The sequence below is a fragment of the Panthera onca genome, chromosome D3 (genome assembly GCF_046562875.1).
Source record: "Panthera onca isolate mPanOnc1 chromosome D3, mPanOnc1 haplotype 2, whole genome shotgun sequence".
In the NCBI taxonomy this organism is placed as follows: Eukaryota; Metazoa; Chordata; class Mammalia; order Carnivora; family Felidae; genus Panthera; species Panthera onca.
This window is the reverse complement of record NC_138350.1, coordinates 69,442,533-69,730,890: the sequence shown is the minus strand read 5'-3', so window position 1 is coordinate 69,730,890 and position 288,358 is coordinate 69,442,533. Positions and strand designations below refer to the sequence as shown.

Sequence of the window (288,358 nt, the reverse complement as noted above, 5' to 3'; positions counted from 1 at the left end):
CAGGGCTCAAACTCACAAACCGTGAGATCATGACCCAAGCGGAAACCAAGAGTCAGACTTAACTGACTAAGCCACCAGGCATCCCAAAAGACTTTATTTTTTAAATCATTTTTAGGTTACCACAAAACTGAGCAGAAAGTACACCCTGATTCTACACACACATAGCTTCTCCCTCTACTACCCTGCATCAAAGTGGTACATTTGTTACAACCAATGAACCTGCACTGACATATCATTATCTCCCAAAGCCATTAGCTCACATGAGAGTTCACTCCTGGTACTGTATATTTTATGGGTCTTGATAAATGTATATATAATGTATATATGTATATATGTAATGACATATATCCACTATTATAGTTACAAACAGAATAGTTTCACTACCCTAAAAACCCGCCTCTGTGCTCCTTCTATTTATTTCTTCCTTTTCCTTAATGCCTGGTACAACTGACCATTTCACTGTCTCCTTACAAACTGGAGGTTTTCAACCCAGCCATTTATACTAGTTAAAATGGGTTAACTGCTTTAACAAACGTACACAAAAATATATAATACTTCAAACTCAACAAAAATATTTTTCCTCTCACGTAAGTCTAAAACACATATCTCTGATAGGAGGGCACCTCTCCTCCATGTGGTGATTCAGACTCCTCTCATCTTGTGGCTCTGACATCTTTAACATGTGGCTCCGTGGGCATCACACTCATCTACATCACAGATGGGAAAGGAATGCGGAAGATAATGTGTGAGGGATTTCTAAGGGCATGGAATGGAAATGGTGTAAAACTCCTCCCAACTGCAGTAGAGCCCAGGAAATGTAGGCTAGCTATGTGCTCAGGAAGAAGAGAAAATGGTCTTAGTGAGCATCTCACCAGTCTGTGTCACAGGTCTAAGGAACCTAAAGGGGTCCATGGATAGACTTTAGGGGTTTGTTTAAGCATTCAGAAGACATATACAAAATGTTGCCTTCAATTGCATTTTGCAAGGGAAAATTGCATTTTCCTAGGCAGAGGGACCAACTAGCCCTTTCTCAATTAGGCAAGTGTGCTGGGAGAAGTCAAATTTAAACTGAGGCTTAACAATAGGTAGAGAGGTAGGAGGGTAAGATAGAAGGTAAGGGGAATCTAGGCAGAAAAACATCACAAGCAGAGGCACAAAGATGGGAGATTATGTGTTTGAAAAATGGCCAAAAGCTCAGACTAGCTGAAGTATAGAGTTTATTTGGAAGAATATCCATTTAGTTATGCAAATTCATATGGCTCATCTATGTGCCAGGACCTAGAGTAGACACTGGCTCGGTAAGGGTGAAAACAGAGCAAGAGGGACAATTGAACAATGAGATATGAATAGCTGCTACGGATATGTAGGATGCCATGAGAGCCTGCTACAAGGACACTAATCTTACCCCTAGAAGATTAGAGGAAGTGATATATAGGTTGAACCCTGAAGGACAAGCACGTGTTAGCTAAGAGTGGGCAGAGGGGAGCCATATTTCAGGCCTGAAGGCATAATAAAGTATGTATCATATACATAGAAATGGCTGCTAGAAGTCCTCTTTGGCAGAGGGGAAGAATGAAAGAGGAAGAATGGCATGAAATCAGGCTAAAGAGGTAGGCAGGACCCAGATATAAAAGACTCTATAAGTTATGTTAACAAATTAAGATGTTATTCTAAGGACAGCAAAGATCTTAAGCAGGGCAGTGGAAGAAGTAAACCTGAATTAAAATCATTTCAGCTGCAGCATGGCAAATGAATTGGAGGGCAGCAAAGACTGGATAGAAGAATATTGTTTGGGGACTATTGTGATAGTTAATGACGTAAATGATGGTGGCCTCGACTATGGGAATGGTGGTAAAAATCCAGAAAGATAGATGGATTTGAGGTAAAACCCACAGGACTTGATCTTTACAGGGCATGCAGGTTAAGGGGAGGTCAAGAATGTCTACCAGGCTTTTGGTCAGAGGAACTGAGTAGATAGTGGTGATTTTGAGTATGAAGCTAAAAAGTGGCTTTTCACTGAGATTTCAGTTTAGGAAGTGGAGCTTAAATTGGGGTCGAACTTGAATTGCCAAGTGGATACCTCGATAGAACTCAATGAAGCGGTCAGGAATCTGGAAATTGTCAACAAGGTAACAGAAATCTTGGGAATGGATAAGATTTTAGGTGGACAGTATGGAGTAAGCAGAACGCAGCCTGAGACAGATCCTGGATGACTACCCAAGGGAGTGATAGGGACACGGAGCCTGCAGAAGACAACGAGGCAGGACTATGAAAGCAGGAAGGGAGGCAGAAGGCAGACCGAGAGACAAAGTGCTTTTAAGGAGCAGTCCGTGGTGTCAAATCCTGCCGTGGAAAGGTTAAGCTGAGGAAGGATAAACAGTGCTCATTGAATTCAGGGACAGGGTGAGGATAATTTCAAGGAAACCGCAAGAGCCCATGGGTGCACAGCATTGTGTGGTGGAGAACAGACAGGGGCGTCTCGGTGGCTCAGTCAGTTAAGCATGACTTCAGCTCACGTCATGATCTCATCGTTGGTGAGTTCGAGCCCCATGTCGGGCTGTGCGCTGACAGTTTGGAGCCTGGAGCCTACTTCAGATTCTGTGTCTCCCTCTCTCCCTTCCCCTCCCCTGCTCATGCTCTGTCTCTCTCTCTCAAAAATAAACATTTTTTTTTTTTTAATTAAAAAAAAACCCAGACAACTGTTGGAGCAGTGGATTTGGAGAAAAAAGAGTGGTGACAGGAAGGGGGATGCCATCAAGGAACACTTCTTGTTTGTTAATGTAGGAAAGATTTAAATGTGTTTAGGTAACAATTTTGAGCACTTGGAAGAATGACTGACCAGAGGGTGGAAGGCCTGGAATTTCAGGCGGGAGACTTGGCTCCTAGGCAATTAGGAGCCATTTCAAGCACGAGGACATGGTCATTGTCATGCTCTAAAAGACTTATTTTGGGGCTGGGTACTGCCACTCCCACGGGACATCCTATCCTAAAGAGACTTATCCTGCCATAAAATGAAGCAGATGTTTAGTTTTGGGTCCTAGATGAGGGTCTCAGTGGCATCTTTCAGTGTGCTTGTGTGGGCACTTTTGTGGCAGTCTTTAAGGAATTGCTGCAAAATTGCTGTCTAATAATCTGGCCAGGGCCAACATCTTTGTTAAGCTTTGTTTAGTGCACAGTTGTTCCAACCTTAAAATCATTATAATTAGATACGTTTAAAAGGCTAGTTCAGCAGTCAGCCTGTGAGTTGATAAAATGTAGCCAATTCTGTCCTTCACCTTCTGTCCTGAGATCCTTAAAGCAACTCTTCTGCCCCAGTGTATCAACCTACCTCTCATAAAGGCAGCAGAGGAATGAAAGAGAAACCCTACTCAGGGACGAATTAGTGTGTTGTGTGGCTGGGATAGAAAGGATTGGGTTGTTAAGTGAATTTAAATGAAAGAATCCCAAGCATATATTTAGAGCAGAAGCAAATCTTAAATTTGCTTCCTAAACAAAATTTAACATAAGACAAATTTAGACCCAAATGGGAAGGTCCGTGAGCTTCAATATCGCCTACCTTGTTCATAAATCACGATATTGATCAAGTATAAATTAATGCATGAATGCATACATTTGTGTATGGGAACTTAATGAAACCTCATTTATTACGTGAGAATGAAGCAGAAAGCAATTTTTATATTATGAACACCTAAGTTAAACCATTTAGCATTTTAAAAAATCTTAGCCGAGTGGACCTTCCCTGTATGAATCTATTCTTCACATCTCTCCCTCTCAGAAGAAAACTGTTTGGCAGAGGATCGCTCCCGCTTTTGCTTTGGGTCCTTGGGAAGAGAACTTAGGACCCAGGCATGAGCATTACATGACACCTCATGGAAAGAGGTGGTGAAAGGAACTTCCGAGAATTTCATTTGTACTTCTACATATTTTCTGCCAATGACCAACGTATCCTGGGAGTGGCCACTGCATATTTCGATTTTCACCCTTGATGAGATTTGCTTTGCTAGATGATCTACCCTTCAAATGATTATTGTTTAAACTGAAATATCAGACAGCAAATATACAGTATTTGTATATTCTATTAAGTAAATGTTGAGTTATACGAGCTATTCACTGGTATATCATTAAGATGTTGTGAAATAATATGTCCTTGGGGCATATCTCACAAAGGGTGTAGGTGTAATAAATCAGTGAAAATTGTACCTAATTGGGAAGGTAGGGGAGAAAAAGATCACTTTTCAGTACAGTTAATAGCAAATTCCTTCTGTAAACCCAAAACCACACCCTAGATTAGTGTTCTCAACCCTGGCTGAGCTTCAGAAGAACCTGTGTGGCTTTTTAAAAACATGTCCATTCCAGATCTAGTAAATCCAAATACCCAGAGTTTGTCTCTCCCCGCTCTGCATTTATCTTTTTTTAAAGCCCTTCTTGACTTTGATGTACATCCAGGGGTGAAATCACTGCTCCAGAGCTTAGATCTACAAATAAGTTGTTAGAGAAGCAACATACAGGATATGAAGTCCAGGGAAACCTTGGAGTAACAGGGAAGTTTTAGTCTTAGCTAAAATTCTCTAGGCATTTGATTGGAGGGGTGGGGTAAATTAGAGTAAGGATTGTGCAGGTAACCGTAAGGGATCAAACAAGAGAAAGAGAAGACATAGTTTATAGCTTTCTCTTGTACTGGCTTTGGAACATTCTAGACAACTTAGAAGAGTAGGTGCTCAATTAAAATTCATTCATAAGATCTGAGTTTGAAGCAAGATTTCATAAATAAATCCAATGTAGAAAGGGTCCCAAGTTATAATTCAAAAATCAAGAGGTCCAGAGGTCCTTGTACTTAGTACTTAAAATATGACTAATGTGAAGCGAACTGAACTGAGATATGCTAAGTGTATGCAAGAGTAAAATACACACCATTTTCAATGACTGAAACAACTATAAAACAATTCACTAATAATTTTATATCGATTGTATGTTGAAATGACATTTTAAACATTGAATCAAGTCTACTATTTCTTCTCATTTTTTCCAATGGGGCCACTAGAAACCTTAAAATTACACTATGTTGCTCACATTATATCTCTTAGGGCAACGTGGGTTAAGATTGACCTGGGGAGACCCAACTGGTACCTGGGGTAGGGATGAGGGTTATGGCATGGCCTAAGATGCTGGAAAGTAATAGGCTTGGTTTTTAACAAGCCATTTAAGAATAAACCTCTTAGAAAAGATAGCACGGTCCGGAATCACCCAGGCCATACTGTGGGAAGACGCTCTCGTCTAGGAGGAGGAAACAATGACTTAATTTCCTTGAAAAGCCCCAAAGATCGAAAGTTCGGCCCATCAAGGCTCCCGCAGTAACCCAGCGGCCTCCTGGCACTGGAAGCCTGGCCAGCCAGGCGTGGGAGGGCCCTGCCCGGAGGGAGGAGCGCTCCCGGGTCGCTCAGGGAAGGCCCAGAAGCCACGCGGCTCAGCAAACCACCCCCACGGCTGGATAGGAGGACACTTCACTGGCCCCTCCTCCGATGACTCTCCCTAGGCCCTTACCCTGAAACAAGGTAATCTCGTTCTCAACCCGGGGAAACAAGCCCACCGTGCCCACGACTACCCCACTCCAAGGCCGCTCACACAGTGCCCTAAAAGACCCGACCCTTGTGGGCAGGTGGGACGAGGAGAAAGGAAGAAACCTAGCTGTGCGCTGCAGCTGCACGCGCCTGCGCGAAAACCCCTGCTCGGCCCCAGTTTCAGCCTGTTACAGCGCCTTCGTCCCTCCTACTTTTCCCCGCCCCTCCTGGGTACGTCACAATGAGTGACGTGTAAAGCGAACAATCACAGTCCCTCTCCTCGTGAGCCAGTAGGGACAGGGGAGGGAGGGGAGGGGGGAGGGGAGAGGACGGAAGGAAAAGGCTTCGGGGACTGGCTTGTCCCGGTCACCCAATCAGAGAGCTCTGGGGAGGAGTGGGGCGGGGCCCGAGAAGAGGGTGGGGGAGTGGGGCTAGGGAAAGGCATTAGAAGGCTGCGGGGAGCAGAGGGCGGGCTCCCAGAGATTAAAAGCAGCCAATCAGAGCTCGCCGGCTTCTTTCGGAGAGCGGCGTGGGGCGTCGCCGCCGCCGCGCGCGCCGGGGGCTGGTTAAGGCCATGAAACAAAAGAAACCCTGAGAGGGGAGCCGCTGCCACCTCCTGCAGCCCGCCCCGCTGCCGTCCCCACCCACCCACCTAGTTACCTACCTCTGCCTCCTTCCTCTGCCCCTCCACCCCGCCCTCTCCAGTCTCCGGGCGGCCCTGGCGCTCCTCGGCCCGGGTCGCCAGCCCCGCCGCCTCCCCAGAGGAAAGGTGTTTGCGCGCTGAGCAGGGCCCGAGCCCTGTCCGCCATGGGGCTCGCCGCCCGCCGCGCCTGACCCGGCCGCTGCCGCCGCCGCCGCCATTGACAGCGCGCCGCCGCGATGCCGAGCGGCAGCTCCGCGGCCCTGGCCCTGGCGGCGGCCCCGGCCCCCCTGCCGCAGCCGCCGCCGCCGCCGCCGCTGCCGCCGCCCGCGGGCGGCCCGGAGCTGGAGGGGGACGGGCTCCTGCTGAGGGAGCGCCTGGCCGCGCTAGGCCTCGAAGACCCCAGCCCGGCGGAGCCCGGCACCCCGGCGCTTCGGGCCGCGGCGGCGGCGGCGCAGGGCCAGGCCCGGCGGGCGGCGGGGCTGTCTCCGGAGGAGCGGGCTCCGCCCGGCCGGCCCGGGGCCCCGGAGGCGGCCGAGCTGGAGCTGGAGGAGGACGAGGAGGAGGAGGAGGGGGAGGAAGCGGAGCTGGACGGAGACTTGCTGGAGGAGGAGGAGCTGGAGGAGGCAGAGGAGGAGGACCGACAGTCGCTGCTGCTGCTGTCGCCGCCCGCGACCGCCACCTCCCAGACCCAGCCGATCCCGGGCGGGTCCCTGGGGTCGGTGCTGCTGCCCGCCGCCGGCTTCGATGCCCGGGAGGCGGCCGCGGCGGCCGCGGCGGCGGGGGTGCTCTACGGAGGGGACGATGCCCAGGGCATGATGGCGGCGATGCTGTCCCACGCCTACGGCCCCGGCGGCTGCGGGGCGGCGGCGGCGGCCGCCCTAAACGGGGAGCAGGCGGCCCTGCTCCGGAGGAAGAGCGTCAACACCACCGAGTGCGTCCCGGTGCCCAGCTCCGAGCATGTCGCCGAGATTGTCGGTCGCCAGGGTGAGTGCGGCGGGGAGGAGGGGAGTCCAGCTGGGCATGGCCCCGGGCGTGGGTGGGGGAGCCGAAAGAGGCGAGCTCCCGGCTGCAACATTGAACCCGGCGAGTCCCCCAAATCCATCGCGAAGGGGTCTGCGAGGAACCGTGGGTAGATAAGATGAGAAGGTGGGTCACCTTGCGAAAACCTACGGTATTCCGCTCGTTTTGCATGGTGAAAGGTGTTAAGTTTCTCCAGGCACCAAATCCGGTGGTGTTCACTTAACTCGGGCTGTATTCGTGGAACACCAGGCTGGCGTGGCACCAGAAACCTCAGTGAGGTGGTAAAAGGTCGGGTCGGTGGTGGATTCGGTGTTGTGCACGGAAAGCTGCGAGATTGCAAGTTTGCGCAGCCGACGGTACCCAGCTCACCTTAGGGAGCAGCTTGTTCAGACGAAGAAATTGACAGGAATGGAGGCTTTGTACGAGAGCTCAGTCGAGAGGGAAGGGGATGTTCAAGTGGTGGGTAATGCCATCACCCCCCTCCACCCCTCCGCTATTCAGAAACTTAGCTTTTGAAGAGCAGCCTAACTCTGTTGATCTTTTTGTATTCCCTTTGATACATTTTAACTCTCGAAATGCCACATTGGCTGTCTTTTAGAACTACTCTAGTGGACACGATGAAGAGAAAATGGACAGTAAGGTAATTGAGTTAAGGAACTCTATGCGATTATACAGTTTTCAGTAAATTCTCTTCACTTGCCAGCACACCAGCACTGCAGACAGACTCCTCCCACATTGTTCAGACAAAGGACCTATGTCTCAGATTCCAGGAGTAGATTTGTGAAGGTGGGGGAAGGGGATGCCCAGAGTACCTCTGTAACCGACATTTTTAGGGAAGGTCCTCTGCTCTTTAGTATAGCTTCCCCCCAGCCCCTCCCCCCAATACTAAAGGAGTAAATACTACCCCAGCTGCCTTATTTCAATACAGCTTAGCCTGGTTGATGCATGTCTCTTTACTGTTAGGTTGAGAGCATTGTTGGGGTCAAATAAAGAGAAATAATGGCGCTGCTGCTTAAATGATCTCATCTTTCCCAAGTGGTCTAAAGTACACATAAATAAGAGGTCTGTGGAAATGGTGGTTTCAAATGTCAGAGTTGGCTCATTTCTTACCTCTCGGATTTTAATAAGAAAAACCCGTCTGAAATCTGGATAAAGGAGATAGCTTATTTCAGACTGCCTGATGACTAGTACTTAAAGGCACTGTTCGAAGCTGGTACCATTCAGTTGAGAATTTATTCCTGTAGTTTGGTAAATAAGATTCAGATGCCTTGTTTTTGTTTTGTTTTGTCTTGTTTGGATGGGCTTGGGGGGCTTTTTTGTTCTTTGTTTTGCCATACTTAAGATACTAATCTAGGAGAGCGCTGTTTCACCTTACATAGAATAAAACTGTAACATCTTAATTTATAAATCCAAAATGAGTTGGCCATTCAATTAACTACATCAAGGAATTGCTATGTTTCAAGCTTCTGTTTTGCCAGGTGAGGGTTTATGGCAGTTGGGAATGTGAGGTTGATTCAGACAAACTTGCTGTCCTTAAACTTAGGAGTCTAATAAACAGTGGAATGGCACTAAACTAACATGTCGTTTAATGGCACTCACTGTAGTGAGTGTGTGACAAACAGACAGGGCTTGTGAGAACATCAGCCCTGTAGGGACTTGGAGAATGGATAGGACTTAAATGGAGATGAAGAAGGAGAAGGACTGAGGAACAATGTGAGGAAAGGTGTGGAGGAATGATCTCTAAGTATGATTAGAAAGTTTTGGGGGTTTTGGTTTTGTTTTTGTTTTTGATACTTGGGGTCTTAAAAGGAGTGTGGCGAAAAGAGGCTGGGAAGGTGTCTATTCAGGCCAAAGTACGAAAAACTAAATGCTATACTAGGATTGCACTGCCTGAGCACAAGTTGCTTCAGTGTGCTTACAGTTTAGGATAACAAAAGAAAAGAACATTTACATTATTTGCCAGTTTGACTAAGGACAAGATAATGATATCTTTTGTATATTTAGTTAAATACAAACTTTTGTCCTTTTCTATATTTAAAGCACGAAAAAATGATCCCTAATTACACAGGCTGTTGTCTTTATACAAATCCATTATTTAAAAGTAAACTGAATTCATTCTGAGTTTTTATTTTGTACCATCTCCTGAATTACAGCAAATGAGATAAAATCTTTAGTTTTTCTGGGCTGTGCTCATTGGTTAATAAGGAAATGTGGTTCTATTTATGTCTTAGGACGTGGAGACAAATTGCTGACTATTCTCTTGCACTTAATATTTCCCAGAGCTGACAGTCCTGTTAAAAGGATGCCATCATCCGCTATCTTAAGAGCAGAAAGTCTTGTCCCCCTTTTCCTGTTCTGAACCATGCACCTAGTGGATCATTGACCCCTTCCCCATCTCCACCCGGCAGCCAGCACCATAACAAAACCTGTAAAGTGTGTTCCCACTCCCACCAGGAACAAGGCAACTTCTAATGTTTGCATCCTTCTATAGGGTGGTAATTTCTGTTTTCTCCAAGCGAATAAATGGGGCAAATCACTTAATTTACTTGTCTGCTTTGGATGAACTGAACTTTCATTCTTAAGGATTATCCATTCCTGCCATTTTATTCATTACCTAAAGTTGTAATTTTCTGTTTGTCATCTCTTAATTGGTTTTGGAAATAAATATGACACAGATGGAGACATTTCTGACTTCAGCTCTGAAGCAAAGGGTAGGACAAATGGAATTCTGAGTCATATAGACTAGAACTCATATAGTGGCCTCTGGTTCCAGTATCTTTAAAAAAAAAAAAAAAAACCCACTGCTTTTGATAGTGATGAAAGTTGTCAGTGTTGACCTCATATTTGCACTCCCATATTTGCAAATGTTAAATTGGCCCCATTTTTTTAAGATTTGCATCTCATATTGAAACCAACAATACTGTAAAATAAAGCCATGAGCTAAATAAAGGGGCTTTTTGATAAGCACTGAAGTTTTAGAATATGAGCTAGAGATTAAACCTGACAATAGACTTGGGGCCTGGGTGGCTCAGTCAGTTAAGTGTCTGACTCTTGATTTAGGCTCAGGTCATGATCTCACACAGTTTGTGGGATCAAGCGCCACATCAGGCTCCATGCTGACAGTGCAGAACCTGCTTGGCCTTCTCTCTCTCCCTTTCTTTCTGCCCCTCCCCCCCCATTCGTGTGTGTGTGTGTGTGTGTGTGTGTGTGTGTGTGTGTGTGTCTCAAAAATAAATGAAGTAAACTTAAAAAAAAACAAAACCTGACAACAGACTTAAAACTTAAACTTTTGTTGAACATAGTACCCACAAGACACATTCGCAGTGGTTAATATGAGGTTTAATGTACAGCCATTGATGTCCAGTTAGGTTAAAAAGTGAGTTAAAATAAACTCTGTACCCATTCTTAACTACATTATAAGTAAATACTGAATGTCATATATTCAGTTGTCTTAGAAATTTGTAACATAGGGGGTGTATGTTACTGTTTAAGCTTAACATGGGTCTTCATCTATTTTCAATAGTGACTTTATATGTATGTTGTTCTCTTGCCTCATAGCCTGGAAGAGTTGTCTCCAGCTTTTTTTGATTGTACATCCTGTCAAAAAAATTAATCTTGTACTTCCAAAGTTTGTATATTTATGTATGAATGATATGTATCTGATATATACTATAAAAACATGTAAAAAATTTAAAGAATGAGGTAACAGTGGAAATTGGAGTTCTATTTTTTTGTGTGTCTACACTCTAGTGGGCTCTGTACCTTTGGCTGTCACTGAGCTCGACCCCTTCCGACATTGTTTTCTTCTCTGTTGAGCTACTCTGTCTCCACTGATTTCCCAGTGGTTATTTGTGTGGTCACTTTTAAAATAATGAATATGTTACATTGTTTCAATATCTCATAAACACATCCTTGTGACAATTTTCCCCATTTTATTAGGGTAGAACCACTCTTAAGTTTTAACATAATTGAAATAAGGTATATGCTTATTTGTGTATGTTTGTTCAAAAGAAAAAGAGAAACTTAGGTCATGCCATACATAAATTCCCTATTCAAGAAGAAATACACATTTCTTGAGGAGAAACTGTTTCAGAACAACGCTAAAGTACATGATCTTTTTCTTTTATGGAGTAGGGGGGATTATTGGCCTTCTCTTTGCCAGGTACCATAATCCTTCTAGGCTATTATCCCCATTTTATGGGTGTAGAAACTGAAGCTCCCAGAGATAACTTGCTCCAAGAAAAAAAAGTGGAACTTGGATTTAGACCAGTTTGTTTGACATCAAAGATTAAGTTGCTGCCTCTGTATTCAAGCATCCTGCTCAGGAAGGTTAATGATATTTGAGTTAATTTCCTCCCTAATCTTTGGGGTACTGTATTTCTAGTATAGATAACTTCAAATATCCTCACTCTCCAAATAAATTTACTTAATAAAATTTTGATGTCTCTGCTACCCAGAAGGCACAGTTCTCATTCTAATATTCTCCTTCTCATATGCCTAACTAAAAATTCACTGTCATTTATAGTTCAGAAAGTTAATTTGTGTTATATACCTGCTAGCTTTACAAAGCTTATATTGTAACTTCTAGGCTTTAAAATTTAAATTTAGTTGATAATAGTTTGTTAGCTCTGGGACCATTGGGAAAGGTTCGATTATTGTTTTGCAAATGGGTGGGGAATCTACTGCCTTTTCTTCCTGGCTCATTCAGCTAATGAACTATTTGGATTCACTAGGAGGAAATGGAAAATAAGGTGGTAATACAAGGGTGTATTTTCTACCCCCTGGTTACCAACAATCTAAAAATGATCCAGGGAGTCAAGTATACAGGAACTGTTAACTCTGTTAGAGATTCCTGTTTAGGAAAATTTTCAACAAAGTTTATGGGTTAGAATTCTCTGTAGCTCTTCTTATATCTTAAGTTTTCAAGGAAAGATAGTATTTAGTTATAAGATAGTGCTTAATATTTTGTGCATTTGGTTTTGAATGAATTTGATATTTGTACAGATTGAAAGATTTGATACTTTTGCCTTAAACCAAATACAAAAATGTTCAGAATATATGTTTTAATATAAAAAACTACCCAAATTCCTTCAACAGTCTCTGCTCAGCTATGGTATATTGGAAAGAGTCTACAATCAGAAATTAAAATTTCTAAATTTGATTACTCTGTGCCAGTAACTCACTTTGTGATCTTGGACAAGTCACTTAAACTCCCTAGGCTTCAGATATCTCTTCAGCTGGATGTAACCTTATCGATAATACCTCTAGAAACTGAATGATACAAATAAATTGAAACACATGAAACTTTAAGCGATAAGTACATGTTGTTTTTGTTGAGTTAAATCTGAAATTAAGTCGAACCACTTTTTAATCTCATTTACCTTTCTTGGCTTTAGCAGTTTCACACATTATATTCTTCTAACGTGTAACAACTAGAACCATCTGATGTCTGAATGCCTTCTGGCTACACGGCACTTCTGTCTGGATAGATTTGAATTATGTTGTGATGACAGCGAACCCCAGCATCTCAGTATTAAAACAATAAAGGGTAATTTCTTATTCGCAGGGGCTCTGCTCATTTCAGTTATTCAGGGACACGGGCCAGTGCAGTGGCCACCATCGCAAGTGTTAGCTGGTCTTCCCATGTGCCAGCGGAATAAGAGACAGTAGCATAGGACATGCTGGTCTTTAAATATTAGACCCGGAAGTAATAATTACATCTCCTGTTTTGTTAATCAGAGTAAGTCATGGGGCCACACCTAACTTCAAGTAGGTAAGAGAAGGTCCATTACAACCATGTGCCCACAGAAGAGAGCCAGAATATTCCTGAACAGCTATAGTGACTACCACAGTATTATTTTATGATCAAAGGGATTGTTACAGAATTTTTTAATGTAATTTAGGCCATGTAGAATTTTTGAAGTTGAACTCCAAGTGAAAAAATAAGTAACAATGTTCATAAGAGACTAAATAGGTAAGTGTATTTGCAGTTTAAAACCTCCTTTAGGAAACTCCAGGTAGATTATGGAAAATCTATTTTAAAACCCCATTGATCTTCAGGTAATTCCAAAGTGATAGTTTTATTATTATTATTATTATTATTATTATTAAACTACATCTTAATACCTCCCAGATGGCTTTTAGACCATAATTTCTGAGTTTACTTTTAACTTTTTTCCCCATGCCACCATTAGGTACCATATGGACATTTTTAAAGATTAAATGTGATATTTAAGCTTTTAAAATAATTTTCTAGTATTAGTATTACCAAGTCCAACTATACTACATTGAATATATGCACAGCCTAGTGCCATTTGGATAGTTCGAGTCTTTATTCTATGATTGAGCACTGCATAACATTAGAACCTCTTCCGTGCCAGTGTTTGGGATTTAAGAACAATTCATGTGGGCACGGTTTGTTGCCTTTGTCCAGTAAGCAAAAATTACAATTCATTATATGCAGAGAATCCTGATTTGACTACAAATAAAGTACCATGGAATAATAAGATTGGCCTTGAAATTATAAAGACAGTCCTTTAATGAAAACTGCAGGTGTAGTTAAAGATTAGCGTGAAGTAGTTGATCTTCTGGACACCATTGGAGGAGTGTAGGGAGGGAATAGTTCCAAACAACTAAAAGATTTCCCAGAAGGGTTGCTATTATTAACAGTATTTACATTTCAGGCTGGCCTTTTTATTACTGTCCCTTTTTCCTTACCACTCATCTTCCCTTTGACATACGTTCTCCCTTGCCATCAGTACCATTTTAATGTACTGTAGGAAAGGACATTGGAACTTGGGAGTTTAGAAAAAAACTTGTTAAAGACTTGGTTTCACCATTTGTTGCCTTTGTGCCTTTGTTGCCTTGTGACTTTGGACAAATCACTTAACCTTACTGAGCATTTCTTGTGGGAAAAAAACCTGTTCCAATGACTTGTCCTTCCTGGCCCCTTCCATCCCCCACTTGTTGTTGGGATCAAGTTTGGGAAGATGTCATTAGTAGAGATTCATAGCACAATTGAAAGTACAGACATAATAAATTATATATGAGGCAGGGTAAAGTTTATAAATCTGCTAGATTTGTACTCTGAGCACATACTAGGTTGAAACTGAAAATTGTCACTTTAGTAAGTTTTTCCCAGGGTATACCACTAACTAAATGGTCCACAGTATATTTTTTTTTAAAGTTTACAAATGAATCTGATTATTATATGGTACCCAAATAGAAGTAATTCTAAGGTTTCTATTAACATCCTCTAAAGCGCATGAGCCTAATTTTAAAATCCCCAGTTAGGAGAATTGTTCTAGCTCTCTTCTCTAATTTACACCCTTATCTAGGTGTTTCAGCTTTGGTGAAAGGCTAAATATGAGCCTTTTTTTTTTTTTTTTTAAGTATTTCAGTTTTCTTGTCTAAGTGAAAAAAGAAGGGGAATTTTAGATTTTAACTCCTTCTTAAGAATCTACTAGAAAAATAAGTTAGGTTCAGAGAATGGTGTATTTTAGGAGTTATTAGTTCATAATTTTGGGCAATTCTAGGCTTCGGTTTTCTTCATGTATAAAATGAGGTTGAATTAGATTATTTCTTAGTGCTCTCACATTCTGATTTTTGCCCAAAAAGAGTCCCTGCAATCATGCAAAAGTATACCAGATTTCAGATTCCCAGTTAGATTGACTTCAACATATCCCCTCCAAGTTCAGTAAAGTTGATAATATTTCAGCATGCTTTATATAATCAAAATGTTAAGTTTTATCTTCAGGAGATAAATCCTTTAAGTGTTTTCAACTTCCTATAGAAAATTGATTCAAAGTCAAACAGCTTTTTTTTTTTTTTAATTATAAACCTTCAAGTGTGTGAGACAGTGTATCGTCTCATTTGATCCATTCTTATTCCCACCATACAGATAAGGAAACAGATCTATGGGGATATAAGTAACTTACCCAGGGTCTCAATCTCATGGAATTGGAGACTTAAACACTGCTATCTCAGTAAGTGGTAGAACAAGCAGACAAAAAGATCAGCAAAGATACAGAAGGTTTGAATACTATCTGCAATATAAGAAAAGAGACTGATATCTGTACATGAACATGTGTAGACATCAGATCATTCTGGTGCTTGAAACTGATACAAGTCAGTGAGGGCAGCACTGAATCTTGGTCATCTTTGCATCCTTGATAAAGTACCCAAAGCAAGGTAGATGCTTGTGATGTTTATTGTATTTAACTGGATTGTTGGATTAGACTTGCCACTTTACTATTCCTGTTTTAATTTCCATATTGTGGTAATTGGGGTTTTCTTCCCTCTTGCTTTTATTCCCAACCCTTTATGTAAGGAGCCAGTCAACCTGAACTTAATTTGGAGCTTTGTTTTATGGCCAGTAGCAACCTTCTTGATTTAAGGCATTAAAAGTCAAAAATAACAAAACTAAAATCACAATAATGAAGCTGTTTGAAGTGCTGACAGAATGATATCTACAGTGAGACTGTATTCACAAAACATTTGAGGATTTTGACTAGAAGAGCTACAAGGACACTTGAACTCTAGAAAGGAAAGCATTTATGATACTGTGCATTTATGAATAGTTTGCATTGCTGATCCAAACAATGTAACTGTTGGGTTAAGTTAGTATGCATAAGAAACACTCTCTTATTGGGATTTAGCTGATATCCATCAGTCTTTGAAAACATAATACCGAAATTGAGTTCCTGTAAAGTTAAAGGAGCTTTTGAATAGGTGTCTGGACTATCCCTCAAGGAGTAGGATCCCCTCTTAATTCTAATATATCATGACACATGAAATAATATGTTCCTCCAGTGCTTTTAGAAAAAAACAGTATGGAGTCATAAGAGGCATGTGGGGTTGTTAAGACAACGTGGGTTTGAGATCTGACTTTCCCGCTGGGAGATCTTGAGCAGTTCAGGTTCTTTCCTGCCCTTCTTAAAGCACTGTTATGATGATTAAATGGGAATAAATCTAGATAAGTTTGGAAAACTGAAAAGTGTGCTACAGATTTTTACTTTATCATTATTATTTCAGGAAATACTTGAAGAGTGGTTGGGCATGGTTGGGTAGTCTTGTAAGTTACCCTTTACTGGGGAGCCAGGGTGGGGTCAGTAGGTTAGGCGTCTGACTTCAGCTCAGGTCATGATCTCACAGTTCATTTCATGGGTTCGAGCCCCGCATCAGGCTCAATGCTCTCAGCAGAGCCCACTTCAGATCTTCTGTCCTCTTCTCTCTCTGCCCCTCCCTCCCTCACATATGTGTGTGCTCTTTCTCTGTCAAAAATAAATACTTAAAAAAAAAGTTACCCTTTACAGAGCCACCTACTTGAAAAACGGGCATTGTAATAAGCATTTTTAATACATGATTTCATTTAATCCTTGTAAGAACCAAGTGAGAAAAGTATCTTTAATCGTAGTTCCTCACCCATGAAGGAAAGATAAAGGTTTACTGACCTGCTAAAGTTCACAAAGCTGGTTAGTGATCATCCGAAGTCAATGTTCCCAACCATTATTACTCAACCTACTTTTCCTTGAGGAAAGGAAGAAAAGATATATGTGTATGAAATAAGGTAGTATCTGATTGTCCCAAGTTCTTTTAAGACTTTAAAAAAGAAACAGTGACTTTTTCCTAGGAGAAGAGGGACTTGGTCAAAAATGTAAGCATCAGAAAGGACCTAGAGGTTGAATGACCTGACATTGAAACCAGGAGGAGAAACGGGGTGGGGGGGGAGAAACTGGTGATATACTTAAGACCCAGGCCTTCAGATGATCAGTTTTTTGCTTCTTACATTGTTTCCTTTAAACTATGCCTTGGAAGATTTATATGTGGTAGCAGTAATAATGAGTCTGCACCTTTGTACTATTTTGAGTTCATAGAGCCAGGCTTCACATGTACAGCCTCATCTTCCAAACGGCCATGGTTGTTACTCAGAAGCTATAAGGTGTGGAGCAGAAGTACTGTGGGTTTTCCACGTTATTTAGGGAAGTATCTGAGCAGAGACAGAAGAGGAACAGGAGGAACAGGGCATGTTTAGGAGATGATAAAGTCTAGAAGAAGCTGGGTTATGGCTACTCGATGGGAGAGAAGTGGGGGAGGGGGGCAGCGGGTGGTTTTAATGTCAGGCCAAGGAGTTCTAATTTTCTCAAAGGTAAAAGAGCTACTCACAGAGTTTCATTCCCCCTCCTTATCTGTGTGTCTGTGTGTCTATCTGTCTATCTCTTTATAAATGTTTATTTGTTCTGAGAGAGAGTGAGAGCCCGCAAGCAAGGGAGGGGCAGAGAGAGAGAGAATGAGAATCCCAAGCAGGCTCAGCACTGTCAATGCAGAGCCACGCAGGTGCCCTACAACCACCACGACTTATTTAAAGTGTGTGTGTGTGTGTGTGTGTGTGTGTGTGTGTGTGTGTACTACACCGATATCCTAGTAGGATTCTTTTCCCTTAAAACAACACTCTTGGGGGGAAGTTTTGAATAAAGGTACATGCCAAGGATGACCCAAAGTGGATATATACACATAATGCAATTTTGGTGTTTAGCTTTCTCAAGTCACCTTAAGTTAAGGTATATGTAGCTAATTTATGAAGTGAATGGAAAATACAGTGAACTTCTAGAAAACAAAATACTCTGTGAAAAATCAGCAACAGCTCACATAACATTTGGGGCTTGTTTCTTAAAAAGGAGAAGAAGAAGAAGGAAAGAAAAAAAAATGGGCATGTGGTGGCTCAGTAGGTTAAGTGTCCAACTCTGTTGATTTCGGCTCAGGTCGTGATCTCACAGTTCCTGAGATCAAGCCCCTCATGGAGCCCTCTTGGGATTCTCTCTCTGTCCCTCCCCCACGCGCACGTTTACGCGCTCTCTCTCTCTCTCTCTCTCCCTCCCTCCCTCCTACTCCCTCTCTCTCATAATAACGAAACATTAAAAAAGAAAAAAAGATTCTTTGCCCCTACAAGATGGAATTTAAACCCCTTGCTGTCATTGAAGATGTGTCCACCTTTCACTGTGTGTGGTAACTTTGGCAGCATTAGAAATCTAAGGCAGATAGTAAACAAAATTAAAGAACAGAAAAAGGTTTCTGGATGGAGCCTTCCATTTTCCTTCCAGCTCCTAGAGTCCACCTACAGTGTCCTGCCAGAAGGTCTCCATAGGCAGTTCACAGTGGGGACTGTGGGCTTGTTCGCAGGCTATCCAGAGCACATCACATCTCTCCACGACCTTCAGTTAAACTTTTCTTTGATAACCCCCACCCCGCCCCCAGTAAAAGAACATTTGGCATTGCAGCCCTTCTTACGCATGTTTTACTGAAATATTTGGAACATGTTGAGTTTTGGTGCTGTTTTTAACTTTAATTGTTGTTTTTAATGTTGATCACAGCCTATTAAATTGATACTGCAACCCCAGGTTTGAGAAACCCCGAACATCCATCGTTTCAGTTCTTTTTCTTCCTTTTAACTCCTCTCCCAGCAATGAGAGAGAGACGGGTCCCTCTTAACTGCTATGCCTCTGGCAGGAGAGGTTCTCTTTACTCTGCAGAAGCAAGGCCGGACCGGACCTCTGCTCACCAGGGAGCAAGAAGGCCATGAATCTGGCCACAGCTCCAGGGTTTTAAAGCAAACCCAGCCCCAGCCAAGTGATAGAGATAGAAAGAGGAAATGAGTTCTTATACTAGGGCTAGATTGGAGACTTTTTCATGTGGGGGATTTACTTCCAAATCAAAACAGAATTACCACTATAGAACTTTGTATCCTAGTTCTTAACATTCTACACATTCTGCATCTACACATTCTGGTACAAAGCTTGACATCTGTTCTTTTTGTCAGTAGCTGTAAGAAGACCATGGTTAGACCTCACCTCTTAGAATGAAAAAGCCTTGTTCAGATTTCAGGTTATGAAATCATTTACCCTGCAGTTCATACAATTTAAAATAACGTCAGTACTAGCCAAAAGTCTAATGAATACATATATGCTAAGTCTAGTAAAATGTGTCATTTCTTTATATTTTAAAAAAACTTTTCTGGTTTAATCATACTTCTTGGAAAAAAATAATGGATTTGTACGGTTCAAAATTATTAAAATAATAAAGAGTGTGGAGGAAAATTAAGGCTCCCTTCTACCCTGTCCCCCTAAGTGAACCAGTTTTATGACTGCATTGTATTCCATTATATAGCTGTACTGGCCTCATGCTAATATAATTAAGTAATATAATACAAAGGTCATTTTATACCTGTGCAAGTATTTCTGCAGGATCAGTTCTATGAGTGGGACTGTAGGGGCAGAAGGATCCATGCAGTTGTAATTTTGACAAATAATGCAAACTGCCCTTGGGCAGTTCATACTCCCAGCAACTAAATAGAAAGGTCCTTTTTTTCCCTGTTCTTAGTAGCACTGTTTTTGATACTTGTTTTGATATTTGATATTCTTATAGGTGGAAAAAGACCCTTCAGTTCACATGGAAATGGGAATTTTCATGTTTCGTAGCCATTTGTAGATTTCCTTTTCTGTGAACAGTTTCTTTTATTTTTTTAAATTAGGTTTTGGTGTTCTGATACGTAGGGCAAGTATATGTATGTATGTAAGAGAGAGAAATTAGCCATTTGTGGTATAAGTTGTAAATAATTATTTCTTTAAATTATTTTTGGTGACTTTTGCCATGCAGCAGATTTTTTAAGTGTAATCTAATTTATCTGTACTTTTATGGCCTCTGAGTTTTATGCCACTCTGAGATTATAAATTCTTCAATGATTTTTTAAATATCTTAGACTTTGCAAATAGAAACTTAGTCTAAAATACTCTAAAAACCTTTGACCTCCTTCACCTATAAAATAATAAAACAAGTTTGTTTTTTCTTTAGTTTGTGTTGCCTATTTAGAAGTCTCCTTAGTCACATTGTCCCCAACTTTGGTATATATATATATATATATATATATATATATATACATATATACATGTATATACATATATACATATTCATTCCTAGAAATCATGTGTTGGTTGTTTGAACCTCAGTGTGTATGTTCCTATAGAAACAACATTATGATTGATGAGGTTTCCTGTAGTCCTAATCCAAATTGAGGCTATTGTGTTAAAACTGTCTTAGAAAATTTAGGAGAGAGAAGAAATACATTCTTTTATTTTTGTTGGCAGTGGCTTAGAGGGGCTGGGCTTTGCTACCTTCCCATTACCTCCTCTGACCTGGAAGACCTAAATAAGTACACAGTCCTTTGGGGCAGGATAGGCCTATCTGACTCCCCTATCTCAGAAGTGGTCCCCACTCAAAATATTTGTCTTCAGTCCTCCAGAGCCAGTTATTAAACACCTCTTTGTTAGTACCGGCCTTAGGCCAGATAGCATTCTGGGTACCTTTAGGCATATTTTCTTCCTACTAGGTATTAAAAAGTATTGTATCGTGTGACTGATGGTTGCTTCTAGTCTCAAAAGTATTTATTTGGAGAAGTTTACTTAATTCAATTTTCTAGTGGTCAGTATTAGTAAGGATTAAGAGGAACTAACCTCAAACTCTTTGGTTATTTCTCTCTTTGTCCTTAATAGAAATTCCCAGTGTTTTTCTGCAGGATGAACAGGACCCTCTTTGTTAGAAATGTGGTTCCAGCAGACTGCCTTCTTGTTAAATTGTAGCCCAGAGTATCTGAATAATAACAATAACTCCCCTGGATGTATAATGTGAACAGTTAGTTATTTGTTCACATCACAGCCTTTTAGAATTTCTTAGATAGCTCTCCATCAGTCACATATTGGCCAATGGAAAGTGCTCTCGGTTCACAGCCCTAAGCAACATCTTTTGTGCTGAAAGAGGAGTCTTCTGAAGATTCAGTCTATATAAAAAAATAGATATGGAAGTTTTATTGCTCGTGTCTTCTAATTTACTCTCTATTGTGGAGCAAAAGCAATAGCATTGCCTTATAGTCAAAAGGAACACTATCAACTCAATCTTCTTGTAGTTCTTTATAAATGTAAATTTACAGCAGCACTATTCATTCATCCATTCATTTGAGAGAGAGAGCGCACGTACAAGCAAGGGAGAGGGGCAGAGGGAGAGAGAGAATCCCAAGCAGGCTCCGTGCCCAGCACAGAGCCCAATGCGGGACTTCATCCCACAACCGTGAGATCATGACCTGAGCCAAAATCAAGAGTTCAACGCTTAACCGACCAAGCCACCTAGGCACCCCTACAGCACCAGTCTTTGTAGTTAAAACTGTCGAGTTTTACAGTAGCATAAATTCAACTCCTTGAAGTAATTTCTTGATTGCCCCCAAGCCACCTCCTCCCCTTGGCCCTTCTTACCTTATCCAGTTACTGCACTAAATGCTTTCCTTGCAGTTTTGCTTTTAGCCCCTCCCTGCCAAACAAATCTTCTCAAATGAATATCTTTGAATTAGAGTAATCTTGACTCTAAAAGTGTTTTTATGATAAGCACCTAGGATCCAGCAGTGAGAAAACAAGCCATTTCTTTGTAAGTTTTACAGTTTGTTGAAAGGGGCAATAGGTGTGGGTTAAGTTCCAAAAATCCAATGGTAGGTTGAAGAAAGTTGTGTTGCATATGTTACAATTGAAGTTAGCATAATCAGTTCCCTTCAACAAAGTTGCATTAGCAATGTGGGGCTAGAAGATGAAAGTCTTGAAAAGCTCAGAAAAAAAAAAAAACCCTTACATTCAAAGCAATATGTATAAGAAAGGCCCAGTGTTTATAAAGGAAACCAATCTTTGTTTCAACATGTGCTGTATGGGCGCCCTAAAGGTATATACTTCTAGTCAACCATCCAGTGGTTTGGGAATGCTTATGCTTAGGAAGGGTACACAAAGCAGTCCTGAGGGATAGGAACCTTTGTAGAGGATGAGGCATCTAAACTAAAATATGAAGGCCAGCAGGAACTAAAAAGCAAGCAGAGGTGGGAGTAAAGAGGCAAGGACAAAGGAACATTCTAGTCACAGAAGCAAGGGAGCATGGGTAAGGAGTTTAATACAGTAAGAGCACACTGCAAAGTTACAGAAGTGAGGAAGGAGAAAAAGCAAGTGGTAAAGAGATAGATCTAGAGAGAGGTAATCGGGCCCCAGGTAAAGAGGGGCCTTGTGTGCCCAATTGCTTGGACTTTATCCTTGTGGTAAAAGGGAGCCATTAAAGCACTTTATGCAAAGAAGTGATCATGTGATCTGTGCTTTATTTAGAAACCATTATTTGATTAAAATGAATATAGCCAATGGGTTGGAGTGAGGTGGGACTGGAGGCAGGGAGACTTGGGGGAGGAGGAGCTTTTACAGTTAGCAGGTTAGAAATGATGTATGTAAAGACTCAGTTTGTATGTGTTATGAATTCATTGGGGGCAAAAAAGGGAGGAAAGATTTAAGAAAAAGACCACCCCCAAAGTGTGACATTGGTCTTTAAGAGCACCTGGCCTCAGGGTACCTGGGTTTCTCAGCCAGTGACTCTTGATTTTGTCTCAGGTCATGATCCCAAGGGTCAAGCCCCGCCCACGTCAGGGTCTGTGTTGAGCATGGAGCCTGCTTGGGATTCTTTTTCCCTCTTTCTCTCTCCCTCTCTCCCCTATTTGCTCTCTCTCTCTCTCTAAAACAAACAAACAAACAAACAAAAAAAAAAAAACAACCTGTCCTCTTCATTTTGAGGAACCTAGATAACATAATATATTCATGAGAACAGATGTATTCTAGCAAGCTTCATGGTAAGATCTTTGAAAACTATAACCCCATGGCTCAGTTGTCTATTTAACACTTTAAGTTACACTTTGAAGCCCTCTAATCTCATGTAGTTGGTTCTGGTAATAGGTGATTGCTCTAAAAAGTCAATTAAAGAATTAATGGATTGTTATGTATGTGCATCTCCAATATTTTATTTTAACTTAAATGCATTTAGGATTTGGGGCCAAAACCTTTCATTTGAGAGTGGGTCTGCCAATCTGAGTAGTCTTTTAATAAAATCCATCCAGTGCCCATATTCCATACAATTTCCAATATGTTTCTTTTGAATTTAGCAAGAACTTTACAGTGAGGGCAGCATCATTCTGTGTTAGTTTTTTACCCCAGGCCTTTACAGTCGTCTCACTCATGCATAATTCACCCTTCTCTTTAAGGTACATATATTTATTGAGACTTTCAAAAATAATCATCTTAATTTTCATACAAGTACAGTGTCTTTTTGCATTCATGTTTCACTGGTTTGTGTCATAGTTAATTGAGTTAGTGCTTGCGTACAGCTAGAAGAAACAGTTATGGGGATACCTTACTTAGTAAGCCTCACATTCAACTGATGGCAGCAGATGTGAGATAGCCTTTGGGCCATGAGCATTTTGCTCATCAGGTGAGTTTACAGAGGAAAGAGTAATGTTAAAAGATGACAATTAAGTGGAAAGCTGTTAAAGAACTTCTGCTTTATAGTATAGTTGTATGAAATTTGAGGTTCTCGACTGACAAAAAGACCATAGATTTTAAGTTAGACTGGGTTTAACCGTTTTCCTGAGCTTCATTTTCCTTATCAATCAAAGTGTAATAATCAAGTTCTTAGGGTTCTTGTATAGATTGAATGAGACAGTAGATGGTCAGTGTCTTACATATGCATTAGTGGTTTTTTCTTTGCCACCAACATCCTGCAAGCGAGCTAATTATTACCGTTCTGAAAGTCAGACCTGCTTGTGGTCTCGCTTGCCTGTACAGAGGATTTCGTGCATCATTTGCAGTGACTGATAACAAGAGAAAGGAAACAATTAGCATGACTTCTAAGATCTCCTGGTAGAGGCACCGCCTCTTCCTAAGTGAAAGATCAGGACACAAGTATACCGGAGGACCAGGGAGCATTTGTGGAGTTAGGAAAGCTTTCTCATCTAGTGATAAGTTTTTATGATGAAGAAAAACTAAAATTAAAACAACAACAGCAACAACAACAACAAAAACGCAGCTGTCCAGAAGCAGACATTTGGCTTGCACGGAGCTTTCTGTGATTTGTCTTTATCAGTATTATTGACATAAATGTTGATTCTTACGAAATATGTTCTTTCTAACAGGTTGTAAAATTAAAGCACTGAGAGCCAAGACCAACACATATATCAAGACACCTGTTCGTGGTGAGGAGCCCATTTTTGTTGTCACTGGACGGAAAGAAGATGTTGCCATGGCCAAAAGAGAGATTCTCTCAGCTGCAGAGCACTTCTCCATGATTCGTGCATCTCGAAACAAAAATGGCCCTGCCCTGGGAGGATTGTCGTGTAGTCCAAATCTGCCCGGTCAAACCACCGTTCAAGTGAGGGTCCCCTATCGTGTCGTGGGATTGGTAGTTGGACCGAAAGGAGCAACTATTAAAAGAATTCAGCAGCAGACCCACACATACATAGTAACTCCAAGCAGAGATAAGGAGCCTGTCTTTGAAGTGACAGGGATGCCCGAAAATGTCGACCGAGCGCGAGAAGAAATAGAAATGCATATTGCCATGCGTACAGGAAACTATATTGAGCTCAACGAAGAGAATGATTTCCATTACAACGGTACCGATGTAAGCTTTGAAGGTGGCACTCTTGGCTCCGCGTGGCTCTCCTCCAATCCGGTTCCTCCTAGCCGCGCAAGAATGATCTCCAATTACCGAAACGATAGTTCCAGTTCTCTGGGAAGCGGCTCCACAGATTCCTACTTTGGAAGCAATAGGCTGGCTGACTTTAGTCCAACGAGCCCATTTAGCACAGGGAACTTTTGGTTTGGAGATACACTACCATCTGTAGGCTCAGAAGATCTTGCGGTTGATTCTCCTGCCTTTGACTCTTTACCAACATCTGCTCAAACTATCTGGACCCCCTTTGAACCAGTTAACCCACTCTCTGGCTTTGGGAGTGATCCTTCTGGTAACATGAAGACTCAGCGTAGAGGAAGTCAGCCATCTACTCCTCGTCTGTCTCCTACGTTTCCCGAGAGCATTGAACACCCACTTGCTCGGAGGGTTAGGAGCGACCCACCTAGTACAGGCAACCATGTCGGCCTTCCAATATACATCCCTGCTTTTTCTAATGGTACCAATAGTTACTCTTCTTCCAATGGTGGTTCCACCTCTAGCTCACCTCCAGAATCGAGACGAAAGCACGATTGTGTGATTTGCTTTGAGAATGAAGTTATTGCTGCCCTAGTTCCATGTGGCCACAACCTCTTCTGCATGGAATGTGCCAACAAGATCTGTGAAAAGAGAACGCCATCATGTCCAGTTTGCCAGACAGCTGTTACTCAGGCAATCCAAATTCACTCTTAACTATATATATATACATAAATACTATATCTCTATACGGACTCGTAAAGGCATGGGTATAATGGTACCCCCAGTAAACTTCCTAATGAATTCTTATGACTGTTATCAGGCTTTATTGGGATTAGGCTAAAGTTGTTAGTAAACTTATAAAAGGCTGCTATGGTAACACTAAACCTAAGTGGTCTCTTGTCTATTAGTTTGGTTTGAATTATTAATACTATCCTGTAGACCCAGAGACATAGCTTGTATAAGAATTGCTAAAACTGAAGTTCAGCTTGGCTGAGTGAAGATAATCATAGGTTGTGTGGCCTATGAGAAAAGTATGCGCGTCTAGATTTCAAAACAGTGGGTCCCAAAGCCTAACCACATTAAGAGTTTATGGAGGGTACTTGGCATTACAGATGATTCAGACACTTCCAGTGCTGCCTTCTTTACACTGCCAGTTTTGACAAAACAGGTTCGTTTTTTATTTTACAACAACTTATGCCTAATTCTGCAGGATTGCAAGTAACTTTTTAATGCATTGTGATTACTTATTGGTAATAATAGGGCTGATGGCAGTTTACTCGATCACTGGTTATAATTTGGGACAAAAACTGCTACATTGACCTTCATCTCGCCCAGAATGCTCACGGCTGGTATGATCATTGGATCAGGAATGCAATTGTGTCGATTGTGAATTCCTACCCATTGCCTCCCTCGGTGAATGTGGAAATGACCACCTGGGTTTTCCCATTTCGGGAAGGGCTTTGGGATGCACCTATATTGGCTAATAATTGAGGATGCGAACATTCCATTCATTAGTCTGATCAAGCTGTTGATTAATTTTTAGACTATAGATCAAAATGTGAAACGTTTTATGTTCAATCCATATTTGTCTTGCACATTATAAATATATTTTTATTTGTTAGTAATTTAGGGGAGGGGAGGGAGAGAGGGATAATAATGCCCTTAGCATAATTTACAAAAGCAGCTGTGATGACCTTCAATCAGTTTACTTCATTTCAAAACTATTTCCAATCACGAGGAAAGATTTCTTCAAGATACACTTTTACATTTCACCTGTGGATGTCTGTAACCTCATCCTCAGTATGTTCCCAAATCTGTGCTGGCATTGAAAGGACAAAAACAATATACTGGTGGGTTTTTCTACTAATTATTTTTTGAAGCATTATTTTCCCAACACAAAAGAGCTTTTTTTCTCAATATAACAAAAATTGAAAATCCTATGTGTATTGAATAGTAAATAGACAAATTTTATTTTTTATTTCCACTTGAAGAGTTACATTTCGTATAAAAGTTTACAAATAACGGTTTTTATTTTGATTTTTTCGGTATAAAAATTGCCTTGATGGCATATTACGATGTAATGCTAACTGCTTGTAGGATAGTTAAATGTCAGTATTGAAACCTCATCTTTAGCTGCCGTCTTGTAGATACGAACGAATGTTCGCCAAGCATGTGTTTTGTATTTTGTTGCGTCGTACACTGCAACTAATAAGCCAAGGAATCGACATATGTTAGGTGCGTGTACGGTTTCTAAAAACCACAAACTAAGAATGATAAATTATCAATATAGTTTAGTATTTGCTAATTTTACTACACTCTTTTGTTATGTATATGTAGGGAAGTCATAGGGATTATAAATTCAATTTGAGTAAAGTTTAAAACCATATATTTTATGATAAAGGGCCTTTAACTTAAGATGGCCAAAGCACTGATATTATATATTTGCTGTAAAGAGAATTATAAGAGTTTTATTTTTCTGATATTAAAAGTTACTTAATAAAGACTTGTTTCCATTAACTTGAATGTATTCTCCCTGGTGTTTTTCATGCCATCGTTAGTTTAGACTGGAAGACAGCCACTTACCAAAACTGAACCTGTCTTTTACAGAATTGCCCCTCTCGCACGCCAGCTACCTGCGTTCCTTCTTGCGGTGGTTTTTGTTAGTGTGTTCTTAGTGTTAAATGTGTCACTTAGGCTCCTACCCAAATTTAGCTTTTCCCTTAAATGAGTGTTACATTATAGTAAAATTAGAGATTTAGCTAGCGTTAGATTCGTTGCTTGTCCACAAGTACATTAGACACATAAAACAGTAAATGACTTTTTATACACTGATGTTAACTGAAATCCTGAATCCATTTAGACTCTATTCAGTTTCTATCCTTTGTTACGGGTTTTTATCTTTTTATCACTAAATCTAGAAAAACAATTTCTTTCTAATACGAGGGTAACAAGTTTTCAACTTTCAGTTGCTTAGTACCTTCTGAAAGGTTTGTGGTTGATAAAAATATTACTCCACTAATGAAACAATTTGATACTGATTAAATTGTTGCCATTTGTTACAAAACAAAAATAAAGACCTTTCTAAGATGTTTTAAAGAAACCAAAATTCCGTTCATTCTTAGATTGCACAGCCACAGTAAGTCCTTCCATACCAGGTGTTGGACAAATTCTGAGGCTGTGCTAGGAGACTGGAAAACATAGATTTGACGATGGGTAAGATCACTGCCCTGGAATTACTTTGCTAATTTTAAGATTAATCTCTACAAGGGTGAAATTTTGGGGTGTGTTACAGTGCCAGGTTCTGTCCCCCGATTCGCAGTTTTCCTTTTCTGCCATTTCAGTGACCCACGGTCAGCTGCTGTTGGTCTGGAGACAGACACCCGACTTCATCTCGTCACGTAGGCATTTTATCATCTCTCATCACGAAAGAAGGGGGATGTTCTGAGAGAAAGAGACCACATTTACATAACTTGTATTGCAACATATTGTTATAATTGTTTTTATTCTTGTTAATCTGTGTCTAATTTATAAGTTAACTTGATCGTAGGCATGCACGTATAGGGAAAAACAGTAAATTTAGGGCTCAGTATTAACCATGGTCAGCTCTAATGTAGGCTGACCAGTGAATATGAATTTCTTTTACTTAATATAAGGTCAAGATCTTTCAGAGGACCTTGAAATTAAGCTACTTTGGAGGCTTTCCTTGCCAGAGGAAACCAAAACTATCTGAAACCAACGTTAGCAAAACGGATAAGCACTTACCCAAGTTCTAAGTCTGGATCCGCCTTTCCTTGGATGCTTGCATTGATTTTCTTGATTTTAGAAGTATTGGAGAAGAGAGGCTCTAGGAAGCCTGTGGACCCGTGTTACCAGGGAATTGCTACACCACTGGATAATCCACAACATGAACAATTAAGAATTAGGCAAACCTACTGAGTACTTGATATTACGTTTCCCCCCTAGCTGAAATTGAAGTGTTCCTGTGAAAACTTTTGTAAACTGAACATAGAAGCAGTTAAAAAGCAAAAATCCTCTTCAGATTTCTTTTGGTTGATGAAAACAGGTACTAATGTAGGTCTTTCATAAAAGCAAAGCAGTGCAAAGCAAACTTTCAGATAGCGGAGGTCACCTGTATTCCATTTTCACAGCCTTGGAGGGTAGATGCTGAACTGAAAACAGCTAGCAGTAATTCTTTCAATACAGGATTTTATCAAAAGTCCCTTGCAAAGCAGGTTTTTAGCAAGAATGAAGAAGGCTGGAATAATTAGGTTTTGAAAGCACGTACAGGTACTTACAACACTTGCAATTATTCTTATCAGTGCATCTGTTAGCATAAAAACCAGACGATGGTTCTCAATATGCTACCAACTCCCCCCTACTCCCAGCCCCACTTAAGTTTCTACTTTGCTCATTCCAAAACTTTTTGTAAATAAGGATTAGGATTATTTATAATATACCGCAAACATGTCTTTCATGTCTGTATACTTCAGTCTCCTGAAGCACATAATTCAGTGGTTGCAGTAATACTCTGTTTTATGGCTATTCCACACCTTAACTGTTTTCTGTTAGTGATTAAGTAACTATGGGCAGTGGAGCACTGATGAATTAGGAAGGGGTGTTGAGTAACCTAATGAGATTCCATTTAATAAAGATTCAGAATAGCTGTTTTCTTTAAACTGCCATACCTTCCTTTTTTGGGTATCTTCAAGCTGACCATGTGAAATAACTGAAAGTTGTGAATGTTAGATTTCCCTACCATATGGGACTTTCTATGCTGCCCCCGTATTAATGTTCGTCTGCTTTTACATCTTAAATATCTTTTTTATATATATTTTTTTGATACAGCACCAGTGGGGGAGGGGCAGAGAGAGGGAAACACAATCTGAAGTAGGCTCCAGGCTCTGAGCAGGGCTCAAACTCATGAACTGTGAGATCATGACCTCAGCCAAAGTTGGATGATCAACAGACTGAGCCATGTAGGCACCCCTGCTTTTCCATTTTAAAGGTAGCATTGGTACACCAATGCAAGAGAACTTCCTTTGGGAGGATAAATGGTTAGATAACTTTCTTTTCAACATTTATTCATTTTTGAGAGACAGACTATGGGTCAGGGAGGGGCAGAGAGAGAGAGAGAGAGAGAGAGGGAGACAGAATCCCAAGCAAGGATTCTAAACTGTCAGCACAGACCCCGACGTGGGACTCGAGCTCACGAATCGTGAGCTATGACCTGAGCCCAAGTGGGATGCTTAACCAACTGAGCCACCCAGGTGCCCCTAGATACTTTAAATGGTAAACAGAGTTCATTGATCCGAGATGGGGATTGATAACCCAAGAGGAAAAGAGCTGAAGAGAAACCACACATTTCTAGGTCGTCAGGGTGTTTTTTTAACGTCTAATGGAAAATGGAGGTGTAACACTATGCCTAAATGAGTTGCTGCTGCCTTTGTGTTTGTGTTTAAAAATTATAAACCTCCAGGGTACCTGGGTGGCTCAAGTTGGTTAAGCATCCTTTGATTTCGGCTCAGGTCATGATCTCAGGGTTCAGTTTGTGAGATGGAGCCCTGTGTCAGGCTCTGCTCTGACAGCACGGAGCCTGCTTAGGATTCTCTCTCTCTCTCTCTCTCTCTCTCTCTCTCTGTTCCTCCCCTGCTTGTGCCCTCTAGCTTGGCCTCTCAAAATAAACATTTAAGAAAATTTAAAAATTAGAAATCTTCAATCTTTGTGAGAGTGTGCATAAATAACTTATTAAACGTGACAGTCTTAAGGAGGAGCTATGACACTCAGCTGAACACAACAACAAAACTGAAAAGAACTGGCTTAGTAATATGAAGCTTGCTAGTTTGAAACGGGAAATGAGGGCCAAGATTATGTAAATTTTTGTTCAGTGCCTCCCAGCAACATTTCAGTGTTTACCCAAAGCCTCCAGCAGTGTTCTGCATAATTTATGGCATACATTAATATTGAGCATCAAGATGGGAAAAGGTGGTCTCACCATCTTAAAGGCTGTATAAAACTTCAAAATACAGAGATGACCTATGCCCCCCCAGAGACAGATGGAGAGGCTGTTAAGTTAGAATGTTCTTGGAAAAGTCAACAGTAGTTAGCCTCTACTAACTACAAAAATTAGAGGGCTTTTTAAATGTGATCCTGGAACTGTAAGAAGGCAATTTTTTTAAACTGGGAAATGAATCATAGGTATTTCTCTATTTTAAAGCATCAAGGCTCATATCTTCCGTGACATTTCCCAAGATCAAAAGCAAACAGTGGAACTTTTGACATTCTCTGTTCCTGCAATTTCAAGGGAATTACCAAGACATAACAAGTGACCTGAATGGGGTAGTGATTTCACGTCTACCTGAGTCATAGATGTGCTGAAATACGGAAACTAGGCCTTGTACTTGAAAGATGAACTTACAACTTACAGAGTTAAGATTTCAAAAAGGATTGACAGCCTGTGGATTTCGCTAATGCTGAACGTTTGTAAATAACCTTTATTTAAAGTCTTCAAGGTTCACTGTTGGGTGACAATTAGAAGAATATGATGGTAGAGTTAGTAAGAAAAGCCATGCCTATTTATTGTTAGGAAATGGTTAATATCACTTAGGAAAAAACGTTTTTCTGAAAGTAAGACTTCAAAGCCACAGAGAACACAGGAGAGATGGGCTAATTTCTTCCATGTTGGTGGAGTCTACAAGAACTTGGTGGAAATAATTTTAAGAACTGTGTATGTGTGAAAATAATTGTGTGGGTGTCTGAAAGCAGCTCTTAAAGCTTCTTTCTTAAAAGTCTGTACCAACTCAGCTGAGGACTTTTTTTTCTGTATCAGACTATTGGGGAAAACCAAGAAAAGATGATGAATGGGCTCTCGGGTGTGTTTGGATCCAGTAGCAGCTTTCCTGTTATTCTGTACGTTACTGAATTTGTACTTCTTGGAAAGGACATTCTTCTTTGCACATGTGTTAAGTCACCCAATAGTATTGCGTAGGATATTTCTTTTTAATTCTGGAAGTTCCAGTATCTAGAGGCTAGACATAGGTTTGTTTTTTTCGGTACATGGTGAAGTTTCCCAGAGTTGACATTCTGAGAGCCACCGTCTCATTCAAAGCTGAGAAAACAAGCTCCGAAAGTGTCTAATTTTCCTAGCCTATCCCAGTGGCTTTTCTTGATCCACATGAAAATCGAAGAAATCTTATTCTCATGCCTAGAAGCTTATGCTGAGGACTCTTGAGCCAGGATCATATTTTATGTTTTCTCTTCCCAAGCAGGTGATTCCTAGTATGTTCTGGAAAATCTAGCCTCCGGTTAAAGATTGTATTTGTGGTAAAGAATTACAGAAATGGCCCTTTTGCTTTTACTTTCTTTGCTAATAGGTCAGCCTGCTTGCTATTCTGTTTCATCACCCTCTTCAGTGGCCCTTCAGCTCCTGCCCCTACCTCTTGTAACTTGGCTAGCATTAGCATTCTTCCGCTGTCTCTTCCATCACTACCATTTGGATATCCTTAGGCGAATCTTTCCAGGTAAAAGGTGGAATCAGACAGACTGTCTCTCTGAGGCCTTGAAATCCAAGTAGAGCACTGAGAGGAACTGAGCATGCCACCTTATAGGGACTACATCTCATTTTTGTCATTTCCTGTGCTTTGCTGGTCATTTCATCTTGGAAGCCGCTCCTGGGCTAGGCCCACAAAGCTGATTTTTCAGTGTTGGTCTCAGTTTCAATTCAAGTTCCCTTTCCTGGCTTCAGTAGAGGGCATCTAACCCCGCATTTTGCAGATTGTATACTTTGAGCCTCATTGTCTTTATCAGTGAAATGGGAGTAATTACCAGTGAGGATTGCCTGAAACTCAAGAAACAGAGACCTAGAGGTGCCGTGAGGGGACTAATTTGCTCTCCTAAATAGCATCCCTCTTGTTCTGGTTCTTTTTAAATCTCTGCACAGCCCTGAGAAAATATGAAGTGTTGCTAAAGAGCAGTGTAAACCAACAGTAAAAAGCCTTTGGGTTTTAGAAAACCACTGTGACCCGGTTGGTACAGTGAACTCAGGTACATAATCTCACGGAATCTTTCCCGCAGCCCTCAGGGTGCAGGGACTATTATCTCCATTTTGCAGGGAAAAAAGCTGAAGCTTAAAAGTTTAACTAGCTTAAGGCAAAAATAAAAATCCCCAAATGTGAAAACATTTTCAGAAAGATTATACAACTGAGGTGTGAGCATTTTTCATTGAACTCTGGTTCGGGAGTCCGTGGGCACTCCCATCAAAGGTCTCCACAGCCCACAATAGGGCCACACTGTATTCTCAAACTATCAGGACAGAGAAGGACTTGGACTGGGCTAAGGCACCAATTCTTGTTTCAAAATTGATTTGTGGACTCCTACTGAGCACCGAAGCGCCCTGCCAGCAAGTGAAATGTCAAAATTGGCCTAAACCGTGTTCAAGTCGGGATTTTTACTTAGGTTTTTAATTTCATCTTGGAGGCCCTAGGATGAGCAGATTTTGGCCCAGCCAGATACCTTTGTTGACTTTCTGAGGAATTGGTCTTTCCGGAATCTTGGAAGCTTCCCTCTGCTTAGTGCTTTATAGTCTCTTGGTGGGTAGCTTGCCTTCTCCTGGGAAGAAAATAAAAAATGAGGGATGGGGATGTTCCTGGCTGGTTCAGTTGGTGCAGTGTGCAACTCTTGATCTCAGGGTTGTGAGTTTGAGCCTCACATTGGGTGGAAAGATTACTCACAAATAAAGTCTTTTTTAAAAAATTTAAAAATCAGGGGTGGATCTCATCTATTACTACTATGTGAGGCCTTTTTTTTCTTTTCTGGACACCATTTCAACCTCCAGCCACTTTCCCATTCTGATCTTCTAATTTTTTTTTTTTTAATGTTTGTTTATTTTTGAGACCGAGACAAAGCGTGAGCAGGGGAGGGTCAGAGAGAGAGGGAGACACAGAATGCGAAGCAGGCTCCAGGCTCGGAGCTGTCAGCACAGAGCCCGACGCGGGGCTCGAACTCACAAACCGGTGAGATCATGACCTGAGCCAAAGTCGGACACTTAACTGACTGAACCACTCAGGCACCCCTGATCTTCTAATTTCTGTTGCCTTTTCACATCTTAACCAAAGATGTGATCTCTGATCTCTGAGTATCAACTCAGAATCCAGGTTTTCTAACTTAACCTTGTGTGTTATAACTGCTAATGCTATCCTCAGTGAGATGAGGCTTCCTCTTCCAGGGATATCTGCAGGAGTTTTCATTTACTACCAGACCCCAGACTCAGTCTATTTGCTTCCCTCTGTCCCCTCATCAGAATGGGCTAACCCCCGCTTCTCCCTTTTTACAACCTCCGCACTACTGACATTTAAGGCCAAATAATGGGGGACTGGTGCTGTCCTGTGCATTGTAGATGTTTGGTAACATCCCGGTTCCCCACCTACTAGATGGCACTTGTACAAACACATGCACACATGCGCACGCGCACACACACACACACACACCCAGTTGCAACAATCCAAAATGCCTTTGGACACTGCTGATTGTTACCTGGGGGGGCAAAATTGCCCCTTTGAGAACCATTGCTTTAGATAAACATTTGAATTTATTGAGGTAAACATTTGGCCAAGCCCTCATTCAGCCAGTCAACATGAGTAAATCCTAGGTACTAGACATTCTATTGGCAAGGGACAGAAAACTTTTTAAATTGTTAAAATAGCCACCATTTATGAGTACTTGAGTTAAGCGTTCTATTAAGTACTTATATAGCCGCATTTAATCCTTAAACTCTGAGAAGGAAGTACCCCTTCTTTTACAGGTGACAAGACCATCTCAGATGCATGAGCCTGCCTGAGGCCACACAGTGAGGGGCAGAACTGGCATTCACGAAGGCTGGTGGGATTCTGAGGCCCTCCTTCACCCGTGCTCTTTACTACTTCCTTGCCCTTGAGCAGTTTATATTCCAGTTGGGATGGCACAGGTGGTGTTCCTAAGAGGCACTCCCCCTGCTGCTTCATAAAGCCTTCTCTTGCACTTTCCAGGGACTGAGGGCTCTCTCCGCTTCACCCACCACCTCGGACAGGCTGTCCGCAAGCCTGGTGGCTGTATCAAGTCACCCCAAAAGCTGTTTGGTCAAAGACACTATGCTGTTTGTGAAGCAAACAATGAAGGGCTAAGCTGCCTAAAAGTCCATAAACTGGTGCCAAGGTCTTATTCAAAAAGTTAAGACATTTGCACCTTTCTGAGAAGTCTAATTTTTCTGTTTTATCCATTTAACCCCGGTTCCATGAAGGAAGCAGAGGTCTTCAGAAACCTTCTAGGCCGTGGGAGGGGTTGGGCGATGCTATCTTACTCTTGCAGGGCTTTGTGAGACATCCTTAGATAGCTCGCTCTTCATTATCAAAAGATGGAAAAAGCCACCTACCACCTTGGTTCCTTTTGCCGAATCTATATACAGTGTCCTAGGCCACGCTGTGCAGCGTGACAAGATTTGGGGCTAACCTCGGTGGACGTCCTCATCCTCTAGGGCTTGATATGAACACTGGTTTGATCCAGCAAAGCTCCCCGATGGATTTGTCATGATGTCAGCCGGATCTTAGAGAAATCACGAGCTCATCTACAAAGGGACCAGAACCCAGTGCTGAGGGAGCGTGCCCCAGACCTTTCCAGCCCCTACCCTGAGTTTCAAGAGCAAGCACACCCTTGAGCCCGCACTCCTTAATTTCATCTGAACATTAGAGTCACCTGGGAGCCTTTCTGGAAGCTCTGAGGCCAGACCTCACCCTGGAGGTCCTGACTCCGTCTGCGTGGGGTGGCCACGCAGGCCTTGTGTGCTGAGGAGGTGGAGGGGTTGCACTCTCCCAAAGCCAGACTTGTGGATTACTGCTTTAAGCTGCAAGCCCGACACTTCTTGGAAGACTTGTGTTTAATCTTGATCAGTGAGCAATTTGCATTTTCCAAAACAACATCCCTATTTGATATCAAAACACCTCAACTCCCCACATGCACTTCTAACGGTAAAATCGATGCGCCTAGGTGCTTATCACATACCGCATATCCCTGGCGTTAGTGCTGTCTTTCGTGGCAGGTGGAACTGAGATCTTTAAGAACCTTTTGTGCTCTCGCTGTCTACGAAACCACGTCACGAGAAGAAATCCTCCGGCTTCGCAACAGATGATTTTCCTCCGGCTTCTGGGAACCCCTTCCTCACTGGAATCCGTGCCTGGATTTCCCCGAGGTCAGGTCCTTCAGGGGCTTCAGAGGCTGCAGTTGCTTCTAAACCCAAAAGAGGAACGAAAGGCTCTGTACTTGAGTAACATTCTATTTTGATCAGGAAAGATGGTACAAATGGGGGAGGACCCTGACAGCACACGGCAGGGGACACAGAAGCCCAAGCCAGGGAGAGAATTTTCTTCGTCTCAGGTCTCCAGACTCAGGGCCTTCAGGTCTCTCACTTAAATGCCTCACTTCCTTTTTTTGACTTCATTCCAGAAAGAGTTCCTTATATGATTATATTTGACGCCTCTGCCAATCCTATGACGTAGGGCAGTTCCCCCCACTTTGCAGATGGGGGTGGGGGGAGATGAGGCTCCGAGAGATTTGTCAGAACTGAAAGCCAGGAGACTCTGAGCCAGAACGAAGACTGGGGAGGCTGAGCCCACGCTGCCCATTTGGTTGGAAGTCTCCCTCAGGGCCAGCCTGGAACCTACCTTTACTCAAAACGTTTCCGCATTTAAAGCTCTGAATTCATACCTTATATTAACTATGGTCAAACAGAGTCCCCCCGGGTATAAAGTACTTCGTTCATAAAAATACCCATCTATTCCATAGGGTTCATAATAATCAGGGTCTCCTGGACATTGGTGTATCTTAATTCCACATTACCGAGCACCTACCACACTCAGGCACTGAACCAGCGTTTACACCCAGTATCCTATTATCTGCAAGGCCAGCCTGACCCCCAGTAGCTGGTACAATGCAGTGTGGTGCCTCTTGGAGGATGGACTGGATCCCACATTGCTGCCTCCCCTCCTCCCATGACACCCTGGGGGCCTGTAGAGGACTCCAGTCCCGGCCAGCGCATCAGTACTGAACTAAGGAACAACACTATTCACAATGGGAGGCCGGCGGGCACTGCAGTCGTCAGCTTCCAGAATGAACCCAGGTGGTGGGCTGGCCGCGTGGAGGAGTCAGCATGCAAGGCACCCCACCAAGCCGTCCCAAACCCTCTGTGAGTCTAGAGTGGGACCTGTGTTTCATTTCACAAAGGGGGAGGAGGCTGGAGAGAGGGGAAAAAAATGTATTGATTCTGACACTGACCAGAGAGGAAGATCAGAGAAAAAGGGGACCTTCACAGCAGTCTGGGTACTTGACTAGAGGGTCCAAGAATGATAGTATGGCTCCATAAAGTTTCTGGCCTTGGGTGGAGTAAAGACACCGGCGTAAGGACAGGATGATGACCGGTCCTGCCGGCAGCCCTTTCTGCCAGGGCCATCTGGACCTGGCCAGGCAAGAGGGATGGGGCTCTGGGGGCGGCAGCTGAAAACTTTGGGGCCAGGATGAATCCTCAGGAAGTGCTTCCTCCCCCTCCTCTTCCCCACTCCTTCCCAGGCCTCTCCTTGCTACCAGCCACCCTCCATCCTTCCCTCCCACTAACATTTGTCAGCTGGGCCCAGCATTTGGCCTGGGGTAACAGACACAGAGAAAGGACTCTGTCCTTGGCTAGCTGGGTCCTCTCCTCCCACTCAGATCTCCCCTGGGGTTTAGGAAACAGAACTTCAGTGCATTCTTCTAATGCTGATTGAATTCCTTCCTTCTGGGCAGCTTTGTGTGCCCTTGGCACAAATGGGAAAAAAGAGCAGGAAGGGTTTAAAATAGCTCACAACTGGCCAATTTGCACTGCCAGCATGGACTAGCTATTCTAAACAAGAAAATCCAGGTGATGCAATTTGTTGCAACTGTCTTAGGCATGGGCGCCAGTGTGGGTTTGCATTTTTAAGAGCACACGTGTCTGTCAGTGGAATGGAAATAAACACATCAAGTGCAGATTGTGTTGCACGCCCTGGGACCATTGCAGGGTGTGGCTGCACTTCGGCCTGCAACTGCAACGTGTTTGGATGTCCAGATAAAATGTGGCTGTCATCCACTCCTGGCCTCAGGCCCCCTCAGGTGACTTGTGACTTGTGGCCATCAGGTGCTATTGGAATCAGCTATTTCTAGGAACCGGAAACTGAGACTGCCATAAAAGGAAGCCACTTCCTGGAGTTTTTCTTAAAGGCCTGTGAGACAGAATCTAGATATGGCTGCCTCAGCCAGTCTCTCTTTTTTTTTTTTTTTTAATGTTTGTTTATTTTTGAGAGAGATCAAGAGAGAGAGAGAGAGAGAGAGGGACAGAGTACAAATGGGGGAGGGGCAGAGAGAGAGGGAGACACAGAATCCAAAGTAGGCTCCAGGCTCTGAGCTGTCAGCACAGAGCCCAACGCGGGGTTTGAACTCACAGATTGCGAGATCATGACCTGAGCCAAAGTCTGACGCTTAACCAACTGAGCCAGCCACCCAGACGCGTCTCCTGACTGCAAATACACTTTTTACTGTAGACCCATATCACTCGTGGAGAGTACCTCCCAAGACTTTTGACAGGGACAATGTCATGAATACAGAGCATTTATTGACGAAGGAAGCTTTTAATCACTTTATTAGTTTCTACATCTGCTACAACAAGAAGAGAACAGTGAGCCATCCTGGGACGAGGATGCTTGGCCATCTGATGAGGGAGCGGGGAAGGGGTGGGGGCAAGCTGAGGGCAAAGTGTAGGCTAACAGCATCCCCCCTCCCCTGTCCCAGGTGGAGTCTGTGTGATACTCCTCAGGCTCTCCTGGCTGCCCAAGAACAAAGGAAAGAAAACAAATGGTTAACTGACAGAGATCACAGTCCTGCAGGACATGAGTCTCCATCAGTTTACAAATTACAAGAAAAAGGGAGTCTTATCAATCGCCTAATCTCCAGAAACCTATAGACTCCGTTTTCTGGAGCCCCTAGTATCACCATCCCCCCCGTAGGGGAACGGTGGGGAACAAAGACAAGAAGGAAATGGTGGGTAAAATTAAATTTCCTTAAAACCTGCGGCCCATTGACAAATACTTGAGGCAAATACAGAGTAGAACATTCCCCCAGACACCCCCTACTATCCTAATGTTAATGCCTTACTGGAGGAAAAACAACCTTAGCTTCACAGTAGCAAAGGCTCAGTATGTTAGGCGTCCTCTTTGGGGTATCTGGAGGCCTCCCTTTTGACCCTACCTCCCCACCTCCATAGCCGTTCTTCACAACCCCAGCACAGCGCTTCCTGCCCACAGGTCCTGTCCCTGGGCTTTAATAAAATCACCTTTTTGCACCAAAGACATCTTCAAGAATTCTTGGTCGTTGGCTCCGGACCCCCCACCACCCCAAAACTTCATCACAAATCCACTAGATTCACTCCGTAGCAAGTGAGTTCTGTACATCAGCAAAATGACAAGGATACAGTCAGGGGCCTTCTGGGTGGCTTGGGAAGGACTGAATCTCAATTGCACAAATGCCCGGGACCTATAATAGTCTTGTTGTCAAATCAAGGATCTGGACTTGGGATGGATGAAAACAAATCACTAGACTTGCGGTCACCTTTGTTCCCCTTGAAAGGAAGACATGCGCCTTATCAGGATGCTCTCGAATTGGCTGATCTTTGGAACTGAGTGATGCTTTAAGATCTCAAAGCATTTCACAGCTATTATCTTCCTGTTGGAGGCCAAGAGGGCAGATTTTGAATGGATGACAAAAGCGCCGGGACATGAAGAGCCTTTTTGCTCAGATCACATAATTATTAGTTGAAGCTGGAATTAGAAACTCCAGTCTTCTCGATTATATCCTGCTGCCTCTTTGTTACCTGGATCCAATTTTTCCCACACTTTCTCCAGGAAAAGTCAACCAGAAGGGGCCACCTGCCGCAGATAGGTGCCTAAATTCCACCATTATGAGCTTCATCTCTTTTGCTGAAGACATGAGAGTCCATTTAAGTTCTAAGTCAGGTGGGGCGCCTGGGTGGCTCAGTCGGTTGAGCATCCAACTTCAGCTCAGGTCATGACCTCAAAGTTCGTGAGTTTAAGCCCCACGTCGGGCTCTGTGCTGACAGCTCGGAGCCTGGAGCCTGCTTCGGATTCTGTGTCTCCCTCTCTCTCTGACCCTCCCCCCACTTGTGCTCTGTCTCTGTCTCAAAAATAAATGTAAAAAAAAAAATTTTTTTTAAGTTCTAAGTCAGGGATTGGCACACTTTTCCTGTGAAGGGCCAGATAATAAGTACCTTAGGTTTCGCAGGCCATGTGTTCTCTGTCGCAGCTCCTCAACCCTACCAGTGCAGCGTGCAAGTAGCCATCGACTACGTAACAAATTAACAAACCACGATTTATGGACACTGACGTTTGAATTTTATGATTGTCACATGTCACAAAAAATTATTTTTTTGAAACAAGTTTTATACCACTTAAAGGCATGCAAACGCTTCTTAGCTCACAGGCCATGCAAAAACAGGCAGAGGGGAGACCTTTGCTCTAAGGTGCCCTCCATCAGTGGCTGTACTTCTCAGGTGAAGGCTCAGATGAAAGCATGGGCCGGGGAAGCAGCCCAGCACCCCAGGCATGGAGGCTGGGATGAAGACGGGCCATTGCTGTCGCCATGCAGTCCCCGGGGCCACCTGTGCAGCCACCGCCTCTGGGGGCAGTCCCTGGAACCCCTGGGGCCTCACCAGAGCCGTGGCTTTAACGCTGGCTGAGGTGAGCCAGCTGGGCACAGCTGCACCGATATTCAGCTCCTTTCTCCTCGGTCCATCCATCTGTGGGGATCCTTGCCTCGCCATAATGTGGCTGGAAGGTCAGACTGCTCCCTGTTGCTGTGACCTTTGAAGGGTTTTGTTATTGATTCGTTGTTTTTAAAGTAGAAAAACCCGTTTGAGGAGGAAGCTGCCGGTGTAGACTGGCGCTTCGATGCCACGTGGTAGGTACTGGGTACAAGAGGCTGTTGTCCTTAAAGCACTTCCTCTGATCTCATTTGATTCTCCTGAGTGGAGGGAATAAGGAGATGTGATTATCACCATTTTACAGGTGGAAAAACTGAGACTCGGAGCACCAAAATGACTCTCCCAAGGCAGAGCAGGGGAGCGAGGTTTAACATCCAGGCCTGAGTGCAAAGCTCCAGACTCAGTGCTTTTCAGCACACTGGGATGCCTCTAGGGGGCAAGGTGTGCAGAGAAGGGCTCCTGCAGGGATGGTAGGCTGTCACCAACTCAGAGCTAGGGGGAAGCTGAGACTGCAGAACCCCTCCAGCTTCTGGGCTCCCCTTTGTCTCACTGTGAGCCCTTAAGCCCAGCAGCCCCTCTGTGGTTCTTCTGCCGTTTTGCCTGGAGACAGCAATGGGCTTCCATCCACTGGTACCTCCCGCTGCCTGCCCCCCCTTACCAGCCTCCCCCACAGGTATAGTCGCCAGGGAGCCCCAAGGCCCTTCTGCAGGAGTAGCCGTCCCAGAGAGGCGTTTATTGCTGTTTGTTCTTACACACTTATTAGTTTATTGTCTAACTTGCACTTAGAAAGCTAAGATTTCTGTGTGCGTGGATGAGTGAATGAGTTAATGTCTCTCACCTTCAGGTGCTCTGGAAGCTGGGATAAGATCCTCCAAGTTTAGGGGTGCCTGCGTGGCTCAGTTGGTTAAGCATCCGACCCTTGATTTCGGCTCAGGTCGTGATCTCACGGGTTCGTGAGTTCGAGCCCCACATTGGGCTCTATGCTGACAGTGTGGAGCCTGCTTGGGATTCTGTCCCTCTTCCACTCTCTCTGCCCCTCCCCTGCTCTCTCTCTTTCTCTCTCTCTCAAAAATAAGTAAAAATAAACTTAAAAAAAAAAAAGATCCTCCAAGTTTAGCTTTCAGTGCAGTAACCTACAAAGGTTTTTCAAATTTAGTCAAATTGAATCAGCACATAATAAGGTTGCAAGGGAGCATCCAAAGGGCCTGGCACTTTGTACACATTCGCCTCATCCCCTGACCATACGCAGTAGGCGCCCTCCTCCCCCATGGCTCTGTGCAAGGGAGCGGTGGAGAGGATTTGGACCCCAGGTCTCGAGGGACCCCACACAGTTCCCACGGGACCCCGCATAGTTCTCACTGGCTCCTTACGGGCACTCGGTTGTGGGTAAAGGAGGCTCCATAATTAACTCTAAAGACAAAGCTTGGGCCCCGTGAGGAATGCCAAGGAAGGAAGGAGCCCAGGGACCCCCACGCTTAGCCCGCCCAGGTAAGCACCAGGCACTGGCCCCACTGGGGGCTGGGCCTCTCCCTGCATGCTGCACGTCTGGGGCTGAAATTCTAATATTCTTCACTGGCAGCCAGCAAAGGCAGGTGCAGAAAACTGATCTGAGAGTAGGCCTTCCCTCAGAAGCACACGGCCCGTGAGTGAATGTGATGGGGGCCCAGTGTAAGGGACACTGACTCTTTACTGCCCAGCCCGAACTTGAAATCCTGCCATCCCCTGCCGTCCCAGCCACGTCCCTTGGTGTGTTACTGCTTCTGGTTTTCAAGAGACCCCTATAAAAATGCTTTTAAAAAAAAAGAAACCGGATGTGAATACTTATGGGAGGGAGCCCAGGGCAGGGGGAGGTGGAGGAAACCACCACACGGTGCTGGGCCGGGACCTCTGCACCATCTCCGCCCAACTTGCGGATGAGTGTGGGGGACGGGCAGTCTCCCCAGTGCGGCCCACAGCTTCCTCCTCCTTCCCCCCCAGCCCTGCCCCCACCCCATCCCCCAGAGGCGATTCAGTTCCTCCACCAATACCACCCTTTCCAGAAGGCAGCAAGAGAATGAAAAATAAGATTTTTTTTTTTTTTTTTTTGTCCCTCTGCACATACTTTACCTTATTGAAGATTTGAAGTCAAAAGCTAGCAAAGGGCCCTGCAGGGAAGCCATCGGATCGCTGTGACCACACAGCCTGAGGGTCCCAAGCTCCACATCCTCAGGTGAGGCCAGTAGATGGGCTCTAAGCCCCTAACCCCCCACCCCTGCCCCAGGCAGCCAAAAGCAATCCCTAGCGCTGTTTCTAGCTCCTCCCTTTCTAGGTGAGGTTGCAAAGCCAGGCCTCAGGCTAAGGAATCTGTCCCTGAGGGTGACTTCCAGGCCCAGTGGCCTGCTGGGGCTGGATGTCGCTGGTCTTCACTGTGAGGAAGGTTGAGCAGCAGAGGGGGGCCTCGCTCACCTTCAGCTTGCTTGTCCTCGGGCTGGGCTTGTTCCTTTGGACCCAACAGGCTCCGGATGAGTCAATGTTACCTGGGGACCTGTTAGGCACTCAGATGCACCTGTCCCACCCCAGGGGGACTGAATCCCAAACTCTGGAGGTGGGCCCAGCCACCAGTGTTTTAACAAGCCTCCTGGGAATTCTGAAGCACTGAAAGTTTGAAAAACTATAGCACCCGCCCTCCTGTGTTTGTCGTGCCCGCCCACCCTCACCTGGGGGACAAAATGCTCTTCCCGCCTCCACACAAGTTCTGATGATGTATCTTATTTTATGAATTATATCTACGTACATATTCCTATTTTATATACAATGTAAAATCTCCAAAAAAAAAAAATGTATAAAGATGAAATCAACAGCCACTTGTTATTTTGCGAGAGTTTGTTTACTTCAAAATAGATAAGGAATCTCTCCGTTCCCATCAGCGGGCACAGGACAGTTGCCCAGAACGGCAACTTCTACCCCCTCAGGACTCCCCTTCCTCAGGACACTTCAGGGGCTGAGTCCATCAGGAGTCCATCAGCATTTGGCGTTAATAACGCTGCACAGCTTTCTCTTTCACTGAAGGAAAACATTAATCTAAATATATAGACTAGTATTTTCTCTCCTCCATGCCATGGATCGTCTTGCACCCCGTCCGGAATGTACGTGCCCCACTTTGCAGACCCTGCCCCGGACTGAACACGGCACTCCTCCCCTTCCCCTAAAAGTTCCCAGGGAGGCACCTGAAGGGACGTCATCAGTCAAGAGGACTTGCCAGGAGCCGTGTGGTCCATTGAAGAAAGGCTCAGCCGGGTGGGCCTCAGAGGGCCACCTGTCCCTCTTCCCTCCATGACCAACTCTCTCTGACTCGGTTCCAGCCAAGAGGTCCGCACCCGGGAGAGTGGGGGCTTGGCCAAGCCTCCAGACACGCCGCTGGACAGCACCAAGCCGTCCCGGGACCCTGGAACCTGCCTCAGGGCCACCACAGGACCACAGGCCGGCCTGTGGCGGGGGACTTTCCTTGAGGGCAGGGAGGGGCTGCTGCCTCCCCGATTCTCAGAGGCATTTCTGAAATCTCATTTCCTTTCACCATTCCCAGGCAGGTGTTTCTGTTTTTAAATACGTCTCCAGTTGCTATTCTGGTCGTGTGAGGTGCTAGTTTTTCCCAAGGACCGAACTGCTATTTTCTTCCTCTGGTGGAGGCACAGTCCCCAGCCAGTCCCCAGCCAGTGTGGCAGAGGCCCCTCCCTGGGGACGTGCCACAGACAGCTGGGGGGTCTGGGAGCGCTCTCTTGGGCGGTTATATGGCATTGCACACATAACACGCACCGGCCCCGCCCAGGAAAAGCAAAATAAAAACAAGCCAGGCCCATGCACCTTGGGGGGCCCGGCCCCACAAGGCCTTAGAGTAGCGGGGGACAAACCTGGCTCAGAGGGAAGCAGGTAGAGAGCGTCTCACCTGAACCTCAAATCCAGCGATTTTTATTTATTTATTTTTAAATTTTTTTAAATGATTATTTTTGAGAGAGACAGAATGGGGGTGGGTTAGGGGCAGAGAGAGAGGGAGACAGAATCGGAAGCAGGCTCCAGGCTCTGAGCTGTCAGCACAGAGCCTGACGCGGGGCTTGAACTCATGAGCCGTGAGATCATGACCTGAGCCGAAGTCGGACACTCAACCGACTGAGCCACCCAGGCGCCCCAAATCCAGCAATTTTTAAATTGGGGTCTGCAAACACCCTGAGAATTGCCAGACGCATTCCAGAGGTCCTGGATCGCTCTACAAGAATTCTAATTTTCGTTTGAACAAAAAAGTCTTAAAAACTAATGTAAACATGTTCCATATCATATGAAAGATCATCTCATACGTGAGTGTTTCTAGAGATTTCAGAGGCACATCGTAGTTTTTCAATGAATGGCAAGGAGGGCCTCATTCGTGAACAACACCACAGTGTTCTGTGCACGTGGGATGTTTGCAATTCTTCCACACAAGGTGGTGTCACCAAGCACGACATTCAGTGGTTGGTGCAGAAAAAGAACACGGCAGCTCATATTCAAGAAAGCTCCCTTGAGATTCAGTGATGCAGGGGCTTTCTGCATTCCATTTGTACTCTGGTTTTGGCTTTAGAGGTGTGCGAGGGCTACTAAGTATACGGAATTTAAATAACGTTGTGTTCGTAGTTATTTACGTTAATAGGAGTAAAATAATTTGTCCTCCCTGGGGATCATTAGACTTTTGGTTTCCTTTTTAAATTTTTTTTATTTTTTAAAAATATTTATTTTGGGGAGAGGGCAAGCGGGGGAGGGACAAAGAGAGGGGGGACAGAGAAACAAGCGGGCTCCGCGCTGACAATCTGACAGCAGTGAGCCCAATGTGGGGCTCAAACTCATGAGCTGCAAGATCTGACCTGAGCTGAAGTCAGACGCTCAAACCACTGAGCTACCCAGGCACCTGTTGGTTTCCTTTTCTTAAAAGAGGTTTATACATGACTCAGATTTTACGATTATCACATTAGTGTTTGAACTAGATTTCCAGAATTATCTAGAGTGAAGGTTTATGCGGGAGTTGTGTTTTAGGGTTTAGGACTAGCATAGAGAGGGAACGCATGGGAGGTATCCCATCCCTTGTATGTTTACCAGGCACTGAGTTTAAGCAGCTGAAATCTTAGTTTCTAGTGCTCTGTGGTCAATAAGTGAAAAGTAAATTTCCTGCGTGTGCCCTTGCCTAGAGGTGAGCGCGCGCCCACACGCATACACACCCACTCGAGGTCTGCCCCCGGGAGCCGTGGCAGGGTGAGAGGCCTCATCTCCCTCTCCCCCCTCCTCTCAGGGACGCTGGAGCTTCTCGTGCTCTCCGGCCTCCCTCACCAGGTCGTGGGTCCTCTAAGTTAGGCCTGGGTTGTCCCGACCATCAGGGCAAGAACCCCAGCTCTGACTGGGTCATTCTCAGCCTCCCTGAGAGCCCCGGGTTCACAGGAGCAGACCGTAGGCGGTGCAGGAGGTTTAGAAGTGGTGGGTTCATGGCACGTCATGAACAGCCCATGAGGTGGCAAGGTGTCCCCGCTACCTGAGATGTGGGGACCCCACCAAGGAGTAAATCCAATCCACAGTCTTTCTGGTGCTTCCAACAGAGGCGAGAACGCAGGTGCCAGCACTCCTCGGGATGAAACCCCAGAGATCTGGGCTCTCTGCCTTCGGAAAGAAACCTGCTAGACCCCTCCGCCCCTGTCATTTGGAAGGGGGGTTGGTTAAGGAGGATGGGGTAGGGCTGGCAGACAGAGCCAGATACAAACAGAGCACACGGAGGAGCACTTGAAAGTGATTTTTCAAAAAGCCAGATACCGCAGGCCCAGGTGGGGTGGGGGGAGTTTCCAGGAAGGACAGGGGTTCTTACCATCACCTCTGTCACCCTGTCACCTGAGAGTATCTGACCCTACCCCAGGTGTATTTGTTTGCCCAGGCCACCGATAAAGCACCACAGGGGGTTGGGGGTGGGGGGAGGCTTACACGACAGGAATTTATTTCCTCGCAGTCCTAGAAGCTGGAAGTCTGAGACCAAGGTGCTGGCAGGTTTGATTCTCCTGAGGCCTCTCTCCTCAGCTTGCAGATGGCAGCCTTCTCTCTGTGTCCTCACATGGCCTCTTCTCCAGGCCTGCTCATCTCTGTGTCTCTCCCTCCTCATGGAAGGCCACCAGTCCTACTGCATTAAGAACCACACACTTACAACCTCATTTAACCCTAATTACTTTTTTAAAAGCCCTGTCCCCACCGACAGTTGCATTCTGAGGAACTGGGGATTAGGACTTCAACACGTGACTTTGGGGGAGATTGAGTTCAGTCCACAGCATGGTGCAAGGTGTGCAAATCCCAGCCCCACATCGTGCCCTTGCCAGCGAGGGTCCTGCAGAGCCCCCCACAGCCCATCGTCATGCCGGCTTCGTTCAGATTCGTCAGTCGACTGCACCCCAGCCCCAGGAACGCCTTGTCTCAGCTCTCCTTGGCCCCTGGCAAGGATGCACTGACTCTGACCTTCGGCTCAGACTCTGGTTTTTGAACTACAGGCTGTTGAAGCAGCACTGAGCACTTGTTATAGCCATCTTTGTGAAAGTGCAACAAAGACACTATTTTCATGTTGACCTGTAGAGGCTGGGTAGGCCCCGGCGGCCCTGGGCCCTGGGAACGGATCCCAAATCTGCTCAGGTCAACGCAGGCCACCTCAGGTGCCCTCGAGGATTCTGTTTACTCAGACAGCTAGCCGGTACGTCCGGTTCCCAGGGCGGGCTATCACACACACCACCCTCACGACAGCACGTGCTGGGCCTGAGTCGCCCTTCCCAGACACCACGGACACTAAAGAGCCATAGGCTAATCTATTGGCAGCGACACCTGCCTCCAGACCTGCTCAGCGGTCTTCATCAACTGGATCGTAGTTAATAGTTCTCAGTTTCCACTGCCAGTAATGACAGAATAGGTAAATCAGACCAGCGGTTTCGCTGGGGCCAACTAGAAAGGCTGGATTAAATACGCAAATTTTCAAAGGCATACGAGGGCTATCATGAGACTGAAAAACTACCGGACCGAGATCTCACGGAGAGCGGAAACTCGGGTAGGCGAGGCAGGTGCGCAGAGCCGGGGCACGTTTGCTGATACGCAGAGGAGAGCAGGTGGCAGACTGAGCCTTGCTTCTCAAGCTTCACAGGCAGCTGGGCAGGTACGCTTGACCACAGTAGTATGTGTATCAGAAACGAATGAATGGTGTTAAGGTTTCTCTAAGGGACTCATGAGTAATCATTCCTTTTAGAAACGTGAGAACTCAAAAAACTATCGTAATCTCCAAATTGGCCACGAGAAACTACACTTTGTAAAAAGCATGACTACCAAACTAAGAGAGGAAATAATGAAATAATTTAAAAAGGATCAGGAGCGCCTGGGTGGCTCAGTCAGCTGAGCGTCCATCTCTCAACTTCAGCTCAGGTCATGATCCCAGGGTGGTGAAATTGCACCCCGCGTTGGGCTCTGAGCTGAGTGTGGAGCCTGCTTGGGATTCTCTCTGTGTCTCCCCGTGCCCCTCCCCGACTCATGTGCATGTGTCTGTGCACACACTCTCTCTCTCAAAAATAAAAACAATTGGGGTGGGGGTGGGGAAATTGGGTGATGGACATCGAGGAGAGCACCTGTTGGGATGAGCACTGGGTGTGCTATGTAAGTGATGAATCACGGGAAGCTACTCCTGAAGCCAAGACTGTGCTGTTTGTTAACTAACTTGAGCATAAATAAAGTTAAATAATAAAAAAATTAAAAATATGTAAATAAAATAAAAAGAACAAAGAAGGCAAGAAAGAAAAGAGAAGAAAACTTAGACTGGGACAAAGAAAAAATAAAGAATAACATTTGAGCCCAAGTGAATTAGTAATTAAATTAAAATGTAAATAGACTAAATGCTCCAATTAAAAGATAGTCTGACTTGATAAAAATAAAACCCAATTATAAGTTGATTATAAGAAGCACACCTAGAATAAAAAGATAGAGAAAGGTTAAAAGTACGGAAAAATATATAGCAATTAAAAACCTAACGAAAGTCAGAGTAGACATTACTATTGGGGAAAAAATAATTTTGGGGGTGTCAGGCTGGCTGGGTCGGTGGAGTGTGCAACTCTTGATCTTGGGGTCATGAGTTCCAGCCCCATGTTGCATGGACAGACTGCTTAAAATTAAACTCTTTAAAAAGAACAAAAAAAGACTTAAAGTCAAGAAGCAGTACTAGCGGTAAAGAGATATTTTGTAGCAATAAAAAATTTGATTCATCAGAAAGATCTAGCAAATCGAAATCCATATGTGCATAATAAAAAAGCCTCAACCATGTAAGCAGCAAAACGTTGATGACTAAAACAAAAAATAGACAAATCTGTAAGTATCGTTAGGAGATGGTAACACATTTCTCCCAGAACCTTTGGGGAAACAAAAAGTCTGAAAGGAACTAAATAGACACACCACATTAATTCACTCCAAATGACCAATACCAAGCCATATTCTAGTAAAATATTGGACTTTAAAAATAAAAAGGAGAGACATCTTTTGGACACCTAGGCAAAAAGACCAAGTAACTCGTAAGGAAACGAAAATTCAGTTGTTGGAAACCATTTTGACAGCAAAATTTTATGCCAGAAGAAAATGGGTTAGATATTTAAGATACTCAAGGAAAGAAAATGAAAGCCAAGCACTTTTTTATCCAGCCAAGTTGGTTCTTAAATATAAATAGTACAGTAACAACATGTAAAAATGCAGGACATGTGGGTTCTATAGCCCTTGCTTAGGAAACTACTAGAGAATGAAGTTCAGACAACCAAATGACAGCTGTGTATAGGGGTGTGTGTGTGTGTGTGTGTGTGTGTGTGTGTGTGTAAAACAAAGACTGCATGGGGCACCTGCGTGGCTCAGTCGTCTGACATTGGCTTGGGTCATGATCTCACGGTTTGTGATTTCAAGCCCCACATCGGGCTAGCTGCTATCAACACAGAGCCCACTTTGGATTCTCAGTCCCCGTCTCTCTCTGCCCCTCCCCCCCTCAAAAATAAAAAAATGTTAAAAAAAAATTAAAACGAAGACTGTATGAAGGGTATAAAAGACAGATTATCATATGTATTAATGGGCCTAAAAGAAAATGAGGAAGGGGTAGATTGGAGTATACACACACAAAGCAATCTTTTTTTAAAGGTGAGTATTTTATTTTATTTATTTTTTTAAGTTTATTTATTTTGAGAGAGAGAGAGTGCATGGGAGCATGCAAGCGGGGGGAGGGGCAGAGAGAGAGAATCCGAATCCCAAGCAGGCTCCACGCTGTCAGCACAGAGCCAGATTCGGGATTTGATCTCACAAACCGTGAGATCATGACTTGGGGCAAAATCAAGAGTTGGAAGCTTAACCAACTGAGCCACCCAGCTGCCCCACGCACAAAGTAATGTTTTCAGCTATTTTCAGTAACCAGATTTTGATAGTAGTGCATTCTTTCCCACTGAAAGGAACCAGTGCCTCAAGGAGAAATGTTTGGGACAAGAATTGTACAAAATGAGCCCAGGATGTCTTGTCATAAGGGATGGAAAAGAAGCTATCAAAGACACAAGAGCCAACTGCACAATCACTCTAGAAAACAGTGTGGAGCTTCCTCAGAAAGTTAAAAACAGAATTACCCAACGACACAGCAATTGCACTACTAGGTATTTATCCAGAGGATATAAAAATACTGATTCGAGGGGGTACATGTACCCCGATGTTTATAGCAGCATTATTAATGAAAGCCAAATTATGGAAAGAGAACAAATGTCCACTGACTGATGAATGGATAAAGGTACAGTGTACTACTGTAAATATATTTTTTCTTCCTTATGATTTGCTTAATAATAATTTAATTTTTTTCTCTAGCTTACTTTATTGTAAGAATATAATAATTTTGTTTATGTCCTCGGTAAGGCTTCCAGCCAACAGTAGGCTCTTTGTAGTCAACTTTCAGGGGAGTCAAAAGTCATATGTGGATTTTTGACTGCACAGGGTGTTAGCACCCCTAACCCCTGCATTGTTCAAGGGGCAACTGTAATATTTTTTTCTTTTTTCATCCCCACATAAGCAAGCAAATGAACATTCCCCAGATTTGGGGAGCTCTCAATGGGCAAGTCCATATTAGGCACCTCTGAGAAGCATTTCTACAAACACATATCCTACCACAGGGCCCACACTACCTGTTGGAGTTGGGGGGTAACAGGGTCGGAAGGAGGCCTTTGGAGATTTAAGGAAAAGGTCTTACACAGGAATAATAGGCACCTTTTTTTTTTTTTTTTTTTTTGCCTCCTTGCACTGTTATTGTTTGTTTATTTGTTTTATAATATACTGAGTTGGTTCAAAGGGCTTAGAGTGCAGAGTTGGGGAGATATATATTTATGAATAACAAATCTAAGAGTTCCTGGCAAGTGAGTATGCTCACAGGCACATGCATCTTAAAGACACCACAGGCAGCAGGAGTTAAGGAGGGACACCTGTTTCTCAGCGCTGGAGCAGAAAGACTTTGGGCTTACAACAGGAAATTTGGGTTTCCAGCTTGGCTCTGTGTGACCTTGGAGAAGTCCATTCCACCTTTCTTCATCCTCATGGAGGAGTCAGCAAAAGAAGCCTCAAAGCTTTGCACCGAAGCTCTTTGTCAACAGGAATGCCTTATAAGCCCCTTGGCTAGGACTGTTTCTGTGCAGGCTAGTGACCTGCAGGGGAGGGACAGAAGCCAAGGAGACATAGCCAGAGGGATGGGGCTGGCAAAAGAACCCATAGAAGAGGTTTGAGAAATCAAATAAGGGCAGGCAGGGTCGTCTGCCTCTCGGAAGGGGGCTCCTAACTGCCCTGGGCTCCCGTTGGCCAAATGGGGCCAAGATGATCCTGTGTCAGGTAAGTCACAACCCCTCTGCCACCCCACCTGCCCCCCTCCCTTGGGCTTTCCTCAGCCTTTACTCAGGAGGCTCAATGAATTCTGTACCCCTGTCATGGATCTAAGTACTGCAATGAAAAGTCAAGTTTAATTCATCCTAAACCATCATCCAGCCTGGCAGGATCCACATTTATTGAAATCTGGACCCAGAAGCCTGCTCAAACTTACGCTTGCTGATGAGTTCAGCGATCACGCTGCCCTAGTTGTCCAAGGTGAGTGACTATAAAGTATCTTTACTCATCAGCACCAAGCCCTGGGAGGAGGGAGAAGAGGGGTATGTGGATGACCAGAAAGTACGGAGGACCTGGGCTGGAGAGAAATCCTTAGGACACGCAAGGTGGTTGTACTAAAATCCCATCAGCTTGGCATCCGTCTTCCTTTTCCATTTTTTGTTTTAATTGGAAAACCTGATTTTGAATTTGTGCTTTGAGTCCTGGATGAGCTGCCAAGCAATAGATCTGGCCACTGTAGGCTTTTGCTTCCTAATCTCTATAATGGGTCTAAAGTACGGCTGCCATGTTATGGGGAGAGAGAAACAAATCACGTAAGGAAAGCACTATGTGAACTCTGAGCATTGTTAATTCATCACTTCAGATGGCTTCTGCAGGACCACTGAACAATTGAGCAAGCACACTGCTCAATATCTTCACAGAGGTCGTCCTTCCATGCTCCGAGGGTCTCTGTACTTCGGGAACATCCGTCTAGGTGTCTGTCACCTGATGGGCGCAGCCAGCTGGGTGGAGGGCAGGTTAGCCCAGAAAACGACTCTCCTGCACTTCAAAAGGAACATGTGACCTCATCACAAATTCTTCTTCATCAATTATTCTCCTTGGGGTCACCCAAGAACCCCTGCTTGGCAAGGGAGCCTTGTCACCATGACATACTGGACCATCACACAGCTGCATGGCTCGGGAAATGCGGTCCTTTTCCAGGACCTCAGAGGGGAACCCCACCCCAGAGCCTTCCTTGAGTCAGGTCCTTTTCGATTTGTGTGCACAATGAGCCTGGTTTCCTGCCGCTCCCTGGGAGGCGGGATCACGCAGTGGGTGCTGGGCTGAATCTGGTCACCATCGCTCGCTGTGTGTCCTTAGGTCACTTAGCAGCAACTGCTGCAAGCCTCCCCTCCGCTTTCTCATCTCCGTATGCGGCAGGGAAGCCATAATCCCCTCCTCTCAGCGTTGCGGGGAGGGTTGAATAATTCACACAAGTACTGAACGATGCCTCGCACCCTGGAAGTCTTCAAAATGGATTCGCTAATTACTCAGGGGGAAAAGTTAAAACCATAATGAAAGTCTTGTTTCTCAGAGAGGCAGAGAAACCCATGGAGGCCTCAGCTGTGACCTTCAGATATGGACTCAACATGAATGACGGCTTTTCTGGCCTGAGGACCTTCCAGGCCTGAGAAAGGGCAGCCGGACGGGCCCAGCGGCCCGGGTCCCAAGCTTGAGGGCTAAGTTCATGCACAGGAGCCAGGAAAGGCTGGTCACCAATGCGGATAGTGACTACAACCATCCACCTGCCTGCCCCGGGAGCCACCGGGGGCTGTGGCTTGGAACAGTGGGCCTCAAGGAGACCAGCAAGGACCCCCTCGCACCCTCTGCTCACTTTACGCACATTTAGACATTATACAATGCGTCCCGCAGCACTTCACGCGGAAGTGTGGGGACCTCCCAACCCCCAGCCACGGCCGCCCTGCCCCAGGCATGATTCAGTGTTTGGGCTTATTTATGAGAGACCATGAGTTCATTTCAAAATGTCAAATGATCCTCGGTGACTAATGGCCCCTGCTGTGCTCAATATCTTCCCAGAGGTCGTCCTTCCATGCTCCGAGGGCCTCTGCACTTTGGGAACATCCATCTAGGTGTCTGTCACAAGAAGCCACTGTGTCATCAAATCACCAAGAAAAGCCATGCTGGGGAAGTCAGCAACAAGGCGCACCCCAAGGAATGAGGCAGGGGAAAGCTGGCAGATGGGAGCGTATACACCCACCGGCAAAAACAGTGCATCGGACTAGAGGGTCTCCTTGCTTTACCATTTTTGCCCATAATTTACCCACTGAACCCTGTTCTGTGGGGTAGCTCTGATTCTGCGCAGGAGTGAGTCTCTGGCAGGTTCTGTGCCTCTCCCGTTCACTCCCCATTGAAACGGTTTTTTAAAACGTTCATTGTGGAAATTTTCACACACAACCACCGTCTGTACAAGTGCTGCAATGAACCCCACGTAGCCAGTCACTCGGCTTCAACAGTTATGAACGGTCTTTCTTGTTTCATCCGTCCCCATTCTCCCCCCAGCACACACACACTTCGTGTGTGCTGGGATATTTCAAGACAAATCCTCCAATTGCTTCTAGAAACAAAAATAGCCCCAGTTCAGTCATCTAGGACTTCCAAACTTCATCTCCAGTTCAAGCTTCCCCCCTCACCCCACCCCTCCCGCCACCCGCCTCTCCTCCTCCACCCCCCACCCCACCACCCACCTTGGCTGCTGCAGGCTGGGAGCCTGGGCTGGTATCTGCCTCTGGCTCCTTCAGGGGGAGGTAAGCACACAGGGGATGTTCCCCCCGTCGGCTCTCAAAGGTGGTGGGCAGCTGTGACCCCAGAGTGGCTTCCTCAGGTCTCCCATGCAGGTCTCGCCTACTCAGAAGCACCCCCAGGGCGGGCGGCCAAGGGGTGGAAGCAGACGCATCAGATCGCCTGGGTCAGAGAGCAGTGCGTGTCAGGCAAGCCGAACACGGTGCGGCCCCCCCTCTGCTCGGAAGACGTGTTTTCAGTGGAAAGAAAATTTGGGTGCAGGGAAAGGAAGATAATGCACTGCTCTTGTGCACCAGGTGAAAGGCAGAATGTTCACTGCCCCTTGGGGGACCTGGCCTCTCACTTGGGAATGTGGGAATGGTTGTCACTTCCGGCCTTGGAGCTGTGCTGCCCAACCTGATGGCCACCAGCCACATGTGCTGAAGTGCAAACTATGCACTGGGTTTTCAATAATAAAAAATACCTGAGTAATAGTTTTACGATTGAATTCACGTGGGGGCGCCTGGGTGGCTCAGTTGATTGAGCGTCTGACTCTTGACTTCAGCGCAGGGTAGTGGGATCAAGTCCCACATGGGGCTCCGCACGGAGTGTGGGGCCCGCTTAGGATTTTCTCTCTCCCTCTCAGGTCGTGATCTTGTAGTTTGTGGGGTCAAGCCCCGCTGACGCGATGGAGCCTGTTTGGGATTCTCTCTCTCTCTCCTCTCTCTGCTTCTCCCCCCGCCCCGTCCCCCTGCTCATGCTCTCTGTCACAAAATAAATAAGTAAACATTTCAAAATAAATAAATAAAATAAAATACGGGCAGCTGGGTGGCTCAGTTAAGTGTCTGACTTCTGCTCAGATCATGATCTCATGGTTCGTGAGTTAGAGCCCCACACTGGGCTCTGTGCTGACAGAGGGGAGCCTGCTTGGAACTTTCTCTCTCTGTCTCGGTCCTTTCCCCACTCGCTCTCTCTCTCTTTCTCAAAAATAAACATTAAACAAATTAATATTAAAAATTAAAAATTAAATTGATTACAGTTAAACTGATAATATTTTATTTTAATGTTTATTTATTTTGAGAAAGAGAGAACCAGCAGGAGAGGGGCAGAGAGAGAGAGGGACAGAAGATCCAAAGCAGTCCCTGCAGTGACAGCACAGAGCCCGATGTAGGGCTCAAACTCACAAACCATGAGATCATGACCTGAGCTAAAGTCGGATGCCCCCTGATAATATTTTTATATTGCATTAGATCCAATGTATTGTTAAAATTAATTTCATCTGTTTTTTATTTCTTCCTAAAAATTTTTTTTAATGTTTGTTTATTTTTGAGAGAGAGACAGAGTACTAATGAGGGAGGGGTAGAGAGAGAGGGAGACACAGAACCCAAAGCAGGCTCCAGGCTCTGAGCTGTCAGCACAGAGCCCGACACGGGGCTCGAACTCACATACCTCGAAAACATGACCTGAGCCAAAGTCGGACGCTCAACTGACTGAGCCACCCAGGCTCCCCTATTTCTTTTTATTTCTTAATGCGGCTACTAGAAAAATTTTTTGTAAATTTTTTTAAGTTTATTTATTTATTTTGAGAGAATGAGTGAGCAGGGGAGGGGCAGAAAGAGAGGGAGAGAGAGGAAATCCCAAGCAGGCTCCATGCTGTCAGCAGGAAGCCTGATGCAGGGCTCAAACCCACAAACTGTGAGATCATGACCTGAGCCCAAGTCGGACACTCAACAGACTGAGCCACCCAGGTGCCCCTCCTAATGTGATATTAAAATGCAATAATTTCACTCACAGTTTTAGCAGGGTCTCTAAGGCTACACTGTCCAACAGAAATGTGATGTGAGCCTCAGATGTAACATTTTTCAATTTTACGTTTAAAATTTTCAGAGGCGCCTGGATGACTCAGTTGGTTAAGCCTCAGACTCTTGGTTTTGGCTCAGGTCATGATGTCACAGTTTATGGGTTCGAGCCCCATATCTGGCTCCGTGCTGTTGGCTCAGAGCCTGCTTAGGATTCTCTCTCTCTCCCTCTGCCCCTCCCCACTCTCTCATTCACTCAAAATAAATAATCTTTAAAAATATATATAATATCACATTACGAAAATTCCACCCCACCACACAAAACATTGGTCCTGGAGCCAAGGAAATTTTTTTTTTTTTTAATTTTTTTTTTTAACGTTTATTTATTTTTGGGACAGAGAGAGACAGAGCATGAACGGGGGAGGGGCAGAGAGAGAGGGAGACACAGAATCGGAAGCAGGCTCCAGGCTCTGAGCCATCAGCCCAGAGCCTGATGCGGGGCTCGAACTCACAGACCACGAGATCGTGACCTGAGCTGAAGTCGGATGCTTAACCGACTGAGCCACCCAGGCGCCCCCAAGGAAATTTTGACGTGGATGAGCGTGTCGTTGGACCCCTTCGGTTTTACCGACGATGAAACTAAGGCCCAGTGAGAAGTGACCGGTCTGGCCGGGGTCACCCGGTGTCGCTGCAGAGCATGCAAGTGATTTCAAACTGCTCCTGTGAGAAAGGACAGGTGCCAAACTCCCCGAATATCCCTCGTGCATTTCTGCCTCAAAACGAAGTATTCCAATGTCTCACAGCTGAATGCCAGCCTGGGGTGAGGGGGGTGAGGGAGGTGAGGGGGGTGAGGGGGGTGAGGGGGGCAGGTCCGCGGGCCCTGTCCCCTGGCGGAAATGGCTGGCTGTGCGCCCTCAGACAGCACGCGGCCCTGAAGAGGTCTGGGTCTGAGGTCAGCAAACTGGCAGACTGAGGCTGAAATCTGGCCCTTAGACCTGTTTTGATTGGCTCGCGGCGTCTTAACAGTTTTTTGAATCATTTGCCAACGTTTCAACATGAGGAAATGTCAATGAAAAAAAATGGGTTCCAATTCTCCTGGAAACTTAGCTCTGGGGACCGGAGCCTTGTTTCCTGCCTGGCGCTCAGCAGCTGCTGCCCGTTGGATGTGGCTTCGTGCCCCCAGCCCTGCAGCCCTCTCTCTGCCTGTCCCCCCACGGGGTCCTGCAGTGGCTCACAGCTGTAATCAGCTACATGTCCAGCTTTTCTCAGAGCAGAGGTAAGAGGAGAGTGAAATGGTTTCCATCCCTCTTTTGATCAAAAGGCAAAGAAATCAGAGCTACGCCAAGAAGACTGGGTGTCTCTGAGAAAAAACCCTTTTCTCCTCAGCTGCTCCCCCCACACACCTCCCTCCTCACCAGGGGCACTTGGGTTTGCCGTCTGATCTATTTGTTTCTGCTGCACCCCATGACAAAAGGGAAGGTGGCCATTCTAGCCATTTCCCATGAGGAGACTGAGGCCCTGAGAGGTGACCATCCTCCAGATACAAAGAGTTGGCTCTGGAGTGGGGGCCCCGAGGCCCAGGGTGTCTGAGGTCTGGGGCTTTCCAGCACTAATGCTACAGGGCCAGGTCACCATTTGTTGGCCATTTGTTGGTTCTTCTGCCCCAAGGACAGATCATGTACCACAGGTGGGAGCAAAATTCGATACTCAGCCTCCCCCCGGCTTTCCTCAAGAGCCACATCCGGGCAGAGGAAGGAGAAAGACACAAATTAAGCCGGACTGAGGGCAGTCACCCCTGGTGAGATGTTCGGCTTGGCATTTCTGCCACCTTCTCCACTATCAGGCCATCCTCTGTTCCTGAGGACATCCCACCCTCAGGGCCCCGGAGTGCAGTCCTGTCTCCAGGAGGTGGGGCCGGCCACACCCAGACGCCTGCCACTTTCAGAACAGGCAAAGCAGGGTCCCAGACGAGGCTCGCCCTTGTGGGGTCAGCAGCCTGACTGGAACGGGGCGGCCCCCGGAGCCTGGGCTCCTCTCGGCTCCCCACAGTTGTTGTGACAAGGGCACGGCAGGTTCGTGCCCCCAGCGGCTGGCAAAGCCCATTCACATCGAGCCCTCAAAACTGATGAAACAACATGGAGACACATGTCTGCCCCATTGCCTGGACCGGAGAGTGATGCTTGCCGGGTAAAAGGGCGAAGGATGTGAGCCCTTCATCTCGCTAGGAGACGAGTGGGGACAAAGCTCTGCAGTGGAGGGAGGTGGCCTGCACTTCGACCAACCAGGTGAGCTGTACATGCAGAATCCTCATTTCCTTGCTGGGTTCACAGTCACAACATTCACACTTCCATTTGCTCATTTGTTTTTCCCCTCGGTTTGTTTACGGAAAAAGTACCATGCACGAATACGGAAAGATCGCTGGGTGAAAACCAGGAGCAGAAACAATGCATTTAGAATGCTACTTTTATGGTGGAATGAGGCTGGAAAGAATCTTATTCAGGCTTGCTTGGATTTCCATCAAGAGAATATGAGGGGCGCCTGGGTGGCTCAGTCGTGAGCATCTCACTTATGGCTTAGGTCACGATCTCACGTTTTGTGAGTCTGAGCCCCACATCAGGCTTCACGCTGATAGTGCTGAGCCTGCTTGGGAGTCTCTCTCTCTGCCCCTCCCTGACTCCCAGTCTCTCTCTCAAAAATAAATGTTAAAACAATTAAAGGAAATATGGAAGAACACACAAGAAGCTAACAAAAGTGGTTGCTGGGGGACAAGGGAGAAGAATACATCTCAGAGTATACATTTAAAAAATAAAGTAAAATTTAAACTAAATAAAAAGACCAGGGGTGCCTGGGTGGCTCAGTCTGTTAAGCATCCGACTTCAGCTCGGGTCATGATCTCATAGTTCGTGGGTTCGAGCCCCATGTCAGGCTCTGAGCAGACAGCTCGGAAGCTGGAGCCTGCTTCGGATTCTGTGTCTCCCTCTCTCTCTGCCCCTCCCTGGCTTGTGCACACTCTCTCTCTCTGTCTCTCTCAAAAATAAATAAATAAGCAGGTTTTTAAAAATACCACAGATAGGGGCGCCTGGGTGACTCAGTCGGTTGAGCATCTGACTTCGGCTCAGATCATGATCTCGCAGTCTGTGAGTTCGAGCCCCGCGTTGGGCTCTGTGCTGGCAGCTCAGAACCTGGAGCCTTCTTCGGATTCTGTGTCTCCCTCTCCCTCTCTGCCCCTCTCCCGCTGGTGCTCTGTCTCTCTCTCTGTCAAATATAAATAAACATTAAAATTTTTTTTTAAATAAAAATACCACAGATAATTCATAAATAGTTTAAAAAACAGAGGAGGAAAATCCACTATTTACCCAACTGCTGTAAAAGCATAGTCATTTGTGCTTATTCTCTTTCTGTTTTCATCCATCTGCTTTTATATGTTATATGTGCGTACGATCACAGGGCACATAAAATTGTCTCCTAATGAGTTCACTGAACATCATAAGCTCTTCCCAGGCTGCCAGGTGGGATTCATTTTGGTTACACACACATAAAATTCCGTCAGTTTTCTTCTTTCTAAAGACCCTCGGTCTTTCTTTCTTTATCTCCACAGCTAACCCGGTTGATTAGCTAACGCTCATCACTCAGCAGATTCATGGCCGCAACCGAGTTTGACAGAAGAACAAAACAGAGACTGTGTCCTCCCGGGACACAAGCAGAAAAATAGAGCCGGAACCCACGCCTTTCCCCAAGACAACTGCGACTGTTCGTCCGCCTCACAGAGCCGGAGTTCCCACCAAGGGTTTTTAACACCCCTTAGAGCTAAGAGTTTAACATCTGTTTACTTTCTAGTTAGAAATTGTTATGGACTCCCGGGAAGTGGAAACAAAGACAGAGAGGTCCCAAGTACCCTCCACTCGTTTCCCCCCAGTGGTTACATCTTACATAAGTATAGTGGCCGAGGAATCGACGCGGATACAATGTGTGGGTAGAGCTGTACCCATGTGTACACATTCCCAGAGCCACCACCCGGGGCCAAGATGTAGAACTAGTCCAGCTCCAGAGAGGTTTACCCTCCTACTGCCTCTTCCACTCGCCCATCCCTAATCCCTGGCAACCAGGAACCTCTTTCGCCGTCTCCCTACTTTTGTCATTTCAAGAACGTTGTACAAGTGAAATCATACAATATGTGACAGTTTGAGATTGGCTTTTGGGGGGCTACTCCAAATAAACAGTTATGAATATCCGTGCACAGGTTTTTGTGTGGACGCGAGCTTCCATTTCTCTGGGGTAAATGCGCCATTGCCAGGTCATGTGTCTGCTGAGTTTTTTAAGAGACTGCCAAGCCATTTTCAGAGTGTCCCTACCATTTTCCATCCGGTCAACAATGTAGGGGAGATCCGGTTTCCCCGGCACCCTCTACCGCGTTTAGTGTTAAGCCTATGACATCAGGGGGCCAATCAGAGCATCTCCCAGACGTGAGCTGGCAGTGTTGAGAGGCGCGTCCTTACTGGTGGGAGGTGTTTTACGTTTTGTTTTGTTTTGTTTTTGTGCTGTATTTCTGATGTTTTGTTGTCTGGGGACTTGCTGACAAGATTGCCCCTCGTAGAGCTGGCTAATGATTCTCCCGCCTTCCGTATGCGGACGGACCAATCTAGAGCCCACACCCCACCCCCCCCCCCCAACCGCCTCCTACCCGGGGCTGTTACTCTCTCCCTGCCCTTATCACCACAGGGCCCAGGACCAGACACCTCCTCCCCAGAGCTCTCTGAAATTGTTCCAAATCAGCAATCCCAAACCTGCTTAGCCTGCTCATCCATAGTACAGGCTCTTGCCCTCCCTTGTCTCCTGCCCGCTCTGCCTCCTGACCTGCGGGCCCTGCAGGACGTGGTGAGCCCCCTCTTGGGGACCCTGAGTAACAAACTATCTTTCCAATGGCAATCGTCTCCTGATCGGTTGGCCTCATCACATCTGAATAATAATAAAACCCACATTTTAAACAGGAGGACAATGTAAACTTGTAGCTGCTGGTGGCCGCCCCTCATTCCTTCCTGGGAATGAGACCCACCGGAAGAAACACAAATGGGAAGCACAAACACCGTGTCCTGACAGAATCCTTTCCGGCCCCAGATGCACCTGTACCTGAAAAGCACCCCAGACTTGCCACTCGCATGGGCCGTCACCTTTTTGTTGCTGTTGGGTTAAACTCTTCTGAGTTGGACTGTCCGCTCCTGGCCCCTGGACGGAGGCACAGACCGGCCATGGTGCCCCCTCCCAGGCACTGCCCCCTCTGAGACACAGATGCCCGGGAGAGCTGCACAAACAGTCCCGACCTGGCTGCAAGCAGGCAGAGAAAGGTGTTGGCAGGTGTTGGGCCCAGGGTCCAGGTGGGAGTGAGGAGAGCAGCTCTCCCGGCTGCTGTGCTCTCACCTGTAGAAGAAACGATTAGGCTGGACATCCGCTTGGACCTTCCCCGCTCGTGTCCACAAATTCGCTAAGTGTTCACTTCAGAGGAAAGATAATACATTTGACCCTTTAGCAACACGGGCTAGAACTGGGCAGTTCCCCTTACAGGTTTGGGTTTTTTATAAAGTACAGTGCTGTAAATGTACTTTTCTTTTATGATTTTCTTTTTTAATGTTTATTTGTTTTTTGAGAGAGAGAGCACAAGCAGGGGAGGGGCATAGAAAGAGGTAGACACAGAATCCAAAGCAGGCTCCAGGCTCTGAGCTGTCAGCACAGAGCTGACACGGGCCTCAAACTCATGAGCCACAAGATCATGACCTGAGCCAAAGTCGGACCCTTACCCCACTGAGCCACTCAGACACCCCTTCTCTTATGATTTGCTTAATACCTTTTTCTTTTCTCTAGTTTCCTTTGTTGTAAGAATACAGTATATAACACATACAACATACAAAATACATGTTAATTTTTTATTTTATGTTTTCACTTATGGCTTCCAGTCAACAGCAGCCTATTAGTAGTGAAGTTTTGAGTGAATCAAGGTCATAGTTGGATTTTCATCTGTTCAGGGTTGGGAAGGGAGGTCAGTGCCCCTAACCCCCTCCCTGCCAGCCTCCCACATTATTCAAGGATCACCTGTGGGAGCTGGCTCTTACAGAGAGCCCTCTCAGCAAGCCAGGCACTGTGCTGAGTTATTCATATACACGAATTCACTTAATCCTTATACAGCCCGCCGCATGAGGGTCGTGATTATTCCCATTCTGCAGATGAGGAACTGAGGCTCAGAAGAAACTGAAGCTTTCTTCAGTTTCTTCAGAAGAACCGAGGCTCGTGAGTGGAAGAGCTAGGATCAGACCTGAGCAGCCAGGCTTGCGAGTTCTTGCTGGTGACCACCTCTGAGCCCTGGGCCTCCTTCTCCCGGGCTTCCTCCAAAGGAAACCCTCCTGCGTCTGACCAAAAGCTGCATTCTGTTTCTTCAGTCTCTTCTCTCCGAGACTTAATCATCTGCGGCATATCTTCCACTTGCAATGGGGTTACATCCTGATAAACCTGAAAATCTTGTAAATTGAAAAGGCATTTACTACACCTCACATGCAGAACACGATAGTTTGGCCAACCCTCGGGTCAATGAGCTCGGAACACGTGTCCGAGCCTGCAGTCGGGTAAAATGGTCTCACACAGAACCTGTTTTATAAGAAAGCGTTGGTTATCTCAGGTAATAAAAGCGAAGAAAAGAATGGGGTGTGGGTACAGACGGTTGTCAGTGTGTCCGTGGTTGACCCTCCGTGACCCCTGGCTGACTGGGAGCTGCAGCCACTGTGGGCCCAGCATCGTGGGGGAGGGTCGGGCTGCCAGGGAGCCTGAGAGGAGCCCCCAACCATTAGAGCAGCTGCACCAGACAGGAAACTTGTGCCTTGGAGCTGACAAGCAAAGTGAGGGGCTGTAACAATAGCCTGGAAAGCTCCTGCACCCTAGCTGATGGGGGTACATGATTCTCAGGAGCAGCGTGCCCCACAGCGACTTGCCGACCCAGAAGGGCAGTGTGAGGGCTCCGTGAGCGCCCACAGCCATGCCTGGGGCAGCAGAGGCAGGAGTGTGAGTTCTCACTGTAAGGGCAGCTCTTAAAGAGGGCAGACACCCTCAATCTGCCCTCTGCAGGCCCAGGGGGAGGGTCCTGCTCCCCACCCCCAGCGCCAGGCTCTGGAAAGTGTCTGATGAGCTCCTTCCTCAGAGGCCCTCCCTGGAGTGGAACTAGGCCTCCTAGCCTGGAAGGAAGTGACTGGGGACCAGCCCTTGCCTCAATAGGGAGAAGTTTCTAAATTCTGAAAAGGGCAGATGTGAGACCCAGCCTTGTGCTATGTCCTCTTCCCTCTGGTGATGGACTTTCTCACACTGTTGGCAGTTCTGGGACTGCTGTGGTTTCAGATCCCCCTTTACCAGCCCCTTCAAGTCTGCCTTTGCCCAACACCACCTCCACCACATGGTGCACACACCACAAACGCCCGCCTGTCGCGGGCCACCAGTCGGGACAGTCACTCCACGAGTGTCCCTTCCAGCTTCGTGTCTAGTGGTCAAGCTGCCCCTTGCCCACGCCGCCAGGAGGCTTTCCGTCAACAGGGTGAGAAACCCCTTCCAGGGCTGACCTCCGAGGAACTTTGCCAAGGCGGCGGCACTGCGCGCCCTTACCACCAGGGGGCGCTTTAAGTGAAAAATTCCCGGGCAGCTCCTTAGAGCCCGCAGGCTCTACAGCAATTTTTCTAATGCTCACTTCCCACCGCAGAGTATACAACCCGCACCCCCCCCCCAAAAAAAAAAAAAAAACATTTTCCCGGTCTCACCCTTACACTTTGCCACTTATTCACCATGAAGTTGCCTTCTATTTCAGTAGAATAATTTATGGCTCACATGGTGGGGGGAGGGGTGGCGGGATCTTTCCTCTGGAGCCACAGGTCAGTTAACTCTCTTCACATGGAGTGTTTAGGGCACTTTCCTTCAAAACTGTTGGCTTTTCAGGAAACTGAGTCACAGAGAGACTTAAGATCTCTGTGCCTCACTACCCACCCCCCCCCCCCCCATCTGCACGAAAGTGATCAGATTCCTTTATAAAGTCTTCATGAGGATTAAGACAGTGATTGTAGGTAATGTGCTTACAACAGTGCCTGGCTTACAGTAAGTGCTTACTAAATGTAAGTCTTCCTGGTCCTCGTCGTCGTTATTTTCATGCCACCTGGGCCTGGCTGTAGAATTTCCTCTTTGGCTTCAGCTCCCCATGTTCAGGGGGGCTCCCGCAGCCTTTCAGCCACAGGGGCTCTTTGGAGAGCCGATGCTGGGTGGGGGGTAACAACTTTCCTTCTGATGTTCTGAAACCCAAGCCACTAGCATGGGGCGGGGAAGCTTCTGACCCAACGCTCCTGAGGAGCGCCCCCTGGGCCCCAGGAAGGGAAGGGGCCCAGGACACCCGCAGGCCTCCAAGTTGGACGGTCCCAGGGAGGGGGGGTCTCTGTCCTGAGCAGAGCTTACACCACCACCTTCCAGATCCTTGGCAAGTAAGGGCCTGGCTTAGTTCATCTGCAGGACCCAGGGTCTTGTAGACTAAATACGACCGCTGTCACACAGGTAATCTCCCAAGGAGCCCTTTGCAGCATCAAAGTCAACATCCTTAACATGCAAAAATTCGGGTATCAAGAGCATCAGAGTCGGTCTGGTTCCCAGGCCTCAGGGGTCAGCAGGTGGGCTTGGCCCGCTTCACTCTGCACAGGCCTCTGGCATCCGACTCAAGGCTGGGACTCGGCGCGTGTCCTCTTTGCAGGACCAAGTCTAACTTGGGAAGTGCCGGGGAAGGAGGAGAGGGAGGAGCCTCAAAGGACCGCCGCTCCGGCTGGCTTCGCGGGGCAATGGCGACACCTAGTGGTCGTCTCAGGAAGCGGAAAGCCCAGAGAGGCGCCTCCAGGCCTCTCTACTTATTCCCGGGTGGGCCCTTCCCTCCTTCCATCCACTCCCGCCACCGCCTGCCCTGGGACTGCGTTCCTCTGTCCCCTGCCAGCTCGCCCCAGGCCGCTGGTCCCCGTTCCTCCGCCCCTCCTGGAGACAAGCCGGCTCCGTGCCAGGGACCCACGGGCCACGCCTCTGACGCCGGTCTCCCCCGCCATCCCCCCAGGATACCTGTCCCCTGACTACCTGTTGGTCTCCCAGTAAACACCCATCTACCCAACCCCTTCGCCTGGCTCCTATCTACAGATCTGTGGGAATTCAAAGCCGGTGCTGAAAAAGACCTTCCCTCCTCCCCCCCCCCCCCCACCCCCCTCCAGGAGACCCAGGGGTCCTCTGCTTCATGCTGTCTGTCACCTGGCAAAGGTTTTGCCCTGTACCTGAAATCCGGCAGCCGGAGCCCCAAAGCTTGGAGCAACAGTCCCCCTGGGGCCAGATTAGGGGCTCCCAGGACACGTCCCAGATGGCAGGGGCTGCACCGGTGAGGGGAGGAGGTCACCAGTGCCAGTGCAGGAAGGAGGACCTCAAAGCAGCCCTCTTCCAGTGGGTACAGTGACACACTGGGCATCAAAAGGGTAAAGGGGCATCCCCCAAACATACTGGTTTTCCCTTCCTGTGCACCAGGCACATTTTTAAGTACAGTTACACTCGTTCTCATTTTCGCCCCATGTCAAACCTCAGACGTTAAGTCTGCCTGTCAGTGTTGTACAGGTAAAGAAACTGAAACTTAAAGAAGTTACAGAAGTTGCTGAAGGTGTAAGATCTGACAGTCACCAAGACCCTCCGCTAGGACAGACAGGCTCCAGCTCCTGGCAGCTACTGATTTATGTAAACTGTGCAAAGATTACCACAGAGGCGCTTCACCCTGGGTACATTTTGCACATTACTCCCCCTCCTGCCTGAGCACCCCTTTTTGCTGGTCCTCGGTGAGCCAAACAATGGCACCTCCAGGACCCCAGGAAGCGATCAGCAAAGTCCTGCCGCTCTAACTTGTCCTGGGTGGTTTCGCAGCCTCGCTGCCATCCCGTCCCATATGCCCCTCAGCCTTTGTCTTTCCCGATCGAGGCTCCCATTCTCGGTGGGTTCCCTTAGGGACACCGTGGCCCGTGCTGCCAGCCTCTCACCCCGTACAGAGCCTGGCTCAGCAGGCACACGTGACACGTTTGAAGAATGGACAGATGAACGTTGTATTAATTTCCTACAGCTGCCATACAAAGCACCATGAACCAGGTGGCTCAAAGCAGCGGAAGCTTACTCTTTCACGGTTCTGTCACAGAAGTCCAAACTCCGGGTGCTCCCTCTGGAACCTGTAGGGGAGAACCCTTCCTTGCCTCTGGCGATGCTCTGCGTTCTTGGGCTTGTAGATGCGTGTCTTGGGTCTCTGCCTCCGTCCTCACGTGGCCCTCTCCTCGTGTGTCAGCCTGTCTCTCCTCTTCCATGTATAAGGACACTGGTCCAATTGGATCAGGGCCCCACCCAATGACCTCGTCTTAACCAGATCACATCTGCAAGGACCCTATTTCCAAAGAGGGTCACAATCACAGGTCCCAGGAGTTAGGACTTCAGCATATCTTTTGGGGAGGGACACAACTCAGCCCATAACCAGTGCTTGTGGTCTGACTCAGTTAAAACCGAAGTTCCCAGGGCTTGGTTTGTCACAGCCAGCAAAGGGCTGGCAGCGTTTATGAGGTGATGCCGCCTTCCAAAGAGGTACTTGGTTCAGCCGTGACTCCTGTTCATTAGTTCATCAGTGATGCTTTGGGGGTCTCGGGAATGCTTGCGTTTACTTCAGGCCTAAGTTCCCGTGTTTCTCGTTCGCTCTCTTCATGTTAGGTGTTGACATGGAATATTACCTTGGAATATAGCCTCTCCCTCCCAGGCAGTGGCAAAAAAACATTCTAATGTCAAAACAAGTCAAGCTGATCTGGCATCCTCACAGAAGTCGAACTCCTCTGCCTTTTCGTAGGCCGGACCGGCCTCTGCGTTCCTCCCGGCTCCTCGCCCTCGGGGCTCCCTGCACACTGCTCCTGGCCCTTCCAGGAAATGCCCACAGGCTTCGACATCCATGCCTTGCTGTGCCATTCTTGGAGTCACCCTTCCTGTGTCCCGCTGAGATTCTCCCCAGTGTTCAAGGCCAAGTTCAAAGTCCATCTCCCTCAGGAAGTTTTCCCTGATCCTCCAGCTTCCTTCACAGAAGGCTGGTGACCCTGGTGGCCCTTCAGTTAAGGCCCTGCCTGCCTGCTGCCTTGGCCTGAAGCAAATTTGTGTCTTTGCCCTGTTTTCTCCACTCCTGCTCAGCAGGAGACAAGTAATGGAGAGAAGTCTAGAGGCCATTTCCTATGAGAAATAGATGAGGTTGCTGGAGACGTTTCCTTGGGAAAGAGAAGACATCGAGAAAGTCATGTGGCCCAGCACCCTTTAACTGCTAAGACTATCAGACTATGAGCTCCTTGTGGAAACTCTACCTGGGCTTCTTTGGAGGTACTTTACACACACACACACACACACACAAAATGCCTGTGCCCAGCACAGAATAGTGATCAAGTATAACTTCCTATCCGATGTAAGACGTCTCTTTTGCACCCCTTTCAGGTGACGTGAAAAGCAGAATTGTAAGGTGGACCCCAACATTTCCTGCACTCCAGGTGTACCTTCTCTGAATAATCCCTGAGACTGTGAAGACGCTGGTTTTGATTAGGTTATGTTCTATGTCACAGAAACCAGCTAAAATGTGCTAGACTCCCTCCTGAACCACGGAAAATCTGAGTTAACAAACGGGTGTTATTTTAATCTGCTCTGTATGTGATAATTTGTTACACAGCAATGGAAAACTAATACCAGTCGTCAATTCTCTGGGCACCTGCCACGACAGGGTGTTCCCTCAAATCCGCTGTAGGTAGCTCTAATGGCAGGACACGCCTGCTCCTACACCCAGAGAAAGAAAAGCAATGAGGGGAGATGTACCCTGGAGGCATTAAAGAATATTTTAAAGCCAGAAGAACGTTCCTGGTATTGACGCAAGGATACAGATAAATTAATCAGATCAATGGAATGTAATAATGGGCCCAGAACTGAACACACACACGTGTGGACGTTTTGTGCATGATACAAGAGGCACACCAAGAAATAAATCAGTGACTAAATGGCTTATTTAATAAATGGTGTTGAATCAGGTAGGTATCCCTTTGGAAAAAATGAAAGATCTCGAAACCTCACATCATATATAAATTACAACTGAATTAAATGACTAAGATAAGTAGATAACCAACAGCCTGTGAAGCACTACAGTATCACAAAACAGTAGAAAAATATTTATGTAAACTTTGAATTGGGAAGGCTTTCCTAAGCAAGCTATAGAGAAGCTGTAATGGAAATTTCTGAGAGATTTGACTCCATCAACTCAAAGTTTCAAGTAAACATTGGGAACAATAACAAAAGTGAAAGCAGCGAGGGTCAGGCTGGGAGAAAGCGTTTAAAGATATACAAGAGGCAAAGGATAAATATCCAGATACAGAGTAGATAAAAGCTGCTACTGATAAATTTTAAAATGACAACTAGATTAGGCACACACAACTCACCAAAAAGTAAGTGGACCATAAATATACAAAAGCTTTTTATCTTATTAGTAATCAGGGAAATGCAAAGTAAATCACAACATCACTCTTCTGTTTTTCTTTTATATTTTATTTATTTTGAGAGAGAGAGACAAGCAGGGAAGGGGCAGAGAGAGGGGGAGAGAGAGAATCCCAAGCAGGCTCTGCGCTGCCAGCTCAGAGCCTGATGTGGGGCTCAAACTCACAAACTGTGAGATCACGACCTGAGCCGAAACCATGAGTTGGACGCTTAACCGACTGAGCCACCCAGGTGCCCCAAGAGATCACTCTTAATCCAGTGTTATTGGCACAATTTCTAAGTTGATAAAGTCCATTGTGGGCAAGGATGAGGAATACAGACACTCAAATATTTGTTAAGACTTGCAAATGATAAGGCCTTCTGGGGGACAATTCAGAATTTTAAGTGGGCAGGCACTTCAATCCAAGAATTTTACTTCTTTAAAAAAAATTTTTATTTAGTGTTTATTTTTGAGAGAGAGAGACAGAGCATGCGCGGGGAGGGGCAGAGAGAGAGGGAGACACAGAATCTGAAGCAGGCTCCAGGCTCTGAGCTGTCAGCACACAGCCTGATACGGGGCTCAAACTCATGAACCAGGACCTGACCTGACCTGAGCTGAAGCTGGACGCTTAACCGACTGGGCCACTCAGGCACCCCAACAACAATTTTACTTCTAAATATCTATCCTAGAGAAATATCCATGGTGAAAGATAATTAGGGTAGCAGTTTCATACTATTTAGAAACAAGACAGGTATCTATACTAGAACAGGGTTTATTTACTTTTTTAAATATAATTTATTGTCAAATTGCCTTCCATACAACACCCAGTGCTCGTCCCAACAAGTGCCCTCCTCATGACCATCACCCACTTTCCCCTCTCCCCATCCCCCCCCCCATCAACCCTCAGTTTGTTCTCTGTATTTAAGAGTCTCTTATGGTTTTCCTCCCTCCCTCTCTGTTTGTAACTTTTCTCCCCCTTCTCTTCCCTCATCGTCTTCTGTTAAGTTTCTCAGGATCCACCTACGAATGAAAACATATGGTATCTGTCTTTCTCTGACTGACTTATTTCACTTATCATAATAACCTCCAGTTCCATCCACGTTGCTGCAAATGGCGGGATTTTATTCTTCTCCATTGCCAAGTAGTATTCTATTGTATATATACACCGCATCTTCCATTATCCATTTATCAGTTGATGGACATTTAGGCTCTTTCCATAATTTGGCTATTGTTGAAAGTGCTGCTATAAACATTGGGGTACAAGTGCCCCTGTGCATCAGCACTCCTGTATCCCTTGGGTCAATTCCTAGCAGTGCCGTTGCTGGGTCATAGGGTAGATCTATTTTTAATTTTTTGAGGAACCTCCACACTGTTTTCCAGAGCGGCTGCACCAGTTTGCATTCCCACCAACAGTGCAAGAGGGTTCCCGTTTCTCCACATCCTCGCCAGCATCTATAGTCTCCTGATTTGTTCATTTTAGCCACTCTGACCGGTGTGAGGTGGTATCTCAGTGTGGCTTTGATTTGTATTTCCCTGATGATGAGCGACGTTGGGCATCATTTCATGTGTCTGTTGGCCATCTGGATGTCTTCTTTGGGAAAGTGTCTGTTCATGTGTTCTGCCCATTACTTCAGTGGATTGTTTTTCGGGTTAGAACAGGGTTTAGACAGACTGCAGTATATGGAATATACTGTAAAATACCGCAGTGTTTACATGTAAAATCTTCAGCGGGTCTATATGAATGAACATGAGAAGATCTCTTGCACATGTCATTAGGTGAGAAAAGGAAGTTGCAGAAAAATACGGACACGTCATATTTTATCAGTTGATTCTGAGACACACATCTTAACACATTTCAACACATTCACCTTACAATGAATGGCTTGTTTTAAGTGCTATTGGCCCAGTACCAGCTGAGATGTAGCTATGTTGCCCGAGCATACATAAACCCTGAAAATTTCAGGTAACAAAACCATTTAAGGGGGCACCCATGTGGCTCTTAAGCATCCGACTCTTGATTTGGGCTCAGGTCATGATCTCACGGTTTGTGAGATCAGGCCCCGTGTCGGGCTCTGTGCTGATGGCATGGAGCCTACTTGGGATTCTCTCTCTGTCCCTCCCCTGCTCACTTGCACATGTGCTCTGTCTCTCTTCAAATAAAAAAAATAAACACTTATGGACTATTTGATGGAAGAACATGACCCCTACCACCTAACAACTTTCTGTTAACTCCTGGGTAGACCAAGAAAGTGCTAGTATCAACAACTGGGGAAGGGATTAGCAGCCTGGAAGAAACTCCCTGAGACAGTAGCAAAGTAGTCTTTTAAGAAATGCTGCATCACAAGGTTCTTGATGATGCACAGGAGGATACAGTGTATAAACCGGTCATGGGCAGTTTGGGGTCAGAAGAGATTCAGAAATCAGATTCTGAACATTCAGAAATTTAGCAAACACCTGAACCAACTTATTTATGTTTCCGTTTAATGTATGGACATGAGATATAATACAAAAAAAAAAAAAATTTCTTATGTGTAAATAAGTCTAAACTTCCAATAAATATAAAATAAAAATTTTAAGTGAAGGGGCTCCTGGGTGGCTCAGTTGATTGAGCGTCTGACTCTTGATTTCAGCTCAGGTCACGATATCACGGTTCATGAGTTCAAGCCCCTCATGGGGCTCTATGCTCACAGCACAGAGTCTACTTGGGATTCTCTCAATCTCTCTTTCTCTCTCTCCCTCTCTCTCTGCCTCTCCCTTGCCCACTCTCTCTCTCTCAAAAATAAACATTTAAAAAAATAAGTGAAAAGCAAGCACTGTGTCAGTTTACCTACAGTATATTCTCTTCTTGGTAGTATGTGTGTATATTATTATTGATGACATCTTATAGCTAACAAAATGTTGTATTATAATTTCATTGGTGTGGGCAGAAAATAAACTGTGTGTATAAATATACATTGAAAAAACATTGGTAATATCGAAGGATATAAAACATCTGTGGAGAGTTAGTTAGCTTTAGGGAGAGAAATGAAGTAGGAGGTAAGCAGCAAAGAAGTTTCTAGGGGCGCCTGGGTGGCTCAGTGGGTTAAGCATCTGATTTGGGCTCAGGTCATGATCTCACGGTTTGTGAGTTTGAGCCCCGCATTGGGCTCTGTGCTGACAGCTTAAAGTCTGGAGCCTGCTTCAGATTCTGTGTCTCCCTCTCTCTCTCTCTGCCCCTCTCATGCTCTGTCTCTCTCTCTCTCTCTCTCTCTCTCTCAAAAATAAATAAAACATTTTTTTAAAAAAGTTTCTAATACTGTACTCTATGTGCATTAGGATCTTCTACGAGAATGCATTAGCCCTGCAAGATTTAAAATATATTCTGACCTATTCAGAGATTCTAAATATATTATTAAATATTGACATACCATATATTACATCACATGTGTTAAATTATAAAGCCATAGGAATTTAAATAGTATGTTAATAACAAAGGAATAGGCAAACCCATGAAACTGAATAGCAAAGCCAGAAATAGTTCCAAGCAGGTGGGAATGTAGAAGTGTGACACCCCCCCCCCACCCGCCCCGTTTATTAGCTGAGGTGTCAAGTACACGCAACAGGAAGACTTCAGAGAGTGACAAATAAGCCATGAGCAAGAACTCCAGTCCCCTCCTCCTCTTGGCCTCTGGCCTCCTGGTAAGCCCCCAGGGATCCTGGGTTACTTGCATCAGCATGGAGTGTGGCTTCTCTGGTTGGACCCTGTGGTCTGGAAGAGGCAGCCCTGCTTGGGTGAAAAGCTGGTTTTGGAGGGGATGTTCTGAGCTTAGCAATGAAGACTGCGTTTCCTGCTCCAGTCACTAACACAGGCGTTGCAATGGAAGCCTTGTCCAGCCCTAGGCACTTTGGTTATTTGTTTTTGGAGAGGTGATTCCTGCTCAGTAGACCTAATTCCCCGTGTTACTTCTCTTAGTGACACATTCTTTCAGTTGACACGCAAATTCAGCTTTACCCACAAAACAATGTAATAAAATCTTTAAAGTGCTAAAAGAAAAAACTGTTGGCGTAGAATTCTTTATCCAGTGGAATTTTCAAAAATGAAGCCAAAACTTTCTCAAACAAAACCTGAGGAAACATACTGCCAGCAGAGCTGTGCTGTAAGAAATAAGGAAATTCTTGAGGCATAAAGAAGATATGCTAAATGGAAACTCAAATCTACACAAAAGGATGCAAGTCACCAGAAATCATTAAGTATAGATTAAAATACTTGCTCTTTTTTTTTTTTTAATGTTTATTTATTTTTGAGAGAGACAGAGAGCGAGCAGGGGAGGGGCAGAGAGAGAGGGAGACACAGAATCCGGAGCAGGCTCCAGGCTCCACCCTGTCAGCACAGAGCCCGACGTGAGGCTCGAACTCACGAACCATGAGATCATGACCTGAGCCGAAGCTGGACGCTTTACCTATTGAGCCACCCAGGCACCCCTGCTTTTTAATTTCTTAAAAGATCATTGACTATTTCATTATAAATATTGTAGAAATGACTTAAATTTTTTTTATTTTACTGTGATAACACTAAACACTGAGATCTACCCTCTGAACAAATGTTTTAAGTGGACAATATAGTATTAAGCATCAGATGAGGGACAGTTAAAAGAGGATGTAGAATGCGGGGAGGGAGACTGAACAGTGGGTTCTAAGAACTGTATGCTTCCCATGGGAACTTTGCAGGGTTCGCCACTCAAGACCCCTCTTGCCTTAGCTCAGGAGAAATGGGAGGCAGCAGCTGCTTGGGTGCACACTCTGTTAGGGGCCCAAACCCCAATCCTGGAGCTGGACCCACTCAGTAATGACTTTTTCAAGTTAAACTTTTTATTTTGAAACAATATATAGATCACACGCAGCTGTACGAATTATACAGAGAAACCCCCCATAGAAACTACTGGGGAGGCTATAGAAACTATAGGACAGTAACACAAGGTACAGTCAAGGTACACATTTCCATCACCACAAGGATCCCTCTCTTACATTCACATCCAGTGACCTCACAGCCCATCCCCTCTTCAGTCCCTGGCAAACACTGTATGTTTTATATATTGCTGAATTCATTTTGCTAATATTTCGTTAAGGATCTCTTTGCATGCATATTCATGAGGGATATTTTTTGCATTGTCTTTGGCTCTGTAGCAGGAGAATACTAGCTTCATAAAGTGAATTAAGAAGTGTTCACTTCTGGAAAAGACTGGATAGTTGGTATTAAATTTCTTTGGTAGAATTTCCAGTGAAACCACCTGGGACTAGAGATTTCATTTTGGGGATTTTTTTTTTAATTTTTAATTTTATTTATTTTTTTAGTGATCTCTATACCCAACACGTGCTCGGGATCACAGCCCCAAGATCAAGAGTCGTTTGCTGTTTTGACTGAGCCAGCCAAGTGCCCCTCTTTTGGGGAATTTGTAATTATGAATTTAATTTCCTTCATAGCTATAGAGCCATTCAAATCATTTATTTCATATTGGGTGAGTTGTGATAGTTTGCTTTTCAACAAATTGTGAAAATTAGATATCGAAATCATGGAAGTTGACAAATTTGTGTTTTCCCTTATTATCCTTTTGATGTTTCCAGAGTCTAGAAGTGGTATTCCCCATACTGGTAACTTGTATCTTCTCTTTTGTCAATCTTGCTAGAGGTATGTTGATTTTACTAATCTTTTCTAAGAACCAGCTCTTTGTTTCATTAATATTCTCTATTGTTTTTCTGTTTCAACTATATTGATTTCTGCTATTTCCTTCCTTCTGCTTACTTGCTTGTTTTGGGTTTTTCTAGGTGTTTGAAGTTGAAGCCTGGGGTGCTGATTTGAGATTTTTCCTCTTATATGTTTGCATTTAGTGCCATAAATTTCCCTTTCATTATTGCATTAGCTGTATCTCACAAATATCAATATATTTTCACTTTCCATTCAGCTTAGTTTTTGTTTGTTTTTTTAATTTCCCTTGAAATTACTTATTTAACCCATAGATTGTTTAGAAGTGTGTTGTTTCTTTTTTCTATGTGTTTGGAGATTTTCCTTTTATTATTTATTCCCAGTTTGATTGCACTGTGGTCAGAATACTCTGTTATGATTTCAATTTTTAAAACTTTGTTGAGTTTTGAGTCTATCCAAGATATAGTCTATCTTGGTATATGTTGTGTTTTCACTTGAAAAGCATGTGCATTTTAGGGGTGCCTGGGTGGCTCAGTCAGTTAAGCATCTGACTCTTGATTTTGGCTCAGATCATGATCTCACAGTCGTGAGATTGAACCCTGTGTTGGGCTCTGTGCTGACAGCATGGAGCCTGCTTGGGATTCTCTCTCTCTCTCTCTCTCTCTCTCTCTCTCTCTGCCCTTCCTTCCCCCTCAAATAGACATTACGTTTTTTTTTTTTTTAAAGAAAAGCATATGCAGTTTGGTAGTGTTGTTGGATGGCTTCTACATCTTTGATGACTTTAGTTGTTCTATCAGTTGTTTAAAAAGATGTTGAAGTTCCCAACTACAGTTGCAGATTTATTTCTCCATTCAGTCCTATCACTTTTTGCTTCACACATTTTGCAGCTTCCTGGTTTGGTATACACACAGTCAGGATTACTGTATCTTCTTGATGGGTTGGCCTTTTTATCATTATATAATGTCCCTTTGTTTTTTTGTTTTTTGCTTTGGAATCTTTTATCTGATATTAAAATAGCCACTCCTGCTTTTCTTTAATTTTTACTTAATATAGATGTTCCATACTTTTTCTTTCAGCTTGTCTACATCATTATATTTGAAACGTTTCCTGTAGGCTGTATATAGTCGGATCATGTTTCTTAACCTGCCAATAACTTGCCAATGACTTTTAATTGGTATATTTAGACCATTTACATTTAATTATTGACACATTAAAGCTTAAGTCTGCCATTTTATTTTCTCATTCTATTTTTTGCTTCTGTTTTTTATACCTGCCTCATTTTAAGTTACTTGAACTTTTTTTTAGAATTCCATTTTATCTGTAGTACTTGTCTCTCTTTATAAAGCTTTTTCGGTAGTTTCAAATATTTCCTCTATACATATTTAGAATTACGTTAGGCAGTGATATGATTTTTGCTTTGATTTCAGCAATGTCTGATTTCAGCGATCAAAAATAAATTTAGAAAAATTAAGATGAAAAGGAAAGTCTACTGTATTTGTCCATATTTATGCTTACCATGTTTTTTCCTTCTTCCTGAGATTTTTTTTTTTTTAATCATTTCCTTTCTGTTTAGAGAACTTCCTTTAGCCACTCTTTTAAGGTACATCTGCCGGAGACAAGTTCTCTGACCTTCTGAACCCATTCTGTCCATCCATCTGGAGGGCTCCAACATCCAGCTCGTCCAACATGAGCTCCAAGTGGTGGCTCAACAGACCAACATCAAAATACAGAAGTGGGTGCCACCCCCAAAGTATGGCCAGAGCTAAAAGAAAAAAAATTCTTTTAGAACAGAAAGGGGTGAGGGGAAAGGGCACTGCAATTTATCACAGCGTAAGAAGGGTCTGAGGGGATTTGGGGTTTGTGAGAGTTTTGATGAGGCAGGATAAACATAAAGAGTCAAGGGTCAAGAGCAGAGAGCAGAGATGAATACATACAACTGCCCTTCATACTGCAGTGCTTTACAAAGAAAGGTTTGTATTTCCCCCAAAGAATGCCAAACGAGTACCCCCTTCAAGTTCTAGTCTAAAATAAAATCCTGTAAACTTTAGATCAGGTGAGAACAAGTCTCTCAGCCTAATAAACGTCCCTGGAATTCACGTCAGCAGGATCAGGAAGAAGATATTGATTTGCTCATGAAATTTATAATCGATTGCCATAGAGCCACCTTATCTGACCCCCTCCCCGCTACCTTGACCCCCATTTCACAGAAGAGGCAGCTGGGGGGGAAGGGAGAAACAGCTTTCCTTAATCCTTAGATGGGCGATGACAGGGTCTCTAGTTTTCAGTGTCCCCCTCTCCCTTAAGCGTCTTGGTTCTCATAATCCTCTAACATCCACCTCTTCTACTGCCATCTCTCCACCCTCGCCTTTTAGAAATGAGAAGAGAATGGGGACTGTTCTTCCGTGGGCATATCTGAAATGCTGTATTTTCCATTTCAACGGTCACAAAGCAGCGAAGGCAAACTGTTGTCCTCAAGTTTGAGAATTCTCTAAGTGATCAGGAACTCTTTTCAGATTCAAGACATCCACAAGCTTAAGAAAAAGAATGAGCACATAATGATTTAATTGGCTTTCTCTTTTAATCAAAAACATACTTTGTTACAGAGTTCTCAGGAAAGGTTCAACTATTTCTTAGCCACAGACTTCAACCAGGCAAAAGTATACAGAAAGCCACAAAGGAACTACCGGAGCTTTAGCTGACCAGTTTTCCCAAAAGCAGAAGCTAAGTGTGGCTCTTCTCTGGGTTTTGGCATAGCTGCATTCCTCTGATTTTAGGGGAGGAGACAGAGTTGGGAAATACCATGACCAAATAAGTCCCCACCCCACAGTCACTTCCTCCAATGGTTCAGCAGCCCACCAGGTTTTTATCATCTACAAGCATTCACACTTTTCCCTTAAATCACATGTCCAAGGCATTGGCCAGAACCCAATATGTGGAGGAAGTCTGTCAACTCCATGTTTAGCCTTTCAACCAATCCAAGCCCATGAGTCCTTCTATCAATGACAAGCAGCCATAGCAACAGCAGTTGGTTTCATCCCTTCCTCTCCAGCTATCACAGAGCTGGCCTCTACCAGGACTCCCCAACCCCCCACCCTTAACCCACCCCCAAGGAAGGTCCTCAAGGTCCTTGAAAAAGACAAGTTCATTAATGATACTCATCTAAGAATAGGCCAGAAAAGTACTCTGAAAGGAATGCTCCACCCAAAAGTATTCTAATCAAAATGGACCCAACAAGAGCCAAGAATAAAGTGAATGATCATCCACTGGTATGGTTTTCTTCTATCATATGAACCATTTTAATTGATGTGGTTCAGAGGAATTCCCCTGTTTTCAACTTATAAAAGAGATAAGAAACCAAAGACCAGAAGTAATGACCTCTAATATCATTAGGCATTTACATAAGTTTTCAATTTCATTTTAGTTGAAAAAAAATCACCAGCACACAGCATTAAGAGGATGCTGTCACACACACACCAGCCCAAAAGGTAGAATGCCATGACTCAAAAAAAAAAAGCCTTAAGAAACCTTTAATCTAGATGATGGGAAAAGAGAATGAAGGCTTTTCCCCTCCTCTCAGTTTGTTTTTTTTTTTTTTTTCTTTTTCTAAGTATTTATTGCAAGGTGGTGCTAGGCCTTTGGTTAAATTTAAGTCTCAAGGACATACTATGTAACTTCTTGTCCATTGGAGAATAGTAATAAAATATCAAGCCTAATCTCATTTGAATAACATGGAAATAAGTAAAAAGCCCCTTCAAACAGCAGAGCAAAACTAAGGAAGAAATCAAAAACTGCTGCGAGGTAGGCAAGGTCACTTAAATTTCGGAGCTAGAACACATCTAGTCCAACTCCCTCATTTTACAGATGAGGCAACTGAGGCCCAGAGAAGGGAAATGACCTGCTCAAGGTCATACATCAAATCAGTGGCAGAGTGCAAACCAGAGTGTACCTGGTGCCAGCCCAGAGCCACCAGTTTTAGGCTGAATAAGAACATGGGCTCTGAGACTTATTGTGAAAGCATCTTAAATACACTGAAAACTATCCACATCAATAGACAGAAATGATTGTCTTCACCTCAGTCCTTCCTATGAAAGACAGAGGGAGAGAGGGAGAGAGGGAGAGAGGGAGGGAGGGAGGGAGGGAGAGGGGGCAGGGAGGAAAATGCTTCATTCATTCATTCAAGTCTGATGTTAAAATCCCTGAAAACATTAGCAATTACTTTAGCTACTCCTTGGGGCAGGATATCAGACCCTCAATTCTCATAAAGGCACCTATAGGTCAAAAATATCTGTAGAGAAGGAAAGCCCCAAGATAGGACCCAAAAGGGGACACCAAAACAAAACAAAAACAACCCTCTCATTTCCTAAGGTTTGTTTTTTGTTGTTCATTTAGGATTTTTTTTTTTTTTTTTTTTTTTTGCTGGTATCCTCTAGGCAAGGCATGCCTCTGACTACTGATGATAGTTTAGTAACCCCTGTAACCCCAGTTTTTGTACGAGCAGCACTGAGATGGAAGCAACAAAATCTTTCAAAATCTTTCAAAGGCGGAAAATATGAATCTGACCCACTTCTCCCTATTTCAACTACCTGAACTCAGCAAAGAATCAGGAAACATTCTAAGCAGTCAAACAGATGTCAGACACCAAAGCACTGAAGGCCTTTTCAATACTTTACAGGAAAGTTTCTTGGGACCTGTCCCAATTTGTCCTTGTGTTTTAAAGGTAGTTCTAAGTCTGGTTATCTGGGTTTCTTGCCCAAGCAGTTGGAAAAACGAATCAGAAAGCGAAGAAGAAACTACAAGGGGAGCTACACACGAAGTGACCTCTCAGAAAGGGAGGATACTGAAAGGTACTGTGTAAAAAAGAAAAAAAGGTAAACATTCAAAACCATAGCAGTCTGCAAAACCTTAGCAGCCCCTGACATCCAAAGACAGGTTGGCACACACAAAAAAACACTGTATCTAGTATGTTCTCTGATATACACATTAATAACTCCATCCCCAAAATGGCTAAAATAAAAAGGCTTACTGCTTAAATAAGGCAAGTCTGGGTAATGCAGAAAATTCCATTCCACAGTGACAGCAGATAAACAAGATCAACAGCTGGAAGCACTGGCACAAGTGCTTAGGGACAAGGCCAAGCCGAGGATGCTTCTGTGAATGCGGCCACTAACCATATACATCCTTCCTGATCCATCCTGGGAGAAGTTACCTAGTTGTCAGAAAAAAATGGAAAGGCTTGCACAAAAGATTCTCAGAGCCTCTTTTCTGTAATCTTTGCAAAGCAGAATTTAGGCAACTATTCACAGAGAGCTACCTGTGACAAGATGAGGTCTGCCTTTAGAAAGAAAAAAAAAGCATTTCCTTCCCTCTAACCCCCTCTCACAGAGTTACTATAAAGATCAAGCGAAATAGTGTAGTAAGGAGTTTTGAAAACTGGAAGAAAAAAACAGCATTTCTTCATGCTATTATCTGCTAGTCTTAGCCAAGCCCCCTCTACAAAAAAATTAAGTGATTTTGCAGATAATTGCTTTCATTTACCTTAGTAACCTAAAATTCATCATCTTCCCAATCTGCTAGCGTTGAATAAAATGCCAGTAAAATGACTTAATGATGAGGAGAACTATAGAAACTATCACCAAAAAGGATTCTGCCCTAGTCAGAATAAAACTGCTTCTTCCAAAAGGCTCTAAAAAAGATCTGAACTAATCTAATTTTGCATAATAGCTAGTGAGTAACTATTAACCAGTTACCACCAAACCACAAGTAGAAATATTTCACCTTATATTCCTTAACCTCCATATATGCATGAGGAGCACCATGGGACAATGTAAAATTTCCCTTTTCCAGATGGGCATAGTCAAAAAGATACCTGCAATAAACTTGTAAAAGTAAGATGTTTACCATCTGGAAGACAGGATATTTTATTTTACCTTCAAAATTTCTATTACAAATACCCCCCTTTATACCACACCCTTCCCCCACAAAAATGGATTTTTAACTTTGAAATACAACACAGCTAACATGTATTCAGTTTCCTTGGATAATTCGAGGATGGTAATCCTTAAACTAGACCACCCAACCTGTGAACCTACAATGACTACAGGAAGGATGGGACAAGAGACCTATTTGGTGGGTAGGTCGATACAAATGAGCAGTGTTTCTAGAAAAACAAGGTTCTATGGCAGTGATTTATTATCATTATCTTTGTATACCAGGGGTAGCACACTATAAAAAATGAGATAGGGCATATCCCTCAAAAGAATCTACTCCCTGGAAAATAAAGGCAACACCATTTTAGGATTCCCTTTGATAACGCACTGAAAGGCACTGGACCAAAGTGGAATGGCCTCATACTGGATTAGAAGGGTACTTGGTTCAACTCTCAATTCAGCTTGCACTGAAGCTCAACATTTTGAGATATGAAATAGCTGGAGAAAATCTACCCGGAACCATATCCTCAAAATAATCAGAGTCTGAGAACTGCAGAAACTATTCTACCCTAAAGTAGCCATAAAATTTTAAACCTAGTGATTCTTGAGTCTTACTCATCAAAGATGACTATCTCTAAGAAATGGAAATACTGTTTAACAACTAAGCTCTCAAAAATAACTGATCATGAACATACTAGATGTTTTCTCAGAAGCATAGACTGAATCTAGGTACAAACATAAAGCAATTAACAACTAGAAGTAATGCTACATACTGGTAGTTAACATTATGGCTCTTAGTAGAAAGAAACCAAGACAGGTGGCTTGGCCTCAAAGAAAGACTTTTTTAGCAAATATTTCCACACACTTTCCCCAGACGATTAAACAGGAAAACCTTCCTTAAAGGAGAAAAGGAGGCAACGGATTATATCACAGCATGCTAATCAAATGATCCTAATCAAATAATCTGGATTTAAAAAATCGCTCATCACTCCTATTCTTCATTCACAGTAAAATGGACCTAAAGTCAGCAATTTCTAGAGAATGAAGATCTTTTTTTAAAAAATCTGCCAATAAAACTTAAATCACCAAACTTTTACAGATTAAAATTTGGTCTTTAACAAAAGTATCCGTGAGTACTCAAGAGTTCAAATGAGCTTGGCAGAGAAAATATTTTAAAACAAAACAAAACAAAAAATGTAGCTTGGATCCAGATCTATGTTTAAATCACAATAAGCAAACTCAGTGGTTCTCCTAGGATGATCTTACGAAGACGACCTTCTGAGCAAGGAAGTAGAAGACTTACTCGTTCAAGTCATTTAAGGATGACTATTCTAAGTGTTTCTCAAATCTCATACTTGTAACACACCTTCAAGAATCTTATTACACCTAAGAAGGCCCTCCAAGCAAAACATAAAAGCATCTGAAAGATAATCCTTGGTTTTATTTCACACTATTTTATCCTGTAGACAACCTATTTACCTTGTAGACAATCAGGCCTATTTTGCTACAGTAAAATAAAAGCTAAAACAAAATAAAACAAAACAAAACAAAAAAACCCCAACCAACTCTACACTCGATACATAATGTCCGTGGGGAAGTCCTGGCAGAGTGTGAAGGAAACCAAAGCTGTCCAATAGCACTGGCTGTTGCCTGTCATTTAGTAGAAGGTATCTTGCTTCTGAGGTTCAACTCAAAAGTGCAAAAGAAAACAAAACTTAAAAATCAAACCTAGAATTCAACTTTGTATGTTGAGATTCGGTTTTATTTAGGCTACTAGCTAAGTAAAAAGCATACATATTGTGTCTGTGGTACAGTCAATACATTTGCAACTTTTCTACTTAAATTCTCTATACAAAGTCACTGCCAATTAATATGATCATTGATGGCAAAGGGCTTAGAATAACCAAAAGGTATAAAAAAGTTTGCAGTCTTGCCCCAAGATACAAAAACTGAATTTTAAACAATGTCAAAACATACATGATTTAAACAGTATACGAAAAAAAAAAGTCACACATCAAATCAAGTACAAAAATATCCAAACTAGCTATTATGAACTGTAATGTTTCCATTATTCTGCACAGTATTTAACATAGAATTTAGCAGTTTCCAAAATACTCACTTAGTTTAAGCATTGCCACTTTTGCAGAATGGTGAGATATTAGGTGAAGTGACACTGCCTTTAGTGTTTTTAAAAATACAAAACCTTTCCTTATGAATTAATGAAGGAAAGAAATTCCTCTTCTAGGCTCCGCAGTGACCACCTTGTGCCTAGAAATATAAAAGAATATATCTACTGTATAACAGGGCAAAAGAATATTTCTTGACAAATAGTTACCCTGAACAGGGATAACAAGTGTAAATTTTAAATGGTGTATTTTTGTGGGTGATTTTAAGGAATTCCCAGTATACACACAGATTAGTGTTTTGCCTTGGCAAAAATAAAACTGAAGTTGCAAGACCATCTGAATTGAAATCGTCTTCACTCGTTTTAACTTGCAAAAAAATATTTTGGATAAAAGGTTATATAATACATTATTATCTTATTTTTTAAACACAGAGTGAAGTTGCTCTTGGTAAAATTAACTCACCCACATGGCACAATATTTTGGAGTAAAGTATGTTCAATAATAACAACTTGCACACAAAATAACATAGGTGAATTAACTTTGAGAACTTCTCTCCTGTAAAATCAGCAATATTGAATTTATTCTGTAGAATAACACATGTATCAATGTTCTGCATATAAAAGGCTCTAAGACATTTTAAAGGGCTAAATTTTCCAGCACTGGAATGATTCCTTCATACATAACTGGTAAAGATTTAGTAAGAATGTGTTTTTCCCGATCTTCAAGCTCTGAGCCATGCCTGAAAAGTTCTAAGTAGGAAAAAAAATTGTTTTAATCCAGTTTCTGTCTGCTAGGAGCAAGGCAGCAAACACACTTTTCAACCCTTTATGAAAAAAGCAGAACAAAAGTGAAATATATCTTCAGATTATAAACAGGATTGTATTTTATAGTCCACCATCCTGACAATGTTAAGGGCCCCAACAGTGAAAGACCTCAGTCTAAAGGCTGTGGGTCAGCAATCGGCATGGTATGAAGCACTTCATCTAAGAGCTGGAGGGCCCGGTGTAAGTGAATCTCGATCCAGCAAGGCGTTTCTTTGATGCTCTGTCTTGGGTAATCCGGTCCCCAGCCCTTCACAAAACTCATCCTGAGTATGCACAAACGGCGAAGGTCATCGACACCAATGCCGGCAGCGGCTGACAAACCTAACAGAAAAGATTTGGAAGACGTCAGAGGGACAGGCTGATCTCTTCCATCCTCCCTACACCTTATCAATAAAGTGACCAGCTTTCTTTACTTCATTCTCCCCAGCATATAACTTCTCTGTCAAAGTGCCAAGAAGTTAAGTGTAGATCTACGCTTTATCAACAGGGACTGAAAACTTTTGGTTAAGACAATTCACATTCCACAGGAGTCTTCTAGCTACCAGCAATTATAAAGTAAATTACCACAATCCACCAACACCCCACCTATTTTTCTCTTTAGAAGGAGAGGTGAAGGTGAAAAAATAACTTGTTTTTAAGAGGTAGCACATGTCCACAGGTTGGTTCTAAGAACCTTACTGTCTGTCTAAACAGCCTGGTTCAATGAAAGACATGACTAATAACGAGACAGTTAATAGTCCTGGTTCCACTAAGACTTCTTGGATGACCCAGATGATGTCTGTCTCTCAATTTCACAGTGTAACAGAGGTACCGTGCAATTACTCAATGGGGGCAGTAGATAAGAATGAGAAATTTAATAATAATTCTGGCCTCTTTAGTAAAAGCATGTTTATAACATCAACACTAGCAAATTAATGGTTTAGGTGCTCAAATTTTTTAAAAAGTCAAATTCTCTAAGGGAATATGCCTCATCTACCTCTACACTGTAAACTCCTGAACATAAGTCACAAAGGAGATTCTGCATCTAATTTTCCAGTCAGAACATACAGTCATATAGTCAGTCTCCATTCATCAATATCACAGTGAAACTAGTGGGAGGAGTCTGCATGTGCTGTACAGAAACCTGCAGGGCCGCTGCAGTTTCTTAGCCAGTGTGATTTGCTTACCACACTGAAGAGGTTAAGAACAGGGGTTGAATGAATCACTAGTTATGCCTTCAGACGTGGAAGATGGGTGCCACGTGTTTCCATCATAAAAGTCTATAGTCAGGAGTTTAACTCTGCAGTAAAAAATTCCCCATCAGTGTGAAACCTGGCACACAGTTCAATTTTACCCTAAAATTAAAAAAAAGTCTACAAGTTATCAAAATACCACCCTTACGTAAGTTTTCTCTCCATGCTTAGCGTACTTAAAAAAAAATTTGGAGAGGTACCTAATTCTGAACTTGAAATATGCTCTCCTTCTAGAATAAAGCCAAGCACATTGGTGATTACAACCCACCCTTGCTGGTGAGGCAGGAATTAAAAGCATCAACAAAAAAACAGGAGATTGATCAATATAATCTAACAATAACCCCCTTTCTCCTTTATCCCATACTCCCTTTTTGATACAAAAAGAATGAAGACAGTGTCCTAGACAAAGGACAACTATTACAGAAAAACAGTTTTTTACTAATTCAAAAATGTTATCATCCCAGTAAAAGAACACTTTAGTTTCCATTATTGCCTGAAGTAACTAATCAGCTGAGTGAATCAAGATAAAGTGCCAACTACTACACTTGACAACAAAGTATCAAAAGCATACTTACTGATAGCTGGAGCTATTCCACCTACTGATCCAGGGCCAGGGATGTTTCCTGCCACGGCGGCGGCCTGCGCAGCGGCTGCAGCTTGAGCAGTGGCCGCCTGCTGCTGCATCTGCCGATGACACTGACGCAAATCAAAGACCTTTAAACAAAAAGTGCAAGTTCAATGCTATGAGTCCATCAGAAGAGATTCTACCACACATCAAAAGCCAATGCAAAATCTATTTAAAGCTCATAGCTTCATTTAGCACTCAGAATAATTAATTTAAAAACCTAAGTTTTTATGTCGATTACAGCTGGTGGTTAGAGAAGGGGACTGGAACTCAGCCTAAAGGTACACTTCACTATCAGCAGGGCTTGGGCTGCCACCGGCCTCTCCAGCCTTTATCTAGCTCAGCAAGGGTCAGTCACATTGTCCTTGTGAACAACCACCACTTGCATAAAATAAACCACCCTTTCGTAACCAAACTGCTGAGAGTTCTCTTTAGGCTGAACTGATTGATGGCCTTGGTCACAGGGCCAACTTCTTTACCATTCTAGCTACTTGGAGGTGTGTAATAAATGGCACTGTCGCAATTTAAGAAAGAATCTATATTTTTTAGAGATGTATGCTTTAGTACACAGGAGCAAATTCACATAACATTCAGGACTTGTTTCAAAATACTTAAGAAATAAAGGAAAAAACGACAGCTCAAGCAAATGTAAAATGTTAACAACGACTGAATCTCAGTGATGGGTACACAGGATTTCATTAAACTACTTTTTCTCTGCTTTTCTGTATGTTTGATAATGCTCATCATTTAAAAAAAAGTTCAGCTTTGAATTCTGTCACTAATTAATTACATGGGCTAAATTAAATTTCTTAACCTCTCTAGAGTCTCAACTTACTTATCTATAAAATGGGAATGCTAAGTGTACATGCTTTTTCATAGAGTTTGTAAACTTGGCATAATATACATTAAGCTGTCAATAAATGTTACCTAATATTTTGGTTCTGGCCTCCCCTGCACCATTTACCTTTCAGGATGAGTTAAGGAGTTCCTAAGTAATCTCCGGGTGGTTTATCAGCCACACCAAGGGTTGGTTATGGGGATTGCCACTTTTACCCTTATCCTTATGAAAGTACTGACATGCTCTTTAAGTAAGCAACAGATTATGAATGATAAGCCATATCATCTTTCTAGTAAAAAACCAACTTCCTAAAATAATGTATTTGCTTTTAAAAAAAGCACTGAACAATCAGCAAACAGAGTGGTCATCTACAGAAGCTGTGGGAAAGGAAGACAAGGACAGAGTAGAAACAGGCTGTTCAATGCAAACTTTAATTTCAGAACCATGTGATTATATTCCTTATTCAGAGTAAATTAAATTTTTAATAAGTCCTCTTAGTATGCACAAAACCCAAATATGAGCAAGCATAATTATCCTTGGCAAGAAAAGAAAAGATCAAATAATGCATAACATATGACTTTCTCAGATAAACAACAGGTTTAGAGCCCAAACCACCAATTTTCAGATGCCTAAAAAAGAAATTATGATTGTCTTTAATCATGGTATCTGGTACTAAAAAATAAGAACACACACGAACAATAAACACAACAATCCTCTCAAAATAGCAAATCACATTTCTATTTACTTACTTCTCTATTCAATGCCTATCTTCTGGCATCAATAAAGGACAAAACTTAAACTATCTCATTTTCTGAAGAGGTATGAATTTGTCAAATATATAGGTATGTAATATCCGGCCAAACTATAAGTTCCAAAAGACTTCAGGACAGAAAGCATGGCAGAGTTAGGTCTGAAAATGAGAAATTCCACTATGCCCAGAACAGAAACCACTGTTTTTTCAAGATTTCTGAAGAGTCCATTAGATTCTGAACTTTTCCACTGGGCTATGACCTCTCAGAAGACATTATGCAGCACAGCACAAAGCAGGAACTCAAATATTTGAAAAGCCAAATAGCTCTACAACCACTTTTTTTTTTAAGAAAGAAATTAATAAAACTTTTTATTTTAGAGCCGTTTTAGGTTCATGCTAAAATGAGCAGAAAGTAAAGAGAGTTGCCTGTCCCTACTCAAGTACTACTCAAGTACAACCTCCTCCAGCCCAGTGGTACATTTGTTACAGTCAATAAACCTACCAAAGTCATAGTTTACTTAAGGTTTCACTCTTGATTTTGTACATTTTAATGGGACTGGACAAATGTATGATGACATGTATCCAACACCTGAGTACCATACAGAGTAGTGTGAATGCCCTACAAATCCTCTGTGCTCTATTTATCCTTCCCTCCTTGCTCATCCCTGGAAACCACTGATCTTCTTACTGTCTCCATATTTCTGACCTTCCCAGAATGTCATGTAGTTAGAATCACAGAGTATGTAGCCTTTTCATATTGACTTCTTTCACTAAGTAATATGCATATAAGATTCCTATATGTCTTCTCATGGCTTGATAGCTCATGTTTTCTTAGGGCTGAACGATATTCCATTGTGTGAATGTACCACAGTTTATCCATTCACCTACTGAAGAATATCTTGGCTGCTTCCAAGTTTGGGCAATTATTAAATTAGTAAATTAGTAAATTATTAAAGCTGCTATAAACATCCCAGTGCATGTTTCCGTGTGGGCATACGTTTTTAATTTACTTGGGTAAACACCAAGGACTCTGATTGTTGGATGATATGGTAAGAGTATGTTTAACTATGTAAGAAACTACCAACTGTCTTCCAAAGTGGCTGTACCATTATGCATTCCCACCAGCAATAAATGCGAGTTCCTGTTGCTCCACATCCTTGTTAGCATTTGGGGTTGTCAGCATTTTAGATTTTGGCCATTCCACTAGGTATATAATGGTATCTCATTGTTTTAATTTGCAATTCCCTAATAAAATATAGGGAACATATATATATGATATACATACATGTATATACATATATACATATATATATATGATATACATATGCTATCTGTATATCTTCTTCAGTGAGGCATTTATTCATGTCTTTTACATATTAAAAACATTTTTAATGTTTATTTATTTTTGAAGGGAGGGGGCAGAGCACGAGTGTGGGGGGAGGGCAGAGAGAGAGGGAGACACAGAATCCAAAGCAGGCTCCAGGCTCCAAGCTGTCAGCACAGAGCCCGATGTGGGGTTCAAACCCACGAACCACAAGATCATGACCTGAGCTGAAGTCGGATGCTCAGCCAACTGAGCCACCCAGGCACCCCTACACATTTTTTAAAATATTTATTTTGAGGAGGGGGGGGAGGGAGGGAGAGAGGGAGAGGGAGAGGGAGAGGGAGAGAGAGAGGGAGAGGGAGGGAGAGAGAGAGGGAGAGGGAGAGAGAGAGAGAGCGAGAGCGAGAGAGAGAGCACCCACTCAAGTGGGGGAGGGGCAGAGAGAGAGGGAGAGAGAAAATCCCAAGCAGGCTCTGCGGCAATGCGGGGCTAAAACTCACCAACCATGAGATCACGACCTGAGCCAGTATCAAGAGTCGGATGCTTCACTGACTGAGCCTACCCAGGCACCCCCTGCACATTCAAAAAATCAGGTTGTTTTCTTATTGCTGAGTTTTAAAAGTTTTCTACATTTTAGATAACAATCCTTTATCAGATGTGTCTTTTGTAAATATTTTCTCCCAGTCTGTGACTTATCTTCTCATTTGCTTGACAAACTTTCACAGTTTTTAATTTTAATGAAGTGCAACCTATCAATTGTTTTTCATGGGGCACTTCTGGTGTCATACCTAAAGTCACCACCACACCCAAGGTCATCTACATTTTCTCTAATGTTCTCTTCTAGGAGTTTCATAGTTTTGTGTTTTACACTTCGCTCTTTACAACCAAAAAAAAAATTTTTTAAAACATCATTAACCAAGTATGGTACCTGTATAGTCTTACTGTCCAGGAGCAGGGAATATACCTTATAAATTCCTAGGGTTCAAATATGCTCTCAATGTACCCTCACCCCCATCATGAATCATTAAAAATAGCCAAAAGATCTTCACACACAGTTCCTTACAATGTTGTAAACAATCACAATTATGAATGTCTTAGCCTAAATCTATGCTAACACCAGCTACACATCATTATAGGTAACCACAAAAAAATGAAATTTTATAATATTATCACTTTTATCTGCAGATGTAGAAATTATTTATTCAGCACTTCAGCAAATCCTTCCAGAGTAGATTTATGTAATTAAAGCATTCAAACCAGAACACTTCTAATTACTGGCTATACTGCCAGTAACTGAAACCTAACTAAAACCTGGGTTGCCTCTCTACTACTGTATCTGATCCATTAAACCGTAACAGATTTTATCTGTTCTACTGGATGCTAAAATTAAGGCTACCATTGAAATGTGACCATCTTCCTTTCAGAATCGGAGTTATTAATAAAGACAATTCAGAGGAATCAAAGTTTAAATATCCTTTTGGGCTCAGATCCAGGAGATATTTCTGATCACCACTGCTGACCTAATCAACTCCCTTCCTTCCATTTATTTAAGCACGCTTCCTGTGGTTACTCTCATATAAATTTATTACAAACCTATTACTTAAAGCTCAATGTCAACATCTTCAGAATACTTTCAACCAGGAGTCAAATTTTGACATTTTTCTATTATAAGGCTTAATTACAACACTCTCAGTTAGAATCAACACCAAGAAATAGCAACCCAGAAAGAGAAAGGGAATTGTGTTGTATATTGGGCATGTGAACATAAGACTTCATTAAAAATTTGCTAAGTTACCTGATCTGGAGGTAAGAATCACAATACATCGTAATTGGGAAATCAACGTAAGTGGGGATCATAATAATCTTCAACCTAGCCTACCTATGGTTTAGAAGCCTCCCCTAGCATTTATGTGTTCAAAACCAAATCTGACTCAACATCATCAGGGAAATGCAAATCAATAACCATCACAATGAGATAACACTCTACACCCATTAGGATGGCTAAAATACAAAAGATAGATAATAAGTGTTGATGAGACTGTGGAGAAATTGAAAGCTTCCCACACTGCTGATCAGAATGTAAAACAGTTTAAGTCACTCTGGAAAACAGTTTGGGAGTCCCTCAAAATGTTACGCAGAGTTACCTAATGATCCCGCAATACCTCTCTTAGGTATATACCCAAGAGAAATGAGGACATACATCACATAAGACCTTGTACACTAATGTTTGTAGTAGTATTATTCATAATATAGCCAAAAAATGGAAACTCCTATATCCATCAACTGAAGAATGGATAAATAAGATGTGGTATATGGAATATTATTCTGCCATAAAATGAATGAACTACACATGTCTGCTATGTGGATGAAGCTTGAAACATTATATCTAATGAAAGCAGTCACAGAAAAGGTGCTTGGGTGGCTCAGTGGATTAAATGTCCAACTCTTGATTTCAGCTCAGGTCATAATCTCACAATTCGTGACACTGAGATGTGCGTCAGGCTCTGTGCTGACAGTGCAGAGCCTACTTGGGATTCTCTCTCTCCCCCTCTCTCTGCCTCTCCCCTGCTCATGCATGCATGCTTTCTCTCTCTCAAAATAAACGTTTTAAAAAAAGACAGAAAGAAGTCACAGAAGACCACACTATTCGAATTCATTTATACAAAATGTTCTGAATAGGCAAATCTATAGAGAAAGTAAATTAATGGTTGTTTAGGGCTGAGAGAAATGGGGGATTGAGAAATGATAACTAAAGGGTGCAGGGCTTCTTTGTAGACTGATGAAAATGCTCAAAAATTGATTGTGATGATGGCTGCATAACTATGTGGATATATTTTTAAAAATCACTGAACTGTACAATTTAAATGGACGAATTACATGGTATGTGAATTATATCTCAATATCTTAATAAAGCTATTTATTAAGATATTATCTTAATATCTTAAAATAGCTATTTAATAAAGCTATTAAAAAACCTGACTGCCCAGATAGTGGGATTAAGCCTGGCATCAGCCTTCCGGTGCTGGGTGTGGAGTCTGCTTAAGATTCTCTCTCCCTCTTCCGTTGCCCTTACCCCCCTCGTTCTTCCCGCACATGTGCTCTCTCTCAAAAACAAAACAAAACGGAACAAAACAAAACAAGACATCTTACTTTTGAGAGCAAAACAACAAGGCCACTTAGAACTCAAACATTTGCTTCATTTAAACCTTGTAAAATGACATTTCATTACATCAGATTTTCATGAATGAAAGAGGACTATAATGTCATGAAAGATGAAGGGGGAAAAAATCAACATCTTAGGAGAAAAGAAACTTCACAATTTAGCTCTAGCTTCTTGATTTATAAAATGAAAGAATGGCTCTCCAAACTCATGTTTTCCTCATTTTAATTAAAAAGAGAAAAATGTGTTTGTGTGTGTGTATGCATGTTTGGGGGGATAGGGAGAGGTGTATTCCCAATGTGTGGGTCCTCCTTCCAGAGGTTCATGTTATTTGCATATAACTGACCCCAGTAATATCATCTCTGGTGAGAATCAATAAATCTAAACAGCATTATACAGATCCTCTAGTTATCATTGCCTAAAAAATTAGTAAATTAAGAACATGCCAATAGTTAGACTTAGGGTATATTTGTATGTCCTTCTTTCTAGCTAATAAGATTCTTTTGAAGAACAATAATATGCTTGGTAAACAGAAATCATTCTTTTAAAATCTTAAACAGTTAATATGATAAAAACAGGATATTGTTTTTTACTCCACTAAAATGTCCCACAAGACTGTTATTTATTGTTCACAGCAAAAGCCTTAGATTACTTTGAATATCTATCCATTGACAGTGGTTTATCAAGTGATGATATATCTCATACCTTAGGAGCTTTTCAAGAGCCATTTGTACTAAAACAGAGATGTTACACTTATTTGACAATCCTAAAAAAAATTACTTTAATTGTAGGAGTCTACATTTTTTTAAGCTCAAATGTTTTAAAATGACCCTATATCAAATAAACTCATAACTCTTGTCTGACACATAGTATATAATTAACACATAGTTCCCTGTCCATTTGCTGCAAATTATTCAAGTAACCCAGAGATTTCCAAGTCAAGATGGATGAGTAAGTATACATGAACACTTTTTTCTCTCTGCTATAAGCACATACAAAGGGTAGAACAATTATTAAAGATATATATCCCTTAAGCCAATCATAAAATTCACATAGAAATACAAAGAGTGGTCAATAGTCAATCCTGAGAAAGGACAAAGTTGAAAAACTCATACTTCCCAACTTCAAAACTTACCACAAAGCTAGAGTAATCAAGTCAGAGTAGTACTGTCATAAGGATTATATACGTATGTGTGTGTATGTGTGTGTGTGTGTGTGTGTACATATACGTATATACATATATATGTATGTGTGTATATGTATATATGTGTGTATATATACACATATATACATATATGTATGTATATATATGTACATATGTATAATTGTGTGTGTGTGTATATATATATGTATGTATATATGTATATAAACACAGATATAGCACAGAAATAAGCCTTTACGTTCAAGGTCAACTGAATTTCACCAAAGGTGTCAAGATAATTCATAAGAGAAAACACAGTCTTTTCAACAAATGGTTGCCAGAACTGGATATTCCAATTCAAAAGAATAAAGCTGGATCCCTTCCTTATACCATAAACACAAATTAACTCAAAATGGAGCACAGACCTAAAATAAAGAGCCAAAACTATAAAATACTTAGAAGAAAACATAGAAGTAAATCTTCATGACTTTGGATTAGGTAATAGTTTCTTAGATAAGACGCTGAAGGCAAAAGCTACCAAAGAATAGATAAGTTGAACTACATCAAAATTAAAACCTTTCATGCTGCAAGTCATATCACCAAGAAAGTGAAATGAAGAACAAGCCAAAGAATTGAAGAAAATATACACAAATCATGTATCTTATAAGGGACTGATACCCAAAATATATAAAGAACTCTTATAACCCAGTAACAAAATGACAAAGAACCCAATTTAAAAATGGGCCAAAGATCTGAATAGATATTTCTCCAGAGAAGATATACAAATGGCCAATAAACACATGAAAAGATGTTCAATATTATTATCAATTAGGGCAAATCAAAACCACAATGAGATACTACTTCACATCCACTAAGATGGCTAAAAGAGATAACAAGTGTTGATGAGAATACAGAGAAATTAAAACTCTCATATATACATTGCTGATGGAAATGTAAGATGGCATGGCAACTTGGGAAATAGTCTGTCAATCCATCCAAAAACGCTGAACATAGTTACCTTATAATCCAGCAATTCTACTCCTAGGTATATATCCAAGAAACTGAAAACATACATCTACCTAAAAACCTGTACGTGAATGTTCAGAGCAACATTATTCGCAATAGCCAAAAAATGGAAATAATCCATGTGTCCATCAACTGATGATGGATAAACAAAATCTACAGTGGAGAGCAGGGACTAAAGACAGGAGGTACTTGGGTACAAAGATCAAAAAAAGAAGGTGTAGAGGTTAGTAATTTAACTTCTTAGAATAATAAGGAAAGATACAATAGCCAGGCTCTCTGAGGTCTACAACTGGGCACTTGCCCATAAACCAAGTGCTGGTAAAATACTCTGACAGCTAATTCAGAAATGCACCTAGGAATAAAATTCTTGCCCGTGGCAGAGATAAGCAACAGAAACCTATGCAATAGGAATTAGGCCCTGAGCATACCTGGGGATTGGAACTCAATTTCCTCATGGGACAAAATTCCTCTACCTCCTAAATATAAGAATTGGTTCTGAGATGTGGATCCCAGGGTGCCAGACTAAGGCAAAACTGCCCTATAGGGAGAAGCAATAACAGGGAGGAAAAAAAATAAAAAGAATTAATTCTCTCAAGACAAATTTGCCAACCAATATAAAATAGACTGCAAAGCATACGAGGAAATCCAACACCACTTAAAAATAACAATAAAGCACAAATAACTAAAATTCCTTGTGAAGAAACTGGAAAATGCAAGTGAAGGTAATTCCACCTCCCAGAGACAATTCCTGGTAAGACATTGTACACACCATTGACTTGTGGGTATATATATAAACGAATACAAATATCCTATGTAATGTTTAACAGATCATATTCTATGTATTGTTTAACAACTGACATTTCCACATCATAAATATCCTATCAATAAATGTATTTCAATATTTTATTGTTCTATTCTATTCCATTGTTCTAACAGATCAAAACTATAAATGGTTCTCTACTGTCATGACTTAACATTACTGTTAAATTATTGGAAATTACTGTTAATTTCAGAAGGTGTGATAAATAGCATTGTGATTATGTCTTTTAGAAATATTTATCAATTAGCAATTCGTACGAGAGTATTTTATGAGTGAACTGAAAGAATATTTGGAAATGGCTTTAAATTACTAGAGAAAAAAAAGTAAAGTGGTAAGCACAATAAAGGTTGATAGAATGCTGATAATTGTTGAAGCTGGATGAGGGGTACATGAAGGTTTCTTATTTTCACTCTACTTGATAATATTTAGAAATTTCATTATAAAAAAAAGTTTCATTATATAGATCCCTATATCCTTTAACTGAAAATGAGATATTGGGTTTGTTGTTGTGAGGCAAACAAGCAATTCCATTTCTGTATACACTATTTGACTATATTATTTGTATGTTCAGGAATTTCCTGGAAATAAGTGATGAGTTATACAGTTAATTCCACTAATTTACAATAGCCAACAATGAAGATGCTTAGGATGACTGTACAAAATCTGAAATTAAAAATATATTTAGCCTTTCTAATTCCAACTTTCTTTCAAAAAGAGTGTTTTATGTTATAAACCAAAATTGAAATGGGTTGAATAGGTAATAAATGATAAACACTTCAGGCTTAATATGTAAAACAATATAATATATATCATAATAAACAATAGATAAATGTTCATTTAATGCACAAAATTACATTTAATAACCTGGTATTGAAGAATTTTTCATTTCTCAGGTTCTTAATTTGAAAAGCTATTTATTTTAGAATTCCCCTCCATACAATCCTGAAGATTGGCTAAGATAAAATTCTAGGTCTGAGTTTTACATACTTTATAAATCAAAGGAATACAAATTTGGAGATTTCGCTCAATATTTTCAAGAGCTTGTGTATTACTGTAAAACAAATTTATTAATAAACAAATTTATTAATAAATAATAGGGCATGAATGCAACCATAAAACTCAATAGGCAATAACATCAATAAATGCCCCAGGAAATATGTTTTATACGCAAATATCACTTCTGATTGTTTAATACGTAAAAGACATTTTTCTACTGCCCCCACCTCCATCTCAATTCTTTTAACAATAGAGCTTTCTAAGTCTAAAATATTTGAGTAAGACTGTAACTAACCTTTATATATGCACTTGGGTAGATCTTATGAACAGCATCTCCAGGTGCACGGCCCGCTTCTCTGTCTAAGTAGTAACTCTGCACAAAGACTGCATGGTCGCTAAGGCACCTGACCCAAACATCACCTTCACCTTTACATTCCAGCTGCACACCTTTGCCTATGTGCAACCTTAGGAAGAAAAAGGGAATCACATTTTGTTTGGATAAGTATTTAAAAATAAGTTTTGGTTCAGATTATATTGCACACCCAATATTAAAAAAAAATTTTAAATAAAAGACATTATATTACACCATAACTGAAAGCCATTATTAACATTCTTGTGTATTTCCTTTTTTAAAATATCTTATTCATATAAAATAACGATGAGCATATACATAATGTTTACTACCTGCCGAATACTTAACATAAATCCTCACTTAACCTTTACAATTCAGTAAGGTAGATACCATTAAACCCATTTTATAAATGTTGAAACTAAAGTTTATAAAAGCATATAGTTACACTGTCCAAGTCAACAGCTTCTAGCTACATGTGACTATTTAAATTAAACTAATTATAAAATTCAGTTAATCATATGAACCATATTCTAACTGCTCAATAGCTATGTTTTAATGTAGGCAGTGGCTACTGCAGTGAACAGCACAGATATAAACTATCTTCTTCATTACAGATAATTCTATTAGCATCAGCTTAGAGAGTAATTCACCAAAGTCACATAGCTAGTGATAGAACCATGAGTACATACTTATGCACATATATACTTCCTTAAAGAGTTGAGATCATAAAGTGCCTAAAACTATTATATTTTCCTATAATATTTCATCTTAAGCATTTACATTTGATACATAAACCTTTAATTAACATTTTAATGACTACATAAAAAATGAAAGTTCATCAAAATTTACTTAAGCATTACCCTTTATCATTTTTCCAACATTATAAATAATATTTACAAAAACATCCTCATTTTACATTACTTCCTCTCAACAGATTTGTAGAAATAATATATGATCAGAGGAAATAAAAATTAGTTTTCAAAGTGGATACCAAAAGGTCTAGTTTATTATTCAAAACATAGAAACGTCATTAACTTAAACAAGAATTTTTATTATATCTTAAATAACAAACATCCACAATTATACTGCAGTGCTTACAAATTTTCTGACTTTTTAAGATGATCTTTACTTTTTTGTCTATATTCAAAATCTTGTAAGTCTACATTGAAAAACAGAACTTAGAATACATGACAATGGGGGCGCCTGGGTCGCTCAGTCGGTTAAGCGTTCGACTTCGGCTCAGGTCGTGATCTCACGGCTCCTGAGTTTGAGCCCCACAGAGCCCTGTCTCCCTCTCTCTCTGCCCCCCCCCCCGCTCTCTCTCTCTCAAAAAGTAAATAAACATTAAAAAATTTTGAAGAATAAATGACAATGTACTATATTCAATTTTTAAAATAACTATACAGTCAACAATACCTTGCTCTTTCAATGGCTTCTGTCCTGTGGACATTCGAGAGTTGACCCAAGCAAAAGCGATCTCCTCCAGAAGGGTCCACATATCCATCAACAGTAACAATAGGGCAGCTTGAAGGAACCTTAAATGTCTCTCCAACTTGAACATCCATTTCAAAGTAAGCGATGGAACACCAATACTCAGGAGCTACAGAGGATAAACAAGAGAACACCTACCCATGTAAGATACAAAGCATTCACTTTCACTTAAGACAAAGCTTTTCCTAAAAGAAAGGGTGAAGGGAAGAGACAGGCATTTGAAAAGCACCCAAAAGAATTTGATGAAAATGACAATGTATTAAAAAGTAGGCACTTCCAAGGCACCTGGGGGGGCTCTGACGGTTAAACACCTGACTTCAGCTCAGGACATGATCTCACAGTTTGTGTGTCAGGTTCTGCACTGACAGCTCAGAGCCTGAGCCTACTTGGGATTCTGTATCCCCCTCTGTCTCTCTGCCCCTCCCCTGCTTGTGCTTGCTCTCTCAAAAATAAACAAACATTAAAAAAAAAAAAGTAGACACTTCCATGTCTTCCATTTTTCAGCTCAGTGCCTAGCATTCTTGAAACTGTAGTCATTTTTAAAATCTGGACATTGGTTCTTACCTCAAAGGACACAGCCAACTAGGAATTTAAAGAATGGAAGTAATTAGAATCTAAAATAAATTATTTTATCATAGTGTTTCATTTGGCTGCATATATTTTCTACGTAGTCTAACTTGTATTTTTTTAAAACACACTGACTCTAAGACATATTCCAGGGAAGTGTTCTTAAGTAACATCAATTTATGGCATATTTGTATAGATCCCTAATTGAGAGGGCATAAGCAAGTCAGCCATCCCAGACTAGAGTCAAGGTTAATCACATTCCACTACACAGTTGCTCTGGATAGGAATTCTCAACTGTCTCTTGATTGAAAGGTCGTTTTTGGTGAAGTCAATTGATGTTAACTACTACAATTTTAACTCTGAAGATGTATTCAGTGTATTCATTTAAGCAACGATAAATGATTTAAAATAATTTTAAATGGGATTGGGAAAAAAGGCACTACTTGGTTTGATTTGCAAATATAGTTGATCAAGTATTTCTAATTTTTGTTTGAATACAATTATTAGAGACAACATAAATGGAAATTATTTGGCTTTCCTTTAACTAACAATTTATAGGGTATCTAGGAATTATTCTAATTTTTTTTAATGCTTATTTATTTTTGAGAGAGACAGAGACAGAGACAGAGTGCAAGCAGGGGAGGGGCAGAGAAAGAGGGAGACACAGAACCTGAAACAGGCTCCAGGCTCCGGGCTGTCAGCACAGAGCCCTACATGGGGCTCAAACTCACGAAACCTGAGATCATGACCTGAGCTGAAGTCAGACGCTTAACTGACTGAGCCACCCAGGCACCCCTCTAGAAATTATTCTAGGCATGGCATACAACGGCAATAAACAGGACCGCTACTGTCCCTAATCTCATGGAAATGCAGAGGCAAATAAGGAGATAAATGAGTAAGATGACTCAGGTAATGATAAATACTGTAAAGAAAATAAAATGGGGTGTGGAACAGAAGATGATTGGAAAGAATCCTTCAGGCTAGAGGGCAGGGGTACATCCTATCTGAAAAGATAAACTTTGAAAGACCACGTATTTATGTAAAGACTGTGAGCAGAACACTTCAAGAAGAAAGCAAATGATGTGCTCGCTTCAGCAGCACATATACTAAGAAGAAAGCAAATGCAAAGGCCCTGGAATAAAAAAGGATTTGACTTATTTAAGGGGGAAAAGGCCACTGCCACTTACTAGAGAATGAAAGCTTTCTTTAAAAAAAAAAATTTTTTTTTAACATTTATTCATTTTTGAGAGACAGAGAGAGACAGAGCATGAGCAGGGAAGGGGCAGAGAGAGGGAGACACAGAATCCGAAGCAGGCTCCAGGCTCCAAGCTGTCAGCACAGAGCCCAACACAGGGCTTGAACTCATGAACTGTGAGATCATGATCTGAGCCGAAGTCGGATGCTCAACCAACTAAGTCACCCAGGTGCCCCTGAAAGCTTTCTGCTGATAAACCAATTATTGATCCGCTTCTCAATGCCCTTTATGAACTCTGACTCATCTAAAATTTGCAGCAATAAAACTTTCAACAATCTATAAAGATACTTGGAATGACAAAACAATAGATCTTCTCAAACTCCCAAAATATCTTAAAATGAAGTATGACAGACATTTCAAATATATTTTCAAAAATCTTGTAAAATCTATGTATCTAATTGCTTTTCAAATGTTGTCAAGGGGGTGCCTAGGTGGCTCAGTAGGACTGAGCGTCCAACTTCGGCTCAGGTCACGATCTCGCGGTTCCTGGGTTTGAGCCCCATGTCGGGCTCAGCTCAGAGCCTGGAGCCTGCTTCGGATTCTGTGTCTCTCTCTCTCTCCCTGCCCCTCCCCCCCTCTCACTCTGTCTCTCTGTCTTTCAAAAATAAACATTTAAAACAAAAAACAAAAAAACAAAAATGCTGTCAAGGAAGAAAGTACTTTTCAACTAAGAATTAATAAAACAGACCACATGAAGATGGTGATTCAAAAACTTAACTTGAAATGTTTTGCCACACAGATCAAATCAACTAATCACAAATACTTAAATTTCTTTAAATATGTTTGGTTATCATTAAACTTGAAAAGTAGTGATACACTGAAGTCCCCTCTTAAAAAAACAGTTTGAAATATTTATGAAGTTATTCTTTATAGGAAACATTCCATTATGCTATGAACCAAAAGCCTCAGCAAACGTAACTGGCAGGTATATTGGTTGAAGCTAAAACTAAAGAGGTTGTGTTAAGATAAGTTAACAACATGTTTCAGATTCTGTGTCTCCCTCTCTCTGACCCTCCCCCGTTCATGCTCTGTCTCTCTCTGTCTCAAAAATAAATAAACGTTAAAAAAAAAAAAATTAAAAAAAAAAAAAAAAAGGGGCGCCTGGGTGGCTCAGTCGGTTGGGCGGCCGACTTCGGCTCAGGTCATGATCTCGCGGTCCGTGGGTTTGAGCCCCGCGTCGGGCTCTGTGCTGACAGCTCAGAGCCTGGAGCCTGTTTCAGATTCTGTGTCTCCCTCTCTCTGACCCTCCCCCGTTCATGCTCTGTCTCTCTCTGTCTCAAAAATAAATAAACGTTAAAAAAAAAAAAAAAAAAATTTAAAAAAAAAAAAAAAAAAGATAAGTTAACAACTACCCAATGTTTTGGAAGCAAAAAAAACAGTAACAGCACTTAAAAGAGGTCTTTACACAGTCCACACAGTAAATTCTGTTACAAACAATGCCCAGAAGTCATGAATGTCTATAATGCTCAGTAAAAAATAAGGCGGAAGGACATGCATTTCCTAGTTCATACTGAAGAACACTATCCAGAAGTAAAGTTTCATGGTGAGCAACCTTTTTCCATGAGAGTCAATTTACGGGAGAAAAAGAGAATTGTATAATCTCCATGTTTAAATAAGAAAAAAGATACTTTTATCATCATGAACTGTAATATCTGCAACTGCACTTAAACCTTATTTTATTTCCCAGTTGCCAAAGGGGTTTTCATTTACCTAATTATCTCAGATACCACACAGCAATGATGGTTACATAAAGCTGCATATCTGAATAGGTTTAGTATGAGTTGATCTCCTGCTACTGGGAAGAAGTATTTTAAGAAACTTGAAGTAAACAGAAACTGGCATCAGAACTGCACACCATTGATCAGGGAAGAAAAACGACGATCTGTTAAGAGATTATTAAGGCCTAAGAAAGGAGGAAGGAGGTTACCATCTAGGAGGACAGAGAGAACCAGAGGTAATCTAAGAGGGTTCCAGAGAACTTGGCAGTCCTGGGATACAGTATATAATGTGGAAAACTTTCCACTCTCAATTTGCTAATTGAGTAATAAACAGGAGTAAGGAATAAGAAGCACTCATTAAGACTTTTTAGATCCTGGGGCGCCTGGGTGGCTCACCTGGTTAAGCATCCAACTCTGGATTTTGACTCAGGTCATAATCTTATGGTTTGCGAGTTCAGGCCCCACATTCAGCTCTGTGCTAACAGTGCAGAGCCTACTTAGGATTCTCTCTTTCTCTGCCCTTCCCCTGCTTGTGCTCACACTCTCTCTCTCTTTCAAAATAAATAAACTTAAAAAAAAAAAAAAAAAGACTTTCTAGATCTCTCTTTGCTCTTTTGCTCCAAGGATCAAATGCCATATAAGTGATAAGCCTGCAGCTTCTCAAAACTAGTATTAACAGCAGGATGTAATTAGAGAGAACATTCTTAATATCCCAACAACACCTACCAAGATGGAGTGGGATTATTAACGTGCTTGCTCATTTGATACTTTTAGCTCCTTGTTGCTGAACTAGTGAAGTTGAGCTGGTCTCATGAAGCCTATGGACTGCTCATTACTGGCCAGAGAAAAGGTTTTTATTTATTTATTTTTTAATGTTTACTTATTCTTTGGAGGGGGGGAGGGCAGAGAGAGAGAGAGATGGAGACAGAATCCAAAGCAGGCTCCAGGCTCTGAGCTGTCAGCACAGAGCCCAACGTAGGGCTCAAACCCACAAACTGTGAGATCATGACATGAGCCAAAGTTGGACGCTTAACCAACCGAGCCACCCAGGCGAGAGAAAAGGTTTTTAAAAGACTGAGTTAGCAACCTGAATTTTTTTTTTTACAATATAAGAACTTAGCTAAATATTTTTTATAATGGAGAAATGTATTATAAAGCACAGTTTATCAAATAAATGTTATTCAATTACACTGGGAAATATAAGTCTCCAAGGCATTATCTTCAATTTCTGACAGCAAGTAATTCAAGAAGTTAAAAACTTGGTTAAAGTGCCCAAGAGACTCATTATGAATTATTTCTTTTATTATTTAGATCTGAATGAGATGCCCTAGGAGAATCTTTTATCTACACGTAAAGACTCTCTCTTGAATGGTAGAGAGTTCCAAACTACTAAAATATAACCTGAATTTGGAAATCTGTCAATTTTGAATCCATTTGTGAATTACCAAAACAACTTCAAAGACACTGAGGAAACTCACTTTAATTTGCAATTAATATTTAATTGGATGAATATTAAAGAAAAAGCTTTTGTTTTAAGAAAAAGCAAAAACAAAGTTAATCCATAAAAAAGAAATAAAATGACTAACCTTGCCCAAAATTTTTTTCGACTTAGTTATCAAAGTCAAAGCATAAAAATTATCAAGTATATGGCCTACCTGAAATCCTTAATACCAAGGTAATGACCAATACTAATTATTTTCATTTTCTACAATTTATATTACATCTATGTCTGAAAGCATGTATGTAACTGTCCTCAAAAATCATTTCGCAGGGCTCCTGGGTGGCTCAGTTGGTTAAGTGTCCAACTTTGGCTCAGGTCACAATCTCACAGCTCATGAGTTCAAGCCCAGTGTCGGGCTCTGTGCTGACAGTTCAGGGCCTGGAGCCTGCTTCGGATTCTTGTCTCCCTTGCTCTCTGCCCCTCCCCAGCTCGTACTCTCTCTCAAAATTAAACATTAAAAAATGTTTTAATAAAGAAAAATCATTTCTTAAAAAGATACACTATATTTATTATTGAGGATTTTTAATTATTTCAAATATTTTATATATTCAGAGGTATCTGCTTATTTTCCCTCTTAAAGGTCCTAAGTCTGGGGTAGAACATTTTAGCATTTCTTAGTCAGACCTTAAGGGGCCACATTAACCACACACCTAAAACAAGTATTACTTTGCTTTCTTTTCTTTTTTTTTCCAAATGTTATTTTTGAGAGACAGAGACAGAGACACAGAGAGAGAGAGAGACAGACGGCATGAGTGGGGTAGGGGCAGAGAGAAGGAGACACAGAATCTGAAGCAAGCTCCAGGCTCTGACCTGCCAAGCGCAGAGCCCAATGCAGGGCTCAAACCCACCAACCGTGAGATCATGACCTGAGCTGAAGTTGGACGCTCAACCAACTGAGCCACCCAGGCACCTCACTTTGCTTTCTTTTCTATTCGTTCATGAATCAAGGATAAGAAGTGAACTACCAACTGTAATTTAGTAGAATTAAAAGTACTAGGTAGCAGAGGACACAGGGATTAGGAAAGGCTTCCCAAAAGTGGTGTACTCCAGCTGGATCTTTACAAAGAGTTTGCACAGGGGCACCTGGGAGGCTCAGGGTGTTGAGCATCTGACTCTTGATTGCGGCTCAGGTCATGATCTCACGGTTCATGGGAATGAGCCCCGCACTGGGCTACGTGCTAACAACTCGGAGCCTACTTGGGATTTTCTCTCTCCCTTGCTCTCTGCCCCTCCCTGACTCATGCTCTGTCTCTCTAAATACATACATACATACATACATACATACATACATACATACATAAAAGGAATTTGCCACACACATTTAGGAGCTTAGGAGTATGTGGGTAGGCATCAAGATGGTCCCCAAGGATTCTCACCTCCTGATATTCATATCCGTGTGTTACCCCCTCCTCACAAAATAGGACTTTACAGAAATTATGACATGACTTTTGATCCTCTTTTTTAAATTTTCTTTCTTTCTTTATTTTGAGAGAGAGGGTGTGTGTGTGAACAGTGTAGGGCCAGAGAAAGGGGAGAGAGAGAATCTCAAGCAGGCTCCACACTGTCAGCACAGAACCCGACGTGGGGCTCAAACTCAAGGACTGTGCGATCATGACCTGAGCTAAAATCAAGAGTCATACATTTAACCAACTGAGCCACCCAGGTGCCTCTGATAAGTCTTAAAAGACCCTGAGGCTCTGTCTTGCCTTCTCTTGATCACTTACTCTGAGGGAAGCTGGCTATCGTGTGAAGACACTTGAGAAGCTCCATGCAGAGAAAGTGGAGCTTACTGCTTACAATAACATTAACTTGCCAGCTACATGGGTAAACCACTTGGAAAGTGAATCTTCCAGCCCCAGAAAATCCTTCTGATGATAGCAGCCCAAGCCAACAACCTGACTGCAACCTCATGCGACTTTAAGCCAAAGAAACCAACCAAACCACTCCCAGATCCCTGGCCCACAGAAACTAAGTATAATAAATGGTTATTACTGTTTAACTAGTTAAGTTCGGGGAGTAGTCTGTTGCAGAACACAGGTAACTAATATAGTGCACAAGACATAAGACAAAGAAGAAGCACAGAGGAATGATACCTGGGCAAGCTTGAGTATGTGCTTCAGGATGGTTAAAGCATAAAGAGACAAGGCTAGAAAAGTACACATGGAACAGGATCAGAGTCTATTTTCTGCCCAGCAAAGGAATTTCAACTTCATCCTTTTGGCCAAGCAATGATCAGGAAATTAATGCAAGTTCTTCAGCAGAGAAATAACTGGATTCAAATTTTAAAAGAAATACTGAATAAGAGTAGAGAGTAAACCATGACTACAAGCCCTCCCAACAGGGCAACCAGTTAAAATATTCTCTTAATACTGTAATAGGAGTAATGAAGATAACAGTTGTCAGGTAAAACTCCTCTGGGGCCTCTAAGTATTCATAGTCAAAGAGTTCACAGCCCTCTGCATTCCAACCAGCTGACTCCACTACAGGTGTATGTGCATAGCTGATCCTCTCCCACAACCACTTGGACAGAGACCTTTCAGAATAATTCTTACCATTAAGTCATTTCCTAGTCTACTCAAGACAGAAGTTTTAATACCAGTGTGGGGTGTTCCAGATGTGTATCCTCATAACTAGTTAATGTTATTCCCTAACCACCAGGAACTGTTAGACCTCAACATCAGTTGCATCATGAGAATGAAGGAAATCTATCAGGAAACCAAAAGCAATTGCTGAATCCAAATTGAGCCCAAATAACCAGCCACCATTTCTAACCCCACCTCACCATCCCATCCAGAGTAGGTCTTTCTTCTGAGCTCTGGTTACCCTCCCTCCTGCAGACCACCTTCCACTTAGCCATATGGACACTGAGGCTCCCCAAAATGCCAGGCATCACTAATGACTCTCAATGACTAATGACTTTCTGCTTCATTGAAGCCAGAAAAAATTCTCATTCTTAAGACTCTAGATTTTCCCCTCTTATCCCAACATATTTATTCACAACAAATTAAGATTCTGATATAATGATTTCATTCATATAATTTTAAAAACAAGTAAAACCAATCTACTAGATGGTCTAAGGATGCATTCATCAGTTTCAAAAAACAAAAACAAAACAGTATCCACAAAAAGCAGGATAGTGCTGATTTCTGGAGATGAAGAAGAAAAGTTTTTGACTGAAACAAAATGCATGGGGTAGGAAGTTTTTTAGGAGTGCTGTCGTAGTTCTCAATCTGGGTGGTCGTTACCTAGGGGTTGGCTTTACTGTTATTCATGAGACTGTATGTATACTTGTTTTATATACTTTTCTCTAGATTTCTCAATAAAAATGTTTTAAAAAGGGAAGGCTCCTTAACCCATAAACAATGTCAATAAATATGCAAATAACATGTAGAAAACCCACTAAAGAGGATAATTTAAGTAGTATATATGTATGGTTAAAAAGTACTTAGGCCCAGCCAGTAGCATTTTTCTTCTAATCAAAACCAATATTATTTGCCTCCTAAATCAGCAAAAAGACTATTGAACTATCATGCCTATGCTGGCAAGCATGGTGAGTAAAACTGGTTCTCATACTCTGATGTGATCTCTATAAAGCAGTTTGGCCTTTTGATTCAGAAACTCTTCAAATCTCTTAAACTGAAACATGAGAAGTGTTATAAGCTTAAAAATCTTACCCTCAATGGTTTTTTTTTAACAGCTGGAAGAAAAATTAGAACCAACATAAAAAATAACAAACCAAACACTGCTTAAGAAAATTATGTAGATCTATTTGAAGAACTATAAGTTATCCTTTAAAATGATCATTATGGTTATTGTAGTTACATTATTTTTTAAATTTTATTGGAAATACATGCTGATATATTTATATATAAAACAATTTTATAGGATTTCCTTCAAAGTAATAGGTGAGGGTATGAATGAGACCAAACTGGTCCTTAGCTGACAATGGCTGAAACTGAGGGATGAGTACAATGGGGGGTCCGGGGGGGGGGGGGGGGTGCTGTCTGATATTTGGTATATGTTTGAAATTCTTCATAATAAAACAAATTACTTTTAAGTAGGAAAAAAAATTAAGCGATCAATTTTATTTGCATCTTTTTAAGCTAAGAAAAACATATGAAGGGATAGAGGAAAGTAATTCAAAATGCTATGTTTATGTTAAGAAGCCTTCAGTATTTTAACTCTCTCTGCTTTTTTACTTCTATGGTTTAAAAGACATATTCAAATTTGAATTAAGGAAATCTATTCAGCTATTTACTCCTTTGAACATAATTTAATCAAAAAGTTTCTAAAAATTCCAGTTAACCAAAAATTCCTGAATCTATCTTCTAAAACAGACAGAGTGAATTATTTTTATTTCCAGCGCACATTTTAGATTTTTCCCTGGCTTTTTAAACTACATTTTTACAGCTGTTCTATATTGAAACCTAGTTTTCTTCTGCTGCATATTTATGTATTCAATGCTAAAACCAGCACTTTGGTACCTCATATTTTAGCTGAAAAAACAGTTCTTGTCTTTTATTTCAGACAGTTAAAAAGTATCAAATATAGGCAGCTTATGTGGACTCTATTGGCTACTCATAAACTGTTGATTAGCTAATGCCATAAGGAGTACTGTACTTATCTAAAAAGTTAGGTAGGTTACTGTGTAACTAGACTAAAACCTGTGTGTGTGTGTGTGTGTGTGTGTGTGTGTGTGTGTGTGTGTGTTTTAATTACTATGAAGAAAATCTAAATATAGGGAATCATTGTTGAAATACACTTACCAGGATGATTGGAAATGGGAGGCTGGAATGCAAGCTCATTGTGAACTGGCCCTGAAGAAAAGACAATAAAAATCCCAATTTTATTTATTAAAAGTTTTCCAATGCTAAAACTTTTAATAAACCTTACTTAAATATAACTATCATACCTTAGGAGTGGTTTAAAGCTTATTCAATGTCTAAAAATTTAAAAGCTTAGTTTAGATTACTTTATATAAGCAAATACTCTCAAGGTACTTTTGTGGATATTTAATAGCTAACATTTTAATGCTATGTGCCAAGTGCTGTTAAGCAATTTGCAATAACTGTACACACAAGATTTAAATTATAAATGAATTATTCATGTAAGGTGATAAGAGTGTAATTTACAATGCAATATACAACAATAATTCAAAATCTTAGGTCCGTTCTAAAAACAAACGTTTAAGGTTTATTAAATTAAGGATAAATTGAGAGGTTATTAAGCATTAAAACACTGTGCTAAACCCTTCACACGAATTATTCCATTTGCTTTTTACAACACTCCTTGAGATAGATACTATTACCCTTAAGGCTTAGTTAGTGGGGGTTATATAACCTGCCAATGGTCACACAGCCAGTTAAGGGTCCAACCTCAGCACCTTAACCACTATGCTGGGCCAGGCAGCCATAAAAAATTACATTCCCTAAGATATGGAAAATAGTAACATAATTGAAAAAAAGCAGGATACAACAATATATACATAGTATGATCCTTTCTCTCCCAATATACATACACCCGTTTATATGACTGGAAGAAAAAATACGAAAAATATTAGAAGTGGATATCTCTACGTGGTAGGACTCTAAATTTTCTTATTTACACTTTTCTGTATGTTCCAAGTTTTCTTTGGTTCTATTAATCTTATAATGGAGGAAAAGGAATTGGATACATATGAAAAATTCAGGGTCTTGATTTCACTAAGCCAAATGAACAATGTTCCTCTTCTGTCTGAAATTACAAGCTATGGTTATTAGTAGAGTATCCCTCCAAATCAAGCCTGCACAGAGTAATGATAGAGACAACACGTAAGTGTCTGCATTTTGCTGAATACTATGATGAGGGAAACCTTGAGATCTTGACACTCAAGGGATTTCAATCCACTTAGGGTGGATATACAGATATACATGAGACCTAAGAACATATACAAAGTAAACAAACAAATGAATGGAAATCAATGTGATGTTAATGAAACATTAGCAACAGAGAAATAAATTTAGTAAACATTACTCCTCTAAAACAAAGGTATGATAACAAAACTATGAAAAGTAAATAATACTGTTTTTACCAAAATGCTGAAAAGCAGTAATCATTTAATGAAACTAAATTGTAAGATGAATAAAAGATGTAAAAACATTTAAAAAACAAAACAGAAAGAAAACAAGTTCTCAAAAAGAAAAGGCCCTTAAAACAAAAACAAGAGCTTACAGTAATGTCCGGGATGGGGCGGCATAGGCGGGTGGTGCTGAAGATGGCCGTTTTGGTGGTGAGGCAAATTAGGTGTGTATGGTGCAGTCCTACTTCCAGTCCAGGTGGTAGTGCTGTCTAAAAATTAAGGCCCACATGGATTAATTTGCTTTTATAAAGTCTGCCTATTTTTTCTCAACTACTTAAAAGATTTTAAAAAGCATGTACATACTATGATGGTAAGTAGCTGGCTGACCAGTAAATCCATTCTGCTGCTGTCCTGGCTGAGGCCCTGAAGCTATCTGCAACAATCCTTCACTATGGCTGCCTGCCAGTATACTGGCAGGCTGACCTAGAGGAACAAGAAGACATTAATATGGTACATTGTGAGATGCAATCCTGCGTTTTTATACAGTAAATGAAGGACCAACTATAACTGATGATCGAAGCTATAAAGATGGGCAAAAAGTGGTACTAGTCCATGGTCTATCAAATAACAAACCCTAAAGTCATCTATGAAGGCAAACCTTAACTTGAAAAAGTTGAAAATTATTGTACCTTAAAGTAATGCCTAGCTAATTTTAGAGGCCTTTTCCTTCATTAATATTCTTCACGTGCCAGCAAAATCCCACTACGTGTCTAGCCTATCACAGTAACTTCAGAAGCACATCAGCTCATCACTGGCCATGCCATCTAGCTCTAGACCCTTCTAATTAGGACTCCAAAAGTCCAGGCTCAAGAAAATGTTGAAAACTAGAAATTCATTATCATCAGCACTGGTACTGGTAATGGCAAAATGCTATGGTTTGATAAAAGAAAAGCAGAGCAGGCAAATCTTTTAAATGGAATGTGATGGGTAAGGTGAAGTTTAGAAAAGTTCAAGCTCCACTGTTACATCAATAGAGCATTGCTAGTAAAAACAAAAACAAAAACAAAAACGAAAAACCACCGAAAAAAAAAAACCAAAAAAACAAAAAAAAACACACAAAAAAAAAAACCAAAAAAAAAAAAAACCCAAAAAACAAAAAACCACAACAAACTCGAAGTCTACTTTGAAATTTTTTCATGTACTTTTAAAAACCAAAATCATCTCTTTCCAAGAACACTACCATATTCCTCGATTTACAAGAAATTACTTACTCTTTCTATATGTAATATACCAGAAGGAGTAAGACTCCTGTGGCTTCTATTCTATTCAAAACCATTCTACAATATCGCTTACTGACCTACATTTTTTAAAAGATTTTATTGTTTTTTTTTCTTAAGTAATCTCTATCTTCAACGTGGGGCTCAAACCCACAACTCCAAGATCAAGAGTCACATGCCCCACCAACCAGGCCAGCCAAGCGACCCAATGACCTACATTTTTAAGGCCTTTTTTTTTTTTTTAAGTGGAAAATGCTTGATTTCTTTAAGCAAGCATTAATGAAGTCAATTGTTTATTCCATTTGGAAAGCAATGAAATTTCACAGTTGTTATCTATCACTGACATAGCTTCAATCTTTTCTCATCTAAATGGGAATATAATCAAGATACACAAAAGGAAATGACACCATCGATCAAAGTATCAAGGAAAAGGAACATTTTTCTCCTGTCTACAAATCACATTTCCTTAAGGCTAGGATTATAAAATTAAAAGTTAAAGAGATTATTTCAATACTCCCCAATTATTTATTTTTAAACATGATGTTTTTAGAAACCTCCCTTCCTACTCATCCCAAAAAATTTTTTCCAAGTTATCTTCAAATGTTAATGACATTTTTACTCTTGCTTTTAACAACTGTACATGTCAGATTCTTAGCTACCTTACAAAAAGTGTCCCTATATAAATGAGATTATTTTAATTTACAGATACTTAAAAAAAAAAAAAACCTGAAGATATTCAAGTGCCAAATGAACACAGGTTGTTATCGGTACTGAATATTTCTATTACACAATTCCAAGTGTGTAAGATGAAATTAAACAACACACCTAGATAAGCTTATTTGAAAAAGTCGTCCTTTTTTTTTTTTTTAAGTTTATTTATTTTTGAGAGAGCACAAGTGGGGAATGGACAGAGAGAGACAAGGACAGAGAGAGAATTCCAAGCAGGCTCCACACCCCCAGTGCAGAGACCGACGCAGGGCTCAAACCCACAAACTGGGAGATCATGACTTGAGCTGAAGTCAGACGCTTAACCAACTGAGCCACCCAGGAGCCCCTGAAATAGTCTTCCAATTCCCCTATTTTGTCCAATTTCTTTTCTTTTAATCCTATCAATACACTTTTTTGAGGTCTACAGAACATTTTGAAACAAATTCTTTAAAAATCACGATTCAACTATGAAAATATATCTAAAAAATACCAAGAAAAACTATCTGCATTTCATTCATATCACTTTTCCTGGTTTTCAATAGACTTGGCTCTAGGGAATAGAACAGTTAGAATGAAGTCACTTTAGCAAGCATCAACAAAGGCATGCAAATTTAATCTCCAGATAATATCAATAAAAGTAAGTGGCTGTACTCTATCACTAATCTATGCTTGGCTGGCTGTAATGTGCTTTCTTTTATGATCCATCACTGACCACTCTGTAAACTATATTCCCAAATTGGTAAATAAAGAGTAGACAGATAATAGAAGCACTAAGTGATTAAGAGGGCCCAGGCTCTAAAGTATATGCTTAAACCAGAAGATCCACTTAGAATATGCTGTCTATGGTGAGACCGTCATCTCAGGTAGCAAATCCAAAATATGTTGCTACATACATTTTGGTGAAGAGGTAAAATGAATTAAAGGGAGGATATTTGGTATACTTTACTTGTAAACTCAATTACAGAAATTAGGCCCCCATTTATTCCAAAGATCAAATTTGTATTCTGAATCTCATTTGATATTAAATAGAATAATGCTTCCTTTGGTGGCAGCTAACAAAGTATTAGTCCAGATCTATCAACAATCTACTGCTGATGTGGGCTGAGATACACTCTCCTTAGCAACCAGGTGCAAATAACACCATATACATGCCAAGACCCTGCTCTGTAATTAGTTTTTAAAAAAAAAAAAAGCAACCCCACTTGCCAAACAGCAAACCATGCAACATTTGGTGACTGTGCAAATAAACAACAATATTAAAGAACAGAATCGGGGGCGCCTGGGTGGCTCAGTCGGTTAAGCGGCCGACTTCGGCTCAGGTCATGATCTCATGGTCCGTGAGTTCGAGCCCCGCGTCGGGCTCTGTGCTGACAGCTCAGAGCCTGCAGCCTGTTTCAGATTCTGTGTCTCCCTCACTCTGACCCTCCCCCGTTCATGCTCTGTCTCTCTCTGTCTCAAAAATAAATAAACATTAAAAAAATAAAAAAATAAAAAAAGAACAGAATCATTATTGCCCTGGTCAGGCCCAAGAAAAGATAAACCTAATATCCCTCTGTCTCTATAATGTAGCAGAGAAGATGGTGTATCTCTATCACGAGAAGAGCCTTTTAGAAAAATTTGTTAAAAAAAAAAAAAGATACACAGAATTTAGCTTTATTTCAAAATTGACTAAAATACATAATGTCTATCTTAAGGGATATAAGTTATGAACAACTTTATCAAGATCCTTTTTTCTAAATTTGTACAAGGGAGACTGAAACGGCTATTATAAAGTAATATTCTGCCAGATAAAAAATAAAAACTGATTAAAGTAAAGCTTGCAATTCCATTAACAGAAATGTTTACAAACATCGTGGTCCAAAACTACTTGTTAACTACTCAAACACTTCTCTAAAACATATCTGAAAGCTCAAGACAATTCTTACTTCTGCATGTAGTAGTAGAGGTAGTACAAATTGACCATTAATTTAAATCAATATTATAATCAAAGTTATTACTTAAATTCCAAGTTGACTGTACATCAACATAAAAACACTTAAGTAGGGGAGCCTGGGTGGCTCAGTCGCTTTAGTGTCCGACTTCACCTCAAGTCACTATCTCGCAGTTTGTGAGTTCAGCTCAGGTCACAATGTCGAGGTTCATGAGTTCGAGCCCTATCAGGCTTTCTGCTGTCAGCATACAGCCCACTTCAGATCCTCTATACCCCTCTCTCTTTGCCCCTTCCCTGCCCACACTCTCTCAAAACTAAAACATTAAAAAAAAAATTTAAGTAAATTGCAAAATTACAAACACCATTTTTTCTAGGACCAACTGAAAGACCTTTTTAATACTTTTTTCCTATAAAAGATATCACATTACTTTTAATTTTTACTTGGAGTTTCCTCCAAGTGACTACATGTAAATATTAAATAGGGAAAATCAACTTGCTGACTACACTGGATTCTACTACTCACTTGTGGAAGCCACAGGAATGTTGGGAAAGTTGGTGGTGCTGGTAGCATTAGACTCAGATGGAGCTAACAGAGCTGGGGTGCTGTATGTCTCCGTTGAGGCACGATTACTTGGTGGATGCTGGATGGTTTGAATTGAATGACCTTCAGTGGATAATGATGGCTGCCCTTCAAAGTCATGAACATATTCATCCTTCACCAACATACTTGGTGGAGCTATATAAAAAAGTAAACACATTTAAAAATTTTATAAGCTTCTGTTACCAGAAAAAAAAATCTTGTATTGTAATAACACCTAAAATTAACTATAATGTAAATAACTCTAACTCAGAATTTTTCATAATATTTGAAAAGAATACTACTTTATCAGCAAAAACTATGCATTTAGAAATAGTGACATCAAATATATTTTACCATTCAATCTGACAGACCCCCCAGAAATCTGAAGATAGACTGTACTCCCAACAACTTCCAGCAATGATCCTGAAGAGGTACTCCTTAGTTTATTGATTAACCTAGAAGTAATAATCATCTTTTTTTTTTTTAATGTTTATTTATTTTTGAGACAGAGAGAGACAGAGCATAAACAGGGGAGGGGCAGAGAGAGAGGGAGACACAGAATCGGAAACAGGCTGCAGGCTCTGAGCTGTCAGCACAGAGCCCGACGCGGGGCTCAAACTCACGGACTACGAGATCATGACCTGAGCCGAAGTCGGCCGCTTAACCGACTGAGCCACCCAGGCGCCCCGGTAATAATCATCTTAAACACAGGAGTTAGATGAAAACCAAATGGCTGGGGAAAATGTTTATCCAGATGAGAAGACCAAATTGAGATCAAGTAATTAGCTGTATCTTCTTGCTAATTTCACACTGTAGAAATGAGTGGGATCTGATAGCTATCCAATTCCAGGATTTAGACTTATTGTCAAGTGTCATGCATTCAAAGATTGAAACGTATTCAATGTCCGTCCCCTCCAGGGTTAGAACCAAAAAGAAAAATCCTAAATGGTAAGTCAAACTGAAATTTCCTTCTAGAAACCCAAATCAAATGATGTTTGATAAACATATGGTGTGAAAAAACTCAATAATCAACATCTTTCACCTATGTGGTTATGCCTTAAGCAAACCTAGACTCTAGCTGATACAACAACACTTTTCTCCTTTAACAAATTAGGGAAAGCTGCCTTTTCCTCAAGGAAAAAAAAGAAAACTTAGACTGCACTGATAATGTCAACTGTTCTCTGCCCAGAACCTCCCTATTTGTTTTAGACTATTGTTTTGGGGTATGCTTTTTGTCTTTAGCAAACAACCCTTTACTGCTTCTAAACTAAAACTACCCCATAATTTTACAACCCACAGAATTCTAATACTAGGTTCTCTTAGAATAATCAATTAACAGTCCACAAGAAGACATTCTCTTTTCCATTAAGAATCAACATCCAGCACCCTTTGTGTTTCCCTTATGTCAGTTTTTGAAAACATTGATTATACATAAATACCAATTAGTTACATGGCTTTTTTTTTTTTTTAAGTAGGCTCCATGCCCAAAGTGGGGCTTGAACTCATGACCCTAAGATCCCTGAGATCACAACCCTGAGAGTTGTGTAATCTACAGACTGAGCCAACCAGGTGCCCCAACATGACCTTTTTTTTAATTGAGAATATTTAAAAGAATAAGCCATTGTTCAAATTACTATGTACAATCTCTTAAAGGGCTTTTTCATACATCACAAGTCATGAAGACACTGATATAGTTAAGACCAAAAAATTCCGTTCCCAAAAGTTTTTCTTTAAAAAATTCTAGGGAGGGGCACCTGAGTGGCTCAGTCAGTTAAATGTCTGACTCTTGGGTTTATGCTCAGATCATAATCTCACAGTGTATGGGTTTGAGCCCCACCTCCAGCTCTACGCTGACAGTGCAGAGCCTGCTTGGGATTCATTCTCCCTCTCTCTCGCTCTTCCCCTCCCCTGCTTGTGCTTGCTCTCTCAAAACAAACATTTAACAAAATAAAATTTAATTTAAAAACATTTTTAAAAATGAAAAAATTCTAGGGAAACAAAAAGATAACCAAAAGGATGCTTAACACATCACTATGTATAAGTGAAAAAAGAAAAAACTGGACCCAACCATTCATCACTAATGTTGGCCAAATCATAAAAATTCAAGAAAAAATCATTTGGGACACAAAGTGAGTATTGCTGTATTTATTCAATCTTTCAAAAAAATTATATCATTCAACAAAGTTCTATAATTTTCTTCATATAGATCCTGACATCTCTAATTCCTGGACATTTTAGGGTTTTTGTTGTTATACTGACTAGGATCTTTTTATCAGATACTGGTATTACTAGTACATAAAGAGAAAGCTACCGATTTGAGGAAACAGTTGGTCAACTTGATACTCGTCGCTTTTGCTTTTCAGTGGACTCTTCGGCCTAATGTGCAGTTGTAACAATTAAATCCTACTTTATGCCTCATAATATTTTTTTGCCTAATACATTGACTAAACCTTCCCCAAATGTAAGCTTGAGACTTCTACCTGACTACAAGTCTCTTTCTCAAATAACTTAAACCATGTCCCTTGGGTGAAACTGTAGGTATCAAGGACAGATGTCTGCAATATACTTTTTTGCAAAAGAAAAAAAGTAGGTTACAAAACACTATTGTACACTATGATCACATGCATGTTTAAAAAATCACATCACGTAATTTAAAAAGCAAGGTCCGGAACAAGTGCACAATATGCTTTTTATTTAAGAAAGGAGGGAAAAAATACATGTATTTTTGCGTAAAGAAACCCTGGAAGGAAACACCAGAAACTAATAAAAGTGATTACCTGAGGTAGGGGGGAATGGGGGCAAGGGTGGGAGCACTTCTTTTCACTGTATACCTTTTTATAGTATTTTGATTTATGGACCATGTATTGCCTATTCAAAAAAATAAAATTAAAAAACATATAGTATATATTTTTTAAGTCCAGAAAAACAGACACCAAACTATTAAGTATTTCTCTTTATGGACTAGCATTCCACAAATTCATCCACTGAGTAAATATTTATTGAGCACTTATGTTCCAGGTACGGTTCTAGCACTTGGGATATATTAATAAACAAAAGAAAAATCTCTACCCTCATAGAACTTACACTCTTCTGTAATATTTTTTTATTGTTTAAGTATCTAATATTGAGTACACATTACTCCAGCTTCTCCTAGCTGTCCATCTTGATCTTCATCTAATCAAGTGTGGACAATGCCACCTACCATGGAGGGGATAATGGGAATGGTGCAACACTTGAATGCACTTGGCTCAGTCAGTACCTGACACAAATGTGTACTTAGTAAGTGTTAGCTGTGATGATTTCATTGTACTTTTAGAGCAGTCATACCTGTAGTGACTGGAAAATGTCCTATGAAGTGTAAGGAATATGTATAAGGGACAGAAAAGCTGAAGCCACTGGGCTCACCTCCGACCACAGCATTTCTCTGATGCTACTCTTGCTGTCTCATTTACCTTTTCCTTTTCCTTCCTCCACTAGACTATGAGCTACCTAGAGTGGAGAAAACATACCCTACTTATCCTATCACCCCGAGATCCTAACACAGTACCAAGCAATACACGCTCATTAAATCTTCTTAAAATGAATATGCAGGCTGATGTGGTCATGGAAAGTTTCATAGAAGACAGGAAATAAGCTGGAAATGATTATCACCAAAATTCCAACACAAAAGTGAAGGAATTATCCCATTTTCTTAACTTTTTCTTTACCTGGCTTTGTATTATTTCTTTGTCCAAATCTAGAAGGGACTGTGAAAAACATCTGTTGTTTTCTGAGGAAATGAGCCACTGAACCTGGCCTTAACAAACCACCACTAGGGGGACCTACAAGGCTGAAACAGCCCTAGAGCCACTAAAAAGAGCTGATCATCCACACAATCCGACCACTAACAGCTACTCATGACAGCAGTATTTCAAAGTAAGGGAGGAGTGTGATGAGTCCTCAGAATTGGATCTCCTCACAACCACCACCACTAAGGAAATTCTGATATAATTATCACTACAGTCTCCCAAGCCCTAGTACTTTAATTCTCCAAAAGCAGGGATGGAGAAAGGTGAAAATCTGAAGGGTATTTACTTTCAAAGAAAATAAATGACATAATATCAAGGGCTTGAACCAATCTTAAAGGTACTCTTCCCAGACCACTACCACATTACCAGCCCACTGTTCTCAGAAACCTACTAACCACTAACAAGTAACAAAAGGCACTAGAATCTTCCTCCATTATTCATGACATAGAAGAAAAATGGACAATAAAAACAAGTAGACTTTCATGCTTTTCCTAAATTTTGTTTAAGGTTGTTAAACAAATGGATGGTAGTTCTGACCCACCCCTAAGACTCTGCAACAAGAAGTGCCAACCCACCGATTTCCCTCCAGAACAGCACACCTTTCTAAGATGATAGTGGTTCTTTATCAGAATTTCTCTGTAAATTAATTAGTTCCTACAAAAATTTTAGCTCATTAACACGTTCTAAGTAACAGCGCTAAAGTTTTAACAGAACTCTGTTCTCAAATGTTATACTAAAAAACAAAACAAAAAACACCCCCCCATTGATTTAATTTCCCCACCTCAAAACTCTCCTTTTAAAAACAGAATTGGAAATTATCTATGAAAGTTAAAGTAGCCTTGTTTTATCGACTCAAAATGTAACAAGACTGAAAAAATATTAATATATATATAAATAAGTTAGAAACAAAGAAAAATTAGAATATTGGTATTTTTAAAGGATAGGTTATACATGACTCTAAATTACCAGACATTATCGGTATCTATATTCATTTAAACTGTTCTGTGAGATTTTCTTCCAAAATAGTCTGTTTTTACCAATCAAAAAATATTGTTTATGTTTTACAGTCCCCTATCATATTTTTTTAGACCACTTTGGTACATAAGTGTAGTTCAAATCCAAAGAACCAACAGCCTATTTAAATCCAGTTTTAAATACTGATAAATGCCCCCCCAAATCTACATTTCCAAAACAGTAAGTGTTTTTCTTGTAAATGCTACCAGAACTCACACAAACTAATTTTAGGTCAATAAAAAATAGAGGGGACAGGATAAAAGAAAACAGAAAGTTACAAGAAACAGATTACCTACCATTACTCTGCAGTGTTAATCCTGAGAGATCTTAATTTTTTAAAGGGGAAAAGAAAATGAAACATTAATCATTACCACAATAATATTTTCCATTGTATTTAAAATTACAAAATGTAATTTTACTTCACAAACCATTTCAATCCAAGATTAGTAGTATAAATACTACTATTTATAACTGACAATACATAAACTATTCAACCTATAATGCCTTCCATCTTATTTTTTAAAAATAATGTTCTAAGTGGGCAGAATATGAGCTATAGTGTATACTTAATTTTAGCAGTCACAATACAAATCTGTTCTAAAGTTCAAATTTAAATATTTATATTTCATTAAGAATATCTGACTCTTTAACCTTAGTTGAAGTACTGGGCTATCTCCAAATTTATAATTTAATGTAGAAAAATCAAATTATTGAGATCTGTTCCCTTTGTGCATCTAAGGATAAGAGCAAAGTCTACTCACCAATTCCAGGTGATACAACTCGTTCATAGTGATATGGATTTACACAGACACTATCACATTTTAAGTCAAATGCATACTGACAATATTTAACATGTTTGAGTTCATTTTTGTGAAGATCAGGCCACCTCCAGAGACGGGCATATATCACATGAGGAAATCCTTTCCGACCAGCCACCTAGGAAAAACAAACAACCATTTACTGATCATCAGTTAATATACTGATCATACATTAAATAAGGCACTTAATATATATTCTCATTTAATTCTTACAATCCTACAAAGTCAGTATTATAACCCCCATCTCATAAGTGAGAAACATTTATGAACTAAAGTTACTTCTTTGAGACCTGTGCTCAAGTTTTTAAAATGCAAAAAAAAAAAAAGTATGAGTTTGCTGAAGTACCCATTTCTAAAATCTAGAAATAAACATTTTAAATCTAATGACAGAAGATTTCTGTATGTTTCTTTAAAAACATGCAGCACAGAAGATATATGATATAGTTCTATACAAAAAATATAATCACTGAAAATGAAAGATTAAAAACATTATAAGATATAAGATTTTAATCCTAAATTTTAAAGATATGCTTGAATTCTTTTAGAGTTTTTCATATAAAAGTACCAAATATACAGTATCAGATTTCTAAATTATAAAAGGACCAAATATAACTCAGTTTTTAAAATGTACATATAATACCAAAAAAAGAAGGAAAAAAAGCTACAAAGATGAATACCAAAGTGCTAAAGGTATGGGGTTTCTTCTGCTTTTTGCTTTTATTTCCAAATTTTCTACTTTGAATTTTTTTCTTGTAACATTAAAAAACTTAAAATATAACTTTATTATAAGGAACATCTATTCTTCCATATAGTCCCATAATCATATTGGTACAGGATGTAGAGTACCTGAAGAAATGGAGCAAACATTAAATTATCCAATAGTAATGTAAAAGAAAGCAAGAATATTTTAATCTGCCACTACAAAACATAGAAAAACTCTAGAACAAGACTAACCTGAAGCCTCCCATCCAATGTTCTCTGTATGGTAACACATTTGCTAGGATGAGCTCCATTTGTAGTTATAGCTGTTATTAAAGAATCCAGTTCATCTTTTTTCTCCTTCAGCTTCTTTACCAAACTTTCAATTGCTCTCTTTGCAAATGTTTCACTCTCTCCACCTTGTCTATGGCACATCAAACTATGTACAATGCTCAGACAGGCATCATTACTTGTTGGTGTATTTGTAATAGACATATTGTCCATTTGTCAAAGTTATTCTTTTATATCAAATAGGTCTCCAATTTCCGGAGAAATTTTGATCTTTTGGAGGCAGTGAAAAACAATGACTAACGTTGCAAGGAAAATTATTAGGCATGTGGTATTCAGGATAACCTAAAAAAAATGAGACATAGACATTAAAACACATTTCACAAAGTAGATTCAATTACTTGGGAAAAGAGGGAGTTGCTTCAGTTAAGTCAAAGACTCAATGTACATAATTTAAATTTGGTACTTAGAGTTTTAAATAACTTAATTAAAATGTTGCTGTTTTTGACATTCAAAAAAAATATTAGTTAGGCCTTCTCATTATTATAGGGGCATACTCAATCAAGTCTTGTGGACTGAACTAGTCACCCTAAAGTTAAATCTTAACATGACTTTTTTAAATGATTACTAATGAAGACCAGCACTTTAAAACACGCTTGATTGACTAAACCTAAATGTCTACCATAATACACATGAAAAATTTACCATCACCTGATACGAAATGCTGTTTATCAGTTAAAAACACCCATCTTTGTTATAAGAGACCACTGACAACAGTAAAAAAGATGCACACAAATTTTTAAATGGGCAAAGGATTCTAATACTCCTCTCTCCAAAGAATGGCCAATATGCATATGAAATATGCTAACATCACTAGTCAACAGGGAAATGCAAATCAAAAACACAAGGAGATACCACTTCACATTCACTAGGCTGAGTAAAGCAAAAGGGTAGATAATCATAAATATTGGTGAGGAAGTGGAGAAACGGTACCCTCATCCACTGCTGGCGGAACTGCAAAATGGTACAGCCACTTTGAAAAGTAGTTTGACAATTCCTCAGAATGTGAAACACAGAGTTACTGTATGACCCAGGAATTCCACGCTTAGCAATTCTACCCAAGATTACTGAAAGCCTATGTCCACACAAAAACCTGTACATAAATGTTCACAGCAGTTATCATTCGTAACAGCCAGAAGTGTAATACAAATGTCCATTAACTAATGACTATTTAAATGAGTATATATATATCCATACAATGTAAACATTATTCAGTCATAAAAAAGAATGAAGTACCATTACCATGCTAAAACATGGATGAACCTGGAATACATGCTAAGTGAAAAAAGCCAGTCACAAAAGGCCACATATCGTATAATCCCATTTACAAGAAATATCTGAACAGGCAAATGCATACAAAGAAAAAGCAGATTAATGGTTGCCAGAGGCAACTCCAAAGGATATGGAGTTTCTTTTAGGGCTAATAAAATATCCTAAAATTGATAATGGTGATAGTTGCACAACTCTATCACTATATGAAAACCACAGAATTATACATTTTAAAAGAGTGAATTTTAGAGTATATCAATCATATCTCAATAAAGTTACTATTCTTTTTAATGGTTATTTATTTTTGAGACAGAGAGCCGCAAGCCCGTGCACGTGGGGCAGGGACAGAGAAAGAAGGGGGAGAGAGACAGTCCCAAGCAGGCTCAATGCTGTCAGCACAGAACCCAATGCGACACAGGGCTGGACACAGGGCTCAGTCTCACAAGCCATTAGATCATGCCCTGAGCCAAAATCAGGAGTCAGATGGTTAACCAACTGAGCCACCCAGGCGCCCCCCAATCAAGTTGTTATTAAAATGAAAGACCACTTAATTCCTCAAAAGATTTTACCTGTAATAAAGTAAATTACTTTCAACAGAAATCAAAATATAGAAAATGAGTATTAGTGAAGCATCTATCCAATATGTGTGAAACTAAAGTAACTTATCTAACCTTAAGATCCCACATGGAATAAGAAAAGGCCATCAGTCTAAGAATAAATGAAGTAAAGCAGGAGTGGAGGCTATACTTTATGCTGAGCTGTTTTTAATTTGTTTGCTGATGATATTATATTCCATGCCTATTCTGCTTTTATTTTCTTTTGCTATTTACTTGAATCATTAAAAATCTACCCCCCTGGGTACCTGGCTGGCTCAGTCGGTAAAGCATGTAACTCTTGTTCTTGGGGTCGAGTTCAAGGCCCACATTGGGCATAGAGCTTTACTAAAATTAATCTACCCGCCCCCCCCCCCAACCAAATTAATAAAACTAACTCATCAGTCTCTACCAAAGCTTGTTCCTCTTCTGATGACTTTTACTTTAATTCCACTCATTTACCCAGCATTGGAAAGCGTGATAAATCATCTCTGACTTCCTTCTCTCTTTTCCTACCCCCATTACTTCTCTCTTTTACCACCCCCATATTCTCTCACAAAGTTACATGATTCTCTACCTTTGTCATTTCTAGCAGTCTCCTCTCTATTCTCCCTGATGCTGTTGTAGTTTTGGGTCTCCTAGGCATTTCTATCAATCACTTGGTATTTACCTCATGTTCCCCTCTATTGTTATCTGTTTTACATAAATGCCTGTCTTCTCAACTAAATTAGCCCAATACAGAGAACATTTTCTTATACCTTTGAATAGCAAGCATTTGCCCACATTCAATAAATACATGTTGAAGGTAGATTTTCTGCATAACCCAAGATTACCCGACTGGGGTGGTGGGGGACGTTGGGAGTCAGAGACCTGGGTTAGAATCCCAGCTCTCACACTAAGTAGTTGGACAGATTAAGTTAAACTCTGAACGTGGCTTGAAAGGAGTACACAGAGCTCAAGGGAGAAAACCTACATGAAATGCCTAGCACATAATGTTCAGTAAAAAGCAGCTACAGTGTGAGTACTAAAATGTTTAGTGTTTATAGTCTGAGTACTAAAATGTTTACTTTAAAAGAAGATTTTCCCATAACACATTACTCATGTTTCTGTATTTCTATTAAAACTTGTAAAAGAAAATTCAGAAGGGCAAGGACAGAAGTAAATCACTCATTCAGGACTCACAACTCCTCTACAGGAGCCAGGCAAATTATATAAATATCTCGGATTTAAAGAAAAGTACTGAGGAGCACAAGTGCACACCCATCAAAAATGGGTAAACACTATTCACTTCCCATGGAAGTGGCGTTTGAGAATGCTAGACCACTGCTAACCGATCTCCAATGCCCATTTGTATATAAAATCTTATTTTTAAGTATCAGCAACTTATTTGTGGAGAAAGGGGAGGAAGGAAGAGGAAGAGAGAAAAACCACCGTGTATGCCAAACACAACACACCTTCAACTCAAGGCTGGCCCAAGACACTGAGGAGGGCACCTGCTGGGATGAGCACTGGGTGCTGTGTGGAAACCAGTTTGACAATAAATTATAGTTAATAGTAATTAAAAAAAAAAAAGCTGGCCCAAGAGAACCACCAGTTTGAAATTTCTGAATGGCAACATCACAACAATTTTAAGACCTAGACTGAAAGATCTACGGTACAGGGACTGTACTTGTCTCATTCATCGGATGTGCCCAACTCCTAGCACTGGTGAGTGCTCCTTACGGTCAAATGGATGCATTTCTGTATGCACTGTCAGATCCATGCCCGTGCTATTTCTTTTGTCTAAAACATCCAATCTCATTTTATCCACATGGCTAAGTCCTAGTTATCCTTCAAACTGCAGCTTAAATGTCTCCTCTCCCCACCAATCTGGAGAATGACTTTCCTGGTATGTTTACTGTGTATTCCTGGTATGTTAATTGATTCCCTCCCTCAAATTTAAAACACACCCCAATTACAACCCAACACGTTATATTACAGTTATATGATTACGTCTTTGTCTTACACTGTTGCCACATATCTAGAAGTTCAAGAAAACAGCAAAACTTTCTCACCTTAGAAATTCCCAGCACCATGCACACTTCCTGACATACATGAGGCAAATATGGAGTGACTATAGCTTTTTTATTCTGTGGCATTTCCTTGCAACAAATTTTAAAGAATACAAAATTTTTGTTGTTAAATTCATTTTCTGATATTACATTCCAAAAGATTTGCACCAATTTATAATTAAAGCATTTGAGTGTAATTATTTCCCCACACTCAGATGTTACCATTCCTAAAACTTAAGCTATTTGGGACCTAATGGTATCTTAGAAACTGTTTTAACAGTTTCCTTTGAAAACTTTCTTAGGCACCATGTTCTTGATTTTATCCTTGTTGAATTCCTATGATCACAAGTGCCTAAAACATAATATAAAGTTCCTTGCATAAAAAATAATACATGGGCTCCTGGGTGGCTCAGTCACAGTTAAGCATCGGACTCTTGCTTTCGGCTTAGGTCATGGTCTCATGAGTCGTGAGATCGTGCCTCAAGTTGGGCTCTGTGCTGACAGCCACTGACAATGCCAGGCTGTTTGGGATTCTCTCTCTCCTTCGCTCTCTGCCTCTCCCCAACTCGTGCTCGCTCTCTCTCTCTCTCTCTCTCTCTCTCTCTCAAAATAAGTACACATCTTTAAAAGATAAAATAATACCAACAGGGATATATACGTGTTTTCCTACGTTAAACAGCTCTGGATTATAATTTTTTACAAGTGGTACGGAATGATAGACAAAGGTACTAGAACGGTATAAACAAAACTGTAAGTTCTGATTAAAACTCTAGCAGTATGACTGGGCAAGTTAATATGTTTTTCAATTATCTTATCTGTAAAATGGGAACAACTTTACAGATTCTCTACGGTAATCAAATTCAACAGTGTATATAAAAGCAATCTAGGAACCATAAATTGACCAATTCAACAAACACTGTATCTAAAATATGCACAAAGCACTCCAGATACAAAAAGCAAGTAGCACATAATCAGAAAGTGGTTCTCAACTCTACCAAATATCCCGTTTTTGTTAACAAATAATTTATATTACTCCCTCTTAGTTATTCTGAAACAAAGTTCTAACACACGTATTTTTAAAAATTTAACAATACTTTAATTATGACAGCATAATTATGACAAATTCACACCTTCCAAGAGAGGTGTGGTGTTTTGGCAACTCCAACAGCACAATGGCACTGCAGATGGTGAGACGGATTTCCGCAAATGGTGAATTCTTGATAAAGTGCCAAACATAACAACTTCAATTTAAGAAAAAGAATTAAGATGGGGCGCCCGGGTGGCTCAGTCGGTTGGGCGTCCGACTTCGACTCAGGTCATGATCTCATGGTTCGTGAGTTCGATTGCCGCATCAGGCTCTGTGCTAACAGCTCCGAGCCTGGAGCCCATTTCGGATTCTGTGTCTCCCTCTCTCTCTGCCCCTCACCAACTCATGCTCTCTCTCAAAAATAAATAAACATTAAAAAAATTGTAAGAAAAAGAATTAAGAGAAACTTAATTCCTGAAAAACTGAATATACGTTAAGATGGAGTCAGATAGTAAGCTAGTTGTAACATTTTCCTCCTACATGAATTTCTGGGGCATGTCAAAGTGCTACGAGATGCATTGGTAATTCTTCACAGAACCTCACATTACAGGGTGGCATCCCTTACCCTCATCTACCAAAGTTCCTCTCACTAATTTCCACAACATCCCTTAAACAGCACTACTTACTCCACTGAGAACTACTAACCTAGAAGATCCAAAATATTACTACACTAAGTAAGAGATGCTCATAGAGGTAGGTACTAAAGTGATTCAGGACCATAAGTGAGAAAGGATGGAAGTCCAGAGATAAAGTAAGTCTGAGCATGATGTCTCAGGCTAGGCTAGGCTAGGCTGCAGCAACCACCAACCCTCAAAATATCAGTGGCTTAAAACAAAGGTTTATTTTCTGAATAAACTAAACTATATGTCCATCACAGATAAAAAGGTCACTGCTCACTAACATCTTTCAGGGATCAGGCTAACAAAGGCTCCATCACTACCCATGTCCTTAAATGGCAAGAGGAAACATAGGATAACTCACGTACTGTCTTTTAAAAAACTTTTTTTAATGTTTATTTATTTTTGAGAGAGACAGAATATGAGTGGGGGAGGGGCAGAGAGAGAGGGAGACACAGAATCTGAAGCAGGCTCCAGCTCTGAGCCGTCAGCACAGAGCATGACGCGGGGCTCGAACTCACGAACCATGAGATCATGACCTGAGCTGAAGTCAGAAGCTCAACCGACTGAGCCACCCAGGCACCCCAACACGTACTGTCTTTTAAAGGCTATCACTTCTGTTCACATTTGATTGGCCAAAGTTAAAAGGCCACGTCAGTGGTTCTCAACCAGGAAAAAACTCTCTCAGGGGACTTTTGGCAATGTCTAAAGAAATTTTTGATTGTCACAACTGCAATAGGGAGGTGGGAGGAAAAGTACTACTGGGTGTCAAGTAGGTAAAGGCTAGAGCTACTGCTAAACATCCTACAATGCACAAGACAGCAACCCACGGCAACAATTTAGCCAACCCAAAATGTCAACAGTGCTGAGGTTGCGACACCCTGGACTATGCCTAATTTCAGTGTGGGGGAAGGAGGCAGAGGAGCACAATACTACCATGTGCCAGAAGAGAGCCATCAGAATACTGGTGGAATAACACTAATAACTACCACACGTGAATAAGAATTTGCCAGGCTGCAGGAAAATCCAGACAAGCAGAGGGATATAGAGTGCAGATGTTTTGTCTAGATTCATCATTAGGAAAGGGGAAGAAATAACAACATTAGATTTGCATTAGAAAGAAAACTACAGTAAGAACATGGAGAATAACTCTGGAAAGGGAAACAGAAAACTAGTCAGGAGACAATGATCAGAAAAGTGATAGGTTAGGGGCATGGGCAATAGAAACAAAGGGAGAACCAATATTTCTAGGTAGAATGGGCTAGATTTTTTAATCAACTAAGTATAAAGGGTGAAAAGAAGGGAGAGTCAAAAGAGGACCCATTTCTTAGTTAACTAAATGATAAAGAATACAAGATTTTAAAAGGGTAAATAAATTCAGTTTTAAATATAGTGAGTTTGAAGAGCTCAGCAGGGAAGGTAAGCCTATTTAAAAGTCTCTAACATACAACTATTAGATAAAGTCTCTGTAATAGAACAAACCATCCCATGATGACAGGGGTAATGGGAGGTAAAAAGTCAGCAAAAGAGATAGAGGTTCCCTTACATCTACCCACCTATTGTGTTATGTCTCTAGCCTTGCACCTGCTATATATCATAAGCTATACTGACCACAGGTCTAACAGGAACTCCATGAACTATAGAGCCAGACAACCAACTAATTAAGATACTCTCTAAAACAGCAAAGATGAATGCTGGCCTGAGAGGTTCTCATGGGAATTCATAAACTTTAGTTAATGAATGTTGACATTTTTTTATTCTCAGATGGCTATTTACTTTTGAATTATTGGCACTATTATACATATGAAACAGATTTTCTAGAAGTTATAGGTATTTTGATCAGTGATCAATAAACTAGTTAATATGGGAATATGAGACAAATGCTTATGTTTAACAAGAGGGAAAAAAGCCTGGCACGGTGAAATATCACTAGAAAGAAATTCAAACTATAGGTTTACAAGCAGAAAACATAAAAAGGTTGTGCAGGCTTAGTTCAATTGCCTACAGCAGAAGTTATAGCCTAGTTTCTAAACAGAGGAAAGTCTAAGAATTGAAGTTCCTTTTTTTTTTTAACATTTTATTTATTTTTGAGACAGAGAGAGACAGAGCGTGAGTGGGGGAGGGGCAGAGAGAGAGTGAGACACAGAATCCGAAGCAGGCTCCAGGCTCTGAGCTGTCAGCACAGAGCCCGATGCAGGGCTCGAACCCACATACCGTGAGATCCTGACCTGAGCTGAAGTCGGACACTCAACCGACTGAGCCACCCAGGTGCTCCTAAGAATTGAAGTTCCTTAAACTGAGGGCAACGGGAGAAAAACTCCAAAGAGCACAAAGGATTAAGTGCACAGGTATAAGTGATTATAAAATCTCAGGTGCAAATAATACAATCAAATAAAAAGAATGTTTTTGTGCTAACATTTAAGATGAACTACAAGGGGAGACGACTGGGTGGCTCAGTTGGTTGAGCACCTAACTCTTGATCTCCTTGATTTCGGCTCAGATCACGATCTGATGGTTCAGTTCATGAGATGGAACCCCGCGTTGGGCTTTGCGCTGACAGCACAGAGCCTGCTTAGGATTTTTTCTCCCTCTCTCTCTGCTCCTCCCCTGTTTGCGCACTCTCTCTCTCAAAATAAATAAACTTAAAAAAGAAAAAGATGAACTACAAGGGACAAATTTAGAGATAAGCTTCTTGTTTACCCACTGGTCTTGAGTAAGTGTCATACTGGTATACCAGCTTTACCTTAAATAATCTTATTTAAAATTAACTTTGTAACTAGACTTATTGTGGAGATATTTTTATAACATATAAAAACATCAAATCACCATGATATACACCTGAAACTAATAGGATATTATATGTCAATTATACTTCAATTAAAAAAAAAGTTTGCTTCGGAGCACCTGGGTGGCTCAGTCAGTTAAGTGTCCAACTTTGGCTCAGGTCATGATCTCACAGTTCATGAGTTCAAGCCCCGTGTCAGGCTCTGCGCTGACAGCTCAGAGCCTAGAACCTGCTTCAGATTCTGTGTCTCCCTCTCCCTCTCTGTTTAATAAACAGAATTTTTAAATAAACATTTTTTAAAAATAAAAAAAAAGTTTGCTTCAATGGGGACTTAACCTCTCTGCATTTCTGGGTTGCATCATCTGGCCCCTTTGGTTGCTGTGCCAGAAATGAGATCCCATGCCCCACCACACAGCATCTCATCCAGGTCCCAGAGGAGGAGGAGAGGCCAGAAACTCAGGGTGACAACTGATCAGTCAGGCTCTGCAGCAGGTCTCAGTGAATGGTCACCTCCAGGTAGTGAAACCATGTAGTCCCAAACAGAAGAGGAAGGCTGGAGCAGCAGCTGAAACAGAACAAGCTGCCAAAGCCGCTAAAGAATCCAGAGAATCTTAGAAGGAGCTTAAGATGTGCCTGATCTGAGTATTTCATATCAGAGTTTCAAATACTGTTACTGACAGGGTGTTACAGGCTAAAAGGTCTCTCCCCCCCAAATTTGTATGTTGAAGCTCTAAACCCCAGAACTCCATCAGAATGTGACTATATTTGGAGACAGAGCTTTAAAGAAGTTAATTAAGGGGGTGCCTGGGTGGTTCAGTGGGTTAAGCATCCAACTCTTGATTTCAGCTCAGGTCATGATCTCACAGTTCATGAGTTCGAGCCTTGCGTCGGACTCTGCACTGACAGTGCAGAGCTTGCTTGGGATTCTCTGTCTCCCTCTCTCTCTTCCTCCCCCACTTGTTCTCTCTCTCTCTCTCAAAATAAATAAACTTAAAGAGGTTAATTAAGGTTAAAATAAATTTCTATTAAGCCAAAAAAATTAACATTTTTCTAGATTGATAATAGAAGTTAAAAGAAGAAACATCAGGGGCTACCTGGGTGACTCAGTTGGTTAAGCATCCAACTCTTGGTTTCGGCTCAGGTCAGGATCTCACCATTCGTGAGTTCCAGACCCACACTGGGCTCTGTGCGGACAGTGCGGAGCCTGGTTAGGATCCTCTCTCTCCCTCTCTATCCCTCCCCTGCTCACTCACGCTCCCTCTCTCAAAATAAATACACTTCTAAAAAATTAAAAAAAAAAAAAAGAATCAACAAAGTCCTCTATGTGAATGTGACACCTGTTTTTTGTCTGCCAACTATCCTGCAATTGATTTTCCAAGGAGAATCTCCCCATCTGGGCAGGTGGGACGATCCCCAGGCTGACTAACCAGAGCCACCTCCTAGCCACATTAGTTGCTTCTAAGATGGGAAAGGACCCAAGTCAGATCAATGACACAGCTCCAGGACTTCTGTTGGAACTGCAAAGGGAAAAAAAATCTCTCTCTGCTGGGCTTGACACTGGAAGTAGTTATCCTCAACCTGACCCAAGACTTAAACTAACAGAAAGGAAAGCAAATACAAGACAATGAGTCCTGATGATACTGGCTGGTTGTGACCCATGATCTGGCACTCTGAAGCCAGCTTTATTTTCAGACCAAGCCAAGGAATTCCCCTTTCGACAAAAATTTGACTGATACATGTTTTCCAGTACATAATTACTAAGCAAAAATTGACTTAACATTCATAGAAATAACAGCGATATAACACCACATAAAAACTGGAACCAATCATAATCCTGTCAACAATAGACAATTAATAACCTTAAAAATAGCAGTTGTCAAGGGGGGTCTGAGTGGTTCAGTCAGTTAAGCATCTGTCTCTTCATTTCGGCTCAGGTCATAATCTCATGGTTGTGGGATTGAGCCCCACATTGGGCTCTGCATTGCGAAGGGAGCCTGCTTGGGATTCTCTCTCTCCCTCTCTCTGCCCCTCCCCCACACTTGCTCTCCCTCCCTCTTTCAAAGTAAATAAATAAACATTAAAAAAAAAAAAACACAGCAGTTGTCAAACTGTCTGGTTTCAGGTCCCCTTATTTACATTCTTAATTACTAAGAATTCCAAACAGCTTTTGTTAATGTTTCTTTCATGTGCTAAAGCTAAAAAGTGTTTAAACATGCATTTTATTAAATTAGTTTAAAATAATAAGCCCATTATGTGTTAATATGTTGTATGAAAAATAACTATTTTCCAAAACAAAAACATCAGTATTCAGAGTGACATTGTTTTCCATTTTTGCTAATTTCTTTAGTATCTAACTTAAGACAACTAGATTCTCATCTTTGCTTCTGCAGTTTTTTACTTTATTTATTTTTTTAAGATTTTCTTTTTAAGTAATCTCTACATCCAATACAGAGCTCAAACGTACAAGAGTCGCACATTCCACCAACTGAGCCAGGCAGGTGCCCCTGCTTCTGCATTCGATCTGTTGTTTTGGTTAAAGAACATGAAGAAAATGTGCCTCTCACACACACATACTTGGAAAAGGGAGGAGTATTTTAATAGCATGTTAGATCATAATGATTATTCATCTTTTATTCAACACCAAAATGCACCAAATGGCAATCGTTAAAGGTTAGCTGCAGTGTGGAATCTGAAACCATATCAACGAACTTCTTGGCTCTGTTTGGTGTATACTGATGATATATTGGTGATATATCTTGTAACATCATGCATTGGTCACTAAAAAGTACTGGTTCGATGAATTACACAGATCTTCCAAATGCTGGCACACTTCCTTACACAATATACATCTTTTAAAAATCACATTGCTTAATATCATCACCAATCTCATCAGAAAAATCTTTAAGTATTACACAGCTGGTGTAATGATCTGCCCATGGTGGCAGACACAAGTTTTCAAATCTAATTTTCACCTGAAAGATCAGGATTTTATCATTGGCAACAGCTAGTTATTCTCCTTGAATGTCAGGCCCACTTCATTAATTTTCAAGGAAATACCTGACAAATATCCACGTATGAGAAACTATAGTTCATCTCAGTCATTGTTTTAAGTAAAAATAAAAGTGGTATTCCATTCAAAAAAAGTTAATTTACCTTGCAGCTCAACCACACAAGTACTGTTCCTAGAGAAGAATCTTGTACTTGGATGTGCAGAAGTATTTTATGCACACTTCCACTGAATCACACAGAGTATTAAAAAGATATGCACTCCAGGGGCGCCTGGGTGGCGCAGTTGGTTAAGCGTCCGACTTCAGCCAGGTCACGATCTCACGATCCCACGATCTGTGAGTTCGAGCCCCGCATCAGGCTCTGGGCTGATGGCTCAGAGCCTGGAGCCTGTTTCCGATTCTGTGTCTCCCTCTCTCTCTGTCCCTCCCCCGTTCATGCTCTGTCTTTCTCTGTCCCAAAAATAAATAAACGTTGAAAAAAAAAAAAAAAAAAAAGATATGCACTCCAGAGTAGAGATTTCAAAAATAAAACTTATTACTGCTTCACCAAGGCTTTTCTTAAGTGAAACGAGACTTTTTCAAACGCTTAAGATGTGTTTGGCTGTGAAGAACAAGTAAAGATTCATACAGTTTAATGCCACTGCCCTGATTCACGCTAAGGTACAAGCAGTGTGCCACCCACTTCTTCACCATCAGTGCAAATATCAACACAGAAATACAGCAAGTAACATATTTTATTATAAAAATAATTTTGATGGGGCGTCTGGGTGGCTCAGTCAGTTGAGCATCCAATTTCGGCTCAGGTCAGGATCTCATGGTTGAGTTTGAGCCCCACCTCAGGCTTTGTGCTGACAGTGCAGAGCCTCCTTCAGATTCTGTTTCCCTCTCTCTCTGCCCCTCCCCCACTTGTGTTCGTTCTCTGTCTCTCTCTCTCTCTCTCACTCACTCACTCAAAATTAAATATTAAAAATAATGACTTCATGAGCCCCCTAAAAGAAAAAGGCCACGGGGACCCCAGGATTTTGTGGACTACACTTTGAGAAACACAATTTTTAATTTTTTTTAATGTTTATTTATTTTGAGAGAGACAGAGAGACAGAGAGAGAAAGAGAGAGCAAGTGGGGGAGGACAGAGAGAGAACCCCAAGCAGGCTCCACGCCATCAGCCCAGAGCCCAATGTGGGGCTCGATCTCACAAACCATGAGATCATGACCTGAGCCGAAACCAAGAGTTGGATGCTCAACTGACTTGAGTCACCCAGGTGCCTTGGGAAACACTGTTCTAAAAACTGAATTTTAATAACTGATAACTGAAAAATACAATTCCTAAAACCTTTGACACAAAGGAAACTATCAACTCATGTAGCTTATTCTTTCAAAAGAGGTGTTTCAGAATCCCCTGCAGGTTAGCCCAGTCCTACTAACTATGTACCAGGAGTGGGGCCCTACCTTTAAAAAGCACTCTAAGAGTTTGAGGTGCTGTCAGTTTCAGAAAGCACTGATCTAGCCTATGCTAGTCTACATACTTCACTTTACAAATGAGCAAAAAGACAGTGAAACAAATTGCAGTACCATGGATATATGCAACTGATAAAAAAGACTAACTGCACAGGGCACCAGGGTGGCTCGGTCAGTTAAGTGCCTGACTTTGGCTCAGGTCATGATCTCACGGTTTGTGAGTTGGGAGCCCCACGTCAGGCTCTGTGCTGATAGCTTGGAGCCTGCTTCAGATTCTACGTCTCCCTCTCTCTGTGCCCCTCCCCTGTTCGCGCTCTCTAAAAAATAAACATTTAAAAAACTTTTAAAAAAGACTAACTGCACAAAAGTTACATCATTTTTCTTTAAAACTCGCTGCTTAATTTCAACATGTATACACACGAAATTCTTCCTTTAACTAATTTAGTGGGACATATCTATGACAGACATGTACCTAGTGTGTTTGTGTACAATGATACCTGGTTTATCTTACCACATTAAGTACTACTTCCGGCCATCCTTTCACCAAATTACTGAATTGTTACAATAATTAGCATCTGTTGATATGCTCTAGAATTCACTAATGAATACCACTGATAAATATCCTTCATAAAGTTTTACATTTAGAAATATATTTTGCTCTTTTCATGCCTATTGTGGCCATGTTTGTGGTCCCAAGAAGCCTCTGAAGCATGTAGCAGCTCCAGAGCACAGGATGCTGGATTAACTGATTGGTATGTTTGCCCCTCATCCATCTAGCAGTCCCCATAAACTGAGAGATCATCTCCTTCTCATTATTTCCCTGAAGATCAGACTAGGTATGCCCTAACAGGACGTGAAGTAAAGAAGATCTGTATGTAGTGTTTTATTAAGATTGATGGCAAGGTCCACACTGATACAACCTACCCTGCTGGTTTTACGGATGTCATCAGCATTGACAAAACTGGGGACAATTTCCGTCTCATTTATGACACCAAGGGTCACTTTGCTGTTCATTGGATTTCACCTAAGGAGGCCAAGTATAAGTTGTGCAAAATGAGAATGATCTTTATGGGGATAAAAGGAATCCCTCATCTGGTGACCCATGATGCTCTCACCATCTGCTATCCTGATCCCCTCAATCAAGGTGAATGACACCATTCAGAATGTTGGAGACTAGAAAGATTACTGATTTCATCAAGTTTGATACCGGTAATCTGTGTATGGTGACTGAAGGTTGTTCTAACCTGGGAAGAACTGGGTCACATGAAAGATGCCAATGGCAACAGCTTTGCCACCCAGTTCTCCAACATTTTTGTTAATCACAAAGGCAACAAAACATGGATTTCTCTTCCCCATGGAAAGGGTATCCACCTCACCATTGCTGAAGAAAGAGACAAGAGACTGGGGGCCAAAAGAGCAGTGGGTAAAATGGTCCGTAGGTGATGTGATTGGAAGTCTTTATACTTAAAGATCACATAGCATGAAAAAAAAAAAAAAAAACAGAAATACATTTTGACTTGAAAAAGATTGAATTCATCAATATTAAAATATAGAAATCATCCCTTACTACAAAAAAACACAAATATTCAGTAGCAGTCCTTTAAAAAACAAACGAACATAAATGATATGCATTCTAAACATGCAAATTGGGATTTGACAGATTTTAAGTAAATTACTCCAGTGCATCAATGACTGCAAAATAAAGCTGGTACCATATTAAAGCAATAAGGATAAGCATACTAAAATATCCAAAGCCTATAAAATCAAGAGCTATTTTTTTAAATATATAATACAGATTCCCATGCCTCCTCCACTCAATTCCCATTCTGAATCTGTGTGTGTGTTGGGATGGAGCATGGGAAGAGAGAAATAAAGCTCTTCCAGAGATGGAGATGCAACCACTCTTCAACTAGCACTTGGGAACTACTCCAGGGGATGTAAATGAACTGGACATGCCCTCCTTGGATGATCTAAAAAAATGCTAACTAGTGGGGCCTGCTGAACAACTGTCTCCCAGTGTTTAACTCCTGACAGCAAAAAGATGCAGCTTGCCTCTCAGAACCAGTGAAGTGACTAGTTAACTGGTGCCTAGAAAATGTTATGGCTTCCAAGCAGATTAACCTTCCCCCCTTGAAGAACAAATTCCATTGGGAGTTTAGATGGTAATTTTGGCACCTACACAAAATCCTAAATCTCTAAAAGGAGCCCAAGTAAGTATTTTAGAGTACTTGGCCGGCCGGAGGGGAGGGAGGGGTGGGGGGGAGGGAGATCAACTCCCTATTCAGAATAGTGATGCTATACCAACTTCTTATCATGGGAAATACAAGTACCTAAAACTTGCTACCAGGCACTTCAAATGAATTGAAAAACAAAGAAAGAGGAGAAAAAGGGAGAGAGCGACAAATGAAGAGACAAACACTGAAGCAAAACTAATGGGGCAATACCTTCAAGAGACCCATTAAATTAGATGTGAGATGAATACATAGTACACAGACACCTCATTGTATTAAAGAATGTAAAGCCAACACAAGTTGAAACAGTTCAAAAAATAAAGTTAGATGGAGTGTCTGGGTGGCTCAGTGGGTTGAGCATCTGACTTCAGCTCAGGTTGTGATCTCTCACAGTTCATGAGTTCGAGGCCCACATCAGGCTTGCTGCAGTCAGCCTATCAAGCACAGAGCCCACTTCAGACCCTCTGTTCCCCTCTCTCTACCCCTCCCTCACTTGCACTCTGTCTCAAAAAATAAATTAAAAACATTTTAAAAAAATTAAGTTAGAGGACTCTAACAGCTAAACCACCTCCAACTCTGATCTTGCTGCACCCCAGGCCAAATGAATCACAATTTCTGGAGGTAGGATCCAGCCACCAGTATTTTGTAAAGCTCCCCGAAAGATTTCAAAATGCAGCCAAAGTTGACAACCACTGTCCTAAACCTTGGGAGTAAAAAAGCAATAAAAAGATGGATCCCATACAGTTACAAGTTTTCTAAAATGCAATTTTCATTTAACACAGTCTTTGAGCCTAAACGTATTTACAATTATCACCAACTTAAAAAAAAATTGTTTTAATGTTTATTTTTGAGAGAGAGAAAGAGAGACAGAGTGTGAGCAGGGGAGGGGAAGAGAGTGAAGGAGACACAGAATCGGAAGCAGTACCAGGCTCCAAGCTATCAGCACAGGGCCTGACGTGGGGCTCAAACTCACGGACCGTGAGATCATGACCTGAGCCAAAGTCGGGAACTTAACCTACTGAACCACACAGGCACCCCCAATTATCACCAATTTTAAATTAAGATGTTATAATAGACACTTTTTTTTGAGAGAGAGAGAACAGAAGCCTGGGAGAGAGTAGAGGGGAAGAGGGAGAGAGGGGGAGGGAGAGATCTCAAGTAGGCTCCACGCTCAGCATGGAGCCAGAGATGGGGTTTGATCCCACCACCCTGGGACCATGACCTGAGCCAAAATCAAGAGTCGGATGCTCAACTGACTGAGGCACCCAGGTACCCCAACAGATACTCTTTATAATCGGTCTCTTGTAGCTATCTGACCTGTATCATTTGCAGTAGCAAATAATCAAGACTTAAATTATAAGATTCTTACCACCCATCATCTTAGTTTTACATAAGTACCACCCTAGTTTCTATCCACTTTCATGGTTAAAACAAATTTTCCTGGATGCCAAACATATCACATAATAGTGTCAAGGTGACACAACCTAAAATACCTTGTTCCTGAGAAACTGGAATTCGGCCACATTTTCCATCACCAAAATTACACATTTTAAAAATGAAACAAAAAAATCCAAAAATACTAAATCTGACTCATTATCAAGCATATGTTTTGTTATGTTATGATGCAAACAGTATCATACTGAAAGTTATCCAAATGAATATCTAGACATATTTGTCAACTGTTTCTCTTTTTAAAGCAACTGAATCTTCATCAACTGTTGAGTAAAAAGCCCTAAATTTGATAATTTAAGAAAATTAAATTCTGTGTTATGTTGATCTAAGTCCTTTAACTTTCATTGAGTGTAGAAAATAATGAAATCAATGAAACTTAGTCATTTTAGTTTTACACATGATTAAACATCACCTCAGAGTCATGTTTATTTTTTTAAATGTTTATTCATTTTTGAGAGAGAAAAAGAGCGCGAGCAGGGAAGGGGCAGAAAGAGAGGGAGGCACAGAATCCAAAGCGTTCTCCAGGCTCTGAGCTGACAGCACAGAGCCCGACGCAGGGCTCAAACTCATGAACTGTGAGATCGTGACCCGAGCCGAAGTCAGAAGCTTAACCAACTGAGCTACCTAGGTGCCCCCCCAGTCATCTTTAATCACCACTTAAGCAAAACAAAAATTCCTGTCTAACTACACAATCTTCTAGAAAAAAAGGAAATCAAAACATGTACAAGGAGCACTGAAATGCCAACATAAGATGTTTAAAGAACCATTCACCTTTAAAATCACTGAATGAAAAATGAAAAAAAAGTTAGGCATGAGCTAGAGGAGGCCAAAATCGAACTGAAGTAAGTTTAAACATAAAAAAATAATAATATATGTTCTCACCAAAGTAGGTAAAATCTTAGACAAGACTAAATATGCATTTTAAATGCAATGAACGAGGCAGATCCTGTGGGGTTAACTGCCCTAGTAGGGGCCTCAGCAATTCACAGCTCAATTAGAATAGTGGCTAATGATGTTACTATAACACCAGCTCAATCAGAAAAAACAGCTTCCAAGCCAGAGAGGCGGTGTGTGACTGGGCAGCATAAATTAGTTTAATACTTGCTCTTAATTTGGGGGGTTGGAGGGGGGGATCTAAAGAGGAATGCAGAAAAAATAATTCACATACAAATAAAGAAATAGCTCAACTAAAATGTAGCTTTAAAAAGTGAAGCATAGGTTTTTGAAATAAGAATTGCTGCTTCATAGTATAAGCAGAATTGTTTCAAACAACAAAGCCATCAGAAAAGGCCAAAGATCCATATAAAATGTATACAAAAATTTCAAATTAACCTTCTCAGCCCAAATTTTCATTAAATCTGAAATTGATTTGCAGTTTTTTTCTAAGCTCAACATTTACAATGAAGGCACTTAGCTATACAGAGAAATTCCTATTAGGTACTCCCACCTCGAAAATCAGAAAATTAAGGTGTAATACCTCTTTAAAGCAACCTCACCCCAAAAACCTGGAAAGCAAAGAAAAAGCCACTTCTATTAATAGATTCACAAAATGTTGTATCAATTTTCTCTAGAAAGGCTTTTAGTTTTAATTCCAACAACTGAAACTTACATAATTCATTAGCACCTTTATATGTAAAGATTCTGCAAATCTTAAATGCTTAGCCTACCTGTATTACTTTGTTCAGTAACAAACCCATTTAAGAAAACAAAATCATAAAAAAATGAACTTAGGAAGCATTAAAAGGATATCATATTTTAAAACGTTAATTATATCAATCATTTACAACTTGAAATGTCATGTACTAAGCATATCAGAACTTTCCAAAAGAGAAAATAAGAAATAAGTCTTTAGCAGAAAAAGAAGTTACACGTTGGAACTTCCTATGCTATATTTCAACTGAAATACAGTCTCAGTGCAACAAGGCAAAGGCAGTTAATGAAATCCACAATAAAATTTATTCCACTGCAATATTCTAAATCTAATTACTTTACGAAAGCATGTATTTCTTTATTTTCTATAAGACTACATAGTTTCTTACAACAAAAAATACTGAACCTACTTTTTAAAACCCACATTATTAAACTGCTATTGATGCTAAAAAGATGTAATTCTGGCAAAAGTCAAAGGTTGTTAACAAAATTAGCCAAGATTACATGCCTTTAGAAAATCAACTCAGACTAATTAAAATGATTCCACATCATCTTATATTTGTAATTCCGGAAAAACGAGCAGTTTCACCTTAAACTAGAGTGCAAAAACGAAAGGCATGAGGAAACCAAATTCAAAACAAATTAATTAAAAATATATTCATTAAAATTTTTACCAGTATTTTCGGGGGGGGGGGGGATAGCTATCAATCATCAACAGAGTTTTAAAAACCTCTCCGCACCCTCAAAGAAATCTTTCAAGTTAACCAAACACACCCATTTCTTTGAAAATCTTGCCGGAGAGATTATAACAGCAGTTTGGGGCTGTGATGGAGCCACCGCCCTACATCATATACCAATTTCACGCTCAGTACACGTAATCCTAGCAATAAAATAAACTACGTCCTTTATTTTTTGTTAGAGGAGTGGAAGGTGGGGGTGGTCAGTTAGGTGCCGAGAATGTTTCCCGCATACCGCCATCACCCACAATACTCAAAAAGTAAGTAAACAAATCAAAGCCAGAAACATAAACTGGAATGACACAACCAGGAAGGGAAAGTGAAGGACAAAGAGAAAACAAAAATTTGCTTAAGAAAAGAAATGAAGACAAGCCATTTACAACTTTCATTTATACCTGAGGCGACACACTCGGGCCAACCCAGCGCACTCGGCTGGGGCGGACAGCGAAACTACTCAAGAACAACAAAGAGGAGCGGCGGCCGCAGCAGGAGTCCCGGTCCGAGTTTAACTTGATTCTGCCACAGACCGCAAGGGGAGTTCGGGGCCGCAGGACCCAGCCCGTAGCCCGAGTGACGCGAGGCCCCGCGGCCCCTGCGCAGGGGCCGCCGGCCCGGCCCGTCAGGGGGCCGCGCTCGCTCTCCCGGCGCACCCGCCGGCCTTCTGCTTGCTCCCGGCCGCTGCCGGGAGCCCGCCCCGGGGCGGGGAAGCCGCGGGCGGGGTGCGCGGGCCCGGCCGGGGGAAGGGGAGGGGACATGGCGCGTTACCTGGGCTCGGGCGATGGCGAGGAGTGTCCACTCTCCCGCCGCGACTCGTCCGCGGGAGCGCCGAGCCCGTCGCTCCCCTGGCGGCGCGGAGCGCTCCTCGGCCCCGGCCCCGCCGCGTCCGAGCCAGGCCGCCCCTCCTCGGCGCCGCGCCGCTGCCCGCGCGGGCCGCCTAGAGCTCCCGGGCCGCCCCGCGACCGGGGGCCTCTCTCGCGGGGCGCCCGGCTCCCCTCACCCGCTCCCGCCCCCTGGGCGGCCGTGGAGTCGCGGGGAGGGCGGGAAGGGCCTCCCGAGGAGAGCGGGCGGGCGCGAACGCGGGCTCCGCCACCCGAGCCGCTCCGTTACCGCAGCGGCGACGACGACCAGGGCCGTGTTGTTGCTGCCAACTTGTCGAAAGGACACTGAGCATGCGCGCACGGAGACCACATCCGGGTAATTTCAGGGTTTGGCCCTTTTTCCCCCTGCAGCTTTCCTTTCTCCCTGCTGCCCCCGCCTCCCGCCCGGAGTGACGGGAGGGTCGCTCTGCGCAGGCGCTCACGAGGCGGCACCAGTCGGCAAGCTGCCCGGAGTGCCGGTCTGGGCTCCGGGCCTAGCGGAGGGCGCTGCCCCAGAGAGGCTGCTTGCAGTGTGTTCATCAGGGAAATTGGCATCCCTTTACAGAAAAGTACGCAAGCAGCGCTGGAGAGCTCGGAGTAGAGTGGGCGTCCAGTAAGTGTTTGTAAACAGCGATGAGCCGGGCCTTGTTTTTTGAGGACCTGCGGCCACAAAAATTAGGCTGGGACAGCCAGCTCCGGGGAGAAGATGGTTGTAGCGGTTTACGTTGGGAAGAAACAGGCGATGACCGCACCTTCCTTCCCTTTCCACCAGCCCTGGATTACTAGATCCAAAGGTGTTTAAACTTGCCAAATCCCTTTTTGGGCTGAAGAGATGCACAGGAGAGTCAAGGAATCACACATTTGAGAGTCTGGCCGGGTGTTATGAAAAGTGAGTGGAAGAATCTAGGTGAAACCTCAGAGTTGGAAGGGACCTTCCAGGACCTACAACACACCTGTTAACTAGGTTACCTGTTGGGTAGAGAAAGGCATAAACTCTGCCTTTGAATTAATACTTATTTGAAAGCTTTCCAAGATACATGCATTTATTTTATATTTTAAAAGTTTCGGAAAACACATACTAATTATATATTTTTTAATTTTTATTTTACTTTTCTACCACCTAGGAAATACCTCCATTGGGGGTCCCACGGAAACTAATTATTGAGAAGTTCTAAAGTCATTTCTTAAGTCTCGTTGCCCTCCTGCCTTTCACACAGTGTCCTACCTCCTATCCCCATGCTGTCCTACCCGCCATCATGTCCTGGGCTCTTACCTCTTCTACCAGAAAGCCTCTACAACTGTCATGTTGACTGGTGTTCCCTACTCCTAGGGTGCAGGAAGACTTTCCAAGACTAGTTTTAAGGGAATTCATTTACACATCTTCCACTGCTATATGTACTATTTACTAAAAATTGCTCAGCTTGAGAAATCACCTGAGGACAGAGTGTCCCCTTTCAAAACCGTCCTTCTCCCACCTGACAGAAAAAAAGTAAAACTCTCACCCGTTACTTAAGGTGCATCAACTCAAGATGAAAAACCTCCAGGGCAATTCAAAGGGACAATTCAGAAATGGGTGTCTGTGATGTGGAAGTGAATGGCCCAAATGAATGGGTTATAAATTCTTTTGCAAGTCAGGTGGTTTCCAATTCTTGCTGCCAACAAAATTGAAGGAAGCTCTAACTCGGTGATTTGGTAAAGGATCAATATGTGGTTCCTAGGCGCTATACCTCAGAAGGAGTTAAAAAGTAACATTGGTATAACTAAACCTCTTCCTTTGCCATTTGTATTTGTTATTTATCACTGTATGATAATATAACCACAAATGTAGCAGCTTAAAACAACACACATTTATTAGTTCACAGTTTCCATGGGTCAAGAGTTTAGGCATGGCTTAGCTGGGTCCTCTGTAAGATCCCAAATGAAGGTTGGATGGGAAAGGATGCACTTCCAAACTGTCACTGGCAGCATTCAATTCCCTGAAGGCTGCACAGGACTGAAGGCCTTAGTCCCTTGCTCACTGTCAGCTGGAGGTCCCTTCAGTTTTTTGTCAATATAGCAGCTTGCTTCTTCAAAGACAGCAAGGGGGAGATTCTCAGTGTAAGACACTGGTAACAGATGTATGTAACAATCACGTATGCATAATTACATATATCCTGTCACCTTTGCCATACTCTATTGTTTTAATGCTTATTTATTTTTGAGAGAGAGAGACAGTGAGAGCAGGCAAGGGGCAGAGAGAGGGGGAGACACAGAATCTGAAGCAGGCTCCAGGCTCTGAGCTGTCAGCACAGAGCCCAACACGGGGCTTGAACTCAAGAATATAGAGATCATGACCTGAGCTGAACTCAGAGGCTTAACCGACTGAGCCACCCAGGTGCCTCTGCCATACTCTATTGACCAGAAGCAACTCACAAGCCCTGCCCTTACTCAAAAGAAGGAGACCACATAGGAAGGCAGGGATCATGTGGGGCCATATTAGAATCCACTACACCATCTATTTCTTTATGCAAATAATAATCCCATAACCCCAACCTCCTCAAAATTTGTCTTCAAGTTCTCTTCACTTTCTTGCTTAAGGGAAACCTGACTTTCCCCTGGGACAGTGCTTTCCCTTCCCCCTTTGAAAGTAGTGGTAACTGTATTTTCAATCCTAAGTCTCTTAGACTGTGCCTGGAAGCCGGGTAGGTGTCCTCCCTGCTCTTCAACAGACCATCCCCCTCTCTTCCTACTAACCTGCAGCTTTAAATCTTCCTATCCAGTACCCCTCATCGTTGCTCTCATTCCCCTTCATTTTGTCACCATTTGCTCTGTCAGTCACTCCAATACCACTTCTGTCTTTTTTTTTTTATTTTTTTTTAACATTTATTTATTTTTCAGACAGAGAGAGACAGAGCAGGAACGGGGGAGGGTCAGAGAGAGGGAGACACAGAATCTGAAACAGGCTCCAGGCTCTGAGCTGTCAGCACAGAGCCCGACGCGGGGCTCGAACTCACGGAGTGCGAGTCATGACCTGAGGTGAAGTCGGCCGCTTAACCGACTGAGCCACCCAGGCGCCCCTCTTCTGTCTTAATCCTAGGTGCTTATGATGTACATGTGGATGATCTTCCCAATATCCTGACCTCTCAGTTCTTTGACTTCTCTTCCAAGGATCCTGTCCTACCCTAAGTCTGCCACTCACTCCCATGGGCATAATCATAGGAGCATTATCAAACTTTGCAACTCATCATAATCACAATTTCAAATATACTCTGAACACGATCTCATTTACAAATCTCCTTCCCGCAATTGTCGAAAGTACAGATCTGCTCTCTCCCATCCTTACCCAGGTTAAATATCTGGCCAATCATTACAATCACTCCCTTGCACACATTCTCCACCCCGGCACACTCTCATCCCCCTTTGTTGTGCTTGCTAGGCAAAACCACAATCCTGATCAAGCCAGCTCCCACCTACCCCACACCAGCACTCACGCATCTGAATGTGGCTAGAGAAAAACACAATGACACTGCTTAGTTTCATTTTAATCTCATCACTCAACCTCCAGTGCACCCTCCGTGCTGCCCCAGACTCCCACTTCACTCCTCCATTCTTCTGGATGTCCTAGCTCTCTGTCCTCTAACCTACACCTCCTTCCCTTTCATCCTTATTCTCAGTAACCTTGCTTCCTGTTTCGTTGAGAAAATTGAAGCAATGAGATGAAAATCTCCACACAATCCCACGATCCCATCTACCCATACCCTCATACCAACATCTATAACCTCTTCTCCATCTTCCCTCCATTACGTAGTTGAATTTTCCATGCTCCTAGCTAAAGCCAGTCCCTCTGCTAAGGCAACAAATACCAATCTTGGCTTGACTAATCAAGATCATCACCGTGACTCCAGCAATTATCCGCCCCCTTCTAATTATCAATGTTTCCCTCTATACCGGGTCATTCCCATCCAGCTGACAAGCAGCTGTTACTTCTCCAATCATACAAAGCCTCTTTGACCCACTTCCACTGTCCGCTACTGCCTCGTGTCTGTACTTCAATTCCAACAAAATTTCAAGAGTTTTCCATGCTTTCTGTTTCTAGTTCTCCTGCCACCCTGTAGCGGCAGAATTCATGCCATATGATACAATTTATATAAAGTTAAAAAACATGCCAAATATAATGCCTGTGATAACACTACATGCATATGTAATAGAATCACACCAGTGCATATAAGGTTACGTATGTGGCATATTTGAAGTATCCAAGTGAGCAGGTCTCCCACTTAAACCAGTTCCATTCATGCTTTCATCCTTACTACTCTATCAAAACTATTCTAGTCAAGGTCAACAATCAACTTCATATTGCCTAAGTCCATTGATCTATTCACAATTTTCATTTTAACTGACCTGTCTGTCAATTAACATAGCTAATCACTTGATTCACCTTTTTTTTTTAACCACATCTGCCAATTTTCCTCCTTCATCACTGATCCCTCTTTCCCTGTCTTATTTCTTCTTTGTTGATTCTCTTTTCCCAGACAACCTTGCAATGACGTAGGGCTCATTCCTTGGATTACTTCTCCTTTCCATCTATACTTATTTCATTGGTGATCTCATTAAATCCCCTAACTTTCAGCAACATCAGAGATACATGATATCATCATACATGATGACATTTCCAAATTTATAGATTCAGCCCAGACCTCTCATCTAAACTCCAGATTCTGATATCCAGCAATCTACTGTACATCTCAAACTTATGCCACAAACTGAAAAATATTCTCTCTTAAACCTGTTCGACCCACCAGCTTTCCTCTCTCATTGACGACAAGCCCATCCTTCAAATTGCTCAGATCAAAAGCCCTGGAAGCATGCTGCCTTCCCTCTTTCTTTTATGTCCGGTGTCTAGTCCAGATTCAGAGCATCCCTTACCATCTCTACTGCTTCCTCCCTGGTCTGAGCCACCACCATCTCATGTTTGGATTAGTCTTCTAAAAGCTCTCCCTGCTTTCCATCTTGCCCCTTAGAGTCTGTTCTCAACGTAATAACCAGAGTGATCCTCCGAAAACATAATGATGTCACTCCTCTGCTTAAATCTCCACAATGGCTCCTCATTTCACTCAGAGTAAAAGACTGTCCTTACCGTAGTCTACAGGGTTCCACAAGATTTGCACCGCCATCCTACCCCAATCATTATTTTTCTAATCTCATCTCTTGTTGTTCCCTTGGATGAATCTGCTGTAGCCTTACTAACTTTCTTTATTGACCCTAGAAGATATGAGCCATATTCTCAAATTAGGGCATTTGTGTTGGCTCTTCCCTCTGCCTGGGACACATCTCCCCCAGATATCTGCAGTGCTAACTCCCTAACCCTCTTGAGTCATACGTCATCTTCTCAATGAGGCCCACCCTAACCTTTTTAAAACCATAACTCATTTTGAACCCTGCCCTACACCCCAGATTCCCCTTACCCTGATCTATCTTTCCTCATAGCTCTTCTCATTTACTGTGTTATTTACTTATATTTATGCTTATTGCTTATTGTCTCCTACCCCCCACCAGAATGTAAGCTCCACGAGGGCAGGGATTTATACATGGTGTTTACTAATATATCCCAAGTGACTAGAGTTGCTATTGACACATAGGAGGTTCTTGATAAATTCGTTTGGGTAAATGAATATGGTGTTTCATGCTTCTAACCATGTCTTATTCCAGCAAAAATATTCTACATTTTAATTTCAGTAGTTCATCAAAATTTATAACATTTTATGTTGTTTATACCAATTAGGTATTCAAACTTGTATTAATAATACAAGCAAGATGAATGTTTTAAACTTAGAGACTCAAAGATTTTTTTTTAATTTTTAGGGAAATATGATAGGCTGATCAATAAAAGACTTTCCAGACTAAAATCTTATATTAAAATGTTCAGGAGCAAGTAGAATGGAAGTACAAGATAAGGAGAAAAAGAGTGATACAGAATTTCTTTTTAAGAAAAGCTTGTTCATGTATTTTTTTAAATAGATCATAGATGCATTATGATATTTAGATTCCCTTGGATACACTTACAGAATGATGTAACAATCTTATTTTAAAATGCCAATACTTATAATATGCCAGAAATAACAAACTTTGCCATTATTTAAACTTAAGATGAAACGTTTTAGATATGACCTTTAAAGGTACAAGAAGAAACATCGTTTCTCAAATTTCTTTTAGGAGGCATGCAAGCAAGAAATTTTGAAGACCACAGTACCAAGGCACTCCAGGGGACCTAAGCCACCACCTTTCCGGAGACTTCTTCAGGTGAAACATCTCACTCAGTTCTTCCATCCGTCTCTGCCCTGGGCTCTCGTGCCCTTTTGTTTTCTCTGAGGCTCACCTCCTGTGAAACAGAGCTTCCCCAGGGTAAGGAGAACATAGAGCTTTTACCTTTTCATCCCAGAGTTGACGACCTAGCCGTCCCACTTCCAGCACCGCCCACTGAGGAAGAAATAGAATAATTTTTCACGTGGGAAAAGTGCCTGGGTGCCTGGGTGGCTCAGTCATTTAAGCATCCGGCTCTTGATCTCCACTTAGGTCATGATTTCAGAGTTCGTGGGTTCAAGCCCCCCATAGGGCTCTGTGCTAATAGTGTGGAGCCTGCTTGGGATTCTCTCTCCCTCTTTCTCTCTCTGCCCCTCCCCTGATCACACTCTCTCTTTCAAAATAAATAAATAAAACTTAAAAAAAAAAACTATTCACTGTCAGCATGGAGCCCAATGTGGGCCTTGAATCCACAAACTGTGAGATTATGACTGAGCTGAGATCAAGAGTTGGATGCTTCTGGGTGGCTCAGTCAGTGAAGCGTCTGACTTTGGCTCAGGTCATAATCTTGCAGTTCATGAGTTCAAGCCCCATGTCGGGCTTGTGCTGACAGTTCAGAGCCTGGAGCCTGCTTCAGATTCTGTGTCTTCCCCTCTCTCTGCCCCTCTCCCACTCATGCTCTGTCTCTCTGTCTCTCAAAAAAATAAATAAACATTTAAAAAAAAAAAAGATGCTTAATGGAAATGTGGAAATGATGTAGCGATTGACAGCTCAAGGCATGAGTTAGGCATCATGCATTTTAGAGTTAACCCAATTTTTTTTCAGCCTGTTTTGGTTCTGTTTATTTGTTTTCATTAGCTAGGCAAGTGATAAATTATAATTGTTTTATGCCAGGTCTAGTGAATAGTAATAAAGGGTACTGATAAACTGAAAGGAGCTCATACATTAAAAAAGACATAGAACCAATGGGTTATTTTAGGAGCATAATGGGAGTTAACCCAATGTTTTAAAAAATAATCTAAGTTGCCCTTGAAAATCATTTAACATTGATTAACCTAAACACTGTAAAGCACTATTTCCCTCATCCCTAAAAGCACTACAGTAAACTGTCATCTCCTTTGGCTTAAAGTGTAGAACATTATGTTTGAGAGTGACTGGTGTACATTTGACTATCAAGTGATTTGTTCTTTCAGCTCTATAGGAGGCCAAAGACTTGATGAAGAAAAGCGAAGATGGGTAGAGCCAATGCTCCATTTTATTTATTTATTTTAATCTACTAAATTAGAGGCAGCTGTGGACAGAATCCAAAGTGGGGGAAAGGGGTTGGGCAAGCAGGAAGGAATTACGTGGGAGGGGAAGGGAAATCACAGCCCACCTTTGTCTGGCTGCAGTCCTCTAAGTACTAACAGAGACCAAGAGGCAGCTGAAAGCAAGGGACGGGAGCAGTACACACCCCTCTGTCAGCCCTAACCATTCACACAATGCACATTTTTATTCAATACGGACCAGGTACCAAGTACTAAGGGATTCAGAGAGAAATCTATAGCACATGCCTTTGAGTAGCTCCGAGTCTAGTGGGGGAAGAGTGAAGTGTTAATAGATAATTCTGATGAGGTGGACACAGAATGCTGTGAAAAAACAAAGAAGGAGCAACCTAATCTTGCCAGAGTTCAGAAGCCTTCACAAGAAAGTGACATTTGAGCTGGACTTTGAGGGAAAGTAGGAGTTTGCCAGTAGAATAGGATTGAGTGAAGACTTTCAGGGCAGAGAAAACAGGCTACAGATATGAAAGTGATTGGTGTGTTTGTGGAATTCAATATATAGCCGTAGATCTACTTGTCATATACAAACAAAGCAAAACCCAATACACCACGTTCAAGAGGGTACATATTACAGCGTTGTTGGCCTTAACAGACTGTTGGAAATAACTCAAATGTTTACCAAAAGGAGACTGGATAAATAAACTATGGCACATCCATACAATGGAAGACTAGAGAGCTGTAATTTAAGTGGAAGTTTTCACTGTACCCGTATGGAAAGATCTCAAAGGTTTACTGCCAAATGACAATGCAAAGTCCAAAACAATGTGTATATTATGCTATCTTTTCTATCATAAAGGAGGAAAAATAGTATACATTTATAACAATAATGGTTGTATGGAGTAGAGTGAGAATTGGACAGATGAGGAATGGATGGGAGAAAATTTTTCACTGTATAATTTCTTTTATTCTTCAACCATGTAGATGCATTACCTATTCAAAAATTAAACTGAAACTAGATTCACACTTGAAATTCAGAGTGGCTGCAATGTGTATGCCCTTCCTTTCCTTTAAGACTCTGTCGATAATCAGGGTGCCTGGCTGGCTCAGTTGGAAGAGTATGGGACTCCTGATCTTGATCTTGGGGTCATGAGTTTGAGCCCCGTGATAGGTACTAAATACATACACACACACACACACACACACACACACACATACACACATACACATATATTCAAAAAAAAAAAAAAAAGACTTGATGATCCTCTAGGATCCCTGATGTTTGTCAGGATTGGGTGCCCTTTCTTTCTGCTCCCAGACCAGACTGTGAGTTCCTTTGTCCCTGAGGACAGAGGTTCTCTTGAGGGCCTTCTGCATAACAAGTGTGGAAGTGTCAGAGAATGTTTGTTGAATGAATGCACAGAGGTGAGAGATGAGACTGGGAAGATAGATTTGGAGCCAGACTATGAAGGAAGACATGCTCATGAGTTGAACTCCACTGGGGGACAGATACGTTTGTGTTTTATAGTTTTACTGAGGTACAACTTACATTTACAGACTTTTTAAGGGAGTTGGATGAATTTGGGTAAATGTATACATTGTGCAACCATTACTACAATCAAGTTTAGAACACTGCCATCACTCCAGATTGTTCCCTTCTGCCCCTTTGCAGTCAATCCCCACCCCCATATTCCTGGCCCCAGGCAACCATTGCCGCTGCCTGCTTCCTGTTTTTCAGGTTTTGGTTTTTCGAAAATTCCATATAAATGGAATCTTACAACATGTAATTTTTGCATCTGGATTGTTTTTACTCAGCATGATGTTTTTGAGATCTAAAATGTTATTGTGTGTATCAGTAGTTAGCTCCTTTTTATTGTTCAGTAGTATTCCATTGTGTGTATTTGCAAATCCATATAAACAGAAAGTAGGTTGGCAGATTAGCGGTTGTCACAGGACAGGAGAGGAGGGGAATTGAAAGACACGGGTTTGTTTTTGAGGTAATGGAAATGTTCTGGAATTAGTGCTGATAGTTGTGCTACATTGTGAATATATTAAAAGACTGAATTGTACACTTTAAAATAGTTAAAACACATGCACCTGAAACTAATGTAGCATTGTGTGTCAACTATACTTCAATAAAAACAAACAAATAAATAAAATCGTTCAAATTCATAGAAACAAAGAGTCGAATGGTGGTTGCCAAGGGTTGGGGGAGAAATGAGAAAATGTTGGTCAAAGGATACTTATTTCCAATTATAAGATGAATAAGTTCTAGGGATCTAACATATAGCATAGTGACTTTAGTTAACAATACTGTATCATATATACTTGAAAGTTGCTAAGATCTTAAATGTTCTCGCCACCAAAAAAAAAGGTATAATTATGTGAGGTGAGTGATGTATTAAACTAACTTTATAAGGGTAATCATTTCACAATATATACATGTATAAAATCATTGCATCGTATGCCTTAAACCTATACAATGCTTTATGTCAGTTATCTCTCAATAAAGCTGGGAGAAATAAAATTATTAAAATGGTAAGCTTTATGTTATGTACATTTTATCTTAAAAAGTTACATTCTAGGTGGCATTCACTTTCGAATGCCCCCTCTATGTAAAGAGAGCTTTCCTACTATTCTTCCTTTCTGATCTTATACTCTAATAAACTTGCCTGCTGCTCAAAAAAAAAAAAAAAAAAAAGTTACATTTGAGGTAAGCATCACTAACAAGGTTACTAAGCAAATAGCCCTTGGAGGCAGCCTCACTTGGTTCAGGTTCTCATTTCACTTCTTACTAGCTATGAGACAGGGGACAAAGCATTCTAAGTCTCAGTTTCTTCATCTGTGAAACAGGGATAAAAATAAAGCCTGTTGTGCCAGTGAGCTGTAGAGAGGACTCAGTGAGATAATGCCTGTAAAGCACGTAACATGGTCCTGACAAGCACCTAATCAGTATTAGCTAACTTTTAAATCCCACTACACCTGCATATGTCAAGTCTATAACATGTCTTAATTTATTCAATTCAACACAAAGCAGGGATTATTCTCAATCTATAGGTGGTGAAACTGAAGTATCAAGAGATTAAAAATAACTTGTCCCCATATTAGGGAAGATTCTATAAAATAATTGGTCTGTATTTTTCAAACGTGTCAATGTCATGAAAAACGGACTGGAGAACTGTTCTGGACTGAAGGAGGCGCAACAGACATGACAATCAAATGCTGTGTGTGCTCCTGAACTGGGGATGGAAGAAGGGGGACATTATTGGGACAACTGACCAAATTGGAATATGGACAGCAGATCAGATAATAGTAGTGAATCCATGTTAGGATTCCTGATTTGGGCAACGATAGTGTGCAAAGCCAGGACCTAGGGTGTGGCGAGCAAAGCTCCTGGGAACCCCTCTCAGGGCCATGACTCAGGCATTGCTTGCTTCCCCCCTGCATCTGGCCCTGGTGTTATGGTGGCATAAGAGATGTCCTTGGTTTTATTTTATTTTATTTTATCTTATTTTATTTTATTTATTTAATTTTTTTTTTTTTTTTTTTTTTTTTTTTTTTTTGAGAGAGAGAGAGCATGAGTGGGAGAGGGGCAGAGACAGAGGGGGACAGAGGATCCAAAGCTGGCTCTGCAGTGTCAGGACAGAGCCTGATGCGAGGCTCAAATTCAAAAACCACGAGATCACAATCTGAGCCGAAGTTGGATGCTCAACTGACTTGAGCTCAACTGAGCCACCTAGGCGCCCCAAGAATGTCCTTGTTTTTAGTAAGTACACACTGAAGTATTAAGAAGAAAGGCATGTATGTATGTAACTAGCCTTCCAGGAGTTCCAAAATAATATATAAGCATAGAAAGAAAATATTAAAGCGTATGTGGCAAAATGTTAATAATTTGTGAATCTGGGTAAAGGATATGCAGAAGTTTTTTGTACTACTCTTGTAAGTTTTCTGTAAGACTGGGTTTTTAAAACAATTTTTAAGTTACCTGCCCATGTAATGAAGTCCCTTTAACAGCAGAGCTGGAACCTGAGCCCTCTCCAGCCTCCAGCCCTCCACACTGAGTGCAGTGTGGAGCAGTCCTGCAACCCAAATCTGAAGCCAGGACCCAGAAGGGCCTCCTGACCAGATGCCTCAGGAAGTGGCCCAGGTGCCTTTGAACAGTGTTTCTTCCACTTTAACATGATCTTGTTAAAATACAGGTTTGGGGTGCCCGGGTGGCTCAGTCAGTTGAGCGTCCAGCTTCAGCTCTGGTCATGATCTCGGGTTCGTGGGTTCAAGCCCCGCATCAGGCTCCTTGCTGACAGCTCAGAGCCTGGAGCCTGCTTTGGATTTGTGTCTCCCTCTCTCTCTGCCTCTCCCCGGCCTTGCACTCTTTCTTTGTCTCTAAAAAAATGAAACATTAAAAACAAATTTTAACAAAAAATGCAGGTTTTGATTTGGTGACTCCAAGGTGGGGCCACATTTCTAACAGGCTCCCAGGTGAAGTGATGCAGCTGGTCGCTGGACCAGAGCTCTGAACGCAAGACCCTAGACTCCAGAGCCTAGATCTCTAGAGCATAAACTGCAAAATTTCTTGAGGTGGGAAATAGAAAGGAAAACTAGCTGATTTAGGAGACAGTCCACAGTTGCGATGCTACCTACTTCAAATGCTTGTCAATGATTAGCTTAGCTTTCTTTTTTTAAACATCCTTTCATTCAGGAAACATGCAGAGTGAGCCTACTGGGTGCCATGCTTTATTTCGGGTGAGGAATTGGATGGTGATGAACATTAACTGAAACGCGTAAAATTTATCCAGCCTCTCCCTTCCCCTAGGAGACTCCAGATCTGCCTTAAAACTAGACAGTTTTTGGTTCAAACAAGTGAATGTAGCATCTAACCGTCTCAGTCAGTGTCACAGGCACAACAGGGAACATTGCAGGGAGGGAGGTGCTGGAAATAACAATTTCATCAAAGGCAAAAACAAAACATTTTTTTTAAAGGTAGAGTTGGTATCATTTTAGTGATAAAAGGATCTTATAATGAATATTTGTGCAAAGGGTTTTGAGCTTTCAGCTCCGAGGGGGGAAAACATCTAACCTTAACATCACCAAAATCTTTCCTTAGTTGTAAAGAATTTTTCTTGGGAGACAACCTTGAGGCGGGTAATTAACTTTACCTGGGAAGAAAATTGCAGTTACTAGTTTATTTTAAAGGGTTCAAGGATAAACAAGTGCCACCTTTTCAGAGGTGGAAACGCAGGATTTGAAGGAGAAGGATGCTGTGAGCGCTCGGACAGCCCTTACCTCGCTTCTCCTTGGGAACTGGCTGTGTGAAGGATGTGCGACTCAGCCTCCAAGAAAAGGTGTCCCCTCCTTGCTGTCCCCTCCTCCAAGAAAAGGTGCCCGGCAGAAGCTCCCACAACACCTGCCACTCAGATTTGTCTTTCTCTTGCGCCCATTGGCTGCGGCCACCTCTCCCCTCTGCTGTTTTCTCTTCCCCTTTCCTTTGCCTGGTGGACTTTCACTTCCCGGGCCCTTCTGACAAGCTGCACCCAGCTGCTGCGGATGAACTGTCCCCACGCTTCCTGCCCTCCGCCCCGTGCAGCCCACGCAAGGTCAGCCCCGTGCTGGAGCACTGCTGCCCATGGAGCTGCCTTCTGGGCCTGGCTACCCGGGCCTCCACACGCGCATCTTTCACCAGCAAGGAAGTGAGAAGTCAACACCCTCCCAGCCACACGGCCCGGGAGGCCACCAGCAGCGGCAGCTGTTTGCCTCCCGCCCGTTTTTCCGGGAAGCTGGTTCCCGGGTTGGCCCCCACCTGGTTCAGCGCTGACACCCATCCTCACTGAGAAAGGTGCCCTGGTTCCGCAGCACGTCTCCAGCCTGGACGTCCGGCCCGCCTTCCCCAGCATACACACACACCACTGGCGTGGCCCGGGAGCCGCAGTTGGTCTGAACTTGCCTGAGGCTCCACGGGTTAGTTAGAATACCAGGCTGACTCTGGTCTTAGCCACAGTCCACAAAGGCTCCTTGGCAGGGGTTCTTTCTGCAGGCTTTGACCCAAAGGCCCAGGAATGCAGGCTTATGCCATCCTCCCTTACAGCTGCCCTCCATTCCCACTGCTCCCCCAGGAACAAGTCCCAACAGATTCTTCAGCCAAGGAAAAGGCCATGTGAACAATCTCAGGCCCAGGCCCAACGTTTGCCTGCTGTCCTTCCCTCCCTGCCTCCCTCACCATGCCAAATCCCATCAGGAGGCCCAACTCTCCCCTACCAACGACTCCAGCCCAGCTGATCTCACAAGCCACTCCACTGACCCTTGATTTCCTAATGTCCTGTTTACTTTCGACTTTATTAGCAGACAGTAGCATAGAAGTGGAGATTACAGATGGGCTTTGGAGTCAAATGGACATGTATTCAAATCCTGCTTCCAATGCTGTGTGTTCCTGGGCAAGTTACTGAACCTTTCTCAGCTTTAATTACTTCCTCTCTTAAAGTAGGTATCATCACACTTGTTAAAAAAATGTTCTCCTCCGAAGATTAAAGGCAAATTCTCTCATCCAACAAAAATATACCGAGTGTCTGGTGTTTGGCAGGCACTACTGTGGATGACAATACCGTGGTGTACAAGGCAAGCTCCTTGTCCTCAAAGAACTTACATTCTGGTGGATGACTGACGATACACCAATAAACCTGTAGCCAAACAAACAATACTAGTGATAATTACCATTAAAAAAAACACAACATACCAGAGAGAGTGATTAGATTTGGAGAGGGTGGGGAGTAGTATTTTAGATAGGATGATTAGGGAAGGATGTCTGAAGAGGGGACATTTGATCAGGGCCCTGAATGATACAAAGAAGTGAGCTATGCAAAAATCTGGGGAGTGCAGGTGTAAAGATTCTGAAGCAGAAACGAGGTCGATGTGTTCATGGAACAACAGTAACATCAGCGCAGCTAGGGCAGGGCAAGAGAGAGGAGCAAGGTAGGGGATAAGATCAGATAGGTCATATGTGGGGAGAAGCGTCAGCATGTGGTCAGTGCTCCATACATTCCAACTATTCTTAAAGGGGTCTTGTTTTCCTAACGAGGCTATATACTCTTTGAATGCACTCATTCATTGGACAAACACTGAGTACCTACCAGGTGTCAGTCACTGTGCTACGAGATAGGAATATAAAAACGAACAACACAGATGTGGGAAAGGAAAATGAGAAAGTGAGCAGGGTGCTTTGCAGGGTCAGAGACAGCTGAGCCTAGCCTACTGCAACCTTAGGGACTGAGCTTGGCTCAAGGGCGTCCTGATGCCTGCCATGCTGTTGTACAACATGCCCGAGAAAGTGCCCAGTGAAATCATTATCTGAATATTAAGGGATGGAAAAAGAGATACAGGTAAATATAAACCAAAACAGTTCCAGGGTAGTAACTTTCTTATCATCTAAAAGAGACTGTAAGGTGGAAAACATCATGAGGGACAAAGAAGATTGTATATGCAATGTAGGTCAACTGAATGACTCAATTAGTGAGCTCGATCTAATAGAGAACTTTGTACTCAACAAATAAAGAATATACATTTTTCAAGAATGTATGGAAGACTCCAAAGATCAGTCATGTACTAGTCATGCACTTCAATAAATTCCAAAAAAATCCACATCATTCAGGCCATGTTCTCTATCATAATATAATAAATTTGGAAATCATTAACAAAAGAATACCTTCAAATTCCTAGAAGTCTGGAAATGAAAAATTCTATTAAATAATAGAATAAAGAAATTATCATACTGGAAATTACAAAATATAATAAAAGCACCATGTGTCAAACTGTACATGGCTGGTAGATAAAAAGGATTTGTAGAGTTATATACGTTTAACAAATAAGAAATATTGAAATCAAATGAGCCAAGTGCCCCGTGCAAAAACCCCAGAGAAATAAGCAGAAAGGAATAAAGATGGGGCAAAAATCAATGATAACGAGGCATCAGGGGAGAGGGGAGAAAAGCAGTATACATGAATAACAAAATTAAAAGATGATTTTTTTCAAAAGACTCCTGAAAGTGACCATCGTGCCAAGATCAATAAAAAGCAGGAAGATATGCAAGTAAATAGAACACCAAATAAAAAGGAAAAAATAATTTACAGACAAAATAGGCATTTTTTAAAAGATTATTAACTACTATCTGCTAATAAATTTGAATACATTGATGAGAAGGGTATACAGCTGGAAAAACAGAAAACACCTGTTGACACAAAATTTTAAATACAAAAATAACAATTAAAAAATTTGAAATTGTCATGAGATTCCCCCTACTCCATCAGATATAAACATATACACACATTTGCTTATTTTAAAAATCAATGGAAAACTAAGTCATAAGAAATCGTAAAAGCTACTTAGGAGGAAAGAGACAAGGAGAGAGAAACTAGAATTCTCTAAATATACCCGGTTGTGTGAATTTTACTATAAAACTACGTAAATCTTTAACATAATTATGAAATAAAATTAAATTAAAGTTAAAAAGCAATCCCTAAAATGTGAAAACAAATTGAAACAGACGAACCTGATTCTGTTTCAAGTTGGTGGCACACAAAGGAGCTATTCAAGTGACTTTATTTATTTATTTTTATTTTTTGTAGTGTTTATTTATTTTTGAGGGAGAGAGAGAGAGAGAGAGAGACAAAGGTGAACAGAGAGGGGCAGAAAGAGGGAGATACAGAATCTGAAGCAGGCTCTACGCTCTGAGCTGCCAGCACAGAGCCCAACACAGGGCTCAAACCCATGCACTGTGAGATCATGACCTGAGCTGAAGTCAGACACTTAACCGACTGAGCCACCCAGGTGCCCACCAAGTGACTTTAAAACAAATAACTTGACTCTATATCCCTAGCAGGACATAGCCTGAGGACGAAAGAACTGCAATACAAACATAAGCATACACATAAAAAAAATCTCTAAAAATTATTTTTGATAATCACATTGGTGGTAGAGGTTTGATATTATGGTTTCTTTTTATGTAGGCTTCATGCCCAGCCCAACACAGTGCTAGCCCAACATGGAGCTTGAACTCATAACTCTGAGATCAAGACCTAAGCTGAGATCAAGAGTCGGACCCATAACTGACTAAGCTACCTAGGTGCTAGGGAGTTTTAGTATTATTATTCTGAGAATGCTAGTATGTATTGCAGGATAAAGGAAATGAGTAATTTAAGTTGGTATTATTGAGAACTGAGATTTCTGACATGACAGAAAGGAGATATAGGGTAGATGAAGGTGTGGAGTCCTGGATTTGAACTGGAAGTATGTGGTAGGCAGAATTGTATAATGATCCTCACTGAGACAAGCCCTTGTGAAATCTCCTCCCCTTGGGTGCAGGCAGAACCTGGGAATATGATGAAGTGCCATTCCTGTGGTTAGGTTACATTATAGGGCAAAGGGACATGATAAAAAAGGAAAATAAAGTATTGTACAGATATAATTAAAGTTCTGGGAGTGCCTGGGTTGCTCAGTTGGTTGGGCATCCGACTTTGACTCAAGTCATGATCTTACAGTTCATGAGTCGAGCCCCACGTCAGGCTCTGTGCTGACAGCTCAGAGCCTAAAGCCTGTTTCAGATTCTGTCTCTCTCTGCCCCTCTCCCACTCATGATCAATCTCTCTCTCTCTCTCTCTCTCTCTCTCTCAAAAATAAAAATAAAACATAAAAAAAATTTAAAAACATAATTAAAGTTCTGAAATCAGTTAACTTTAAATTAATCAAGAATATTATCCTTGATGAGCCTGACTAATCAGGTAGCCCTTTAAAAGAGGATCTACGGGGCACCTGGGTGGCTCAGTTGGTTGGGCGTCCAACTCTTGATTTCAGCTCGGTCACAATCTCAGTTTGTGAGATCGAGCCCCGCATCAGGCTCTGCATTGACAGGGCGGGGCCTGCCTGAGATTCTCTCTCTCCCTCTCTCTCTACCCCTCCCCGGCTTGTGTGTGTGCTCTCTCTTTCTCACTCTCTCTCAAAATAAATAAATAAACGTTAAAAAAATAAAAAGATAAAAAAGGATCTAGAATTCAAAGACTTTAGATGGCAACCCCTTAGATGTGATTACTTTTAATTCAGAAAGAAAACAGACTTGCTAACCACCACTGCAATTTGATACAAATATAGAGGAATGACCAATTTAATGCCATGAGAAGAGAGTTCAAGGATTGGAAGGAAAGAGATAAATGTGTTATTGTCACTTATATGGAAAACCCAAGAGAATTAACAAGTTATTAGATCTCACACAAATTCACAAAGATTGCCACAGAGCAGGGCAACATATAAAAATCAATAGTATTTCTGTACACCTTCAAATTCCAGTAAATAAGATACCATTTACGGAGCTATAAAACTATAAAATATGCAGAAATTAAATTACCCAGTAATGTACATAAACTATCTGGATAAAAATGTAAAACTCAATTAAAAGGCATTAAAGAAAACCTGAATAAATGAGAACATATTGTATGTTCATTGCTAGAAGAGGTTAACGTCATAAAAATAGCAATTCTCTCAATTTTAACCTATAAATTAAATGTAATTGTATTATAATCCTACTTGAAGAGAATTTGACTCTAAAATATATAGAGAATTAAATATATATGGAAGAACACATATCTACAAAGAGTTAAGACACATCTCAAAAGAAGAGTAAAAGGGGGGATGCACCCTACCAAATAATGAGACATATTGCAAAGCTAGAATAATCAGCTGAATGTTGAATCTCACAACATATGCAAAAAAAAAAAAAAAATCCTCTAAGCAGATTAAGTCCTAAATTTGAAAGAAAAAAATTGTAAAGCCAATGGAAGGAAATGTGGAAGAATATCATTGGGACTTTAGGGGTGGGAAATTTTTCTTTTAAAAGATGCCAAATGTACAAATTTTAAGGGGGAAAGCCATAGATTTGATTAAATCATATTATTTCTGTCTTCTAGAGGCCACCATAAACACAACTAATAGGTGATCATATGGGAAAGCTTATTTGTAATATTCAAAGTCAACACAAAATAAAGACTTATATTTTAAAAATCCTAAGATAGCTCCAAGGAAAATATAAGAAATCTAACAGAAAATAAAATGAGCATAGGATATGATGAGGCAATTCACAGGAGAAATCTGAATGACTATTAAGTCTCCTAAGAGATGTTTAAACTCATTAGTAGTCAGTGAAATGTAAATTAGAGCTAAAATACCACTTTACACATCTCAGATTAGAAGAAAGAAAAAGGAGAATCAGATAGCATTAACTGCTGGCAGTGACTAGGGCACAGGATGTTTAAGGTGCTCTTGGTGGGAGTGTAAATTGGGCAGCCATTCAGGAGAGCACTTGGCATCACTGCTTGGAAACAGGAGTACGTAGCCTTCCAACCCCGCAGTTCTGCTCCTGGCCTTATCCTTTTTCCTTTACTTTATTCTATTCTATTTTATTTTTTATTTTTTAAAATTTACATCCAAATTAGTTAGCATACAGTGCAACAGTGATTTCAGGAGGAGATTCCTTAGTGCCCCTTCCCCATTTAGCCCATCCCCCCTCCCACCACCCCCTCCAGGAACCCTCTGTTTGTTCTCTATATTTATGAGTCTCTTCTGTTTTGTCCCCCTCCCTGTTTTTATATTATTTTTGCTTCCCTTCCCTTATGTTCATCGGTTTTGTCTCTTAAAGTCCTCATATGAGTGGAGTCATATGATTTTTGTCTTTCTCTGACTGACTAGTTTCACTTAGCATAATACCCTCCAGTTCCATCCACGTAGTTGCAAATGTCCTGGCCTTATCCTTAAAAGAAACTTAGGGCCATTGTAAGAATCAAGTGAGTAACATTCAGGAATCAAGTCAAATATTTGTTCTTTTGTTCCATCCTTCTTGGCAAACTCTTATTTCCAAGTGGCTCTTAGACATTTTCACCTGGAGTTGAAAAAGGTTGGCAAAAAGGATCTAGAAATGCAATTTCACAAGCCAACTGATTGTCAAAGCTAACCCTGTTGTCAATCACTTCCGCGTTAAAACTTCTAGGAGCAACAACACAGTATACCCTATGGGTATCTCACAATTTGCTAAGCATTTTTGGATGTGTGATCTCATTTCAGCTCTTCGATAATTCTGTGAGGAAGGTGCCATAACTCATTTTCACAGATAAGAAAATAAAGGCTCAGCAGATACAAATCCAAAGAAGTTTCACAGTTACTACCCAGGAATGTCAGAATTTATATCGGATCAGATGACTAGGGAGCACAGTGCCTTCTTAGGCTGTAGTTCTCTTTTGGTTGCAAACAACACAATTCAGTAGGCACTCACTACTGAGGGAGGAAAGCCCCAAGGTGATGAGGAAGGCTTTCATTTCTACCCAAACTGCAGCTGCTCTTGTCTTAACTTTCCTGATCCAAAGTCTCCCAGTTTTCCTCACCCTGTTCTCAGCACTGACCCCACCTGTCCCCACCTCCCTAACCTCATCTACCATCATCACTTCCTCCCTAGGCCTCACTGAGCAGAAACCACCACCTATGTAGCTACCACTGTTGCCTGAAGGGCATTGGCATTAACAGGATCTCAAAAAAATTCAAAAAGGGTGATGGAGAAAAATGGTACAAATAAAAAAGGAAAAAAATGCCAAAAGAATATACAAATGGCCAAAAGCACAAGAAAAGAAGCTCGATAGTAATAGTCATCAGTGAAATGCAGGTTAAAACCACAATGAGGGGCATTGGCGGGCTCAGTCAGTGGAGCATGTGACTCTCAATCTTAGGGTCAAGGCTTCAAGCCCCACATTGGGCTTAGAGCTTATTAAAACACACACACACAATGAGCACTGGGTGTTGCATGGAAACCAATTTGACAATAAATTTCATATATTGAAAAAAAAATAAAATAAAACACACACACACACACACACACACACACACACACTGAGATAGAGCTTATTAACACCCCCCCACCCACCCACCCACACACACTGAGATACCTCTTTGTGGCCACCAGGATAGCTAAAATTACAGAGATTTGCTGTATAAAGTGTTGGCAAGGATGTGGAGCACTTGGAATGTTAGTAAGAGAGTAAAATAGTACAGTCACTTTGGGAAACAGTTCAGCAGTGTCTTAAAAAATGTATATATGCATTCATCATATGACCCAGCAATTCGACTCATAGATATTTACCCCCACCCCCACATGAAAACATAGGTCTTCACAAAGACTTGTACACCAATGTTCATAAGTAGTTTTATTCAAAATAGAACAGGAAATAAGCCAAATATCCATGCATGGGTGAAAATACAAACAGACTGCAGTAAATTCATTCAATGGTCTCCTACACAAAATGGCAAGATTAATTGATACATGCAAAGACATGGTATGTGGGCACCCAGTTTGGGCATCTATATATTATATACAGTTAAATAATTAATGATGCTTGTATATTTGTGGTTTGGAATATTTACATTGCAGTTCTAGTATTAGCTAGCATTCCTTGTGGTATGTCTCAAATCAACCTAATAACAATTATGTGGTATGGTAGCATGAATAATGGCTCAACTATGTCCATGACCCAATCCATGGAACATATGAATATCACATTATATGGCAAGAGAGACTTTGTGGACACGATTAAGTTAAGGATTTTGAGGTGGGGAGATTATCCTGGATTATCCTGGTGGGCCTTGAGGTAGTCACAATGGCCCTCTCCAAAGGGACACAGGAAAAGTCAGAGTAGAAAATGCTAAGAGGATGGAGGAATGGCCATAAGCTAAGGAACACCACTAGAAAGCCACTAGAAGCTGAAAAAGACAAACAGATTCTTCCTTCAGAGCCTCCTGAAGAAAGCAGTCCTATCAACTCCTTGATGTTAGTCCATTTGAATTGATTTTGGACTTTTGGCCTCCAGAACTGTAAGACAATAACTTCATGTTGTTTTAAGCCACTAAGATTTTGGCAATTTGTTACAGTGGCAACAGGAAACTAACACACTTGGGTTACTCGTTTACTATACAAGTTACCATCTGTCTCTCCTGTAAATTCTGCTTGCATTGGTTTGAGGGGGGAGCCTAGGCATCTGTTTTATAACGGGCCAAGGTGACTTTTTTTTGGTTATTTACTTATTTTGAGAGAGAGAGTAGGAGCAGAAGAAGGGCATAGAGGGAGAGAAACAGAGAGAGAGAGAGAGAGACAGAGAGAGAGAGACAGAGAGAGAGACAGAGAAAGAGAGAGAGAATCCCTCTAACAGCTAACAGTGCAGTACAGAATTTTTGAGAAAATTGCCCTGATGTGGGGCTCACAAACTGTGGGATCATGACCTGAGCCAAAAATAAGAGTTGGATGCTTAACCAACTGAGCCATCCAGGCACCACCCCCCCTTTTCTTAAAATGTTTTATTTATTTTTGAGAGAGCACAAGCAGGGGAAGGGCAGGGAGAGGGACAGAGGATGTGAAGTGGGCTCTACACTGACAACATCAAGCCCGATGTGGGGCTTGAATTCAAGAACCATGAGATCATGACCTGAGCCAAAGGCAAACGCTCCACTGACTGAGCCACCCAGATACCCTAAGATGATTTTTATCTGCAGGTAAATTGGAGAACTACAGCTATAGTGGACTGTGATAGCCCAGCCAAATTTCTCACCACCAATTTCCTGATAATAAACTCCATGGGCTGTGATTTGGGTGGGAGCACAAGAGCAAGAATTGACCAGTTCTGGCACTCCATTGCCTTTGAGCCTTAGACTGGTCCACAGGCAGACATATGGCCTACACTAGCCAATCACAATCCTCTGTGAATTTATACACGGAAGCCATATTCCTTCTTTGTGCTGAGATTGCTATGCTAGGATGGAGCATCAGTTTGCCCTTCTTCCCTGACTAGGTAGAGGAAGTCCTTCTACATTAGCAAAGAGATAATAAACAGAGGGGAGCAGAGCTAAAAATTAGAAGGAGAGAGAGGAAAAAACCCTGATCTCCCTTGAGCTCTGGATCCAGTAGTACCTGATGCTGGTAGCATCTCTGTTCTTTTGACTTAAAAGAAATCAATTAACTTCTGTTACTGTTTAGGCTCATTCAGTTTGGTTTTGGTCCTCTGAAACATAAACACTCCTATCATACTTGGGTGTTACACGAAATGGGTCCTTTACACTGGCTTTCTCTTCACCAGTTTCTATCCCCAACATCATATGCTTCATACCTGTCTATGCCAGTTTATACTTGTCTGGTCAGGATTTATACACATCTTGCACTGAGATTTTAGTCATTCTGTCTCTACCACTCAAGCTAACTCCTTTACAGTATAAATACTTTCCATCAACCACATAGAAGCGGTCCCATTCAACTAGATGTTCAGGCTACTTCTCTTTCCACTTTAATCCTGCTCCCTCTCATCTATTCAATGACAAGAAATTCTGGGATGCTGGCTTTCTTCCAGGGAAAACAAACTGCAAAACTCCTATGATGGCTTTTATTCAATGTTCTGTCTACAGAACACCTTCTGCAGTCACATTACATGGGGTTTTATAGGCATCTTTAGCCTGACATGAGAAGCAAAGAGGTTGAGTGCTGACTAGAAGATTTTCCTCATCATTCAAGTTATTTAATAGATGATTGCTTTTGATCTTTCAATTCCAAAGTTTCTCAGTTCCAGCAATGCAGTTAAACACTGTTATCTGCAACATTTCCCTAGTATAAATCCTCATTGTCAGGGGGATGAGCCCGTAGCATTTACAAAATGGGACTGACCAAGGGAGGCCTGGGCTTCACTGAAGGCTCACACACAGACCATCCTGGAAAATAATGTCTGGTCCTTAGTAGAGTCAGGCTATAAAACTTGGTGGAAGAAAGTGGGAATTCCTAACTTTTTCCTCTGCCAACAGATGGAAAGGGCACTGGCTAACAGTCAGGAAACCTGAGGATAGCCTTGGCTCTGCCATTTAATACCAGTTAGTAAATTTAGGCAAGTCAGTCAATACCTCTTGATTCCTTTTTTTTTTTTTTAAGTTTATTTATTTTTGAGAGAGAAAGAGAGAGAGGGAGGGAGGGAGGGGCAGAGAGAAAGGGAGAGAGAGAATCCCAAGCAGGCTTCATGCTGTCAGCGCAGAGCCTGATGCAGGGCTCAATTTCACGAACTGTGAGATCATGACCTGAGCCGAAATTAAGAGTCAGACGCTTAACCAACTGAGCCACCCAGGTGCTCCAACACCTCTTGATTCTAATTTCTTCATCTACAAAATGGAATTCATCATACTCCCCTGCATCAAACGACATATGCAGATGTTAGGGTGCCTGGGTGGCTCTGTCAGTTGAGCATCTGACTCTTGATTTTGACTCAGGTCATGATCCCAGGGTCGTGGGATTGAGCCCCACATCGGGCTTTGTGCTATCAGCGTGGAACCTACTTGGGATTCTCTGTCTCTCTCTGCCCCTCCCCTGCTCATGCTGTCTTTCTCTCAAAATAAATAAATAAACATTGAAAAAAAAAGATATACAGATGTAAGGTATTATTATGCACTATACATATGTAAAGTTTAATTACACTGCCCTATTCTTAGACATCTTTATTCAAATCTGGGATTGTAAGATTCTGACTATTCTAATTACAAAGATTGAAAAAGTGAATTGCTTCTCATAAATCAATTTATTTGATATCTATATGTTATAATGAGTTAGGAATTACCATATACAGAGTAGCATCAAATTTGGAACACCAGTTAGGATATTACTCTATGCAAATGACTGAAGATTCGAAGTATGGATGCACATAACAATGTAAATAGATGCTACACATTTCTGCAAATGCCTAAAAATGGTCTTCAGCAGATGCTTCTAAATTTTCTCTGGATTACAGCTTTCGAACAAAACAAAAACCCAGGGGATTTGGACCAGAGATCTCTAAACCTTCCTCCACCCCCACAACTGTCTTTATTTAGTCCTAAATTTAGAGCAGATGGAGAAACCAGCAAGCAAGACAATGCCTGCATCTGCTAATAAATTAATACTGCTGAGCCAAGCAAATGGATAAAACTTGAGCAGTCTCTACACGTTAGCTATAAAGAATGCAAGGGCCCCTGCTTTTGAGGCATTTATAATCTATATAACTTAGACATAATATTGTTTGCTAGCATTTATTGAGGACTTGCTATGTGTTGGGCACTATGCTTAGTGTTACACTCATATCAACTCATTTAAGCCTCCCAATGACCCTGTGAGATGGATACTATTACCCAGTGTACAGAAGAGGACAATGAATCAGAGATTAAGTGATTTTGCCCAGAATCACATGACTAATGATACAGTTGGAATTTAAAAGAACACTCTCTGAACCATCATGCTAAACTGCTCTTCTAAGAAAGACACAGATAGATAGAAGGAATAGATTATCCTATAACCTCATTTAATATTTACTATATATTCTTTATTATTCTATATTATATTTTATTTACATATATCATTTATATTATATGACTGATGGGCTAGGATTATATTATATTATATTATATTATATTATATGATTATATGACTGATGGGCTAGGGAGAGGGGGAATAGGGAGTTGTTGTTCAATAGGTATAAAGGTTCAGTCATGCAAAGTGAAAAAATTCTAGAGGTCTGTTGTACAATAGTGTGTTATTGGTAATAGTTAGCAATACTGTAATGTAAAGTTAAAAATTATTAGGGCAAATTTATGTGTTTATTGGGTTTTTTTACTATTAAAAAAAAAGAAAGAGGGGCACTTGGATGGCTCAGTTCTTTAAGTGTCCAACTCTTGATTTCAGCTGAGGTCATGATCTCAGGGTTTGATGGATCAAGCCCCGTGTTGGGCTTTGCACTGACATCATGGAGCCTGCTTGGGATTCTCTCTCTCCCTCTCTCTCTGTCACTCCCCTGCTTGTGTGCTCACTCATTTTCCCTCTCAAAATAAATAAATAAACATTAGAAAATATATATCTTGCTCTGAGAGAGAGAGAGAGAGAGAAAGGAAGAAAGGGAGGGAAGGAGGAAGGGAGGGAGGGAGGGAGGGAGGGAGGAAGGAAGGAAGGAAGGAAGAATAAAGCCTGGTCCATCAACTGATGAATAGCTAAACAAAATATATATCCATACAAAATGTATGTATATATCCACAAAATGCATATCCATACAATGGAATATTTGCTGTTCAGACATAAAAAGAAATGAAGTTCTGATACATGGATATAGTATGTGTGAAACTTGAAACATGCTAAGTGAAAGAAATCAAGCACAAAAGATCACACATTGTATGATTCCATTTATATGAAATGTCTAGAATAGACAAATCCAGAGAGACAGAAAGTAGATTGGTGGTTGCCTAGGGCTAGGGGATGGAAAAATAAGGGATGATAGCTAATAAGTAAGGAATTTCTTTTTGATGTGATGAAAATGTTTTAAAATTGATTGTGGTGATGCTTGTATAACCCTATGAATACAATGAAAGTCATTGAATTGTACACTTTAAATGAGTGAATTGTGGTATGTGAATCCTATCTTAATAAAACAAAAATATTTTTTTAATTACATAGTGATTGCATTAGTTTCTATTGTATTATTATTGCATAACAAAATACCATAAAAGCAGCAGCTTAAAATAACACCCATTTATTATCTCACCATTTTGTAGATGAGAAGTCTGTGGTGGGTAGAGGAGGTTAGGACTACTGGCTGAGTTTTCTGCTTAGGGTCTTGCAAGTCCAAAATTAAGATATTAGTAGGACTGAGTTCTTATCTGGAGGCTCTGGGAAAGAAAATGTTTCATTCATATTGTTGGCAGAATTAAGATACTTGCAGTTGTAGGACCAAAGTCCTGTTTCCCAGCTGGCTACTGGCAAAGAACCACTCTCAGGTCATTGAATGTTGCCCTTTGCATTTTCAAAGCCAGCGATGGACTCTCAAATATTTCTCATGCTTCAAACTTCTCTAACTTACCCTTCTACTACTAGCCAGAGAAAATTCTCTGCTTTCAAATAACACCCCTGATTGAATCAGATCCATCCAGATAATTTCCATATCTTTTTTTTAATGTTTATTTTTGAGAGAGAGACTGAGTGTGAGCAGGGGAGGGGCAGAGAGAGAGGGAGACACAGAATCCGAAACAGGCTCCAGGCTCTGAGCTGTCAGCACAGAGCCTGATGTGGGGCTCAAACTGATAATTTTCATGTCTTAAGGTCAATTGACTTGGGACTTTAATCATATTTGCAAAATTCATAGCAGTACCTAGATTGGTGCTTGATCGAATAACCAGGAAATAGGAATTAGAACTCTTCCTAGAATCTTTTCTTCAAAAAATATTCCCCCCTTTTTCAGCTTCATTGAGATATAATTGACATATAACTCAAAAATGTTCTTAAATTTTCATTGATGTATAACTACATATAGAAAAATACCTAAATCAGAACTGAAAAGCTTGATTATTTTCACACCATAAAGGTACCCATATAACTCCCACCTAGACCAATAAACTAAAGATAAATTTAGGGATAAATAACATTTTTCTAATACTGAGTATTCCAAATTTATTAACATGGTATAAAGTTCCATGTATTTGAGTCTTCTTTAATATATCTCAATAATGTTTTGTAGTTTTCAACTAAGTTTTGCATATCTTTCATTAGATCTTTTCCCAGGATTTTGTTTTTGTTTTTTTGAAGATTTTTATTTTTAAGTAATCTCTACACCCAACATGGGGCTCAAACTCACAACCTCAAGACCAACAGTCACATGCTCCACCTACTGAGCCAGCCAACTGCCCCTATTCCAAGGTTTTTGATAGTTTTGATGCCCCTGTAAATGGCTTCAGTTAAAATATTTAAATCTGTTTATTGTTGGAATATAGAAACAAAATTGATTTTCCATACACTGATTGAGTATCCAGACATCTTGCTAAGCTCACTTATAATGGTAACATGTTATCTGCTTATTCTTTTGAATTTCTATGGACATAATCATATCATCAGCTAACAATAAGTTTTATTTCTTCCTTTCTAGTCCTTATACCTTTCATTTATTTTTCTTGCCTTATTACACTGGCTAAGACCTTCAAAACAATGTTGTATAGAAGTGGTATTAAATGAGCACACTTGTCCGTTTCTCACACCACAAGGGGAGATTTCAATATTTTATTACTAAATGTATACAATATTTAGTCTATTATTTTGTGGATATATATCAGATTAAGGGCATTCCTTCCTGTTCTTAATATGCTAAGAGTTCTTATCATATGAGTATTAAATTTTATCAAAAAAATCTTGTATTTATGAAGATCATCTTACCACTTTTTCCCCCACTTATTTTATTAATGTTGTGAATAATATTGATTTCAAAATGTTAAATAAATCTTCCATTCCTTGAAGAACAAACTCCTTTTGTCAAGATGTCTTATTCCTTTTATATAATACTGAATTCAATTAACTAATTATTTTCTTTAGGGTTTTCATGAGAGAGATTAGACTATAATTTTCCTTTCTTTTAATGTCCTTTAAGTTTTGGCATCAAGGTTATGTTGACCTCATAAAATGAGTTGGGAAGTGTTCCCTCTTTTTCTATTTTCTGGAAGTATTTGTAGGAGAAAGGTATATTTCTTCCTTAATTGTTCAGAATGATTCACTAGCGAAACCATGTAAGCCTGGATTTTTTGGGGGGGCAGGGGGGAGGCGGGCAGGGTTTGGAGGTTTTTTGTAAGAAGTGTTTCTTACCACAAATTCAATTTCTTTAAAAAACAGAAAATTTGAATAGTCCTATATTTTTTATGTCAGTTCTAGAAAATTTTGTTTTTTAAGGAATTTCTTTTAGCAATTTTATCTAAAATTAAAGTTACTTATAGTATTCTTTTCACTTTTTAATATTTGTAAGATCTGTAGCAATGTCTCCTTCTTCATTCCTGATATAGGCATATTGTAAAGAGTATTTTCAATAATCTATCATTGGATCAACTGATGAATGGATAAATAAAATGCAGTGTATCCATGCAATGGAATATTATTATTTGGCTGATACAAGCTACAACATGGATACATCTTGAAAACATTATGCTAAGTGAAAGAAGCCAATCACAAAGGACCACATATTGTATGATTCAATTTATATGAAATGTTAAGAATAGGCAAATCTATAGAGACAAAACAGATTAGTAGTTAGAAAGAAGATTAGTGGTAGAAAGTAGTTGAGGGCTATGAAGTTTGGGAGGAAAGTGGGAGTGACTGCCAAAGGGTAGAGTTTCTTCAGGGGATAATGAAAATGTTCTACAATTGATAATGGTGATATTTACACAACTCTCTGAATATAAGAAAAACCGCTGAATTTCATGGTATGCGAATTGTTATCTCAATAAAGCAATTTAAGAAATCTATCATTGGATAGGTCAGATACTCCTTGATCTAGACTTGATTAGATCCTCCTTCAATTTTGTTCAAAGCAACAAATTAGAAACTACTTACCCATTTTGCAAAAGAATTTGGTACCTAATCATTCATGTTTTAGCCCCAATGCCAATACTTCAATTTCCCCCTTTTTTGGTATCCTGGAGCATTGTGAAATGGACCCAGAAAGATACTGTGCCTACACTAGTTATCAGCAAGATTGATTTTAGGAAATTCTTCATATGGAAGCTTGCCTGTGTATCCTTAGGAAAGTCTTTACATGTCCCGAGGGGTACAAATATCCTAGTTTGAAGACCACTGCAGTAGGCTATGCTGCCTCTTAGTAGAGGCATGTGGGAGAAAAAACTGTTTTTCTACCAGTATCTACCAGCTGTATGAAGATGCGTTCCATAGCAAGGCCCTTTGTGGTCAATTAGGAACAGCATTTGGGTTGCTGACCCAGACATAGGTACTTCTACAAGGTCAGCTCCAGTCCAGGATGTTTGACAAAGATATGGTCTCATTCAGACAAACCTATGATCTCTGGAAGCCACAACAATGTCGAGTACAACCTAGACAAAATAACCTTGGCTTCATTTGGCAACACCAAACTAAATGTTGCTTAGCTCTAGCTGAGGTTGCCTGAACAGTTTCTGGCAGTTACAGGGGGATTTATATAGCTGGGAAACTTGATCTCTTGCCTTTCCCCTTTTACTTTTTCGTGGGCGAATTTAATCTTTGTACCTGCCATGTCTGCTGAGTGTATAATTAGCATGCTGACATCTGAGCAACAGTGTTTCTCAGCTTTATTTAGGAATGGAAATATTTTTTACTTTGGGTCAACTTAGGCACCCCCCTCTACTTCCTTATTATCCTGGAGATGACAGGTGTTTAATCCCTAGAATATTTCTGTCAAGGGCACAGAAATATGTGTCCAGACATTAGCCAAAGTTGCCCTCTCCTTTAAGATACACATGACATTGGCTCAATACCTCTCCTGCCTCCCCACCCCATGGGTTACATAAAGGTCAATGCCCTCCTTACAATTTCCTGAAAATTCCTGGGAGACTTAGGTTGTGTTCACCTCTGACTCCAGCTCCTGTCAACTGTGTTAGTTTGGGGTTGTCTCACTCTCACTTCTGCTGTCCCTTTTCCACCCAGGTCAACACAGTCAGGGAATTCAGAACTTGTTCTTATTTGGTGTGCAGAGTTGAGGAGAGATTACTCAAATCCTATGTGTCTATCAGACTTCAAAGATGGTCTGGGGGAATTGGAGGGGCTTACTCCAAGCAGCGCAGCCACCATAAAACTGAATTATCACCCATCTGTGTTTTTAAGGTTCTCCCCCAGTTTCCTTACCCTGAATGGGGCTTAGCCTTCTCTCATTCTTTATTACCTTTGTTCTGACTTTCCTATACTTCACAAAAGGCAACATCCCAATTTCTCAGGCACAAAAACTTTTTTCCAACCTTTTCTCTGACTCTAGGTATCTGTCTGCATATCTTAGGACACAAGCTAAAGCTTTAGAATTAGTATTTATAAGGATTTGCCTCATGAAGGTCACAGACAACCATTCTATTCCTCTCCAGTTTTAGTTTAGAGAGTAACAGTGGGGATTTTTCATTGTTTTTAGTATTGATCAGGAAAAATCCCTAGGAGAGTGAGGTGTTGCATCTTAACAGAACAGGATGGCAAGGAAAATTGAGCCAGTCACTATTATTTATTGAGCGCCTAGTATGCTCCAATGAGCTAGGAGCTAGGGCACAAAAGGCAACAAAATCAGACACAGTTCTGATTGCCGTGTTAGTGGGAAAAAGGAACGTTAATCAAATACTCAAATAAACAAAATGAAAATATGAGCGACAAGCACCAGAAAGGTGGGGGTGCAGGTGCTTCAAGAGTTAATATGCCTCCTGGTGGGAAGTCTGAGAAGGTCTCTCTGAGGTTGTGACTGCAGAGCTGTGATCTGAAGGCCCACTAAAGGTTATCTTGTGGGGAGGAGAAAGAACTTTCCAAGTGGAGGTTGGAACAACAGAAGCCCCTGACAAAGCAAAAGAAGGACCCGTGGCTGGAGCTGCAAAAATGAATGGCACTTTGGAGAAAGATTAGGTTGGAAAGGGTGTTAAGGCAAGGCCATTAAAAAGTTTCACGTAGGGGATGCTGGGCTCAGATTTGCATTTTGAAAAAAAAAAAAATCACTTTTCAGTAGGGAGAATGGATTGGATGTTAAAAAAAGCTTGAGAGAAACTGTCGAATACCTGGAGCAGCCATGTGGAAACCAGCAACTGATACGATTATTCTACTCTGAATGATATTTATGTTTCATATAATTTTTAAACGAAATGAATACATATACACATAAATCATTCAGAATAGCAAACAGTATTTTAAAAATAGCAACTGGTACTCATACTATTAGGTTATGAAAGTCAGTAGTCCTCTGAACATTCCTCCTCATACCCCTCGCACCTTCTACTCAAGATCCCTTCCTCCACTCCTAACTATTCATCTGGTATTGACTACACCCCCCCCTTTATTTTTAGGAGAATATATTTTTTTACCTTTTAAAATGTTTACTTATTTATTTTGAGAGAGTGAGCAGGGAGGGGCAGAGAGAGACAGGGAGAGAGAGAATCCCAAGCAGGCTCTGTGCTGATAGCTCAGAGCCTGACACAGGGTACGATCTGATGAACTGTGAGATCATGACCTGAGCCGGGATTAAGGGTTGGATGTTTAACTGACTGAGCTATCCAGGAGCCCCCTTTTTTCTTTTTTAATACAGCATGCTAAAAGCGTTATTTATTTTTCAGTAGTTTTTAATTTTTATCTTAGAGGGAAAGAGGGAGAGAGTGTGAGCCAGGAAAAGTGCCCGAGGGGGAGAGAGGGTGAAGGGAGAAAGAGAACCTTAAGCAGTCTCCATGCTCAGCACAGAGCCTGACAGGGCTCAGTCCTGCAACCCTGGGATTGTGACTTGAGCCAAAATCAAGCGTAGGATTATCAATCAACTAAGCCACCTAGGCACCTCTATTTTCTAGTTTTAAACACTGTTTACTTTCTACTTTGGAAGAAAAGAATTTCTTGATTTTACCCCATGTCCCACCATGCCCAAACTCTATTCTTATCCTGCCAAGAGTGAATATTCAAAGCATTACCAACATTTTCTTTTTATTCTTCCCAAATAAGAAAAAATATTGACTCATTCATTACTTGAAAAATCCATCAATCAGTAAGGACAGAACAAGTACATTGCGAAGACAAAAGTACCTTCCCTGTACATCGGTCATGAACACACTTAAAGCAGTAAGGACTCATACCCCATTAAGTAAAAACTGTTCAATTTTTTTAAGTTGGCATAAGAATAGTCAAGGAAATTATAGTTGAATTATACATGCTAGTTGAAAGACATAATAAAGCTATTTGCACTAGGAGGCAAAAATAATCTTTACAAGACAAGTATCTTGGAAGAGAAGTGTTAGAAAAGTCATTAACTGATGAACTGTATAATCCACCCACTGACTAGCAAAATAGGCCTCTCTCACACTGCTGTGAGCTAGAAAACAGGTGGGTGATTCCTATGCAGAGTCTAAAACAACAGTCAGAGGTTTTGGCCTTCCAATAAGTCAATCAATCCTAAGGAAATATTCAAAGATACAAAGATTGACACCAAAGAATCTTCATGATGGTATTAATTATACATAATGGAAAAGAATCTCAATGCCCCCCAAATAGGAAATAGGTTAAATTATGTTACATCTATAGAATGGAATATTATAATCATTAAATTCATGCTTTCAAAGAACAGTTAACATCATGGGACAATGCTCGTAATGTGAAATTAGAAAACCAGTTTGAAGTCAACCTACATGTAAAAACATACACACATACATAAACATAGTATGTTTAAATTTTTTTTTTAACATTTATTTATTTTTGAGACAGAGAGAGACAGAGCATGAACGGGGGAGGGTCAGAGAGAGGGAGACACAGAATCTGAAACAGGCTCCAGGCTCTGAGCTCTCAGCACAGAGCCTGACGCGGGGCTCGAACTCACGGACCGTGAGATCATGACCTGAGCCAAAGTCAGCTGCTTAACCGACTGAGCCACCCAGGCGCCCCAAACATAGTATGTTTAAATATATATAAAATATCTACACACACTCCATTTTTTTTTTCTTTTTTTTAGTGCATAGAAAAAGAGCTTTTTCTCCCACTATGGTCAGACATCCATGTATCTTAGAGGGCTTGCTAGAAGTGCAAATCCTTGGGTTCCACTCCAGACCTACTGAATTAGAGGCTTTGGCATCACAGCCCTAGGACTTCTGCCTACCTACACACCCTTGTCCACCCACGTACTACCTTGTCTGCCTATATCCTGCCTTGTCCACCTATGTACTGCCTTGTTCACCTACGGCCTACCTTGATTGATACTGATTCACACCTCCATTTGAACACCAGTGAATGAGAAGTAGGTGCTTTCTGGGTGACAGAATTATGAGTAATCTTCTTCCTGGAATTCTTTAAAAAAATTATCTGCCAAGCATATGCTGCTTTTGTAATTAAAAAGCTCATTAAAAGTATATTAATGAAGCATGAGTATTAGAAAAACAGAACAGATTTGGGGTCTATTTGGGCAAGTCTAAATACCTTTTGAGAATTGGAAAGTGCATTTTTAAAATTTAAAGCAAGCAGGTACCTATAGATTCCTGACAGAATGTCACTTTAGAGAGAACAAACTGAAGGTTGATGGAGAGGTTTTGGGTGGGCGGGAGATGGGCTAAATGGGCAAGGGGCATTGAGGAGGGCACTTTTTGGAATGAGCACTGGGTGTTATACATAGGGGATGAATCACTGGATTCTATTCCTGAAATTATTGCACTATATGCTAACTTGGATATAAATTAATAATAATAATAATAATAATAACAATAATAATAAATGAAAAAAATAAATAGGACAAAAAAATACTAAGTGTAAATACGAAATTCATTAACTCAATAAATAGTGCAGGTAAAAAATACAAATATAATAATTTTGAAAAGTATTAAGAAACAGTATTTTCCTGTGCTCCAAGATGTTCCTTGGCAAAAAGGATTCAGTGATCAAATAACTTCGGGGCACGATACATATTCTAATCCTCTCTTAGAGTCATACAACCATGAGCATATTATAGGCTCTGGGAAGTCCAGTATAATCTTCATTCTTAATTCTAGCTCCACAAATTCTTAGGATGTGTCCTACCATTAAGAAAAAAACTAGGGGCACCAGGGTGGCTCAGTCAGTTAAGCGTCTGACTCTTGATTTTGGCTCATGATCTCGTGGTTCATGAGTTTGATCCTCACATTGGGCTCTGCACTGATAGTGCAGAGCCTGTTTGGGATTCTCTCTCCTCTCTCTCTTAAAATAAAAAAATAAATAAACTTAAAAAAAAAAAATTCTAGGCCAGGAGAGAGCCCAAGAATTCTCACTATGGACTGACACTCTATGTTTGATCAATCTTACATTCCTATGGTCTCTGATGACTTAGACCACATACATTAATAGGGTCTGATTCTAAGGGCACAGCTCAAATCAGTTACCAAATAACACTTAAGAAAAACAAAATTGAGTGCCAGGCTACAAAATTAGAATCTGAGAAGGAATTGTATATTTACTTTTGTTTACTAGTAATCTCTACCACCAGACATTGAGCCTGAAATTGTGTCTTATATTCACTTACGTAGTTCTAACACGGTAAAGCCCGGCACTTAGTTGGTACTCAGTTGAACAGAGCACAACCAAACAGGTGGCCAAATTTTTTTAGACAAATGCAATAATGAAATGGGCTCAGCACAGGTCCTCAACATTAGGCCATATAGTTTATGCAGTCATGATATCAAGGCCTCATTTCATTCAATAAACACTTTTGAGTGCTTATGAGTGGGTAATTCCAAGAATGCAGAGGTGATTAAGCTACAGTCTTTAACCTCAAGAGCCCCAGGAGTATTACCAACCAGTCCGTGGTGTACAGGGTTGGGCACACATTAGGTGTCTAATAAATGCTTGTTTTAACTGAGTTCGGAAACCAAGATATGCTAGGCTGGTCAAACTTTGGTGGCCCGGGAGCCTAGAGTAGGGTAGAATCAGCAGTCAAAAGTTTTTGTGAGAGAAGTCCCAGAAAGAACCTAAAGGGATTTAACAGTATATACCATGACAGAATTTGTAAATATGTGTACTATGAAATTCTCTAGGTTCCTGCATGTTCATAGATGGTATGTGGTGAAACAGGACTGAGAAAGGGGTCCAAAACAGATGACAGGCCCCTCTACTGCAGGACTTCTCAACCTTCAAGCCATGTGCTATGTTCCTTTTATGCTATGTTCCTCCTAGTCTTCACAGCAATCCTACACAGTAGGTCTCATTATTTTTCCTAGTGTAGAATGAGCAAGGGGTACCTGGGGGGCTCAGTCAGTCAGGCATCCAACTCTTGATGTTGGCTCAGGTTATGATCTAACGGTTCACGGGTTCGAGCCCTGCGTCGGGCTCTGCGCTGGCAATGGGCAGCCTACGTGGGATTTTCTCTCTCTCCTCTCTCTCTGCCCTTTCCCCGTTCTCACACTCCCTCTCTCAAAATAAATGGAAAGGAAAAGGAAAAGGAAAAGGAAAAGGAAAAGGAAAAGGAAAAGGAAAAGGAAAAGGAAAAGGAAAGGGCAAGGGCAAGCTGAAGCTGACAGGGAGTAAGTAATCTGCACCAGGCCACAAAGGTACCACCATAAGGTACAGAATTGGACTCTGAAATCAGTCTTTCTGGCACCAAAGACTGGTTTGTTATCACTCAAGCAGTACTGTTTTTAATATATTGACCAGAACTAGAACACCTCCAGAGGGACACACAACATAAAGTGTTCCCCAAACTAATGTGATTAGGAAATCCTTCTGAATGAATCTATGCTTGAGACTAGCTTTCCATGTAACCCATTTTGAGAAACACTGTCAAATGAGTCAGAGATAACCCCATAGCAGATAGAAGGAAGAAGGAAGAAAAGCTAGCTTATTGAAACTGTGCTCAAAGAATTATTAATTAATAGGGACACATAAATTAAACTTCGGTTTAATAGATATCATTTCTTTACCTCCAGATTCATAAGTTCCAGTTCATGGCTCATTTCTGTCAAATAATATTTGACATAACATTCCAATCCCCATACCTTCATGTAGCTAGGTTTTTAATGCTTGCTGCAGAATTTGACTTACCCAGTAGTTCAATTCACATCACTAATTTTGATAAAGTATATTTACATTGGGAGTATAGGTTTTAACTGGCTGTGTATTTCAAAAGGCCTGAGATTTGCATTTTGGGGGGAGATAATTTTTCACTGTACAGGACTCAAATTTTTTAGTATCTAGCATCCCTGGTCCCTACTGACTAAATTCTAGTAGTACCCCTCTCCATCCCCCGAGTCATTTTGACAAGAAACATCCCCATAATTTCTAAGGGAGTGGTATCACCCCCAGCCGAGACCCACAGGTTTACAGCAAAGCAGAAAGTTCCATAGAACAATGACTGAAGATAAACACCTACCTTGATCCTGCATTCAGTATTCCAGCAAACAAATACAGATTTAATATGCTACCTTCAATCCTGCATGTCCAATGTCTCATTACATTTCTCTGTATTCTGTTAATAATATGAACAGATTCGACAAACTGCCAAAATACCATTTTTAGCCCAAAGGGCCAATCCCTATATACTGTGCCAACAACAGCGATAAACCTGGGCAGAAACTAAGCCCAGGATTGCATGGGGGTACTGGCTTACACCTGAGGCAGCAGCCACAGAACAAAAAGTATACCTGAACAGGTTATCGTTTTGTCAAATTTGGGCTTTAAGAAGGATGCTGGTTTTTTTCTTTTTAAAATGATTTATTATCCAAAAGCTTGCTCCCTGTCACTGCTGAATCAGCTCAGCAATGCAGCTCTATCCTTTTTTAGGGTGGTTAGGACCCAAATAATTTCAGACCAAAACTAGAAGCACAACCACCAACTACAACAACCAACTTGGCTGTTGGCTCAGGAACATATTCACAGATATGTCAGTATGTATCCAGAACCTGGGTTTCATTTCTTGATCGGAATGCCAATCACCATAAAGTCTTCTGCTAGAGTCACTTCTTGGAGATCTAACACTGATTCGGCTTGCTTTTTCAGTTCTACAATCCCATCTGTTTCTCCTTCTCTGGCCAAGGCAACTGGCTTGTACCTCTGACTGAAGTGAGTCAGAACTAGCCTCTTTGCTTGGCACAACTTTGCAAATGCTGCTGCCATCTGTGGTGTGCTGTGGCCGTGCTCCTTTGCTTTGTCCATCTGGGCATCATCTAGGGTCGCTTCATGGATCAACAGGTCTGCTTCAAAGCACAGCTTCACTCCTCCATCACCCACAACCCCAGAACAGTCACCCAAAATGCAGATTTTTCTTCCAACAATAGGCTTTTTTAAGACATCTTGGGGAGAAATTGTAACTCCATTTTCCAGAACAACAGAAATTCCATTTTTCAGCTTCCCATAGGCAGGACCTGGCGGAACACCTAATGATGGAGGCAGATAACATCACATCATGGGAATGGAATTTATGACTTGTTAAGAGAGTCTGTTTTAACAGCACCAAAATGGAAAAGGCATCCAATTCTTTTCATAATCGTTATAAATATTTTACTACTTGTGGAAAGCTGGAATATTTATACATTTTTAAAAGTTCAGCGTTGGCTATTGATGTTAGTGATGCCCTAGTACTTAAAACATTTCCCAAGCACACATGTCAGATGAGTTTTAAGCTTTTAAGTCCCACTAAGACCTTCTTAGGGTCAAGCTATCAGCTTTGATTCTAGGCTATGAACAGCAGTAACAGTTTTTGAGGCCGCTTTACTTAACAAGCTCATCTTTTGAGTAAATTTAATGAGTCCATTTAAATAATGACAAAGTACCTACAAACTGACTAACTTAATTAAAAAAATTGTTTGAGGGGATTGTTTGGATCACAAGATCCAATCATACATAATCTTCTTCATAGGCAGGGGCACTTCCATGTTTACCAAATTAGGTTTGGTAAAACTTATATTAATTATCTTATGTTAATATAGAACAACACTTGATGATCATCACTCTGAACAACACCTATAAACAAATAGAATGTGTTCACTAATTCCAGCATACATCATATTTAAAGTTTCCCAATATAATAGTATTTCCACAGCTTTTAGATAATAAAAATACCTTTGGCCTAAGTCACTTTTCCTCATTATTTAGCATTTTGTTTTAGTTGAGGAGGAAGGAAGAGTTTGCATAAAGAAACAAATCTAGGGGCACCTGGGTGGCTCAGTCGGTTAAGTGTCTGAATTCAGCTCAGGTCATGATCTCAGAGCTTATGAGTTCGAGCCCCGTGTTGGGCTCTGTGCTGACAGCTCGGAGCCTGGAGCCTGCTTCAGATTCTGCATCTCCCTCCCTGTCTCTTTCCCTCCCTGCTCGCACTCTGTCTCTCTCTCTCTCTCTCAAAAACAAGTAAATTTAAAAGAAAAAAGAAACAAATCTACGGAAGATACCATCATGCTTTTTATAGGGCCTACATGGCCATGACAAGGAAGGTGGTGATGCTGCAGGTATAAAGGACCTGGACACTGCTTTAAGAGAGGTGCTGAAGACCCTCTCATGCTTGATGGCCTGGCAGGGAGGAGGTACACAGCCTCAGATGGGGCCCAAGTCTATCTCTGTATGCTTGTTTCCACCTATGATGAACCCAGGCACGTAAAACAATTGAGACGTAGTATTCTGAACATCAAATTAATTTAATCAAGGTTGAATGAGTAGGCAAAGTTGATAAAGAAAGAAAATCCTGAAAGAAAGAAAAGTAGCTGGTTGCAGTTGCAAGGTTAAGAACCCTGGCAAAAATTCTCAGGCCAAAGATGTCACTGAAAGCATATTTCAAAAGGAAGACATGAAAAAATAAAGGCCTAGACCTAGGACAACAACAACCACCCTCCCAAGCAAGATAGCATTAGCTGAAGATAAGAGAGACTAAAAATGTGGATCCAGGGAGCTGAAGAGAAAAGGATTCAAGTATATATTTGGATTTTGGTCTGAATAGCATCTTTTGGCCTCAAGAATTTCCCTTAATAAGCAGACTTTGGGCAAAAGAAATAAGTGGAGAAATGTCAGTTTCGGGCCTGGGAGAGAGGAAAGGAAGGTTATTATGACACTTCTAACAGCTTCAGCTAACAACAGCTCAACTGATAAGAAGAAAAAGAAGAAGAAAGAAAACCACTTACCGAGGTCTTTCAGTTTCTGTGCATTGAGTTTACCTGGTCGTTTCTTCTCTACGACTGAAAACCCAAAGGAGGGAATTCGGTGAAAGAGGCGAAATGCTTTTACAACAAACTGTTCATCATCAACCAGAAGGTATGAGTTTTCTTCTGAGTCTAGTAGGATAGTTCTTCCTTGTCCCTCTTTGGGAAGACTGTCTGTTTTATTCACGTCCGTAAATTCTTTTAGTTCTTCTGTTGGACACTGATCTGCTGTAGGCACCAGCTCATGGACCACGTAAGGGAAGACCAGCTCTGTGTGAGAGAGTTCCATGGTTCTCCAGATAAAGTCCCGAAGCCCGGCAGGGCCATAGATTTCAATAGGCTGTTTGGTAACCACAGAGCCACTCTGCAGGCTGATTGTGCAGAGGAGGCCAGGAAGGCCAAAGAAATGGTCTCCATGAAGATGTGTGATGAAAATCTTGGTAATTCTCCCTTTTGATTGAGGCAGAGAAAAAAAAAATTTGGTACAAAGCTACTTGAAACATGTGTAACAACTTACATAGAAAGCAGCAAAATGAATTTAGAATTCTATTTATTACCATAAACGTATTTCTTTATATTTTTCTACATGATTTCAGAAGCAAGACAGGCTTTATGTTTTAACAAGATCTAGATGTAACTTTTTTCATAAAGCATCTTCAATTTACATAGTATTGCAGTTTTAAGAGTATTTTCCTACATATCTTCTTACAGAAAGAAAGGAAATAGAAAAAGAAGAGGGAAGAAAAGGGAAACAAAGAGTGTGAAAGCAAAGCAAAGCAAAGCAAAGGGAAACAGGGGCACCTGAGTGGCTCAGTCGGTTAAGCGTCTGACTTCAGCTCAGGTCATGATCTCATGGTCCGTGGATCCGAGCCCCGTGTCAGGCTCTGTGTTGACAGCTCAGACCATGGAGCCTGCTTCAGATTCTATGTCTCCCTCTCTCTCTGCCCCTCCCCCACTCATGCTTTGTCTGTCTCTGAAAAATGAATAAACCTCAAAAAAAATTTAAAAGACAGACAGAAAGCCAGAAAGCAAGCAAGCAAGAAAAGGGAAACAAAAAGTGTACCAAAATAGTTCACTTAAACTAGATAGGCCTCAAACGTCAAAAGCATCTGACAGTTACAGTGCCCTCTACTGTTCCCTCTGAGAATAACAAATACATACCTCCAGCAAAACAAATGTTCCCCAGGCTCCAACTGGACCAACGCCTGAACCCAAAACTGCCGTGTAAGGACCCTCTGCACTGGACAGAGATGAATTAACCAAGACAGAGCCTGCCTGTCTGAGTGAGGTTGAAGGGGGAGGAGGAAAAAGAAGATGATGAAACAGGAGGGGGAAAGGAGAAGCAGGAGAGGAAAGGGGTGAAGAACCCAGAGGGAAGGTAGGTAATAGATGCTAGAATGTAGATCAGAGGGCAGATCTCCTATGGTATTATGTCAACGTACATGTGCCCATGCCTTCTTTTCAACGTGAGCTAACACAATGGCTTTTTCAGTACATATTGGCTTAGGTCGTAACTTGAATTGTCAATGGTAAACTGAATCTACTGCTGGTATGTGGCATGATGCCACATTAGCATTTCTCTGAGATGCGCCACAAGGCATTTTAAAAGTAACAATCCCAATTAACACAATTTTAGTATAACAGAGGCTTCTGCTCCTAGCTCATGGCCCATCTATTTCAAGTATTTGATACCATAAAAGAACAGGAATAGTTTATTGTAATGTGATTTATCCTGTGACATCAAGGCGAAAGTGTTCTCCAAGTAAGTCTTTCCTGAGTTAATACATCAAACCCAGGCCCCATGGCAGAGAACAACAGATTGGGCAGAGGCTGATCTGAGATCTGGAGACCCTGAGGCACTCCAGAAGTATCTTCAGTATGCTCCTTTTTGTTTTCTCTTTTTAGCCCCTGTTGTTGCTGTCTTTTGACTTCTTGGAACCCATTCATCACCCCCCTTCCTGCTGTCTGAGCTGCCAAGACACACATAAGTGTGACCTGAGGCCTCTGCAGACAAAAGAACTAGATAACTAGAATGGCTATTGAGTCATGATCTCCACGTTGACCTTAAAACTGCCAAGTGAGACTTTCTGGGCCTTCTCCCTATCTAGTGTAAAACAAAGCCAAAACTGAACACCAAAACAATCTGTGAGTCCAAAGCAAGTGAGACAAATTAAGTAAGTCAAAATTGCTTCCCACAGTTATCACAGGTTCAGGGAAGACAAATATTTCAAGAAACTTGATTTCAGAAGGAGAAGGAATAGCAACCTCAATTATCAAATTTAGGGGATACTATCAAATGAAGAAAGCAAAGTGCATGAATTTCCTTTCACTTGCGAACAAGAAAATTACAGGGGAATATGCCATCCATAGAGAAGTGGAATTCTAAGGATCCCCTAAGCGATGACACAGTTATACTTACTGCCATAGGAAAATATCTGCAATATATTATTGTTCAGTTGAAAAAAAAAAAGCAGGTTACACCTAGTATGATACTGTTTATGCAAAATTGTACACACACACACACACACACACACACACACCAAATACACCTATACCTTTAACATATATACATCTACAAAATATTTACCTGTAAGGGGGATTTTAGGCTTTTTTAATATTTTTCTGCTTTGTTTGAATTTTTACAATGAGAATGTACACTTTTTAAAATGTCTTTATTTATTTACTTAAGTAACCTCTACACCAAGCATGGGGCTTGAACTCATGACCCCAAGATCAAGAAGTTGCATGTTCCTCTAAGTGAGCCATTTAGGTGCTCCCTAAGTATACTTTTTATAAACATTTTTTCATCATACTTTTGTAATACTTTTTATAATCATTTAAAAAAATTGTTTAACGTTTATTTATTATTGAGAGACAGAAAGACACAAAGTGTGAGCAGGGGAGGGGTAGAGAGAGGGGGAGACATAGAATCTGAAGTAGGCTCCAGGCTCTGAGCTGCCAGCACAGAGCCTGACGTGGGGCTCGAACTCACAAACTGCAAGATCATGACCTGAGCTGAAGTCTGTCGCTTAACCAACTGAGCCACCCAGGCGCCCCCTTTTTATAATCATTTTTAAGGGAAAAAGAAGAAAAGCTTAAGCTCACTCTTTAAAATTATGAAAGAAATAAGACATGACAAACCTATTACTTGTTAATCAGATGTTTGCACATTAGGGCTAAGGAAGCTTAAAATAAGTGTGTTTAGATAAACAGAGAGTACTTCCTTACAAAACTCATAAGAGGAGGAGTATAAGCTGACAGGGTTTCAATGAATCAAATAACAGGTCCACATTGGGTTGAGAGTAACCCAGATGAATTGAGGGTTCTGCATTCCAGTTTGAGACTGAGGGCTTTTGAAATGCTAAAGAGTCATAGATAATATTCTAGGATTACCATCTCACCCTCTTCTCTGAAGCCAGTAATCTTTTTAGCCAATACGAATTTAGTAAACTAAAGATTCTCTTAGACTTTATTTATTTTTTACGAGGCTTAGCTTTGCAAAATGTTTACTTAAAACATATATAAAATAGCTACAAAATATAAAATATTAGAGAAAGGTACTGTAACAGATAGACGTGAGGTGGTACCCATGGCCCCTGGCTCCTGATGTTCATATCCTTTCACAATTTCTTCTCCTTGAGTGTGGGTGGGACTTGCAAACTGTTTCTAACCAGTAAAATATGGCACAGGGATGCAGTGTGATTACGGTGATTATGTTATAAGACTCCATCTTGCTAGCAGACTTGCTCTTGAGTTTCTTTGTCCTTGGATGGCAGTAAGGAATCGAGCTACCACAAAGGAGAAACCCACATGATCAGGAATTGGAGGAGACCTCTAGGGGCTGAGGCAGCCTTAGTCCTGCCAACAACCTATGTGAGTTCTGAAGCAGATTCTTCCCCAGATGAGCCTCTGATGAGACCTCAGCCCCAGCCAAATACAGAGTGCAACCCAGTGAGACTTTGACGCAGAGAAGCCAGCCAACCCAGGCCCAAACTCCCTGACCCACAGAAACTATGAGACAATAAAAGCAGTAAGACACTAAATTTGTAATCTGTGATACAGCATTGGTAACTGACACAGGTATTAAATAAAAAGTAACGACTAATCCCCACACCCACACCTCTAGTACCCACACTTAACAGTTTCTTGTTTCTGTTTTAATCATCCCACCACCTCAACCCCTACTCTCTAAAATGGGGTATTACTGCCTCCACTCTAGCCTGCTCCTCCCTGAGAGTTCTCATGAAAGGAACCTCTGTGTGACCCAAGGGAAATAAAGTATAGTACCTGCTATATTCAGACCTCAGGGTCTTAGGCTGAACTGTGTACACCTCAAGGCCATGAGTCCTAAGTGAAATGCGTTAGTTCCTTCCTCCAACAGCTCCTTTCCTGTCTCCCTGTTTAGGTCTCGGACACCATCCTTGTAACTTGGAATAATCCTTCACTTCTTCACATCCTAGACATTCAGTCAGTCACCCACTCCCTGCTAGGTCTACAAGTATTTCTTAAATTGAGTCTCATCTTCATCCCTATCCCTACACCCTCATCCTCTCTCTCTTCTCTCAGATGAATGCAACTGCCTTAACACTGGTCTCTCCCAGTACATCTGCCACAAGAAAACTCTGTCCCTAACACGTAAATCAGACCATATCATTCCCCTGCTTAAAAACTTTTAATGGTTCCTTACTGCCAACAGAATAAGAAGGTCCAAATACCTTAGCAAACCACAGAGAACTTCATAATCTGCCCTCACTTTGTCAGCATTTTTACCTCTCATTTATCCTGGCCAAACATGTCACTTCTCTCCTAGAAACTCGATTACTTCTTGCTCACTTTGTCTGTTCCTTGAAAGTCCATCCCTACTTTTCTCCCCAGAGAAACTTCTAATCATCACTTAGACCCTAGCTGTACTGTTACCATCTCTGGGATGCTTTCTCTGAACACACAGTTAACGTTCCCCTCTTTTGTGCTCCAAAAGTATTTAGAAAACAGATCCATTATTCTCTTTATCACATTACATTATGACTACTTACACGTCAGTTCCCACCATTAGACTAAGAGATCCCTGGACGCTAGAACTAACTTTCTTATAGCCATCAATGCCACACACTGTGATGAATCAGAGGAATAATTTCAATAACTTCCAGTTAACAAGATGCAGTAAGTGAGAGGGACCATACTAAGTGCTGAACACCTTATTCATGCATTAACTGATCAGATATTTACTAGGCATCTACTAAGGATATAAATGATCCTTGGGCTTACTTTATCATACAGGGAAAATACAGCGAACACAGAAACAACTATTTAAATAACAATTTTAGATATTGATGCTAAGAAGTCAATAAAAATAGCACAAAGCAGTAAACTGCCTGAGAAGAACGAGGAATTACTGAACTCCAGGGGTTCAGGGAAAGTCTCTGAGGAGATGGCATCTGAGCTAAGCTTTAACTGATGAGAAAGAAACAACCACACAGAAAGGGGATTATTTTATGTAATTTTTACAACACCCCTTTTAAGTTGACTTGAGTTGAGTTTCTACCCACGTTTTTAAGATAAGGGGCTCAGTCGGTTAAGTTTCGGACTTCAGCTCAGGTCATGATCTTGTAGCATGTGAGTTCGAGGCCCATGTTGGGCTCTATGCTGACAGCTCAGAGCCTGGAGCCTGCTTCAGATTCTATGTCTCCCTCTCTCTGTGCCCCTCCTTTGCTCATGCTCATTGTCTCTCTTTCTCTCTCAAAAATACATAACATTAAAAAAAAAAAAAAAGATAAGGAAAATAAGCCTTAAGTTTGTTGATCTGCTAAGGCCAAAAGCCAAGACACTGCTGGGACTGCAACCCAGGTTGGCCTGACTCTAGGCCAAGGCTTTGCGCCACTGTATTCCTCAGTCTCCCTGGCGCTGGGCCTTTGCATGTTCATCTCCCCAGCCCAGCAAATCCCTCTTCCTCCTTCAATGACTCACAGGTCACCTTCTGTGAGAGGCCTACCCTGATAACCTCACATGAAAAAGAACACCTCGGGGCGCCTGGGTGGCGCAGTCGGTTAAGCGTCCGACTTCAGCCAGGTCACGATCTCGCGGTCCGTGAGTTCGAGCCCCGCGTCAGGCTCTGGGTTGATGGCTCCGAGCCTGGAGCCTGTTTCCGATTCTGTGTCTCCCTCTCTCTCTGCCCCTCCCCCGTTCATGCTCTGTCTCTCTCTGTCCCAAAAATAAATAAAAAACGTTGAAAAAAAAATTTAAAAAAAAAAAAAGAAAAAGAACACCTCACTCTTCTGAATGTCTATTGCTCTTTCTATCCTCTCGTGATACTGACAACCATCTCCTGGTGGAATCATGTACACTGTTCCTTTGCTTGCATAGTCTCCATCTAATATGCCTCATGTATCCCAACCCATCCTCCACCCCCTAACCCTATATAAATCCTTGCTCTCAACATTTACAGTACGAACAAGTAGATAAAGTTCAGTGGGGGAGGCTGGATGCCTGAGGGTCTTCCCAACCTTGCCAGGGCTCTAGCACTGAAGTGGGATGCAACTGTGAGGGCTGTTTCTGAGCAAAAGCCTCAAGGAGAGCCAAGAAAATGAAGCAGAATAAGAGATAGTCTTGGTGAGAGAGCTGAATGCACACTAACCTGCTTTAAGTTGGCTTTTCATCAGCTGTGTCTGAGTTCCCTCCCCACAGTCAAAGAGCCAGCACTCGCCCTCACACCGAAGGACCAGAGCAGAGGCACCCCGGGTTGGGGATGGGTATGCTGCACCCGTACCCAGAAATGTCACATCCATAGACATCTTCCACCCTGCAATGAAAAGATTACCCAGGGATTATTACACATCACTGCTCGATATCACCAAAAACAGGTCGTTGTGAGATTTACTGTTCATTTATCTTTTCGTTATTCAGAAGAGACTGGGTTCTTATTTTCTAAGTTTCCATAGAAATCCCAAGTAAGATTTGAATAACTCTTAGTGAGTTAAAACCACAAGTTACCAAACCTTGGGTGGCTGCTCACACGTACAAAAACAAACAAGTTAAAAAACTGCCAGATCCAGTCAATTAAAAACTGTAATTGAATCCCAACTATGTAATGTTCTGGAAAAGGTAAAACTATGAAGACAGTAAAAGACCAGTGGTTGAGAGTGGTTTGGGGGGGAAGGAGGGAAGAATGAATAGGTAGAACACAGGGGGAAATGGGTATTCTCATATGTTACTACTGGCAGAGGTGTAAACTGCTTTTATGTTTGGGAGCACAATTTGGCAATATGTATTACCAATAATAATGATGCTATTAACAGTACATTTTAACTCAGCCACCCTATTTTGGGGAATTGACACTATAGAAATAAAGGACCTATGTACAATGTTTCTGGTGGTACTTTTAAGGTGGCTAAAATTTGGACACGGTCTGAATATATTTCAACAGGACAATGACTGAATATTTTACTGTACATTCCTACCATCAACTATTTATTCTGCAGTTAAGTCAGCTCTGTAACTCTTGTCCTGGAGGGACGACAATGAGAAAAGTTACAGATTTTTACAACATCATTTTTACAACAATGCCCCAAACCTCTGCATTTATATGAGAGAGAAAGTCTGTGTGTAAGGATACACAGCATATTGTTAACATTGGTTATCTCAGGAGTGATTAAAATGGTGATGGTGGGGAGTGGTCATTAAGTTTTCTTTTAAATCTTTGGACTGGTTTTCATTGCAATGAGCAGCATCTGATGACTTTATTTTCAATGTTTATTTCATTTATTTAATACTGATTATTAAAAAGAAATGTGTCACAAGGCCGAACATACTTTTCTAACTACACATCACCGAATCTTCCTTTCCGTTTGGGGACACAGTCAGCCCTCCCACCTCACCCCCCCACCCCCCCCCCCCCACACACACACCTCACCCACACAGATGGTACATCTCTCCAATTCATGCACAGGCTTTAGGTTATGCTACTGTCCCTTCCATGTGTTACTCCACACTTCTACTTCCAAAATCAAGCATTCCTCTGATAGGTAATTTGCAGAGGCTTTCCTGTTGGATTGCAGCTTGCAACAGAGATGGGAATAACACAATATAGAAAGTCAAACATTTTAAAAGCTAATAAATGCAGAAGGAATAATAAAATATAATCACTCTGCAATCCCTAACAAATAATGGATCTAGGCCAATGGTACAGAACTCAAGAGCATATTAGAATCACCTGGAGAGCTTTTAAGACATATCAATAATTGGGTTCCATCCCAGAACAATTAAAAAGGAAATTCTGCAAGTGAGACATGTGTTTTAGTATTTAAAAAAAAAATACTTCCCCTGTGATTCTAATGTGCAGTCAGGTTTGAGAATCACTTAATGAAAGGCTCATGGAGAACTATAATGGATGGATCAGGCTGACCTGAATTCACTAGCCAATTAGTCAAACTTAACAAAACAAAATTTTATTTTGAAAAATTTCAAACACATACAAAAGTAGAGAGATTAGTATAATGCATTACCACATGACCATCGCCAAGCTTCAACAAGTAGCAACTCGTGGCCAATCTTGGTCTATATCCACCACCCGCATTCATATCCAAGAATATTTCATAAGTATTTATCCAAGAATGCTTGTTTATGTGGTATTGGGTACTCCCATCAGGAAGCACATGCTGTCTGAATGTCTCTCTCTTCCTGATGTTTAACAACCACTAATCATTGCCTGGGTTATTTCACTAGAGGTTGCCAAAAGGTGATATTCTCTCATTCCTTCTGAAGTTATTAGTTGGCATCCTTCTGTAAATCTCTGGCCAATTATTTAGTTACCCTGCAGTGCAATTTGTACAGAAAAGGCCCACTGACCAATCTTAACACCACAAAGAGAAACAAGACCTTATGTAACTCCTGGTGGGCTGCAATAGGAGGTACACAATAACACTATGAGGTTTTCTTGCCAAAAAGTAGGACCTGAAATCTGAAAAAGCCTGTAATCTAAATACCAGTTTATTAAAGGACAACACAGGGATGGAAGAAGCAAAATCCAGTACGTAGGAAATGTTACAAATGAATAGGTTGCTTCAACAAGTAAAATACAGAGGAAAAAAAATAAAGAGGGATGCCATAAGGAGATTAAATGAGATATAAGAGATGTCAACCAAATGTCACGTGTAGCTTGTTTGGATCTGGATTTGGGCAAACTGAAAAGGAGAACTGGGAAAAAAAGAGACAACTGGGGAAATGTAAACACTGACTGGATAGATGGTAACATGAAATGCTTATTAAATTGATATTTTAAAAAGGAATTATTGTGTTTTATAAATGCAAACAAGTATTTAATAGACAAAACGGAACATCCAGATTTGCTTTCAAATAATCTAGTGAGGTGAGCGTAAGAGCCACCCAACAGAGTTGGGAATTCGGTACAGTATCTTGTTTCAATGTGTGGAAGTTTCCACAATAAAAAGTTAAAAAATGAGCCAAATGATCAAAACCCACCCAGTAGGTCGGAAAGTAATCAGAAATTACTTTATTTAATCAATGGTTCATGTTTTGTGGCATGCACCATTCTATGCACCAGGAATTCAATGTGACCAGACCGGATTTGGTCCCTGTCTTCTTGAACATAAAACCAGCCACTTGCTTTCTCATGGCTATGATCCACCTTGGACCAAGTGCACATTCCAGTGGAGAACACAGCACACGACCACAGTACTGTCACCTGACACTCCCGACCAGTGGTTCTCGTCCCGGCAGGATATCCCAATCACCTGGTGATTCTGGGGACTCAGCACTGGGAAGGCTCCCAAAAGATTCTAAAGGCTGCCGGGTTGAGAACCAGTTTCCATACAGGCAGCGCCAACCCTGCAATCACCCTGTGATCTAGGTAGGGCGCATACTGCCTTCCTCCATTTTGGAAATGAAAGAACCGTGGCCCGGAGACAAATAGATGCCAACGCCGAGTCAGGGCCACAGGCCAGGTCTCCGACCACCAGCGAGCCCAGGCTCGCCCTCAAGTCAATGTCAATTTCCCAAAGGAGGGGTGGGCGGGGGCTCCCGCCTTGGGGTGGGGGTGGGGGGGTGGAGGACAGGCTAGGCGCGTCCTCGTTCCCGGGCGCTCCCCGGGCCTGGGTCCTCCATTCCGGCCCGGCCCTCGAGTCCGGAGGAAGCGCGCCCGCCCGCGCGGCTCGGCCCACAAGGCGAACGCGGACAGACGGCGACGCAGACCCTGGCCCGCCCCTCTCCGGCGCTCCCCGTCCCACTCACCCACTACCCGAGGCCCGCGGCAGGAGCCGAGGGAGGCGCAGGCCCGCGGCAAGGCCCAGCCGTCCACCGGGCGGCGCCGGCGCGGGCGGAAGTGCCCCGCGGGCTGTGGCCGCGTGTGGCCGCTCTAGGATGCGCCGGAGGTCCGCACTCGGTGGTGCCGGGCCTGGCCTGGCCGGGCCGCGTGGGTGAGCTCCGCACCGATGGTAGGGGCCCTCTAGGTCCGCGTGGGTACCCGTCGGCCTTCATTCGCCCGCAGAATTCTCTGGGTAAAGGTGGTAGCGGTCACCTGTGAGGACCACAGCGCCCAAAGGAGAAACGTGTAATGTTTTCCAGCGTGCTCCCAGATGAGTGTTGTCCCTAATGCTTTGTTGCTGCATATGTTTGTGTAATTTCTAGTCTTGCGCTGAAATAAATCTTTCTTTTAATCACTAAATCTAAACGTTTAAGCCTACGATGCCTTAAGAGAAAGCAATGTGCCTTTGAATCAGAGTTCATAGCAGCATTACTATAGATCCTGAGAACTCCGTTCTATTCCACTTTATTTAGGGATACACAGGATATCTGCTTTCACACAAACATTGCTGGTGTGTTCTCTTTGTGCACAGCATAGCCTGCTGGACAGGACAGCGAAAAACCCAGACTTGCTCTGTGCAGAAACTGCACGTGGTGATTACCACAAGGGCAAAAAACTTGGCTTAAATTCCAACCTAAAAAAAAAAAAAAAAAAAAAAAGGTATCTTAAGCTCCTATGCAGTGCCAGATGGCCCTGAGTTTTGCTAGACATACTTGAGATGGTCAAAGCATCCAACAGTTTCATAACAGGAATAGAGGTGCTGGGACTGTGGGGGTGGGTTTTGGAACTACCAGGAGAGAGGACTCAAGAACCCTTTTGCCCCACCCCGACTGTTTTATCCAATAGACCATGGCATAATTTACTTTTTGGCTTCTTCAAAGCCTTTATTCAAGTATTAATTGAGTTCCAGCTCTGTGGATGGTATTATTTTTGATGCTGAAATAATTTTTTGAGTATGTCATAGTCCCTGGCTTTAGGAGCATACACTGAGGCTGGAAAAATATGTCTTGGGAAGCCACCAACTCACAATATGAGGGAACAAACAAGAAGATGAAATGAGTGACAAAAATATAGAAAAAGAGAGATGACTAGATATGCAGTTAGTTAAGAAAAGGAAGGGTTTGAGCTGGGTCCAGTAGGATGGTTGAGACTTGGATTGGTATTTTGGAAAAGGAAAAAAATAAGTTGGATTTGGTCATGTGGGGTCTGCCTTAGCAAAGTATTAAACACCAGAACTTGAACTTTATTTATCCTGATACTTGCTTAGCTCAGGAGGGCCCAGGAAGACACACATCATTCTACAGCGAGGTCTTGGTCACAACTCAGCTACGGGTTACCCACAGCAGTACCCTCCATGGACTTATCTGCCCCAGAACTTCCTGCCTACCCATCAAGGCTTCCTACAACTCCTCTTCCCAACTCCTCTTCTCTTCCCATTAGAGAATCATGGGTAGAACTTTTTGCTTATTTTTAAAACTTTCCATTATGGGAAATTTTAAACATATAGAAAAGTTGGGAAAATGTCTAATGAACTTTAATGAATAGTGATCACTCACCTTCAATAGTAACATCTGGTCCATCTTGTTTCACCTACAACCAACCCCTCCCCCTTCAAAAGCAACAAAAACCTGGATTATTTTCAAGCAAATTCCAGACACAATATTACTTTATCTATAAATAGTTCTATAAGCATTTAAGAATCCTCTGTTGCGGGGCGCCTGGGGTGGCTCAGTCAGTTTAGCACCTGACTCTTGGTTTCCCCTCAGGTTATGATCTCGCGGTTTGGTGAGTTTGAGCCTGGCATCAGGCTCTGTGCTGACAGCATGGAGCCTGCTTGGGATTCTCTCTCTGCCCCTCCCCTGCTCATGCTGTCTCTGTATCTCTCAAAAATAAATAAATACACTTAAAAAAAAAATCTTTTTTTTGGTAAAGTCTTATCACTACATAATGATGATAGGCAGTTGAGTATATAAATATAAAAGATAAATTTTTTGTTATATGATCATAATATTATCATAAGGAGACAATAATTCCTTAATATCAAATATCCATTCATTGTTTAAATTTTCCTGATCATCTCATAACTTTTTGAGGCTCATTTGTTCAAATCAGAAAATAAAAATACACAATAAAAACATTAAAAATCTCTTAATGTTATTGTCTCCCCTGAAAAAGTTAGCAATTCCTTCATCTAATTTGTTAAAATACCCAGTTACTTATTAATATCATCTAATAACTGTTCAGTGTTCAATTTTCCCTAATTATTCCCAAAGAGTCTCATATGTAGTTGGTTTGTTTGAACCAGGATTCAAAAAAAAATGTTTATACTGCATTTAGTATGAGTTTCTAAAGTTTCTGTTAAACTTTGATGGTTTCTTTTCCCTCTCCTTTTTTCTTGCCATTTATTTGTGGAAGAAATTGGGTCACTTATACTCTAGAGTTTCTGAAATTCTGGACTTGGCTGATTCCGTCTCCATGTAACATGTTTCTCTATCCCATGCATTTCCTATCACATGGGAGTTAGATCTAGAGGCTTGTTCTAGGCCTTTTAGTGGGCAGAGCTAATAAATACATATTTTTAAAAGTAAAATAAATCGGGGCACCCGGGTGGCTCAGTCGGTTGAGCATCAGACTTCAGCTCAGGTCATGACCTCACGGTCTGTGAGTTCGAGCCCCGCATCAGGCTCTGTGCCGACAGCTCAGAGCCTGGAGCCCGCTTCGGATGCTCTGTGTCTCTCTCTCTCTCTGTCAAAAATAAATAAACATTAAAAAAAAAAATTTAAGTAAAATAAATCATGAATTCATACTGATTTTTTCAATTTAGTTACAAGATTACAGAGTTTTTACTTAATTTGTTTAGTTTTATACTGATGTCACTTAAATAAAAAATCTTGTTTCCTTGGGACCCCTGGGTGGCTCAGTCAATTGAGCATCCTGCTCTTGATTTCAGCTCAGGTCATAATTTCATGGTCATGAGATTGAGCCCTGCATGGGGCTCTGAGCTGGACGTGGAGCCTGCTTAAGATTCTCTTTCTTCCTCTGCCTTTCTCCAACTCACATGAGCGCTCTCTCTTGCTTGCTCTCTCTCAAAAAAAAAAAAAAAAAAAAAAAAAAAAAAATCTTGGTTCCTAATGACATTAGCATAATTTGATTTGGCTCCAGGAGAGTAACTTTAGCAAACCACTGTATATATCACAGTAGGTATATACAGTCAAAAACCTATTTTTAGGTTTCTTAAGAATTATTTTTTTCAGGGCACCTCGGTGGCTCATTTGGTTAAGCCTCTGACTTTGGCTTAGGTCTTGGTCTCATAGTTTGTGAGTTTAAGCCCCAAGTTGGGCTCTATGCTGACAGATTGGAGCCTGGAACCTGCTTCAGATTCTGTGTCTCCCCCTCTCTCTGCTCCTCCCCAGCTCACACTCTGTCCCTCTGTCTCTCTCAAAAATATTTAGAAAAAAGAAAAAAGAATTATTTTTTCCATGTTGTTATGCCACCAACCTGATATACAGTTAGATTTTTTACTTATTTTCCATTTTTAGGTACTGCTTTTTAAAATTTGTTTTAAATTATGTAAATTACTTACATGGGTTCCAAAGTCAAAATCATATTCAGAAAAATATTCCTTCCTTCCATAGGTGACACTTTACTTTAAAAAAATATTTTTAATATATTTTCTTAATATTTTATTCATTTTTGAGAGAGAGGGAGAGAGAGGGCGTGGGAGGGGCAGAGACAGAGGGAGACACAGAGTCCAAAGCAGGCTCCAGGCTCTGAGCTGTCAGCACAGAGCCCAACACAGGGCTTGAACCCACAAACTGTGAGGTCATGACCTGAGCCTAAGTCGGGCACTCAACTGACTGAGTCACCCAAGCGCCTTGACGCTTTACTTTTTTAAATTTATTTTTTATTTTTGTAAATGGGGGGTGGGGCAGAGGGAGAGGGAGAGAGAATCTTAAGCAGGCTCTATGGCCAGTGCAGAGCCCAATGCGGGACTCCATCCCACAACCCTGGGATGACCTGAACCGAAATCAAGAGTCAGATGCTCAACCAACTGAGCCACCCAGGTGCCCTGGTGATACTTTATTAAAATTAGTTTTAGAGGAACTTCCAGTATGACAGCATGAGGTGCCTATGGGCCCATTCCCCAGGAAAACTGGTTAAAATGATAAAAACAAAATCACCTCGAGTCTCTGGAAATTGTCCTAAGGACATTCAGCAAATGAAGAAACATTATTTCAAAAATTCTACCAAAATTCAGCAGAAACAGTGAGAGTTTATAGTATTTGAACTGAGACCTGGTTCCCCCCTTTTCTCTCCCAAATCAGTGAGACTGAACCTCCACGCCAGACTGGCACAACCAATAACACAAGACTCCTCCCAGCTCACAGTCAGGGGGGCTGTCTTCCAGGAAGGGCTAGCATATCGGTGTTTCTCATGCTGCCCCAGCTACTGGTTGGTGAAGCTAAATTCTAGGCAAGTGTAGCGAAGAGGCAGGATGGAGGCTTTGGCTTAGACGTGGCTTAGCGAGAGTACAAGGGTCCTGATTGCCCTTGGCCTGGCTCATAAAGTGGTGGTTCCATGAGGGAGCGGCCAACCAAGAAGACCTGAGGTCTCTACTCCACTCCTCAAGGGCCCAGTTCCTAAATTGGGGATGTCACTGAGTGAGTAGCATGCCATTGTCTCCAGTTCCAGAGCCTTGGCAAAAATGTTTTGCCTGGGGGGAGAAGCAGACCTAAAATCTACCTGTTAGGGGCATTAGGTGGCTCAATAGGTTGAGCGTCCAACTCTTGATATGCGCTCAGGTCAGAATCTTATGGTCATGGGATGGAGCCCTGTGTTGGGTTCCATGCTCAGCATGGAGCCTGCTTAAGATTCTTTCTCCCCCTCTCTCTCTGCCCCTCCCCTGCTTACACTCGCTGTAAGAAAAAAAAAAATAAAACGTGTATTTTGGGGCACCTGGGTGGCTTAGTTGTTTAATGTCTGACTTCGGCTCAGGTCGTGATCTCACAGTTTGTGAGTTCGAGCCCCACATCAGGCTCTCTGCTGTCAGCACAGAGCCCACTTCACATCCTCTGTCCCCCTCTCTGTGCCCCTCACCCAGTCATTCTCTCTCAAAACAAACTTTTTAAAAAATGTATCTTTTAATCTCTTCCACCGTATTAGTTTTACTTGCAATAGAGTGTGGAGACATTCAAGCTTAAGGACACTTACAAAATGAATGGAAATGATGGTGAAAGGGAACTGGGAGGAGATTGGTAGAATCATTAGACATACAGGCTAAATTGTCAGCAGCTAGTTTTCCTAATAAGGGACAGTGGGCACAAGACAATGGAAGGAGCCTACCTGAGGTCAGAACAAAATTCAAACAGTAAGAGAAACTGTCCCTCCAAAGGAACTCAAATTTGATTGCTTTAGTCTATGGGGCAATCTATGCCCTGGATATTGTTGAAAATAATAAAGCAATCAGCTGGCAATCAGAAAGCTTAACAGATTGGTATAGTTAGGGAAAGAGACAAAGAGAGCCCTGTCAAAACCACTGTCAGCCCAGGATGACAGTGGGCCTAAAAAGACTGTGTCTCCGAAGGGCAAATATCAGAGGCTTAACTCTGTAGGCAGACGGGGTTAGGGGAAATAGGCTCCAATAAAAGAATCCAGCAGTCATTAAACAAATAAGCAAGCAAATAACAATAACAAGTTTCAGAAGTGGTAGGTGGGCAATACCCAGACTTGCTACAATATATTATCTAAAATATGCATTCTCCAACAACAACAAAAACAATGTGGGAAATATAAAGAAAGTGGAAACTATGACCTGTATAATAGAAAGCAGGCAACAGAAACCGCCTGTGAGAGTGACCCAGGTGTTAGATTTATCAGACGAAGCTATCCAAGTAGCCGTTATAAATATGTTCAAAGAACTAAAAGAAATCATGATTAAAGAAGCAAAGGGGGCACCTGGGTGGCTCAGTCAGTTAAGCAACTGACTTTGGCTCAGGTCACGACCTCATGGTTCCTGGGTTTGAGCCCCACATTGGGCTCTGTGCTGACAGCTCAGAGCCTGGAGCCTGCTTCAGAGTGTGTGTGTCTCCTTCTCTTTCTGCCCCTCCCCCACTCACATTGTCTGTCTGTCTCTCTCTCAAGAAGCAAATACATTGAAGCAAATACATGTGAAAAAGCAAAAAGCATCAGTAAAGATGCACTCCTTGCAGCAAGTTATTTTTGGAAAGAAGTTCCAAATAGCACATCTCCTTGGCTACCACAACCCTGTATCGGGATACAAATTTCTTCCTCATTCCTTTTTACAGTTATCTAATACTGAATGGATTATACTGTAGTTTATTCAGTCTTCTGGGTTGTTTACAGTCTTTTGCTATAATACGTGTATAAGTTATATTTTTTTTATTTTTGCAAGTGTATCTTTGACATAGATTCCTACAAGTGGGATGGCTCGACTAGTAACTACATGTATAATTTTGCTAGACAATGCCAGAATTACCGCTCTGGGTGTTGTGTCATTTGTCTCACATTAGCAACGTATCAGAGTACCTTTATCCTGAGAGCCTCACCACCATTAATGTTATCAAAGTTTGGGGTTTTTGCCAATCTAACATCTTAGTGTAGTTGAAATTTGCATTTATCTTTCAACTCATGCTATGTTGGGTATGTTTTCATAAGTTTAAGGGTCATTTGCATTTTTTTCTGTGAACATTTTGTGCATATCTTCTGTTCAGTTTTTTTTTTTTTTATTTTAATGGTCTTTTTCTTCTGAATTTTTAGGTGCTTTCTATATATTAGGGATACTAACTCTTTATGATATACGGTGCAAATATTTTCCAAATTTGTCATTTGTCTTTTTACATCGCTTAACAGCATGAACTTTTGAGTCAAAAGACAGTTTCAGTCTGGATTTTTTGTGTCTGCTCTTGCCTCAAACCTTTGTTACAAAGGCTAAATGGTGTTTGTTGAAAATGCTTTGCAAAGTGTTATTCAAATGTGAGTCATTCCAAAGTGATACCTAGCACATCTAATAATATGATTTACACAGGTAGGAGAAAGGTGCCTTCTCTTTTTTCTCTCATTCTCTGGTTAGAGGTAACCTTGATGTAATATAATAGTGGTCTTCTCAAATCAGTAAACTAACCTACCTATCATTACATCTACAACTGTAACTGACCTGAAATTAAGGGGGAAGGTTAATGACTCTAATGACAAATTCGTAAAAGCAGTGGGCAAGTTTCAGAGCCCACAAAGTGATAACATGGCAGGCTCCGTGACTTTATTTTTATCACTCAAATTATATTTAGAAACTTTTTTGCTCATCATTCAATTATTTGAAATCAAGCACTGCTTAAACCTATATAGAGAAGGAGCCCCGAACTGGGTGAGAAAGAGATTTTGAGACTGCAAAATACATACAAGACATGATCCAGCTCTTGACTTGCTCAAAGTATTGTTGGATGGGCAAATATGAACATACTTATAAGTAGCTGACATCTTAATTGGATGTCAATCAGAATTATTGGTTACAAGCATAGAACCAACTTTGGCTAATTTAAATTACAGAATGAAAGCAGAGTGGAGAGCCCACAAAATTGACAGAAACCATGAACTAATGCAAGCAGCAGAAACCACATGCAAGGTCTTGCCTCAGTATCCTCTTAGGGCACTGCCATTGACCAACCATCACTTGATACTTGACCACTGTTCTTGGCAGCCATGAGGTAGGGCAATGGAAGATCTTCCCCCCACCAGCTTTGGCTTCTGCAGAGGAAGAAAGCACATTCTATCTACCCTGCAACACTATACATAGAGGGGAGGTGATAAGTTCCGTGGAGAAAAATAGGGAGGAGAGAGAATGCTGGGGAGTTTGGGCTGCAATTTTTAAAAGGGTAAGTTAGAGGGGTGCCTGGGAGGCTCAGTCGGTTAAGTGTCTGACTTCGGCTCAGGTCACGATCTTGTGGCTCATGAGTTTGAGCCCCGCGTCGGGCTCTGTGCTGACAGCTGGGAGCCTGGAGCCTGCTTCGGATTCTGTATCTCCCTCTCCTGCTCCTCCTCCGCCCACACTCTGTCTCTGTCTCTCAAAAATGAATAAACATTAAAAAGAAGAAAAAGGTGAGTTAGAGAAAGCCTCACTGAGAAGTGACATCTGAGCAAAGACCTAAAGAAGCAAGTAGAGAAGATGATGTCAAGAATGTTCTGGCAGGGGCGCCTGGGTGGCGCAGTCGGTTAAGCGTCCGACTTCAGCCAGGTCACGATCTCGCGGTCTGTGAGTTCGAGCCCCGCGTCAGGCTCTGGGCTGATGGCTCGGAGCCTGGAGCCTGTTTCCGATTCTGTGTCTCCCTCTCTCTCTGCCCCTCCCCCGTTCATGCTCTGTCTCTCTCTGTCCCAAAAATAAAAAAAAAAAAAAAAAAAAAAAAAAAAGAATGTTCTGGCAGAGGATGCAGCAAATGCCAAGTTCTGTCTGGAGTTTGCTCGGGTGCTCAAGACAAGTATGGCTGAATGAGAGCAGGGAGGGTAGCAGGTGAGGTCAGAGAAGTAGGAAGTGGTGGTGGAGGCAGTGGTGGGTGATCACGTGGGACCTTTTGTGGCACCATAAGGACTTCGGTTTTGCCGTTTAGGGTTTTGAACAGAGAAGTGACTCCATTTTATGTTTAAAAGGATCACTCAGGGGCGCCTGGGTGGCTCAGTCGGTTGAACGTCCGACTCTTGATTTCGGTTCAGGTCATAATCTCAAGGTTCATGAGTTTGAGCCCCGCATTGGGCTCTGTGCTCACAGCACGGAGCCTGCTTTGGATCCTCTGTCTCCCTCTCTCTCTCAAAAATAAACAAATGTTTAAAAAAAATTAAAAACAACAACCACAGAAAAGGAATATATTTAAGGATAGAGCCCACAAGAATCGCTGATGGATTTGATATAAGGTATGAGAGAAAGAGATGGGAGTCCAGGATAACTCCAGGGCTTTTGGCTTGAGACACTTAGGTAAAATTGGAGACGGGGAAGAGAAGGCTTGGGGGAGGAAGAACAGAAGTTCTTGGCCTGACCATTGTGGTCAGAGTGGCCCTGCCTGACACTGACGTCCTGTGAGCTGGGTAACGTTCAACAGGAGAAGACGGAGGCCTAGCCATGAGCTCCTAGCCACAGCGAGGCCAGCCATCGAGGTGGGGCCAGCTTCTGGATGTCAGGAGCTGCTGTTTCTCTCACCTTCTCAAGGTACCTGGGGAGATGGGGGAAGGGGAACTTGGGACATTCTCTTCTGTTGGGTTTTTCTATGAGACAGGAAGCAAGGCTGTCTGCAGTGAGTGGGGATGCAGGAAGATGTCCGAGGTCTGATGCAGGGAAGGTGTCAGTCACTGGATGCCCATCTTAAAGTTAGTGATGATGACTGAGTGAGACAGCCAGCACGACTGTACTTTTCTGCAGCCACGTTCTGCTATGTGGGCTGTGCTCAGAGTAGGTGAAGAGTAGTTGACATAGCGTCAGATGCGAGAGGTCTGAATCCTAGCTTTGCCATTTTGGTAGCTACGTGACCTGCAGGGCTCTGTACCTGAGAGTCTACATCTGCAAAACAGGAAAAATAGTAGTACCTACACCTCAGAAGGTTGTTTTGAAGGTTAAATGAGTAAATAGATATCAGGTACTTAGAACAGTGCCTGGCTTAAGGTAAGCACTCAGAACGTATTAGCTGTTCTACCATTTCCCCCCTTTATCACAAAATCAATGTACAATCTTTCCTGACTTGGTGTTCTAACATTTGGGTCTTGCAATGTGTATGTAGTGGGGGAGAAGGGATAAGGAACAATTCCGTTAGTGCTATGATTAAATAAGGAGATAAAGTAGGAAGCTGAACAAAAGGAAAAGTTGGTGAGCATGAGTAGGGCTCCACGTGTGAATCTAGAGCTAAGCCCAGAGCACTCCCAAGGGAGCAGGTGTTCTGGGGTGTGTTTTAAGGTTTAAGATAATACCGAGCTTTGAAAGTGCCTCTAAAAACAAGGTCATAACACATTTTTTATGCATGGGAAGTTTTACTAAGAAAATACACACATCTCATGACAATTTATGTACCTCAAAAGCGAAAAAACAACTCACATCATTATGGAGTGTTTACAGATTCCTGAAACCATCTGGAATAAGTCAGTCTGGTATAACACTCTACACAAGGCTTTCCCCTTAAACTGGTAATTCCCTTAAGCAATTACCACAAGATTATCCCATCCTTTTATCTTAAATGCACAGGTGGGAAAGGCTAAGCGGTCACTTTTGTAATGCATGACTCCCTTGAAATTAGTAATTCATGCTTGGGATGTTATCAAAGGGAACACAGTATCAATTGCAAAAACATGGTTTTAATTTCAGTTAATTTTAAAGGTCATTAGGCAAAGTATAATAAAACATTAGGCAGAAATGCTACTTTGTCAAATATTTAGCTAAAATAGGTCTCAGAAATTCCTTATTCCACACATACATTTTTATATTTCTACTTTTTAACTCTTAGCTTTTTCTCCCCCTCACTTTTTTTTTTTTTTAAGCAAGCTCCACACCCAATTCTGGACTTGAACTCATGACCCAAGATCAAGAGTCACATGCTCTACTGACTGAGCCAGCCAAGCACCCCAACTGTTCTCAGTTTTTAATGGAAGAAGTTATGCATATTATAGGCATATATACATGCCTATAATACAATAGTTATCAGTGTATCAAAATATCATTGCCTCAAGATATGGAAATATATCTCACAATTCAAATTCACATTGGCAGAGGCACCAAGTGTATAAGCATTATTGAAACTGGTTTGCATAGCAGTGATAGCAATTGGTGGTTCTGGAAAGATTATCAAATCAAAAGTGTTAGTGAACTAGCTCTTGAGAATCTTTGATAGAAGTTATCAAATTCAAAACCAAATCTTTTATGGTTACATCCAGTACTTAAGATGCTGAAGACTAACACAACAGTGTTATATTGTATTTGAGTTACATACGGGAACAAAGTAAAAATCAAGTAAACTGATAAAACACATTTAAAAGGACCTAAGTCTAATCTTAGAAGAACACGTGAGTTTTCATCTGAAATAACAGTTCCTGGAGACAACGTATTTAAGATCCAGATAAAATCACCCGTCACACAGGCCCTTCTTCCTTGAGAGGGGCTGAGGTTAAGAGCCCTGACTCTGCTACTCACCAGCTAGGACCTCGCGCAAGGCATTGAACCTCCCTGTGCCTGTGGCCTTTCTAAAACAGGTGCAGTGACAGGAGGTGATTTGCGAATGAAGTACGCTGACGCCTATTAGATGCTTACAAGGAGACCAGGTGCTATCCGTAAAATTGACTTTAGCATTATTTGCTAACTGTACATACCTAACATGTTGGTGACATTCAATGACTGTAGGAATCAATGACTTATTAGGATATACACTTAAAATCAGAAAAATGTACACTTAAAATGTACTGGGGAATATTTGTACATAAATATACAAAGCATCCAAAAGTCATCTGGCTTAATTTGTATGTTTTATGCAACTAAATTATGAACACATTTCCTCATCATGTATCATAATATATCATGTTACTTTTCTGAGAGGCACCATTTTCCTTATCCAAGAAGGGAAATAATTATTGTTTTAAAGTCTAATCACCAGTTTACCTGAGTAACTCCTGGCAAGAATTATGCACGAAGAGTCATGTCCTAATCAGGTCCAGCTGAATGTATTAAAATTTGAAAAAAAGCATTGAGCTTTTACTCTGCTTCCATTAAAACATTCTCATTTCAGATGAGGGGGAAGTTGTCTATAGTCAAATTATCTTGGCTATTTTAAATATTAAATATGTTACTTTATTTAAGCTTGGCTGTAGAGGATTTATTTCATCTTAACATTTAGATGCACATTAAAGTACAAATCACAAATCAGTTGAGAGCCAACGTAGATAATGATTCTGTGTTCTCTCCTATAAAGTCAGCAATGTGCCAGTCCCTGAATATGTGTGGTCGTGTTTTGGATGGAAACACGATATTGGTGCTATTTCACTGTTTAGGGTAGTCCCTCTAAATGGAATCCCAGCAGAGAGCTTTGAGATTTCTATCAGTGTCCTTAAGTGTTATTTACACTCAACAGAGAGGATTCCATTTTGGTGAATTCAACAGAACCCTGGAGCTGTTCAACAGTATGAAGTTCTTTTTGAAAGCTACTGAGTGGCTTGGGGAAAAAAGCTACAGGAGTATTTGGATGAAGTGTTCTTTCTAAGGCAAGACTTGTCTCACTCCTCTACCACCCGTTTGAGTTTTCTCAGTTATGTGAGGGCAGTAAATATATTATGCTCCGTGCCCCTTAATAATTATGCTTTGGTCTTAATTCATTAGCAACTTCTTTGCAAAAAGGAGAATGCAGAATCTTATTTCTGCAGAAGCTGATAATTTAAGGAAAGAAAAGACAAAGGATAAGTCGTATCATAAGGCAACCAACAGAGAAGAAACAATTACCCATTTCATTGCTAATCTTAAAAAAAATTTTTTTTTAACATTTATTATTTTTGAGAGAGAGAGAGAGACAGAGCGTGAGCAGGGGAGGGGTAGAGAGAGAGGGAGACACAGAATCGGAAGCAGGCTCCAGGCTCTGAGCTGTCAGCACAGAGCCTGACGTGGGGCTCAAACTCACAAACCGTGAGATCATGACCTGAGCCGAAGTTGGATGTTTACCCGACTAAGCCACCTAGGCGCCCCAGATAGCTAATCTTTTCATAAGTGAAAACTGGCTGCTAGGTTTTACTTAACAAGCGCATTTAAAAACTATACTTCAGGGTTACCTGGGCGGGTCAGTTGGTTAAGTGTCTGACTTCAGCTCAGGTCATGATCTAACAGTTTGTAAGTTCAAGCCCTGTGTCGGGCTTTGCGGTGACAACGTTGAGCCTGCTTCACATTTTCTGTCTCCCTCTCTCTCTGCCCCTCCCCTGCTCACTCTCACTCTTTCTCAAAAATAAACAAACATTAGGACTTTTTCTAAAACTTAGAAAAATAAAAAAAAAACTATACTTCAGAATTGAACAGTATTCTATTTATATATTTTCAGAAAAATCTGTTTAAAAGTTCTATATTAATTCCTGTCCTTATAAACATCCCACAAAAACTCGACATAAGTGGATGAAAACAATTACATGGAAGGACATAATTCCAGTTGTCTTTTTTTATATAAAGTATGTACTATATGAGCACTAAACAAACTGCACATCACACTCAAAACTCTGGAAGAAAGCCACTCAATGCCTTCTCTGTGCCAACACCTAGACATCACCTGGGCGATGGCAAGAAATACAGACTCTCAGGCCCCACCCCAGAGCCACTGCATCAGCGGGAGCCATCAGTTAGCTCTCCAGATAATTCAGATGTACACTTGAAGGCAACGGTTGGGAGGCAGGGTGCATGTGTGCCAGAATCCCCTGGGGACCTGCTGAAAATACACCTGCCAAGGCTGTCCCTGGTGGTCCAGGGGACCTGGAAGGAAGGGGCAGAGGCATATGTATTGTAAAGAAGCTTCAGGGTGGAGGCACCTGGCTGGCTCGGTCAGAGGAGTGTGCCACTCTTGATCTCAGGGCCATTAGTTCAAGCCCCACGTTGGGTGTAGCGATTAAATAAAAACTTAAACAAACACACAAACAAACAAACAAAAAAGCTTCAGGGTGATTCTGAAGCAGCTTCCTGGTTAAGACATCATCCTTTAAAAAGATTTTAACCAAATCTCTAACATGTTCATCATTATACCCCTACTATTTACGCAGGCTGTTTCATACCATGGGCGCTGGTGCCAGATTAGAGACAGTGTTCTCATTTTCCCCTACTGGGTAGTGTCTGACAGACTAAGCTTACAGAATTTCTTCTCTATTCAAAAGAATGAAAATGACTCTCCACTGAGGTTTTAAAAATAATTACCTTCTTGTTAGGTAACAGATTCCATAGAAGGTCTGAATGTTTGTTTCTTTTCCAATTTGATGCCATAATGCCACCAACCCCCTTCCACTATCCTAATAGCTCCTGCCTAGATTCTTAAAATTTTTTCTTCAAAGTACATCCAGTAATTGTTACTTTGTTGGTAAATACTACATGAGAATAGGTTGCTTTTAATATATATTCCAGTGTATATTTATTAAAAGCAACCTGTTCTCATGTGTTACCAACCACTATTTTACTGGTTATATGTATATAATTTCTCTTTTAAATAAGCAGGCTATATACCAGTTGGCCTTGTTTTTTCCTTGAAGTATAATTTCCATGAAGACTATACTAGAAAAAAAAAAGACTATACTAGACATATTTACTAAGCTTCGTAAAATTACTTTAATTCAGCATATGGTCCTGCCTTCAATAAGCACTAGGCAAAAAACAGGATTTGTAATTATTATGCTTGTAATGTTAAACTCAAGATAGTATTTTGGGGGGTGATTTTGTTTTGACAAGGTAACAAGAAAAACATAAACCTTTCATCTTTAACTAACAGAAACAAATTGTGACCTGGTTGCTTATTTTATAAAACAGATTTATTTAACACACTTCTGACTTCACTCACCTGTTAAATGGATTAATCAATTGCATTTTTCCATACTCCAAATGGCAATGCCATTTCAAGCTTTCTTAAAATGTTGAATTATATTCAAAATTAGTATCAATCAATCTCTACCTATAGATAGAAGGAAATATGAGCATAATAATTAACCCCTTTTTTCCAAGGACCGTGGAGAGAAATACCAAATAATGTCCACCCTTATACGAAGCTATGAATAACTTTTTGTAGTTAATATTCTAGAATGAGCATTTAAAAGTTCCTTCAAAGCAACTATGTTAGGCACACATAAAGTAATACTACTAATTCTCAAAATGCTTTTGGGTTTTGCTTTAGATCTCTCCAATACAGGGGCACCTGGGTGGCTCAGTTGGTTAAGTGTCCAACTCTTGATTTCCACTCAGGTCATGATCTCAGGCTTCGTGAGTTCAAGTCCCATGTCCGCACTGACAAAGCAGAGTCTGCTTGGAATTCCCTCTTTCTCCCTCCCTCTCTGACCCTACCTTGCTCACTGTCTCTCAAAATAAACAAACAAATTTAAAAAACCAAAAAACAACAAACACCTCTCCAATACGCCACGTAAGAAAACTGGCTTCACTAGCCAATTGTTATCCATTTTAATTGGGATTAAAAATGGCATTTCCTGGTAAGAACACCAACCTTATTTATCCCCACTTAGATCTAAACTAATTAAATTGATTAAAAAATTAATTCCATCTTCAGTAGACAGAGCTGTCACCAATGGTATTCAAAGGAATGTATCACAGAAACATTCCAAAATTATCTAAGTGATAAAGAGCACCATACTGGAATAGGGGATACAGCTTCTCCAGTTAAGTATGCTTCCTTTGGATGTGAAACATATGACTAATTTGTTAAGGGTCACATGATGTCACTTATAATTTATGCATTGTGTCCCTTCCTTTCAATCATCTAGAAATAAATAAAATGAAAATAGGTATTTTTCGTCAAAAGCAAACCTAAATTTCTAGTGGGCAATAAAATCGCATCATTGAAGCAAATTAAATTTAGGGTATTACCTTTATTAAATAAAAAAGTTACACTATGATTTTTATACACTATTGAAAACAATGACTATTTTGTTTATTTGTCTAAAGGCAGCAATACTTCCCACTTCTCTCTCATGATGTTAAAGCTTCAAATTAGGTCCAGAAAATAAATAACAGGGTAGATTTTTCACATTTCTCCAGATTTATCAACTCGAAAGGGATTTCAGAGCATAAAGATAAAATGAGGCAGACAAAAAGAAGACTTGCAGATACTGACAGTTTGTCCTCAGAATTTGGTTAAATTTGGCTTCTTAAAATTCTATACTCCTATCCACAGAAGTAAATTTCGATTCTAGGGCTGGGGAGAGAAGATCATTACTATAATAGTAAATAGCGAATACTTTGGCAAGCAGGAATAAGAGCACAAGTGAAGACATTGATAAATACATTTGGAACATCTCTTTGATGTGGTATGAGCTACAAATCAGAATGAAAGCATTATGGTTATTTGATTGCAGGGTCCTGGTGGGCATTAACAATATAGCCAACACATCTACCCTCTACAGAAGTATAAATTCATGAAAAGAATAAGTCAAGCAAAGCGGTGGGGGAGAATAAAACACAGGAAAAAACCATAAATTTGAGAACATTCTCTCTTTTTGTCTGAAAAAAACAGGTTCCCTGAAGCATGGAAAGTATTTCTCAGTGGGTATGCTTCTATTCTGTTATCAGGGGAGGGCTTAATGCAGATTCTGGCCAATCATAAACATCTGGCAGCAACGAATCATATTCACTTCGCCATATTCTTTCTCTAATGTACTTGGCCTTGTCCTCAGGTTCTGGGTATCGAAAAGCCATTTTGTTAGCATACAGGTATTCTGTAACCTGAAAAATAAGTAAGATTACTGTGTAGGCTCTGAATATCAACCTGATTGAGAGAAAAGCTACTATTCAAACACAGAGAAATGAATTTAGAAGAGTGACGTTTTTCTTTTTTCAAAGTACAAAACAACATTACTTTGACTCATTTCAAACATTTGGAAACTATTAAAAGCTTAAAAGATGAAATAAAAATTATCTCCAATCTCACTGTAAGTCTGATGTGTTTTAAAGTCACCCCCCCCCCCCAATTATTGGCATTTCCTTCATACTTTAATCTAACAAATAATTTTAAGCTCTACTCTGTGTCAGTCAAGTAGACCTACTTGGGTGGCCTGCCCAGCCCATGTCCTTCTCCCTATTTTCAAATGGGGTGTAGGAGACTCTACTTCCTACCCACAGGTGACTGGACTCCGGTGAAAACCTAACCCACAATGAGCCAGGTAGTTTTTGCTCTAGAATCTGGATTAAGAGACACAGAAATTATTATAAATCAGGTGTTGGGCACTGAACTGTAAGGTCAAGTAAAGTTAGGGCTGGGACTTACACATCGAAACTCACTACCACCATCATGGAGTGCCAACCATGTTCTATGTGCTTTACATGGACATTTCATTTAATCCTCACAAGAATCCTATGAGGTAAGTACTGATATTATTATTTTCATTTTACATATGAGGACACTGAAGTATGAGGAGTTTAAGTAACTTGCCCAAGACAGTTAAAAGAGAGCTGAGTTTTAAACCCAAAGCATTCTGATTATAGATCCCAGGCCCTATACAGTTAAGCTAGATTACCTCCCACATCACTTGGCTTGAATGGATTTCTGGTATTTGTAACCAAGTCACACACCATGAATGGCGATGAGGATAAACGCTCTGAGCCTCAATTTTGATGTAAAATGAGGTAGTACAAAAAGCTTCCTCACAGGATATAGCACAGTGCCCATGAAATCGTCAATTCTCAAGTCACGGTTTCATTTTAACTTAAAAAAAAATGTAGTGGCAAAGAGTAAAAAAATACTTAAACAATTATGCCTTTCTCCTCCTAGTCTAGTTCCCATTCTAAATGGTGATCATTATTGAAGTTTATTTCAGCTCTCTAAGAAAAAAACTTAACAAAAACTGAAGGTTATTAAAAATAAGCTTTCAGGGGCGCCTGGGTGGCTCAGTCGGTTAAGCGTCCGACTTCGGCTCAGGTCATGATCTCAAGGTCCGTGAGTTCGAGCCCCGCGTCGGGCTCTGGGCTGATGGCTCAGAGCCTGGAGCCTGTTTCAGATTCTGTGTCTCCCTCTCTCTCTGACCCTCCCCCATTCATGCTCTGTCTCTCTCGGTCTCAAAAATAAATAAACATTAAAAAAAAAATTAAAAAAAAAAAAATAAGCTTTCATCCCAGGGGCTCAACCTTCCTGTATTTTGCGATGAAAATATGTTTCAATTATTTTCTGGTCTATTGTAAGAAACATATTTGTACCCACGGAAAAGACCGGGGCAAGGCAGGAGATCAGAGTGAGTTCTCCTTGGTCAGGTAGGCATGCAGTAGGTGACCGGTAGCTATAAAGAGATGCTCAGTGGCTGTGGGTTGGGGTGGGGGACAGAAACAAAGCACTGCCTAGTCTCCTGATCCCTTGTTCTTAAAAAGGAAAGCCTCAGTGAAGGAGAAAATTCTCTACTCTAGGGAAGGGGAAGAGACATGATCTGGGGGCTGTACTCCTGTGCCAACTCGTAAACACAGGTATCTCCTATTTCATACGACCTTCCATCTGGGCACGATGGTAACCTCTTGACTGACTGATACGTTCCCAAATCTTTCCCACGTGTAATATCATTCTATAAATTCTAAAGCTGAACTCTTTCCATCCTAGTTCTGGGCTCTAAAATCCTCAGTTGTTTTGGAACAGTAAGGTATTCAGACTCTTTAGTCTGGCATTCATGTATCTGTACAAGCTGGCCTTAAGATAACTTTCAAATCCTGTCTTATGCCATTTTCCTATCTATACTTTAGATTCCAGCTCAACTGGAGTGGCTGTTTTTATTTTTTAGGATTTTATTTTTAAATAATTTCTACACACAACCATGGGGTTTGAACTCATAACTCTGAGACCAAGAGTCGCACACTCTACCGAATGAGCCAGCCAGGTGCCCCTGGATTGGCTGTTATTTCTTAAACATATCATCCTTTACTCTAATTCCCAACCTTTGTTTAGTTTATGAGTACTAAAATAATGCAAAAATAACATTTATAGTCAAAGGGGTAAAAATCTTAGGATCATCAGTATACAGTCAAAAATGTGGTTGATAAATTCCGCATCTAATCTTGATGTTTAAGAAAATTTTAGTAATCTGGGAATGAAGCCTACTTCTTTAAAAAGATGAAAGAATATTTATTTCAACCAAAAGCTAGTATCACATTCAATATTAAAATATAAGGATGTTCTTATCAACTGAGTTGCTTAAAACTGATCTTAAGGGTAAAAAAAAAAAAAAGAGCAATACATATAAATTAATAATACAATTGCTTGCAATTGATTTAAAACTCAAAATTCTAAAAGAGTTAATTAAGAGACCATTAAAAGAATAAAAACTGGGGACGCCTGGGTGGCTCGGTAGGTTAAACTTCTGACTCTTGATTTCAGCTCAAGTCATGATCTCCAGTTCGTGAGATGGAGCAGCACAGGGCCCATTTGGGATTCTCTCTCTTCCTCTCTCTGCCCTTCCCCGACTCAGACTCTCTCTCTCAGAATAAATAAACTTAAAAAAAAAAAAAAGAATTAAGATTGTTCAACCGACTAGTTATCAAGTAAATTCATAAAAATTAATACCTCCCCTATATGGCAGAAATTACTAGCAAGGAAACAGATATGGAAAGAAAAACTTTGTTCGTTATAAAGGACCCAAAATTTTAAATATCCAGGAAAATAAGTATTCAGCAATGTACCACATTTATAGAAGAAAACAACAAAATGATATTGAAAGACTTAAAAAAAAGAAAAAGATTGTGGTGAGTGAAAAGAGACACTGATGGGGAAGAAGAGTCAATACTAAAAGACAACTGTACCAATTTAATTTATAAGTATGATAGTTTCATACGTAGTTGCAGGGTTTTCTTTGAACTCAAAAACTGATCGAAAAATTCATCCAAAAAAATGCACAGTTTAAACAAATCCTAAAAAACCATAATGATGGGAAGGAACTATATAGTATAAAATAATGCATATTATATATATGCCACAATAACAATTATTTTTCTTAAGGTTTTAAGACTGTTTTTAAGTAATCTCTACGCCCAACTCACAACTGCCAGATCAAGAGTCTGTGGGGCTCAAACTCACAACCGCCAGATCAGGAGTCACATGCTGTACTGACTGAGCCAGCCAGGCACCCCACATACCACAATAATTTTAACAGTGCCTAGTAATAGGCCAATATAGTTAGCAACAGACTCTCAAGATATGAGGACTGTATGTTAATAAAAGGACCATTCTTCATTAATTGGTGCTGGGGCAACTGGTTAGCTACTCCAAAAAAAATGTTTCTCTATCTCACATCATATTCTAAAATAATTCTGAGGGGTTACAAAGTTTTATGTTATTAAAACATGCAGGTAGATATTTATATGATTTTGGGAGTGGGGGAAGGCATTAATATCCATAAAGGGTGAAGAAACAATCCACAGAGTAAACACATCATTCCATAAAAAAAACTTGAAATATGGCATTCCACAAGTTAAAATAAATGGCAAACGGGAAAATACCTGCACCACAGCCAAGAGGAGGATCACGACACTTAATATATACAGAGCCTTTATAAGTTAGTATTAGAAAGAAAACAACCAGTACAATATAAAAACAAGCAAAAGTCGAGGTGACTAGGTGGCTGAGTTGGTTAAGCGTCTGACTTTGGCTCAGGTTATGATCTCACAGTTCATGAGTTCGAGCCCTGTGTCAGGCTCTGTGCTGACAGCTTGGAGCCTGGAATCTGCTTCGGATTTTGTGTCTCCCTCTCTCTCTGCCCCTTCCTCCCTCCCTCCCTCTCTCAAAAATAAATAAACGTTAAAAAAGATTTTTAAAAACAACGAGATATAATTCTCCACCTATTAAGTATCTATGATTAAAAAAACACTAAGTATTGGCAAAAGTGTGGGAAAACAGATGTATTTCATATCTAATATGTACAATGTAAACTGATACTTTTTTCCTGAAGATATATGATGGTAATTCATATCAGAAGCCTTAGCATAGTAATACTTTTTGTTCTTATGATTAGACTTTATCTTACACAATCACAAATGTGTGCAAAAATTTATCTAAGGATGTTCACTACAATATTTCTAACAAAATGAGAAATGCTTAAAGTCCAAAAATACAGAAATGGTTAAACAAATTATGATATACCAACAAAGAGAACACCATGCAGCATTATTAACAGTCATACAGGAGAATTACTACTGATTAAATGGGAAAAGGTTTACAATATACTTAATGGAGAAAGTGCAGTGAAGAACCAATTACAAAAACAGTCATAGGTGACTGCATGTGTGTGCAGATGTATGCATGTGTTTGGGAAGAAGAAAGACTAGAAGATAACAAATCCAAAATAATAATGTGGGTTACATCCTGGCAGAAAGAATATGGGTCACCTAAAATTTCTTCTTTGTACTCTTGAAATGTTTCAAACTTGTCTCTGTAAACTTGTGCTACTTGCATAAGAATATGTCATTAAAATTTATGTGAGGAGGTATAAATTAATACTTACCTTAATAGCAATGTTAATAGAAACTTCCTGAATATCAGCAAGTGGTGGGTAAAGTCTCCCTTGAGCTAGCTCTTTATCTGTCAATTGATTTGCCAGTGCCTGAAGAGAAAGACAGCATTTTACTTTTGTTTAAATAACATAGAATAAGGATCTAATAAAATGGGAAAGGGGTTTGGGGAGCAGTAAATCATACAGGTATCATAATTCTCTTTACTTTTATCAGGAATATGCTTAAAGCACTGCAGAAATTAAAACTGTTCACCACTAAACAATAAATAACCAGATTTAAAGGCTTATTGACAAATTCTTCTTAACACATACAAAGTTTGGCATAATTACAACAGCTACTATGAAAACAGACATTAAAATTTGTATTAACACGAGTTCTTCAAAACTCATATTGCAGTCTGGCGCTCCAAAAGGCCAGCACACTCCAAATAAACCAGTATTCATTAAAAAAATGAAGCTGCCATAGTATATCACCTTCAGATGTATATACTACATATATATGTACATTCACTACACATACACACACACACATATACATACTATACATATACTATACAGGTACAGTACATGTCATAAGTATGAAAGGATTCGTAACTTGCAATCAAACATCTAAAACATCATGATAAAAATGAATTTTATGCAAAAGTAGAGGGGCAAGTCACAAAATCAACAGATGAAGAACTTCCTTTCCATTCATAAGGCAGATGTGACCCATTCTCTGTCTCTCTGATTTTAATTAGGATCCATTCATCTTTATAACTCATCCTTTATAAAACAGCCAAACAATATTTAGTATGTGTGCTGCCGAAGTGAGCACTGCCAAACACTATTTAAAGCATTTACCTTTGCAGCTTCTAAGAAAACATGGTCACTAATATGCCGGGTATTACAGAGAATAACAGCTAAAGCCACACCTAGAAAACATTATAAATAGTTTATTTAGTAAGGTCACTTTTCAAATTATGAAAGGAGCCAAATAAATTCCCACACTTAAAGCAAATTAATGGTAACCCACCTCCCCCAGACGGACCCCCAAAACAAAGCAGCCAAGAGAAAACAGAAATCTGAGTTAAAAATCAAGTGATCTTTGTTAACTGTTACAATTCTTATTTACCAGAACAATTTTAGAAATAGCAAATGGCTTTTCTCAATTTAACAGTTAGCAAAATTACAACGCATACAATTCATCAACACTTGTTACAAGAAACATCAATCCCTAGCCCACCTCTAAACACCTTTCCACTTCTTAGACGTTACTATGGACTTCTATAGAGGCAATTACTTTCCATTCTTTTAGTTGATTATTTTAATGTTTCTCTCTCTCACTCTTCAACAGCTTGCTTGAATTTCTCCTGACTGACTTCTGAGTTTTAGAGATCACTGATTCCTTCCTGCAGGAAATAAGTGTGTTGGCTTTCCTTCACATCTCCAGCTTCCTCCCTTCTTCCCACATGGTTAGGGCACAACTTTGGCTGAACCAATATTGTTTATGTTATTAGGACTTCATAAGTGTTACTTGCAGCTGAGCCATTATTAACACCCTGTCATGATTATTTCTCCTCTCCTGCATAACCTTTTGTTTTCCCTGAAGTTACTGTCCGGCTGTTCTCCTTGTTTTAGATTTTCTGTACTTAAAATCACTTCATCCTGAAACACTCATTCAACTGCCTAAATCATGAAGTGTTTCAGCTCCCGGACATAGTCTCTTCTTTCGTCCTCTAGAAGAAACCTGTGCTGAAGCTCCCATCTGGTATAGCTGCTATGCATCCCAGACACAGAGTTGGCATCCTGGAAAAACCCCGATTTTCATGGGGACTCCCTTTGCTTCTGAGTTCACTTCCTAAATCCCACTTCTTCCTAGTTGTTTGTTACTTCCCTTTTTGGTAGGATACGTTCTCCTGTAGTTTTCTGAAGATGCTCCCTCTCCTCCCCTCTCCTTTTTTCCACTACTTTCTACTTATGTGATAGTTTCTTTGGGTTTACAATTCTAGTTTGGAAATAATTTCCTATCAGAATTGTAAGCATTATTCCAACACCTTCTAGCTGCCAGCTAGATTGAGCTGATTGAGAAATCAGTGCCAATTTGATTCTCGATCCTTTTCAGTGATTATCTTTTAGCTGCATCTCTGGAAGTATTAGGATCTTTTTTCATACCGAATGTTCTGTAATTTCCCAGCGATGTGCCTTGAGGTTCATGACTTTCACACACCACGTTTGGCACTCAGTGGGAGGGCCTTCCTATCTAGAAACTTGGATCTTTCAGTTTGGGGAACTGTTCATGAAGTTTTTCATAATTTTCTTCCCTCCATTTATCTGTTGTCTTTCTAAAATTTCTATTTTCTGATATTGTACTTCCGGGACTAGTCTGCTAATTATCTTCTTTTATTTTCCACCCCTTGTTCTTTGCTCTATTTCTAAGTGACTTCCTCAGCTTTTTCTTTCTTTATTTTTTTTAATGTTTATTTATTTTTGAGAGCAAGTGGGAGAGAGGCAGAGAGAGACAGAGACCCAGAATCCTGAGCTGGTTCTGTCCTATCAGCACAGAGCCCAAAATGGGGCTTGAACTCATGAACTGTAAGATCATGACCTGAGCCGAAATCAAGAGTCAAACGCTTAACCAACTGAGCCACCCAGGAGCCCCCTTAGCTTTTTCTTATAATCCTTCTGCTATCAAACTTTTCATTTTCAAGCACTCATTTTTGTTTTCTAATTAAAAAAAATAAAATTCTGTCTTGTTTCTGGAACATAATATTTTTGTCTCCATTGATAGTTTTTTAACTTTCCTTCTCCCCACCTAATCCCTGCTTCTTTCTAAAAGGCTTTTTTTTCCTTATTTATTTTGGTCTCTTTTATGAAATACATTGTTCATATAAGAGATTTTCCTCAGCTGATTAGTAATCTTTGAGTGTTTCTCATGTGAGCGTTAGGCACTAGAATGATGGTAGCTCTGAGGCGAGGATGGGGTTTGCCCACTCCGAGAATCACTGCGGTGGCTTGGCTTTTAATCACCCTACTTTCTGGCACCTCTGTCTTCAACTGTGTCTGGCGTCTTCTAGTCTAGAAAGTCTCAGTTTTACACTATTCAAAAGGTATCCCAACAGTCTTCACCAGGGTGGGGAAGCACAGTTATCTAATTACTCAAGGATGAGAAGAAAATCAGGTGGTTAATAGCTTCCTTATTTAATCCAGCCTCTAGATAATATATATATTTTAGAAAGTAGAGCATTTGTTCTATCTACAGTTAATGTTACTTAAATATCTGGGGCAAGATCTATAGCCTTCTTATATTTTTCTTTTCGATTCCACATTCCTTTTTTTCCTCTTTATTCTTGACTTTCAGATTTTTAAAAAAATTTTTAAAAAATATTTTATTTATTTTTGAGAGGGAGAGTGCAAGCGGGGGAGGAACAGAGAGAGAGGGAGACTCAGAATCTGAAGCAGGCTCCAGGCTCTGAGCTGTCAGCACAGAGCCCCACGCGGAGCTCAAACTCATGAACTGCGAGATCATGACCTGAGCCAAAGTTGGACGCTTAACCGACTAAGCCACCCAGGCTCCCCTCAGATTTTTAAAAATCATTTCATTTCCTCCTCAAACGTTCTCTCACCATAGCTGGGAAGTTTTTCTAGTCTTCTAGTGATTATCTTAAAATTTGTAACATGCACCTGTATGAAAATTCTACGTCAATTTCTAATTTACCCTCCTGACACAAGGCAAATCCCTCATAACAGTTTAACTCTACTTAACCGACAAGCTATATATTATTGTTGCTCCTTTCAAGTAAATCTTTTTCCTCTGGCTGCATTCAGTCTTCACTTTGTTGTTGTCTGCTAAAGCCTCACAATGATGTTTCCCGGATGTGGCCTTCTTTTTATTTATCCCACATGGGTTTCACTGAGCATCCTGAATATGTGTATTGACATCATTCATCAGGTTCTAAGAAATTCTCAGCCATGAAGCCTACCAATATTGCCTCTGATTCATTCTCATGCCCATCTTCTAGGGCTTCAATAAACTACATCAATTAAAGATATGCATCTGTTTTTCTATATTTTCCTCTTTGTTTGGTCTCTGGATCATTTCTTCTGGCCTATCTTACCATTTAATCCTCTTTGCTCTAATCTGCTATAAGCCTCATTCACTGAGTTCTTAAAATTTATTTTTCAATGCTAGAATTTAGTGTTACTTGGCTGAATTTTTCAAATTTGGTTTTATCTCCATAAACTAATACTAAGCATATTTGTTTCAGAGCGCCTGTTTGATATCTAGAATTCCAGAGTTTTCCTGTTGTTTCTGCTCCTTTTGCCTTGTGCTGTCTTATCTCTTTACATGAATTTTTAACTAGGAATGTATTTTAAAATTTGTGAAAGGAACTTGAAGACTAGGGTGGTGTTATCTTGTTCCACAGAAGATTTCTGTTTGCTTCTGCCAGGCACGTGTGGATGCCGGTAGGCCAGAATAAAGGCCTGAGGTTTTCTAGATCATCCATGTGATAGTGCAAATATACCCCTATTCCAAGGTACAGCTTTAGGGTTTCGGCCCACTAGTGGTTCACTAGAATCCCTTCCTTGGCAGGTGCCGGATGCGAACACTGGTCTTCCCTTTGTGGAAAGTACTGCTTTACTGCTCAGCCACTTCTTGCTGATCAGAGAGCGCTTCTGGCGTAAGACTCCTTCACATGCTGGTTTTCTGAGCTCTAGTTCTCTCCCTAATCTTTTTTTTTTTTTTTAATTTTTTTTTACCGTTTTATTTATTTTTGAGACAGAGAGAGACAGAGCATGAACAGGGGAGGGGCAGAGAGGGAGGGAGACACAGAATCGGAAGCAGGCTCCAGGCTCTGAGCCATCAGCCCAGAGCCCGACGCGGGGCTCGAACTCACGGACCGCGAGATCGTGAGCTGAGCTGAAGTCGGACACTTAACCGACTGAGCCACCCAGGCGCCCCTCTCTCCCTAATCTTGACCCAGAATTCCCCTGAGATCAAGAGTTGCATGTTCTACTGACTGAGCTAGCCAGGTGCCCCACAAAAAAAAACAAAACAAAACAAAAAAAAACCTTCTGAATGAATGAATGCCACAGAAATCCCCCACATTACAGTCAACATTTTGTTAGCCTTTTGACTATTTTCAGGTTTTATTTTTGTTGTTATTTCATCCAGTTATAATTACTGGACTAGGTAATTCAAATATTATTGGAGCCTTACATGTTTACTTGCTTTATAAACAGACTTTTGTCTTCTTGTTTTTTTTTTTTTTAAATCATTTTATTTCTCATCCATCCTCACCATTTCAAGTGGTTTTTTTTAATGTTTGTTTATTATTTAGAGACAGAGATAGAGCATGAGCATGGGAAGGGCAGAGAGAGAGGGAGACAGAGAATCCAAAGCAGGTTCCAGGCTCTGAGTGGTCTGCACAGAGCCCAACATGGGGCTCGAACTCATAAACCTTGAGATCATGACCTGAGCCAAAGTCGGACGCTTAACCGACTCAGCCACCCAGGCTCCCCTGTCTTCTTGTTTTAAAGCCTGTTTTTACCACCACTACCAATTTATTTTTACATCTATATTTATAGTGCTAATAATGGTTATTAATAAAGTTAGGACTTCGTAGTGCTGTATAAAATAATCAATTGCCAAATTCCTTACTAGTTAAATAAGATACAGAAAATGACTTTGTTAAAATGAACAGAAAGGTATTCTTTTCCATGTTCTTATGCTTTTATGCCACAGAAATATTGTTGGATAGAATAGATTGATTTTGAATATTATCAAGTTCGAGAAAGAGATCACTGGTGATGGGAGAGTTTCTACTATAGATACTAGGTCTCCAGAGATAAGCAGGGTAGACCTCTAGACATAAAACTGCCACATGGAAGGAAAAGGAGGAAAAGCGCTGGGATATTCACAGGCTAAAAGTCTTTGACAACAGTTGTAACATGCTTGCTTGATGCCAGCCCATGTACACTAAAAATCTACCTGTCGTGAAATCTTAGAGCCTGCTCTCAGCTCTTCAGGGAGAGGCCCACGAGGAGAAAGACACACGTACAAGGGAAATTCAGATCAAATCCCTATTTTACTAAACATAGTCTCTCATTAAAATGAATGAACTAAGGATCACCAGAAATTTATAGAAAATGAACAGCACAAAAGAAGAAATATTTAAAAGAATCTTAGCCCGTAGGGGGCATTTGAAAGGATACTGCAACCTTTAAAAAGAAATAAAAGTGGATATTAAAAAAAAGAGTGATTTTAGGACAAGAAAAAGGTATTGGGAATAAAAAAGGTATTTGAACCTACTAAACTGATGACATGTGATATTAAACACTGTTAATTTCATGTGGTTATGATACTAGTACTATGGTGATATTTAAATTAAAAAATTACTTTTTCAGACATATACTGAAGTAGTTATGAACAAAATTATATAACACCTCTGATTTGCTTTAAAATAACCCAGTGAGGAAGGCACGGGTGGGAATATATGGTTACCTGTTGATAACTGCTGACGTGTGGGAGACTGGAGCATGGAACTGTGTTCTTCCCTCTGCTTTTGTGTATGTTTGAAAATTCTTATAATAAAAAAGATTTTGGGGTTTTTTGGTTATTTTTATTTTGTTATATATTTGGTTGTATATAATATTTATTTTATATTGTTATTGTGTTATTTTATCTGAAGCAGGCTCCACACCCCATGTGGGGCTTGGACTCACAACCCTGAGGTCAAGAGGTGCATGCTCTACTGATTGAGCCAGCCAGGTGCCCCACAAAAAAAGACTTGAAACATACACTAAAAGTGCTAAAAACAGATGAATGAATGAATGCCACAGAAATCCCCCACATTACGGAATAAAAAAGGCAGAGGTGAATATGTGAAATAAAATTTACAACTCAAGAACAATAGAGGGATTTGACCGCGGTCTAACATAAGTTCTGTAAGAGGAAAACGGCAACAATGGAAGGGAAAAATGAGAAAGAAACAAAAAGTTACAAAAAATCCTTTGGAAAAGATATAGGGAACTGGCCCACACACATACATGCATAATAAATGGAAATTAAGCCTAAACCTGGATGCATCCTAGTAAGCTTTCAGAAATCTAAAGAGAAAATTTTAAATATTTTTAGGAAGAAAAAGCTAGTATGCATGAAGAAATGAGAATCTTAATGACATCAAATTTCTCAACAGCAACACTGGCCACTAAAAGGAGAAATATTTTCAAAGATCTGACAGAATGGACTTTCAGTCTACAAATCTCTACCCAACCAAACTATCAAGTGAGAAGACAAAATAAAGACATTTTAAGATATGTAAAAACTCGGGAACATTTCATCCATGCTCAATAAAAACACTTACTCAAAAATGCATTCCAAAAAGTGAGACCAGGACAGAAATAGGACACATGCGTGTGAGAGAGGACAATAACATGGGGCCCAAGAAGTAGTCAACTGTGGAGCAGGATCTAGGAGAAACGAAGAAAGCTAACAGGAAATTAAAGAAAGATTCACTATACTTGACACCTGAAAGACTTTTGAGTTTCAAACATTTTGTAATATAGAATTATGTATTCAAATCATACTTGTTTAGACATAAATGATCCATAATCATGTAATTTTAGAATCAATCCATAGACAAAGCACAGAAAACAACAGAACATAATGTAAACGTCCAAAAACCCTCTCTACAGTGTAGAAATACTAACTGACCAAAATTGAGAGATGGAATAAGAACAGATAAGAAAGCTAAGTACCAGATTTTTCAACTGTGGCAAACTAATAAAAATGGTCTTGGGGTGGCTGGGTGGCTCAGTCAGTTAAAGATAAATGTCCGACTTTGACTCAGGTCATGATCTAGTGATTCTTGAGTTCAAGCCCCACGTCAGGCTCTGTGCTGACAGCTCAGAGCCTGGAGCCTGCTTCAGATTCTCTGTCTCCTTCTCTCTCTGCCCCTCTCCCACCCACACTCCTGTCTCTCTCTAAGATAAACATTAAAAAATTTAAAAAAAAACAGTCTTAAGTTGTTATCAAAAGGTCTTTAAATATGTTCTATAAAAATAAAGGTAACTACTCTAAAAACTAAAAATAGTAATACAAATTCAGAGGTATAGAGAAGCAGCAAGGTATTAGGAGGTATGTGGACACTATTACATTTTACAGTTGGGAAGTTCATACATACTGTCTATAGCTGGAATCAAGATAAGGGAAGAGAAGTGTATCAGTGATGATGGTAACCATCAGAAAAACTCAAAGCAAACCACTGACAGCGGTTATAGCTGAGAAGTATGATAACGAGGCACGAAGAGAACACATGGGCTCTTTCCATAATTTGGCTGTTGTTGATAATGCTGTTATAAACACCGGGGTGCACAAATCCCTTTGAATTAGTATTTTTGCATTCTTTGGGTAAATACTAGTAGTACAATTGCTGGACCGTAGGGTAGTTTTATTTTCTACTTTTTGAGGAACCTCCACAGTGCTTTCCAGAGTGGCTCTACCAGTTTGCATTCCTACCAATAGTGCAATGGGGTTCCCTTTTCTCCATATTCTCACCAACATCTATTGTTTCTTGTGTTGTTGATTTTAGCCATTCTGACAGGTGTGAGGTGATATCTCATTGTAGTTTTGACTTGTCTTTTCCTGATGATCAGTGATGTTGAGCATCGTTTCATGTATCTATTGGCCATCTTCTTTTGAAAAGTATCTATTCATGTCCATTTTTAAATTGGGTTTTTTTTGGGGTGTTGGGTTTTATACATTCTTTACATATTTTGGATTCTAACTCTTTATCAGATATGTCATTTGCAAATATCTTCTCCTATTCCATAAGTTGCCTATTGACTGATGAATGGATAAAGATGATGTGATACACACACACACACACACACACACACACACACACACACACACAGGAATATTACTCAGCCATAAAAAAGAAATGAAATCTTGCCATTTGCCAACAACATGGATGGAACTAGAATTATGCTAAGCAAAATAAGTCAGTTAGAGAAAGACAAACACCATATGATTTCACTCATCTGTGGAATTCAAGAAACAAAACAAATGAGCAAAGGGGAAAAAAGAGAGAGAGAGGCAAACCAAGAAACAGACTCTTAACCATAGAGAACAAACTGATGGTTACCAGAAGGGAGGTGAGTAGAGGGATGGGTTAAATAGGTGATGGGGATTAGGGAGGGCACACTAAATAGGTGATGGGGATTAGGGATGGGTACCCGGTGTTGTATGGAAGTGTTCAATCACTATATTGCACACCTGAAACTAATATTACACTGCATGTTAAGTGCAATTTAGATAAAAACTTTAAAAAAAAAGGAGGTACCAAAGGGAGACAAAGAGGCTTAAATAATTTTAAAACATTGTGTTCTTTCTGCATTTTTATATACCATGTAGTACATTATTTCTGTAATAAAAACAAATCTAATGAACAATATGAATACATTTATAGGGTAAATAAAGCAAGTTGGATTTGCTGAATTCCTTGAGTTTACCTGTACAAACATACCAAAATTCTGTAAACACTATTGTTCATTTTATTCTTAAATTCTAAGCAATTTGGAGAACTAGTTAATGTAATTAACTATTGATCTTTCACATAAATAACGGTGGCATTTACCTGGAAAAATATACACATTGTTTCCTTGGCCTGGTGTAAATACTTGCCCGTCATTGAGTTTCACTGGCTCAAATGGACTGCCACTGGCAAACAAACACCTTCCCTGTTAAGAAATGAAACAACTTCAATTTGTAACTTCATTTGGACTAAAATATTGAGGTGAATCAAAACAACGAATCAAAACAAAGTTAAATCCTGTACTAAAACAGACCAATATATTCTTTGTGAACAGACATAATTTATTATATAACATAATACTTCCACTAAAATTCTTATTAGATGGGTGCCTGGGTGGCTCAGCTGGTTAAGCGTCTGACTCTTGATTTTGGTTCAGGTCATGATCTCATAGTTCACAGGATCGCGCCCCGCATAGGGGTCTGTGATGACAGTGCAGAGGCTGCTTGGGATTGTCTCTTTCCCTTTCTCTTTGCCCCTCCTCCTGCTTGCTCTCTCTCTCTCTCTCTCTCTCTCTCAAAATAAATAAATAAATAAATAAATAAATAAATATTTTAAAAATTCTTATTACAACGATGTGTTTTTTTTTTTTAATGTTAGAGAGAGGCAGAGAGAGAAAGAAAACAAGTAGGGGAGAGGGCAGAGGGGGAGAGGGAATCTGAAGCAGGCTCGACATTGGGGTTTGATCCCATGACTCTGGGATCATGACCTGAGACAAAATCAAGAGTCAGACACTCAACCGACTGAGCCACCCGGGCGCCCCTAGAATGAGGTTTTATGCATCACACACATTCAAATAAAGTTGAAAACTGCCCATTAATAAACTAAAAATCCTGACACTTCTTTTTCCTTTTAAAATGTAGATGGGCCAACAAATGCTATCCTGAATAATAAAGATTGCTGTAAACACCTGTGAATGAAGTGGAACACATCAAAAATTAAATTGTGACCACTGACTGTCCAGCTGCTGTTTTTTGGCTCTGTTCCAGGTGCTTTCTATGAGTTAACTCAGTATAGCCTGTGTAAGAAACCTTCTGGGATTATCATCTCCATCTCACTGATATATAAAAAAAAAATCTCATAAAACTATGGCTTAGATGTCCAAGTGCTTTGTAAAAAGTCACGCATCACAACTGCAGCAGTTACATTTGAATCCAGACTTTTTTTTTTATAACTCTAAAGCCCATGGTCTTTCCATTCTGCTATAATGCCCGAATTATGCAGTTCACGCAAAGGTGTATGGTATACCCACACTATTACCCCAGAAAAATATGGCATGTTGCCTTGCTGAAGAAAAATAAACCTCCAAATTTGTTGTGTCACTTCTAGTACTATGCTCAACAATGGTATGCAATGTTACTAGCATATTCAATATTTCTTTAAAAATTTTTTTTAAATGTTTGTTTATTTTTGAGGGGGTGGGGAGGAGAAGGGGCAGGGAGCGAAAGGGAGACACAGAATCTGAAGCAGGCTCCAGGCTCTGAGCTGTCAGCACTCTGATGCAGGGCTCAAACCCACAAACCGTGAGATCATGACCTGAGCCAACATCAGACGCTCAACTGACCGGGCCACCCAGGCACCCTGAATATTCACTATTTCTAAGAGAGAATTAGATGCCCATGAAATTGAAGAGCACCTGAAAGTAAATTTGTAAATCCTTTAAATATCATTTCCCTGTGCCAAATCTTACCTGCCCCACTCCTCCTTGGCAAAAAAACAAAACAAAACAAACAACGATAATCTATCTTGGAATACTTGAGGTATGACTAAAGTAGATCATGTTTAATCAGCTACTTGGATTAAAGAAAAGGAGATTTATAGAAAACTAAACTATCTCCACACAGTAGGATGGACAAACTGACATGGCACCTGAACACTGGGCAGAATAAGAAGCGTTTAGACAACGCTATTGTCTTCTTTTCTCTAGATCTAAAAATGTGTATTATACCATTATACCAATGGTGTAATGATTATTCTTTGAAGTGTAGTGGATCCTCAGATTTAACACTCAAGAATTTGACCCTTTGGATCATATGAGCAGATACTTGTCACTGGGAATATAACCCTGTGGCAGTGTTAAAGAATTCAAAATAACTAAATCTTAAACAATTTGGATGAAAGTAAAAATTTGTTCCCGACAGCTGTCAGATGACTGAGAACAATGGCCCTCATAAAGACAAACACTGACAGTGAAGATGCGTTTGAAGAGGGTAAAAAGAATTGTTTTATGAAACGTGAGGGCAAGAAAGCAGAATTTATTTATGAATTGACTATTTCCATAATACATCTTTGTACGTCTGTGTCACTAAATAATTAGAAAAATAATCAAATAGAAATTCTACAAAGAAAAATACAATAAAATTAAGAATCTAACAGCAGATTAGCATAGCTAAAAAAAGAATATGCCAACTGGAAGATAAAGCCAAAGAAAATCACCAGATTAAAACACAGTATGCAGACAGGATGGTGTATATATAAACTAATGTAGTAGATATAAGAGATATGGTGAAAAGGTCTGACAATCACACAACTGGAGTCCCACGAGAAGAGAGAGAGAAGGCAGCCAAATCAGAGATACTGCCAAAAGAGACCACAAGAGAGGGCAGCATCAAGATAAAGAGCTCATAGTCCCAGGGGGAATAAATACAAAGAAAAACACACCCATGCCCAATGTGGTAAAACCCAAGACAAAATGGTATATCAAAAGGAAAACAAATCAGAAAACAAGAGAATAATATCTTCAAAGTGCTAAAATAAAGTCCCTGTCAACTTTTACTTCTATGCACAGTGAAAATATCCTTCAAAATGAAGGCAAAATAAAGCAATTATCAAGAGAATTCATCAGACCCACACTCAAGGAAAGTTCTTCTGGTAGAAGGAAAATGATCCAAGATAAAAGCACACACATACAGGAAGGACAAAATGGCAACAGAAGATATCAAAATGTATCAAAATGAATATTTTGTGTTTAGAATCATAATGTCTTTTGGGGTTTAAAACATAGAGTTAAAATGCACAACAACGGGGCCCCTGAATGGCTCAGTTCGTTAAGCATCTGACTCTTAATATCGGCTCAGGTTGTGTACTCGCCATTTTGAGATTGAGCCCTGCAACAGGCTCTGCATTCAGTTGGGCTCTGCACCTGCTTGGGATTCTCTTACACCCTCTTTCTCAAAATAAATAAATAAACATTAAAAAAAAATAATAAATAAAACACACAACAAGAGCCACAAGACATGAGGGTATTAAAATGGAAATATAAGGTAATTGCTTTCAAGAACTCAAACAAGCAATAACATCAGAATTTGACAATCCATGGGTGCATACTGGAATCTCTAGAGTAACCATGAAAAGAATTACACAAGAATGTATAACTAATAGGCTACTAGAGGGAAAATAATAGACAAGACCAATTCATGTAGTTGTCATCAGTACCTCTGTAAGTGTATATGCTTCTTCAGCTGTGCATTCAGCCTTTGCTGTAGGATTGCTCAATGCAAATATTACAGGCCTTTCATTGATATCAGCCATGGCTTTGATTACATCAGGGGTGAAAAGCCGGCCAGCTCCTGCAACTCCTATGACATATAAGGGGGGGGGGGGGGGGGGGGAAGGAAGCAATTTCATTATAGTTAAAATAAAACAATTCTTATCAACATCATTTCTACAATAGGTTTAATACAACGAAAGCACAGGTAAACTCCCATCACAAAGACAGATTTTGTATAACTGAGAAAATGCCATGGGAACAAAATCTTGAATCTGAAAACAACAATAAAATTCTAAAAGCTTTCACTGAAATACTCAGTTTGCCCCAAAAATAGTGAATTGCAGGAAATAAAAGAAGAGTATAAGAGTACCTCCAACTCTAGTTAAGAAGATAAAACTTGCTACAACATGGAGGACCCCTGAGGACATTATGCTAAGTAAAATAAGCCAGTCACAAAAGGACAAACGCTGTAGGATTCCTTAGGTACTTACATGAGGTACCTAGAGTAGTCAAATTCATCAATACAAAAAGTAGAACGGTGATTGCCAGGGGCTGGGGGCAAGTATTTGTTTAACGGGTAGGGAGTTTCAGTTTTGCAAGACGCAGAGTTCTGGAGCCTGGCTGCACAGCAACGTGAATGCACCTAACATATCCAACTGTACGTTTAAAAATGGTTATGATGGCAAATTTTACATTATGTGTATTTTACCGCAGTTACAAATGAATTTTAAAAAGATAAAAACTTGCATCTCAGATGTTAAACTTTCAAACTCCGGTATTCATTAGAAAATACCAGAAATTCAGAAGGGATGCCAAATCATCTTGACTAAAGCAATCTATTTTCTTGATGGAATTTAATGGCCTTTTTATTAAGCTCCTATACTGTATTAGGCCTCTGGGATATAAAAATGAGTATAACGTGGCTTATAATTGAGAAAAAAAAAAAACTAAAGAGAAAATGAGAAAACCCGTAACAGGTGCCAACAAGTACGCAGTGTTACAGAGGAGGACCCGGCCCATGACAGGACGCTGGGGATGACCAAGCAGTGCCTCAGCTGAGTACTCTTCCAGTTCATCCAGTAAAGAGACTTCAGTAGTCAAAATAATTAATTTTCAATTCTCTTTTATAAACTGATATGTAATAAAGAGAAATATTGATCTGGAGACCAAAGTTTTAGCACCTGCTCTGTCACTCCTGGATATATGAAATATTCACAAATCTTGGGCAGGTTGTTTAACATCTCCGTGCTTGTTTTTCCTACGTACAGTACGAATTTATACTCAGTGTTTCTCCATGTGGAGGTGTGTGAACATATTTTTAGGAGTCCGTGAGTTCTAAAATAATTAAACTTTTAAAATCTTTGTTTTCTTGACCCTCCAGAGATAGACTGAATGGACAGATTCTTAGGTTTCCATATAGGGTTTTGAGAGAAGTTGGATGATCTTCAAGATGTCCTCTTGCTCTAAAACAATTATGAGTTCTAATCAATGAAGAAGCTAATGGCCATAGAAACTTACTGTTTGTGACTGGTTTACTATTTAAAATTCTACAGGGCCTCTTCAAGAAAGTGATAAAATTATTTAAAAATTATAGATTCAAATCTTACAGCTGTATACGAAATGAAATTGCTCCTCTTTTAAAAACTTTTACATTTTCGGGGCACCTGGGTGGTTCAGTCAGTTAAGCATCCGACTCTTGATCTTGGCTCAGGCCATGATCTCACAGTTCATGAGTTTGAGCCCCAAGTCAGGCTCTGCACAGATGGCGTGGAGCCTGCTTGGGATACTGTCAATCTCTCTCTCTCTCTGCCCCAACCCCTCGTGTTTTCTCTCTCTGTCTCTCTCTCAAAATAAATAAATAAACTTAAAAAAAAAAAAGACTTTTACATTTTCTGCTATGAACTCAGCTCCATTCTGGCATAGTCGGATGTCAGCTATGCAATGCCTGACTTTCAAAACGTACCAAAGCTTTCTGCTTTGTTGCCAATGCAAAGCTTTGACTCTGCATAGGACTTTCTTGGTTCAGTCTGTCAGGTGACCTTGGTCTTTTTTCAGGTTTTGAGTGCAGCGGTCAGTCACACCAACTCTAAAAGCAAAGCATGATAAATCGCACAGCTTCGAGCACTTAAAAGTACAAGCAACATCTGTTAACTGAACTTTACACACTATGACCAAAAGGCTACCACAGAAAAAAAAAACATTATATGCTGAAAGCTAAATAAAATGGGTCATTTCATTTTTAGTGCTCTAGCGTGCTAGTTATGACCAGCAACATAGAGTTAAGTGATACAATGATTTGTCAACAACTCCACTTACCAATTATAGCTGAAGGCTTGAGTATGTTTACTGCATCTTCAAAAGTATCAGGTATATGCTCTGGGGCTGAGTGCGCAAAGGGCTCCTGATGACTCTCGATTTTAGCTTTTCGTCCCTGAATTTTTGGGAAAAATACAGTATTTTTTAGTAAATGCTTACCGAGAATTAATCGAAAAGACATCATTATGAGTCACATATTGTTTCTATAATATGAATGTCTTTTCATTCTCATTTACTTTCCTCTTCAACCTCTATCTTGCAATTCTATCTTTGCAGTGTCCACAAAACCTGCATATAAAACATAAATCCAATCTTGTCATAATCAGAAACTTTCTAGTCCCTCTCAAAAACTCATTTACTTTGTTAAGTGCTTCTAAATCCAATATGGCACAAAGGCTTATAATACCCTATCCAGGTTAGACGCATTTTGGAATTCAGAATTTTTCACATTTTAGAAACGTATTATGGTAATATAGCAAATATTACAAATCTTCCCACTGTGGACACCCCAAAGTGAACAACACTTATGAATAGTACTACCAATACCCTCTCTGGTTTTGCTACCAGGTAAGTTCAAGTCAGTCAGATCTGTTACCAATTTCAGAAAAAACTTCGGGGTTTCAGAGCTTTTAGGAATCTAGACATCATGGACTAGTTGTACTAACAAGAGTTCTGAAGCAAGAGGAACAGGGAATTCTGGCTCAGGACGGCTGAATTAGGAACATGCTTTCCTCCACGAATCCCAGGCCAAAAACTAGAACGATGAAATCCTTAGTAGTATTACAAGGCCACCAGAGGTACCACTGACAAACCAGAACACTGAAGAATTTCTCAGTATCGAAAGCAGGCAAAAACACATAGAACGCAAAAACCCACCAGGCTGAGAATTCCATACCCTTATTTTGGCAAAAGAGAAGACCCTGCCCTAGAGGTGAAACTTTGCATCAGAATTCCAGAATAGCCCCAGAGAAGAACTAGCAAGGTTTGGGAAAAGCAACACACCGCCATCGGTTAGCTGGGAAGTTAATTAAAGGACTGACATCTAGCCTCAACAGATCCAGGTTTTCAGAACAGTGGCTTCCTGTGCTCGCTCTCCACTATGGGGGTTCAACAGGAAACTCTCAAAGTCTCAATAAGGAGGGCAGTGTTTGGGTCACCAAGAGAGACTGGACACCTATGTGTTTTACACATAGGTCAAGCTATCCACACACCCTAAAAGAAAAATAGACTTTGAACTTGTGGATATAGAGGGATTCTCACTGGTGCTAACCAATACCATATTCATTCTTGAGCTGACTTGTTTATTAAAAAGAATCACAAAACATCAGTGAACACCAACACCACAAAAAGAAGCATCAAACTGGGTACCAGTAAAAATATGTATTCTGCCAACAGCTTTCTAAAAGCACAAGGTTTATAATCCTTGTATTTGATGTGTAAGCAAATACGGTGGCTGTAGCTCACTTGGGAGGCAGCACAGTCCAATGGTTAAGAGCACAGGCCTCACAGGCTGCTAGGATGCGACTCTTACACACAACTTAAATTGATGACCTTGGAAAAGTCACCTGCCCTTTCAAACCACAGTTTCCTCATCTGTAAAATTTCACAGAATTTTTGAGAAGATTAAATGACATAATACCTGTAGAGTCTTACCACAACGTCTGCTGCATTTTAAACTACTATTTAAAATTATGTATAATTTAAGCACTCAAAACTTTTCATTCATACGCTTCTTCATTTTATTTTTTGTACGAATAGTTGTGAGCACTAATTAAGAAGGCAAGATTTCAGAACTGAAACAAAGCACATGGAAATAAACTTGCTCCAAAGACGTGTATTTCAAGTAACTGAGGTATGTCATTATATGTAACAAAAATACAATAGCATTGTGTACTGGACAGGTTCAACTATGAAACAGTTTACCTATATTATAATGTGTTACACAGTATAAGATACAAGGCATTTCTTAAGCTACTAAAAATGGCAATCAATGCTAGGAAGGCAGGCAGGTCCAAAGGATACTAAATTAATCTGGGATAGAAGCTTCTTATTATCCATGAACTGGCTTCAAGAAAACGTCCATGGACATCTGTTAGACTGCTACAAGGGATTATGATCTCCAAATGGTTAAAGAATTTCTGCTCAAATGTCAGATGTCCTGCTAACAATTTAATTAGAAACTTCTGAGTTCCCATATAAAGCCTAGTTTTAGAAAAGTCAAGTACAATCTTATTTGTATGGCTACTTGCTTTCTTAACACTCAGAGAACAAAGCAAGAAAGAAAATGTCCATGCCAACATGGAGATTATGATTTAAATAAAAAGCAAGAGTCTTTATAAAAGACAAAAAGTAGACTGGAGGCACCTGGGTGGCTCAGTCAAACATCCAAATCTTGATTTCAGCTTAGGTCACGATCTCACAGTTCCTGGGATCAAGCTCCACGCTGGGCTCAATGCTGACAGCGTAGAGCCTGCTTGGATTCTCTCCCTCTCTCTCTCTCTGTTCTCCCCCCACTCACGAGCATGCACTCTCTTTCCCTCTCTCAAAATAAATAAACTTAAAAACAAAAAAAACATGGGAGGATTTCTGTTGAGAATATACTGGAAGGTCTCCAACTGGTACAATCTGGACAGTTCAGTGCAATACAGTATTTTAAGAAGTGGTAATATTTTAAAAATCAAACAAAAACACCATTGTAACAACATTCTTTTGCTTCTCCAAGATTTAATTACCTTACCTTAAATAATAAACCAAACTTGTCAACCATCCAAATTTTCTTTTGTGCCTCTTCTTCTGAGAGGCCATTTTCTACCATGGCCATAACGATGAGATTTGCAATTCCAAGAGCAGCCTGTCCAACAAAATATAAATTTTAAAATTAAAGATGAGGGTAAGGCACAATGCTTGAGTTACTTTATATATGAGGATTATGTGTTACGAGGAATATTTGGTTTATTCTTCTCTAACCACACAAAAGTTGATTTGCTATATATTCTCTCTAATCATATTAAAAAAAATTTTTTTTTAATGTTTTCTATTTTTGAGACAGAGCATGAACGGGGGAGGGTTACAGAGAGAGGGAGACACAGAATCTGAAACAGGCTCCAGGCTCTGAGCGGTCAGCACAGAGCCCGACGCAGGGCTCGAACCCACAGACCGTGAGATCATGACCTGAGCCGAAGTCAGACACTTAACCGACCGAGCCACCCAGGCGCCCCTCTAATCATATTTTAAATGATCTACTTTATAATACAGATCTTCAATTCACACAAGATCTCAACAAAATGAAAAGTTCATTATGCCCCATTTGCCAATTCTAAAGGATGATGTTGATTTTAAACTCTAAAAGCTTACAAAAACTTACCTCTCCTGCTCCAAGAAATAAGATTTTGTGTTCTGAGAACGACTTCCCAATAACTTTTTGTGCTGCGAGAAGACCTGCTAAAGCTACTGCAGCCGTCCCTGTGCGGAAAAGAAAGATTTCTTAGAATAAAAAAGGGGCATGTTAAAAACCTTTAAAGAAAGTAGGGGGTCAGAAACCTAAGGTTTTCTTTTTGCTTTACCTTGAATATCATCATTGAAGGTGCAATACTTTTCTCGATATTTTCTCAAGAATCTGAATGCATTATGATTTCCAAAGTCTTCAAACTGAATAAGTGTGTTCTGTCCATATCTAAAAAGAACAAAACCCATAATGGCTGTGTTGAAAATACCACCATTAGATAGCTTTTCTAATAGTCTTTATCATCCCATTTAAAAATAATGTATCCCTTAAATGGGCACCTGGCAATTTTCAGAGAGCCTGTGAAAAAGTGGAGTCGAAATGTAGAAATCTACTACTCATTCAGAAAAATTTATGAGGTGGACCTATGGGATAGTCACTGGCATAAACTATATCCAAGTGTTACCAAGCACATACAAGCATGAAATAACTTCCTAAAAAGAAAGGGATTTTACCTCTGAGTCTCATAAAGTATCTATTTGACACGTATATTCTCACTGTACTAGCAGGTAAACAGCAACACAGGAGAGTATATTAAGGAAGAGTTTATATTAAATAAGAAATTAAAAAATAATTTCTGGGGGTGCCTGGGTGGCTTGATCGGTTAAGCATCCGACTTCGGCTCAGGTCATGATCTCACGGTCCGTGAGTTCGAGCCCCACGTCGGGCTCTGTGCTGACCGCTCAGAGCCTGGAGCCTGTTTCAGATTCTGTGTCTCCCTCTCTCTCTGCCCCTCCCCTGTTCATGCTCTGTCTCTCTCTGTCTCAAAAATAAATAAACGTTAAAAAAAAAAATTAAAAAAAAAATAATTTCTGTACGAGTTCACTGGCATTCAAAAAAAAAGACATCAATCATCTTGGTGAGGTGGGGTAAGGGAAGGCTTGAAGAGGCGAGGAGACTTCATTTGGGCCCTGAAAGAACAAAAAGTAAAGAAGTAGGAAGAAAAACAAGGTGTGTTTTGGTGAACCTGAATTGTCAACAATCAGGCTATATATTTCAGGGTTTATAGGAAAGAATAAGGAGAAGTTGGTTAAGGTAGGCTGGGGCCAGATAAGGGAGAATCCTAAATGCACAATCAGAGAATGGGACTTTGTTGTGTATCCAAGGTAAAATCACTGAAGGCCGCAGGGAAGGGAAGACCCCTGTTAGGAAGGACAGACGTGCCAGTGACGTGTAACACACACTGGTGTGCGGAGAAGCAGGAAGCAGCCAGGAGGCTACTATGGTATAAGGACAAGAGAATCTGAAGGAAAAACCACGGGAAGTTAAAGGGACAATTTTAAGACATCAGAATGAGCAAAAAGAACTTGATAAGGGCCACCTGGGAAGTCAGGGAAACGCCATTAAAATGCCAAAGCAATCTGGATGACTATGAAGGTACTATTTATTGTCCAAGGTAGGGAAGTGAGGAGACGGGGAGGAGGTGGCAATTTCCGGGCAGATGAAACGTTTAGTTTTAGATATGTCAACTTTGACTAGGGAAAGGCATTAATTTTTAGTATCTTCTATGTACTAGCAATTTAAAAGGTAGGGCAGGGCTAGTATCATAAAGAGTTTGAACTTTACCCCAAAACAACAGGAAACTACTGAGAGATTTCAAGCAAAAGAATGACATGATGAAGTGCACATTTTTAAAAGATTAGCAGAGGGAGCCTGGGTGGCTCAGTCAGTTAAGCGGCCGACTTCGGCTCAGGTTATGATCTCCACGCTGGTGGGTTTGGGTCCCACGTTGGGCCCTGAGCTGACAGCTCGGAGCCTGGAGCCTGCTTCAGATTCTGTGTCTCCCTCTCTCTCTGCCCCTCCCCTCCTTGTACTCTGTCTTTCTCTCTCTCAAAAATTAAAAAAAAAAAAAAAAAAATTAAAAAAAATAATAATAAAAGAGTAGCAGAGAGATAAGGTGGAGATGAAATGGACAGGAGAGAAACTGAAGGAAGGTTTAGAAGCCTCCCAGAGAGAGATGAGGATGTGCAGAAAGGCTGTGGCAATGGAAAAGAGGAGACGTATCTCTGAGGCATTTACATGGTAGTACCACCTGGGTCTGAGGACCGACAGACACTATAGAGGGTTGATGGAGAAGGAGGGAAGAGTCAAAGATAAGAGCAAAAGCAAAGTTTTGGCCAGAGGGTAAATGTTGCTGCCATTAATAGAAGCTGGCTAAAGAGAAGACAGGCAGCTTGCTAAGGGAAGGAGTGGTTTTGGACACAAATATGAAGTAGCAACAAAATGTCTAGATGGGATGTTAGAAATGCAGGCCTCAGAGAGAAGTGGGACTAGAGGTAAGTTCAGGAGTCACATGCCTGAAGGTCATGGCTTACCTGACTGAAAGAGAAAAGAACTATGAATGTATCCCCACTTAGTAGAAGAGAGCAAGAAGAACCAGTACAGATGACAAAAGACAGAAAGAGGTGGGAGAAAGACCAAGTTAGGAAAGCCTTTCAGTAATCGAGAGAAGAGAGAATTTCAAAGATGAAGGAGTAGAAAACCTGGTCAGATGCTGCAGAGGTGGAGAGACAGGAGGAGCAATGGTCAGCAAACTTATTATTCTTTTTTCAATGTTTATTTATTTGAGAGGGAAAGAGAGGGAGAGAGAGAGCGCAAGTAGGGGAGGGTCAGAGAGAGAGGCAGACAGAAGATCTGACAGCAGAGAGCCAGATGCTGGGCCCGAACTCATGAACCATGAGATCAGGACTTGAGCTGAAGTCAAGTGCTTAACGGACTGAGCCACCCAGGAGCCCCAATTATCAGCAAATTATTTAAAAAAATTTTTTAACATTTATTTATTTTTGAGAGACAGAGAGAATGAGCAGGGTTGGGGCAGAGAGAGAGGGAGACACAGAATCCGAAGCAGGCTCCAGGTTCTGAGTTGTCAGCACAGAGCCCGACCCAGGGCTCGAACTTGTCAACCACGAGATCGTGACCTGAGCTGAAGTCTGATGCTCAACTGGCTGAGCCACCCGCGCCCCAGATCAGCAAGTTTAAAACACAAAAGCTGCACGAGAGTCCCAGGAATGGTGCAAGTGAGCCCGGAGGCCAAGGGGTGGGAGAACTGGACAGGAGGGTCTGGCAGAAGCAGGGAATACAGACTTCCTACAGCAGGTCTGATAACTCAGGAAAGCAAGGCAGAGTATAAAGGGTGTCACCAGCATCAGAATCTAAGCAGGCAGAACAGAACCCAAATTCTCAAATATTTAATCTCCTTGTACCCATCTTCAAAAGAGATAAAGGAAAAGAAAACTGTGGTTCCTTTCTTTTATTAATTAAAGATTCTTCCATTTACTCAACCTTTTACAAAATACCTGTCAGTAATGGCTTTCATAAACTCATCAATCAGGTCATCATAGCGCTGTGATCGATCTCTTTTCTGATATAAGCCCATGTAAAACGGATCTTTTAAGAGTGCCTACAAAATAGACCAAATGTAAAAATAAAATCATTTTGTTACGTCACCAGTTTAAACATACTCTATAAAGCAAAAATTGCAAAATAAAAAAATTACTATTGTAATTTTTAAAAATTCATTACATTTTCTTCAAGAATCTCTTAATAGGCTTAATTTACTGTTATCTGTATAAATATCAAAAGCACAGTTCAAGACAGACTAGCTTTAATCACAACATTTTCCCATCTTATATTATCTTCAAAAGAAGAATATAATAAAACTTTTGTTTTTTAAATATGAGAGAAAGATCAAAGGGGAAAAATTGTTTTACTCACTGGATTATCAGTTCCTACATCAATACACACAGGCAGGCATCTATCAGGCCGTATTCCAGCACAAGCTGTATACAAACAGAGTTTTCCTACTGGGATCCCCATTCCATACACACCCAGATCTCCAAGACCCAGAATTCTTTCTCCATCAGTCACCACAACGGCCTTAATTACAAAAAATACATATAAATTAAAAGTTGCCAAAAATGGGGTACTAAAGCATTTGAAAAAAAGAGTCTCTTCGTATATTTTCACTCTTTTAAAAACAAAATTGTTTCTTGATTAACTTCCAACATAAACCAACCAAGCATACTTAAATCTGTAGGACTTTAGAATCTAGGTATAAAAATGAGAATGAACTAGGTCTGATTTTCCTCTGTCTTTGGTTTAGGAACAGAATGCTTCTGACTGGAGAGTCAACTTATATATCTTCACAAAGACTAAACCAGGGACAGGCAGGCAAACTTCGGACAGAGATTAACCAGAAGAGAAAATCAAGTTTAGAAATGAATATGCTACTCCCACATAATAACGTAGGCCAAACAAGAAAAACCTTAGCAACAGTGTGTGGGGGGCTGAGGGGAGATCTAGAATACAAAATATACCTACCAAGTTTTAAGATGATACTGTGAGTAATTATCTAACCAAATTTTTTCTAGATTACTACAACTAATAATTATTCATTAAAGATTATTTTGGTGAGGAAGACATGTTATAAAGGCAAGTAAGGTTACTGCCTATAATAAGCACTAAAGCCTACCAAAAGATCTTAATACGTCATCAGATTTTGTTTTATGAAAGACAGCCAGACTGACGAAAATTTATATCTATTACAATTGAAACTCAAAGAGTTTTATATTTGCTACGGATCTAAATCTACCTGGGATTTAGAAGAAAAAAGGCGTAGTAAATCCTCTCACCACCCACCAAAATGAAAGTTTTTTATGGCATTTAAGGTATTTTCTCTACCGGCAATAACATGAATTGAAACAGAAAAGGAATAAAAAGAAGGCAAGAAACACCAGTGGTAGTGACAGGTTCACAGCGTGAACTAGTTCCAATTTCTTTCCCAGGGTAAACTCCGTACTTGTCACCCATTTTGTAACTATTACTATCCTGATCTCCTCAGGGCACTAAATCTGCATGTATGTAAATGCAAAGTAAATCAGAGCAACAATGAAAACTGTTCTTGGAAATTCAGAGATAACTTACAAAGAAAGAAAATACATTGTGAAGAGGAAGGTTGTGCTATTAGTACCTTAACATGATTTTCTGGCCAGTTATCCACAATTGATCTAACATGACCTCTGTCTGAGATTGAAATAAATAATCCCCTGCAACAGAACAAAAACACCTTTGCATTTCACAACAGTTTTTTGCTTTCTACTAAGTTTTTGTTCATAATTGGAATATTTAGATATTGTAATAACACATCAAGACACAGTATCATTTCCAAGCAGATTTTGCTAAATCACACTGGATTATTTTCAAACATTTTCAACTATTTCAAACTGTAATTGCATTGCTCACACGGTAGCTGCAACAAAGATGATTATTATACGATTGATGGTGTTACCCAAGAAGGAATGTTTCCACATCTCATGTTCAAATAAACTCCAGACACCTCCAGAAAAAGGCAGTACAAAAATAAACCACTAATGCAGGAGAGCATAATAAAGCTACATACACTCTGATTCAAACTCACTAAAACTGAAAATTTGAAATATGAAGCAGCAGGGAGAGAAGAAAACTACAGTAAATAACTTCACACAAAAGAGGATGTCCTTGAAGCATTAGGAAAAAGTGAAAAGTTATTTTAAACACACAGCGTATTGTTATCCAATTGAGATAAATAATCCAGATTTTTAAAAAGGAAGAGAGGTAGGGAGAAGGGGATGGGGGAGAAACATAGGTTGTAGAAAATGAGTCAGGCAGATGTGAGGGTCAACAGGTCCCCAGTGCCTTCAAACTGGTTCTTACACTTAACTTTCTCATTGGTACCTATCTCAGCTTTGGCATTACTATCCCATCTCAAATCAGTTTAAACAGTTTCTCAACTACAGCTGCTTAACAGAGTTGTCTGATGAACTTTTTAAAAAAATGCCAGGGGTCCCACCTCCAGAGATCCTGATTTAACTGGCCTGGAGTTTAGGTCAATTAAACAACCAAGACTTACTGATGATCTTCAATGCAAAAACAAAAAACAAAAAAACACCCCTGCAGCACTATACTGCATAATGGACACACAGTACCTGTCCTCACCCAAAAACCATGCTCTTTATGCTTCGAGTCCGTTCTGAGTGCTGGGTACACATCAGAACCACAGCAAGAGCTTTTATGAAATACCTACACAGAGGCCCAACTCCAGATTGAATGAATCAGAATCTCTAGGGTGGGGCCTAGGCATCAGTATTTTTTAACTTTATCTTAATCCTTTAATCTGGATTGAGAAACACTATTCTAAATGAAAAAGAAATGTAAAAGAGCTGAACAGCTGGGTTAACATAAGAACTGCTTAACACTTGGGGCTCCTGGATGGCTCAGTTCAGTTAAGCGTCTGACTTCGGCTCGGGTCATGATCTCACGGTTTGTGAGTTTGAGCCCTGCGTCGGGCTCTGTGCTGACGGCTCAGAGCCTGGAGCCAGCTTCGGATTCTGTGTCTCCCTCTCTCTCTATCCCTCCCTGACTAGTGCTCTGTCTCTCTCGGTCTCTCAAAAATAATAAATGTAAAAAGAAAAAGAAAAAAAAGAAATGCTTAAGACTCATTAACTGATGGCAGCACATAGGACAGAACAAGACAATGCTTGTTCTCCAAGGGTCTTCCAGGGAATACCTGCAGCACCATCGCCAACCACGGTCATTAAAATCCAGACCTCCAGACCTTTCTCTTTGTCAGCAGAATCTTGGGAATGGGAAGGAGAGGAAGGTTGGCATGGATCAACATTTTAAGTCCCACAGGTGTTCTGTATGCACATTAAGGTCTGAACGCCACTAGGCTAGATGAGGGGAGAGTGAAGGTCAATGCTATCCTGCACTGTCTGAATTTGTACATTTGTATCAACGTGTAAGCAGGACATGGGAAAGGTGTGAGGACTGAAGAAAAGGACAGGTTAGAGGAACATGACAAGAAAACACAAATTAATCAAAAATTTGTAAAGAATTGTCCCATCAGTTCCTCATCTGACCTTCTCAGCTGCTCTCTGAGAGGTGCTAGGATCCCTGTTTCATATGAAAACAGATTCATAAGGAGAAAGTGACTTATTGAAAGACTTAAGTAGATGCCCATTCCAGTACTCTTTCTACTTAAAATAGCTGAGGTGCCAGAACTATTTGAAATTAAAATTCGTACAAATTCTAAAAGAAAAAACAAACAACACAAATTAAAAAAAAAAAAAAGAGAGAGAGAGAGAGAGAGAAAGAATCTCTTAATTTGGGCAGATCATCAAAATGATATTCATGATAATTCTGGAGAATCTGCCACGAAAATTAAGATTACATCCCCCCTTTTTTGGTACAGAAATGCACAGTTCTAACAACCAAAATAAGTTACAGGTTAGGAATGAATGTTGCTATTTCTACAAAAACAAAAGGTATCAACATGCTGGATTTTTATTAATCCCTTTTTGTCCAAATTAAGCTTTTGTGAGGTGGGAAGGTGGTTGACCTGAGACTGCATATATAAAAGAGAAATGTAAGAGGGGTTAGGGGGTGCAATTTTCCCTATACAATAATCTTTGCAAATATAGTTTTAAAAATAAGCCTTACTTAGGTCTTCTAAAGATGTGTCCATATTGGGAGCAGGCAAGACCAACTGTTGGTGTGTATACAATTGGCATCAGACTTTCGATATCATCTTGCAGAATTCTATAAAACAATTTTTCATTTCTTTCCTGTATTCCCATTATGTAGATGTATCTGAAATTAAGCACAGTAAATAATGTCTACATCAGTCAGCATTTATACTTAGAGTTCTGGCCTTTGAAAGTCATACGCAAACATCAAAAACTGAGGACTCCTTCCCTGCCAGAAAACAAAACCCTGAATTATCACTGTTTAACACCCAGGACAAAGATTAACAAAAGTAAAAATGCACTTAAATTATAGATGCTGATGATGACAAAGGAGAAGAGGAGGAGGAGAACAGCAGAAACAACAGCTAACATTTACTGAACCCTTACTGAGAGTCAGGCTCTATACCAGGAACTAGAAATGCAAAGACTATCCTTATGGAACTAATGTTCAAAGTGACTAACATGTAAATACGGAAGCAAAATAAAGTGGCATTCATTCAAATATTTACTAAATACTATGTGCCAGGCACTATTTTGGACTCCCAGGATGTAAGAAGTGACCTCTGTCCTTGTGGAGTTATAATCCAATAGGCTTAATGGCATTATCAGGTCTATATAAAGCATAGAGGTAGCATAAAGGCAATGGTCAACTCATATACACATATAAACAATGGCTTTTCAAGAATAAAGTTTAGAAAACTGGAAAATGTTGGCCTGAAAAAAAAAAAAAAAAACCAGCGATGGGGCATCTCGCTCAGTCAGAAGAGCACGCAACTCTTGATCTTGGGGTCATGAATTTGAGCCCCATGTTGGGTGTAGAGATTACTATAAAAAATAAACTTAAAAATATTAAGTCGTAGATGCTTTTATTATTAAAAAAAAAAAAACAGTGGTCACCCTGAATTAAATATGTGTAAAACAGACGCATTACTTTTTACTCAAACTTGTTTCTCTTCCTGTTATCACCTGACCAAATGGGAATCCAAGATCCCATTCTTGATTTCTCCCTCTCTCACTCTACCTTACCCTAGTCTAATAAAGCAACAGCCCTACAGAGTCCACCTACTAAATAATTTTCAAATATATCTATTTCCCCCTCTCCACCCTCACCCCATCCAAGCTAGCATCATTTCTCACCTGGGCTACCTCAAGAACTTTCTTAACTAGTCTGTATACACACGGTTTTGCTCCCCTGCTCCAATCTAGTCTTCTCTTAAAAAAATAACTCTTATTATTTCTATTCTCTTTGAATGCTTTCCAAACACCCATTAAATAGGCTAATGCTTCTAAACTAGTTAGCAACACCTGCGCCTACTTTCCAGCCACATGTTCATACTGAACTTACTTCAGTTTCTCAAATACACCCATGTCTTACCTTGGTGTTGCTACATACAACGCAACTTCTGAACACCCCCTATGCATGCATAGTCCCTACTTACTCTCCCCGAATGCAGCTCAGGTGGCACTCTGTCCCTTGGTGCCCGTTCCCCTCCCCCACCACACAGACACAGATTTTCCTCTTTTCAGATCCCTTAATACCCTACTCCCTCTTCTGCAACTCTCACTCTACTTCCTGACTCTGTCTTCCCTCCAGCCTGGATGGTATCATGAGTTAGGGACTACTGCTTTATATACCTCTGTATCTCCAGTAACTAGCAAAGTAAGTGGAATATAACTGGTGTGCAAATATTTGGTGAATAATCAGGGAGAAGTGATTCTATTTAGAAGAGGAATAGTATTTTCTATGCAGCTACCACAGGCAGAAATAATACCAATAGGTAGAAGTTAAAGGGAAGGAGATTGCTCCTCAGTCCAGGGGAGAAAACAGACAAGACTGAGTAGCTCTGTGAAACAGACAGCAGAGACCTATCAGGCACTTGTGATTCACTTTCACCTCCATCTAAGTTTGGTCCCTCCTCTGAGTGCTCCATGCTGGATCTTGTCCTCACCTAGGACTACTACAGCTCAGAAATTCTGATTACCACTAAGGCAACCCTCTCCCCTGTGGCTAGCTATCCATTGCCCCCACTTCCCAGTTCTTTGAGAGATCTCTGGCTCCTGGATCCCTCTGTTTTCTCCCGCTCTATTAGCTCCTCCCTGGCTCCTCTTCTTTCCCCACTCTGGATCCCATGATCAAGCCTCTCACTCTGAACAAATCTTCACCATTTTGGAACACCCCTGTACCTTTATCACTGCACTCCCCTTCCACAGTGTCTGTCTTTTCCAGCCATGGACTCCCTGAAGGAAAGGGTGGAATTTCTCATTACTGTAGTTCTAGAGCTTAAAACAATGCCTGACACATAACAGCCCTGAATGAATACTAGCTGAATAAATTAATGTAGCATCTTTGCCAGCCCAGCAAACCCCAAACCTGAATTAAGTTAAATTTCACCTTTTCCATGTAAAAATAACATTGCTGGGCAGAATGACATCAATACAAACAAGATTAAGCCACTAAGTCTTCAGGGCTTTCCCATCCCTTTAATCTGTCCTTGTTCAGCTACACTCTTTGGCTAAATGGCTATTCTAAACATTTATCACTTTCCTCACCAACTCTATTCAACCTTGGCCCTTTTAAATCTTAGCCACAACCTCCATATTTGACATCATAGAGAAAATCAAGGTCAACAAGGCAGGATGAGATCTCACAACCTCTGCCCTACCACCTGCAGAGCTTATCCGTACTGTACCTGTATTTATCTTTGCTCTTGCCCCAGAAAATGACCTGTTCTTTTTTCTTGTCCAAGGCCAGCCTCTACCTCTGCCCTCGACCCTACACCCTCTACCTCTGCACTCAACCCACTGTTCTCTCTTTGTACTTGACCCTATTCCCTCTACCTCTGTACTTTTCTTGTGCAAGGTCGGCCTCCACCTCTGTCCTCGACCTTATGCCTTCTACCTCTGCATGTCCCATGCTCTCCATCTTTGCACTTGACTCTATGCCCCTTTCAGTATTCTGGGATCTTGTTCTACCAATTACCCTTTCTTCTGGGCTCATTCCTCACAACGTGAACACCTTCAACTTCCTTCTAGCTTGAAATATACCTCCTTAACCCCAAGTCCTGCTTTACTTACTGGTGAGAAACCACTCTCACCAGTCATCAAACAATAATCTCCTGTACTTAACAAACCCAGAAGATATTTTTAATTCTGCATTCAGACTGATCCCTCTACCCATAATATTTTGCCCTTCTTTCTCATTTTGCCTGCCACGTGTAATATAGTGTTTAAAACACAGCTCAGGAATCACTTCCTCCAGAAAACTTTAATGGATTCCCCAAATCCGGCTAGGAGTCCCTATTTTGTGCTTTCAGAATGTTCTCTGCATGTACCTTTTTCTCACTGTCCTGCACACAGTAGTATAGAGTACTATGACCGTCACAGTATAGTATCTATTGATGAGCTCCTAGAAGGCAGGGCTGTGTATTACTGGGGTGACAATACGTTCTAGTTTTCCTGGGACAGTTTCAGTTACTCCTCTTTTTCACTCCTCTGGATTGGATGATATACTATATGGTCACCTACCTCTTACCTACTTTACACTCTCAGTGGCCAGTACGGTGGCAAACACAAAGTAGATGATTAATAAAAGTTGTTGAATAGAAAGGATACAAGTCAGATAATAGCTTTTGTTTCTAGCATTCAAGTCTGAAATGCTCTGTGATTTTAAGCTTAAAAATAGATTTCTGCTAACTTTTACAATAGCAAACACAAACATTCAGTGAAATAAAGGAAACATAATCATTATAAAAATAATAGTTGGGGCGCCTGGGTGGCTCAGTCGGTTAAGTGTCCAACTTCGGCTCAGGTCATGATCTCGTGGTCCGTGAGTTCGAGCCCTGCGTCGGGCTCTGTGCTGACCGCTCAGAGCCTGGAGCCTGCTTTGGATTCTGTGTCTCCCTCTCTCTCTGCCCCTCCCCTGTTCATGCTCTGTCTCTCTCTGTCTCAAAAATAAATAAACGTTAAAAAAAAATTTTTAAAAATAAAAAAATAAAAAAATAACAGTTAACTGACTAAAATGCAAACTTCATCTTGAGACTACATACCATAATGCTCCCAATTTTTCTGATCAGGACATCAATAAAAAAACCAAACATCTGAGGCACCTGGGTGGCTCAGTCAGTTAAGCATCCGACTTTGGCTCAGGTCATGATCTCACAGTTCGTGGGTTTGAGCCCCGCATCAGGCTCAGCACTGATGGTGTGCAACCTGCTTGGGATTCTCGCTCTCTCCTGGCTTTCTGCCCCTTCCCCACTTGTGCTTTCTCTCATAATAAAATAAACTTAAAACAATTATCTCCTTTAAAAAAAAAAAAAACGAAACATCTAATCAACTCTTACTTTTCCAAAGGACTATTCATTTTTTTCACGTTTTTATGAAATCGTAAAGCTTGAATATCTTGTGTCTCTATTTTGGGAGGTAGAAGTCCTTGGAGACCAAGCATTTGTCGCTCTTGTAATGTAAACGCCATTCCCTACAAAGGAGAAAAGGATTAAAAATTATTGCTTACTGAGGTTGCAATGGTGCTATCTATCCAACAAAATGTAATTTCAATGTAAGTTTTTAAAAAATAAGTAAGATACCATTTTGCCCAGACTGTCATAAGTATTTAAGATTGATCATCTCTAGTATCAGTGAGGGTGTGGTAAAAGAGTTATTCTCACATACCATTGCTAGAAATGTAAACAGGTTTAAGCTTTTTAGAAGACAACTTAAAAACATTCTTAAATTTTAATGCACATACTCTACAAGAGAGCAATTCTACTTCTAGACAGCCATCATAGAGAAATAGTCATACATAAAGAGGCATATAAAAAAGATTCGTTATAGTACTGTTTCTAGTTCTCTTGACTATTACAAACTAACTAAAAGCCCATGAATTATGGAACAGTTAAGGAACCTATGGTATTTCCTGGTATGGAAAACACAGATCTCCAATTATGTAGTACAAGTATCTCCCAGACCCATAGTTAAGAAAAAAAAAGAGCAAGTTTCAAATCAAACACATTTACTGTTAACTGTTATATTCAGAAACCCCCCATAAAATAAATCATATACACAGATCCATACATACATTAGAAATGAAATTAACAGAATATAGCTTAAAAGAACACAAACCAAACTGATAACAGAAGCTCCTTCCACTAGAAAGCAGTGAGGCTGAGTTGACAAAGAGCAAGCAGGGAATGATACTTAGGAAAAAATTAACCTATGTCATATGAAAATCTTTTTCAATTTCTGATATTCAGCTGTGTGTTAACTTCTTTTTATCAAAGTGATGTCTGTAAAAACGCCAGAGTAAGGACTTCCAAAAATCTTTTCATCCATAAAAGCAACAAGAATACTGGCCAAATGACCAGAATAAACTTTTTCAGAATTCTGGAAACTAACCAAAGGCCTCAGCAATCAGGGAACATTATATTCAAGAGAAGCAGCTGAATTTTCATAAGAAAAGCAGGATTCATGACATTTTTATTTGCCTCATTCCTATGTTTCCCTTCCCAGCTCCACAGAAGCCTAGAAAACAGCAATCACTATGAAATAATCGCTTTGAAAAATAGAGTCTAGCGGTTGGAGATTTTTCTACAGCCCCATCCCCAGGAAAGCTGCCATTATTTCAGTGGAAGACCCCACTTGCAAATCTGTCTTTATTTAACCTTATATGGAGCTCACCCAGTGTGAACAGCTTTTTCTCCAGAAGAGTGTCCTGAAAACAATCTGAGGCAATTATTTAACATGGCGCCTGCCTAAGGCAGTAGATAACAGCTGAGGAAACAACAGGCTAACCAAAAAACTGAAAAGGAGAAGCTGAAGAACAAAATGTCCATGGGGTGGGAGTGGGGGCAGTGGTTGAAAAGCTTGACATATTCGTAAGAATCTAGAAGGTCATCATGCACAAACTGTAGGCAAGTCCAGGAAAGATCTGAGAAGGCCCTTAGCTCCCATCTCTGGCTAACCTGGAGGCTCCATGTAAGCAGGAAATAAAGGCTAATGTGTAGTTGTAACCTGCCTGAACACTAAAGACACACTCCAACAAGTACACTGAGCCCTTAGGTATTTAAGTCTCTGTCTAATCATTAGTTGACTACTTAGCTAATGATGCAGACTTTAGTGGGCCTAACAAACAAGAATAAGGACTTTAAAGAAGTAGTTCAATTATATTTCACACGCAGAAAAAAAATTAGTTCAGAAATGTCACTAAATAGACAACAGCAACATAACAAGCCCTGGGAGGAATATCTGGTTTTCAGAGCAGCCACATTCTTTAATATGTCCAGTTTTCAACAAAAATTATAACGCATACACAAAGACAAAGTCTGGCTCATACACAGGAAAAAGGGTACCTAATAGAAACTGTCCCTGAGGAAGCTCAAACATTGTACTAATTAAACAAAGACTCTAGTTATTTTGAATATATTCAAAGAACTAAAGGACACCACATCTAAAGAAGTAAAGGGAAGTAAGAGAATGATACCTCACTAACTACAGAATATCACTGAAAAAATAGAAACTATAAAAAAGAACCAAACATAGATGTTCTGGAATTGGAAGTACAGTAACTAAAATAAAGTTCAGAGGGGTTAAGCAGCAGATTTGAGCAGGTGGAAGAAAGAATCAGCAAACTTAAAGATAAGTCAATTGAGATTCTCCAGTTGAGAAACAGAAAGAAAAATCAATGAGTAAATATGAACAGAGCTTCAGAGACTGGTGGGACACTATTAAGTGTGCCAACATATGCATAACAGGAGTCCCAGAAGGCAAGGAAAGAAAAGGACAAAAGGATATTTGAAGAAATAATGGCCAAACGCTTCTCAAATTTGATGAGAAACACGAACCCTAGAAGAAACACATATCCTAGAAACTCAACAGCTCCAATCAGAAAAAACGCAAAGAGATCGATACCTAGCCACACATATTCAAACTGTTGAAAGACAAGGACAAAAGAAGAAACTTGAAAGCACAGAGAAGTGACTCATCATGTACAGGGGATCCTTAAAAAGAGGAACAGCTAATTTCTTATCAGAATCCACAGAGGCCATAAGGCAGTAGGATGACATATTCAAAGTGCTGGAAGAAAAAATACAAAACAAAAACGTGTCAACCAAGAATTTCTAAGTCTTTACAAAATTATCCAAAACTGAAGGAAAAATTAAGATATTTTCAAATAAAAATAGAGAACTCATTGCTAGCAGGCCTGTCTCACAAGAAATACCAAAGACAGTCCTTTAAGCTAAAATGAAGACACTAGACAGTAACTTAAATCTACTTGAAGAAATAAAGAACATGGGTAAGATAATCATACAGGTAAATATAAAAGTCAACATAGGGGCTCCTGGGTGGCTCAGTCAGTTGACCATCCAACTCTTGATTTCGGTTCAGGTCCTGATCTCATGGTCGTGGGACTGAGCCCCACACTGGGCTTTGCACTGAACTTGGAGCCTGCTTAGGACTCTCTCTCTCTCTCCCTCTCTGCCCCTCTTCCTCGTGCTCTCTAAAATAAAATTTTAAAAATGTTTTAAAAAAAGAAATAAATATAAATCTGTATTGATGATCACACAATGCATAAGCACATGCTTTGGATGACAAACCAGCACTGAAGGAAAGGACAGAACTATACAGCAACAGCTTTTGTGTACTATTAAAGTTAAGTTGGAATCAAACTGAACTAAGTTGTTATAAAGATGATAACTGTGATCCCCAGGGCAAACCACTAAGAAAACAACTCAGGAAAAGGCAGTAGAAGAAATGACAAGGGAATTAGATTGGTATACTTGAAAATATCAATTTACCACAAAGGAAGGGAACAATGGCAGAACAGAGGGACAAAAAAGACATTTAGAAAACAAATAGCAAAATGGCAGACTAAACTGTATCTTATCAACCATTAGATAATGTAAATGTATTAAAATCTACAATAAAAAGGCAGGGATTGGCAACTTTATGCTGTCTATAGCAAAAATACAATTAGGTAGAAAGTAAAAAGATAGAACACGATATACCATGTAAACAATAACCCAAACAGATTTTGAAATAAACACTGTTACTAGAGAAGGACATTTTATAATGACAAAAGGGTCAATCCATTAAGAAGATATAACAATTACAAACATATATACATTTGTAAAAGAGGTTCAGAATACTTGAAGGAAAAACTGACAGGATCCAAGGAAGAAAGACAAGTTGGAGACTTTAATACCTCGCTTCCAATAATGGAGAAAACACCTACACAGAAAATCGGCCAAGAAAATATAAGACCTGAATAACACTATAAAGCAACTAGACCTGACAAACATGTATGGAACCCTCCACACAACAGCAGCAAGATAAACATTCTTCAAAACAAGTGCACATGGAATATTCTCCAGGACTGTATGTTAAACTATAATTATAAGTCTCCATAAATTTTAAAGGATTTATGAAATCATCCAAAGTCTGATCTCCAACCATAATGCAATGAGATTAAAAATCAATAATAAAAGGAAATTTGGGGAATTCACAAATATTTGGATTTTAAACAACAAACTCATAAATGACTAACTGATCAAAGAAGAAATCACAAAGGAAATTAGAAGATATTCTGAGATGAATTGAAACACATATACCAAACCAAACCAAACAACCACACACACCAAAACTTAGGACTTAGGGAATGCAGCAAAAGCAATCTTTAGAGGGAAATTTAGAGCTGTAAACACCCACATTAAAAAGGCAGAAAGATCTCAAATCAATCGTCTAAGCTTCTACCTTAAGAAACTAGGGGGGAGAGAAAGAGCAAACTAAACCTGAAGCAAGGAGGAAGGAAATATTAAAGATTAGAGCAAAAATAAGTGAAATAGAAAATAGAAAAACAACTGGAAAAATAAATCAGTTAACCCAAAGGTTGGCTCTTTAAAAAGATCTCTAAAACTGACAAAGCTTCAGCTATATTGGAAAAAGAGAAAAGGGAGAAGACTTAAATCACTAAATCCTTTGCAACTCATGTTTCTCCTTGTAAGATTTCACCTAAGGCTGGGAAATATAAAAGATGTAAAACCCAAACTATCACTCTTACTTTCTTTTCCAACTCTAGTACAAGACAAAAGTGGAAAAGCTAAACTTCATTTATTTTGAAAATTATTTATTTATTTAAGTAAGTAATCTCTGCACCCAGCGTGAAGCTCGAACTCATGATCCCAAGATCAAGAGTCACATGCTCCGCCGACTGAGCCAGCTAGTCGGCTCCCCTAAACTTTAGCCGACCCTAAACTTTAGATTTAAATGAATTAATGAGTTCACTTAAAAGTGCCTATCCTAGTGCCAAAGACAAATGAGTTGGCTATACAAGGTGTCACTGCCTATCTCTTATCTAGGTTTAAGGGACACTCAAAAGCATTTTATTTATAATGCAGGGTAGAAGTTAAAATGATTTAAAACATTTTTATATGTTGAGTATTTACGTTAATAGTTGATCAAATGCCTACATTTTCTAGCCTGGTATTAATAAGTGAAGCAAGTCTGCAAAGACGACATTAGCTTAAAATGAATGCCTTGATTAGTTCTTTAACAGTCAGCCTCTCCCTCTCCATTCCTCAATGCCACCTGTTCCACCAAGTCTGCCCTTTTCTCATCTATGCAACAGCAATACCCTGCCAATTAACACAGTAGAAGTGTATCTCCTTTGACCAATCCTGAAAGATCCCCTGAGCTTTTTCCTTTAGACACACCTAGTTTTCTCACATAAGTCAACATTGATAAAAATCTGTTAACTAGACTTGAGTGTTGCAAGTAAACACTGGGGAGACATAAAAGGCCCCTTCTATATCTTTCCTTCCAAATACAATCAGAATAATCTGTTAGGGATTAGGAAATTACCAAATACCTACTTATAAAACTGATAACTAGTAACTAATGATTCATAATGTCAAAATTGAAAATTATATTCAATAACAGGGTCATGGCTAACTAAATTACAAAACATCCCCTGGAGGGGGTAACTCACATTTATAAAGCATTACAACTTTTTTAAAGCCTAAAGTAGCTTTAGAATTTTCCTTTTTCTCCACAGCAGTCTAGATAAAGAAACTGTAGGTATAACCTTACACTGAAGATAACACAGCATGTAAGAGTCAAGGGGGTCTCTCTTTAGTCTTAATGATTCCAAATCTATCTACTAAATTATGATGCAGCCATATATAAAAGGCTTACAAAGCATCATGGAGATTATTTATAATACACTCTTCCCAGCAGTAAAATGGCATATAAAATTATATACTACAATCTTAAAGGTAAATATACTTCTAAGGGGATTTGGCAAAATAAAAACAGATGATGTACTGGGGTAGTAGGAATGCAATTTTTCATTAGTCATAATATGATTATTATTTACACAAACAATAAAAATTTGAATTAGTTTACCTATTAGACATATAGCCAGGGGAAGTTAAAATAAACAAAAACCCTCACAGAACTAATAACCATAAAGCCAGAGCTCCAGGTACAAAACTGGGAAGTGCAAACTTCCTACAACAAAGGATGCAAAGATGAGTTTCAAAAAATTATCTAGAAAGTTAGCCAATCAGTCAGTTAAGCATCTGACTCTTGCTTTTGGCTCAGATCAAGAATTTGCAGTCTGTGGTATGAGCCGCCTGTCAGGCTCTGAGCTCACAGCATGGAATCTGCTTGGGATTCTCTCTCCTTCTCCCTCTGCCCCTCCCCTGCTTGTGAATCTCTCTCTCTCTCAAGTAAAATTTAAAAAATAAATAAGTAAATACATAGCATGTAATAAGGAATAATAACAAATAAGTAATAATAAAATAATTAATAATAATAAATAAATAATAAGTAATAATAATAATAATAAATAATAAGTAATAATAAAAAATAAATAAGTAAATGAGCATGAGGATGGAAGGAGAAATCCAATCTTACACTTGCACAGCCTTTTGAACGTTTCAGGATATTGAACCAGCCCTGCATCCCAGGTATAAATCCCACTTGGTCATGGTGAAAAAAATTTTTAATGCTTTCTGAACATTTCAAAATGCTATATTACCTAATGATTTAAGGGTGAAGACTTGGGTCTGGAGAGGTTAAGTGAAGAGCCAAAGTTTCATGGCTACCAAATTCAAATTAACACCTAAAGTCCTGCTTATAACCTAGCACAGTGATGTTCACTGTCCTTTAAAGTATAAGGATGGGGAGCCTGGGTGGCTCAGTCGGTTGAGTGTCCGACTTCAGCTCAGGTCACCATCTCACGGTCCGTGAGTTCGAGCCCCACGTCGGGCTCTGGGCTGATGGCCCAGAGCCTGGAGGCTGCTTCCGATTCTGTGTCTCCCTCTCTCTCTGCTCCTCCCCCATTCATGCTCTGTCTCTCTCTGTCTCAAAAATAAATAAACGTTAAAAAAAAAAAATTTAAAGTATAAGGACTTTGGGGCGCCTGGGTGGCTCAGTTGGTTGGGCTTCCAACTTCAGCTCAGGTCATGATCTCACGGCTTGTGACTTCAAGCCCCGCATCGGGCTCTGTGCTGACAGCTCAGAGCCTGGAGCCTGCTTCGGATTCTGTGTCTCCCTCTTTCTCTCTACCCCTCCCCTGCTCATGCTCTGTCTCTCTCTTGTCAAAAATAAATAAAAACAGGGGCGCCTGGGTGGCTCAGTCGGTTAAGCGTCCGACTTCGACTCAGGTCATGATCTCACGGTCCATGAGTTCGAGCCCCGCGTCAGGCTCTGTGCTGACTGCTCAGAGCCTGGAGCCTGTTTCAGATTCTGTGTCTCCCTCTCTCTCTGACCCTCCCCCGTTCAGGCTCTGTCTCTCTCTGTCTCAAAAATGGATAAACGTTAAAAAAAAATTAAAAAAATAAATAAAAACATAAAAAAATTTTTTAAGTATAAGGACTTTAAAAAATTTCATAAAGAATTTCATATTCATACCAGAATAGGCAAATCTATAGGAAGAGAAAACAGATTAGTGGCTGCCAGGGGCTGAGGAGGGGAAAAGGGAAATGGGGAGTGACTGCTGAATGGGTTCTGGGTTTCCATTTCCGGTGAAGGATGCATGACTCTGAACATACTTAATGTGACTGACCTGTCAATTTTAAATGGTTAAAACTCTAAATTGTACACTATTTACCACAATGAAAAAGTCTTATAGACATAATAACAGGTATGCTTTTAGTAGACAGTGATTCCAGAAATCTTAAAAGATTACAATCTTATTTATTTTTTTAATTGTCCAATTCATCCTTTCAATTTCTGGGATGTGTTTTTATTTTTTTAAGTTTATTTATTTATTTTGAGAGAGAGAGAGATAGAGACAGAGAGAGAGAGGATTCAAAGCAGGCTCTGGACTTAGTGCAGAGCCCAATGCAGGGTTCAAACCCATGAACCCTGATTTTGTGACCTGAGCTGAAGTTTGATGGTTAACTGAGTCACTCAGGCGCCCCGCTGGGATGTGTTAAAAGATTACAATCTTAAAAGAATTCAGTACTGCTTTATATTACTATTTTATTAATCGCAGCAGCAACATACTCTTAAGACATTTAGTCTACAATGTTTGAAGCACATGCCTGATTTCTTTTAAGTCCCCAAGGACTTCATGACCCTCAAATTGGGAATCACAGTCTATGTTCCTTCTTAAACACACACAACAAAATAACTCTTCCTGATGCTTACAGGGCTTCCAAAAGTGATCTTTCAATGAGATAACCATACAGATGCTATCCAACCTTAGAGATTTCAGAGGGCCAGAGCATTAGATTTTATTTTCTGTACAGAAGTACTGTAATGCATTTTAGACTACCCTCCTCCTTAAAATTAATTTGCCACTTAATGTATTTTATAAATTTCTTATAATCTCTTCACAGTACATTTTAAATAGTTTCTGTAAGGATAAAAATAAAATAAAACCAACATACTTAGCAACTGTTTACTGTACTCATGGCATCGTAAAAAATTTAAGAAATTTTGAATGGTCCCTATCCCCAAAGGAACCTGAAATATAGTTAGGAATATAAATTCATGAAAACGCAACTACCATCAACTACTTCAAGGACAGCTTAAGAGATGAAAGGAAGCACGCAGCAACATATATTGATTACTTGCCACAGGAACAGGAAGATAAAAACTGCTACAGGGTTTCAGAGAAAGGAGAGATTATTCCAGTCTATGGTGGTATGAAAAGGCTCTACAGGAGAACTGGATTTGAGTGAGTTGCATCTTGGAGAGCAAGCAAGATTTGGGGAAGTGAGGCCAAAAAAAAAAAAAAAAAAAAAAAGAGGATTAGAACATCCCTCATTAAGCTTCATTTAATTCACCACTGCCTACAGAATTCTCATTTCTGTGCAAGGTACCAAAAATGCAAAGATAAGGCGCTCTGCGTGACCGTCGATCAAATTTCCTCTTGCAGGCCTGAAATCCTTCAAAACATACACTGTACAATTAATTATGCCCAACCCCCACCAGAGGAAATAAACGGGACTGGCAAATTTCTGATGACCATTGTTTTAAAATAAATCGCAACTCAATCTGCATGCACCCTTCCCAAGAGGTAACTCTCACAGATTACAATAAATCTAATGTATCCTCTTACAAGCTTTCTGTAAGAAATCTTTTTTCAGAAGCATGTGTATTTCCTAATTAATATCACCACTAAAAAATAGAAAGGGACTTGCCCACTGAACACACTTTGGGTACAGAATTAAGGCAAGACTAGGTATCAATAATGCCTGTCACTTCTGCCCCAAGAGTTGTAAAGAGGGTCAGAAGTCTCCCCACTCTGAAGTAGCACTATGAGATTACTGGGCAAAAGCACTTGTACACAATGATTTGTGTCCAAAAAGCTGGTTGGAGGTACGGTAGGGGTGGACATTAGATGAAATTTTATTTTACAATTTTGACTCCATCTTCCAAGGGCTCAATTAGATTGGTCCAGGGTAAGTACCTGATTTGAGCTGGGTAAATCTAAATATCCCACCCTGGCTAAAAGTCCTGGCTACACTGCTATTTTAGGGATTTTTTTCAGCTGAAACTAGGAAATAAAGTCAATCTTTTTCTGGTGGTAGAAGTTGTGAGGGGTGAAACTGGGAGCCATAATGCAGCCACGATTCTTGCCACATGGAGAAAAGGGAAAAGTCATGCAGAAAAAGCAAATACCTCTGAATACTTTTAGGATAAAGCTACAAAATACAAAAAGTTCATACTTTATCAGTCTGAAATATATCAAACCTCTTCCAGGAAGAGAGAAAATGTTATGTTAGTATTAAAGTTACTAGCCTTGTTTGTTCTTGGGTTCAACATGAGTGGCTTGCCTTTCTCTTTTATGTGCAAATGACGACATGCCAGAGTACAAGGAGCGGCAACTACTCTGATCCGGGACAACATCTTTCCTTTCACCTGGGAAAAAAGAAGCAAATAAACTTTTCAGAGAACTGCATGCACGTCAGGTATCAGTTTTCAAAAGCAGATATAGAAAGCCTAATTTTCCACACTTGATAAAGCTTTTTCAAAGTACATTTATGTTTCTACAGGTTGCAACGGTTGTAAAAGAGTAATAGTTGGGTGAAGACAAAGACTGACAACACTCTAAGTCCCTGGTTACTCATCATTGCCATTTTTTATATACGGTACACTACAAAATGTGCTAAACACTTATTCTTTTTCTAATCTGCCCAAGTGTGACAAGGTATGTATCTCCCATTTATGGGACCAAAAAATGGAGAGATTAAGAAACAAGGTAACATCTAGTAAACATGAGTTCCATGTAAATGGGTGTGGGAGTCTAGGCTGAAGGTGGAAAAGTTAAGTAACAGAAAAGCCTGGAGCATAAACATTTAGAGGAAGAGAAGCTATTCAAATTCTTAACCTAGGGGCACCTGGGTGGCTCTGTCGGTTATGAGGCCTACTTCTGCTAGGCTCAGGTCGTGATCTTGCAGTACATGAGTTTGAGCCCCTCCTTGGGCTCTGTGCTGACAGCTCAGAGCCTGGAGTCTGCTTCGGATTCTGTGTCCCTCCCCTGCTCACACACACTCTCTCTCTAAAAAATAAACATTTAAAGAAATGAAAAAAATAAACCAAAAAACAAACAAATTCTTAACCTAGATGTAGGTTAAGAATTTCTCTCTGCCCCTCCCCTGCTCACACACACTCTCTCTCTAAAAAATAAACATTTAAAGAAATGAAAAAAATAAACCAAAAAACAAATTCTTAACCTAGATGTAGGACTTCAATGTACTAATATTAGTATAATACTATACTTATTTTTATGTAATAATTATATATTATGTGTTATGGATTATGTAATGTACTAAATATTTTTTGTTTTCAAAAACCCTGTTATTTAACATAGAAAAACATGCAAATTGGCTAGAAAACATGTTTTTACCCTTTCCTGTCCATCACAAACACATGGGAATTTTTCAAAATGGAAAATTCTACATACCACATTAAACATTAAATGATACGAATATAATAGATTCTTCTGCATATCAATTCTCCCACCAAAAATCAACCTGCAATGCCCATTTACCGTAATTATTACAAATCATTGCAATGATCCCGCAATAAGTTCTTAGTGGAATTTGTAGTTTTTGAGAAATCAAGGGTTTGTATGGGGGGGTGCAGCAAACCGTTTACATTGGGATTATTTTTTAAGTGAAGTGAAATTCACATAACAAAACTTGCCATTTTCAAGTGAATAATTTGGAGGGATTTAGAAAAGCTATTATGTTGAGCAACCCCACATCTAGTTCCAAAATATCACTATCCCAGCAGAAAACACTGTACCCATTAAGCAGCTTTTCCCCTCCCCCAGTGTCCATAAACCACCAATCTGCTTACTGTCTTTATGGATTTACCTATTCTGGGTATTTCATATAAATGTAGTGTATAAGTACGGCCACAAAAACAAGAAATCTATATAAGAACATCAAAAATCATGAGAGATGGGGATGGGGGGATGGGAGGATAGGACAGATGTTTAAAGGTACTAACCTGTAGTGACAGTCTTAAGAGATAGTAACTCCTAGAGATCTAATACATGATATAGTGAATATAGACAACAATACTGTATTATAATCATCACACTTGCTAGGAGACTACATCTTAATTGTTTCAACCACCAAAGAGAAATGATATAACATTAGAAGCAATAAATATCACTACAATGGCAATCATACTACAATATATAAATATATCAAATTAACATGTTGTACATCTTAACTTTATACAGTGTTTTATGTCAAATATACTTCAATAATAATAGTAATAAAGAATTACAAGAGATATACAACAAAATAATTGGGCCACTTTAAAAAGTTAATGTCCTGAAAGACAAACACTAAGGAACTACTGCAATTTAAAGAAGACTAAACATATGATAACTAGATGCAAAACCTAAATCAAAAAAAAAAAAATGCTATAAAGGACATTTATTGGGACAACTGGCAAAACTGAAACATGTACCATAGCTTACATAAAAGTTTTGTAAAATTTTAAATTTCCTGAATTTGATAACCATATGTAAGAGACACCTGTGTTTCGAAAACACACAGTGAACTATTAAGGGGCCAAGAAGTATGATGTACGCAACCAAAGCCTTTCAAGTTATTTCAAAATAAATTTTAAAAAGACAGAAATTGAAATGGTAGCATTGATCATGTGTTTGTGTGGCTCTTCCAGGAGAGACAGCATTATGTGTCACGATTAAAACTTTAGTACCAGAAGACTGAACTAGTATTTGCAGTATATTGGTGAGGTAGGCACATCTAAAATAATACGGGATACTTTTTATTTTAAATCAAAGAAAATCTGGAAAAAAAAGCATTTTGTAATCAGCACTTGTTGTATAGTAAGAAATGTATTTGGTTTTTGTCCCCAGTTTCTGGAACAGAGTTCCTAAAAATCTTTGGAATTTCCTGCATGATAGGAGTATTTTCTGTTATTCATAAGCCACCCATTTTGAGGTGACCCAGGGTGGACCACTACAAAGCCTCAGGGAAGAGCTGGTCACCAGAAACACCAAGCGATTAGAGAGCAGGAATTTTCAGCCCCACTCCGGAACCTCCAGAAAAGGGAAGTGGGCAGGGGCTAGAGACTCGTGAAGAAGGAGATCTGCCAAGCTTTCAGGTTGAACACACCTAGATGCTGGGGGTTGGCACACTCAGGGAAGGCAGGGAAGCCCCACATCCTCCCCTGACTCCCATCGATACCCAGTTCTACGGATCTCTTCCATCTGTTCCTGAGTTGCATCCTTCTATAATAAACCGGTAAAGGCAAGTAAAGTATCTCTCTGAGTTCAATGTGCCATTATAAAATCATCCAATTTGAGGAGGGGTTTGTGGGAAGCCTCAGTTTATAGGTCAGAAGTATAGGTCACAACCTGGACTTCCAATTGGCATCTGAAGTAGGGACATCTTTTGCGACTGAACTCTTAACCTGTGGGATGTGAAGCTATCTGCATTTGGACAGCGTCAGAATGAGGTTAAATTAAAGGACACCCAGTCAGCATCTGCTGAGAACTGGTGAATTGCTGGGTGTGGGGGGAAAAATTCCCATGTTTGGTGGCCAGAAGAATTGAGTCTGCAAGTAAGGGGAATTAGTTTTTCCTTTCAGAAGTTAAGATCAGCACTCTAATACATGAAATCTACTTTCAACTCCTGGTTAAAGTTTTGCTATCAAACACTGAATTTAGTCTGTTTAATAAAGATAATACCACCTGTCAAATCTACCTTACAGATAATTTTGATGATCAAATGAGAGAATATATCCAAAAAATATATAGATGTTATACCACTTAAATTACTTTATTAGTAAGTGATAGTAAAATAAAATATAAAGGTAATTTTAACAGTGTCTTTAATACAGCAGGCATGACGGGGCGCCTGGGTGGCTCAGTCGGTTGAGCACCAGCTTCGGCTCAGGTCACGATCTCACTGTCCGTGAGTTCGAGCCCCGCGTCGGGCTCTGTGCTGACCGCTGAGCCTGGAGCCTGTTTTGGATTCTGTGTCTCCCTCTCTCTCTGCCCCTCCCCTGTTCATGCTCTGTCTCTCTCTGTCTCAAAAATAAATAAACGTTAAAAAAAAAATTAAAAAAAAAACACAGCAGGCATAAGTAAAAAACAAACTTAAGGGGAAAAAATTCTGCCAAAATTAGAACCAAGGACTAAGAGACAGGTAGCCTTAATATCATCTGGGGAGGCAACAAGATAAAATGTTACGTTATGCAGATGTGATAGAAGGAGAGTGAAGTAAAAAAAGGAACCAAAAGGCAGGGCTTCCAATTTTTAATCAACATGCAAAATCAAGCTGCCTGCTTATGTGAGTTTCTGGGATACTGAGATATGCCTGTGGTTTCTCCCCTGGTGTGTCATTCACATGGCCTTGCCCTGGAACTTACTCTCTGCTGTTTACAAACTGGACTGGGACAGAAACTGCTAGGTCACTGGCTGCGGGAGACTACTCACCTTAGCCTCTTACTTGGGGTCAAAGGAAGCAATGCAAAGGAGACCGAAATTAGACAGAGGTCATGACTAGGGGCAACGAGGACAAGCTTTGTAGTCAGACCTGAGTCTGAATCTGGACTCGGCTCATCACCATTTTGCAATCAGTGGTGTCACCCAGGCATTCCCAAATGGTCTCTGAATTGGTGTTCATCTGGGACACGTTTTTCATGGGTCTGTGGCCAAATGAGAAAAATTGGGACAATGCAATATAGTCTTTCATAAAACAAAACTTATGGTCTTTGTTTTTGTGTTCTAATTACGATCTTCATACCTTTTTAGTGATAAAAAAAATGTCCTTTCTTTTATGAAAAGACGGGCATTGTAGACTGTGGTAGTTTTTAAAAAGGTCATTAACCTTGACAGAATTAAAAGTTGGCAGTCTATGTCTGGTCCCAACTGTCCCCCTGTGCATGCTTGCCCAAGAAGTCCCAAAGTCTGGGAACCACCGCCTTACAAGTCTTACTTCTCTTATCAATGAACTAGCGGAGGGCAAACTCTATTGGGCAGAGCTGTGTGTAGTAATCAGGTATTTGTAAAGTATCAAGCAATTAGAGCTTTATCATCACCATTAAGAGCCTGACTACTTGACGTGAAGGTTTATTCAATAAAATCCATATCCAGGCAGGTCAGCAGTAGTCAAAAACAAGCTCTGGGTTCAACTACCAGATTTAAATCCAGGGTTGGCCAGTGCTAGCTCTGTGATTTTGAGTAAGTCTGTTGCAGTCTTCTCATCATTCAAGTGGGGATGATAAGCAACAGGACCTACTAAACAGTACCATTTTAAGATTTAAATTAGATAATCCATGTAAGATGCTTATCACAGTGCCCTCTAAGTGCTTCAATGTTAGTTACCTAAGCACTACTAGTGGTAGTAAGAGACTAAGGTGGTCAGAAGGTGCCTCTTGAATGCCTGTGAGTATCTGCATCAACATCTTCTGGTGTGAAATCCTTATTAAGAGGCTGTAAGGATGATCATGGTTAGCATTTATTTATACGATTTCAAATGAAATCTCTAGGTCAATAATGAGAATGTGGATGGCATACAGGTCCAGGCAACATCAAATGTCATCCTAAACAACATCTACAGAATCAATATAGTATTTTTCATTACTTTTGAAATTTGTACATGTTGATCAACAGAAATGATATGCAGCCATACAATCAAAATGGTGACTTTAAAATAAAAGTTAACTTTTAATAAAATAGGTTTTTAGAAAATCATATGTAGAGTGATTTTGACATTTAGTACGAATTTTATCCTCCCTCTAAAATTAATCCTCAGTAAACTATTACAGGTTTCAACATTACTTGTTTTAAAATATTACTAAGTTTGTCAAAAATTCACCAACCTAAATTAGAATTTTAGTTTAACTTAACATAAATTTTAATATAGTTGAGAAGAGCTTATTTTTATAGGAAATTAAATATATTTTATGGCATTATAGAAATTAACTTACAAAAGAAATTCTCAAATGGTAAATGAGTTTTTCTTTTATGAATTTTTTAACGTGTTTTCATAACAAATGTATGAAAGAAAAAACATTACACATAAACACCTTCTAAGGGTGAAATCTGTAAACGCTTCCTTCTCAAGAATAACTATTGAGCAAGGGTATATTTAATTCTCAAGAGAATGAAGAACTTCTACAAAATCATAGCCCAATATTCCCTATTAACCTATGATAAAGGTTATAGCAGCATATCTGGCCGTTATGCCTAACTTCTCATTAAGTCTTTATAACTACCATAAAAGAGTCAGATACAGGTTACAAATCAGAGTTCAAACCTAATTAAAGGTTCAATATTAGAAGCCAAGAGTTAAACTGTTTTTTTCTATATTTCTGCAAACCATGTAACATAGTAACATGTAACTCAATTAGTTTTAGTAATTACACAGTAGATTCTATACTTATCTATATTTTGTATAACTACTATAATTAATATATATATATGTATATATACACACACACACACACACACACACACACACACATACACGCTCATACAATACAATGGCAGCTGAGGAGGGGTAAATGTGGGCAACCATTTCTTCTCTAACTTCCAGAATGCCTGGAAACTAAAGAATAAATTTATGAGTGAAGAATAAATTTTAAAATTAAAATTCATGAGTACAACTCTGCAACTAGCTCAACAACATGAACAATGCTTAAGAAGCGTACAAGGCAAGGTTAAGAGGGGGCTGGAGCTGTTATGGTAAATTGCCTGATTCTGCTTGAGTTCAAATCCAGGCTTGCTACCTAAAACCCGGGATCTTGCGCAAGTTACTTAACCTTCTTAAGCCTGAGTTTATTCATTTGTAAAGGGGAAATAACAGTACCAACCTCAAAGTTATTTTGAAAAGACTCACGTAGAGAGTAGTGTCCAGACCGTAACTGACAATCAATAGGGCTTCCATTGCTACCAATAGCAACACTAAAAGAAACAACAATGCTATTATTTTGCCAGAAGTGATTGCCACAAGCATCAGGAAGGTAAATCTGATAGGAGGTAACACTACGTTTTGTAAGGAAGCACTACTGTTAAGATTTTTTTTTTGAAAAAAAAAAAATGTATTGTTTTGATTATGCTTCTCATTAAAAGGCAACAAGCTTTCTGGAATTATTTTCATAAGAAAGTCAATTCCAGGCTCGAAAATGTAACACCACCACACAAGCAGAAGTGGTTACCACCAGCGTCAAAGGAACACCTGCCAGTCCTGGTCTACTTATGACATTTTGCCTGACAGAACTGTTCCAGTCTTAGAACTTTCTAGCTCCTAACAAACTTCCTTTAAAGCGAGGAACGAACACACACACACACACACACACACACACACACACACACACGAACGAGCGCGCGCGCGCGCGCACACACACACACACACCGCCTAACTCCTGTCATTAATTCATCCCTGCAGAAAGACATTGGTAATAGGTGTCTAGCCACAAAATCGGGTGTTCAAAGGGCGCGGAAGGGAGCGATGCTCGGGTTCTGGAGGCCACAGGATCTCACTCCGGGGCGGGAAGGGGGCCACCCTGGGACCAGCGAGTCTAGAAACGGGGAAGTCGCGCCCCAAAACCGTGTCCGGGGAAGAGCCGCGGACGCTGGAACTGGGGACCGCTTCAACCTGACCACTCCCCCACCCTCAGCCCCGACCCCAAGAACCCCTTCCCATTGCCTCGCCCCGCCCATCCGCTAAACGGGTCCGTGCCGGCCGCACACACGGAAGCCGGCCGCAGGTCCGCAAACGGCTTCACTGGCCGGACAGGAGGAGGCCGGCGCCCGCTCCCCTCTCGGAGCTCCCCGCCCTGGCCCCGCAGTGCCAAGCCTCCCGCGACGGCGCGCCACGCGAAGCCTTACCCCAAGTCTCGCCCCGCGACAGGTGGTGCTGCCGGCGGAGAGGCCGCGGCCCTGCCGCCCACCCAGGCGATGCTCAGCTGCGGCCGAGTCCGGCCCTCCCCTTCCCGAGCTTCGCGGAGCCGGCGCTAGCTCAGGCTCGGACTGGCATGGGCGGCCAACAGCCGGCGAGGCAGCCTAAGTACGGCGGCGTAATGAGCAAGGGAGTCGGGAGACCGGCCGGCGCGGCCTGGGGCGGAAACTGACGGGCGCGCGGACCAATGCGGAGGCAGAAAGCCGGCCCCGGAGGGCGGAGCTGTGGCTGAGGCTTCGCGGCCCGCGCGCCGGGGTTCCTTCCCCTGGGCGCTTTCCTCGGTCTGTTTCTTTGAGGTTTCTGTTTTGAGGCCGGGCGCGCGCCCGTGTGCACTCGATCCCGAGGAATGCGAGAGGGGCGGTGTGGAGTAGGAGTCCGGAGATACAGGCGACGCCCGTCGTTCCACGAAAGGAACGGAGGCTGGTTTACCGCGGACCTCGCATCCCTGGGGCTGCGGGGATACTCGAGTTGATGGCTGCGCGGATACTCGAGTTGATGGCTGCGCGTTCGCGCGAGAAGAGGCTTTGCGCAGGCGCGGGCGGGCCGGGGGATGTCGGCGGGTACCAGTCTTCCCAGTCCCCAGGAGGCGAGAGAAAGGCTGGGAGTTTGGGTCCATCCTGAACAGCCCATGGAGGCAGGCAGAGGATGAAGGAGAGATTAAGAGCTGGATACAGGTCAGGAGACTAGAGAAGCAGAAGAAGGGGAACCCAGGAAATGCGAGGCCTCCGCACTTTAGGGGCGACTTCTGTTTCTGAGCTATTTTTTGTGTCTCCTCGCTCTTTTGCAGAATTCTTTGCTGCTCTCCACGCCTGTTAGCACAGTTACTGGCCCGCGAGGAATTTACCAATCCCTACCGTCACAGTCACCATAAATAGTTCAATGTTCTCTCAGAAGAGCACTGGAACCCTACATTGTCATCTTGAAAGCGGCAGGGACTGCACCTTAATACATCTTCACTCACGGTTATGACATTGGAGGCTGTTTCTTCACTTTTTTTCAGAAAATCTTATAACCAAAACTTCTCGGCTGTAACGGAGTTTACTTTTGAAGTATGGTAATGATAATTTTAAAGTGAAAGTGTGAAGGGTAAAAAAAGAGTCAAGGAAGATGGAATAAGAAAACTGAGTGATGGAAATGTAAGGTAGAGAAAATTGAGCGGAAGTTGAGAAAAGAGAGTTATCCATTCTTAAACTTACAATTACGTGAAATCTGGAGCAGCTGACCACTATGAGATGGAAGGGTGGGGCATGCTTGGAAACACCGTAGTTAGTTGATAAATGATAGATATGGCTGCTATAGTAACCATCTCAGTAAAAGAAGGACTATAAGTAACCATCACCTAAAAATAACCCTGCTCTCAAGGAATTGTCAAGAATATCAATCGGAATGAGAGAAACTTCAAAAATTACAAAAGTCATAAATGCTCCATTAATAGAGGTAAAATTGTTTTGTCTTTGAAAGACAGTTCGTCCTACATTAGAATAACCCATGGATGGGACTTATTTTTGTTAAATTGAGGTCATTTCATTCCTTAAATGAAATACTTGTTAATGTCAATGAGGCATACACTACTGTTTGGTGGCCCACCCCAATACATTTTTCCTCCCGAGTCCCTTTGGTGACTGGTCTGAGGCTTCTTATTCAAGACAGCATATGGCTATTGAGTACCTGAAATGTGGCTAGTCTAAATTGAGATACACACTGAGTATGAAAACAGTACAAAAAAGAATGTAAACCATGTATGTTGATTTTTTTTAAATGTTTATTTCTTCTGAGGGAGATGAGGGATAGAAAGAGAGGGTGTGAGAGAGAATCCCAAGCAGACTCTGTGCTGACAGCACATGGGCCTGGAACCCACGAACCACGAGATCATGACATGAGCTGAAACCAAGAGTCAGACGCTTAACTGACTGAGCCACCCAGGCACCCCTCTTGATTTTTTAAAATATTGATCACACGTCAAAATCTTCGGAGAATTTTGGTTAAATGAAATTTATTATTAAAATTACGTTCCTCTCTTTTTACCTTTTTCATGTGACTACTAGAAAATGTAAAATTGCATATGTAGGTCCCATTTGTGGCTTGCATATATTTCCATTGTATAGTACTAGTCCAAGAGGACCCTGTTAGAGTAACATACATGGAAGCTGCTGGGCAAGACTTCTGGAAAGCCGTTTAAAAAATAAGCTCAACTGGTATATGCCTTTGGCTTTTTTGCTTCATTCCACTTCTTACCAGAAATGTTTGGAGGCGTGGCAGCCATCATTGCACCATAAGATGACAAACAAATGGATGAAGGCTTACACTCTAAGGGTATTGGCAGGATTAAAGAACTTGGATCCCTGATAGTATTATTGAGCCACATTCCACCATGGTTCCTAGCCCCAAATTTCTTACTTTGTGAAAAATAAGCCTCTGTTTGTATAAATCAACTCAAATAGGGTTTTCTGTTGTTTGGAGCTAAAAATAATTACTAACAATTACTGTTAACATGCACGAAAATCGTGCTCCTTGCCATAGTATCTTAGTTATATACTTCTTTCTTTAGAATAGTTCATAACTCAAAAAAAATAGCTCATAACTCAAATTGAGGATATCAAATCTGAAGTAGTAGGAGCACTAGTAGTAGTAATGATAATAATAGATTTTCCACATATCTGTTTTCAGTCATATGGACTGAGTAACCCAGATCTCACTGAAAGTAATATATAACTTATAGGATATGTTCCTTTAATGTCTTCTCAAATCCAGAATTTTGTAAGTTCTCAAGTTGGCTCCAAGGGCTTCATCTGTTTGATCCAGAAGTGCAATCCTTATGGTACAATAAATTAGGGGAAGGCTATGTATAATCCTCAATTTCAATTTTGCTGGAATTAAGCAGATAATTTATTACTTAAATATTGCTTATTATAATACTCAAGCTAAATTTTACTTGGTGCTGTGAGCACAGAAATGACTGATTGGGTAAGTTATAAGAACTTAGCTTTTAAGGAGAAATTTTTGATGCTAGAAGTCAATAAAGTGGTTAGCTTTAATGGGGGGTTGGCTGAAAAGAGACAAGGGAACATTCTATATCTCAGTCTGGACTATGACTACATATGTGTACATATGTTAAAATTCATCACACTTGAGTGAGGTACTTATACACTTCAATGCATGAATTTTATCTCTACCCCAACCAATACAAAATAAACCTTTTGCATTGTGCATTGCTGTTTCTTTTGGAGTAAATGCCCCCTGTTGAAGATCCAGTACCTTCATTTTAGGCTTCTTCCTTGGTAACCTCCACTGGACCTCTTAGGAAAAGTGAGGGACCATTCCTGACTGTCCAGAGTGTAGCTCACTGGGCCCTGTAGAGTTGTCAAAATGACCGTGCAGACAATACAAGCCTAGAAAGAAGGTACAAGCTCTTCCAGGAAGGATGGATTACAAAGCAGGACATCTGGTAAAACAAAGTGCCAAGGCCCAAATTAACAGGAAAGTAGGAGGAAGAAATAGGTATAGGGCTTGGTCACTCAACTAAGGGAAGGGCATAGGTATGGATAAGTTTGTATAAGTCTTGTACTGTTGTGAGCTGAAGCTGCTATTTCAGTTTGTCTTCAGGTTGGCTAGTCCACTTGTGAAGTAGGAGGAGCCTTAAAGGGGCAGGCTTCCAGGGCACACTTGGCCAGGTGACTTCCCTAAAAACCCTTCAATAGGCAGCTTAAAGTGGAAGGTATGCCAGTTATCTCAAGATGGGTACACTCTTGCCCATCTTCCTAAAAATTAAAGGAAGCTGCTTAGAGAAACTTCTGTACCAGTTGCCATGAAAATAGAGTAGCTTTATTTCATCTAAGCACCAAGTGTGTTTCCTTAAGGAAAATCCATATTATTGAGTTTTCAGAGAATTATGGAAGGTTATTCTCCTTATAATGAGAATATATGTAGTAGGGTCATTGGTTTTAGGTTGGCACATCATCTATAGCAAAAGTAGATAGATTGTGCTAATCACGTGTTTAGATTTACACAACTCCATCTGCCTTAGAATAGAAAACATTAATAATGAATACTGACTGCACCACTGGGAATTATCCTTCAATAAATTAGGGTCATTAAAAATGCAAACTCTTTAAAAATAAAAGAGAAAGTAAACTGTATATCTAAAGGCATTTGTGTCCAGTCAGCCTGGTTTGGAAGTGAGACATAAAAGCATTTGACGTTAGAAGAAAGAAAGAAAGAAAGAAAGAAAGAAAGAAAGAAAGAAAGAAAAGAAAGAAAGAAAGACAGGCATTTGGTGTAGGTACTATCATTAAAAAAAAAAAATGTGTTTTTTTTTTTTAATGTTTATTGATTCCTGAGAGAGAGAGAGAGAGCATGAGCAGGGGAAGGGCAAAGAGAGAGGGAGACACATAATCCAAAGCAGGCTCCAGGCTCTGAGCTGTCAGCACACAGCCCGATGCAGGGCTCGAAACCATGAACCATGAGATATAACCTGACCTGAAGTCGAAGGCTTAACTGACTGAGCTACCCAAGAGCCCCCAAAACAATGTGTTTTAAAGTACAATGAAGTGCCAGGGCGCCTGGGTGGCTCGTTCTGTTCGACATCCTACAGATCAGGTCATGATCTTGCAGTTCACAGCTTGTGAGTTCCAGCCCCTCCAGCCCCCCATTGGCACCCACTTCAGATCTTCTGCTGTCTCCCTCTTTCTGCCCCTTCCCTGCACATGCTCTCTCTCTCTCTCAAAAATAAATAAACATTAAATGTTTTTTTAAATAAAATACAATGAAGTGCCAATGATGGTAATTGCCACTTAAAAAAATACTAACCATTTTTTATATAATTAAAATAATGTAACTTGTCAGCATATCTAAAAGACTAAACTACAACTGTAACTAAGCAGTAATTAATACCATAATAAGCAATACCTTCATTACCAAAATATTCTTAAGGAGAGTTCTAGAAACTTTTGTGAAGCACAAAGAAGGTAATATCATAGGCTTATTAACAATAGAAGAACCTCTACTCCTTAAAGAAAAATAACACTTTGGTGTTTGTGGATAATATTTTACCTCTTGATTTTTATCTAGAACTTAGGTAACCTGAAGAGAGTAAAGTAAAATTTGCTAGCATCACGTCATTGTGGCACAACCTTCTTTCTTTCTCTTTCTTTCTTTCTTTCTTCCTTCCGTCAGCACAGAGCCTGACACAGGACTCAAACTCATGAACCACAAGATCATGACCTGAACTGAAGTCAGACACTTAACCGACTGAGCCACCCAGGTGCCCCAATATCTTCTTTCTTTTATGAAGGTGATTCAGTCTTACTAATGCCACCTCTAAAATTTTCTGGTTGTTTGGTGTTATTCATTCTAAATCCTAGTCTCTCTTCATGATTATCTAATAAGCCCTTAAGAGAGGACTGGAGGAGCGGCTAGATTGGCATCGAAAGATTGTTAGAAAAATGAAATCTATATCCCCACCCCAGACCTACTGCATCAGAATCCAACATGGTCATGCACATTAGCATTTGGGAAGCATGGAGGACCCCTGAAGTTCTAGATTCTGTGAACTCATGCTGCTGTGAATGAAATTTTATATATAGATATGGGATAATGAGAAACCCATGACACTTTCTTTACCTTCAAGAAGTTGCTGTGCCAAGGCAAAAGCAGTTCTCTCCTTCCCACAATGAGAATATGTTATGCTTAAACCACAAGCAGTACGATTTTATTGTTCATTCATCAGATGTGTAGTTATGATCTAGGCACCAGGTAGAATGTTTGCACCAAATAGAATGTATGCAAAGTCTCTGGCTGATGTCAGGGAAAAAAATCCCAGAAATGTTTGCCTTTATTATTCAAAAAATGTTCCCGGTATCTTGAGCATAACTTTACATGCAGTCCTTAATAGACCCCACATGCTTCATGGTTCTTAGACTACATGGGATGAAAAGGTACCTCTGAGATTCTATCTCTTGGGGGCATTACAGGGACACTTTTCTATAAAGTTTTCAAGCTTTCTGTGGCCAAGAGAGTAGCTATAATAGATAACAGTAATTTAAGAAAAAACATGAATTAATAATTTGGGCTTAAGTTATTTTACTCCTAATCCTAGTCAATATATTTTACTACTAAGCAATAAATGGCGGGTTCTTTGGCACAAGGGATATCAGAATCCTAAAAACAGCTTTGATGTTGTTAAATTGAATATGTCATATCTGTTAGATCAATAAGATGTGGTCTAACCATAAAAGAAATCTCCTAGGCATGCCTTTCCTTCCATTACTGTTTGCTTTAGACTTGCTAGCATTCTGAAATGTTTCTCAAAAGTGAGTCACCCTCCACACCAAGCTGCACTCCTGGGCTGGGAATTCTTCCAGATATCCTTACCATGGCCACTGGCTATCTCATGAATGTCTGGGGAACCCAACACCTCCCTGGAGGTTTGACTCAATACTGATGGTTCATATTAGAATTTGATCATCTTGGGGTCTGCACCAATTTCAGCAATTAATTGGAGCATTCTGGTTTTTAATTAATTTATTTATTTATTTTGAGAGAGAGAGAGAGTGTGTGTGTGTGTAAGCAGGAGAGGGGCAGAAAGGGAGGGAGAGAGAGAGAATCCCAAGCAGGATCCACACTGTTGGCCCAGGGCCCGACTCAGGGCTAGATTTCATGAACTGTGAGATCGCGACCTGAGCCGAAGTCAAGAGTCAGACATTTAACCAACTGAGCCACCCAGGCGCCCTAGAGCATTCTGTTTTAATAGACATCCAAAGTGAAGTAGAATGTCTTTCCTTCATTATACTTGAACCAGAATTATATCGCACAGAAGAACATAGAATAAGAGGTTAGTCCAAAATGACACAACCTTCCAAAAATTATATCTGGATTTTTTTGGAAATATTTATTTCTTTTTTAAAAAACATTTATTTTGAGAGAGAGAGAGCAAGCAAGGGAGGGGCAGGGAGGGAGAGAGAGAATCCCAAGCAGGTTCCGTGCTATCAGTGCAGAGCCTGAATTGGGGCTCAATGTCACCATGAGATCATGACCTGAGCCAGAATCAAGAGTCAGATACTTAACTGACTGAGTCACCTAAGTACCCCTCAAAATATTTTTTTATCCCCAAATTTCTGGTATAATAATACATATGCTACTTTATAATACATTAAATAAAAATCTAATGGTGGGTCTAATAACTAGTAATGATGAATATAAATGATGTTTCAAAGTATCTGCAACAGCTGTAAGGTGATATGAGAAATCTGTGGTTTCTGTTAATCCTGGCAGTTTGTCGTCTTCATCCACAAACAAAATGCTAAATTCCAGTGAAGAGATAGCAAAGATAAGTATACTTTTCTCAATCCAAGTTCACCTACCACCTGTGGCCAAGAACCCTGTGTACTGGGGCTGTTTTGATCTCAGTTTAGCTAAGAACTTCCTTCTATCAGTCAGCAATTTATGAGTTCAACTTCTGATACCGGGAAACAGTTTCCTGTAGCAGTTTCTTTTGTCAGATCTCCGGTTTCAAGGATATGTGGAGACATTCCCTGTCAACAGGTCTTTTGTGACTTTCAGTAAATTCTACTCCCTTTCAATTTATTGAGTGTTCCTTGGGACAGTGTTACCGGGGCTTTCCTGTGGCCTGGTGAAACAAATGTGGGTTTGCCTGGTCAGCATTGCAGAGGGTGCCTTCAAGTTGAAAACTGGCCACAATTTCCAGTTGGATTTCACCGAATCCAGTTTGGATTTCAGCATCCAAAGTTGATAACTTAGAAAACTTCCCTTATCATCTACTATCCCTTGTTAAGAGGAATTTGTTCACGTCTTTCCTTGTGCTAGAGGCACATATTGTGAGACACATTAAGGAAGTGATTTTATTACTGACATTCTTCCTCTTGGAGTAATTGCTCTAGAATATATTTTTGAAAGCCTACCATGATTACTTTTTAAAATGCATTTTACAATTTTTTTCTTGGTAGAAGAATGTATCCGAGTTCCTTTTGTGAAGAAAAATGACTTGTTCATTTTTTTAAACAAAAATACAAGAGAACAACTCTGCACCTTTATTAATTTACTTTTCAGTTAGTTCAAATCCTTGAGGTATACAGCATCACACGGATTCTGTGGCCAGTGGCTTTAGCAGGAAGGTTGCTTCAGAACTGGGCTGGGACCATCCCACTGTTTCCATGAGCACTAGCTACTTGTCTCCAGATTACTCTGGTTTTATTCAGTTCGCCACCAGGAGTCACTGTGCTGTTCTTTGCTTTGTACACACAAGCCCATCTCTTGCCTAGATAGAATCCAGTGTCATTTAGAACATAAACACCTTCAATTTTAAGAAGAGCTGTGTGCTCCCTCTGGTTCCAGAGATTCCAACTTATAGCCAGCGAAAATGGCTTTGGACCATAGCCTTCCAGACATATTTGTCATTTCAGGAGTCCTGCTCCCCACACACCTCCATGGGTTCCAAGATGGCGGAGAGAGCGACGTGTCATATTTTTATATTTCACTCACATTTTCTGAAGAAGATATGAAAAGCAACTGTCATCCTTATGTAAGTGTGGAAAAGGAATAGAATTTTATTTCATGCCAGCTGTGAAAATAACATTCAAAAAACATTACGCCAACAATGAGAAAAGGGAAATCAAACTGTTCAGTCATGAATTCAGCCCAGTGTGTACTTATTAGGGAGGAAAGGAGAAGTGAGAAGAAAATGTGAGAAGGAACATTCTGGAGCTCATTTTACTCTGTCCAAATGGGAGAGCTTGACTTGCCTCCAAGGTGTTAAGCCCTTTAACAAACAGCCTGCAGCTCTGCTATCTCCTATGAAACCAGTCCCTTCCTTATAGCCTATAGTCTGGCTTCCTTCTCCATAACTTTATTAAAACTGTGCAAAACTTCCTCTTTTTTTTCGGTGAAATTCAAACTTTTTTTTTTTTTTTTTTTTTTTTAGTCCTCAACTTCCTTATTGTTTCGGCAAAATTTGACCCAACTGGCCTTCCCTTCCTTCTTGAAACACTTCCTTTGGCTTCTTGGGCATAATATTCTGGATCGTTGGCCTCACCTTTGCTGTCTCTTCTTCCTGCTGCCGCATTATGAAGGGTGATCCCTGAGGTTCAAAGCTAAACCAATCCACTGTGATGGTATCTGTGTCCTCTGCTGTGAATTTTCACCTTTGATCCTAGCCTTTCTTCCCCGAGCTTCCATTCACTCAGGAAACACTTTTAGAGGGCCTACTTGCTTTCAAATGAACACTTGATTAATTAATTGTCTCCACCCTGAGGGAGTGTTCAGGAGGCCGAGTGGGTAACAGGTGAAAGACTGAAGAATGAAGAGAGGTGGGAGCAGACACCTGTACAGATACTTATGTCAGTGCAATAATAGAAATGAGTATTACAGTGTATAACGGGGTTGTGGAGAAGAGACACCTACCCCATCTGGGATTGGGGTGAGGGAACTTATTCATTTTAATTCAACAAACATTCACATTCATTAAATCAACAAATAATAGCAAGGGCCTACTATGCATCAGTAATAAAGCCAGGTACTAAGACTGTAAGAATGAGCAAGGCAGGCCTGGTCCTTGTCTTCATGGAGCCTACAGTCTTACTAAATGGGAGAAAGAGACATTAAATGGGTCATGCAATTTTACAATTGTGACAGGTGCTACTAAGAGGTAAGCACAAAATGCCAGAGAGCGTTTAATAGAGAGATCTAGTAAACTGAGAAATTGACGAGGGCTTTCCTGAGCTGACACTTAAGCTAGACTTCAATGAGGCTTGAAGCTGAGTAGAAAATAGGCAAAGTGAGGAAAGAGTAGTCAGGTATATGATGACTCAGAGGAAGGAGAATTTGCCAAAGGGCTGATTGAATTTGCCAAAGGGCTTTGCCCAAGGGCTAAGATGATGAGCTGAGAGGGGTAGGCTCACGGTTGCTACTATTTGTTGATTTGCAGGGCCTTGCCGTTAAATAGTTTAGTCTTTATCTTAAAAAAAAAAAAAAAAAAAAAAAAAAAGGCCAATAATCCAACAGTTTTTAAATTGGTAGCTGACAAGATCAAATTTCCATTCAGAAAAGGTCAGTTTGGCTACAGAGGGATAATAGACTGGAGAGGGGGCAGGAGCCAATGAGGAGAGAATCTATAGCCACGTCCTAGATGGAAGTTAGGGATGGCTTGGTCTCGGGGGCCACAACAGAGATGGGGAGAAGCAGACGTATTTGAGAAATGTGTAGGAAGCAGAAACTATGGGGCCTGGTGATTGGATGTCGGTGGTGAAGGAGAGGTATAGATAGAAACTTCACAGGAGGAGCTGCTTTTACAAGAAGGTAGAGGCACAATGGCCTAGAAGTGCTGGGATGTTGGGGGCCTAAGTGGCATGTGGCCAGGAAGCAGGACCGGGCCATTAAGGAGTCTAGTGGTAGCTGTGGCTATGACCCTGGTGCTGCCTGGAGATACCACTCTGCATGCCTCACAGCTTGCCATATCTTGTGATTTAAGTATTTTTTATCTCCATGTTGGGGAGGATTATCAGGGCAGGAGGGGTGCATCTGACCTGGGTTTGAAAGGATGAGTAGGGTTAACTCAGAGGTAGTGTGGAGGAGGAAAGCTTTTCCAGGCAGAGGGAACAGAATGGGAGAAATAGCATAGCTCAGGCAATTCAGAATTGCTAGAGTGGGCGATAGGGTGGAGAGGGGCAAGAGATGATGCTGGAGAGAAGGCAGGGCCAGACCAGGGAAGGAGTGTAGTGAGTTAGCAAACAGTTTTATTTAAGAGAGGGAGAGACGTGGCCATTTTGGGCTTTTGAAGCCATCACTTGGGCAGCTGTGTGTATGTCAGCCAAGCAAGAAGAAAACCCAGCTGAACACTGAGGAGGTTGTGGAGTGGACAGGTGGACTGAGTGAAGGCCTGAGCTGGGACAGTGGTACAGATGGAGGAGAGGGCAGGGGGGCTAAGGAGCCAGCCAACTGAGGGGGACCCCCCCCCAGGCTTCTGGAGAAGCTCACTGGCATAGGTGGGGCCACCAGCTGAGACAGAGAACAGAGGAGTAGAAGCAGACCGAGGAGGAAAGACAACAAGTCCAGTTTTTAGCCTGTTTAATTCAAAAGCCACAAGGGTGGAGATTTCTGGAAGGCCACTGAAGAAGCAATGCATCTGAAGTTCAGTACAGTATAGAGGTGAGCATCGGATGGGTGGGTCTGGATGTCCCTACACGCAAGTAGCCATGGCAACTGGGAAAGCTTACACCTAGAAAGCTTAGGCCACTTAGGAAGTATACTTAGTACAGTGGACCCAGGTTAGAGCCCCAGGCTGGTCATTTGTGCACCGTCTCTCAGCTCCCCGTTCACCCTTCTACTGTGCTTCCAGGCTATGGCCAGCCTTCCTTGCCAGATGAATTCCCACTGACTTCTGCCAGTAGAGCCACTAAAGGGAAACAGGAAGGCATGAAGAAGGCAGAATGGACTTTCTTCCTGCTTCTAATTATCGCAGTCACCCAAGTCACAAAAGTCACAGAGGACGGCCACAGTGCCAGTTTCAGCCTTCTTCATTCACTCCCAGCCCCAGCCGAGGTGCCTCACTCAGAGCTACTAGCATCAGTCAGCTGAGCAGCACAGACAAGGGTCTGAGTACCACGCCACAGAGCAGGGGTTTCCGAGAACTTCTGGTCCCCAGCCTTGGTGGTGAAGGACAACCTCACCTCTTCCTTTGTTCCTCAGCCATTTGGTGCAAGGGGGAATTACTGATCCCTCTGTTACTGACTTGGGCGGAATGTTGGACCCCACCATTCCCCTTCTTATTCTTTCAGCTTTCCAGTGTTTGTGGAACCAACAATCTGTATCGAACACTCCGTCTTTGAAAGGTGGTTTTTGTTTTTCTAAATGGATACAGGGAGACCCTGAAAGGGTCTCAAAGGAGATGGGGAAGGAAGGAGAAGGAAGGCCACAAAAAGAATGGCGAGTGAGAGTGAGGACAGTGTCTCATGGAAACAGTGTAGCAGAGAGCTTCAGGAAGGAAGAAATGATAAACTTTAAAAAATGGAGGAGATGATATGATCCAGCAATACTGCTTCTGTGTAGGTATGTGAAAGAAATGAAAACAGGGTCCCAAAGAGGTATTTGTACACCTATGTCCATAGCACACAATTAGTCAAAGGTGGAAGCAACCCAGATGTCCATTAACATATGAATGGATAAACAAAATGTGGTCTGTCCATACAGTGGAATACGATTCAGCTTTAGCAAGGAAGGAAATTCGGACACATTCGACAGCATGGATGAACCTTGAGGACATTATGCTCAGTGAAATAAGCTAGTCACAAAAAGACAAGAGGCATCTAGAGTAGTCAAACTCACGGAAAGTGGAAGGTGTCTTCTAGGGACGGAGGAGAATGTAGACTTGTTCAGTGGGTACAGAGGTTCAATTTTGTAAGATGGTTACCTAACAATGTGAATATACTTAACACTCTTGAACTTACCCTTAAAAATGGTTAAGACAGGGGCACCTGGGTGGCTCAGTTGAGCAGAGAGATCCAGGAAGATTAAAATTATATGTACCAATTAGGAGGGCATTTAAGCTCTATAGGAATGTAGTTTTATTAGCTAGTTGGATGTGGAAGTCAGAATCCAGTGGGTTGAGGAGCAAGTGCGAGGTAAGGATGTAGAGACTGACTCCTCTGAGAAGTTTGGACAAGCAGGGGAAGAGAAGTTGGACAAAGGCTAAGACGATGGTGAGGTCAAGGAGGTCAAGGAGGAGAGGGGGAGAAGGTTTAGAAGCTGAAAGGGGCCAGCAGAGTTGGAGAAGTGACATATGGTGCTGTGAAGAAGCAGAGTCCTGAGGGAGCAGCAGAGGCTGGGACCTGGCCTTGGGCAGAAGGGATGGCTGATTTTCTGTTGTGGGAGGACAAGCAGGGAGGAGGGGTATGTACTGATACATTTACAGATAGCAGGGCGCTGGTGAGCATACATGGTGATCTGGGGGTTTTCTCTATGAGGTAGGAGGCAACAGAGAGGGGCCCTAGGCAGGGAAAGGATTGAGCGGGGTACTGAGGGCCCAGTTGACGTTGGAGATCACAGTATTCTCTGCAAGACCGAGAAATTGTTTTCTGGCAATTAGGTCAGCATGAAGGTGGATTACAACATTAAGCTAAGCTTGGGGTGTTGTCAGAGAGATGCTACAGAGGGATGGGGTGCAAGGGAATCAAAGGTGCTGGTAAGGGCAGGATCTAGAGGATCGGCCATGGAGTCTAGGGTCATTTGGGGAGATGGAGAAACCTGGAGGAAGTAATAAAAGGTTGGAAGAAAAGAAACAGATCAAGAGGCCGATGTTTCCAAAAAGGCATTTGTAATGGGAATAAGAGAACTGGAAACCTGGGGGACTGGGGCAAAGGCATTCAAAGGCATTTGTATTCAAAGGCATTGAATGCAAAGGCATTCAAAGGCATTTGTAATGGGAATAAGAGAACTGGAAACCTGGGGGACTGGGGAGTCACAGGCAGAAAGTGGGATGTGGAGTGGAGCATTTGTCAGAGACGGTAGGATCAGCGCAATCCAGGAGGAGAAATGCACTGAAGGTCACAGGCCCGTGGAGGGACTGTGTTTATGAATTAGGATGGAAGGCAAGACTGAGCCAGGTCAGCACAGAACATCTCCAACTGGATGGATGTCTCACTATGACTCCTATTTGTGGGTCCAAAAATCAAACCCTCTGTGAGCCACTCCTTTCAACTGCAAATGCCACATCTCTAGTGCTGGCTTCAGCAGCACACGTACTAAAATTGGAATGATACAGAGATTAGCACGGCCCCTGTGCAAATGTGACACACAGATGTAAATGCCACGTCTCTAGATCCATAATGTCATGAAGAAAACATGGGACTGGGAGTTAGGACAGCTGGATTCAAATTCCACACTAGCACCTGTTAGCCAGAGACCACAGGTGGTTCTCTCAATGACTCTTATAAAACGTACCTCTGCATGGTTGTTCTAAAGTCCATATTAAATGGGTGTGTCAAAGCACCCAAGTATACAATTAGAAATCTAATAAATGCTCAATAGATAACAATGGAATCTGAATATGATTTCTTCCTTCATCCCCCGTATTGAATGTATCACCAAGACCCTTCCCTGGCCCTTATGAATTGCTGCCCCTGCTAACTGGTCACATTTTTGTCTCCCTCCTCTTCCCAGTGCTCATCATTCTTACCAATGGCCGCCTGACTTCTCTTTCAAAAACAGCATTGTTATCATATCATGCCCCTGTGTCAGGGTAGTGGAAAGAAGCAATGAACTTCAGGAACACCTGGGTGACTCAGGCAGTTGAGTGTCTGACTCTTGATTTCGGTTCAGGTCATGACCTCACGCTGCGCTGACAGCTCTGAGCCTCCTTGGGATTCTCCCTCTCCCTCTGTGCTCACGCACATGCTCTCTTGCTCCTACCCTCTCAAAAATAAAAAAGAACTCAAAAAATAAAGAGTCTAACAAGCATTTAATTCTCTCACTTTAGGTTCTTGATCTGCTGGAATCTGGGGAGGTGCAGTGTAAAACCAGCACTAGTGAAAAGTCAGGATGAGTTTCAGGATGGTCCAGAATGTCTAATGGTCCAGAAAGGGACCTAGAATCTATCCCCTATCAAGATTTGTAGCCAGGACATTATTGTTAGGGGCGAGGCGGGGGGGGTCCTAAAATATTTTATTCATGTCTAGATGAGCCTGCTCTGTCCCTGTATCTCATACAACTCTCAGGGTACTACGAGGCTCAGATGACAAAAGGGAGGTTCTATAAAATCCAAAGTCCAATATTCTCTGTTCTTTCTCCTTCCTCTTCTCCCTCTCCTGTGTCAAGGTGGGATTTCACAGCCTGACTCCCCAGACTCTCCATGAGTTGGCCTTATTTTATTCCTTCCCTATTCTACTCCCAACTTGGATGTTAATTTTTATTTTCAGATGTGTTAGTTTTTCCCTTCCCATTTGGGCTTCAGGCTCTTTTTTACTTCCTAGGGATGCAGCAAAGGCACTTGCTCAGAAGGTCTACTCATTGAGTGAATGAATTTCTCCAAATCACAGCTTTAGAGCTAGAAAGGGCCTTATGGTTCCCTAAGTTTGATGTGCTTATCACTATCCGGAGGTGGCAATGAGGCTTAAACAGATGAGTGGATGAGTCCCTTGAGGATGCACAGTGGGCAGGACCAGCTAAAACCCAGCCATCCTGGCTGCTGGGCCAGAACTCACCCTTCTGCCTACCATACTAACAGGCTGGCCAACTGTCCACAAGATGGCTTTCTTTGGCATTGCGTGTGCGATGCTAGTCAAATCTCATTGTGTATTAATCAGCACCTTCATGGATGACTCACCAACTGCTCAGAGAACCATACCCCAGGGACTCAATACAAACGTTTCCCTAAACCTTGCAATGTTCTAAATCTAACCTCTGCCCTCATTTGCTAGGGACCTTGAATACGTTCCTCACCCACCCAGTTTCCTTTCCTCCCCTGACTCACAAGGAATACAAAAGAGTCGGTTCTTATGTACAGTGTTGAGTAGGCATTACACAGTTTTCTGGAATAGAACTCACTTGGATGTGTAACTAAAGTTCATCCCCATATGGATTAACCTCTGGACTGAGAGCATGATTGCGTAAGAAATGATTCACATAATTTCCTGGCAGAATGTATATAAATTCAAAAAGGTTGCAAGTTGAAGTTGAAGCTATCTACCTGTAAAAAGTTGTTGACTAACATCACCACTAGCATAGCAATGGATTTAACAAATATTTTATTAAGTAAGTTTATGTAAGGGAATGTGTGAGGCACTGAAAAGGGTATAAAAATGTATGGCACTTTTCTTGACCTTATAGAGTTTTATTGCGTTTGAAAGAGGAGATGGAATGTGTGTGCCAGTTACTAAGTGAGAGGTAAAAAGTGCCCGGGGACACGTGTATGGAAGTGTGGTGGACCCAGAGTCCAGGGAAGCATTTCAGGCAGGGAAAAGTTAGGAAGGTAGCAGGTGTAACAGGTATCATTTTATCTGAGCCTTGAAAGATAGCTGAAGGGTTTTTTTTTTCCTTGTTTCTTTTCATAGACCTTATTTTTTTAAGAGCAGAGTTAGGCTCACGGCAAAATTGAAAGGAAGGTACAGGAGTTCCTATATATGCCTATCCCTTCACATGCACAGCTTGCCCCATTATCAACATTGCACCCCAGTGTGGTGCATTTGTTACAGTCAATGAATCTGCATGTAAATCGACACATCACAATCACCCGAAGTCCATAGTTTGCATTAGGGTTCATGCTTCGTGTGCACATTCTGTGGACTAGGAAACATGTGTAACATGTATCCACCATTATAGTACCACACAGAGTACTTTTGCTGCCCTAAAAATCCTCTGTGCTCTGCCTATTCATCCCTCTCTTTCCCCGGCCACCTCGGCAACCACTGATCTTTTGATGGTTTCCAAAGTTTTGCCTTTTTGAGGATGCCGTATAATTGGAATCATACAGTGTGTAGTCTTTTCAGATTGGCTTCTTTCACTTAGTAACATGCATTTGAGTTTCTTCCATGCTATTCATGGCTTGATAGCTTGTTTATTTTTAGTGCTGGATAATATTCCATTGTCTGGATGCACCAGTTTATTTATCCAGTCACCCACCGAAGAACGTCTTAGTTGCTTCCAAGTTTGGGCAATTATGAATAAAACTGCTATAAGCATCTGTGTGCAGATTTTTGTGTGGATGACTGCCAAGATTTTAACAGGTAGACATGCATTGCAGACAGAGGTGAGTTTGAAATCTTAGAGCCTGTTGCACTGGCAGGAATTTAGAGTCTGAGAATGTAAGACTAGACTGGCAGGTTGGGGAGCAAACATGAAAGTCTTGAATACCATGCTAAGTAAATTTGTCTTTGTTCTGTGAGCAATAGAGAGTTATTAAAAATGTTGAGGGTAGGGGAGTAAGAGGGAACAGTAGTGACATGATCAAAATGTGCTTTACAAGTATCATTTATTTATTTTTTATTTTTTATTTTTTGATGTCTGATCTTATTTATTTGTTCCTCTTACAACCCTCTCATTTTTGACTGGACTCAGACTTTGAGGTAGAAGCTCTCAGAGAAGACAGCCTCTGTCTCTTGGCAATCTGTCCCTGGCGCTTTTCTTTGGCCTCCTTCATTCTCTTGGCCAAAAGCTTAGCATCTTCTGCAGCCTCTTCCTTTTCTTCATGTGCTGTTTCTTCAAAGCAATGCGCCGACGAAGTTTGTGTTGGAGGACACGTGGAGTAACTAGATGCTGAATCTTGGGTGCTTTGGTTCGAGGTTCCTTACCTTCTTTGTTTAGGGGCTTTCCCACAACATACCGGTGGACATCATCTTCCTCCGAGAGACTGAAAAGCTTGCGGATTCTGCTAGCTCTTTGGAGCCCCAGGCGACGAGGCACAGTAGTATCAGTGAGTCCAAGAATATCCTTCTCCCCTTTTTTCACGATGACCAAGTTGAGAACACTGAGACTGGCATCCACAATGCAACCTCGAACAGATTTGCACTTTCTTTCTCCAGTCCTCCGTGGTCGGTGGCAGGAATGCCCCTTACTCCGTAGTCAGCGGACACGGCCATGGGTCAAGACACCGCTTCATGGGGAAGACTTGTTTGTCATTGCCACCACTGATGCGGACCCCGTAACCCTTCCATTCTTCCCCTAAAGCATCAGCAGCAACTTCTGTGGCCATTCGCTTCTTATAATGGCATGGAGTTTGCATTCATTGTCCACTGCAATGAGTTTCTGGCAGCCAGTAGCTGGGAAAGAGATGTTCAGCTTCATCGTGAGGCTGCCTACCGCCTCCGAGGCACCACGAAAAAGAGCTAGAAGTAAGTATCATTTAGAGTGATATCAGAAATCGGGTGACCAGTTAAGAGGGTAGAGCAATAGCCTAGACTAATTAAACTATTAAGAGGGCCTAACCCAGGACAATGAGCTGGGAATTGGGTAGAGGATAGAGTCTTGCGATTCTGAGAGGAAGAGGGAGGAGTTATTATAAAGTTTTAAGACTAGTTGGTTTTTTTAAAAAAAAAAAAGATGTTAAGAAAAAGGAAAGTTATCATTTTTTTTTTTTTTTTGTCAAGCAGAGTCCCGGAAACAAGAGAGTCTTAGAAATACAAACCACCAGCTTGATAGAGAGCAGCTTAGCTGTTCTGTGAGCATTGCATGCTCCTGAGCTGAAGCCCAGGCCAGAAGGAAGGGAACAGGTAAGGTGTGGGGAGCTCTGCCTTTGGAAACAGAGGCTGGAAGCCCCTTCAGTCTATGACCTTTTGAATTCTATAAACTATACGTTGTTTATTTATAGTGAACTAATGTTTCCTGTGCCATGGGAGTCACTATAAAACCCTTCCTCGGGGGGTGCCTGGTGGTTCGGTTGGTTAAGCGACCGATTTCAGCTCACGTCACGATCTCACAGTCTGTGGGTTCGAGCCCCACATCAGGCTCTGTGTTGACAGCTTGGAGCCTGGAGCCTGCTTCGGATTCTGCATCTCCCTTTCTCTCTACCCCTCCCCTGCTACATTCTGTCTCTCTCTCTCTCAAAAGAAAAAAAAAGAACCAGAAACGTTAAAAAAAATTAAAAACAAAAACCAAAAAACCCTACCTAGGAAACCGGATTCAGTTTTCTTTGAACCCTGGGATGAAGAGGGGACACGTGGCTTCATCTCTGGAGTTTGCAGCAACGATGGAAGGAGATTCCAGCATCGGAGTTGGCTCAGAAAAGAAAGAGCCTTGGGGGCTGGGTAGTAGAAAGGTCTGTGAGGCTTCCTGACCTGGGAGGTAGGTATGTTTAGCAAGCATTGAGAAACCATGAGGAAAAGCATACTTGGTGTGTGAAGAGGTGAAGGGTTCCATTATGGACAACTTGAGTTTGAGGTGCTGGCTCTGTGAGGCCAGTCTAGTCTTGGGGGCGGGGGGGGGGGGGGCAGACCTGGACTGTTGGGCTCAGTGGTTGAAATCAAGCTAGGGACAAAGGAAAATAAGCGCGGAGTTGGGAGGGGAAGTCTGAGTGTGTGAATGACATGACCTCTAATCCAATCAGAGACAGAGGGTTTGCCCAACGCCCTTGCTGACTCAGGCTAAGTTGATTTGTCAAGATGGTGTCCTGGGTTAGGGAGGAATAGCCTGGCATCCCGAGCACTGGCATAGGTTTCCTTGAAGAAGAAATGCTTTGGCTGAACAAGATGTTCCAGTGATTTAGTTGTAGGAACAAATCTCCACATTTGCAGTGGAGAAAAGCTTCATGTCAGTCAGTTGATTGCTCTCAGAGAGATAGTGCTTACATTCTAGGGAAGGAATTAATCTGTCTTGTTAGAGTTTAAGCTTGCCTGTGGCCGTTGCATATGCCTACCTCTGACTTCTCTAAGGGTAGCAAATACTCATTCAGAAAGTGGACTTGAAAGCAACAGGTAAGGGAAGAGGCAAAGCCAGCCTATGAAGTATCACCCATAAAGATAACATGTTCCCAGGCACCCCACCCCTCACCCCCTTCCCTGCCACTCCTTACTTGTTTAGACATAATCCCTTTCGTTGATGGGTTGGCTTTTAATTCAGGTTACTCTTCTTTCCTGCTTCCTCCCGTTCTCTTGAAAACTCCCTTAAAGGTCTTTTCTATGCAGGAAGGCCTCTCCTGTATGCAATAGACTTCTTTTTTCTCCTTCCGTTGCTTCATTCTTCCCTCAATTTACCAAAAATCTGTTTCCTGCAGAATACTCTGCTAAATGCATTTGGCTTTACGTGAACGTTTAAAGACATAATTCTTGACACCAAGGACTTTGCAGTCAAATAAAGGAAACGAGATTTTCACATAGTTTACCCTACCACAAATGTGGAAGAAACTGGAAAGTACCATAATATATGGTGGAACAATATGGAGGAAGTTCAAAAGATTGCTTCTGCAGTAGAGATGGGGAAGACTTCCTGGAGGAGGGGGCATTTGCATCGAGTCTTGGAAAGTGGAGACAATTTAAAATAAAATGGAGCATTTTATTTGTATTATGTCAAATGTATACACTTAACAACGATCCTGTTTCTCAGTCTCATTTCAGAGGACATAAATCACGGGAAAGGAATTTGTAAAAGGAAAGCTAGTGGTAAATAAGCAGACCACAGCGGGGCGCTTGGGTGGCTCAGTCAGTTGAGCGTCCGACTTCAGCTCAGGTCATGATCTCACGGACCGTGAGTTCGAGCCCCGCGTAGGGCTCTGGGCTGATGGCTCAGAGCCTGGAGCCTGCTTCCAGTTCTGTGTCTCCCTCTCTCTCTGCCCCTCCCCCGTTCATGCTCTGTCTCTCTCTGTCTCAAAAATAAACAAACGTTAAAAAAAAAATTTTTAAATAAGCAGACCACAAAGAACTGCCCAGTTGTCAGCTGTCTGTTTAGATAACTGTCTGGTGGTGGTATAATAGAAAGAATATAAATATCACTCTGAGGGATGGATGGATGGACCCAATTACCCTTACTTTTATTTAATATACCTTCCAAAGCTGAAATTTTAGATTTTGTCATACTTATGGATGATAAAATGGTGGATTTACTCCTATCCCTATGGTGCAGAGGAGGAAGCTGGATTCATTACAACCGAGGTCACACAGAGGAATGAAAGTGGTAAGTCTGGATGACAACAGATAATCAATCCGTGACAAAGTTTTCACTGCCTGTGATGGAACGAGAAAAATAAGGAGGCTGTGATGAATTTTTTAATAAACTGAACGTATTAAGCACAAGGATTATCTTTTCTCCAGAGATTAAATTCCTGGTCTTAAAATGGCTTGTTAAAATGACGTGATGGTGATAGTTGGAAGGATGGGGGTATTAAGAATAAAAAACTCCTTCCTTGTCAAAATAAAAGGCTTCTAACCTTATGACGATTCCACAGAAACACACTGGAGACACGGGAATTTTACTGGCCTAGGAAATCTTAAAACTAAATGCTCAAACTGATAACCTTGCTGCTTTAAGGAGCAGAAGGTGGTTTTTTTGTTGTTGTTGTTGTTTGTTTTGTATACAGAATAAAATAAGAATGGAAAGGAACACAGAGATCATCTCCTTTGTACAAGCTCCTCATTTTACACATGAGGAATCTGCAGCCCAGAAACATCAAGCAGTTTGCCCAAAGTCACTTGTCCTTGTATTTTTATATTTTCAAGTAGCCCTATTTATAGTGTTTCTGATTTGTAAGTGCTTATGATAAAAAAAAAAAAAAAAGTCAATGAGCTCTTATCAGACAGGGTATTTATAATAATCTCAAATTACATATAGTAAATTTTAGGAAATTTTTGACACTGATTCCTCTGAGTCTCTGCTACTATTTATAAGTACTCATGAAATAATTGTGTTTTATTGTTCTGCACTCAAGAAGGATCTTGAGAGCTTATAAGACTAGGCAAAGCATTGACCTGTCAAAATGCCCTCCCCGTGCTTTCTCACCTGTAGAAAAGCAAAGCATTCATGCCACTCATTAACTACTCTGCCCTCATAATTATTACACAAAGGGCGATATGACCTGCCCCATGGGCTTCAAAGTTTGTTGTTTCATTTGGTTGGAATTTACTCACTGCCCACTCTGTGTTACACACAGTGCCAGTTTACAATGGGGATCAGTAAGACCATTCTTGTCATCCAGGAGGTGAAAATCTAATGGAGGAGTCTCAGTAGCAGATTATAGATGATGTGGGAGGTTCCAGAGGCTGCCATTCTATGTGTTTGCACTGAGGAATGTGACTCCATGAAGATGACATTTCAGGGACATCTGTCAAAGGTGTACAAAGCAGATGCGATGGAGAGGACCCAAGAGTAAGGGTTGTCATAATCAGCATGTGATTACTGAACACCTGCCCTGGCTAAGCACAGAAGAAGGGAGGACGTGAGACTTTTCAAGGAAATGGTGTCTAGAAATTGATGACTTCTGGGATAAGGGAGACAAAGAAGAAGTAAGTCAAAGATGCCCCAAGTTTTGGAATTTTGAGTGCCTGAGAAACTGGTGACAGCATTAGACAAGGCAGGAGTTGGGAAGGAAGCTTCTACCTTGAGGGTAGAGGGGAGGAAACTCTTTGGGTCCCAGTATTGCTTGCTTCTTCTTAATGTGAATGTGTCTGTACTTTCAGGATTCTGTATGTCAGTGAATTCTTCCGCTAGGCAATGCATGATGTTAACAGTAGCCTCTTATCTTATTTTGTTAGTAATAGATCATTACATCATAGAGAAGCAAAATAATCTGTTGTAAATTCTGCATTATTCTTTTTTGACTGCCTCCATCAGGAATAGACAAGGTGTGCATTTGTTTTGGCTAGTGGGAGAGACATACAGCCTGAGTGGAGGCAGAAACCTTTGCAGCATCCCTGTCTTCTTCTAGAATGAGGGTAGTTCATGTCTCTAGTTCTATTCTTGGACATGAACAGCTGGAAATTTGGGTGAGGACTGCCTCGTCAAGCCGGAAGCCACATGAATTGGAACAGACCTCTAACAACAACTTTGACCGTGCTCTGACTTTTGACTGAAGAGGTATTGGGCCTGTTCCCAGATTTTAGGCCTGGAATATCAACACCCTGCAAAGTAAAGCCAAAATGTGACTGTACTTCTGTCTCACCAGCAGGTATTTGACCCTGATAATCGGGCTACATTCAGGCTTTAAACCATAGGCAATTCCTCGTTCACTATGCAATTCTATAACTCTTTGATGTATCTTCAGTGTTCTAATATAAAGAGAGGACGAACAGTATATACCTGCATTTATGACAATGCAGAATATATTGTTCCTAATTTTTGAGGCCCTTAAACCTAGTAAACAAGGTTCCACAAAAAATACATTAGCTAAGCTGAAAGGTATTTGCTTTCACTTTTACCAGCATCTACCCCACTGCACTGAGCTGTGAACAGTGTTTTCAATATATTGTAACTTTTGTCTCCTATAATGCTTTCTTTTATGGGAAACCCTACCCCCAGGGAATAACTCTACGAATTTGTTTTGTCTATTTTATAAAACAGTGGTATACTGGATGGGTATCTTCAAACTGCACAGTGATAATGCTTGAAATTTATGGGGTGAGAAGTTTGAAGGTAGCTGCTGAACCCTGCTTGAAGTCACCGTAGGAAAAGTGAATGTCAGTAAAAAGTAAATGTCAAAAGCAACCAGCAACTTAGGGACCCACGTAACTAGAAGAGAACCCCCACCTCTTTATGTTTTTGTTTTTCAACCCAAGAACCGCATAACCCATGACATAATTTGTCTTGACATTTCACGTTGCTTTTCTAAATAGTGTGTCAAAACAAATTGGTTTGTCTCTTCCAAGTTGGGGATATTGTAGAATCATTTCGGAACAATTAATACTGTAGTTATTTGGGGACATTCATGTTAGGAGCTAAACCTTCGGTATGTAGGTGAAAAGCTAATGTTTTTGACTTGGATAGGATCTTTACTCTCTGAGAAGGACATTCTGCACCTAGTACTTATGGGTAATAAACAGGATGCTAACTTACAAAGTAACATGCTGATAAACTAGAGTGGAAGAAGCAAATATCTAGCACCACGAGATTTACTGACAGGTGGAAAAATTCTTGGGACTACTATTTTGGCACTTAAAAAATTAGTATAATGGAGGGGTAGCTGGGAGGCTCAGTTGGTTAAGCATCTGACTTGACACTCAGGTCATGATCTCCCAGTTTGTGAGTTTCAGCCCTGCGTCAGGCTTTGTGCTGACAGCTCAGAGCCTGGAGCCTGCTTCAGATTCTGTGTCTCCTTCTCTCTCTGCCACTCCCCTGCTCACACTCTGTCTCTTTTCTCTCTCAAAAATAAATAAACATTATAAAAAAATTTTTAATTAGTATAACTTAGCAAGTGACTGTCTAGCAGTATCTCAAATTCCTACCTGGAGGAAGCCCTTTGGTTTTTCTCAGCTAGCTTCTAGCTTTGGACTAATCTCTGGGTCTCAATTTTCTTAATTATGAATAGAACTTTAGATCTTCCCTCTGCTGGAGAGTGGGAAGTGACTGTTAATGGTATGGGATGTCTTTTGGGGGTAATGAAAACGTTCTAAATTTGATTTTGGTGATGGCTTAGACTGTATTTAGAGATAGGACCTTTTTAAAAAATATAATTTCTTATCATGTTGGCTTTTTAAAAATTTTTTAATATTTATTTATTTTTGAGAGAGAGAGAGAGGAGAGACACAGTGTGAGCAGGGGAGGGGCAGAGAGAATCTGTGGTACCTTGTTATGTATTGCAGCCTGCAATGGTCACTTTGATGTATCAAGTTCGTTGACCACAACACCCTTATATTTGGTTAAACATTATTTTGAACATTCCTGCGAAGGTGTTTTTTGGATAAGATTGCGCTCATATCAGTAGACTTTGAGTACCCTCCCTAATGTGAGTGGGCCTCATCCAATCAAGAGAAGGCTTGAGTATGACAAAGCCTGACCTCCCCACCCACGGAGGGAGAAGGAATTCTGCCAGACGACTGCCTTTTGGTTGTAATTCTTCCCTGGGTCTCCAGCCTGCTTGCCCACTCTGCAGATTTTCCACCTGCCCCTCCACGATCATGTACGCCAATTCCCTAAACTTAATCAATAAATCAGTCTCTCTGTCTCTCTCTCCTTCCTCTCCTCCACTCTTCACACGCACGCGCGCGCGCACACACACACACACACACACGCACACTGTTGTTTCTTTGGAGAATCCTAACTAATACATTGCCCTAGCAAACTCGTACCATATGTTTATTGTATCTCAATAAGGCTATTAAAAAAAACTTAGAAGGCTACATCCAAAATATTAAGAATTATTTGGTGGTAGGATTTGGAGTGTTTTAGGTTTATTTTTTGTTTAGCTTATTCGGACCTGTGATTTTTTTGTGACCATGTTGTAGAGGCCACTTTTAGGCAACAGGCTTGAGTAATGGAAACTTGAGCAAGGTGGTAGGGGCCATAGTGATCACCGTGCTGAATGCAAATAGACTCATTAAGCTACCCACCTTGAAATAGCCATAGGCCCTAACTAACCAGAGGGCTACTTACGATTAGGCGCAGTTTCCAAAAAAGAGAAAATTTCATACATTCCTATACTTCCCTCATCCTGCCCGATAACTGTGGCCCCTCACCCCTGCCTCCCTGCAGACAGTCTCTCCTTAGCTGTCCTGTCGAGGCTGTCCTGTCTGCTGCTCCCTTGCAGTGTATTCAATTAACTTTTATCTCTTCTGTTCTGCCTTGGGTGAATTCTTTCACTGCCTGCACCGCAGGCCCCCATACAATCGGAGCCCCCCCCCCCCCCCCACATATTATGTGTATAATAATTTAAGAAAAGATTTCCATTAAGAAGAATGTTTAGAAGTAAGGTTAGGGGCATCTGGGTGGCTCAGTTGGTTAAGCTCCCAACTTCGACTCAGGTCATGGTCTGGCAGTCCGTGAATTTGAGCCCTGCATCCGGCTCTGTGCTGACAGCTCAGAGCCTGAAACCTGCTTCGGATTCTGTGTCTCCCTCTCTCTCTGCCTCTCTGTCACTCATGTTCTCTCTCTCTCTCAAAAATAAATAAACATTTAAAATTTTTTGAAAAAAAAGAAGCAAGGTTAGATAACACAGAACCCTGAGAACATAAGGATATGGTGGGATGCATCATAATACCACTTATTATGAAGACTTGGATAAGAGCAAATCAAATTACATCTACTACAGTGAGAAAACCTCAGCATACAACAGAGTTAGCTTGCAATACAGCTGCTAAGGTTGCTCCCTGGAGTATGAGTAATAAAGGAATTGTATTTTTCCTACCAACTCTCTTTTTCTGTCTCTTTCGGTTATTCTTTCAATCAGCTAGCAAGCCTTTACTGACGACCGTGTCCAAGGAGTGCATGAAAAACCAGAGATTGAAAACAAACAAAATAGACTCATTTTGCACTACTGTGGAGGAGACGACATGGTACAATGTGATAAGGGCTTCAATGGGGTTGGAGTCTGTGCACATGGGAGGGGCTGCTGGCTCCAGAGAGATGGGGACGAGATGAGGCCTTTCAATGTTAATAATTATTATTATTTTTTAATACTTATTTATTTTTGAGAGAGAGAGAGAATGGAGGAGGGGCAGAGAGAAGGAGACACAGAATCCAAATCAGGCTCCAGGCTCTGAGCTATCAGATCAGAGCCTGACGCAGGGCTCGAACTCACGAACCGTGAGATCATGATCCCAGCCGAAGTCAGAGGCTTAACCGACTGAGCCACCCAGGCTCCCCTAAGGTTAATTATTCTTATTCCATTTTTTCGTTGAATGAATGCAGGTCTGATGAGGTTAAATAATTTGCCCACATCTCTCAGGAAGGAGAAGAAAGGGATATGAAGTCCATGTTCTTTCCACTGTGCAATGTTCTGTGCCTCTAATGCATTGTCATGTGGGCAAGGAACAAAGTAGAATACATTGGAATACAATCAATTTGTTTTTTACTTTGAAGGACCCAGCTTTATACATTTTAATGAGTCTCAGTCTTACTTACCCTGTCCTCCTCTTCCATCAATTCTCATAATTGCTAATAATGGGAACAACAGTTAACATATATTGTTTCCTATGTGTCAGATGTTATCGTCAGTGCTTAGCATAGGTTCTCTTAATCACTCTGCATTACAGCCTGATGAAGCGGGCTGTGGTATTGTCCCTATTTAATAGAGGAACTGAGGCTTTGATGTTAAGTGGCAAAGCTGGGATGTGATCCCAGATCTGATTCTAAGGACAAGTTTTTTTTTTTGTTTTTTTTTTTTTTTTTAAAGTTTATTTTTTGGGACAGAGAGAGACAGAGCATGAACGGGGGAGGGGCAGAGAGAGGGAGACACAGAATCGGAAACAGGCTCCAGGCTCCGAGCCATCAGCCCAGAGCCTGACGCGGGGCTCGAACTCACAGACCGCGAGATCGTGACCTGGCTGAAGTCGGACGCTTAACCGACTGCGCCACCCAGGCGCCCCTCTAAGGACAAGTTTTTAACCGTTTTCATGCAGTCCTCAAAACCAGACAACTGACAGCTTAAAAACTCCTTGCCAGTTGCCAAATTTTTGAATTAGAAGAAAATCCTGGAATGTAATTGATCTTCCAGATCACATAGGAATGATGGAGAATTTGTCTTCAGTTTCTGAAGAGGAGCTCCTGAAGGGAGTTTCAGTGATTCTATTTCATCTAGAATATTATTGTGTTGCTGTATTCATCACTGGTCCATACTGAGGTTCTGGACTCTGGGTTGCTCTAAGAGACAGACATTGCTCTGCTATGGTGTTTGGATTTGGGACCAAGGGGACCAAAACGGACCCTTCTGCAGATTCTTTCCGGGCAGCAGCTCGGGGGTTCCACTCCACAGAAGCCACCGCTGCTCTCACTCTCTGCTCTCTTCCCTTGAAGGCCTGGACTCTCTATGAAACAAACCAGGCAAGATCCACAAGTAGCCTCTGGAGGGAATTTGTAAGGGATGGAAGAAAAGACAAGCTGCACTTCCTTGGACAGTTCTGCCCTGGCTGCCTGTTGACTGGGATGCTCTTTTCCTGACTCAAGATGGAAGTGAGCTCATGTGAGAGGGAGGCACAGAGGTCCCTGTGGCTCTGGGGGCGTGGAGAAGTCAAGGCAGAGATGACTTTTGGAGTGGTGATTGCTTACTGTGAAAGCCTTCACCCCCTCACCTGTGTGCCAGGGTGCCAGAGAACTCAGGAATGCAAGCCCAGGTGGACTGGGGCTAACTGACGCAAGCTTCAGAGCTCAAGATGATATGACCTCCAGAAGCAGGGTAGGGATGCGACGAGCCCTCCAAGAAGCACTCGCACAGGCTGCAGCAGAAGCCGTGGCAGAAGCTCCTTAGAGCCCTGGTCCCTTCTGGTGGAGCATGGGTATGTACCTCTTAGAGTGGGGACAGTGAGTGAGGAAGGCACCTCCTCTCTCAACCCCCTGGTTGCTCACATGTCTATGGATCATCATGGTACCATGCCCTCTGCCATAATTTGGCGCCCTTATCTAAGGGCAGGCAGAGGACTCAGGAATCCATGGGAGGATTTATCACATGCCAGCAGGGAGATGGAAGGGTGGATGGTGCCGGGCCCAGATCTAGCAAGCTGTAGTCACCTGGGCACAGCATGGGACACTTGGGAGCTCATATTGAGCACCGAGAACTGTGATGGCTCTGGACAGTGGGGGCTTCACCCACAGAGGGACAGTGAGGATGTGGCTTCCAGGAAGACCAAAGCCTCTGGTGGGGGAGGTCACTATAACCAGAGAAGGTAAGTGCTCAGCACCCAAGGCCTGAAAAAGGAGCACTAGAGAGAGCAGCCTATGACGTCATCTGTGCCTGGGGCAAGGACACGGTGTAGACTTGCTCTAATTTGACTGTGAGAGAAGGGTTTGGACTGATAAGGATCTGAAGGCTCTGTTTGCTAATGACCCATGGCACCTCAGGCTTTCAAAAGACCTTTTTTGGCTATCATTTGGAGACTTTAGTGTCTATTTAATACAGCAGGTGGGGGTTAAACCAGATGAAAGATTATGAGGCAGTCCCAATAAATGGAATGATTTATCCCTAAAAAAGAGCATTTATGGAATCTGATTAACCTTTGAGAGTCTGCTGCATTTTCACAAAATTTAAATGAGGGTTTGCAACGGTCCATGTAGTGGACACATGGAGTCTTGGTACACATTTGTTCAGTAAATCACCAATCAGTTCAATCCAAATCCAAATCCATACAAATCAGTTCAATTCAACAAATATTTGTTAGAGGGCTAACAAGTGCCTCCATGAGGATTAGAGTCTAGTTCTTTAACTTTCTCACTGTGACACAGTAAGATAATGTATTTTATGTTGTGACTCAATACACTCAATATAGCCCCCCCAACAACTGCAACAAAAACTTGTCTTAACTGGGTGAAATGCATTCTGATATTTTCTATTATATATATGTATATATTTGTTTCTTTGCTTGTTTTGTTTTGTTGTTGTTGTTGTTGTTGTTGTTGTTGTTGTTTTCCTATCCTACTTCTTTTAAAAAAGCTGTTTAAGACCACTGAGTCGATTTTGTGACCTGTTAATGAGTCACAATCTGCAGTTTGGAAAAACATTAGTTGCTACATCAAGTTACTGAACTTCTAATTTCATTGTCATTGAGCTAAAAGTTGAGAGGGGGAATTCAGAAGCTGGTGATTATAAGAAGATGCCTCCTCACCTCCTAGTGTCACATAAAAGTGTTTGTCAGGGGAGACAAGGGGCCAACAGGCAAAAAAGTGAGTGATTTCCCAGGAAATTGGGAAATAAGATTTCTTTCCTTTGGCTATCTTCCCTTAAACTAGAGATCATGATAGGATGAACAAATCTGTCATCCTTGAAAGCAGAAGGATTTCCCCCTACTAACAAATCTTTAATTAAAAAGCTTATAACAGGGGCGCCTGTGTGGCTCCATTGGTTAGGCTTAGGCGGATGACTCATGATTTCAGCTCAGGTCCTGATCTCATGGCTCTTGAGACTGAGTCCCGTGTGGGCTTGGCCTTCTCTCTCTCCCTCTCTCTCTTTCTCCCCACTAAAATAAATAAAGTTAGAAGAAAAAAAAAGCTTATAACCTATGCAGTTTTTAACATCTGAACGAACCCCCTGAAAATACTATCAATCCAGAAAATGCTGGTTCTGGACAAGGTCTCTGATTGATGTTAATGACTCATAGTCATAGAATTTTGACTCTACCCCACCAAGAGCTGACTATTCCTGCCTTTCTCTCCTCTTCACGTCTATCATTTCTTTTATAGAACCTGTGAAATCCTCTTCTTCTACATTATTGGCTTACAAATCTGTCTCTGTCCCAGATTATACACTCTTGGTAGACAAAGATGGCTTCTCCATCTTCATATTCTCAGAATGGGGCACAAAGTAAGTGCTCTGCGTATGTTTGTGGAATGATCGTAGATGCTGGTTCAAAGTGGTTGAAAAGGTATTAATAGGGAAAAATACAGATTAGTTAATTTATTGAAGAAAAATAAGCTACAAAAAGAGACAGAGTGGACTTTCTGAAAAACAACTTGAAATTCTAAGTGATCAGGACTCAAATAAGGTCAGGATGAGGGCATGGTACAAGGATTCTTACATAAGAAGCATACACAGTACACTTACACGTTCTCATTTGGAATTTTGAATCATAGGCCTCAGATCTGTGAACAATCCCAAGCAATCATCTAATCCATCTTTCTACCTTTAAGGAATTGTGGGTTTTTTTTTAATAGATAAAGCAAACATAGCAAAAATTTGAGATTGATCCAAGTTTCATCTTAATTATTATGATGTATCTGAGAGTTCTGTAACTGATGAAAGATAATGGGCAACAAAGGACAGAGAGCAGTGCTTCACAGCCCTACAGATTACGTTTATCAAGTAGAAGGTCCATGCATCCGACCCTGTTACCAACGGCATATCCACTCCTCTCTTTACTTGTTAAAAAAAATTCTCGATGTATTTCCTGGTAGTAATGTGCCTTGGTCCCGTTGATGATTCATTATTGGCCTAATTACATAATCCATCTTTCCTTTGCCAGATACTTGATTTTCTTGCCTCTCTTGCAATTGAAAGGAAGTGTTCATGTGGCTAGTTTGGGCCAAAGAGGAAGTGTGCTGAGGGACTTCTGGTAAGGATTTTGCTTCTCCAATAAAAGAGAAA

At 40.9% G+C, this 288,358-nt stretch overlaps 5 protein-coding genes, 1 long non-coding RNA gene and 4 pseudogenes across 12 annotated transcripts; 5 read left to right on the top strand and 5 right to left on the bottom strand.

Moving 5' to 3' along the window:
• The first annotated feature begins 5,976 nt into the window (after positions 1-5,976).
• MEX3C (mex-3 RNA binding family member C) lies at positions 5,977-27,282 on the top strand. The gene is made up of 2 exons (XM_060613883.3): positions 5,977-7,185; positions 24,248-27,282. Exons 1-2 carry the CDS (start codon positions 6,438-6,440, stop codon positions 25,471-25,473), a joined length of 1,974 nt encoding a protein of 657 aa, XP_060469866.2. The 5' UTR covers positions 5,977-6,437; the 3' UTR covers positions 25,474-27,282.
• Positions 27,283-76,589: 49,307 nt separating this feature from the next.
• Positions 76,590-138,739, bottom strand: SMAD4 (SMAD family member 4). Of its 5 annotated transcripts, none has more exons than XM_060613877.3 (12): positions 138,627-138,739; positions 118,832-119,209; positions 117,821-117,995; positions 117,356-117,385; positions 112,201-112,413; positions 108,126-108,245; positions 107,915-108,031; positions 106,471-106,521; positions 96,589-96,772; positions 95,116-95,284; positions 84,715-84,853; positions 76,590-83,228 (listed from the first exon to the last, which is right to left on the bottom strand). In XM_060613877.3, exons 2-12 carry the CDS (start codon positions 119,078-119,080, stop codon positions 83,017-83,019), a joined length of 1,659 nt encoding a protein of 552 aa, XP_060469860.1. In that variant the 5' UTR covers positions 119,081-119,209; positions 138,627-138,739; the 3' UTR covers positions 76,590-83,016. The 5 variants fall into 5 exon arrangements, with proteins under 5 accessions (XP_060469860.1, XP_060469861.1, XP_078291352.1 ...); XM_060613878.3 differs by lacking the exon at positions 138,627-138,739 and adding an exon at positions 138,257-138,525; XM_078435226.1 differs by lacking the exon at positions 138,627-138,739 and adding an exon at positions 122,241-122,260.
• Positions 130,926-133,297, top strand: LOC132665011 (small ribosomal subunit protein eS4, X isoform-like; annotated as a pseudogene).
• Positions 138,640-147,465, top strand: LOC144613806 (uncharacterized). Its single transcript, XM_078435228.2, has 2 exons — positions 138,640-139,055; positions 144,911-147,465. Exons 1-2 carry the CDS (start codon positions 138,640-138,642, stop codon positions 144,933-144,935), a joined length of 441 nt encoding a protein of 146 aa, XP_078291354.1. The 3' UTR covers positions 144,936-147,465.
• An 11,988-nt stretch (positions 147,466-159,453) lies between these two features.
• ELAC1 (elaC ribonuclease Z 1) lies at positions 159,454-184,703 on the bottom strand. Its single transcript, XM_060613882.3, has 3 exons — positions 184,547-184,703; positions 177,898-178,365; positions 159,454-176,163 (listed from the first exon to the last, which is right to left on the bottom strand). Exons 1-3 carry the CDS (start codon positions 184,701-184,703, stop codon positions 175,697-175,699), a joined length of 1,092 nt encoding a protein of 363 aa, XP_060469865.1. The 3' UTR covers positions 159,454-175,696.
• On the bottom strand, positions 184,673-257,747 carry ME2 (malic enzyme 2). 3 transcript variants are annotated; one of them, XM_060613875.3, is made up of 17 exons: positions 257,643-257,746; positions 254,244-254,455; positions 250,058-250,177; positions 240,151-240,284; positions 235,785-235,934; positions 233,278-233,353; positions 232,023-232,184; positions 231,605-231,708; positions 228,370-228,479; positions 228,171-228,268; positions 227,544-227,657; positions 224,807-224,921; positions 222,436-222,578; positions 219,046-219,148; positions 210,269-210,339; positions 209,417-209,515; positions 203,796-204,668 (listed from the first exon to the last, which is right to left on the bottom strand). In XM_060613875.3, the coding sequence occupies exons 3-17, from the start codon at positions 250,163-250,165 to the stop codon at positions 204,501-204,503; spliced, it is 1,755 nt and encodes a 584-aa protein (XP_060469858.1). In that variant the 5' UTR covers positions 250,166-250,177; positions 254,244-254,455; positions 257,643-257,746; the 3' UTR covers positions 203,796-204,500. The 3 variants fall into 3 exon arrangements, with proteins under 3 accessions (XP_060469859.1, XP_060469858.1, XP_060469857.1); XM_060613876.3 differs by lacking the exons at positions 203,796-204,668; positions 254,244-254,455 and adding an exon at positions 184,673-184,711 and having other exon boundaries at positions 257,643-257,747; XM_060613874.3 differs by lacking the exon at positions 254,244-254,455 and having other exon boundaries at positions 257,643-257,747.
• A 404-nt stretch (positions 257,748-258,151) lies between these two features.
• On the top strand, positions 258,152-260,919 carry LOC144613807 (uncharacterized). The gene is made up of 2 exons (XR_013551232.2): positions 258,152-258,386; positions 258,500-260,919. It is a non-coding gene; the product is annotated as an uncharacterized LOC144613807 (long non-coding RNA).
• Positions 260,920-265,781: 4,862 nt separating this feature from the next.
• LOC132665123 (large ribosomal subunit protein eL33 pseudogene) lies at positions 265,782-266,554 on the bottom strand (annotated as a pseudogene).
• A 4,882-nt stretch (positions 266,555-271,436) lies between these two features.
• On the top strand, positions 271,437-271,535 carry LOC132666205 (U6 spliceosomal RNA; annotated as a pseudogene).
• Positions 271,536-274,728: 3,193 nt separating this feature from the next.
• Positions 274,729-275,528, bottom strand: LOC144613946 (small ribosomal subunit protein eS6 pseudogene; annotated as a pseudogene).
• Between the last annotated feature and the right edge of the window lie 12,830 nt (positions 275,529-288,358).

Coding starts and splice junctions, on each gene's coding strand:
- MEX3C (XM_060613883.3), top strand. CDS start 6,438: ATGCCGAGCGGCAGCTCCGCGGCCCTGGCCCTGGCGGCGGCCCCGGCC. Junction 7,186..24,247: donor CGAGATTGTCGGTCGCCAGG/GTGAGTGCGGCG, acceptor TCTTTCTAACAG/GTTGTAAAATTAAAGCACTG.
- SMAD4 (XM_060613877.3), bottom strand. CDS start 119,080: ATGGACAATATGTCTATTACAAATACACCAACAAGTAATGATGCCTGT. Junction 112,414..117,355: donor ATTAACACTGCAGAGTAATG/GTAGGTAATCTG, acceptor TTTTTTATATAG/CTCCACCAAGTATGTTGGTG. Junction 108,032..108,125: donor GCCAGCTACTTACCATCATA/GTATGTACATGC, acceptor CTTAATTTTTAG/ACAGCACTACCACCTGGACT.
- LOC144613806 (XM_078435228.2), top strand. CDS start 138,640: ATGGCGAGGAGTGTCCACTCTCCCGCCGCGACTCGTCCGCGGGAGCGC. Junction 139,056..144,910: donor CGCACGGAGACCACATCCGG/GTAATTTCAGGG, acceptor AATTTCTTTTAG/GAGGCATGCAAGCAAGAAAT.
- ELAC1 (XM_060613882.3), bottom strand. CDS start 184,703: ATGTCTATGGATGTGACATTTCTGGGTACGGGTGCAGCATACCCATCC. Junction 178,366..184,546: donor GAAAAGCCAACTTAAAGCAG/GTTAGTGTGCAT, acceptor CTCAATCAAAAG/GGAGAATTACCAAGATTTTC. Junction 176,164..177,897: donor ACAGAAACTGAAAGACCTCG/GTAAGTGGTTTT, acceptor CTCCATCATTAG/GTGTTCCGCCAGGTCCTGCC.
- ME2 (XM_060613874.3), bottom strand. CDS start 250,165: ATGTTGTCCCGGATCAGAGTAGTTGCCGCTCCTTGTACTCTGGCATGT. Junction 228,480..231,604: donor ATGAAAGCCATTACTGACAG/GTATTTTGTAAA, acceptor TGTTCTTTTTAG/ATATGGACAGAACACACTTA. Junction 222,579..224,806: donor CAAGCCTTCAGCTATAATTG/GTAAGTGGAGTT, acceptor TATATGTCATAG/GAGTTGCAGGAGCTGGCCGG.